Source organism: Rhinoraja longicauda, chromosome 6 (assembly GCF_053455715.1).
Source record: "Rhinoraja longicauda isolate Sanriku21f chromosome 6, sRhiLon1.1, whole genome shotgun sequence".
NCBI lineage: Eukaryota > Metazoa > Chordata > Chondrichthyes > Rajiformes > Arhynchobatidae > Rhinoraja > Rhinoraja longicauda.
Window position 1 is genome coordinate 52,677,161 of NC_135958.1, and position 288,358 is coordinate 52,965,518.

The window sequence follows — 288,358 nt, forward strand, 5'->3', positions numbered from 1 at the left end:
CACCTTTGTCAAGTGAATCGCAGGAAGCCATTTAGCCACAAACCAAAGCAGCTGGTTTATGAAATGTTACCTTAAGGCCCAGGCCACCCAAGTAGAACAATATCTTCATGTGTAACAGCGACGAGGCTCCTGTGAATGGCTTGTCTCGTTAAGGCCTTTTGGAACAGTTTTCAAACAAATTTGACTAATTATTTGAAAAGCTCCATGGCTCTATTCCATTTGATCTGGGCAAATCGAACCAACTCAGGATTCCTCCACTAAGGAAAAACACATGTGACTGCTGATTAAAGGTACAATTAGTCATAGAGATTCAACTGGTTCCAATCAGTATGTAGTCATTAGACCTGCAGAGGAAATACATCGGAGCTTCTGTTTTAGATTAGTATAGAGTTTTTGAACCATTTTTTTAACAGTCTATTATTTACCTTGGTTATTGAATAAAAACAAATTAATCCTATTGAATAATTTTTCTCATTGATTGATGGATGTCAAGGAGAACATACAATGGAATAGAGATGCATGTTATCTTTCATATGTTTCACCTCCAACACAGTAACATCCGTGTGCTGTACTTTGTTCATGTAAGTTGGCTTCATTGACTGCGAGGCAAATGAAGTTCAAAACCAGAGTTTTCTTTGGTATTGAACGAGGATTTTATTTCGACATATTCTTTAGGCTTTACAGGCCCTTCGGCCCACCAAGTCCGCGTCGACCAGCGTTCGACTATCACTAACACTATCGTACACACTCAGGACAACTTACAAATTTTTTACCGAAGCCAAATAAGCTACAAACCTGTACGTCTTTGGAGTGTGGGAGGAAAGCGGAGCACCCAGAGAAAACATATGCGGTCTCAGGGAGAATGTACAAACTACGTACAGACAGCACCCAAGGTCAGGATCGAACCCAGGTCTCTGGCGCTGTAAGGCAGCAACTCTACCACTGCACCACTGTGCTGCCTGTGCTATATGCTACTGTATTTTCTACCGTGCATGTGTCGAGCTTAATTCCCTTTGATTTTTGTTTTCCCTGGAACAAAGAAGACTGAAGGGTTCCTGATAGAAGTATACAACATTAAGAGGGCCACAGATTGTGGGTCGACAGTGGGGAATGTTTCCTGAAAACGGAGGCATCCACAACTAGATAGCATAGGTTTTAACATGAGGAGTAAGAACACAAGAGGGAAAGGGAGGAAAAATTCAGCTTTAAATATCCAGATGAGCACTTTCAGGGTGGCACACCGGCACAGAGGGTAGAGCTTCTGCCTCACAGAGCCAGAGACCCTGGGTATGATCCTGACTGTGTGCGTGGAGTTTGCATGTTCTTCCTGTGACCATATGTGTTTCCTTCGGGTGCTCTAGTTTCCTCCCACATCCCAAAGACATGCAGGTTGTAGGTTAATTGGTCCTCTGTCTATTGCCCCTAGTGTGTCGGGAGTGGATGCAAAAGTGAGATAACATAGAATGAGTGTGAACGGGTGATCGATGATAGCGTGGAATTGGTGACCTAGAGGGTCTGTTTCCTTGCTGTATCAATAAATCAATCAATTAATCTGTCAAAGTTTTTATCATCCAGAGGGTGTTTGCAATTGCATCACATAAAAAGGTGGTGGAGGCAGGTAGTCTCAGAACATTACAAAAATATTTCACTCCACTTAGGTACATGTGACAATAAAGTATCATTGAAATATCTGGATGAACACTTCAATCACCAAAGCAGAGAAGGCTATGGACCAATTTCTGGTAAATGGGATTAGTATAGATGGTCAGCATGGACAGGATGGCTGTTTCCATGTTGCATGACTATGAGAACTGCAAGTTCTGTTACATCTTGAAAATCCATTTGTATGCACAGGCATTTTGATTTTGTAGAATTGCTGTCTTTGGCACACTTGGTCCAAAGGGTTGTTGAATTTGAAGCTAAAATTCCATTTAGTTTATCAGCATTATCAATTTATGTATTTTAACTCTTTAATACTAATTTGCAATCAAATGACAAAGTCAGCTGACAAACTGACCAGATTCAGATTAGTTGATTGTCCTTAAGTTTACTAATCACCCTGTCCAGCATGACTTCATCATCACTAGGTTTCTGCCACTTTCATGGTTAGCTGGTCTTCACAGAGCTTCCAGAATCTGTTGGATCTTTTGGGCTTAGAACACAGTGCTAGGTTATCGCCATAAATTTTGAAGTTTAAAAATAATAATCACTAAGTAGCTCACAAAGTGCTGGTAAATCTCAGCAGGTCAGGCAGCATCTGTGGAAGGAATGGACTGATGATGGCTCGGATTGGAACCCGTAAGGGTCCTGACCTGAAGCGTCAGCTGTCCATTCCCTCCACAGATACTGCCTGACCTGCTGAGTTACTCCAGCACTTTGTGTGTTCCTCAAGATTCCAGCATCTGCAGTTCCTTGTGTCTCCATCACTCATCAACTATCTTCTGTAATCCGAAAGGAAAGCAGTTGTTGATTTTTTTAAAAATTAACCGCGTAGAATTTAAAATCTGGATATCACAGGTGGTAGATTGAAAATGAAATTTGAAATGATTATTTTAGTGATAAATCTATTCACAAATGTGTTACTTTAGCTTTACTGCTATTATTCTTATTTGTATCAGCAATATTTTTAAAATATTTAAAAAAATATTGCGCGATAATACTCTCAATTAGTTCAGACAATTTCAGAAAAATGGAAGGAAGACATTTTAAAAATATGCAGAAATTTGAAACCCCGATTGAACTTAAACTGGGAACTCCATCCCAAAATATCTTATGTCCAGATCCCTCTGTGATACCTGAAACGTTAAATATTGGGCAACAACATGACAAAGTAATACAACGAGGATTAGGTCAAGATATCCCTCTGCAAAGTATTCATGTGTTTGATGATTATTCACCAGAATGGTTGGCAATATATATTTGGGGGCTACAAAGCTGAGGAAGACCAGTTCCAGAGAGGAGGAGATTAGTTACCAACAGGAGGAGATTACTGACAAAGGGCAGAGGGATCACTTACCAACAGGAAGAAATTAGTTGCAAACAAGAGGGAGATCGGTTACAACATAGGAGGGGAATATGTTTCAGCCTCAGTGAATTAGGATTGCAAACAAATATTGAGCTGTAAAATCAAAGGCAAGTGATTGGTTTCATTTTGTTGAATTATAAAGTGGGAATCATTTTTTAAAATATTTTATTAATTTAATAATTTCTAGTGGGTTTTCTCCGAGATCTTCGATTTCCTCCCACACTCCAAAGACATACAGGTATGTAGGTCAATTGGCTTGGTAAATGTGTGTAAAAAAAATTGTCCCTTGATGTGCGGGGATCGCTGGTTGGCACGGACCCGGTGGGCCGAAGGGCCTGTTTCTGTGCTGTATCTCAAAACTAAACTAAAATAACTTGCACATGATGAACTGTTATAAGGTTGCATTCGTGGTGAAAATAAGCAAAAAATTATCAAGGGAATTATAGGCGAGTAAAATCCGCAGCAATCACATCTGGAGTATTTGTATAGTCAGGAACATCTGCCGGTGGTGTGTGAGCTGTGGACAATGTGATGCATGAGGAAAGAGGTTGTTCAGTAATATTGATCCAGGGAACAGCAAAACCACTCAGGTTGTATCAAAGGTTAGAACTGGTGAATGGTTGAAGGACTGGATTTGGGATGTAACATCAGGAAGGTGCAGGAATCCCACCTTTGGCATTGTCCAACAGGTATAATGTGCTTCTTCCCTGTATAGATGGAAGAACAGCTAAATTGACCATGGCATCCAGGAAAACATTTGTGTGAGGGAATAATGGATCCTAAATTAAATTGAATGAAGGGATAATAAGTGATATGAGCAGAATTAGGCCATTTGGCCCATCGTCTACACTGTCATTCAATCATGGCTGATCTATCTCTCCTTCCTAACCCTATTCTCCTGCCTTCTCCCCATAACCCTTGACACCCGTACTTATCAAGAATCTATCCATCTCCGCCTTAAATGGACAGAGGGGACACATCATAATCTGGAAAGAGTCACCATCATGATTTGACAGAATCCCAAAGTCTGTGTAACTCAGGGTTAAGGGCATCCCTAGAGGCCCAGAGAAGAAGTGCAAGGGAGCATCCACTCATCATGGTCTGAAGGTAGAACTAGGAAGGAGGTCCAGCTGAGAGGATTTGAGGAACAGAGATCAAAATTAAAATACATAACCTCGGGGATATTAATCTTGGGATTGCAAAACAAACCATAGAGAAAATTCATGACTTATAGAACGATGCAGAAAACAGATCTATTTTTATAGGATTCTGGCACCAGGACTAGAAGGAGAGAGAACCATTCCAATATGAACCAAGTGTGTAGGAAGGGACGGCAGATGTTGGTTTACACCGAAGATAGACACAAAATACTGGAGTGACTCAGCGGGACAGGCAGCATCTCTGGATAAAAGGAATGGGTGACATTTCGGGCCGAGACCATCCTTCGGATTCTAAATATTCAGAATAAGAATATTCTGAAGAAGGACCTTGATCCAAAACATCACCCATTCCTTCTCAAAATGCTGGAGTAACTCAGCAGGTTACTCCAGCATTTTGTGAATAAATCGATTTGTACCAGCATCTGCAGTTATTTTCTTATACCCATTCCTTCTCTCCAGAGAGGCTGCTTGCCTCACCAGGTTACTCCAGCATTTAGTGTCCATCTGCCCAATATGAACCAATATGTTCTGAGTTTAATAGAAAGGGCCAGTATCCTTACCAATCAGGTAACTAGAGAAGTACAGAGCTTTAACGTCTACAGGGTGGCGAGGGATTGCTAGAGGGGCAAAACTTTGTTTATAGAAAAGATACAACCCATTTATTCGTATGGCTATTGATGAGCAGAGTGAGACTGACAGGAGCAGAGAGTTTAATGATGAAAGTACATCAATAAATAAAGCCAATCTAAAAAAGAAAATAAATCACAAGTGCTGTGTCTGAATGCACAGACAATTCACAATAACTTAGATTAATTAATGGAATCGAGACCTAGTGGTTTCATCTGATAACCACAAGCAGTAAGGTGGTTGTGCTGGAGACCTTGGGTTGGATTAAGCATACCTGGGTTCCCAGCGTGGGCGAAGGGCCGTCTAAGGAAACAGGTGCAGTAGTGTTAGGCATTTTAATAAAAATCATGAAAGGGCGGAGGTAAAGACAAACAGGACAAGCAGTAATTTCTAGGCCCCCATGAATTTGGGGCGGCACAGAGGAAGAGTTGCTGCCTTACAGCGCCAGAGACCCAGTTCGATCATGACTACGGGTGCTTGTCTGTATGGAGTTTGTATGTTTACCCTGTCACCGTGTGGGGTTTCTCCGGGTGCCCAGGTTTCCTCCCACATTCTAAAGACACGCATTTTTGTAGGTTAATTGGCTTGTGTAAATTGTCCTAGTGTGTAGGATAGAACTAGTGTGCAGCTGATCTCTGGGCTAATAACCATAGACATTGTTTGGTAAAGAGGATGAAGAACATTTTTTTCACCATGGGAGGCAGGATGCTGGAACTCACTGACTGAAGGAGAAGTGGATGCAGAAATCCTCTCCACATCTCCAGAACGGCACGGTGGCACAGCAGTAGAGCTGCTGCCTTACAGCGCCAGAGGCCTGGGTTTGATCCTGACTACGGTTGCTTGTCTATACAGAGTTTGTACGTTCTCCCCGTGACCTGCGTGAGTTTTCTCTGAGATCTTTGGTTTCATCCCACATTCCAAAGACAAACAGGTTTGTAGGTTAATTGGCTTGGTGTAATTGTATAAATGTAAAATTGTCCCTACTGTGTACAGGTTAGTGTAAATGTGCGGGGTTCGCTGGTCGGTGCGAATTCACTGGACCGAAGGACCTGTTTCCGCACTTGATCAAAAAACTAAACAAAAAAAATTGAATGGTAGTTTGGGCCCAGCAGTTCTATCGATCAACTCCTTGAAGAAGTGATTAGTGTAGAGAGCTCTTCTTTCAACCCACATGGACAAAATGGGCCAAGTGGCAGTGTCAAGTGAGGTAATATTTCTGTGACAGTATGTTTCTGAACCAGGCATGGGTAATAACTCAATCTTAGTTAGTTTTGTTTAGTTTTAGTTTAGTTTAGAAATACATCGTGGAAACAGGCCCTTCGGCCCATTGAGTCCGCACCGACCAGTGATCCCCACACACTAGCACCATCCTACACACCAGGGACACTTGTGTCTGATTACACAAATGATTCACAATAAAATAGATGAATTAATGGAGTAGAGACCTAGTGGTTTCATCTATGCCAAGCCAATTAGCCTACAAACCTGTAGGTCTTTGGATTGTGGGAGGAAGCCAAAGATCTCAGAGAAAACCCACGCAGGTCACGGGGAGAACGTACAAACTCCACACAGACAACACCCATAGTCAGGATCGAACCCGGGTCTCTGGCGCTGTGAGGCAGCAACTCTACCGCTGCGCCACTGTGATGCCCTACATTAGTCCTACGAGATCGAAACGTCACCCATTTCCTTCTCTCCCGAGATGCTGCCTGACCCGTTGAGTTACTCCAGCATTTTGTGTCTCCAATCGAGGGAGACTGCTATCAGTGTATTTGCTTATCTTTTCAAAATAATCTAGTGCTGATTGAAACACTTCTAATAATGTAGATAACAACTATAATTCATAGCCAGTCTGATAAGCACTATTCAGCATAAGACATTCATTATTTTAAAATGCATATGTTATTGCAATTATTAACAGTAACTTTCATTCAGGACACAATCATTCCTTGTATTCATGATTAATGTCGTTCGTCATTAATTATGGTTTGGTTGTAACTGGACAAACATGTAATTATAAAATGTCTTATAATTGAAATTGTGATGTTTTAAATTTGAAAAAGCAATCAAAACCTAATTGCCCCAAATTCTGTGTGAAAAGTGTGTAAAAGACCAATTTTCAAATCAGATTACCACTGATTTAACAAAATTAATAAATACCATATTTAGTGAAACCTCCAATACTATCAGCATTTTGCTGCAGTGTAACAACTAGTTTATCAACCATGGGTGGCACAGTTGTTCAGCGATGGAGTGTCTGCTTTACAGCGCTAGCTAGAGACCTGAGATTGATCATGAATACGGGTGCTGTCTATTACGGAATTCGTTCGTTCTCCCTGTGATCTGCGTGGGTTTCTACGGGAGCTCCGGTTTCCTTCCTCCTACACTCCAAACATGTACAGGTTTGTCAGTTAATTGGATTGGCAAAATTGTGAATTGTTCCTAGTGTGTGTGAGATAGTGTTAGTGTGCGAGCGTCGTTGGTCAGTGCGGACTTGGTGGGCCGAATGGCATGTTTCCGCCCTGTATTGCTGCACTAAACTAAACTTATCAACAAAAAAAATAATATCTGCCTACATATTCTCTAATTATGTGATTTTGCTAAAACATGTTTCTACACCTAATCTGTGGAACAGAATATCTGGACTACAGAAAATCTCTCGCAAGAAAACTAATTCACTGGAATTTACCAGGATTAAATACTAACTTGCTTTTTATTTAAACAAAAAAAAAAGAATGTTAAATTCACTGTCTTCAGAACATTTGTTAAGCATTATTTTCTTTTGTCTCTTTTGCCAAAACCTATTCTCCTGCTTGTCTTATTTTGCAAAAAAAATTCCTAAAGAGTTAAAAGGGAAACGATTATACACAACTAATCATTAGTTTCTTCCTGATCTATTGTGACCTTATATTCAATCAGACAAGTTCAATATGTTGTTAATTGAAAAGGAATTTGATACCTAGGGGAAAGAAGTCATGGCAATCTTCATAACACATCTGGAGTTTGATATAGGTTATTACCACAGGTGGTAACTCCAGCGCCAAAATCAATGTAAACCTAGCTGTAGATGCATTTTCAAAATAATGGGACCAGGATCTATTGAGTCTATTAGACTTCCTCTTGTGTGAAATCAAGGTCTTTTTTAAAATTCTGTGAATGGCGTGGAACAATACTAATAATACAAGGAACATAAATGTTGTAGGATCCGTACAATTACACTTTAAAAATAAGCGCCAAGTTTGTTCGTTAAACCTCAGGAACTTCCTTCCTGAACATTATGTGTGTTTCCATCTATCTTTGCCCCATCTGTTTCCCATTGATTAATATATTGCACCAGTTTGCCTGTTAGCTATGATCATGTCAGTGCTTACCAAACTTATTTATTTACAAAGGTCTTGAGAGTGACACAAACCATTTAATTGCTTCAATTGAATGCAATGCCATTTTGATGAAGATTATACGATTGATTTATTTCTTAAGGATCACATTGCAGTTGTGAGGAAGTGTGATGCCTGCTGTGAATTATCTAGTACATTACATCTGGATGCCTGTGAGATGTGAGTTAATTACACATAATAGCAAATTTCCCAATTTGCGGCTTGTGGAAAGGCAAATCTTTCAAGGCCATGCTCTCCAATAGCTGGAAAATAATAGCATGTGGTCATGAACGCTATTAAGACTACAAAGTGTAAGGGCTAATCTCTTTCGGATAAGACATTAACCCAAGTTCCGATTACCATCTCAAATGGTCAAGATGTGAAACGAAAACTCCAAGGCATAATCTGTTGAAGAGCAGGGGAATTCTCTTCAAAATTTTGTCCAACTGCATATTGTCAACCATGGTCACTCAGTTTCACAGCTTCCACTTCGCAGTTTGACTGGCTTTGCAATGCATAAATTGGCTATCATCTTTACCAATAAAATAGGAGTCATCACCCTTCAGAAATAATTTATTGGCTTTAAAGTGTGCTGAGTCAAGAGTGTATTATTGTAATATCTCCCAGACAGAACAAATTCTTACTTGCAGCAGCACAATAAAATATATAAACACACTATGTAAACAATAAAATAAATGAAAGAAATTCAGTTATATATATATATACACACACATACATATAAAAACAAACAATAATAGTGTAAAAAGACAAAGCCAATGCCCTCGGTCTATGTAGTTCAGACCTTATTTGGAAGTGGTAGTGATGGCTGTCGGGAAGAAGCTGTTTCTGAACCTGGTCATTACAGTTTTCAGGCTCTTATATCTTCTTCCTGATGGCAGGAGTGAAATGAGTGTGTGGCCAGGATGGTGTGGGTCTCTGATGATGTCTTTTTGAGGCAGTGACTCCTGTAAATCTCTCTGTTGGTGGGGAGGTCGATACCCATGATGGACTGTGCAGTGTTCACCTCGTTTTGCAACCTTCTTCGCTGCAGGGTGTTTGAGTTGCAGCATTTAACGGATGTGATAATGGTTACATTGATAACATTTTCTTTCTTTTACATCAAAATATATCCTATTACAAAGGAAATTACATAAAAATCCAATATTAGGATTAGATATTTTTTTGGCAGATTTTCATTTATCATTTTGATCCTTGGATTAGACTATTGGTTTAAAATTCAATTAGAGTTAAGATAGATAGAAGAAGTACTTACAGACATTTTTCCTCTAATCTGGATAATACGTTGTGTTCACGGACATTTAACTGAACATAAAATATGACAGCATTTCTGATTAAGTTTAACACAGGATCTTTGCAAAAGTACGAATAGCTGCAAGAAACATAGAAGATAGAACATCACTTGCAGGAAGGAACTGCAGATGCTGGTTTAAACCAAAGATGGACACAAAAAGCTGGAGTAACTCAGCGGGTCAGGCAGCATCTCTGGAGAAAAGGAACAGGTGACGTATTGGGTCGAGATCCTTCTTCTGACAACATCATGACTTGTTTTGCTCCTAACATTAACTTCACTTTAAATAATTTAGAGATAACAGAATTAATTACAAGTTTACATTCTACATTCACGGACAAAATTCCATTCATTTGGTTACTAAGGCTTTCTAGTTGACTTAAAAAAAGGTTTTACTGAGGTTAATGTAAACATAAAATTGCTTTGTAGCACACTTTGTTACAGTTATTAACCTACCTAACATGCTGCACACATTGGCTTTGCATAAACAGTACAGCCAATGTAAAAATTAAATCCCCCGGTTAGAGTTAGTCAACACGGGAATTATAGTAAAGAAGCAAATCATTTAGCTCCCCTGCTGGTATCTTCCACAATCCCATCTGCCCCAACTCTGTTCACAAACCCTTTTCTGCTTTCCTTCACCAATCATTCCAACTTATTTTTAAATATTGATCTGATCTCTGCATCAATCATATGTTCCAGTAGACAATAGACAATAGGTGCAGGAGTAGGCCATTCGGCCCTTCGAGCCAGCACCACCATTCAATGTGATCATGGCTGATCATTCTCAATCAGTACCCCGTTCCTGCCTTCTCCCCATACCCCCCGACTCCGCTATCCTTAAGAGCTCTATCTAGCTCTCTCTTGAATGCATTCAGAGAATTGGCCTCCACTGCCTTCTGAGGCAGAGAATTCCACAGATTTACAACTCTCTGACTGAAAAAGCTTTTCCTCATCTCTGTTTTAAATGGCCTACCCCTTATTCTTAAACTGTGGCCTCTGGTTCTGGACTCCCCCAACATTGGGAACATGTTTCTTGCCTCTAACGTGTCCAACCCCTTAATAACTTATATAGTGTCGGCTCCCATGGGTCGGGCCATACCACGTTGACCCCCAAGCACGAGGTGGTGCATTTCATATCGACTACCGGCCCACCCCTCCACGCACGAGCACGCCGACTGCCGCCTGATAAGCTACGTCTGGCACGGCAGGAGTTCCGCACGATGGAGGTCTTTGGGATCGTCCGCCCTTCGAACAGCCCATGGGCGTCCCCACTCCACATGGTCCCCAAGGCAAACGGGGGCTGGCGACCTTGCGGGGATTATCGGCGGCTGAATGCCGCTACCGCCGCGGACCGATACCCCATGCCCCACATCCAGGACTTCAACGCCCATTTGGCCGGGGCTACTATCTTCTCAAAAGTGGATCTGGTGCCGGGCTACAACCAGATCCCGGTCCACCCGGAGGATGTGCCCAAGATGGCATTCATCACGCCGTTTGGATTGTACGAGTTCGTGCGGATGCTGTTCGGCCTTAAGAACGCCGCGCAGGCATTTCAACGGTTAATGGACGGCGTGTGTCGCGGTCTCGAGTTTCTGTTCGTCTACCTCGACGACATCTTGGTAGCCAGCCGCTCACGGCAGGAGCACTGTGCCCACCTCCGGCAGCTCTTTCAGCGGCTCAGCGAGCACGGGTTGGCTATAAACCTCGCCAAGTGCCGCTTTGGGGTGACCACCATCGACTTTCTCGGCCACCGTGTAACTTCGCAAGGCGCGGTTCCCCTGCCGAACAAGGTCGACGCCATCCGCCGGTTTCTCCATCCATCCACTGTGCGCGGCCTGCAGGGGTTCGTCGACATGGTGGCCTTTTATCACCGTTTTGTGCCATCCGCAGCCCACATCATGCGGCCGCTGTATCATCTTCTGGCGGGCAGGCGTAAGGACATCGTGTGGACCGACGAGGCGGTAACAGCTTTCGATGGCGCGAAGGAGGCCCTGGCTCGGGATGTGCTGCTGGTTCACCCACGGGAGGATGCCCCGACAGCCCTTACGATGGACGCCTCGGAGTCGGCGATTGGTGCCGTGCTGGAGCAACTGACGAATGGGGATTGGCGCCCCCTGGCCTTCTTCAGCCGGCACCTCAACAACGCCCAGAGGAAATACAGCGCATTCAACTGCGAGCTCCTAGCTCTGTACCTGGCGGTGCGCCACGTTCGCTACTTCATGAAGGGCCGCCCGTTCACCGCATACACGGACCACAAGCCGCTCACCTTCGCCCTGGCAAAGGTTTCCGACCCGTGGTCCGCACGGCAGCAGCGGCAGCTGGCGTATATATCCGAGTACACCACCTCCATCCACTTCATCGAGGGGCAGGAGAACCGGGTGGCCGTGGCGTTGTCTCGCCCCGCCGTCAACGCCGTTTTCGAGGTGCCATCCGGCATTGACTATTCTGCCCAGGCTGAGGCCCAGCTCACGGAAGGGGAGATGCCCGCCTACCGGACTTTGACTTGAGGATGTCCCTCTCGGCCTGGCGGGAGGAGCAACAATACTCTGCGATGTGTCGTCAGGTCAGCCGCACCCCATCGTCCCTGCTGCCTGGCGCCGGAGGGTTTTCGACGTGGTCCACGGGCTGGCTCACCCATCCATCCGGGTGACGACGGCACTTGTGGTTGCTCGGTTCATGTGGCACGGTCTGCGCAAGCAGGTTGGCCACTGGGCCCACACCTGCATTCCGTGCCAGATGGCAAAGATTCAACGCCATGTCTGGGCGCCACTCCAGGAGATCGGTCTACCACGCCGGCGGTTCGACCACCTGCACGTGTACATTGTGGGGCCTCTCCCACCGTCCCGGGGCATCACCCACCTCCTCACGGTGGTGGACCGCTTCACGCGGTGGCCGGAGGTCATAACGCTGGCCGACACAGCCACAGCTACATGCGCTCGTGCGTTGGCCGCGCACTGGATTGCTCGCTTTGGGGTGCCGGTGGTCATCACGTCGCACCGGGGGCCACAGTTCACCTCTGAGCTGTGGTGGGCCATGGCTCACCTGTTGGGCGTGTGGCTGCACCACACCACAGCCTATCACCCGCAGGCAAACGGCCTGGTGGAGAGGTTCCACCGGCAGCTGAAGGCAGCGCTGAAGGCGCGACTCTCCGGCCCAGACTGGATGGACGCACTGCCGTGGGGCTTGCTGGGCATCCGGACTGCGCCTAAGGAGGACCTGGCCTCATCTTCAGTGGAGCTCGTGTACGAGTAGCCGCTCACGGTGCCCGGGGAGTTCGTGCCTTCGGCGCCGGGGCAGCAGGGACAGCCCTCATCCACCCTACAGCGCCTTCGCGAGCGAGTGGGCAAGCTTGCACTCGTGTCGACGTCCCGCCATGGGACATTTCGCCCGCACGTGCCATCAGCCCTCTGGGACTGCGCCTATGTGTTCCTGCGCCGTGACGCCCACCGGAGGCCATATGAGGGCCCGTTCCGGGTGCTGGAGCACGGACAGGCAACCTTTGTCTTGGACATGGAGGCCCGGCCGGAGGCCGTGTCAATTGACCGGTTAAAGCCGGCACATTTGGGCATTGACCAGCCGGTGCTGGTTGCCCAGTCTCGGCCACGAGGTCGCCCCCCTTCGCGGCTCCCTCCACCTGTCCCTCCACCAGTCCCTCCACCTGTGCCTCCGCCGGCCCCTCTGTCGGCCGACTTCCGTACGCGGTCTGGTCGGGTTGTGCGCCTGTTTCGTGCCTCCTGTTCTGGGGGGGGGGTGTCCTGTGGCGGCTCCTAAGGGTCGGGCCATACCTCTATCGAACCCCTCGGCAAGGGAATGGACTAGTCCGGGGGCGGCCCTTAGCTACAGGGATAAAGGGCAGGAGTTTAGGCGCGATCCTTCTCTTGCAGACCCGACTGGACAAGAGAACAACAGCTAATAAAATTCCTCCCGAAATACCTGGCTCCTCGCCTTCATTTCGGGCTTATTGCCGCGCCACAATATGCTTCAATAAGATCCCCTCTCATCCTTCTAAATTCCAGTGTATACAAGCCTAGTCGCTCCAGTCTTTCAACATACGACAGTCCCGCCATTCCGGGAATTAACCTAGTAAACCTACTCTGCACATCCTCAATAGCAAGAATATCCTTCCTCAAATTTGGAGACCAAAACTGCACACAGTACTCCGGATGCGGTCTCACTAGGGCCTTGTACAACTGCAGAAGGACCTCTTTGCTCCTATACTCAACTCCTCTTGTTATGGCCAACATTCCATTGGCTTTCTTCACTGCCTGCTGTACCTGCATGCTTCCTTTCAGTGACTGATGCACTCGAACACCCAGATCTCATTGTACATCCCCTTTTCCTAATTTGACACCATTCAGATAATAATCTGCCTTCCTATTCTTACCACCAAAGTGGATAACCTCACACTTATCCACATTAAACTGTATCTGCCATGCATCCGCCCACTCACACAACCTGTCCAAGTCACCCTGCAACCTCATAGCATCTTCCTCACAGTTCACACTGCCACCCAGCTTTGTGTCATCTTTGTTACTTTTAATCCCTTCATCCAAGTCATTAATGTATATTGCAAATAGCTGCGGTCCCAGCACCGAGCCTTGAGGTACCCCACTAGTATAAGAAAATAACTGCAGATGCTGGTACAAATCGATTTATTCACAAAATGCTGGAGTAACTCAGCTGGTACCCCACTAGTCACTGCCTGCCATCCTGAAAGGGTAGTAATGTCACACATGCTCCTGTGTCAAAAAATAATTATTCCCCAGGCTTGGTCTTAAACCTGTTGATATTATATTCAAAATGTCTCACTCACTGGAAGGTGCCTGTTTTACTGTTCCATTATTTTAAACGGTTAAAAATCTCGGCTCATTAGTTCAGTCCATTTATTGCATGCTTGTTTGCTCAAAAAGAAGAAATCTCCAGGAATTAGAATAGATTAGATTAGAGATACAGCACGGAAACAGGCCCTTTGGCCCATCAGGTCTGTGCCAACCAGCAATCCCCGCACATTAACACTTTCACTACACACACGAGGGACAATTTACAATCATACCAAGCCAATTAATCTACAAACCTGTACGTCTTTGGAGTGAACTTTTAACTTTGGAGGTCACACAGTGGTGCAGCAGTAGAGTTGCTGTCTTACAACGCCAGAGACCCGGGTTCGATCCTGACTACGGGTGCATTTTGCATGGAGTTTGTACCTTCGCCCTGTGATCATGTGGGATTCTCTGGGTGCTCCGGATTCTTCACACATTCCAAAAACATGCAGGTTTGTGGGTTAATTGGCTTCTGCAAATTGCCCCCTGTGTGTGTAGGATAAGAAACTGGGATAACGTAGAACTTCCTCCTCCCCCTCCCTCCCTCCCTCCCCCCTCCCTTCACCCCCCTCCCTCCCCCTCCCCCTCCCTCCCCCCTCCCTCCCTAGGAGATAAATTTAAACAATAAAATGTGAATAACTTTAAAAATATGACACCAATTTCAGTGAAACTTCTTCCATTAGCAGCAAAGGGACGATGGTGAGTAAGGTGGGCCTAAAATTGCCGCGCTATCGTGTACTGTTTTGGCTGTATTTTAGGAACAGACAAACTAACAAACAAACAAACAAACGAGAGTTTTAGTATATAGATTGCCTTCAATGTTATTAGTTTGTTAAATTGTAAGTTCATTGGTCGCAAAATCAAATCAGAAGAGCTGGGTATATTAATGGAAAAAAAGATTGTTGATAAATGTGACTTAATTTTTAGTTGACATGCGTACCAGCACCTTCTTGTTCACAAAAGATCACTGGTCACCACATAACAACATTCGCCCTGACCAATGAAATTTTTACATCAGCCTTGTTGTTTCTTAATTACTTTGCACACCAGTTATATAAAAAGAGAGAAATCTCCCTATTTGCTTTCCTAATAAATAACCTAAGTTCTACAAGGCATATTAACATCTTTACCAAGATAAATATAGAAATACATTGTGGGTTAAATAAGTACTGATCAATCATAACAGACACATCTAAAGGCTTTTCAAGGAGACACAATGCATGGCAAAACTGCAAATTTGTTCTGCCTTTTTACACAAAAATGGCGCGCCTCATATTGAGATGAATTATATTTCAGACATTTGCAGACTTTGTAGCCGATTGAGGAATGTTAAAGGGTCATTAGTATTGCAATGTTAAAGCATGCCATGGAGTTACATTCTCAGGAAGAGCCCATTTCACATTCACATTGTATTTACATGCATATTCATATCATTTCATTGATGGACTGACGATCGTGAAGAAAAGCAGGCTTCTCCTCCGATTTTCACAAGGACTAATAGACTAAAACATGTCTTACAAACGCACCAGTGTAACATTGTTATATCTGTGGTTAACCATTCTGAAGCATACCAATAGAATCATTATGGATTGTGGATTTACATTAGCCGTAATTTACTCTGAGGTTAAAAGGATGTGGGTAAAGTGTCAGAGAATAAGATTAACTGATCAGCTCTTGGATCAGGACTGATGGGTTCACTGAATTCCCTGCATGTGTGATAATTCCTTTTTATAAATACGAGGCACTCTCAAGATATGGAATAAAGAGAACACAATGTGTAGGAAGGAACTGCAGATGCTGCTTTAAAACTGAAGAGAAACACAAAAAGCTGGAGTAACTCAGCGTGTCAGACAGCATCTCTGGAGAAAAGGAATAGGTGACGTTTCAGGTGGAGACCCTTCTTCAGACACTGGCTTGACTTCCAGTTAATCTACTCAGATGTTTCTGTGGTGTCTGTAGTTTCTCTTATGTTACTGGAAAATACTGGACAGAGGTACAGGGCAGTAACTCTCAAATGAGCATCAGTATCTTCACACTAGAATGCATCGAGAGTCAAACAACGTGTTGCAAATAGACACAATATGCTGGACTAACTCAGCAAGACAGGCAACATCTCTGGAGAGAAGGAGAGAATGGGCAAATTATTACTTCCAGGTAGGCACAAGGAACAGCAGATGCTGGTTAACCAAAAAAGACACAAGGTTTTGGAGTAGCTCAGCGGGTCAGACAGCATCTCTGAAGAACATGGATGGAAGAAGGTTCTGACCTGAAATGTCACCCAAAGATGTTCTCCAAAGATACTGCCTGACCTCTTGACTTACACCAGAATATTTTTATGGAATCATACAATGAAACACCAAATTATGACAAGCCATCACAGAATAATCATCTTGCCACTGTATATTGGGATATTAAAGTGACAAGATCTTTTCTCAGCAGTTTTTTACCAATACGTTACTGTGCTTGCGCCGAACACCTTGATTTCTGTAAGCTGCATTTTCTTCTGTGTGTGTAAAACATTGTGTCTCGACCCGAAATGCCACCTATTTCTTTTCTCCAGAGATGCTGTCTGATCTGCTGTTATTCCAGCTTTTTGTGTCTAAAGAGAAATTGTCACAAGAAAGAGTCTGAAAGAGGAGTGTAAAATTCATGTAGATTATGGTCATCCAAACTATATATATAAGAAATTCAAGAATAGTTTTGACTTTTACATTAAGAACTATATTGAGACCATTTAAATTCACAAGGTTGTTAGGTATTTAAAAATCGTTGCGAGTGTTTAATTCGCAAACATAACAATTCATTTAAATCTTGATCTAATCATTGGTGAACTCATTCGGAATACTGGAATAAGTTTTTCAAGGATATTGTAGTGTGTTATTTTACTTCTGTTCATTTATTTTGTTTACTTCAGTAAAATAACATGCTTCTTTTAAAATGTTGCATTAACAGATTCAAAACTGTTAAAACATGAAGACCCAAGGTAAATTCAGGTCCTTCATTGACCATGAAGAGTTTTTCTATCATCACAGGAAAGAGCGAACTATTTACACAAGTGTGAACTCTACCATTTGGAAAGAGGGCTGCAACAGGTTCATGACAACTGCCTTTAATCTGCAAGTTCCCATTCAAAGGTTTCAAAGATCAAAGGTCTTTTATTGTCATGTGTACCAATTAAGGTACAGTGATATTCGAATTTAGCCATACTAAAAAAAAGCAACAAGACACATGACTACATAAAAGTTACCATAAACATCCACCACAGCTGATTCCCCACGTTCCTCACTGTGATGGAAGGCAATAAAGTCTAATCTGCTTCCCTGTTTATTCTCCCGTGGTCGGGGCAGTCGAACCATCTGCAGTCGGGGCGATCGAAGGTCCCGCAGCCGGCGGTCGAAGCTCCCGCGTCGGATCGGTTGAAACCCCCGCGTCAAGGCGGTCGAAGTTCCTGCGGCTCGGAGCTCCCAAAGTTGGTCTCTGACCAGGGACCACGAGCTCCACGATGTTAAAGTCCGCAGGCTCCCACGGTTGGAGCTCCCGAGGTCGATCCCTGGCAAAGGCCGCCAACTCCTCGATGTTAGGCCGCAATGCGGACAGAGATACGATATGGAAAAAAATCGCATCTCCATCGAGGTAAGAGATTAAAAAAAGTTCTCCCCAACCCCCTCCCCACCACCCACATAAAACAAACTAAAGAACACTAAAGCATACATTTAACACATACTAAAAAACACAACAAAGAAGGAAGGGACAGGCAGACTGTTGGTGAGGCAGCCATTGCTGGTGCCACCCGGTCTTACACTATCCTAATTTGGAAATTTGTCATTACTCCTTCATCATTCCTGCAACTAGGTGTACCTTCATGGAGGAAATTCCAGCACTTTGAATTACACAGAAGACCGATCAGAAAACCTTTTGCAAAGTATAAGCAATAAATACTGACCGTGATCTTTAACAGAGCTGATAGAGCTGCTGCCTCACAGTGTCGGAGACCAAGGTTGGTTTCTGGCCTTGGCTGCTGTCTGTGTAGAGTTTGTCCATTCTCCCTTTGACCACGTGGCTTTCTTTCGGGTGCTCTGGCTTCTTCCCACGTCACAAGACAAGCAGGTTTATAGGTTGATTGGACTCTGTAAATTGCCCTGGGTGTGTAAGGAGTGGATGAGAAAGTGGGATAAAATAGAACTAGTGGGACCATTTGATCAATGGCTGGCATGGACTCAGTGGGTCAAAAGGCCTGTTTCCTTGCTGTATCTTTAAACTTAACTTGACAGTGATGTCTACTTCTTATGTATAAAGCAAGAACTTAATCTGTGGTGCATTTGAAGTCACAACCACAACTTCCTCGACATATTCTCATCATTCGAGTTAGCGTAGTCTGATTAAAGACATGGCATACTACATAATGCAATTATATTCATAATTTGAATGACACCAAAGGAGCTTCCTTAGGCAATGTAAAAAAGAGTGAAAATCATTTTAGTAAACTTGAATGTGCACGCAACTTAGTGCAAATTATAGAAAAGCGCAGGAACAATTTAAATCCCATTATTTGATGTGGTTCTACTCACTTTAGTGTCCAAATCTTTTGATGGTTGGTCGCTTCCAACGTATATATAACTTCCCCACTTTAATTGCATTATTAACTTAATTCTTTGCAGGCATCTGATGGTTTAAACTCAGTTGAAAATTAACCACAGATTAGCCCAGACTTGATGCAAGCAGTTTGAATGTTTTATACCCCTTTAGCTGATGTTCACTGCATTCGATCCCCGCATTTTTGATGCATTATTACGCCAGTTACTGATTGTTTGGCAACAACTGGAATAGCTAAATAGCAATAGTATTGGGATTTCACAACGATTGCACGACTAAGAAAATTATTGTTCCAATATTATTCTTTTACGCAACCATACATTTTAAAGGGTACAATTACAGTGCACAAATAGGTCTTACTAATGTTTACAGACGAGCTACGTTCTGATGCTTCTGTTTGTATCTTGTTTATATTGTGATCATGAGCATGACTTAACAGTGCCCGGTGCAGCTCGGCTGCGGGGCCTAACATCGCCCGGTGCGGCTCGGCCGCGGGACTTTACATCGCCCGGTGCAGCTCGGCCGCGGGGCTTTACATCGCTGGTGTGGCTCGGCCGCGGGACTTAACATCGCCCGGTGCGGCTCGGCTGCGGGGCCTAACATCGCCCGGTGCAGCTCGGCTGCGGGACTTTTCATCGCTGGTGCGGCTCGGCCGCGGGACTTAACATCGCCCGGTGCGGCTCGGCCACGAGACTTAGCTGCGCAAGGCTTGGTCGCGGGGCCTTTCATCGCCCGGCTCGGCCGCGAGACGTTTCAGCGCCCGGTGCGATTCGGCCGCGGGGACTTCCATCCCCTTGCGGGGACTGTGCGGGTCGGTCGGGGACGAGCTGTCTGTCCGTGGGCGTGGGGAAGAGAGTGGAAGTTTTGTTGCCTCCATCACAGTGAGGGGGTGTTTGGAGTCACTGTGATGGACGTTTGTGTTGGGGTTATGTGTCTTGTGTTCTTTATTTTTTATTTTTATGACTGCTATGTAGTTTAGTTCGGTACCTCGGTACCGAATGACAAATAAAGCTCTGTTATACTGTTATACTGTTATGAGAAAGCAGCATCTGTCAGCAAGGTTCTCCACCGTCTGGACTAAGCCCTCCTCTTGTTGCCAGCATCAGGCAAAAGGTAGGGAGGCCTGAAGTCACACACCACCAGGTTCATGAACAGCTACTTTCCATCGTTACCATTTCACCAGGTTCTTGAACTAACTTGCAAAACCCCTAACCCTACCTCAGCAATTGCATGCCATGGACCTCCTCTATGCAATACCATGGACTTGTTTTCTCATTGTCTTTGTACTGATGCCTTGTTTTTGCACAATCTGTTTCTTTTCATTGTCTTGTATAATTTATATGTGGTTGGTGTTTGAGTCCATGTGCCTGTGATGCTGCTGCAAGCAAGAATTTCACCTGATCTAAACCTCTGTACTAATGTCATTGTACAACGTAACCTCGCCATTCCTCTAACTTTCTTTTAACTTGTACATAAATCTGGCAGAACTGGGCTATGTTCTCTGAACTGCAGTAAAGTTTATAGAAAGTTAGAGTAGGCTGTGAGGTTGTGGAATATATTTTTTGATCTGCTTGTGTTTTGTCTGCACACACTGAAAACCAAAGATAATAGAGCAGAGCAAGATAGACCACTCGACCCTAAAAACTGTAGTATGTCATGGCGCCATTTTAGTAGGCAGAAACTTGCAGAAACTGTTGTACTTCGTGGTCCGGTACCTGTTGTACCTTTAGTGACTCTGGAAGGACCACAAGTACACTTGTGTAAAAGGTTACATTGCTGGAGCTCAACTCCAGGCTGTTTATTCCGTGGCCACCTGCATCCAGAGTGACCGCCTAATCACACCCATCACTTATATACACAGCCATACAAAGTAGTTCTTGGATACACAAAGTAGTCCCAGCAATATCACAACATCCCCCTTGTCTTATATATTACAACATCCCCCTTGTCTTATATAAAATTGTTTTCTTTACCATTCGAGGGCTAAAATATATTTAACAAACAAAACCAAAACACCATTGCTTTTTGCAAACAAAACCAATAACACAACTAAACACAATTAAACACAATTGCTTTTTTCGCCATCATGGTGGTCACTCCTCTGTGGAATTTCACTTATCGCCGGGTGGTCACTCATCTCCGGGTGGTCACTCCTCTCCGGGTGGTCACTCATCTCCGGGTGGTCACTCACTCCGTGTGGTCACTCCACAGATATATACATTTATACAAAAACATCAAATATAATACATTAAGCTTTCATTACACAGATCACTACACAGGTCATTAAACACAAAATATTCATTTTGTTCCATATCTTCCCCTCAAGAAGACGTGCTGTGTAGATCAAACGTAATGTAGGCTCTAGATGCTCCACCACCATGATTTGCCTGCCACTGCTGGCCTCCCACTGCTCGGCTGGCACTGCTGGGCTCCCACTGCTGGGTTGGCACTGTTGGGCTTCCACTGCTGGGTTGGCACTGCTGGGCTCCCACTGCTGAGCTCCCACTGCTGGGCTGGCACGGCTGGGCTCCCACTGCTGGGCTCCCACTGCTGGGTTGGCACTGCTGGGCTCTCACTGCTGGGCTCTCACTGCTGGGCTGGCACTGCTGGGCTCCCACTGCTGGGCTGGCACTGCTGTAATCGCGGTGCGCTGGCCCCGCCCACAAGTGCTCCCCGGCAGCTGCCGTTCAACTTTTCGAATGCGCTGCCGCTGGCCCCGCCCACAGGTGCTCCCCGGCTCCGCCCACAGGTGCTCCCGGCAGCTGCCGCTCAAATTCGAACGCGCTGCCGCTGCCTCGGGCCCAGGGCCTCCCGACTCTACGGTCGACGCGCCTGGGTAAGTACGCAGTGCCTCGGCCTTACCGGCCGCTGCACCTCCGCGGGTGGTCGGTCCCTCCGGTCGCCGACCCCCTCCGGTTGCCGCACACCTCCGTGGGTGTCGGTCTCCTCCAGGGCTCTCCCGGTCGCCGCACACCTCCGTGGGTGTCAGCCTCCCCCGGTCGCCACACACCTCCGTGGGTGTCGGTCTTACCGGTCGCCACACACCTCCGTGGGTGTCGGTCTTCCCCGGTCACCACACACCTCCGTGGGTGTCGGGTCTCCCGGTCTTTCCGGTCACCGCACACCTCCGTGGGTGTCGGTCTTCCCCGGTCGCCGCACACCTCCGTGGGTGTCAGCCTCCCCCGGGGCTCTCCCGGTCGCCGCACACCTCCGTGGGTGTCGGTCTCCTCCGGGGCTCTCCCGGTCGCCGCACACCTCCATGGGTGTCGGTCTTCCCCGGTCACCGCACATCTCCGTGTGTGTCGGGTCTCCCGGTCTTCCCCGGTCACCGCACATCTCCGTGTGTGTCGGGTCTCCCGGTCTTCCCCTGTTGCCGCACACCTCCATGGGTATCGGTCTTCCCCGGTCACCGCACATCTCCGTGTGTGTCGGGTCTCCCGGTCTTCCCCGGTCACCGCACATCTCCGTGTGTGTCGGGTCTCCCGGTCTCCTACAGTTGCCGCACACCTCCATGGGTATCGGTCTTCCCCGGTCACCGCACATCTCCGTGTGTGTCGGGTCTCCCTGTCTTCCCCGGTCATCGCACATCTCCGTGTGTGTCGGGTCTCCCGGTCTTCCCCGGTCACCGCACATCTCCGTGTGTGTCGGGTCTCCCTGTCTTCCCCGGTCATCGCACATCTCCGTGTGTGTCGGGTCTCCCGGTCTTCCCCGGTCACCGCACATCTCCGTGTGTGTCGGCTCTCCCGGTCTCTCCCCCGCGAAGCAGTCGCAGGCTTCTAATCTCGGCCTACACAGGTGCTGGGGCGCGACGTGGGCCTACACGCACCGCCCTCAGCAGCTTGCAGCGTCATGTCGGCAACTCGGCGCCGACTACTGAGCAGGTAACTATACCAACTCACACTGGCCCTGTCGGGATGCACTCCAAACGTCCCGTACCGAGCTGGAAACTTTTCTTTGTTTTGTTTCCCTTCAAGGCTTTTTTTTCTTTTTTTTTCTTTTCCTTTTTAACCTTTTCTGCTCGGGCATGCTTCATTCCCTCCCTAGGCGAAACACCAAGCCGCTGCCACCATGTTGTACTTCGTGGTCCTGTACCTGTTGTACCTTTGTTGTGACTCTGGAAGGACCACGAGTGCACATGTTTAAGATGTTATCATGGTGGAGCTTAACTCCAGGCTGTTTATTCCAAGGCCGCCTGGATCCAGAGTGACCGCCTAATCACACCCATCACTTATATACACAGCCATACAAAGTAGTTCTTGGATACACAAAGTAGTCCCAGCAATATCACAACATCCCCCTTGTCTTATATATTACAACAGAAACATTTTAAAAGAAAAATAACAAAAAATCTGTGAGTTGATAGATGAGATATATTCTGCATTTTTATGGTATCATAACAAATTCTGTTCTCCCAAAACACTGATTACACTACGAGAGGCATAGCGAACGGCGGGTTCTGCTTACTAAAATGGCGGACGTTACGCTCCTTTGCAAGCTGCACTTCAGTATAGGCGATTTCGACGGAGTGGTTTATCTTGCTCCTCTAGTATCTTTGCTGAAAATGGACTTCTCTGGGTGTCAGAAATCTAGAGGGAGCAGATATTCTATAAAAAATAGCAAACCTCAATGGCCCTTTTGATGGGATACCCTGCTTTATTACTAAAGCAGGGTACTCAAAGGGCTGGAGTAACTCAGCGGGTCAGGCAGCATCTCTGGAGAAAAGGAATAGGTGACCCTTCTTCAGACTGAGAGTTGTGCGGAGGGAAATTAGTATGAGAAGGGTCAGAACAAATCAGATGACCCTGGAAAGGTGGAACCCACAATGGTCTATTGTTGGCCATAGAAAAGGTGATAACAAAGGGATATATGAATGCAAACAGTGGAACTGGCCGGATGACTAGTGGGTGGGAGGGACGGAGGGAGAGAGAGGGGATACAAGGGTTACTTGAAATTGAAGAAATTAACATTCATACCGCTGGGTTGTAAGTTGCCCAAGTGAAATATGAATATAAGGTGCTGTTCCTCCAATTTGAGTGTGGCCTCACTCTGACTGTCGAGGAGGCCCAGGACAGCAAGGTCAGCATTGAAATAGGAAGGGGAATTTAAATGTTTGGCATCCGGGAGATGGCGTAGTCCAAGGCGGACTGAACGAAGGTGTTCAACTACTTGTGTGCCCATTTCCAGGTGCTTCCAGTCACAGTCATGTGAAATTGGCAGTGGCTGCTCCTGAGTTGGTCCTTCCCTGCCTCCAGGATCCAGCAACATGCCACTCCCTTCCAGACATCGCTTGGTAAGTACAGTACCCTGTGAATCATGTCCACAACAGTGCCAGGCTTTCACATACTCAGGCTACATTCCAGAGCATTTAGCACAAGCTGTTTGGGAGTTTTTGCAAGGCAGATGTTGCCCAAGAGTGGCACTTGTGCCAGGGTGCAAACGACATTCTGGGAATATCTTGCCAGCTGAATCTCTGCATCGACTGAACGCAGCCTGGTGACACAGTAAAGCCACTGCCTGTGTCAATTAGCACTGGCAAGCTGACAATTGCGACAGGCCGCTGATGTATCTCCATGTTGCTATGCGAATGTTAATGCTGCCTGATCCTACTTTAAGTGTCCTGGTTAATCAAAGCAATCCGTGCCACCAGACTCAGGAACAGCTTCTTCCCCTCTGTTATCAGGCTTATGAACGATCTTTCCATAAGATCGGGTACTGTCTGATTCACCATTACCGCATAGAGAACATTGGACTTTGTGGAATACTGAGAACTCTATGCTGCACTCTTTATCTTCCCCTCTGCTCCATCTATTGTATTTGAGTTTGACTTGATTGTATTTATGTATGGTATATCTGATGCATTTGGATAGCATGCGAAAACTTTTCACTGTACCACGGTACACGTGACTATAATAAACCTAAAACTAAACCCAAATCAATAATATTCAAGACACTTATTCAAAAATCAGTTAGGTAATGTGATTTTGATGAGAGTTGTGAGCTTACTTGCTGGCCTTGTTTTATTCTTTGTCATTGTCCATTCCCAATAGATAGTTACCAATATTAACTTTATTTAAGTATCTTGAATGAATGAATGAATGAATGAATGAATGATTCTTTATTATCACATGTGACAAATCACGGGGAAATTCTTTGTTGTTGCATACCATACACAAAGTGTGCAAGGAGCTGTCATGTATAGGGAGCCGATCTTTTATCTATTTCCAAAAATATATTAACTTCCATTGTGTTCCACTCCACTTATCGGTGCTAATTTAACCATTGGGGAAAGCCTTCATCTGATCTTGATTGCTGAATTGTTTATGTACGATAGTCCACAGTAACAGCAAATCAAATGGAGTGGCTGGCTGGATGCCATTGACTACTCTGTCTGCTTCACATTTCCGCACATGTTTGGCCAAATGTGGAAGCTGGGATTGATTCTGAGCTCAGATGTTGTTACACCCACAACGACCCCAATTGTTTGAAAAAGAGCCACAAACCCTGAGGGAACAGGTGAGTGCAAGCAATTTATTTTATTAATCTTAAAATGGTGCTGTTTGAACGGTTTTGAAATGTTTTCAATTGTATGCAAAAACAGTTCAAATCACCCCAGCCAAATGCACTGTGGGAGTGCCTGCACCAGAAGTTCATACGTTATAGGAGGAGAATTAGGCCATTCAGCCCATCAAGTCCACTCTGCCATTTAATCATGACTGATCTATCTTTCCCTCTCAAACCCATTCTCCTGCCTTCTCCTCATAACCCCTGACATCCTTATTAATCAAGAATCTGTGATTCACCGCCTTAAAAATATCCATTGACCTGGCCTCCACAGCCGTCTGTGGCAATGAATTCCACACATTCACTGTAGCAATCCCATGGAGGCAGCTCACCAGCCCATCTCAAGGGAAATAAATGCTGCACACTCCGACTGCAAGAAATCAATAAATAAAACAACAAGCAAGTCTCCAAGGAAGGAACTGCAAATCCTGGTTTATACTGATGGTAGACACAAAATGCTAGAGTAACTCAGCGGGTCAGACAGCATCTGCGGAGAAAAGGAATAGGTGATGTTTCAGGTCGGAACTTCTTCAGACTCCAAGTCTCTCATCTTTTTAATTTGCGATTGATCTGGTGATTGGCTCATGATCATAAGGGTGACAATCTGGGAAACATGGTAGAGAGAGCATGTTGGAAGGAACTGCAGATGCTGGTTTCAACCAAAGATCGACACAAAATGCTAGAGTAACTGAGCGGGACAGGTAGCATCTCTGGAGAGAAGGAATGGGTGACGTTTCGGGTCGAGACCCTTCTTCAGATTAGAGTCTTAAGAAGGGTCTCGGCCTGAAGTCAAGTCAAGTCAAGTCAAGTCAAGTTTATTTGTCACATACACATACACGATGTGCAGTGAAATGAAAGTGGCAATGCCTGCGGATTGTGCAAAAAAAGAATTACAGTTACAGCCTTATAAATTAAAGTTAATACAGAGAAGACAAAATTTAGTCCCTGGAGTTATAATAGTTAACAGTCCTGATGGCCTGTGGGAAGAAGCTCCGTCTCATCCTCTCCGTTTTCACAGCGTGACAGCGGAGGCGCTTTCCTGACCGTAGCAGCTGGAACAGTCCGTTGCAAACATCATCCATTCCTTCTTTCTAGAGATGCTGCCCGCTGAGTTACTCCAGCATTTAGTGTCTATGGTAGAGAGAGCTTTCAATTAATGCTTTGATCCAGTCCACTGCCTCAAGGATGCCTGTATTACATTAAAGTGAAGGGGCCATGCAACTGTTCAGCTGGATCGTTATAGAGAGAACACTGTCCTGACTCTGCACAATGTTTCTGCCTGCCTGCTCCAGCTGCAGATGTTTGAACAACTGGAACCTTTGATGTGGAGAATCATCCTACAGGTTGGAGCACGGTCCAGGAAGCGTGTAGATCTCAGGCATTGTTGAAGGCCTTTGAACTGTTTTTTTTTGTATGGAACCAAACAAACTTTGTTCGGAAGATCAGAAAAGCAAGGCCATTATCATTCACAGAACTACGATGTGCTGAACTTGGATCAACAGGTAGACAGGAGGGAGGTCTTGGAGTCACTGCAGGCACCACTCAGGCAGCACGATAGACTGACAGAGGTTTGATTTCTTGGAAAGGATTGAGCTTTTGAAGCCTTCTCGAAGAACACAAGCTGAGATGCTGGATATGGTAGCTATATGGTGGCTCATTGTGAAGGTCGCCACTGTCCTACATTAAGCCGCACAAAAACGCAGAGGGCAGATTGGGTGGAACTCTAGCTTATGCAAGGTCAGAAGCTGATAGCATGGGGAAGAAGCTGTTCCTGTGTCTGGTGGCATACCTTTCAAGCTTCTGTGTTTTCTGCTGTACGGGAGTGGAGAGAAGAAGAATATCCAGCGTGGGACCAGTCCTTGATTATGTTGGGTGCTTTTCTGAGGCATCCTGTAGTGTAGATGGAGTCAATGGTGGGGACGCTGGTCTGTATGATCAATGGGACCACATCCATTTTGGACTTTAGACTCTAGAAATACAGCACTGAAACAGGCCCTTCGGCCCACGAAGCCTACGCCCACCACCGATCACCACGTACACGATCCTACAACCATTTACCATTTACAGAAACCAATTAACCTACAAACCTGTACATCTTTGGAATGAGGGAGGAAACCGGAGCACTCGGAGAAAACCCATGCAGTCACAGGGAGAACGTACAAACTCCATACAGACAGTCCCTGTAGTCAAGATTGAACTCAGGTCTCTAGCGCCGTAAGGCAGCAACTCTACTGTTGTGCCCCTGTGCCTCCACTTTTTGATTCCCATAGCCTTGATAAAAGACTCTGTGCATTCATCCTATCTATTCCCCTTGATTTTCGACACCTCTATAAGATCACCCTCAGCCTCCTGTGCTCCAAAGAATAAAGTCCTCGCCTGCCCAAACTTTTCCTATAGCTCAGGCCCTCAAGTCCTGGCAACATCCTCGAAAATCTTCTCTATGCTCTTTCCACCTACAATACCACAATACATCAGTGTTATATGAGGCATATGTCAGCACAGACACACTCAAGGTCATTGAGGTGAGGTTTTTGAGAATTAATGTGATCCTGGCTTTTTTGTTACAGAGAGAGAATCAGAGTCCTCTGTTTTATTGGGAAGCTGGGAGGCTAGAAAACACCCTAGGATGATGGAAGTGGTGGTGGGTGGAGGGGAGGGTTTAGAGTAGGAAGGAACTGCAGATGCTGGTTTAAATCGATGGTAGACACAAAATGCTGGAGTAACTCAGCGGGATTGGCAGCATCTCTGGACAGAAGGAATGGGTGACGTTTCGGGTCGAGACCCTTCTTCGAACTCTTCTTCTTTAGAAGGGTCTCGACCCAAAACGTCACCCATTCCTTCCATCCAGAGATGCTGCCTGTCCTGCTGAGTTATTCCAGCACTCTGTGTCTATCTTCATAAGGTTGAGAGTATGTGGGATTGGGTTAGGGGGGAAGTCCAATTATCTAACACTGTGGAGCTCAGGGTCTGTAGAGGAGAGGGGCTTTAGCACTGTTAAAGTGAGAAACCAACCACAAGAGGATAACGTGGTCCAATTTCCCCTGCAATGCTCCAAAGCAGAGTTGAATGAGAAATAATTTCATCCTATGTATCTCCGATGCAGAGGTAGTGCTGGAGTCACTGGGCTCCTCCATGACAGGAAGTGCCCAGTTAAGATGCGTGAGACATGGAAAGTGAACAGGAAATTGCTATTATTATGTCTCACACCAAAAAAAAATGTTGTAAAATCCTGAAAAAAAAAGTATTAAGCAATTGAATAAAGGAACACGAGAACACAAGAAAATAGGAGCAGGAGTAGGCCAACCGGCCCCTCGAGCCCGCTCCGCCATTCAATACAATCATGGCTGATCCTACCCCAACCCCCTTCCCACTATCGCCCTTCCTCCCACCCAAAAGAACCGTGTGATCTCCTGGGAGAGGCGAAAAAACGGATTAAAACCCAGGCCAATTTGGGGAAAAAATCCGGGAAATTCCTCTCCGACCCCAAGCTAGGCGATCGAAACTTGTCCAGGAGATTACTCAGGTCTTACTATACTAACCATAGCTCATGTCCACTTCCCTGCCCGCTCCCCGTAACCCCTAATTCCCTTGTCAATTAAAAAACAATCTATTTCTGTTTTAAATTTATTTAACGTTCCTGCATCCACAGCTCCCTGAGGCAGCGAATTCCACAGACTAACCACCCTCTGAGTGAAGAAGTATCTCCTCATCTCAGTTTTAAAAGAGCCCCCTCTTATCCTAAGACTATGCCCCCTAGTTCTGGTCTCCCCGATCATCAGAAACATCTTTAGCGCATCAAGGAGATGGGTGGGGCAAGTTAATTTTTACACAGAGGATGAAGTGTCTGGAGTACTTTGTTTGGGGTGGCGGTGGAGGAAGATACAATAGTGGTGTTTAAGAGGCTCTTTTATAGGCATGCAGAGATATGTAGGGAATGGAGAGATATGGATCATGTACTGGCAGATGTGATTAGTAGCGTCATGTACAGCATTGACATTACGGGCCGAAGGGTCTGTTCCTGTGCGGGACTATTCGATGTTTTGTTCTAATCCCCGGGGAACTGTAATACAAGAAGCAAAAGTGGAGATAAATATAATTGTTTATTTTTAAAAAGAAACATTATTTGTAATAACTCGATGCATGCCACATGCTGCAGTCAGTAGCTCGTAGAGGCAATCATTGACCACGAAACAAATGTTTCAATGGGCATTGGCAAGTTTCAGGCAAGGGCTGTGAATGTCAATGCCGGAGCCTTTAGCAATGTTGGCATGGATGCAACATTTACCTGCCAGGCGAAACATAGGAGGCCACTTAATGTCTTTAAAATGAGTGGGATGGTCCTACATTTTGAGGGCTTAGTGCCATATAAAAGCAGCACTAATGGGAAATGATTCATTTGTGTTGGTATCATTCAATTGATCAAATTTGGGGAAAGGAAATGAAAGTCCAATATACAACTGTGCATTTTGTCAACTGATGTATGGGGTTGTGACAGGAAAGCCCTGAATGCTTTTCAGAGATGAATGTGATGACAAAAGGTTTCATATCAGGATATTGCACAGTAACAAGCCAGATTAAAATGATGGATTGTGACTACAGGCTGGCTAATGATAATGGCCTAAAATGTTAGTGTTTCTAATAAGTTTCTCTTTGAGTTACCATCAGTAAAACATATTTAAGTGAACAGATGGTTGCTTACAGAAAAAACATTTCAGTTTAGTTTAGAGATACAGCATGGAAACAGGCACTCCAACCCATCGAGTCCACATTGACCACCTGTTCACACTAGTTCTATGTTATCTCATTTTCTCATCCACTCTCTACACACTAGGGGCAATTTACAGAGGCCAATGAACCTACAAACCTGTACGCCTTTGGAATGTGGGAGGAAAGCAGAGCCCAAGCAGTCACAGTGAAAACGTGCAAACTCCACATAGACAGCACCCGAGGAGAGGATCAAACCTAGATCTCTGAGGGTGTGAGACAGCAGCTTCTCCAGCTGTGCCACTGTGCTGCCCAATCTTTTCGATAACATCCTCAGTGCTCAGTGCTTCCAATGGTCTGAAGGATGTCTATTTGCTTATTAGTGTAGTTTAGATTAGTTTAGATATACCGCATGGAAACAGGCCCCTCAGGTCACCGAGTCCATGCCGACCAGCGATCCCCGCACACCAACACTATCCTACACACACTTGGGCTAATTTACAATTTTACCAAGGCCAAATAACCTACAAACCTTTGGAGCATGGGAGGAAAACAAGAGCCCTCGGGGAAAACCCACGCGGTCATGGGGAGAACTTACAAACTCTGTACAGACAAGCACCCGTAGTCAGGGTCAAAACTTGGGTCTCTGGCGCTGTAAGGCAGCAACTCTACCGCTGCGCCACTGTGCCGCCCTAACCTAGTACCAATATGCTGTAGGAAGCTAGAGGAGGAAATGAAAGTGAACAGTTATTGAGACAAACTGAGTCTGTCACATAGAGATAGACACTCAATAAACGTGTTGGGGGTTTTTTTAAACCACTGAGCTGCACCAGTAATTTGAAGTCTGATTTCAGTGCAGCAATTAAGTATTAGGATAAGATATGCTCAAGTAATTTGGGAGAGAGGGGTGTTTTGATGCGTAAATCTTTGCTGAAGTAACAACAGCCTAAGTGGTTAATCAGCTTTACCATTAAAGCATTCATCAATATTTCAGATGAAGAACAACTGAAAGGTCCATGTGACAGGTAGACATGCTTCAACTGTAACACCTCGTTTGCACAGCTTGTTGAGTGCTCCTGAGTTTTAATGGGATAAAAGTAATTAGCTAAAGGCTTTGAAGTGTTGTAGTATAGATTTTAGCACTTTAGTTGCTCGGTGATTGACAGTACATCCTATCTTTTAATGTTGCTATGTTTACGATACGATACGATACGATAGAACTTTATTTTTTCCAGGAGGGAAATTGGTCTGGCAACAGTCATAAAACACAAGGTGCATGAAACATGAAATTAAAGTGACGAGTGGAAAGGATTGGGGATGTGCAATGATTAGGGGGGGGGGAGGGGGTGCCGGGGGGAGGGGAGTCAGTCTATCGCATGACAGAAGGGGGAGGAGTTGTACAGTTTGATAGCCACAGGGAAAAAAGGATCTCCTGTGGTGTTCTGTACTGCAGAACAGTACTGCAGTCTGTTGCTGAAGGTGTTCCTTAGGAAGCGGGAGCATTAGCCTTCATTCATGTTCGTTTGCAATGTGCAGAAAGGATACTTCCAAATAAGGTTAACTTCTACATAATCCTGCCTACTTATCCATCAGCATATGCGCCGTGAACATAAAAATCTTGACGTATGAACATCACTGTACAAAAAAATATGTCCTGTTTCAAACACAGAGTCATAAAGTAACACAGCAAGGAAACAAGCCCTCCGGCCCAACTTACTGTGGCCGATCAAGATCCATCCAAGCTAATCCCATTTGCCTGGGGCCAGTCCATATCTCTCTAAACCTTTCCTTTCCATGGATCTGTCTAAATGTCTTTTAAATGTTGTTGTAGTACATGCCTCAACTTCTTCTTCTGAAGTTCAATCCGTACACCCACCACCCTCTGTATGAAAAAGTTGCCCCTCAGGTTCCAATTAAATCTTCCTATTCGCACCTTAAACCCATGCCCTCTAGTTCTTGATTCCCCTAATCTGTGGGTCAAAGACTGCATCTTCAGCCTATCTATTGCCCTCATGATTTTATAATATCACCCCTCAGCATCCAGCACTGCAAGGAGTAAAGTCCTGGTGTTTCCAGCTTCTCCCTATAGTTCGGCTCCTCAAGTTCTGGCAACATTCTCGTAAAGTTTCTCTTCCATCTTTCCTATAGCAGGGTGACCAAAACTGAACACAATACTTCATGTGCGGTCTCGCCAGCATCTTTACAACTGTCCCAAATTCTATATTCAATTCAATGAAAGATGTAGGCCTGCATGCCAAAAGCCTTTTTTGCCTCTCTATCTACCTGTGACAACACAAACATACCTATTGGAACAACTTTCCAGATCTCCAGTACCGGTGTAAAATACCCACCAAAGTGGGTACAATACTCACTTGTACATAATTAATATATTATTTTAAATATATAATACCCTCTTGTAAAAGACAAATTGTGAGGCTTTATTTGGTAAAATGCAGGTTTTATTTATGGTCATTGCTCGAGTGGTGAATTGGGAAATCCCACACATTCCTAATAATGCTATAATATGGAAAATTCTGAAATAGATTATAATATCTACAGAAATTTTCTAAATCTGGTAACATTATGCAATTTACAGAACTGGAAGACTATGATCATCAAGCTGCATTTTGAATGAAAATATTGATAGTAAAACAGTGCCCATTGTTATGTTATGTATACTCTCTAGGTAATATATCTAGGCGAGCAGCCACAGTGGCGCAGCGGTAGAGTTGGTGTCTTACAGCACTTGCAGCGCCGGAGACCCGGGTTCAATCCCAACTACGGGTGCTGTCTGTATGGAGTTTGTACGTTCTCCCCGTGACCGCGTGGGTTTTTTCTGAGATCTTCGGTTTCCTCCCACACTCCAAAGACGTACAGGTTTGGAGGTTAATTGGCTTGCTGTATGTGTAAATTGTCCCCAGTGCGTGTAGGGTCGTGTTAATGTGCGGGGATGGCTGGTCGGTGCGGACTCGTTGGGTTGAAGGGCCTGTTTCCGTGCTGTATCTCTAAAACTAAAACTAAAACCTAATCTGTTATCACCATACTGCACATATACATATTAGAATAGGATAAAAAGTTAAATTCTGCCAATGATCTTACATCCAAGAGTTTGAAGAAGCCTTAGCTCTTATTATTCTGATTGGTAATAACGAGTGGCACCAGATGATTAATTACTTCGATGACACAAAGCACTTTATTGAGTTGCCAATGTTTCATCTCATAACTCTATTGTGATTTTTATCAAGTTATGCATTTTGTGAACCCACTTGTAATAAAAAGTATGTTTGTGCTTTGTAACTCCATCAACTGAACTGTCTAAGATTTCCTATTTTAACTGACAGAAAATAGTTTTGATTAATGCTATCTCCCATGGGATTAAATATGAATTGGATTACATGGTAAATTAAAATTAGTGCTGTCATGTACCACATACGAATATTAAATATAATTTGCTGCTGTTTGTTCACTTTCTCCTCTTCAACCCCACATCCATCTATAATATATTCATGTTTCCCATTCCAGAATATATACCTGCCTTCCTGATCTCTCATCATTCACACTTGAGATCATGATATCTTGAAATTGAGGAACCCCATTGTCTTTTGTAGATAGACACAAAAAGCTGGATCAGTGGGTCAGGCAGCATCTCTGGAAAAAAGGAATAGGTGATGTTTCGGATCGAGACCCTTCTTCAGACCCGAAACGTCACCTGTTCCTTTTCTCCGGAGAAGCTGTCTGACCCGCTGAGTTACTCCAGCTTTTTGTTTCTATCTTCGGTTTAAACCAGCATCTGCAGTTCCTTCCTACCCATTGTCTTGCACGTGTGCAGAAAGAAATATGCCAATGACTGCAGAAAACAATAACTTGTACATACAAATGATTTGCAATAAAGTGCCTTTGGCCCTATGGTTCAGTTTCAATAAATTGGTAGCATTTGTAGGAAATGTGTTTTACCCTGATCATGATTAATGTTCTTTTAAAAGCTCAGGTGATCAAGAAGTAGACGAGTGTCCTAAAGATTGTTTTGATAAACAGAGAAATGAGTGAATTATATTGCTGAACATCTTTCATATTGTCTCCAACTGTAAATTGGAGATTGGCTTTGATATATTGAGCATAATGGTGGGATTTATTTGTCTCTACAGCCTCTGAATGAATCTTTATTTTATTTGCATTTAGCGTACACAAAAACGCTCCATCCTGTGAATTACAACAGCCAACATCAGTTCTAAATAATCAGTGTGATGGAAATCAATCATGCATGCTTCACAATGATCTGTGTTGAGGATAAATGGCAACATGTCTCAATAGTAAGCAAAGACAGACGTAGAAGGCGCTATTCTGAAGACATAAAGCAGTCCTTTGACAACCATGCAGAATAAAGTATTTGAGTCACATAATAAATACATTTAGCTGTGTAATTATTAATGAATGTTATTGTTGTAAATAATCATTAATTTAATCACAACCTAACATTTGTGTATTGGCTAATTAAAACCAATTAATCATGAGCCAGAGCTCTTGAGTCTCAGAGTGTTATGTGTAATCTATAATAGACCTTAACTTGCTGTCAACAGTCTGGCAATGGACACATTGGATAAAGGACAGACCCACCTTTTGCAGACACTTCGAGTCCACTTGACAGTTAATCCTGATCCAAAATGCTGAGGGCATTGTGTAAAGTAATGGCAACTCACGTGAAGACTTGTATGAAACACACCCACAAGTGTGCTAAATAAAAACGACAGCTGATATAGCCATATCCACGGGCTTTGTCAAAAATATCAAGGACTCTGAATGCTTTTTAATGCCCTGTTATTCAAAAATATGAAAAACTGTCATAAGATTATAAAGTTAATTGCTCATATTGCTCATTTAAAAATATAGACAATACTTCCTCTTCTTAAGCCCTTTGCTCTTCTCAGGAGCATAGGTCCATCACACTGATTATTTAGAACTGATGTTGGCTGTTCTAATTCACTCAGTTGTTTGCGGTTCTTTCGAGATCTCCCCATTTGAGCCCACTCCCAGACATTTCTGCCTGGACACCTGGAAAATACTAAATATAGACATTAAATGCTGGAGTGACTCAGGCAGTATCTCTGCAGAAAAGGAATAGGTGACGTTTCGGATCAGAATCCTTCTTCACACTGAAAGATAGAGAAGGCCAGAACAAATCAGGGCTGGCAACAGATGACCTCAGAAAGGGTGGAGTTCATAATGGTCCATTGGTGGCTCGGGAAGATGTGCGAATGGCAGGGGTACAAGGATGTAAACAGTGGAACTAGTGGGATGACTAGGGTGGGGGGGGGGGGGCAGGAATGCAGGAGTTACTTGAAATTAGAGAAGTTAATGTGCATACCACTGGGTTGTAAGCTGTCCAAGTGAAATATGAGGTGCTGTTCCTCCAATTTGAGTGTGGGCTTGGTCTGACAATGGAGGAGGCCCAAGAAAGATATGGATAGTGTTATTGTGCAGGGATCACTGGTCGGTGTGGACTCGGTGGCCCGATGGGCCTGTTTCCGCACTGTCTCTCTAAACTAAACTAAAAGTGAGTATTATTTAAAAAGGCAAAAGACTAGTAAACATTGGTATGAGAAAGAATGTGGGTGTTGTTGTTCACAGATTATAGTTAGCTTTTCAGAAAGTTAATGATATGTTAGTGGTTATTATGAAGAATTAAATATAATGAAACCTTGTTTCAATGAAATGGGTGTTTGTTGAGACCACACCTGCAGTAATTTAGATTCTATGCCTGAGGAGGAAAATACTTTTTTTTAAATTATTATCATTTTTTTGATAGCTTTGCGGTTTACTGAAGATGCCTGGATGCTGTTGCCTCTCATTGCAGATTCCGGGCAGAACAACAGTTTAAGGCAAGTGGTTAACTAGTTTAGATTAATTTAGTTTATTGTCACGTGTACCGAGGTACAGTGAAAAGTGTTTTGTTGCATGCTATCCAGTCAGCGGAAAGACAATACATGATTACAATCGAGCCATTTACAGTGTGCAGATACATGATATATAAGAATGACATGACATGGTATTCTTACACATTTACAGTGTTTGCTATGCTTTTCTCAGACCGCTGTGAATCATAGCATAGAGAGTCATAGAGAGATGCAGCACGGGCCCTTTGGCCCACCGTGTGCCCATTGACTATGAACCATCCCTTTACACTAATCCTACACTAATCCAACTTTATTCATTTCATATCGTCATCATCTCCCTCCAGACTCTACTGCTCACCAAAAGGGTCAATTTACAGCAGCCATTTAACCCACCAACCTGCACGTCTTTAGGGATGTGGGAAGAAACCGGGGCACCCGGAGGAAACCCACGCGGTCGCAGAAAGAATGTGCAAACTCCATGCAGATAGCACCTGAGGTGAGGATTGAACTGGGGTCTCTGCTGCTGTGAGGTAGCGGCTCTACCAGCTGCACCACTGTGCACCACTGCTGCACCAGCTGCACCACTGCTACACCAGCTGCACCGCTGTGCACCATTGCTGCACCAGCTGCACCACTGCTACACCAGCTGCACCACTGCTACACCAGCTGCACCACTGTGCACCACTGCTACACCAGCTGCACCACTGTGCACCACTGCTACACCAGCTGCACCACTGCTACACCAGCTGCACCACAGTGTACCACTGCTACACCAGCTGCACCACTGTGCACCACTGTGCACCACTGCTGCACCAACTGCACCACTGTGCACCAGTTACACCACTGTGCACCACTGTGCACCAGTTACACCACTGTGCACCACTGCTGCACCAACTGCACCACTGTGCCGCCCAATTTAGACAATCGGGAAAAGTCCTGTCTGACAAGGTTACAAATCAGCAGCCTATTCTCAATCATAGCACAGGATTGGAAGATGATATTAATAGTGTGTCAGGCATCACTTATGGTCTCATTGATCTGTTCACTGATGTCCAGTTTGGGATCTGACAGCACCACTCACCTCTCGACTGCTTTACAGCCTTTGTCACGCAGCTGAAATCTTGAACTGAGATGAGGGGAATTGTCCACGACACCAAAACTGTACTTGGAGGACAGCGGTATCAAGGAGCTCTGGCAATATTGAAGTTGATGAAATCCAAGAGAAAATTCTTCCCTCGCGACAGTCATTCTCATGCAAATATGGTAGTACAAGTTGCTAATGAAGGGGAGATAGTTGAGGCAGGTATTACAATGGGATTTAAATGACATTTGGATGTACATGGATAGGAAAGGTGTAGAGGGATATGGGCCAAATGCAGGAACATGGGACTGGCTCAGATGGGGTATCTTGGTTAGCATGGATCGGTTCGGCCAAAGGGCCTGGTTCTGTGCTGTATGACTCGATGAATGGCCTTATTGTGCACCTAGAGTGAATGTATTTAGAGGATGCGTTGCCATTGATGTTGCTGCTTGTTCTTGGATGGGACTGTGATTCATAATGCAGAGGGGCAGGTGGAAAATATTCCATCACACTCTGACCTGTGCCTTGTAGGGTATGGGAAGTGAGCCAAACAGTACCGGATCCCCAGCCTCGACTTTACTCTAATAGCCACAATGTTTATTTGACTGGTCTAGTTATATATCTGGTCAATGGTGATGATCTGGACGTCAATGTTGGGGACGTTGGTAGGGGTTGCTGGGGTGCATCATCTCAGCCCTTGGGATGTCACAACACAAGTTGCCCTGGATGGTGTCTCTGGCCCAACCAGCAGTTTCATCAATGACTTTCTTTCCAAGGTCCGTGAGGATGTTTACTATTGATTGCACCATGCTTAATTCTCATCACGTCCCCTCACAAAGTAAGGCCATCTGTGGCTGCATTCAGTGAAACCTAGGCAACATTAAGGGTTGTGTTTATAAGTGGCAGACCTTATATGCGTACCACATGTGCTAAGCATTGTATAGATCCAACAAGAGAGACTCAAACCATCTCCCTTTGATATCAGATGGTATTACCATTTCTAAGTCCCCACCATTGATATCAAGACTGTCTCCATTGACCAGATATATAACTAGACTGAAGAGGGTCCCGACCCAAAACTTCACCTATCCCTGTCCTCCAGAAATGCTGTCTGACTCACTGAGTTACTCCCACTTTGTGTTCTACATTTATCTAGAGCAGCCAGGTAAATATTGTGGCTATTAGAGGCAGGAAACATGTTCCCAATGTTGGGGGAGTCGAGAACCAAGGGCCACAGTTTAAGAATAAGGGGTAGACCATTTAGAACGGAGATGAGGAAAAACCTTTTCAGTCAGAGAGTTGTAAATCTGTGGAATTCTCTGCCTCAGAAGGCAGTGGAAGCCAGTTCTCTGAATGCATTCAAGAGAGAGCTATCTTAAGGATAGCGGAGTCAGGGGGTATGTGGAGAAGGCAGGAATGGGGTACTGATTGAGAATGATCAGCCATGATCACATTGAATGGTGGTGCTGGCTCGAAGGGCCGAATGGCCTCCTCCTGCACCTATTGTCTATTGTCTATTAGAGTAAACCAAGTCAGCAGTGTAATAAAAAATTATCTACTTGTCTGTTTGGGTCATGAAGGTTAATAACAGCCAAGAAAAAAAACAGCTATCCTACAATTTAATTCACTTGACCAATGGGTTATAGTGCGGGGCATTGTAAAATGTGCCAGAGTGAGGCTATTCCAGTGGGGATTTCCACTACCAAGTACAAGAGTTTCAACTGCACTGGACACCACCACCTGAAGGAACAATCCCCATCTCATGTCAACTTTCACCATTCCTTCCTGCCCACTGGGTCTAACTCAGTGTCCCACCGCACTTTGTGAGCACCTTCACCATGTGAAATGAACCAGTTCACAAATGTGGCTCACAACATTGAAGGGTAATAGGTCGAAATAAATATGCTGATTTTGTCAGCAAAATCCACATTCCAGAAATATATATTTTTTAAAGTTAGCACCTTCAAACGTCTCCTCCGGAAGATCCCTTACTCCTCAAATAACATATTCAGAAGAGCCTACTGTGTGTAGATTAATTTTGTGCGGAAGAAAGAGTTTTCATATCGCTTTAAGATAGTCAAAGAGTCATACAGCATGGAAACAGGCCTTTTGGCCCAACTTTCCCATGCTGACCAAGACGCCCCATTAACACTATGAATGAATGAATAAATAATGCCTTATTGTCGCATGCACCTAAGTACAGTGAAATATTTTGTTTTGCATACAATACACAAAGTGTGCAAAGAGTCGCCATGAATAGGGTGCTGACAAAGTTACAGAAGTATTCATTATAGTTCTGATGAATCCCCTTCATTCTTGGCGCTCCCCTCCCCTCCACTCCACCCAGCCCCCCCCCCCCACCACTCAATGCTGGGTCCCTCTTCGTTCTCTCAGCGGCCCCCCCACACTGTGTCCCTCTGTTCTCTCGGCACCCCTCACCCCCATGCTGGGCCCATATCCTTCCAAACCTTTCCCTCCCGTGTCCCCGTCCAGATGGAGGACGCACGAGCATCAATCTTCCATTTAAGTTTGGAACAACACGTTCCTTCAGACATTTGTCAACAAATCACCACTTGGTCCTCAGACATATGTGTTCTACTACTGCTGCATCTGGCCAAGTGATGTAGTTTAACGCAGTTAAACAAGACACTCAGTCATGAAGCTCCACTATTGCCAGTGATGACAGCAACAAGCTTGTTGAACAGTACCAGCAGCCATCACCTTTCCATTACTCACTGGTGTGAATTCTAAAGTTCATGAGATCGGCGTGGATAGACCAGAACAGAAGCTCAAGTGATAGCACATAGCAAGGAGGAGACATTTTTTGAAGGGGAGAAATAACAAAGTTTGCATAACTGCGGCCTTCATGAGTCAACAGCAACTTACAATCTGGGCAACTTTTCTAGTGAAACCATGTGTAGAGAAATACAAGTATTTCTAAAAATATGTGTGGCTTGGAAAGAGAAACATTATCCAGACGTCCAAAATTAGAATAATAATTGTTGAAAAGGCTTTTCTCCAGAAATGGTGCCTTGCCAGGATATGCATACTTAAACTGGCAATGCATCCACTGCGATGTTTTACTGTGCTAGGGCCCAGTGAAACCACATGTGCAACTAAGTCAGTCTTGCGTTCTTCATGAGCACAAAGGTTTCTCATCTGCTAACGTTGCCAGTGCTATTGAAAGAATTCAAGTCGGTGTTAGATCATGGGTTTTGTTGTAATTGCTTTGTGGTCTACAAAAATAGAGGTAAAGCTTCACTTTAAGGAAGAAAAAGAAAATCAGAAAATCAAGGATCAGGTTGGTTGGGTTGGGATTACAAGCAGTTGCTGGAGACATCAGGACAGTGATAAAAAAATATAACTACGATTTCTGTTCCATGCACCATATTGTCTGAAGAATATGAGAGAAATCTCTTAATCAGCCAAATATATGCCATTATTTACTTAAATTCTCTTCTTAAATTCCTTATTGATCTCTAGTTTTATTACATGACATCTAGATTGTTTTTTAAATGGTGCACAACATTAATTACTGGCCAGTGAATTATCTGACCCTCAAATCCAGCCTTTCATGCATTAACTGTGACTTCTCCAAATCACGTTTCAAAATATGTCACACTTGCCACGCCTCCAGACACTTGACTCTTTCCACACTCCTCCCCTGAGCTATCAGGAGTTACACCTGCATTTAATCTGCTCCCCTGATCTATCACTTGGTATAAATACCTGAGATCATCAGTAATTGGGTGCTGGCTAATCAGTTCTACATTTTGTCGGTTTGATAGCAGTTCTGAGGTCTGTCGGTTCCAGGTCGATATCTTTTGGTTCCATTCACGTTTGGATTTGGGGTTTTCTTCAGTACTTCTCGATGAGGCTGCATTCGGGACCTTTCCATTTTGGAGTCTTCTGACAATGCATGAGATTCTGAGATGATAAAGTTTACTTATGATGTTTCAGCTTCTACCTGAAACACATGTGCATGTATCAGTATCTACCTAGCATTTGGCTTCTTCCTGCTTTCTCGTATGTGTAGGAAGGAACTGCAGATGCTGGTCTCCATCAAAGATAAACACAAAATGCTGAAGTAACTCAGCAGGTCAGGCCGCATCTCTGGAAAAAAGGAATAGGTGATGTTTTGGATCAAGACCCCTCTTCATCCCAAAACATCATCTATTCCTTTTCTCCAGAGATAATGCCCGACCCACTGAGTTATTCCAGCATTTTGTGTCCATCTTGCTTTCTAGTCTGCTGTATTTAAAGAATTCCTTAATGCAGCAGGTACATGGAATGGGTAACTTCCCATCACAGAAATTGCTGGAGCTGTTCTTGAGGTCCATCACTAACTGTATATTTTGCTCTGAAGTGCTTTAATAACATGAATGAGGAGGGGGTCTGAAGAAGGGTCTTGACCCAAAACGTCACCTATTCATTTTCTCCAGAGATTCTGTCTGACCCGTTGAGTTACTCCAGTTTTTTTGTGTCTATCTTCAAGGGGGTCTATAACAGCTGGCCGCCAAAAGAACTTCCACACAATTCCTTCTATAACACAATTCCATCTGTTATGTCACCCAGAACACTCTGCTCTTGAGTGTCTTATCTGAAGGGCATCACCAACAATGCAGGGGCACACTTGAAAGATCCACTGGGATTATATACTCAAGTGTAGTGTGGTGGGGATTATAATTCACAACCTTCCAATGTTAAGCTATAATTTACCATTTGGAATCGATTGAAAATGTTGAAAAAATCTACTTGCTTTGGAAGCATTTAGCTTGGTTTTAAGGTACCATTTTGATGAAACTTTAAAAGAATTTGGTGTGGGTCCTGTCTGCGACATTTTGCCTCACTTTGTTTTCTATTATTTCTTCCATCAATCTTAGTTTGATTGGCCCAAAACATCAAATTGAAAGCCAAAAAAAGACATACAGTGCTGGAGTAACTCAGCGGGCCAGACAGCATTTCTGGAGAATGTGGATAGGCAACGTTTCAGGTTGGAACCTCCTTCAACCTGGACCCCACCCAAAACGTTGGCGATCGATGTTCTCCAGAGATGCTGTCTGATCTGCTGAGGTACTCCAGCACTGTATTTTTTTGTAATCCAGCATCTGCAGTTGTTTATATCTAAATTGACAGCCAAGCTAACGGAAACAGCCTGGAGCTGAAGTGGGTATGTTGTAAAATGATTTTAGTGTCACGACACAGATTAATAGCATGACTTACATTCAGAAGGGGCAGTTAGGAGGCAGAATGGTCCCTTTTCCCCTTTGATTTCACAAACTTCCAAGTAGTAGCAGTGGTAACAGTGGTTTCATTATCATTTGTTCTATTGGCTCTTGATTCTATTTTCAAAAATTGTGCAAGTTCTAGGGAGGCTTAAAGTGAGAAAAGTGAGCAAAATCCTTAAAGTTTTATTGCAGATTTATTCAAAAGTCCCATCATTTAAAATGGTTATGATGTTGAAATTTAATACAAAAATAATGAATGTGATAAAATTGATAACCTATGTGGATTGAAACAGATTTGATGGCTTTACATTCATTCCTTCGAAAAGTATCTTCCTGCTGATGCAGATTAATGGAACCTCTAAGAATTGCAATAAGTAACATAAATATTTGTGAAGTGCACTGAGGAAACAAAATATGTTTATTATATGTTTATTATACTTAAACTACTGATTTCAGATAACCAGTTTGGGAGAGCGAGATTGTGTTGGACTAATCAAGAGTATGCTTTAATACAGCTTTTAAATAAAGAATCAATATTAATTTAAGGTAACAACAAGAAACTGTGGATGTTGGTATACTGTATAACCACAGAAAGATACAATATTGGAGTATCACAGCGATTCAGACAGTATCCCTGGAGAATGTGGATAGGTGATGTTTCGGGTCGGAACCCTTCTTCAGACTGATTGTAAGGGGAGATGGGGGTGAGAAATAAAGCTCAGAGAGAGGACGGTTAGCACAGAGCATGGGCCTTCATAGGTGAATGCAGGCAAGGGCTTCTTTTATTGTTGGATGAATGTCAGAGATGTGGAGACAGGTGTGAGCCCAAAGAGCGTAAAGAGTTGCGGATTGTTAAGCTCGGGGATAGAAAAGTTGCGAATTGTGCATCCATTGGAAACTGTGCAGGTGGAGGGAGTGGCGAGAAATCGGTGTGAGGCCAGCCAGGGTTCAGGTGAGGTGGGGGTGAAGGAGTGAAGAAAGGAAGGGGAGGGTCTCTTGGCAGAGAGGGGGAAGGAACTGCAGATGCTGGTTTACACCGAAGATCGTCACAAAATGCTGGAGTAACAGGAGAACAGGCAGCATCCCTGGGTTGAAGGAATGGGTGACGTTTTGGGTCGAGACCCTTCAGTCTGAGCAGAGCTGTTGTGGGTTAGTTAATCACTTCACCAAACTATTATTAATTTATTTGCTCTGACAATGACAGTTTTGGGCTGAATATAAATTTACAGCATGCAGCAGAACTAATTTATTTCAGGATTTTAAAAAAAATCGATGGAGAGTTCCTTGATAAAATATTGAATCTTTAAATATTGTGTTTCTCATGTGGGACTCCAGAAAATTCTCATTAGAATGTTTATTTTTGTGATCAACTCATTTTTAGTTGTACTAGTGAAACCACACCAAGTTGACAATCTTAAGTTTATTATTGAGTATTTTATGAAAACATATTTTAGAAAAAAATTCAAAAGTTCACTAGTTCATAGCAGATTTCATATTGGGTGATATGCAATTAGGCGTAAGAAATTGTTAATGAAAGAAAAACTTTTTAAAAATGAGTTCTATTGAGATGGCTATTTGTTCCATGGTCACAGATTAGTTCATAAATTGTAACAGAATTAGGTCATTCGGCCCATCAGGTCTACTCTGCCAATCAATCATGGCTGGTGTAGCTTTCCCTCTCAATCCCATTCTCCTGCCTTCTCCCCCAAACCCCTGACACCCATACTAATCAAGAATCTGTCAATCTCTGCCTTAAAAATATCCATCGACTTTGACTCCATCGCCATCTGTGGCAATGAATTCCACAGATTCACCACTCTCTGACTGCAGAAATTTCTCCTCATCCCCATTCTAAAGGAACATCCTTTTATTCTGAGGCTGTGGCTTCTGGTCCTAGACTCTCCCACTGGTGGAAACATCCTCCCCAAATCCACTCTTTCCAGGCTTTTCACCAGCCCTTTCAATTGTCACCAAATTAGAAACTGCCATTAAATGAATCTGACAAGAGGCAAGGAAACACCAGAATGAAACTAATCCCTGAACCCATGTTTCAGGAAGCTTCTTTGAAACAAAAAAATTGTTGCTCAGATTAATTATTTCATCAGATGAAGATTCTTTAACTTCAATACATCGATATGGCACGTTGATCAAAGGAACCAACAAAGCCAAATGTGTACTGCAAATAAATCGAACAACATTCTGTCTTGTTCATTCATTCATTCATTTCCTGCATCAAAGATGAAACAGTAAAGTGGTTTAAAAAAATATTTGTTGTTACTTAGGTTTTAATGGTCCAAGGAGCCTGGCAAAAGACCAGTGCAGTTTTGGGTTTTATCTTAATAAAAACAGTGTCCCAACTAGACAATAAAACCTTGTTCTAACCCGTGTATTTGATAACGTTACTTAGATATGGCTCCAATCAGTCATTTTTCCATCTAAAATGAAATGAAAACCACATGGCTGGACCAGAATTTAGCCAGTACAATACACATCATGTTTAGTTTTGCAGATACAGTGCGGAAACAGGCCCTTCGGCCCACTGAGTCTGCACAGACGAGCGATGCCTGCACATTAACACTATCCTACACACACTATGGGACAATTTTACATTTATACCAAGCCAATTAGCGTACAAACCTGTAAGTCTTTGGAGTGTGGGAGGAAACCGACGATCTCGGAGAAAACCCATGCGGTCATGGGGAGAACTTACAAACTCCGTACACACGGCACCCGTAGTCGTGTTCAAACCCGGATCTCTGGCGCTGTAAGGCAGCAACTCTAGGACTGCGCAACGTGCTGCCAGGTGTCTTTCATGTGATTTTGAAGATACATTTGTGTTCATGTAGTTTAACTAATGTAATATGTGTACAGCATTATCATTACGGCAATTTTGAATATTATTTTCCTGTTTGTGAACAAAAAATGTGTTTTCAGGATGGTACTTCCAATGTTAAACCACTGCCCTCATTAAACCTGTTGATCAGAAGATTAACTTCAATGTACTAAAATAAATGCCTGCTTTCACCTCCCAAAAGAGGAATGTTCCAAAGCATTTAAAGACTGATACTGCTGGAAATCTGAAAAGAGAACAGAAAATGTTGGTAGCACTTAACAGGTCGGGCAGCATCTGTGGAAGAAATGGTTAATGTTCTGATGAAGAGTCTTCGATTGAAACATTAACTCTGTAGTTAGTTTTGAGATACGGCGTGGAGATACAGGCCCTTCGGCCCACCAAGTCTGCACCAATACACCAGCGCTATCCTACAACACAAGGGACAATTTACAATTTTTACCAAAGCCAATTAGCCTACAAACCTGTATGTCTTCAGAGTGCGAGAGGAGCTCCCGGGGAAATCCACACTGTCATATAGCGAATGTACAAACTCCGTACAAACAGCACCAGTGGTCAGGATCGAAACCAGGTCTCTGGCGCTGTAAGGCAGCATCTCTACCCCTGCACCACCGTGCCACCCAAAAACAAACTCTCTTTCCATGGCTACTATCTGATCTCTTGAGCAATGCCTGCAATTTCCTATTGAAAGTTGCATCTCTGAGACACCGAACCCGAGATACTCGAGCTCACCAGGATTCATTGCCAGCTGTCGTATTACTCAATTTTGTATCAAACTGCCTGCATTAATTTAACCGTTAATTTAGATTGTCCAGCTTACTGATGGGGGATCCAGCCCTTGAATCCCATTCACCTCTGGTGGGATTCCTACACTTGCATTAATCTCCTGCAGTCAGCTTCATAGGGCTGCCTGAATTGTGAGCTTCTGCTGTCAGGAAGTTCATTCAATTGATTCCAAATAACTGGAATGATTAAGACACAAGAATGTTTAATTGTCACATCTACCGACAGAATGGAATTTCTCTTTGCTGTGGCTTATCAGGCCTGTGATCGCAATAATATATAATAATCAAAGATACAACAAATTAATAATCGTACTACCAGGTAACCATAATTGTGCATAAACCAAAATCCACACTGTAACCAAGACACAGTCTGGAAAGGATCATAGTTACTGAGGTTAGTATTATGAAGTGTTCAAGAGACTGATGGTTGCTGGGAAGAAGCTCTTCTGGAGCCCAGTGGTCATGGTCATCAGGCTCCTGTACCTTCGTCCTGATGTTAGTAGCAAAATGAGAGTTAGAGCAGGTGATGTGGGTCTTTGATGATGCTGGCTGTCTCCTTGAGGCACCATCTTCTATAGATGGTGTTGATGCTGGGAAAATCAGTGGCTGTCATGGACCAGGCTATGTCTACCATTCTATGTTTCTGGGCGTTTGAGTTGATGCAACAGTCAGTGTGCTCTCTACCATGCACCTGTAGAAGTTCGATAGAGCATTTGCCAACATACTAAATCTCCTCAAACACCCAAGGAAGTAGAGCAACTGTGTAGGAAGGAACTGAGAATGCTGGTTTACACTGAAGATAGACACAAAATGCTGGAGTAACTCAGCAGGTCAGGCAGCATCTCTGTAGAAAAGGAATAGGTGATGTTTCGGGTTGAGACCCTTATCTCAGTCTGAAGAGGGGTCTTGAGAGTCGGGTAGCAGCTCTGGAGAACATGGATAGGTGATGTTTTCGGTCTTGTCCCAAATTGTCACCTATCCATGTTCTTTAGCAATGCTGTCTGACTTGCTGAGTTACTCCAGCGCTTTGTGTCTTTTTGTGTATTAACCAGCATCTGTAGTTCTTTGTTTCCACAGAATACAAAGAACCTCTTTGCCCTTGTATAAAACATATAAATGGAGTGAAATGAAATTAATAGCTGAGTTTCTGTAAATATTTTGATATTCACCCAGTTGCATGTTTACATAGAAAATTCAGTTATTGACTTTTGTGGAAACATCTTTTTTTATTAATAAAGAAAATGCTGCACTTAAAATTGTTTTGATACCTGTGTGACCTACCCTGAATACAAAGGCTGAACTTCAAAGATTTGCTTCTCACCTTCAGGGGAAGAGAGTATCATATGATAAGCATGAAAGCACATAAACGCTGATCAAAGACACCGTTCCAGTTTTGCAGGGATGTGCATGCAAGAGGCTTGAAGGATCCAATCCAGACACCTCTTTCATAAATCACTGGTAGACTAATTAACTGTTGCATAACTTCATTTAAGTATTGTAAAAGGAAAACAAATTTCTAGTTATCTTATGAACAAACACATCAGCAAATTTTATGTATTTTCATCTCCGCTCTTTGTCCAACCATTTGCCAATCAACCCCTCCTCCCCCCGCTCCCCCTCACCTGTGTCCACTATCACCTGCCACACATTATCCCCTGCCCCTCTCTTCCAGCTTTCTACTCCCTATTACAGTAATTCTGAAAAAAAATCATGACCTGAAACATTGTCTAAACATGTTCTCCAGAGATGCCGCCTGACCCGTTGAGTTACTCCAGTGTATTTTTTAGCATAATTCCCCGATTGAACAGCTTGGTGGTCTTGGATGATTGCACCTGTAGGTTCAGAAGGGGTGGCAAAGTGGCACATTTAGTAGAGCCGCTGCCTCACGGCGCCAGAGGCCTGGGTTCAATTCCGACCTCAGGAACTGTCTGTGTGGAAATTGTACTTTTTCCTTGTGTCCACGTGGGCCCGGGTTCCCTCCCACATCCCATAGACGTGTGGGGTTGCAGGTTAATTGTTCTCTTTACATTGTTCCTAATGTGTAAGGAATGGATGAGGAATTGGGATAACATAGAACCAGTGTTAAGGGGTTATCAATGGTCGGATGGACTTGGTGGACCGAAAGATTTGTTTCCACGCTGAGTCCCTTGCGGAGTCTCTTGCAGAGATATTTGCATCATCTTTAAAACGGGCGAAATTCCAGAAAATTGGAGGTTGATTAATGGTGTCGGTTGTTTAAGAAGGGCAGCAAGGAAAAGCCCAGGAGTTATGGGCTGTTGAGCCAAACGTTACAGGTGGGAAAGGTGTTGGAGGAGATTCGTAGGGACAGGAGTTCCCAGCATTTGGACTGTTTAGGGATAGGGCTTGGAAAAATCCCTGTTTGTTTTCAGCTGCAACCTGCCATTGTTCCTGTCATCTTCAGGCTACCTCATTGAAGGAATAGCATGTGGCATTATTGCAAGTCATATTTCATAGAGCAACTCACAGTTGAGCCATAAGATTAGAGTACATATTATGACCATTAATTTGTGGTTCTGTTCTTTTGACAATGATAGTGCGCATACATTTCACAGTGGAGCTTTGATAGAAGATCATTCACTCTGTGTAGGAGGGAACTACAAATGCTGGTTTATATCGAAGATAGACACAAAATGCTGGATAGCTCAGTGGGCCAGGCTGCATCTCTGGAGAAAAAGGATAGGTGACGTTTCAGGTCGGAACCCTTCCTCACTCTGCTCTTACCTTTGGTATCCTGACAAACTGCAAATAAAAGCATGATGCAGGAGTCAGAGCTTTCTTTCTCCAGCTTATCTATACGTTTTTTTCTTTCGCAGTAATTTATCCAATCGCTGAGGTAACCTGTATGAAACTTATTGAGTCTGAAGAAGGGTCTCGACCCAAAATGTCACCTATTCCTTGAGGCAGCACCTCATGTAAATGTTTTTGATAGTGGAGGAGCTGTACCTGTGTTGGACCGGGCTGAGTCCAGCATTCTCTGCAGCCTCTTGTGCTCCTGTGTTTTAGAATTGCCAGTCAGGATACTTCATGCATTGCATCTGCAGATGTTTGTTAGAGTATGCAGTGACATGCTAAATTTCTTTAAAAGTTCAAGGAAGAAGAGGCACTGGCATTGCCTTCTTTGTGATTATATCTACTGTATATGCTGGGCCCAGGAATGTCTACCGCCCACCCACCAACAAATACAGGCACATTCTCTCCTGAACTTCCTCTTTTAGAAATCAACCATTAGTTCCTCAGTTTTGTTGAAAAGATGTTGGTGGTCCCCACCCCCCCACCCCTGCTCTGTCTTTCCACTGAATATACAATTTGTTTCCAAACTCAAACTCATACCTCCAAAGTAAGCAACAGTCAATACTAATGAGTTAATTTGGTCATTTACTTTGTTAGCAATAAGATTTTACTGGTAAGTTATTTTCAGCCTGATTCAGACCAAGTAAAATGAAAGAGGGACAGTATTTGTAGCAGGTGTGAAATTGTGAGGAAGTCTGTATATTTGTTTGGTCTTAAAATTAGCAGCAACATTAAAGGGGCAAGCTCAACTATGTCCATTAACATAGGAAGCAGCAGCATATTTTAACTGAATGTTTCCAGCGAAAACTGACATACTTTAAACACCATTAATGAATGTATGCTAGAAATGGTACATTCAATATTTTTGTGTTTATTTCAAGCTTTCCCGTGAAGTGTGCTTGTTTCCTTGCATTTGCAGCAAGGACATAGCATAGCTTTAAATATGGGCGAGCACAACAGGTTCATTCTTGGCAATAGTGCCTTAGCCACGTGTCAAGCAATGCCAAAATGATAACTCTGCCATGTCATATTTCACGGGGTGCAGATTATTTCTGAAATATACCTTGTAATAGTAGAGCAAATCAGTGCACAATTTTCAGTCAGCATGGTATGCTTGCCTTCATTGCTGGAGGCATTATATCTAAGAGCCAGGAAGTCATGATGCAGCTGGGCTAACCCAGTGCAGCTGAGCTGATCCAAACATGGGCGTCACGGCGATGCAGCTGTACAGTTATTGTCTTACGGCGCCAGAAACCCGGGTTCAATCTTGACTACGGGTGCTGTCTGTACGGCGTTTATACGTACGCCCCGTGACCACCGGGGTTTTCTCCGGGAGCTCCAGTTTTCTCCCACACTCCAAAGACGTACAGATTTGTAAGTTAATTGGCTTCAGTAAAAACTGTAAATTGTCCAGAGTGTGTAAGATGGGGCTAGTGTACGGGGATCGCTGGTGAGCGTGGGCCCGGTTGGCGAAAGGGCCTGTTTCCGCACTGTATCTCTAAACTAAACTATACCAAGCTCTATAGGACTTTGGTTAGGTCCTATTTAGAGTACTGCGCTCAGTTCTGGTTGCCCCATTACAGGCACGATGTGGAAGTTTTGGAGGAGGTTTACCAGAATGCTGCCTGGATTAGAGGGTTGCAGCCACAGGAGAAGTTGGATAGACTTGGATTGTTTCCTCTGCAACGTTGGAGGCTGAGGGGAGATTTGATAGAGTATATAAAATTATGAGAGGCATAGATATGGTAGACAGTCGGAACCTTTATCCCAGGGTGAAAACGTCCAACACTAGAGAGCAGAGCTTTCAGGTGAGTGCGGGAAATTTTAATAGGGATGTGTGGAGCAGGTTTTTGTACACGGAGTGTGGTGGGGGCCTGAAATGCATTGCCAGGGGTGGTGGTAGAGGCACATATGATAGTGGCGTTTAAGAAGTTTTTAGCTAGGCACATGGAAGTGCAGGGATTAGAGGGATATGGACCATATGCAGGCAGATGAGATCAGTGCAGTTAGGCATCATGTTCGGTACAAATATTGTGGGCTGAAAAGCCATTTCCTATGCTGTACCATTCTATGTTCTATCTGAATCTAAAAAAATAATTTGGCATATGGATCTGACCTTGTTCTCATATAAATCTATAACTAGTTTTGTCTTGTGGGGTTAATGGAGAGTAACAAGCAGGAATGCACTTTACTTCAACGTGTAACTCTCACTCTCGTGTGCATGTTTCATGTGCACAGAATGTGTTAAAGGTTTCCCTCCAAAAGCAATCAGAAACATAGAAAATAGGTGCAGGAGTAGGCCATTCGGCCCTTCGAGCCTGCACCGCCATTCAATATGATCATGGCTGATCATCCAACTCAGTATCCCGTACCTGCCTTCTCTCCATACCCCCTGATCCCTTTAGCCACAAGGGCCACATCTAACTCCCTCTTAAATATAGCCAATGAACTGGCCTCAACTACCTTCTGTGGCAGAGAATTCCACAGATTCATCACTCTCTGTCCTACTATCCTACACTATCCTACACACACTAGGGACAATTTTTTACATTTGCCCAGCCAATTAACCTACATACCTGTACGTCTTTGGAGTGTGGGAGGAAACCGAAGATCTCGGTGAAAACCCACGCAGGTCACGGGGAGAACGTACAAACTCCGTACAGACGGCGCCCGTAGTCAGGATCGAACCTGAGTCTCCGGCGCTGCATTCGCTGTAAGGCAGCAACTCTACCGCTGCGCCACCGTGCCACCGTAGCCTGTAGCCTGCTTCTCAGTAGCCTGTTCACTGGGCACCTCTTTGTTCTCGGCCATTCCCCGCCGGTTTCCTCTTGGCAACCTGCCGGTCGTTCTGCTCCGTGGTGCATCCCGGGAGTCTTCTGCCGCTGCGAGGCACATCCCAGGAATCTACTTCAAGCCAATTGCCTTTATCTCTACTTGCTCTCTGTCCTCTTCAGCATTGACTGTCCACCATCTCATGAAACGCCTCCATGGACAACACCCCAAGATCCCAAAACTCTTAGATCCATGACAGTTTGTGACGCTGAAAGTATGCTGGAGTTTTCAACTATTGCTAATAATCAAACACATGCAAGGACAATTGAATTTGATTCAAATATTTTATTGAAACATAATTAAATTAATGATAATATAAAAAGACATTTCAACAACCATGAATTAAAAATACAGAAAATAAACAAAAAATCTTTTAATTAAGATCAGTCGCTCCATTCAAACGGAAATGCCTGATCTGGGGCAATGGCCAGATGCCAAGCTGAGAGAGGCTGGATATAATTTTTAAGTAGTTCCATCATTTTGTGAGTTATCAGAGGGGAACCGTCAGTATAATCCAGCTCATAATCCCGGTATGTTAATTTCTACAACTGCTTATTATTAACTTTGCTTTAAAAATATACAGGCCATTTTTTCTATTCATCTTTAATGGCATTTGAAATGATTTCCTGCACCAATTCATACCTAAACTTTGTTTACTTTTTGTCTCACAACGTGTTTTGCTGCTTGAATCAGGATTACTGAGACAGTGAACTCATCACTATAATTTGTATGGTCATCATTTCCCATATTAATAATTCAGCTATTGGTCAAGTTACCCGCATTTACTTTAGACTTTAGAAATACAGCACAAAAACAGATCCTTCGGCCCGCCGAGTTCGCGCCAACCTGTGATCACCCATGCACCATCCTACACACACTAGGGACAATTTACAACTGTTACCAAAGCCAATTAACCTACAGACCTGTACATCTTTGGAGTGTGGGAGGAAACCGGAGCTCCTGGAGAAACACGCGGTCAGATGGAGAACGTACGAACTCCATACACACAGCACCTGCCGTAGTGAGGATTGAGCACGGGTCTCTGGCGCTAAGCATAGGAGCAAAGAGGTCCTTCTGCAGTTGTACAGGGCCCTAGTGAGACCGCACCTGGAGTACTGTGTGCAGTTTTGGTCTCCAAATTTGAGGAAGGATATTCTTGCTATTGAGGGCGTGCAGCATAGGTTTACGAGGTTAATTCCCGGAATGGCGGGACTGTCGTATGTTGAAAGACTGGATCGACTAGGCTTGTATACACTGGAATTTAGAAGGATGAGAGGAGATCTTATCGAAGCGTATAAGATTATTAAGGGGTTGGAATCGTTAGAGGCAGGAAACATGTTCCCAATGTTGGGGGAGTCCAGAACAAGGGGCCACAGTTTAAGAATAAGGGGTAGGCCATTTAGAACTGAGATGAGGAAAAACTTTTTCAGTCAAAGTTGTAAATCTGTGAAATTCTCTGCCTCAGAAGGCAGTGGAGGCCAATTCTCTGAATGCATTCAAGAGAGAGCTAGATAGAGCTCTTAAGGATAGCGGAGTCAGGCGGTATGGGGAGAAGGCAGGAATGGGGTACTGATTGAGAATGATCAGCCATGATCACATTGAATGGCGGTGCTGGCTTGAAGGGCTGAATGGCCTCCTCCTGCACCTATTGTCTATTATCTATTGTCTAACTCTACCACTGCACCACCTGTGCCGCCCCAGGAACTTTGCAGCAACTTATTATTCAAATGGCGTTTTCTTTTTGTGTTCTGCTTTTTAATTTATTGCTTATTGTGGTTGATTTTCATTTTATTTACTGAAATTAACTACAATTCCTTCTGAAACCCAGAGCAAGGGAATTTGTGGAGAAAATGGTAGCCCGTGAGCAACAGATACTGCTGTTTGAGTGTAAGCTGCCGAGAAAGAGAGCGTGGAAGAGAAACCCCAGGCATTTTCAGGAGTTGCATTTGGCCTATTCCACCATTAGTTTTGTAAAAATTCTCACTTACCCAACTGTCATTTGTATAAATAATTGCTTATGCACATTAATTGCTCATTACACTTACCACAGAATGTTCAATCCAATAATTATCAGCCGAAGTATACTATTAACAACAGAATAATTGTTAATATATAGGAAAGAACAGCAGGTGCTGGTTTAAACCGAAGATAGATGCAAAATGCTGGAGTAACCCAGCGGGACAGGCAGTATCTCTGGAGAGAAGGATTGGGTGACGTTTTGGGTCGAGACCCTTCTTCATTGTTAATGACTGCCAATCAACATTTCTTCCTAAGAATATGGGCGATTCAAGCCTCAGGGTATCATTTGCTAAGATTGTCTTTTCCTGTCATTTCTCCAAAGCTACACTTTATATGCTTTTTCATCGTCCTTTTCAGTTTAGTTTAGTTTAGAGATACAGCGTGGAAACAGGACCTTCAGCCCACCGAGTCCACACCGACCAGCGATCCTCGTAAATTAACACTATCCTAGACACACTAGGGACAATTTATATTTATACCAAGCCAATTAACCTACAAACCTGTACGGCTTTGGGGTGTGGGAGGAAACCTGAAATCTCAGAGAAAACCCATGTGGTCACAGGGAGAATGTACAAACTCCCTACAGACAATGCCCGTAGTTGGGATTGAAATCGCGTCGACCGCCGCAACGCGACCTTCCCATTGGTTGCGTCACCGCGTCACCGACCTCCGATTGGCCCCCGCGCTGACCGCGCCGCGCTGCCCGCCGGGAGTTGTAGTTAGTCTCACGCACGTCGTGCGTGGCGACGTCGCCCTGGAAAGACAACACACGCACACACCATGTACACATTTCATTAATCTCCCTATTCACAAAATGCTGGAGTAACTCAGCAGGTCAGGCAGCATCTCGGGAGAGAAGGAATGGGTGACGTTTCGGGTCGAGACCCTTCTTCAGACTCATTAATCTCCCTATTTGTTTATATATTTACATTTATTTATTTATCCTTTTATGTCCCAGATAGAACAATGAACATCCTAACTTCAACACCAGAATACACACACACACACATATATATATATATATACATACACACATATATATATATATATACATACACACACACACACACATATATCAATCAATCAATGTATCAGACAATCAATATATCAATCAATCAACAGAGTTGTGTCAGAGCCATCGAGATTTCTCTATTTGAAGGAATTATAGTTAGATTTAGTCGAGACGCAATGTCCCTAGTGGGTGTAGGATAATGTTAATGTACGGGGATCACTGGGCGGCACGGACTTGGAGGGCCGAAAAGGCCTGTTTCCGGCTGTATATATATGATATGATATGATAACCCGGGTGTCTGGCGTTGTATGCACTGTGACGCAGCAACTCTACCACTGTGCCACTGTGCCACAGTTCTTCCTCTGCTTTTTTTACTACCCTTAAATTTCTAAAGGAGATACACTGTCTCATCATGCTAAAACAGTAAACACTCTGCTAGTGAGAATTTTTCTCACATCAGTCAGAGAGTAAGAGCTTGCTGATGAGATTTCAAGTCTGAAGCTAATGGCCTAATGGTGGCACCATTGTTATTTATGGATACTGCAAGATTGACATTTGGTAAGATCTGTGGTTTGTGATCAGAGCTGTTTTTTTATGTAAGTGGTAATGTTATGTGGATAGTCTAGAGTTTCTGTGTGCCAACTAGAGACTTTGTACACCACCGGCTTTAATTTAATTGAGTTTTGAGTTTAATTTACCGAGGTACAGTGAAAAGCTTTTGTTGCGATTTGTTTTCCACGTGAAATTAAGTTTGAGAGGATTTTGGTGATGTGACCTCATCTTGAATAGTTTCATTAGCCTTTACACATTTTGCATGCAAGGCTTTTAAACTGCTGCTACTGAAGAGGAGGAACATGTGTGCAGAATGTGACTGTGGTAATCGTGGTTGGAAGTGACGACAGAGCTTTATTAAAGACTGCTAAAGCTGTTCCATTCAAGAGGGAATAAATGAGATGAAGTTTTGTTAACAAATGTGGCAATGACCACAATGAATGTTCACAATGGTTTTGGCTGCACACATGATTTGATAGTGGTATTTTCACATATGTTTCAATAAAGAAGATAGATACAAAATATTGGAGTAATTCAGGTAGCATCCCTGGATAGAATGAATGGGTGATGTTCTGAGGCCGAGACCCGTCTGAAGAAGGGTCTCAACCCGAAACGTCACCCATTCCTTCTCTCCAGAGACGCTGCCTGTCCTGCTGAGTTACTCCAGCATTTTGTGTCTATCTTTGGTGCGAACCAGCATCTGCAGTTCCTGTAGGAAAAAAACTGCAGATGCTGGTTAAAATCGAATGTAGACACAAAATGCTGGAGTAACTCAGCGGGTCAGGCAGCATCTCGGGAGAGAAGGAATGGGTGACATTTTGGGTCAAGACCCTTCTTCAGACCGATGTCAATGGGTGACGTTTCGGGTCGAGACCCTTCTTCAGACTGATGTAGTGGGTGACGTTTCAGGTCGAGACCCTTCTTCAGACTGATGATATGGGTCTGTCTGACATCAGTCAGAAGAAGGGTTTCGACCCAAAATGTCACCCACTCCTTCTCTCCTGAGATGCTGCCTGACCCGCTGAGTTACTCCAGCATTTTGTGTCTATCTGCAGTTCCTTCCTACACATATGTTTCAATAAACATGTTTTTCCAGCTACTGGAAACTAGATTGGAGTGAGTGGGTGGGTTTGGTGTCTAGCTGATTCCTTTATTTAAGCTACTATCATAACAGATAAATGGGAAATAAATTACTATCTTTCACTTTAAAATATTTTGAATTTAGTTGTTTGATGTCTGCTCTTGTCTACAGTAACATGTTTCTATGCAACGTGTGACACATTTTAAAGGAATGTGTACGGCGATCAGGAAGCGGACAGAAATTCCAACAGGATAAACACACTCGGCACAAATTTACTGTGGATCAAACACATTGCTTTATCATTTACGATTTTGAAGAAGTAGCTCTTTAAACGGAGTCAAGAGTCAAGAGTGTTTAATTGTCATATGTACCAACAATGGAATTGTAACTTTCTGCAGCATAATAGGCCAGAAATTGCAATAGCATATAGATAAATATTTAATAATGAATAATGCAATAAATTAACAACCATAATCCTGAGTAACCATATTAGTGTACAACCAAAGTCTATTGTGTAACCAGGGAGAGAGAACATCAATATGTAATGGTCAGAAAATGCATTTTATCAGTATATATCTCATTATTTTTATTAGATTTAAAGATGGCTTGGATGAACTCCAAAAATTGTTCAACCCTGTTTGGCAAAAAACTAGAACGGGGAAAACGGCTGAACGGCCTCTAACGAGGGTAATCAAGGATAGTGTTAAATCCAAGGAAGAGGCATATAAATTGGCTAGAGGAAGCAGCAAACCTGGGAGATTGGGAGAAATTTAGAATTCAACAGAGGAGTACAAAGGGGTTAATTAAGACTGGGGGGAAAAGAGCATGAAAGAAAGCTTGTGGGGAATATAAAAACTGACTATAAAAATGTCTTTAGATATGTAAAAAGAAAAAGATTAATCAAGACAAATGTAGGTCCCTTACAATCAGAGACGGGTGAATTTATACTGGGAAACAAGGAGTACTTTGGTTCTGTCTTCACTAAGGAAGACACAAACAATCTCACAGAAATACTCAGGGACTGATAATCTAGTGGGAGGGAGGAACTGAAGGGAATCCACATTAGTCAGGAAATGGTGTTAGGTAAACTGTTGGGATTGAAGGCATATAAATCCCCAGAGCCTGATGGTCTGCATCCCAGAGTACTTCAAGGAAGTGGACCTAGAAATCGTGGATGCATTGGTGATCATTTTCCAATGTTCTATACAGTAGATTGTGGATCAGTTCCTGTGGACTGGAGGGTAGCTAATGAAACTCCACTTTTTACGGAAGGAGGGAGAAAACAGGAATTTATAGGCTAGTTAGCCTTACATCGGTGGTGGGGAAGATGCTTGAGTCGATTATTAAAGATGTAATAGCAGCGCATTTGGAAAACAGTGACAGGATTGGTCAAAGTCAGCATGGATTTATGAAGGTGAAATCATGTTTCACTAATCTTCTGGAATGATTTGAGGATGTATCAAGTAGAATGGATAAGGGAGAACCAGTGGACATGGTGTATCTAGACTTTCAAAAAGCCTTTGATAAAGTCCTGCACAAGAGATTAGTGTGCAAAATTAGAGCACATGGTATTAGGGGTAGGGTATTGACTTGGATAGAGAACTGGTTGGCAGACAGGAAGCAAAGAGTAGGGATTAATGGGTCCTTTTCAGAATGGCAGGCAGTGACGAGTGGGGTGCCGCAAGGCTCGGTGCTGGGACCCCAGTTATTTACAATATATATTAATGATTTAGGCGAGGGAATTAAATGTGACATCTTCAAGTTTGCAGATGACACAAAGCTGGGTGGCAGTGTGAGCCGCGAGGAGGATGCTACGAGGCTGCAAGATGACGGATAGGTTGGGTGAGTGGGCAGATGCATGGCAGATGCAGTATAATGTGGATAAATGTGAGGTTATCCATTTTGGTGGCGAGAACAGGAAGGCAGATTATTATCCGAATGGTAGACAGAAAATACTGAAGTAACTCAGCAGGACAGGCAGCATCTCTGGAGATAAGGAATGGGTGACTTTTCAGGTCGAGACCCTACTTCAGATTATCTGGTGTCAGATCAGGAAAAGGGGAGGTGCAACGAGACCTGGGTGTGCTTATACATCAGTCACTGAAAGTAAGCATACAGGTACAGAAGGCAGTGAAGAAAGCCAATGGCCTATTGGCCTTCATTGCGAGAGGATTTGAGTTTAGAAGCAAGGAAGTCTTACTGCAGTTGTACAGGGCCCTGGTGAGACCGCATCTGGAGTATTGTGTGCAATTTTGGTCTCCTAATTTGAGGAAGGACATTATTGCTATTGAGGGAGTGCAGCGTAGGTTCACCGGGTTAATTCCCAGGTTGGCGGGACTAACATATGATGAAAGAATGGGTCGACTGGGCTTGTATTCACTGGAATTTAGGATAAGAGGGGATCTTATAGAAACATATAAAATTCTTAAAGGATTGGACAGGTCAGATGCAGGAAAGTCCAGGGGTCACAGATTAAGAATAAGAGGTAGACCATTTAGGACTGAGATAAGGAAAAGCTTCTTCACCCAGAGAGTTGTGAATCTGTGGAATTCTCTGCCACAGAAGGCAGTGGAAGCCAATTCACTGGATGTTTTCAAGAGAGAGTTAGATTTAGCTCTTAGAGCTAAAGGAACCAAGGGATGTGGGGACAAAGCAGGAACGGGTACCGATTTTAGATGATCAGCCATGATCATATTGAATGGCTTGAAGGGCCGAATGGCCTACTCCTGCACCTATTTTTCTATTTTCTTTATGTCCAATTTCATCAGGAATAATATAAATTATGAGACCATAATTAAGAGTGTACAAAAATTAGCTGCTTAGGTTTGACAGGGAACACATATTTCAACCTGTCAGTCTGAAGAAGGGTCTCGACCCGAAACGTCACCCATTCCTTCTCTTCTGAGATGCTGCCTGACCTGCTGAGTTACTCCAGCATTTTGTGAATAAATACCTTCGATTTGTACCAGCATCTGCAGTTATTGTCTTATATTATGACATTGTAGGAAAGTAATTAGATTTGAAAACACATCCAGAGTGAGAGGACCGCGAAGAGCGAAGTGGGCCGTCGGAGAGCGAGGAAGGTCGGAGAGCGAAGGGGCCATCTGACAGCTATCCAGCGGGGAGGTGGCAAAAAGATGGGCGGACACAGCAGGGGGCAGCCGAGAATGAAGGAGGACCCGGCGAGGGGGAAGGGAGGAGGTGTGGGAGTTGCTGCTGCCAGGCATTAAATAGGAGTGTTCAATCAACGTTTGCAACTTTGTCAGCGCCAACACATGATGACACTTGTGTAATGCCCAGGTGAGGTCTGCTGTATGATTTTACCGGGTTGTATGCAAGACATAGCATTTCACTGTACCCAGGTGCATGTGACAATAAAGTATCATTGAATGATTGAATCATTGAACAGTACCAGTTTATTAAAAATAAATATTTATTCCAGCTAAGAAGTAAAGCAAATAATTCATGCAAAATATTTTGCTGCCACACAACCCCCTCCACAATTGTCCTATTATTTAAAAAATGCAATACTGTGGTTCATGGAAATACGAAATAAAACAGAAAACATTGGAAATAATCCGCGAGCCAGGTGGCATCTGAAGAGAGGAAAAGAGTTCAATGTTTTGATGAAAGATCTCACAGGATCTTCACAGTGAATGGCAGGTGTTGTAGGTCAGAGGGATTTAGAAGTGCAGGTACATAGTTCCTTGAAAGTGGCGTCACAGGTAGATAGGATGGTCAAAAAGGCTTATGGCACACTGGCCTTTATTAGTCAGAGTATTGAGTATGGTCATTGGGGTGTTATGTTACCACAGTACAAAACATTGGGGAGGCCACACTTGGAGTATTGTGCTCAGTTTTGGTCACCCTGTTTAGGAAATATGTTGTTAAGCTGGAAAAAGTGCTAAATAAAAATTATGAAAATGCTGCCAGGACTGAGCTTTTGGGAGTGGTTGAGCAATGCTAGGACTTTACACTTGCAATGCAGGAGGATGTGGGTTGATCTTATAGAGGTGTATAAGATCACGAGGGCAATGGAAAGGGTAAATTAACTGTTTTTTTAACCAGAGTAATGAAATCAAGAACCAGAGAATATGGGTTTATGGTGAGAGGGGAAAGATTTAATAGGAACCGGAGGGGCAAATTTTTCACACAAAAGGGTCTGGATATAAAAGCTGTCAAAGGAGGTAGTTGAAACAAGTACCATCAAAACATTTAGAAGACATTTGGACAGGTACATGGATATGAAAGGTTTAAAGGATATGGCCCAAATGCAGGCAGGCGGGACTTGTGAAGATGGGGTATCTTGGTCGGAGTGGGCAAGTTGGGTCAAAGAGCCTGGTTCCATTCTGTATGACTCTATGGTTAAATGTGTTATAACATAACTCTCTATCATCATTAATCTACTTTTCTCTTCATAAATACCACCTGAACTGCTGAGTATTTATGCCGTATAATTCTAAATGTACAACAGCAAACTTGATTTAAACTTCTCCTTCGAGTATTGAATATCCACTTATTACATTAATGGAAATTTAAAGGCTTCTCAGATTTACCGGCCTTACAATTGTCCATTCTTGGCTAGAAATTCACAGCTGGAGGCACTTTTGTCAAATTCTGAAACTATTGGTTACAACAGATTACTTACTTCAAATCGTTCAGGTAATCTGAGACTTTGTTTTTTTCCATGCCTCTGACATTTTTAACAAGCCATACAAGTGAGGAAGTTCCTCAGAGTTAGTCAACTCTCATGCCACCTTTCACGTGGCATTGCTTTATTTCTGTCAAATTCATCTCACAGTTTTTAAAATCAGTAACATTAGCCATGGGCAGACAAATTCTCTACAGCATAGTAAACTGATAATACATTTATGTCGACACAGGGAACTGCAGATGCTGGTTTGTAGAGTATAAAGTACAGAGATGCTGCCTGACCCATGGAGTTACTCCAGCACTTTTTGTTCTTATACATTCATGTCAAATGCATTTGCTTACCTCGGTTTATATTATTTCCATGGACATTTGCAAATTATATAATTTACTTTTCAAATCTTGACTATGTAGTCAAGGTTTTTCAGGATACAGACAAATTTGTAACTGGTTCGATTAGTGAACAAACCTGGGAGAGGGTTGGAAGAGGGTTGGGAAGGTTATCAAGCAACTGAACCATCCTACCAAGAACTGGAGAGCAGTCCTGACCTACTATCTACCCCATTGATGACCCTCGGACTATCTTTGATCGGACTTTACCTTACACTGAACGTTGTTCATGTTATTCTCTTTATCATATATCTGTACACTGTGGATGACTCAATTGCAATCATATATTGTCCTTCCGCTGACCGGATAACACCCAACAAAAGCTTTTCACTGTACCTCGGTACGCGTGACAATAAACTAAACTCAAACTCAACTCAAGAAATTGAAGAGCTAATTTCAAGAAAATCACAATGAAGTTCCTATTTAATTCTCTTTTCTTGTAAATTACTTTTTCAATCCTTAAACCACGCTTCCCCAGCAAAGCATCTGATTTTTAATACCAGAACATTTAATGCATGATATACCTATACCTGTAATGACCCAAGTTGCGTATTGAGATCAGTAAAAACAACATCACTACAGAAATAAACCATGCATTTTCAGTGGTTTGTACAGCGTACATATATTTGATGGAAAACTAGAGATTGGATAGGTTGTCCAATGGTTGTCCAATCCCCCTGGATCAAAGGGGGTTGAGAGGTGACCTTATAGATGTTTATAGAATTATGAAGGGTATAGATAAGGTAGATAGTTGTAGTCTTTTTCCGCAGATTTGGGGAGTCTAACACTGGAGGGCATATGCATGTGAGGAGGGGATGAGGGGCGACATTTTGGAAATTTACAAAATTATGAAGGCAAATAGGGTAAATTATCAGTCTTTCTTTGCAGGGGAGGAGAGTCTAAAACTAGAGGGTATTAGTTTAAGATGATAGAGGAAAGATTTAAAGGGGATCTGATGGCCAAGTTGTCACACAGACAGTGTGGGTATCTGGAACGAGCAGTCCCAGGTAATAGTAGAGGCAGATACAATTATAGCTTTAAAAAAACATTTGGACAGGTACCTGGATAGGAAAGGCTTAGAGAGATATGGGGCTATATTACTCTATGAATCTCTAAACTAAAAGATTAATTTTATTCTCCAGGTACTAATTATTCCATGTAGCCAAATTATTTTCAAAAAATTTAGAAATTTCTAACCATTAGTTTCAGAAAAATGCTAGTCAATAAAATCATATGATATTTCTATGGCTAGAACTGAGCAAAATTGTGTGAACATGTATAAGCGTGAGGGAGATATACAGAGCAACATTGGCATTCGATGGCAACTCTAGATAAAAACTCTAGGGCAAAACATTTCCTTTGCTAAATAATTTTGTTGGTTCCAAGGAGATCACTAATCTTGATTCGAGGATAATAGTGTTTCATTCAATAATTTTTGCTCGCAATTGTAACCAATTTCTCTTTCACTTTCATGTTTGGGCCTTGCATCGTAATGGCAGAGATGACTTGCAGGCATCAGCCTGACAATAGACTGCAGCTTGCTATTTCTGCAAGGTCAAGAATTTCGGCGGCTCCCCTGTTGAGCTGAATGGCAGATCAGCTTTAGACTTTAGAGATACAGCGCAGAAACAAATCCTTCAGCCTACCGAGTCCGCACTGACGAGCGATCACCCTGTACAATAATACGATCCCACCGGCTTGGGACAATTTACAATTTTACGGAAATCAATTAACCCACATCTGGAGTGTGGGTGGAAACCAGAGCATCTGGAGAAAACCCACATGGCTTGTATACACTGGAATTTAGAAGGATGAGAGGAGATCTTATCGAAACGTATAAGATTATTAAGGGGTTGGACACTTTAGAGGCAGGAAACATGTTCTCAATGTTGGGGGAGTCCAGAACAAGGGGCCACAGTTTAAGAATAAGGGATAGGCCATTTAGAACTGAGATGAGGAAAAACTTTTTCAGTCAGAGAGTTGTGAATCTGTGGAATTCTCTGCCTCAGAAGGCAGTGGAGGCCAATTCTCAATGCATTCAAGAGAGAGCTGGATAGAACTCTTAAGGATAGCGGAGAGGGGGTATGGGGAGAAAGCAGGAACGGGGTACTGATTGAGAATGATCAGCCATGATCACATTGAATGGCGGTGCTGGCTCGAAGGGCCGAATGGCCTCCTCCTGCACCTATTGCCTATTGTCTATTGTCACTGGGAGAAGGTTCTCAATCTCCGTACAGACAGCAGCCATAATCAGGATCAAACCCAGGTCTCTGGTGAAGTAAGGCTGCAGCTCTACCACTGCGCCAGTGGGCTGCCCATTGAGCTCTTGGGCAATGAGAGTTTAGTAGAAAATTGGGAATAGGAGGGGAAGGAAGATTGGTGCAAGTGCTGGAAAGAGAGGGATGTGATGGGATGGGGGATGGAGCAGGTTCTCCAATGGGTTAGACTTAAGCCAATTTGTGAGCTCAGAATAAGTGTTCAGAGCTTGAAAACATAAAAACAAAACGTGAAATTTTGAAATTCCAATAGCCTCCTTCGTGGTCCAGCCTGTGGTCCCTTCAAGTTTTGTGAGTCCTTAAAGCTGGATGAAAGCCAATGGTCAATCCATTTTATACCCGAGTTTTGTTGACAGACTTGTGGCCCAGCTTTGTACAATTAATTTGTTAACACATTTCAGTGATGGTCATTCGACCATTTATAGGCCCAATCCATATCAAACTGGGTTGCTGAGGTAACCCGTTGTCCATGTTACACCATTATTTTTGCACTTGATATTGTCAAAAGAAGAAATTCTACCCTTGCAATTAGCAAAGAAACGTGACTAAAGCTTTACATTGCTCTTTAGCTTTCAGACAAATACGCCAGTGAATTCACCTAGATTTTCATGAATTCTTTCCCTAAACGATAGCACAGAACAATAATGGAAGCATTCGGGTTGACAGAGTGAACAATGAACGGTTACGCATACATATGTACACATAAAAGAAATCTGACACGGTAGTGGCATATAAGAGGTTCTATCATAGGCATATGGATATGCAAGGAATGGAGGGATAAGAATTATATGCAGGTAGTTAAGAGATGGTCTTGGCATCATGTTCGGCACAGACATTGTAGGCCGAAGACCCTGTTCTTGTGCTGTACTCTTCTATGTTCTAAATTCATCATTTTCTGCCAATCTGAGATCTGTTCAATACCATCTGCATTTACGAGTATGTGTCTGATGAGCACTGAATGCAGAGCATCTTTGATACCCACATTCAGATGCTTGCTAGCTTGCAAATGTATTCACATTTGGGCTTAAGATTGACACAAAGTGCTGGAGTAACTCAGCGGGTCAGGCAGCATCTCTGGAGAAACTGAATGGGTGACGTTTCGGGTCGGAACCCTTCTTTAGACTGCATAACGTCACCCATCCTTTTTCTCCAGAGATGCAGCCTGACCTGCTGAATTACTAGCACTTTGTGTCTGTCTTCAGTATAAACCAGCATTTGCAGTTCTTTCCTACATTTCACAATTGGACTGTTAAAGCATAAGCTTTTAAGCCTTGCTAATGTCCGGTGGCATTCCTGAAGAAGAGATTAACTTGCTCCTCTTGGAGCGTCACTAAAAACATCACCAGCATCCTGCATGTGGGGTGGGGAGAGTGTGGCTCTTGCTTGGTTAGAAACTCTGTTGCTGCAGCCACATAAATGTTGTGACCACAAGAAGGGCTGAATATTCGGTGGCTAGAAACCCTGTGCCATTCCATTTCAGGGAGATTCCATCTACAGTAGGCCCCAATGTTCAGATGCCTTGAATCTGCCCAGATACACATCTGGCGGAAAGTCTTTGGAAGTGTGAGGAAAGTCTGAGCTTTAATCACTCAAATCTACTGTTCCTTCAACATCAACATGGAATGGTGTTCTGCTTTCCACTTCTACGTTGCTAAGATCTCTCTTTACTAAAGACTCGCGCATTATTGTTACCAAGCACAGAATTTAGAAAAGGTGAAGCCTGTTTGCTGAATCTGATGTGATTGCTTCCAAGGAGTTTCAAGCTGAATAAATAATCATTTCAAAAGGTATTTTTAAAATTCTATGAGGGCTTTTGAGAATTCAAAACTTATGGAGGACCCTTTAGACTGATTGAAAATACCCTCATCCAACAAAACTAGATCATATGATAAAGCCCTGATGAAATAAAGGTAAACATGGCCTCTGGTATGAAGACTGCCTCCTGTACCATAATTCAATGTTAAATTTCTCACTCGGAAGAGCCATTTTAAATGCATTTTCAGTCAACAAGCATGAACAGACGGTTAGGTCCAGGAACTTAACATCACTAAAACTGAAGTATTTTCATGGTTGTTGTTATACCTGTATCCAGTGGCATGAGTTTGTACCCACCGTGGTAGTTGGAGAATTTAATTCCAAGTTATTAAATAATGTGTAATGAATAATGAATTACCACAACTACACTTCTTCCCACCCAGCCTCCTGCAAAGACTCTATCCCCTATTCCCAACTCCTCCGCATCTGCATCTGCACCCAAGATTAAATGTTCTATACCAGGACATCCGAGATGCCCTCATTCTTTAGGGAATGGAGGTTCCCCTCTTCTATCATAGATGAGGTTCTCATACGGGTCTCCTCAATATCCCGTAGCTTCACTCTTGATGTGACTATAACTGGAAGACTATGCATAGGTTAAGAGTTTAGAGATGCAGCGTGGAAATAGGCCCTTCAGCCCACTGAGTCCACGCTGGCCATCAATCACCCATACACTAGTCCTAGTTAGACTACTTTTGAATCCTACACACTAGGAGTAATTTACAGAAGCCAATTAATCTACAAACCTTTGGAATGTAGGAGGAAACCGGGACACACAAAGAAAACCCACATGGTCACAGGACAATATTATTAGTAGCAATAAATTTTATATTTTGTGACATGCAAATCTTAATTTCTTACGTCATAGCTTCTAACAATTTAATATATGTTTCAAATTTCTTTCCAATGCTTCTATTTTTGAGAATTAGGTTTCATTCTGAGAAAGGAAGAAGTTAGATACAGTATTTTTAAGTTCTCAGAATTTGCTTTCTCAAAAGGACTATTGTAAGTTTCAACAGAAATCAATGCATTTAATAGACAGCAACTCTGTAAAGAAAGTAAAGTTTATTTTGCAACTGTTATTGGAATATTGCTATTTTTAATTTATAGTTGAATGACCACACAAATAGACTACATTACACTTCACACTCTGCGGCATGAATAATGGATTCCTATTGAAGCACAAGTTTAAAATACAGATTTATAATCTCTGCTACTTATTCATCCAGGAAGTTACCGAGACAGTTTGGTGCCTTGTTAAATGCCACATTGAGAAACAGACATGAAAAGAAAGAGAACAATTGTTGCATTAACCATCAGCTCATTTTATACTCAGAAAACGCCAACTTCATTTTTGCACTGTCAAAATGTTCCAGACAGTAACACAGATCTTTTTAAGTGCTCAATAACTTGCTATTCACTACATTAATTTTTAAACTGAAGTTTTTCCACTAAATTATTACTCCCATGGGATATCAAAGTGAACAAAGATATCTTGTGATACCCTGGGCCAAATCAGGACACTTTAATGCACATTCCCCTTGTTATATGATTTTCTCCTCTGAGGATTGTCATTCATTCTGAAATACAATTTCAATGGTCTGCAGGAGGTGGGCCATAAAGGTAGATTTTACCCACCAAAAGGTACATTTCAAAATGGCCATCAATGATCTTCCTATAGAGCCATTTAAGTAAGGCCAGCCAGCCTTGTAAAAAGCTACTCCATCGGTGTTGTCCTTTCTCTCTGCCAAATCAGTGCCCATATTTTTTATTGTAAGGTACAGCATAAAAACAAGCTATATGGCCCTCTGAGTCACACTGACCATTGACTACCCATTCACATGAGTTCTGTGTTATCTCACTTTCACATCCACGCCTTACACACTAGTGACAATTTACTGAGGCAATCTGCGATGTGGGAGGAAACTGGAGCACACAGATGAAACCCTCCACGAAGAGAACACCTGAGGTCAGGATCGAACCCAGGTCTCTGGCACTGTGAGGCAGCAGCTCTACCAGCTGCACCACTGTGCTACACAATTTCCCCAGCCCCATGTCTGAATCATGAATTTCACCAACATAACTTAAATAGCAATAACTATAGTCAGATATTTGCTGCAGCTCAAATCACTAAGCTTCATCGACCTTCTGATATTCCTACTTGGGTAAGCACAATTCATCATAATCTTCTCAACACTTCTCCTCTGACCAGTGCACTGTGACTGCAGTTGATTAGTTCTGTTCTTACCAATCCAATCATAGACAGAACCTTTCAAACAATGGCCGCTGCCCTTTCTTACACTGTTATTTTGAGACCCACAATGACTGATCTTTATGCTGCTCTTCCTCCTCATCTACATGCGGTGGCGCAGCGGTGGAGTTGCTGCTTTACAGCGCTCACAGCGCCGGCGACCCGGGTTCGATCCCGACTTCCGGTGCTGTCTGCACGGTCTTTGTACGTTCTCCCCATGACCGCGTGGGTTTTCTCCAAGATCTTCGCTTTCCTCCCACACTCCAAACACGTACAGGTATGTAGTTTAATTGGCTTGGTGTATGTGTAAATTGTCCCGAGTGTGTGTAGGATAGTATTAACGTGCTGGGATCGCTGGTCGGTGCGGACCTGGTGACTCGAAGGGCCTGTTTCCGTGCTATGTCTCTAAACTAAACTAAACATGTGACACTTAACATTATATGCAGATGTGTTGTCAACTCAGTCATATATGCTGAGAAGATCGTTATCTACTTTTCCATCGCCTTAGGATTTATGTAAGAGGGAACTGCAGATGCTGGTTTAAACCGAAGATAGACACAAAAAACTGGAGTAAGTCAGCCGGACAGGCAGCATCAGACTGAAGAAGGGTCTTGACGTGAAATGGCACCCATTCCATCTCTCCAGAGATGCTGCCTGTCCCTGCTGAGTTACTCTAGTTTTTTGTGTCTATCTTCGCCTTTAGATTTATCCTCTCCATATCTTCTATGTTTCTTCAATTCCCTGTACCTTTCATGTTCTATGCTTAATATATAATTCATTCCAAACTCAATGGTATTTCCTATTCCGCAATATGTCCCACATCCCCATCAGTACTGTCCTCAACCATCTATGTGGCTCAGATATCCTCATGACAGTCATTTTATATGTTTAGAAGCATAGGGCAAAGAAACAAGCCTTTTAGTGTACCATGTCCATGCCAACCATCAAATACCCATCTATAATATCCCCTTTACCAGAACTTGATCAGAACTTGACCAGAACCAGACATATACCTTGGCAATTCAAATTCTCATCAAATTATTTTTAAATGCTATGAGCATACCTGCTTTCTGACTCCACTTTCACCTTTTAAAATGTGTTATTAAAAACCCTTTGTGATCTAGGTTTCGATTTAGGTTTGTTACTATCATGTGTACTGAGGTACAGTGAAGGCTTTGTTTTGCATCTGAAATAACTAAAGACATAAATACAATCAGACCGAGCCCAAATACCAGAAGTAGAGTTAAGGAAAAGATTAAAAAATACAGAATATAGTTGTAGGAGCCATTTATGCTTAATTCAGTTATTGTCATTGTGTTATGGCTATGTTTTAATATTTCTAGTTTATGTCTTTTTTGCATGCTTATGGGTGTGACTTAATACGTAATGGGGAGTGTCTAGATGGGAGGTGGCCAGCGTGTTGACAGAGGTTGTGGGTCAGTTTAGGCTCGGAGGATGGTGAGCATACAGTTCTTTACCACGCGCTCGTACCATACGCTTGTATCAGCTATATTTGTAAGAACCACACGGTAATAACTACAAGAATTCTGAGATATTGCTTGAAGAAGAAACAGTTGATAAAGTACGGAAAGTGATGAATTACTCTTTGATTTGTGCTACTTTAATAAAACCAATTACTTAAGAAAGGACGTTTGAAGATTCGTTTTGTCATATCAGGGTGCGACGTGTGCGTAAGCTATAACTACATTTCATCCCCGAGTAGTAATGGCTATCGAAGTAGGACATTGAGATGGTATAGAAACTGCCATTACAATAGTTCTCACCATTGTAACACAATATAGTTCTCAGCATTATAGCCCTGTTGTTGTCAACATTGTTATCTGACCATAGCCTATGTTAATAACCTCCTGCAGTCAAATAACCCCCTCCATTTCAACAGTGAAGCCTCCGGTTTCTCCCCTCCCCAACCACCTGCATTCCTTCCAATGGCTGCACAATTCAGAGTTTTTCTACCCTCGAGTTTCACAATTTGCAACTCTATATCCTTTTTGGGGTTCCTCCTGCCTATTCATCCCTCTGTCTAACAATCTGCCTATCACAAACCCCCCTTGCCTGTGTTTGCCTATTACCAGCCTTGCTCTGTCCCACTTCTCCTATTTTCCAGCTTTCTTTCCCACCCCCCTGCAATCAGTCTGAAGAGGAGTTCCCGACTGGAAACGTCTTCTTGTTATGCATGTTCTTCAGAGATGTTGCCGGTCCTGCTGAGATACTCCATCATTTTGTGCTCCTCCGTCTCAAGTCTCTTTACTCTTCTGATCGCTCATGTATCCCTCCCCAACATGCCCTCAAGCTCGCTCCTCTCACATCATTAAAAATGTTTCTTTGCCCAAGACCATATTAATCCAGCTAATAATACCTTCTTCACCTCAGTAGCAATTTTACCTTAAAATGTCTTTAGAACACCGTTATTTATTTTACATAAATTAAAAGCATGATATGAATTTAAAAATTATATATATAAAGTAACATTTTGTGAACCGATTTTCACAAGATAACTTCTGTGAAAGGGTCATGGAAAAGCAATGGGAATACCAATTACACTGTTTTTGATTCAAATTCCATTGCACTTGTGCTGAAATTATGATAAATGAGCAGAAGACCTTATGAAAATTTCCTCTTGCAGCTTCAGAGTGAATTCACTTCACTGTCAAATGTAAAGTTTTGAGAGCAATTAAGAGATGGTTTTAAAACCTGCAGTTCACTGGTGAAGTGGCTGGATTGTTATTGCATGGTTAATGAGTTAATATTTTCTTTACAAAAGTAAGTAGACAAGTATGAGTTGATATGATAAATTATAAATGATCAAATCACCCCAAATGTTATTTCACTAATAAGCCTTAAGTATGAATATCATACCGCAAAGTTTGCTTTGTCTGAATAAATGGTACATGGTATGAATGGTATTTCCCAGGCATTAACCATTTCCCTACATATACATAGGAAGTTAATTGACTAAAATGACTCATGCTACAGAATGTCCTTCTCCCTGATGCTGCCTAAATTTCCACCCACACAAATCTGTGCCTGTCTGAGTTGACCATCCATAGGTAATTGTTTATCCACAGACTGGAACAGGTTTCAAGTGTCAACTAGGTCACAGGAGTTGGTCCTTAAGGCCTTGCCCCAGAGTGTCCTGATGGCTTTCTGTAAATGAGAAGTATGGCCTGCACAAAGGAAAGCAATGAATGCTCCTGCTTTTCATGAGAAAGGTGGAATAAGAGGTAACGCACCAATTTTGAACATGTTTTTCTCTGAACATATCACCTCAACATTCCTCTCCATATTTCTCTATGACATCAAAGGAAACCATTCAGTCTACGCTGCAATCCCATTCCCTGCTTTAGTTTTCCTTGCAACCTATTTGCTCCACATTCTCATCATCACAGATCCCATCATTTCTGGTCTGAAGAAGGGTCTCAACCCAAAACGTTCCCTATTCCATTTCTCCGGAGATGCTATCTGACCCACTGAGTTATTCCAGCTTTTTGTGTCCATCTTCGGTTTAAACCAGAATCTTTAGTTCCTTCCTCCACACTTCCCATAAACACTCACTGGATTCTACCACCTTCGCTTGCAGCCACCTACACTTGGAGCAATTTGTTATAACGCAAACATCTTGGAAAATGGGAGGGTCGATGCAAGAAACCCACTCGGGCACAGGGAGACGGAGCAAACTCCACAGAGGTCAGGATTGACATCAGGTGGCATGGTAGGGTACATGCCTGAATCAGCATCAATGGTGCCAAAGTGGAAATGGTTGAGAGCTTCAAGTTCCTTGAGGTCAACACTACCCACGATGTATCGTGGACCAGCGATATTGAAACGACAGCCAAGTAGGCACACCAACGTCTCTAATTCGTCAGTAGACTGAGGAAATTCAGCATATCTCCCAAGACTCTTACAAACTTCTATGGATATACCCAAAGAAATCATACTATTGGATTGTATTGAACTCTACTGGATTGAACAGCTCTGCTCAAGACCCACAAAATTGCAGAGAGTTGTGGATGTAGCCCAGTCCATCGCGCAGATCAGTCTTCAACTACATTTGGCTTCATCTACATTTCTCGCTGCCTTGGAAAAGCAACCAACATAATCAAGGGCTTGTCAGACCAAAGATACAGAAGCTTGCAAACACACACCACCAGACTCAGAAACGGCTTCTTCTCCTCTGTTATCAGGCATTTGAACATAAGCCAAGGTATTACCCGATTCACCTCCTCCCCTTTCCAAACATTTGACTTTGTCTCTGGAACAGCTGAGAACGATACTCTGCACTCTGTTTCTTTCCCTTTGCCCTAACTATTGAATTTGAGCTTGACCTTTTGTATCTATGTATAGTATTATCTAATTTGATTGGAAAGCATAGAAAACAAAGCTGTTTCTCAGTACACTTGACAATAATAATAAACCTAATATTAAACCTGAAACCTGGTTGCAGCAGATCTACCAGGGGTGGCACTGTCCCACAACATCATTAAAATAACAAGAAATAACATCTTACACAAATCAGCGCTCTTGAACACATTCTAAATATGTTCATGATGATGTAACTGCTAAGTTAAATGCTTTTTCATACTAAAGTCCTAGAAAGCATAAAAAATAGTGCCATTCTCCGAGTAAGTCTGTAGAAGTGGGACGTTAAACTGTTTGTTTCTGGATGGTATTTAAGGTCAGCAATGGAAATGTTTTTGATAGGTCAATGGAAAGCCATGGAACCCAAAAAGTTACTCCAGCATTTTTTGTCTACTTCCAGATGTTACTGACATGGGCTCACTGATCACTTTCTAAACTTTGCCTAGCCAAATCTAGAGGGAAATCGTGCTGGTCCACCATTGGCAGAGTTGACCGACGAGGTCTTGAGTGAAGCTATGTTACAAGCCGTCTGATGACGTAAAGTGAGGGGTCATTAACGGTCCACCCATGAGACTCTTTTGAAAAACCTTGACAGTGGAAAATGTCTTAACCCCAACTATTCAAAGAACTAACATTAATCAAAGTAACAACTAAACATTTATAATAATTATGAACAATTATGAGCTTCGATCGCCCCGATGATTTGAGTGCCTTGACTGCGGGAGAATAAAGAGGAAGAAGTTTGGACTTTATTGCCTTCCATCACAGTGACGAATGTGGGGAATCCACTGTGGTGGATGTTTATGTTAACTTTTATGTAGTTGTGTATCTTGTTGCTTTTTTTTTAGTATGGCTGTCTGGTAATTTGAATTTCACTGTACCTTAATTGGTATATAACAGGTATAACAGATATAACAGGTATAACAGAGCTTTATTTGTCGTTCGGTACCGAAGTACCGAACAAAACTACATAGCAGTCATAGAAAAAAAAAAAAAAAAGAACACAAGACACATAACCCCAACACAAACGTCCATCACAGTGACTCCAAACACCCCCTCACTGTGATGGAGGCAACAAAACTTCCACTCTCTTCCCCACGCCCACGGACAGACAGCTCGTCCCCGACCGACCCGCACAGTCCCCGCACCGGGCGCTGAAACGTCTCGCGGCCGAACCGGGCGATGAAAGGCCCGCGACCAAGCCTTGCGCAGCTAAGTCCCGTGGTCGAGCCGCACCGGGCGATGTCAAGTCCGCAGCCGAGCCGCACCAGCGATGAAAAGCCCCGCAGCCGAGCTGCACCGGGCGATGTCAAGCCCCGCGGCCGAGCCGCACCGGGCGATGTTAAACCCCGCAGCCGAGCTGCACCGGGCACTGTTAAGTCCAGCGGCCAAGCCGCACCGGGATGTAAAGTCCAGCGGCCAAGCCGCACCGGGTGATGTAAAGTCCAGCGGCCGAGCCGCAGCGGGCGATGTTAGGCCCCGCAGCCGAGCCGCACCGGGCGATGTTAAGCCCCGCAGCCGAGCTGCACCGGGCACTGTTAAGTCCAGCGGCCAAGCCACACCGGGATGTAAAGTCCAGCGGCCAAGCCGCACCGGGTGATGTAAAGTCCAGCGGCCGAGCCGCAGCGGGCGATGTTAGGCCCCGCAGCTGAGCCACACCCCGCGCCGTGAGGAAGAGAAAAGTTCCCCCCACCCACCCACACCACCACCCCCTCCCACACATACACAACCAAAAAAAATATATAAAAACCATCCCAACACCGACACACAACAAAAAAAGGGAAAAAAAAGACAATAAACTGACCTTGAAACCTTAAAACATTAAATCGATCACAAATAATTAATTTTGATGAGGAACCTAATTTATTTATCATTTTCTGTGCCGGTGTGCCACAATCTTCATTGAAATTAATGGTCTGTAGATCACACAGAAGGTATAGCCCAGCGCAGAATCTGATATTTTCAACAGGTTAAATTCTGCTGATTCTCAGCAAAATCGAGTTCCAACATTGGACTTCAATCCAGTGGCAATGTACAGGGAACAGCAGTGGAACATGGCCAGTAAATTGGATTTTCTATAGTTACGCATGTTCCAAAACTTACCGCCACTTATCACGACCAACATTGTTGTTTCCATTTTGAATGTACCAAATACCAGCAAAATCTAACTCATTATGTGTCTTTGTCGTTGCTGATACTGTTTTTGCCTGCAAGTCCAATATAAAATTCAGTTACAAAATCAGTGATATTGTTGTATTCTGGAGTCACATTCTGGCTAGTCCAGGAAAGGATAGCAGATTTCCCTCCTTGTACGATATTGGTATCGGAAATGTTTATAAATACAGTATAACAGGACTGGTCATAATTTTATACCAGATTTATACCATACCATACCAGATTCTTCATTTAATTAAATCAAAATCCCTTAGCTGCCCTGGAATGATAGAGCTCCTAATTTTGGATGTTAGTCCAAGTCAAGTCAAGTCAAGTCAAGTCAAATTTATTTGTCACATACACATACTCGATGTGCAGTGAAATGAAAGTGGCAATGCCTGCGGGTTGTGCACAAAAAGAATTACAGTTACAGCATATAAATAAAGTTAATAAGTTACTAAACATAGCACAAAAAGTGTCGACAAAAATTTAGTCTCTGGGGTTATCAAAGTTGACAGTCCTGATGGCCTGTGGGAAGAAGCTCCGTCTCATCCTCTCCGTTTTCACAGCGTGACAGCGGAGGCGTTTGCCTGACCGTAGCATCTGGAACAGTCCGTTACTGGGGTGGCAGGGGTCCCTCATGATCTTGCTTGCTCTGGATCTGCACCTCCTGATGTATAGGTCCTGCAGGGGGACGAGTGTAGTTCCCATGGTGCGTTCTGCCGAACGCACTACTCTCTGCAGGGCCATCCTGTCCTGGGCAGAGCTGTTCCCAAACCAGACTGTAATGTTGCCGGACAGGATGCTCTCTACAGCCCCAGAGTAGAAGCAATGAAGGATCCTCAGCGACACTCTGAATTTCCAGGACTGTGGATTACTAGTGTAGTCATATAATCACGATTGTTCTGGTTCCTGAAATAGCCACATTCTTCTCTGTGCTAATCCAACTGTAAGGGAAATGTAATCTTGCAATCACATTTTACAATGTTAGATTATTCTCAAAAATCACCTCTTAAAAATAAAGTTCATTCACGTTACACTGTTTCAAAATTAGAAAGGCATTGATAATATACACAACATTAAACACTCTTAACTCCCCCATGAATCCTTGATGTATTATTGTAACTAACTCTCAGTAATTAGTTATTCTAGGTGACATTTCGCCATCATTGCTCAAGAATGTATAACAAGGGGAAATAAGTTGTGTAGTATTAATTTGTTGATAATTCATCACATTCAATTGAAAAGTCTTGTGGGATTTTTCACAAAGCACTTTACAAGTGGCTAGGAAAAGTCAACAACCAATTAAATAGTTTTCTTTGATTAACAGTGAAGAATTAAGCAGACCTCGTCACTAGACAGTTCACTCTGGTTAATAGCTGAAGGATAAAACACATTTTAGTCATATGCTTTGCGTCAAATTACATTATTTGTACAAATCCTGCACAAACTAATCAGCTACGCAGGAATGACACTTATTTTAAATAAATGCTGCCTGTCAAAAGCTTTGTAGAGCAGCAGTTATCCATGAATAACTTTAGTCTGAATTTGTATATGCCAGCATCTGCCATTATGAAAACAGAATGGATATTCCCCGAGTTTGGAAACCATTGCAAAACAGATGAGACATTGAATGTTCTGCATTGCTGTTCTTCAGTAACCAAGCCCTAAGCCTGTTAATTAAATTTATGCACTGATACAATTTGTTGGCTTTCTGCTAGGCAGCTCTTATTCTTTGTCATGTTGGCATTTCAAGGCAAATGAAATATAACCATTAGAGCGGCGCCAAAAGCAACAAAGATAAATAATGAAGCAAAAGCGGATCGCAGTGGCCTGTCATAAAATTTCATTAATGCTGACATCCTGTACAACATGACCAATGCATAAGCACTGATACAATCCCTGGCCTTATGTCTATGTATTTCAGAATTAAAAGGAACAAAGTTGGAGGTTGAATCATCGGTTATTTTCCCTACTGAAGCATTGAATAAGAACATGTGCAGAGAAAGATATATAAAAATGTAAGGACAAAGCAGCTGATTAGCATGCTTTGAGGATTGTCCATGTTCATTCTATACCAGGCAGCGCAGACCAGTGGTGCAGCTCATTTGCTCTGCCACTCACGTTCCTGCACTTCCTTTCAGCTTTGATGAGTTGATTTAACCTCGTGCGGTCTTTAGCCTATGGGACCTTCAAATTATTAGAAGTAAATATGAGTATTATCCAGTGAATAATAAGCAGCCAATATAACTTCAGAAGGGAAAGACAAAACAGGGCTGATTTTCAAGCCATTAATATCCAATCATCAGTAGTGTAAATGCATGGGGAATGGTGCACAGGTCCATCACACCAGCCTCCTTCCCTTTCTGAATATTCTGCATTTTCCTTTAGCTGAGAAAAGCCAATCCTTTGTTAACGCTATCCTTATCCCTTTAAAAGCTCCTCCCATGTCTCAAAAACAAATTTGCTTCCGAATGCTTGGGACATATTCCAACATTTAGGGTTCAATATAAATGTACAATGTTGTTGGGCAAACATTCGCTCAGTCCAGGAGGACCGGCCTGATCTCCCGGTTGCCAAACACTTTAACTCCCCTTCACATTCTCACACTGACCTTTCTGTCCTAGGCCTCCTTCATTGTCAGAGTGAGGCCAAACGCAAATTGGAAGAACAGCATCTCATATTTTGCTTGGGCAACTAACAACCCAGTGGTATGAATATTAATGTCTCTAACTTCAAGTAACCCTTGCATCCACTCTCTCTCTATCCCTCCCCCACTGAAGTCATACCAGCTTCAAAGTCGTGTTATTGAGTCTCATTGTCTGTACTTGTTTCACCTAACACACAGCTAACAAGGGCCTGTTCCCTTTATCATTGCTACATAATCTTTCATTCATTTGTTCTATACCTCTTTACATCACAATCTACGTCTCTCATTTCCCTTTCCCCTGACACTCAGTCTGAAGAAGGGTCTCGACCTGAAAGGTCACCTATTCCTTTTCTCCAGAGATGCTGTCTGACCCGCTGAGTTACTCCAGTTTTTGGTGTCTATCTACAGTTTAAACCAGCATTTGCAGATCCGCCTACACATGATATCTCTCAATATCCTCCCACATCTCAAACTATCTCTTAGTTTTCCCCATTGTACCAGGTTGTCAGCAAATTTCTTCAGGTGCTATGAATTTCCTTAGATCTTCAAATTAGGCTCCTCTGCAATGTTTGTGGGATCTAACATTTCTCAGACCTTATTTGTGACGACGTTACAGGTCAACATCAGCCACTCGGTTGCAATCTGCACAACTTGCCATCATCAGGGGACACACCTTCTCCTCAGAAATGTTGAGAGTGAGAAGCAGAAGCTGCAGGTGGAAGAAGCTGCAGAAGGATGCAAGCTCCTGCTTATGCCAACCTTCATCAATTTATCCAAGTGCAGAATCAGTAATTAAAGCCCTACGGCTTAATCATTAACTGACCCTTACCCTCTTACAAAAAGCAAAAGCCACCACAAAATCAACTCCAAACCAAACTACTGAAAGAAATCATGATGTTCTGAATACGAGCGTTATGTAAATACTCAGTCTGAAGAAGGGTCTCGACCTGAAATGTCACCCATTCCTTTTCTCCAGAGATGCTGCCTGCCCCGTTGCGTTACTCCAGCATTTTGTGTCTATCTTCGGTTTAAACCAGCATCTGCAGTTCCTTCCTATGCACTTAGGTAGTGATGGGAGGTTGAATATTGATTTCTTGGTTCTTTGCAAGTACCTTTGACCCCCACACCTCTGTAATCCATTGAAATCAAATTGCTGGAGTGCATTGATACCCTGTAAAGCCCTTTGTACACTGTAATACACTTCAGTGATGGCAGTAGTCTTAACTTTCCATGGACGTGTCAGACACTGGATGTCTATTGCCTGTGTCTCAGTGGAAGCTGAGGCATTGTCCGGGTGCTGCATCACGACCGGGCGTACAAACGTGAACGGGTTTAGCCAAAAGATTCAAGCATGCGTAAATATACACAAGGTACATGTCTAAAGAATATATAATCATTGGGACAAACTGAAACTGAAACAATCCTATGCGCCATTTTAGTGCATCATTTTATGGCCTATTGAATTTCTCGGCAGCAGAGAAATAAAAAGCCCAATATCATTGTTGATAGACAGACAGTCAGCAAATAACATATTCAAACATAGTGAATAATATAGTTGACAGAGTGAATAATTAAAACATCAGCTCTAATCTCCTCATCACATGATGCCTAAATATATTGGTATCTGCTTTAATAGAAAAGGATATTGGCAAAGATGTATCCAGGTTGAGAAATAAAGGCTATATTGCTTTCAGACACGATTTTCATTGTGGATGCTGTCTACAGACATGGCCTTTGCTCTTTTAATAAATTGGAATTATCTTCCTCTGCATTGTCACCATGTGTTATGTTTGTTCAGTGCCCTTTACACATGGACCAAACAATTTGTTTAATGTGAGGTGATGAGTACAGATGAAAAATATTGGCATGCAAAGGTTTTCATCCAAATGAAGCTATTATCCAACAAGCAAAAATATCATTAAGAATCTGCCTCAATTACCATTCACTCTGATGTTTGTCAAAATGATTTGAAACATTGAAAGACCAAAACAAATATTTTCTTTCTGTTTCTCTTTGTTTCTTCGGCCCTGTTATCGGCGACTGATGCTAGCATTTACAAACTTCGGCCCTGTTATCGGCGACTGATGCTAGCATTTGCAACAGAGGAACAGCAACCCTCTGAATACATTAGTAGTGATTGTTAATTTATGACACAAAACTGTTACGTTGGCAAAATATTCATGTTATTCAAGACTATTTACTCCTTAATTTGTTTCATCATTCACCCCTCTGTAAGGCTGTAAACAGTAAGCACCGCTCTTTACTGTTTACTCTTTACTGTTGTGAATCTTCTGCCCAAGACGTTTCTGAACAACTTGCAGTAAGATGGATATCAGAAATTCTGCTCCTGTTTGCGAGAAGAAAGCATGTTGTTTCTAATCACACATTGCCACAGCAATTGGCAGCTGGGGTTTTGAGACCCTATCAGGATCACAGGTGAGTGAAATCTCTGGGTCCAACCTAGTTCAACCCAACCATACATTGAACCCTCCTCTATCGGTGTCCTAACCTCCCAGTAACATCAAATTCATTCATGATTCTAGGCTTTTTCCTGATACCACTCCATTATTCTGTAATACTTCTCCATTATATGCTCTAATACTTCTCCATTATATGCTGTAATACTTCTCCATTATATGCTCTAATACTTCATTATATGCTATAATACCTCTCCATGCTGTAATACTTCTCCATTATATGCTATAATACTTCTCCATTATATGCTATAATACTTCTCCATTATATGCTATAATACTTCTCCATTATATGCTATAATACCTCCATTATATGCTGTAATACTTCTCCATTATATGCTGTAATACTTCTCCATTAAATGCTGTAATACTTTTCCATTATATGCTATAATACTTCTCCATTATATGCTATAATACTTCATTATATGCTTTAATACCATTGTATGCTATAATACTTCTCCATTATACGCTATAATACTTCATTATATGCTATAATACTTCATTATATGCTATAATACTTCTTCATTATATGCTATAATACTCCATTATATGCTATACACTACCCTTTTATCTCTCTGTAAAAGTGAAGGATTTCCTGTTATTGGTCCTGAAGTAACAATGTCACTGTTCCGTTTCAGGACATATGATTATACAGGACAGGTTGCTCGTGCCATATACCCATTCCATGTTTACCTGCGGCATGCACACCTCTACTGTCACAGACATCAACAGAAGTAGTGGGAGCAGCACTGGGCCAAATGGCCCCTTGTGACTACTCCATTCAATAACATCATATATGATCTGATCTTGGCCTCCACTTCCTTGACTGTTCCCTTTCACCCTCAACTACCTTAACGTCCCTCTATAGTCTAATCATTAGCTCAGCCTTGAGTATATTCAATGACTCAATCTCCACATCTTTCCATGGGAGAAAATTCCAAAGATTCACCATACTCATAAAGGAGAATTTTCTCCTCATCTCCCTCTCACTCCTTGGTCATTTTGTGTCACTCCTAAAATTCATGTACGTTGCTGGGATGTTATCTATGTCGGGAGCCATAGTATGCCAGTAACACCTCATACAACGGTCCTTTTAAGGACTGTCGAGGCATTTGGACTATGTTGTTTTAGGAATGATCACTGTCGGCATTTTCAGGACAACTCAGTTCTTCCAGCATGAAATTGATTGAGAGCCTGATCAGTTGCCCATTATTCACCTTTTACCCTTTGGGACCACCCAACTTGTACTGAAAGCTCCACTAAATCCTGATCTTCCTCCCATTCAAGAGTCAAGAGTGTTTTATTATAATGTGTCTCAGATGGAACAATGCAATTCTTACTTTCAGCAGCACAACAGAATAAATAAACATAGTACTCTGTAAACAATATAATAAACAAGATGGTATATGTGTTTTTATACACACACACACATTAAAATAAATAAACAACAACAGTGCAATGAGACAGGATCAATGCCCCCAAGTCTGTGTAGTTCAGAGCTTATTTGAGGTTGTAGTGTTTAATAGCCTGATGGCTGTAGGGAAGAAGCTGCTCCTGATCCTGGATGTTGCAGTTTTTAGGCTCCTACATCTTTTTCCCGATGGCAGGAGTGAAATTAATGTGTGGCCAGGGTGGTGTGGGTCTCTGATTATGGGTCTTTTTGACGCAGCGGCTCTAATAACTTCCTTCGATGGTGGGGAAGTCGGTACCCGTGATGGACTGGGCAGTGTTCACCACTTTTTGTAATCTTCTTCGCTCCTGCGTGTTCAAGTTGCCGAACCAATCAATATGCTCTCCACTGTACACCTATAGATGTTTAAGAGAGTCCTCTCTCACATACTGAATCACCACAATCTTCTCAGGATGTAGAGGCATCAATGGGCTTTATTTATAATTGCATCAGTGTGCTGGGTCCAGGAAAGATCTTCAGAAACATGCAAGCCCAGGAATTTGAAGATTTGAGTCTCTCCACCATCGTCCCGTCAATATAGACAGGTTTGTGGGTCCTCATCCTTCCTCTTCCAAAGTTGGTCTTACTGACATTGAGAGCCAGATTGTTGCGCTGGCACTATTTGGTCAGTCAATCGATCTCACTTCTATATTCTGATTCATCATCACCTGTAAAGCGTCCAACAATGGTGATGCTTTGGCAAACTTGAAAATGAAGTTTGCACTATCTGGCTACACAGTCGTGAGTATAAGGTGAGTAGACCAGGGGGCTGAGCACACAGCCTTGAGGTGCTCCCATACTGATGGTTATTGGGGAAGAGGTATTGGTACTAATTCGAACAGACTATGGTCTGTTGATGAGTAAGTTGAGGATCCAATTGCAGAGGGATGTGTGAAGGCCCACTTCCGTGAGCTTGATAAACAGCTTGAAGGGGATGATAGTAATGAACACCGAGCTGTAGTCTATAAACAACAGCCTGACGAATGTGTTTATTTTGTCCAAGTGGTCCAGTACAGTGTGGAAAGTCAGTGAGATTTCATCTTTTGTTGACCTGATGTGGCGGTACGCAAATTGCAATGGGTCGAGGTTCTTGTTGAGGTAGGAGTTGATATGCGTCACAACTAACCTTTCAAAGCACTTCATCACCATCCCAAATCTTCTGATGTCCAGACCCAAACTTGGCCTGTCCCCAAAACCACATGGTTATCCAAGGATTAGGTCCCAATATCCCAAACTCGCACCCTTACTGATCCCATGATGGAGACCACAGTTTCAATCTCCCAATTTCTTTGGCCCAGATCACAGGCCCAATCCTTAACACAATCTCTCTCCTGCTTCTCTAACTTGGGGCCTCTCTCTTCCTCTTCCACCAACCATACCAATCTAAACCAAGGAACAAAGATTCAGTGTCAGTCTCCAATAAGACCTGTCTCACACCCCCTCCTTCCTCTCCTCCCCACCCCCCACCCCCCCCATCCTGACAGAACAGGCTTATGGGTATATAATAATAATAATAATAATAATAATAATAATAATAATAATAATAATAATAATAATAATAATAATAATAATAATAATAAAAATAATAATAATAATAATAATAATAATAAATTCCTTTATTCGTCCCACACTGGGAACATTTACAATGTTACAGCAGCAAAGTGGATAGCAAGAGATCATTCATTATAAATAAAAGTAAAGACAAGGATAAATTGTATTCCTTAGCTGTTATTGTTGACTCGTCTGCTGGGAGCAGTGCTGGTTGTGCAGTCTCACAGCAGTGGGAAGGAAGGACCTCCCATATCTCTCCTTCAAGCAGTTAGGATGAAGGAGTCTGTCACTGAAGGAGCTACTCAGTGCAGTGACTGTGTCCTGCATGGGGTGGGAGTCGTTGTCCAGCAGCGATGTTAGCTTTGCCATCATCCTCCTCTCTCCCACCACCTGCACTGAGTCGAGGGGGAAACCCAGGACAGAGCTGGCCTTCCTGACCAGCTTGTCAAGTCTCTTCCCTTCCGCCACTGAGATGCTGCCGCTACAGCAGGCCACTCCATAGAAAATGGCCAATGCAACCACCGTGTTGTAGAAGGTCCTTAGGAGTGCCCCCTGCACTCCAAAGGACCTGAGTCTCCTTAGCAGATAAAGTCTGCTCTGGCCCTTTTTGTATAGCGCATTGCTGTTTTCGAGAAAACCCACGCAGGTCATGGGGAGAACGTATAAACTCCATACAGACAGCACTCGTAGTCAGGATCGAACCCGGGTCCCTGGCGCTGCATTCGCTGTAAGGCAGCAACTCTACTGCTGCGCCACCGTGTCACCCTAAAACCTTGTTAGGTTTTGAATAAGCAAATATACCATGGATTACTGAATGGAGGTGTAAGGTGGAGTTGGATGACAGATCAGCTCGTATCCAACAAAGTAGCTGATGTTCTGGTGTCTGAATTGCTTACTTCTGTTTCTCTAATCCACCAGGTGGTTTCTTATTCATTACTGATTTGTGCTGAATGCCCATAGCTTTGAGTTTAATTAATAGCCTTTGTGTGTAACTTTAGCAAAACTTCTTGGAAGTTGTGGCGTGCCACATTTAGCTTTTAAATCCCCTAACTATGGTGATTCAGGTCTTGTTAAATTAGTTGGAATATTAAGCTTAGGAAAGTAAGCCTTTTTTTGTTCCACTGGCATAATGTGTCAAGCCAATGTGAAAATTGCTTTTTGAATATTTAGAGGAAACTTCACCCAGAATAGGTAACTAATGGCAGTTCAGTCAGAGAGTGGATTAAAAAGCTAAGACTCGTTACTTTTCCCCAGTTATTGTAATATCAGACCTCCTCAATATTCAACAAGAAATGAATAAATCTCAATCACTGGAATTTTTAACAGGTAATAGGTATCAATGTGGCTGAAAATAGTCACAAAATGCTGGAGTAACTCAGTGGGCCAGACTAACATCTGCAGTTCCTTCCACAGAGATGCTGCCTGTGCTGCTGAGTTACTCAGCATTTGCTCACTCCCATCTCCAAAAAGAAAATTCATGAAATTAGCCAGGAATATGTGAATAGTAGTCCTATTGCATTTATCACACAGTTTCAGTAGTGCCTGCTTGGAACTCTATGGAGGGCTGGGAGATGCCTCGTCATTATTGTACTGACCATTTGGAAGTGAGCCCAGGCTTGAAGAACCCTATATATGGTTTCAGAAAAGGTTGCAAAGAGGAAAATGCCAAGGAAAGGTAAGGTTGCAGCACATTATAATGTGTCCGAATCCATTCTTCCCTGATGGTGCAGTAACTAAGAGGGTCAGGCAGCGGCTGTGGAGAGAAATGGGCTGTTGATTTTTCAGGTTGAGACCCTGCATCTGGACCTCTCTCGTGCTTCTGAGGCAATGAACTGGCCAGATCAACTCTCATGCCATGAATGGTTCTAAGCCAATGTAAACTGCAGTCTGATCAATGGGTCCAGTGGGAAAAGCGGGTGCACTCATTGAAGGGAACCCCAGCGATTTTGTTTTTTTACTTGATCAGTGAAAATGGAAGCTGGGAGATGCCATGTGCAGTATATTGTTGTGACAGCGCAGACCCCTTTCCATTCCCAAACATTGTGCTATGTGGCCTTTTTTGTGAATTAATAATGAAGGTCATAGATTTGGCCTTAAAGCTCCAATTTCTGGCAGCTGTAGAGGAAGTGTGCTGTACGACCTAAGACATCATTAACAGTACAACTGACTCCAGTAAACGCTAAGGTGAATCAGGTCTAGAAGTGCACAGACCAATTTCCTAACGTTTGCTAATTGATCCAGAAATTATTGCTTGCACAATTTAATAAGCACAGAACAGCTTCCACGCACAATTGTGCATGAAAAAACATGTGCAAATGGGTTGGGTTTCTGGAAAAACACATTTTATTCGAGTTTGCCTGATGTATCTTTATTCCAATCAATCCCAGGTTTAGCTTTCAAATAGAAAGGCAGTATTGTTGTCACATATGTTAATTGAACTTAGATGAACTGAGGCAATGTTAAAATCCAAGTTGAAAAAAGTGTAAACTCCCACTTCATCTGCAAAGCTTTCTTTAATGTTGTGAATATTCTACGTCACAATTAAAAGCAAAAAATTAAGGTATGTTCTGAATTATGAATTGTCTCCTGTTTCGTTCCGAATTATACCTTGCACCTGGTTATTTTTTTCAATTTCCTTTTCTATTCTCAATGAACATAACCATTCAAAAAATAAATTTGGTAAAATTGTCATACCTGTTCATATTTTGTTAGATTGGAAATGAGTGAGTCGGGAGCTGTGTTGCTTGAAAGCAGGAAGTGATCAAGGCAGGGCAGAATAAGGAGAAAGTAGCAAGCCCCAGGAACTGTGTAATCTACACAGATCACCTCCATCCAAGGGATGAAAACATTCTTTAGTCTTTTCAAGGTGCTCGTGGTAATGCAAATAGTTCAGTTTAATTTATTATTGTCACGCGTACCGAGGTACAGTGAAAAGCTTTTTTTTGCGTGCTATCCGGTCAAAGAAAAGACTATAATGGTTTTAGATTTTAGATTTTTAGATTTAGAGATACAGCGCGGAAACAGGCCCTTCGGCCCAACGAGTCTGCGCCGCCCAGCGATCCCCGCACATTAACACTATCCTACACACACTAGGGACAATTTTTACATTTACCCAGTCAATTAACCTACATACCTGTACGTCTTTGGAGTGTGGGAGGAAACCGAAGATCTCGGAGAAAACCCACGCAGGTCATGGGGAGAACGTACAAACTCCGTACAGACGGCGCCCGTAGTCAGGATTGAACCTGAGTCTCCGGCGCTGCATTTGCTGTAAGGCAGCAACTCTACCGCTGCGCCACCGTGCCGCCGGCATTGGGGGATAGAGGATAAAGGTTAGTGAGGAGAATAGCGGCCAGGGATTGTTTTTACTCTCTTGGAAATCGTCCTGGTGCGATGGAAAGATTCAGCGGAGAACAATCACCCATAAAGAAGCTGAATAACAGGAACATCATTTATAAATAGGTAACTTTCAATATATTATAAAATCCCCAAAGTTCAAGACAGAACGGAAACAAATATAAAAGTAAAGAGGATTCAGAATTGAGTAGGAAGAGAGGGGAAAGATGGTCAAGAGGCTGTTTTTAAAAGTTGTTTTTTTAGATAAGGTTTTTGAAAGAGGAGAATTATAGGCCAGGTGTGCTCATGTGAGAGGCAGCAGACCAAGGGGTCAAGATATGAACTGCAGTGGAGAAACAGCAGGAGTGGAAGATTGTGGGTGATTTGTTGCAATCTGAAGGAGAGGTGAGAGAGAAGTTCAGCAGGCCAACAACAGCAGAGGTGTCAGTGGAGCAGGACCAGAAAGCACACCCTTAATCAACGGGGGGAAAAAAAAAGAGATCTATACTGCAAAGGGCTACTGAGATTAAACTATTCACTCCAGAGATAGATTATTAGTAGATTATTAAGGTGTGTGATTATTAAGCATTTTTTATAGTGATACAAGTGCTGCCATGGAGAGAGATATAGTGGCATGCAGGAGATAAGAGCTTTAGCAATAGGTTTTAAAATTGATATTACACAAAATGAACCAAGTTAGCCTCCATTGTTCTGCTTTCAAACTAGAAGATTGATTTTAACCATCAATTTCTTCATATTTTATCGCACATGCATATTTACCTTCCTGCAGTTAATTTACTAAAACCTGGTTCAAATTATTCTATACATTTTTCTTTTGTGTAGTTCTTGCCTCTGGCTTTTTTTTAAAGGCGGTTATGTTTCTCTGATGGCTATTGGTAGCTATGGCATAAATAATATATAGTTTTACCATTCATATAGAATCCATCTTTCCTTCAGAAACATCAATGAGTAAAAAAAAATCCACAATGCAGTAATTAATCTTTGTTGTCTAATTATATGCTCCAGTTATAACTGCGACATTATAGCCTAAAACAGAGGCATCCCAAACCACAGATCTTTGTTTACCTCTGACTGATGTTTTTTTCAGCTGCTATACTTTAAAAGTTAAGTGGTTGAAGCAAGCCATCTGGAATATTAACCATAAGAGCAATTAAAAATTGCTAAGCTTTTAAGACCAGTGGAAACTTTGACCCCTCTTTATAATTAACCTGGACAGAACTCATCAAAAAACACAAATAATGAAAGATGCAAAACAAAAGACGTGCATCTTATTCCTGCCTCATTAACTGGGTCTTCTTTTCAAATACTACACTTTACTACTCATAAACCTGGTACTCTTCAACACTTTTTTTAAAGCATCATTTTCTTTGTAGGATACAACTTCCCGGATGGCTATAAAAACCTTTGAAAAAAGGAAGCATGTTGATGCAATGATTATACTTGTATAAAATACACACATTTTAATTGGGAGCCAGATGGTTTTGCCTGAACTCATGGACCCAGCTGTACCACTGAACACAGACTTCTCCTTGTCTTTCAAGAGCATCATTGATTACTGGATGGCTCTGAAGGAACTGTCAGAAAATAACAAGGCCGTGGTCTAAACAATCTAGGAAAAAGAGGACATTAACTGTGATAATTAACTATTTAATAACTAACTGTAGGGGAGTCTATAAAAATTCAAATTGTAAAAGTTAATACAACATGTGAAAATTGGGGCAAAATCTGTGAGATAAATCATTCAGGCTTCAAGAGTATTTTTTTTATTCCAGCCCTTTGATATTTTATTCACTGGGCATAGACATGAAATTCTTTTCATCATTCCCATTACCCTGAATTTATTTCTCTTTTACATTCTTTCATGTTAATATGATTGGGAATTGTGTAAACTGCTTGCAGACTGCAGCTGATGTTTCTATTACACCAGCTATGCAACCAGTGACTGCACAAATAAAGCTTGATAGTAAAGGCAGTCTTCATCCATTATACACCATCACACTCCAACCCCAGCTTTTACTCTGTGGTGAAATGACCAATTTGACCAAAATGACCAATTTAAATTATGTAAAACAAAAAAGCCTTCTTATCAAATCAGTTAATTTGAGTGCAGGGACTTGTTGTCTAATGCAATTCCTTCAAATGTTTCAATAATAATTGTTAAAAACTGTGTTAACACATCACCTAGGAATGGCTAATAGGAAGGAAGGATTTGTAGTAGAGTCTGGAAAGACCAAAGAAAGTGCATAAATGTTATATCCTAAAAGTATTTCAATTGTTCCATCTGTGTCCATTATTTAGAAATATTGCAGCTTGAAATATTTGTCAAGAATGTAACACAAGTCAGTGCTGACACTGTAATGTAATACAGCTTCGGACATGTGTTAGTTGGCATGAAATAAGTTGGTGTGTAAAATCAACTGGAAAAGAAAATTATTGAAAAAATGTGCAGCTTTGCTTAAATATATAATTTGAAGAGAATGAATAAGAGCATAGACTAGATTTTTGCAGCAGGAGGTATCCCCTCCTTTTCCCTCCATAGCGTAAAACACAATTGTGAACACTATCAAGCTGAATGAAGCTACTGCAGGAAATGGGCACTTCTGGCCACAAATTAGACATCAAATGCAAATTACACATCAGGATGGTCATTATCAAGTGACGACAATCCATTTTTGTATTGTTCGGGAAATGCATGCAAAATGTTCAGTATAAAGCTGTAACGCTGCAGTCTGATGTTTTTCTCTTTGCATTACCTGTTGTACTTGTACAATGAAGATAGACACAGAATACTGGAGTAACTCAGCGAGCCAGGCAGCATCTCTGGAGAAAAGGAGTACGTAATGTTTCGGGTCAAGGAGACTAGAAGAAGTGTCTCGACCCGAAACCACCTGTTCCTTTTCTCCAGAGATACTGCCCAATCCACTGAATTACGCCAACATTTTGTGTCTATCTTCGGTGTAAACCGGTATCTGCAGTTCCTTCCTACACATACTTGTACAATGGCTTGATTGTACTCATGGAGAGTATAATTTGACTGAATAGATCACACACAAAGTTTTTCACTGCATCTAGATACTCGTGACTATAATAAACCAATACCAATATGAAGTGGGCACATCATTGGGTAATCCCAGAACAGTCAAGCGTTAATCATGCCAATCTAGGCTGGGACACTTACTTGTGAAAGTTCCTTCACTTACCTTCTCTGCCTCAGGATCACACCTTCACGATATCAATGCCTCCCTTCCACCCTCTCCACTACTACTACTCAGCAAACCCACACTTGACCCACACACCCCATACACCTTCAGTTGAGCCTCTCCTTCCCCCAAACCTCGATTGGCCAAGATCTAATATCCAAATCAGTTCTGCTCCAGACACTACAACCTGTCCAACCAACTATCTAACCAACCCACTGCCACCACTGACTCTAACCCACCAATCCCCACTCCCTGATCCTCTCAAAATACCCTCAGGTTCCAATCTCTCCCCATGGGAGTGTTCATTAATCAGATATTTGTAAAAAATGCAATTAATTGCTCTATTCATTTTTAAGCCATAACAGAATACCAATAATAGAAAATAAATACCTTTAATATTGGTATGTTCCAGTGGAAAATGTTTCTTTTTTTAAATGACCTTTAATGATATAATTTAAAATTCTTACCACATTCAATTCCATCTTTGGCTTTGTCCTTCCCTCTCTCTGTAACCTGGTCATATCTTCTTTTGATCATTGTTTAATTGATGACATTAATGTTCGGGATATTTTGTTGTTATCCATTCCTAATTCCTCCGGTGATGCAGGGCCAACAAACCCAAAGATTACTCATCATTCCATACATTTAATTATTCCTGTTGGATGCATTAACCTATGGGTAAGATTTAAAAAAAACCATTTTAAATCATCTTGATCAGATGCTCATTCTGTCTATTTAAGAGCATGTCTATCATTTTCGAGCAGCAACACGCATTCGTCTTAAACTCAAAGCCCAAAGAGAACCTCTAAAATCTCTGACTATGCATAGTTAGAAAATTAAATCTTTAATTTAATTAAAGGGTTTTTTTTTGGGGTGTAATTTTGATGCTTATTTAATGCTTTTGTTGTTGGACTGTGGGTGATTGAATGAACATTTTGTTCAAGATGGCCGCGCCGTTGTGTTTGGCTGCCTGCCACTGTATGTTTCTTTTTTTTCGTAGTCAGATGTGCAGCACTTTGGTCAACGTGGGTTGTTTTTAAATGTGCTATACAAATAAATTGACTTGACTTGACTTATACTCTGACAGTACATTAATTCTCAATGGCTGTGTCATAATATGTAATATTGTTTAAAATGATGTATTTAAAGTTGTATTCGTTTTTTTAATTAGACTGTTCGTAAGAGTCACAAATGAATACTGGCATCAGAGTATTAGGTTAAGGGGGGACTTGATAGAGGTTTTTAAAAATTTAAGAGGGACGGACAGAGTTGACGTGGGTAAGCTTTTCCCTTTGAGAGTGGGGAAGATTCAAACAAGGGGACATAACTTCAGAATTAAGGGACAAAAGTTTAGGGGTAACATGAGGCGTAACTTTTTTACTCAGAGGGTGGTGGCTGTATGGAATGAGCTTCCGGTGGAAGTGGTGGAGGCAGGCTCGATTTTATTATTTAAGAGTAAATTAGATAGGTATATGGATGGGAAGGGATTGGAGGGTTATGGTCTGAGAGCAGGTAGATGGGACTAGGTCGGAGAAAGTGTTCAGCATGGACTAGAAGGGCCAAACTGGCCTGTTTCCGTGCTGTAATTGTTATATGGTTATACGGTTATTACTTCACATAGCAGGCAGTGTTGCGTATGGTACTGGTGACAGTTTAGTTGGCCTGCATAAAACCAAATGAAAGTCTCTCACTGTTGTAAGGCAGTCCTTTCCATCCCCAGGGACTAGGGACTATAAACAGAGCTTCCCGTTTGGAAACTTTTAATTAAATAGCTACAGAGTAGTACACATGAAGGATAGTTCCTTCAGGAGAGAGGAATTTGCGAATGCCAAGGGAGGTCTGCAGAAAAATTCCCATTTTCCACACACTCTTTAATAATATGAATGCTCAGTATGCCAACATATTCTCAGTAAACTACACTGTAAACATTTAAATATATATCTTAAAATCATTGGAATTGGGTAGAAATTGTGTATTAACCATTTCCACACTTGTTAATCAGGATTCGCCATCGCACAAAGACTGAACTGCTGGGTTTACCCACTAGTCTGATTGGTCTCAGATTTTAAAAAAAGGCTTATGTTTTGTTTAAAATTCTGGCTTTTGAAGAAGTGATTTATTTTCATTGGTGGTGTTGGCAGAGAGCCATTAATATTGTGATTGTACTACCAATTATCTGTAATTAAAACAGTACTTTAATTAAAAAAGAAATGAAATATATTTTCAGTGGAGGAGTATTCTTGGCATGATTCTAAGATTGCCAGATGTGGTCTTGCTGCATAGGCTCACTGAAAATCCATCTGATGCCTGAACTTTTGTCTCCTCCATGAATGATGGGGAACATAGGGCGCAGCGGTAGAGTTGCTGCCTTACGGCAAATGCAGCGCCGGAGACTTAGGTTCGATCCTGACTACGGGCGCCGTCTGTACGGAGTTTGTACGTTCTCCCCGTGACCTGCGTGGGTTTTCTCCGAGATCTTCGGTTTCTTCCCACACTCCAAAGACGTACAGGTATGTAGGTTAATTGACTGGGTAAATGTAAAAATTGTCCCTGGTGTGTGTAGGATAGTGTTAATATGCGGGGATCGCTGGGCGGCGCGGACTCGGTGGGCCGAAGGGCCTGTTTCCGCGTTGTATCTCGAAAAAAAACCAAAAAAAACTCTCTTCTGTCATTTTTTTTGTCACTCTCCATCTTTTTTTTTTAAATAGTGAGGACAATAACAAAATATTTATTCGAGACCATTCAAAACAGTATTACCAGACAAAATTTGACACTGAACCTCATATTAGGGCAGGTGTTCAAAATCTCGATCCAACAAGCAGGATTTTAGAAATGTCTCCAAGTTTTAAAAAAAGAGAGAAAAAAAAGTTTATAGAGGATAGACAATAGACAATAGACAATAGACAATAGGTGCAGGAGTAGGCCATTCAGCCCTTCGAGCCAGCACCGCCATTCAATGCGATCATGGCTGATCACTCTCAATCAGTACCCCGTTCCTGCCTTCTCCCCATACCCCCTCACTCCGCTATCCTTAAGAGCTCTATCCAGCTCTCTCTTGAAAGCATCCAACGAACTGGCCTCCACTGCCTTCTGAGGCAGAGAATTCCACACCTTCACCACCCTCTGACTGAAAAAGTTCTTCCTCATCTCCGTTCTAAATGGCCTACCCCTTATTCTCAAACTGTGGCCCCTTGTTCTGGACTCCCCCAACATTGGGAACATGTTATCTGCCTCTAATGTGTCCAATCCCCTAATTATCTTATATGTTTCAATAAGATCCCCCCTCATCCTTCTAAATTCCAGTGTATACAAGCCCAATCGCTCCAGCCTTTCAACATACGACAGTCCCGCCATTCCGGGAATTAACCTAGTGAACCTACGCTGCACGCCCTCCATAGCAAGAACATCCTTCCTCAAATTTAGAGACCAAAACTGCACACAGTACTCCAGGTGCGGTCTCACCAGGGCCCGGTACAACTGTAGAAGGACCTCTTTGCTCCTATACTCAACTCCTCTTGTTACGAAGGCCAACATTCCATTGGCTTTCTTCACTGCCTGCTGAACCTGCATGCTTCCTTTCATTGACTGATGCACTAGGACACCTAGATCTCGTTGAACTCCCCCTCCTCCTAACTTGACACCATTCAGATAATAATCTGCCTTTCTATTCTTACTTCCAAAGTGAATAACCTCACACTTATCTACATTAAACTGCATCTGCCATGTATCCGCCCACTCACACAACCTGTCCAAGTCACCCTGCAGCCTTATTGCATCTTCCTCACAATTCACACTACCCCCCAACTTAGTATCATCTGCAAATTTGCTAATGGTACTTTTAATCCCTTCGTCTAAGTCATTAATGTATATCGTAAATAGCTGGGGTCCCAGCACCGAACCTTGCGGTACCCCACTGGTCACTGCCTGCCATTCCGAAAGGGACCCATTTATCCCCACTCTTTGCTTTCTGTCTGTCAACCAATTTTCTATCCATGTCAGTACCCTACCCCCAATACCATGTGCCCTAATTTTGCCCACTAATCTCCTATGTGGGACCTTGTCGAAGGCTTTCTGAAAGTCGAGGTACACCACATCCACTGACTCTCCCCTGTCAATTTTCCTAGTTACATCCTCAAAAAATTCCAGTAGATTTGTCAAGCATGATTTCCCCTTCGTAAATCCATGCTGACTCGGAATGATCCCGTTACTGCTATCCAAATGCTCAGCAATTTCGTCTTTTATAATTGACTCCAGCATCTTCCCCACCACTGATGTCAGACTAACTGGTCTATAATTACCCGTTTTCTCTCTCCCTCCTTTCTTAAAAAGTGGGATAACATTTGCTATCCTCCAATCCACAGGAACTGATCCTGAATCTATAGAACATTGAAAAATGATCTCCAATGCTTCCACTATTTCTAGAGCCACCTCCTTAAGTACTCTGGGATGCAGACCATCAGGCCCTGGGGATTTATCAGCCTTCAGTCCCATCAGTCTACCCAAAACCATTTCCTGCCTAATGTGGATTTCCTTCAGTTCCTCCCTCACCCTAGGTTCTCCGGCCCCTAGAACATTTGGGAGATTGTGTGTATCTTCCTCAGTGAAGACAGATCCAAAGTAACGGTTTAACTCGTCTGCCATTTCTTTGTTCCCCATAATAAATTCCCCTGCTTCTGTCTTCAAGGGACCCACATTTGCCTTGACTATTTTTTTCCTCTTCACGTACCTAAAAAAACTTTTGCTATCCTCCTTTATATTATTGGCTAGTTTACCCTCGTACCTCATCTTTTCTCCCCGTATTGCCTTTTTAGTTAACTAAAAGGATGTCAGGGTCTTGGCAGCTGAAGGCATGCCAATAAATGGTGAAGCAATTAAATTAGGGAATAATTGAGAGGCTCGAATTGGAACAATATAGATATATTGGAAGCCTGCAAGGCTGGTGTTAATGATAGAGATAGGTGACGTATTTGAGATTATAAATATTGAGGCGTTGTCTGATTTGGAGACAATCAAAGACAACAAACAAAGCAAGTGATAAAATAATGTATTTGGACAGGTTATGACATCTGGCAAAGTTTTACATGACGTTATGTTCATAGAGTGGAGAAAGTCAGAGAGAGGCACATTGGAATAGTCAAGTCTAGAAAATTGTGGTTTTGGAACAGATGAGCAGCGTAGAGTACGACAAAGTTAGAGAAGCGGAAATGAATCAATGGTGGTCGAACCTTTTTTGAGTTTAGGAGTTCAAATTAGATGGGGATTCAGTTTTAGTGTGACTGGCTTTATGGCTTTATGAGTTAGAAAGGGGCTGTATTGTGTGGAGAATGTTAGTTGGAGAGGTTGCATTAATGTTGAAATTAAACGAATGCCTGAACAGTTGGAAAGTCATAATGGCTTCAGACACTATATTCCACAGAGAGTCTCTATTGACTGGGAAATCTCAATTAGCTGGGGTGAGGGGTGGGAGGAACAACGTGTTAGTGTTAGTTATGTTTGTTCCGCTGGTTTGGTGTATTAGAATGATCCATGAATAAGTAGGATTTCAGTTGAAAAACCTGTACCAGTTAGCTGGACTGTTTTTGTCTGAGAGCCTGCATTTACTGCAGGGAATGTGTTAATTGAAGGATTGCATTAACTAGAGAATCTGTATTATTTAGATGGTGCTGCCAATTTACAGGCCATGCTATCTGAAGATGGACTGTTGAGCTTTCAAATGGATTGGAAGTAGATTTGGACCAGTACTACCAGCGTAAATACAAAGTATAATTCAACATTTAAGCCCATAAAATAATTTGTAAACAAATTGGCCAAAGAGCAAACTGCAGCATTTCCTTCAGCAATCAACAGAGCTCATTTTCAGAAGAGAAAAATCCTTAAGTGAGTTTCACAGTATCCTCTCTCAATATATCGAATACTAAGACTGTGGAAAAGTGAATAGAGCTGGAGAGAGAGATAGTGTGTACAACATGAAAGATGAAGAAATTCTCAAAGTTCATATATTTCAGTAGTGTGAAACTTTTAAAGATCCACTTTTGCTTGTGGTCAGAGCGTCAGGTGATCAACAAAACAAAACCAATAGTATTGTTACTAGACACAAAATGCTGGAGTGACTCAGAGGGACAAGCAGCATCTCTGGAGAGAAGGAACGGGTGACGTTTTGGGTCATGATCCTTCATTTACCGGGCGGCATGGTGGCGCAGTGGTAGAGTTGCTGCTTTACAGCGAATGCAGCGCCGGAGACTCAGGTTCGATCCTGACTACGGGTGCTGTCTGTACGGAGTGTGTACGTTCTCCCCGTGACCTGCGTGGCTTTTCTCCGAGATCTTCGGTTTCCTCCCACACTCCAAAGACGTACAGGTTTGTGGGTTAATTGGCTGGGCAAATGTAAAAATTGTCCCTAGTGGGTGTAGGATAGTGTTAGTGTGCGGGGATCGCTGGGCAGCGCGGACCCGGTGGGCCGAAGGGCCTGTTTCTGCCCTGTATCTCTAAAATCGAAAAAATCGAAAAAAATCTAAACCTGTGTTCTTCAGACTGGACCTCTTCCTTCCTACACAGTATTGTTACTACCTTAGCTAAATGGAAGAACCATTCATGCCAGTTTCAGCTTCCTGCCTCTACTGCAACATCAGCACCATGCCCCAAAATAGCACAACAGGTCAGAACCTCTCCAACTACTCAGATAATTAGTCTAAGGTTTGGGGACATGGGAAGAGAAGGCAGGACGATTGTTTTTTAATCTTTACTTTTCTTTCACTAACTGTCCTCATGCCTCAAATTGTTTTGTAGCAGCAACCAATTGTAATAATCAATATGCAGCATTATTATAACTTTTGTGTTTTGCCATTATGTCTAAATTCAAACCATATCATATGTTTTGGGCACAAGCATGTTTTTCTTGGCTCAAAATGCTGTACCTTTAGGGTTGACATCAACTGGAGCTTACAGTTATTAATCCATTCCCATTGATTTTCAGCTCATCATTTGGAGATGAAGAATATGCTATACACACACATTGCACATTTACTGGATCAATGAAAATGTATATCTGAACGATCTAAATGATCTGAAGAAGGGTCTCAACCCGAAACATCACCCATTCCTTCTCTCCTGAGATGCTGCCTGACCTGCTGAGTTACTCCAGCATTTTGTGAATAAATGATCTGACCAACACATATCAAAAAGGCTATTGATCTATTTAATTACAATGTGTTCTGTGTCTACATTGTAAAATATTGTCAAATTGTCAAACAATTGCATTTAAAATTGGTTGACCCAGAATACAGTGCACACACGGAAATAAGCTGAGCTGATCAGTAAGATGTCCCATCTACCAGTCCATCTATGCCATATTGGGGTCTCCATGTAAGGCTGGATAGTAAGATCTTATGAGTCAGATGTGGTCATCTGTTTTGCATCTTAGGATCATTGAAGCCATCAAGGTGCAAATGTCATATAGTTTGCAAGGGAGAGAGATAGACTGGAGGCTTGGAAACAAAGCGATGGTGGGGCCAAAGAAAATGGTACAGGGTAGGCTAACAGTACACTTACCTAATTATACAATGAAATATATATTTAAAGCAATAACGTGCATAACTAAATATATACCGTGTATACTTATGGTGAAAGAGGAAGTCCAATTATTATGAAATACAAAGTGGAGCAATACCCTCTTTTATTATGTCGAGATGTTCCACTCACAGTAAGATCAGTGTATAATTTGAAAATTATTGGTGTACTTTCTTTCTCCGGCTGGCAATTGTAGAAACACGTTCTAAATATTCCAATGGTATGAACGTTGAATTCTCCAATTTTAGGTAACCTCTAATGAACACAACCCCCCCCCCCCCCCCTTCTTCTCCCCCACATCTTCCTCCCCTCTCTTTCTCCCCCTACCCTATATCTCCCCTCCACACCTCCCACCCCACACCCGCTTCCATCCTTTAATGTTCCTGCCTCTTGCTTCACAATCTCCAACTCTTCAAAACAGGTCATTCTGTGTATTAACTAGCATTTGCAGTTCTTTGTTTCTACATGAATAAATCTCAACCCAGTTTAAATTTTTGGTTAAGTCTGATTTTTGTCACAATAGCTATCAAGCTTTGTGAAATAAAACACTGATTTTGGGCCTAAATCCATAGACGTGGTGTCTTCTCCTCACAGATGGCTACAATGACTATTGTAAGTATAAAATGAAAATTAACAAATGAAGCTCAGAGTGGACAGAGGACCACAGGACATGTGAGCACATCATTAAATATTGGCAGGCAATCATTACTATATACCCATCAGATAGTAAATAGAGATAGGTACAGCATTAAAGTGGTACTTTTGAAGATGAGCTTCTGAATTAAAGCATTTGGGGCCCACAATCACATTAACACAGAGAGAAGTATTACTTGGATCTGGCCGTTGTGCAAAATCACCAAACAGGCACATTGGTGGAAAGATAAAAATCAACAACATTTTGTTTCATGCTTGCCTTAATTACCAGAAAATTGACTGAAGAAAAAACAAGCTGGTTCAAAAACAAAGCATTTTTCAAATTTGTTGCCATTGACTTTCCATCTGTCAGCACCAATGTTTTTCACACCATTCTCCCACATATCCCAGGTTTGGCATAATATTTATGGTACTATACATAAACCTCAGATGACAGGTGTTTAAAGAAACCAGCCTCCATTTTATTTACCCAGGAGACTTTCCATTCAAAACTCAAATTGTGCGGTCAATGGAATTTTTCAGGAAAGTTAAAATAGTGTCCAATCAAACATACACACAGCCTATTAAGAGCTACTTAAAACTACTTCTCCACAACTATAGTATCATCTTAGTATTTGCGAGAATTTTAAATATTGGTCATAATTTCAATGCAAATACAGACATTTTATACAATCCTTTGTAATTCTTAAAATTTATTGTCATATTCTATGTGATTAATATGACTGTTAAGGTAGAGAGTATATTTTGGAATATGAAAAGTTATTAATTAAAAACGTGGCAAGAATTGCATTTTACATTTACTGAACAAAGTTACATTATTGGACAAGAATTCGCATTTGTTATTATTTTCCTCTATCTTTGCCAATGGGCCAAATCCAGGTCATTGACATCCGGCAGTGCCATAGGCAACAGCTGGCTGTCAGCCGCTCATTTCTCAGCTTATTTTAGATTTCCGCAAATGCTCGGCCAAACATAGAAGTTTGAAATGGTTTCAGCGTTAGATGCCAGAATCTGAACAACTTCTCCACTGCTGAGACCATCATTAAGCCCAGTATCAGAAAGAGGAATTTGGTCCCTCAACTTTACAGCAGGGCCGATTGGCATATTTATGAGCAATTCTATTCAGTCATAGGGTCTAGAATCATACAGTGCAGACATTGGGTTTTCAGTTGACCTTGTCTCTGCCAACTATTGTTTGTGCAAGTAAGCAAATCTTATTTTCCAGCACTTTGCCTGTAGCCTTTTGAAACCTTGGCAAATTAATTGCTTATCTAGCTGTTTCTTAAATGTTATGAGAATATAGAATGCTGCTACTACCTCCTGAGGCAGAGTATTCCATATTCCAACCACCCTCTGGGTGAAAGAAATCTTCCTCAGATCCTCATTAAACTTCAAATCCCCCATCTTGAAGCTATGCCTTCTCAATTTATATACCACTGCGAAAGGAATAAGTATCTTACGATCCATTCTATCCATGCCCCCCATGACGTTATATTTCTCTATCACGTTCTTCTTTAGCCTCCTACCCTCCAAAGACTACAAACCCAGCCCATCTAGTCTCTCCCTACAATTGAAAAGCTCCATCCCAAGCAATGAGCTAGTGTATTTCCTCAGTGCTCTCTCGCATGGAGTCACGTCCGTCCTATAGTGTGGCAATCAGAACTGCACACAGTACTCTAGCCATGATGTAAACAATGTTTTATAAAGTTATACCTGAAGAGTTGAGAGTAGTTTATTGTCATATGTACCCAAAACAGAACTATGAAATTCTTAATAGGTAGCAATAACAGTGTTGTATTACTCCACCCAAAATGCATCACTTATCAGATTAAATTCTATTTGCCGCCAATCTGCCCATTATATTAACTGATCAATAAAGGAATAGGTGACTTTTCGGGTTGAGACCCTTCTTCAGACTGAGAGTAAGTGGAGAGGGAAACGAGAGGCCTACTCTCAGTCTGAAGAAGGGTCTCAACCTGAAAAGTCATCTATTCCTTTTCTCCAGAGATGCTGCCTGACCCGCTGAGTTAATCCAGTATTTTGTGTCTATCTTCTGTGTAAACCAGCATCTGCATTTCCTTCATATACACCTTACCATAATCACCTGTTGCCTTGTATTGCCAGGTGAATTTTGGATTTGATTTGCTAACTTGTTCAGGACCCCTTTTGGACTGTGTTCAGGACCCCTTTTGGACTGTGTTCCACATGGAAGACATGAGAGCCTGCAACAAGCAATCTGCTGGAGGAACTCTGCATCTGTGAGGGAAACGGAATGATCTACGTTTCAGGTCAAAATCCTGCAACAGGACCTTGTTAAAGTGCATGTAGATTAAATAACTGCACTGCCCTCATCAATAACTTTGTTACTTCTTCAAAATGTTCAATCGAACTGGTCAGACAAAACCTTCCCTGAACAAAGCAATGGTGACCATTTTGATTCATTTTTTGCCTTTCCACGTTTAGATTAATCCTCTTCCGCAGACTGTTTCACCAATTACTTCCTTACCATTTACATTAGACGTCCTTAATAACCTGACTCATGTCTGTCACCATTCTTCAATAAACAGTACCACATTTACTGTCTTTACCCATCACCTGGGGTCAATGAAGATCTAAAAGTCTGGACCAGAACCCAGTAATCCCCTCGCTTGCCTCCCATGGCAATTTGAGATACATCTCATCAGACCCTGGTGATTTATCCATCTCTACACCCCCCTAAGACATCTAAAACCTCCTTCTTATTAATGGCAGCATTTCTCATTTCATTACCTCATCTCCCTGATTTCTTTAACCACGTCCTTCCTACAGAATAGTGATGAGAAGTATTCACTTAAATCTTTATCAACATCCTCTGGCTCCAGCAACTTTGTCCCTTTGTTCTTAATGAGCACTAGTCTTTCCTTGGTTACCAGGGAAATATTTATATTTCACACCTCATCTTTGTCTTCCTGATTTCTTTTCTAAGTACACCTCCTGCCCATCCTTTGTATATCCCTGTTGAGCCTTCCTCCTTCCCAGTTTTGCCACATATTTTGTTGTTTTTCTTTAATCTTTTGATATCCAGAGTTTATTGGACATATTTTCATTACCCTTCACCCGTATGTTGCTTTTTGAGCACTCAGTATTTCACCTATTAGTGACTCCCGGGTCAGATGTGGACTTAACTGCGTAAAGCTGCTCCCAGTTTATTTCGCTAGGTCCTCTCTCCAATAAGGACTCTAATTTCTCGTCCAACCTTATTCTTTTAAATAACTGCTTTGAAATTTACAATGTTACAGTCATTATCTCTGTAATGTGGGACTATAATCCTATTAAATTGAATTGGGATGTATTTAATAGGATCCATTTTTCCATGGAAGTAGATAAGTGTTTGAATTGTTTTACTATAATTTTAATGTTTACCATTACCTTTTAGTATTTTATCTTTAAAACAAAAACTTGTTTATTCATTTGGTTAAATTTTTTAAACGAGGCAAGCTGTCAAAGGGCATAAGTGCATTCTAAGCATAGCAGTGCCATGGGATCCAGTGCCGGAGGCCCACTCACCTGTCAGCGCCCACTTCACCTCTTGTGCATTGAGGGTCAGATTATTTAGCCCAGTAGCACCAAAAACTAAGCTAGCCAAGTGTCCACTTGTGATTCTATTGAGTAGCGCTTTTCACCCAGCATTTCTCAGCCACAGAATAGCCTGGCAACGGAGGGGAAGCACATGGTAAATGATAAATGTTTGCAAAAGGTAATGGAAAATTGCCTTGCTCTGCTTTTAACTGCATTTTACCGTGGATGAGTGTGGAGTGAGAGGCGTGCATGCTTAGAGGTAAGATGGTCACTTCCTTGGTATTTCAATTCAGGTCTTTCAGGAGTATGAAATAAACTAGAAATACAGAAAGCAAAAAGAGGAAGTATGCTGGAAAAAACCCATTAAAAACAAAAAAGCTTTCAACATCCGCTTGGTGATGGGGTTGGACAAAAATAAGCAGTTGACCTGATTCAGATGAGTTCATTGCCATAAACACCAGGGTGCAATGAAATTCCTTGTTTCCGTGGAGCTCACAGAGTAAACAGTACACATACAGTAATAATAAATACAAGTGCAAAATAGCAGAAAGATACAAGATTATAATGAAAAATAAATGTCAATAATGCACATAAAATCTGCAGATACAAAAGTGAAGAATCCAAAAGCAGTTGAAAAATTCCTCTTGCATATTTCAACAAATTATATCATTTAAAAAGTGTATTTTTAAAATGTTTATGTCCCAAGACTGAAAAACTGGAGCTATTTTATTATTAGCGGCATGTTATGTGTCTTTTCCACCAATTTAATAAAAGATTATTTTGCTATCAGAGTATGTTAAACTGTCATTAGTTCAAATCCCACTGCAACACCTGAGCATATAACTTAATCACTCTGGAGAGAGTGGCATCAGCAAACTTGGAAAATACCAGCATTATTGTTGCTTTTACCAAGATGACTCATACCAATTTCGACAGATGCACCATAGAAAGTATACTGTCAGGTTGCATCACAGCTTGGTTTGGGAACAGCTTTGGCCAAGACCACAATAAATTGCAAAGAGTTGTAGATTTAGCTCAGACCATCACACATACAAGATTTCCCATCATCATTGACTCCATCTACACTTCACACTATCTTGGAAAAGCAGCCAACAGAATCAAAGACGTCCCATCCCGGTCACTCCTTCTCCTCCCTGCTCCCATCGGAGAGAAGTACAGCAGCTTGAAAGCATATACCACCATACTCAGGAACAGATTCTTCCCTTCTGTTACCAAGCTTCTGAATAGCCCCTCCATAAGTTAGGGTACTCTCTGATTAACCTCTATCACATTGCCGTCATTGGAATTTGTCTGTGGAACTGAAGTGCTATAGAAACATAGAAACATAGAAAATAGGTGCAGGAGTAGGCCATTCGGCCCTTCGAGCCTGCACCGCCATTCAATATGATCATGGCTGATCATCCAGCTCAGTAGCCTGTACCTGCCTTCTCTCCATACCCCCTGATCCCTTTAGCAAAAAGGGCCACATCTAACTCCCTCTTAAATATAGCCAATGAACTGGCCTCAACTACCTTCTGTGGCAGAGAATTCCACAGACTCACCACTCTCTGTGTGAAGAAATGTTTTCTCATCTCGGTCCTAAAAGACTTCCCCCTTATCCTTAAGCTGTGACCCCTGGTTCTGGATCTATAATACTAAGAACTATATTCTGCACTCTGTGTCTTACTCTTTGCTCTACCAATTGCACTTGAGTTTGACTTGATTGTAATTATGTGTAGGATTGTCTGATCTGATTGGACAGATGCAAAACAAAGCTTTTCACTGACAATACTAGACATAACCTAAACTGAGCCAGGTATGGAATGAAACTGGCATTTGTAATATCACATTATTTTGCCTTATAATTTCTGAAGCTGAATAATGCAACTGGTTATAAAACTATATCCTTCTTCAAACTTTCCACCTAAACATGGTCAAACTAGTAGGCAGGTAGACACAAAATGCTGGAGTAACTCAGCGGGACAGGCAGCATCTCGGGAGAGAAGGAATGGGTAACATTTCAGGTCGAAACCCTTCTTCAAACTGAAGAGGGTCTTGACCCGAAACGTCACACAGTCCTTCTCTCCCGAAATGCTGCCTGACCCGCTGAGTTAATCCAGCATTTTGTGACTACCTTCGATTTATACCAGCATCTGCAGTTTTTTTCCCCTACAAAACTAGTAGGCATATGGCTAAAGAGGGTTTAACCATTTGCCTCAGAGAAAAGGTAGGCTCATAAAATGTAATTCCTATCCAGATTTTGAAAAATAAGTATTTCTGTCAGTTAAACAAAGTGCTCATTGCAAGTTGTTTGGAGAAATTAGAACACAGCTACTGAATTTTTAAATAAATATTGAAGCTGTTAAATGAAATAGGTCACCATATTTCAGATTACACTAGAATTCACCCATTCACTTCCAAGCACATTGCTACAAAATATATTTTCATAAGGACAAGAAGCCCTCTATTGCATAAACACTCATGTGTTTGCCTTGTGGTGTATTTGCTTGCCAGCAAAGGATATAAAAAGTTAATAGTAGGTTTGCTTTACAGCTTCGGTTTTCATGAATTTAAACTTAGAGGAATTTATGCCTGTTTATGTTCTGCGACTAATAATTATGTGATGGGCACTTCTTCAAACTGAAAACAAAACCTCAAGTTCAAAAGTTAAAAAACGTCGTTATTTTTTTTGTCGCACCTGCTGTTAGTTAGACTTGCTCTTACTGGTTTAACGTTTTGCTTCTAAAAGTACAAAGTGATATCGCCTTTGAGGTGAAACAAACTTCAGGGATCTGAGTGAGTCAGGAAAGCTGTGACCCACTCTGATTGCATAACTGTGCAATGACAAGTCCATGGAGCAGGAAGCATGTGTAAATTAGAGTTGTCAAATTTAATGTCAAATTCTAGTTTAGTTTAGTTTAGAGAAACAGCGTGGAAACCGGCCTTTCATCCCACCGAGTCCACGGCCACCAGCAATCCCTGTGCACTAGCAATATCCTACACACTAAGGACAATTTACAATTATTACCGAAGCCAAATTAATCTGCAAACCTGTACGTCTTTGGGAGAACATATAAACTCCGTACAGGCAGCACCTGTAATCAGGATCGAACCAGTGTCTCTTGCACTGTAAGGCAGCAACTCCACCGCTGTGCCACCGTGCCGTCCCAGGCACAAAAAATGAAATAGAAAGGGATAGATAGTCTGGAAAAAAAGAAAGAGAAGAAATCTTTTTACATCTTATATGTCTATAAAAATTCCAACAAATCATACCGAAAGGAGTAAAATATGACAACATAGTTAATGTTGCAAAGAGTTTTATTGGTTGTAGTTGACACTTACCACATGACGACAAGATTGCTCAATCTTGAAATGACAAGCTTAACTTTCTGTAACAGGTTTAGCAAAAGCAGCAACAACGAAAACCATAAAATGCTAAAAATGCTAAAAATGCAAGTCTGGCAGCATTTGCAAAGTCTACATCTCTTACACTCATAGACCCTTCTTCCAAGTGCCAAAGAAATCCTAGCTCCAAATATCCTAGATCATGGTAACACAGATATTATGACTACATTTATAGGTCTGTTTCTGTGATAACTTTGAGGTGGTGGCCTGATCTTAGAGGCCAGTGCACCTGCACTTATTGATAAACAGCTATCCAGTGTAACCTCACCTACCAGCACAAGATTCATAGTTCCACAATTCTCGACATTTAAAATGACATTTAAATGTTTCTCTTTTTTTTACACATGGATTTTTGTCTCCATCACACTTTCAGGCGTGCAGCAAGTAAGAATTTCATTGTTCTATCTGGGACCTACGACAATAAAACACTCTTGACCAAAGTTGCATTAAATTCTCCTGATAGAGCAAAACTTCCCTGCTTTTCTACTTCATTGCTCCATGGAAGTAGGGATCAGGAAACGAGAGGCAGGATGAGTGTAAGGCAGCAAGTATTGGCAACAATAATGTTCTGGACTGGTGGTGCACACTCTGAGTCTATACCCTGCTGCTGCTCACAGTAATATCGCCCACCAGAGAAATCTGCCTTAAAAGGACAATTTTTAGAATATTTATGTGTAGGATCAGCATTTTCACAACTATGTCCGTAAATGAATTAGGATCATCATTAATGAATTTAAAGGACTAACAGTTTTTAAATTGTGTCAATCTAGGAAACCAAAGAATTGTCTAGCATAAATGTGTGGTGTCTGATAGAGTTCAGAGCTCTTGTTAGTAGTGTCAAAAAGAACACTGGTTGTGCACCCCCATCAATATGATTTGGATGATTGTATCACTGTGTTATACAATTTTTGATGCTTTAAGAAAGAGAATAGACAATGGGAGAGAAAACCCTTTACTGTAGGCACTGTTCATCAAAGAACAATATTCCATTTATCAATGCTGCTGTTCCTCAATATACAAATCTACAGACAAAACCTTTGAACTGAAACAATGTTTTTTGATAATATCAGTACTCGTAATAATGCTATTATTTTTTTGCTATGTTTCAAATAAATTATAACCCCTCTGGAGTGCTTTATGACTGACAGCAAATGTAAAATAATGCTAAGTGATAGTGTGATAAAGCAGGAAAAAACATATACTTCTACCACAGAAACAAGTAATTCAATTGAGGGTGATGCCTTGCATTACTTTCCACTGCTTCCAGCCAAGCAAAGCCATATTAATTGCCCAAGCGAACAATAAATGTGTTTGAGGCTGTATTGGATCAGCAAGAACATGAAGGATTGGAAGATGATAAATTATTGCACCATGTTGCAAATACTGTTCCCTGCAAGGTCTGGCTAATTGCCAGAAGCATAACCAAAAATATATTTTTTGCATCTATATGTGTTCGACTACTAAACAGTTGCTGTTGTTAAATGATGTCTGGGAGCATTGTTACAATTGTAATATAAACTTAATCTTTTTTGCTGAAACTAAAAGCATTTGACATTTGCCTAACCCATTTTGGTATTAAAGACAGGAAAATAACTATGTTACAAAAATACAACTTTAAAATAAATTACATGATGGCAGTTTATTATTGGAACGTAAAGCAAAATTATTGGTAATAATTTGAGCAACCAAAACTATAACTGATAGTGACAACAGTGACTAATGTTTATTAATTACTCCAACTGCTGTTTGAAGAGGATACCTTTTGAGTTACTGAAAAGATTAACCAAGCAACAATTTATTTGAAGCTGGCAGGGACATGTTGATCAATCAATACAAAACTCACCACTTTTGATCATGAACCTGCCACTTTCAAATTCAACATCACCCAAAGCATCAGCAGTTTGTACAAAGGAAAATGGCAAAAGTCTAGGGCTGGACCCAGGGCTATCATAGGGAAGCGAGGCCAAGAGATGCGGATCGGATTATAGATCGGAACAAGGGATCTGGAGGAACGTTTGCAATTTAGCTTAGTAAGGGATGTGCCATCAGTGGTTAGAGATGTGAAGCGAGACTGTGTAGGAAGGAAATGCCGATGCTGGTTTAAACCGAAGGTATTTATTCACAAAATGCTGGAGTAACTCAGCAGGTCAGGCAGCATCTCAGGAGAGAAGGAATGGGTGATGTCTCGGGTCGAGACCCTTCTTCAGACTGATGTCAGGGGGGCGGGACAAAGGAAGGATATAGGTGGATTCAGGAAGATAGAGGGAGAACTGGAAAGGGGGAGGGGAAGAGAGGGACAGAGGAACTATCTAAAGTTGGAGAAGTCATTGTTCATACCGCTGGGCTGCAAGCTGCCCAGGCGAAATATGAGGTGCTGTTCCTCCAATTTCCAGTGGGCCTCACTATGGCACTGGAGGAGGCCCATGACAGAAAGGTCAGACTGGGAGTGGGAGGGGGAGTTGAAATGCTCAGCCACCAGGAGATCAGGTTGGTTAAGGCGGACTGAGCGAAGGTGTTGAGCGAAACGTTCGCCGAGCCTGCGTTTGGTTTCGCCGATGTAAAAAAAAAACGAAGATAGACATAAAAAGCTGGAGTAACTCATTGGGTCAGACAGCATCTCAGGAGAAAAGGAATGGGTGACATTTTGGGTTGAGACCCTTCTGTAGAACTGAATAACGGTCTCAATCCAAAAAGTCAACCATTCCTTTTATCCAGAGATGCTGTCTGACTCAATGAGTTACTCCAGCTTTTTGTGTCTACCTGAAGCAAGACTGTGTTGGGAATGGGCAAGTGAGGGATGGGGTTTGGGATTAGAGATGGGTGAATGGTAACACTCTTGGAGTGGAGGTTGGGTTAAGCAAAGGTCAGGAGATTGGGGTCTGTGAGAGTCAGCGCTAACGGGGGACGGGGAGGAAGAGCATGATACAGAGCCAGTAAATTTGTACATTAAAGAGGGGTAAATGGGCAAATCTGCATTTCCTGGTGCTAGCTTGATAACATTTTAAGGAGGCCCATGTTAAATCATGCAGCTGCCCCAATTAATTTCAGTAATGCACCGAACAGAGAAGTAAGGAGGTGACATCATTACCTCTGCCTCCGTTGCAAAATGTAGCTAATCGTAATAACTTGTGACAATGCTCTATTGAATGTTCCAAATGGCCTGGAACTTGGCCTGGAAGCCAACGTAATTGTGATCTACTCCTGGAAATAACAATCTCATTTGTATCACAATGAAAAAGATGGCATAATACACCTCAATCTTTTGATACTTGACAACCAGCTTTTCAGTTCATTCCGTGCAAATTCTAATCAAGAAACTTATGCCTGCAAACCATGGCATTTTTAGTGTTATCATTCCTTGAAAGTGCACAAATATGTTGATAATTTTTTTGATCCATCTTAAATTGGATTAAATTGAACATTTATCTCTGCTATCTTCTATCTAGTTCATGGAGCTGATAAAGCTGTGTGTCTTCTAACATCACACTAGTTCAACCTACATGAAGCTTAAAAGAAGCAAATCGGTGTGAAAAACTGAATAACAAATGAAGCTTTTCAATTTTTGAGCCACATTTTGTATTTTTACAAAAATGAATACTATTTCCCTCAAACTTTTTGTTCTTCAATCAGAATTCGAGAGAATGTATTTGGGGATGTTGAGACAGTGAATTGGGTAGAGGCAGGGGGAGATTGTGGTGGGTTGTGACTAATAAGCGAGTTTGGTATCTCGACTGAGCATGCAGAGGTCATAGTTTGCAGGGGCAAAACATTCTCGCCGGCTGATCTGCTGCGTGTAAACAAACCTTTGTTTCATCCGTATTTTCCAGTTTTGCTTCGTCGAGGTAAGAAAATATTGCTTTCAAAACTGTTAATTAGGTGTATATATGGTTAATTTGTACAAAACAACGATGATTTTGGAAGTTTTATTGCTTTATACTTCAGTGAGTGAGCAAGATAGTGACTGAATAACAAGCATTTTTTATTGTTCTTTGTTTTGGGGGGAGTGGTGGAGAATGAAATGAAATGTATGATTTCTATAACTATCAAGAGACTTCTGAATGAGTCTGACCCAAGTGGACCAGCCAGTATAATGGAAATGGTCCTGATGTAGGGTTTTGACCTGGAACTTTGGCCATCTGCCTGACCTGCTCAGCAGTCTTTCAGCAGTTTGCTTTTTTCTCCAGATTCCAGCATCTGCAGTCTTGTCTCTGAAACCTTACATGAGATGTCAAGTTAATTTGAGGAAATCCAGCTGAATGTTGCAGCTGAGTTTCTGTAGCACCTGAAGCCCACCCTGTTTTCTTAACTTGACGTCATGTTCGACGTGAGAAATGTTGGCCGAAGGGCCTATTTCTGTGCTGTTCTATTCTATGTTCTTCTTAGGCAGCCTCTTGATGGCTGGCATTTAACAATAAATGGAGAAAATATATGCACTACACCATGTTATTGCACCATATATCACCAACATTAATTTGAAGTAGCCAAAAATGAAGTCCCATCAATAATCGCTGAGAGGTCTGGGTGGTAACAAAGACAGTTGAATGGCCCCAATCCAGCCTGTTGTCAAGTAATGTGCCAATAGAAAAAAGTGGAAGTAATAGCAGCTTTCCCTAATTTAGGATGAAAATTACAACAGCATTTTATAAAATTATCCAAGGTTATTTAATAAAACAAGTTTTTTTTGACAGTTTATTGTTCCCCTCAAAGTAAATGAAAATATATGACTGCCAAAATTTAAGATCACTCCCTAACAATATTCAAGCTTTCTCTTTACCAATGATCATGAGAGTTGTTAAATCATGCGATGACAATTTGACTTTATCACAGACTTAAAATCCAACAGATTTTATCGTTTGCGGCCATTAATCTTACATTCATTCCTCAAGAGAACAGATACATCTTCAATCATTTATAATTAAAAATGCTGAAAGCTTGTGATAACAAACTAGACTTTGGAAGTTTGTCTGTTTTATTTGCAATTATGTCTGCAGTTTACTAATTAGATTCAATTCAAATGTTTCTGCTCCTGTCCTTAAAGCAAATACTCAACTCAGAACATGAATCCTCAAATATTGTAAATACTAGGTGTTTCTTCTGTTCTCAATCTTACTCTTAATCTTTTACTTAAAAGACCCTGTTTAACATTATCCTGCACCATGTTGCCTCTAATTTAAAAACCACCACTGATGATTTTTTTCCCCTTAGCAACATTGTTATTTTTTAATATTTGTCAAATGTATCAAAAGCCATCACCACTTCCCAAGGATCTAATGATCGTCATAAAATACTTGCATTCAGTTCCTATTATTAAAGCAATATTCTAAACCTGAAAATCCATCACAGCAAAGTCACTCACAAAGTCACAGACCCAAGAACACACTTACAATTACTAGATATTAAACATACATTTATCTCTACGTATTTATTTCACAAAATGCTGGAGTAACTGAGCAGGTCAGGCAGCATCTCAGGAGAAAAGGAATGGGTGACGTTTTGGGTCGAGACCCTTCTTCAGACTGATGTCAGGGGGGTGGGACAAAGGAAGGATATAGAAACATAGAAACATAGAAAATAGGTGCAGGAGTAGGCCATTCGGCCCTTCGAGCCTGCACCGCCATTCAATATGATCATGGCTGATCATCCAGCTCAGTAGCCTGTACCTGCCTTCTCTCCATACCCCCTGATCCATTTAGCAAAAAGGGCCACATCTAACTCCCTCTTAAATATAGCCAATGAACTGGCCTCAACTACCTTCTGTGGCAGAGAATTCCACAGACTCACCACTCTCTGTGTGAAGAAATGTTTTCTCATCTCGGTCCTAAAAGACTTCCCCCTTATCCTTAAGCTGTGACCCCTGGTTCTGGACTCCCCCAACATCGGGAACAATCTTCCCGCATCTAGCCTCTCCAACCCCTTAAGAATTTTATATGTTTCTATAAGATCCCCCCTCAGTCTTCTAAATTCCAGCGAGTACAAGCCCAGTCTATCCAGTCTTTCCTCATATGCAAGTCCCGCCATCCCAGGGATTAATCTGGTGAACCTTCTCTGTACTCCCTCTAAGGCAAGAACGTCTTTCCTCAGGTTAGGAGACCAAAACTGCACACAATGCTCCAGGTGCGGTCTCACCAAGGCCCTGTACAACTGCAGCAGAACCTCCCTGCTCCTAAACTCAAATCCTCTTGCTATGAATGCCAACATACCATTCGCTTTCTTCACTGCCTGCTGCACCTGCATGCTTGCTTTCAATGACTGGTGCACCATGACACCCAGGTCACGTTGCATCTCCCCTTCTCCCAATCGGTCACCATTCAGGTAATACTCTGCTTTCCTGTTCTTGCCGCCAAAGTGGATAACCTCACATTTATCCACATTATATTGCATCTGCCATGCATTTGCCCACTCGCCTAATCTCTCCAAGTCACTCTGCAGCCTCCTAGCATCCTCCTCTCAGTTAACACTGCCACCCAGCTTCGTGTCATCCGCAAACTTAGAGATGTTGCATTCAATTCCCTCGTCCAAATCATTAATATACACTGTAAATAACTGGGGTCCCAGCACTGAGCCTTGCGGTACCCCACTAGTCACTGCCTGCCATTCCGAAAAGGACCCGTTTATTCCTGCTCTTTGCTTCCTGTCCGCCAACCAATTTTCTATCCAACTCAAAACTGAACCCTCAATACCGTGTGTTTTAAGTTTGTACACCAATCTCCTATGTGGGACCTTGTCGAAGGCCTTCTGAAAGTCCAGATATAACACATCGACTGGTTCTCCCTTATCCACTCTACTAGTTACATCCTCGAAAAATTCTATAAGATTTCCCGGTGGAGACAGGAAGATAGAGGGAGAACTGGGAAGGGGGAGGGGAAGAGAGGGACAGAGGAACTATCTAAAGTTGGAGAAGTCAATGTTCATACGGCTGGGCTGCAAGCTGCCCAAGCAAAATATGAGGTGCTGCTCCTCCAATTTCCGGTGGGCACTGGAGGAGGCCCTTGACAGAAAGGTCAGACTGGGAGTGGGAGGGGGAGTTGAAGTGCTCAGCCACCGGGAGATCAGGTTGGTTAAGGCGAACTGAGCGAAGGTGTTGAGCGAAACGATCGCCGAGCCTGCGTTTGGTTTCGCCGATGTAAAGAAGTTGACATCTAGAGCAGCGGATACAATAGATGAGGTTGGAGGAGGTGCAGGTGAACCTCTGTCTCACCTGGAAAGAGTTTGGGTCCTTGGATGGAGTTGAGGGGGGAGGTAAAGGAACAGGTGTTGCATCTCCTGCGGTTGCAAGGGGATGGGGTGGTTTGGGTAGGAAGGGACGAGTGGACCAGGGAGTTATGGAGGGAACGGTCTCTGCGGAACGCAGAAAGGGGAGGGGATGGGAAGATGTGGCCAGTAGTGGGGTCCCGTTGTAGGTGACGGAAATGTTGGAGGGTGATTTGTTGGATACGTTGGCTGATGGGGTGGAAGGTGAGAACGAGGGGGATTCTGGCCTTGTTACGAATGGGGGGAGGGGAAGCAAGAGCGGAGTTGCGGGAAGTAGAAGAGGCCCTAGTGAGAGCCTCATCTATAACTTCATCTCTACGTACATTAGTTATGCTTAAGCTGTGCCAGAGCAAACAAAAATTGTTTTTATTCGCAGAGATTAAATTATTTACTGGATATTTGTCATGAGTAGTGAGCTCCAACAAATGCCTGGAAGGATTAATGTTTTAATACTTTTGATGTAAAAAATGGACAACAAACAGAATAACTTAGCGACTACACTAAAATACAACCTTGAGTTATATTTCTATCTGTCATGTGATGGATGCTTTTGGTTATTAATTGATATGTTTTGGCAATAAGAAAGCTATTAGTTAAGGAATATGATATTGTAGGAATTACGGAGACATGGCTCCAGGGTGACCAAGGTTGGGAGCTAAACATGCAGGGGTATTCGATATTCAGGAAGGATAGACAGAAAGGAAGAGGAGGTGGGTGGCATTGCTGGTTAAAGAGGAGATTAATGCAATAGCAAGGCGAGACATTAGCTTGGATGCTGTAGAATTGGTATGGGTCGAACTGCGAAATAGCCAAGGGCAGAAAACGCTTGTTGGAGTTGTATACAGACCACCAAGCATCAATAGGGAGGTTGGGGATATCAAGCACAAATTTAGGGATGCATGTAGCAAAGGTACAGCAGTTATCATGGATGACTTTAATCTACATACAGTGCATTCAGAAAGTATTCAGACCCCTTCACTTTTTCCACATTTTGCTATGTTACAGCCTTATTTTAGAACGGATTAAATTCTTTTTTTATCATCAATCTACACACAATACCCCATAATAAAAAAGCAAAAACAGGTGTTTAGAAATTTTTGCAAAGTAATTAAAAAGAAATACACCCATGAACGGCTTGCTCCCAGCAACCATCAGGCTCTTGAACACCACGCAGCACCAAACGTCAGCAGCTATGACCTTCTACAGACTGTGTCTTTGGTTGCACGACGGACTTCGGTGTTTGCACTTTTATGGTTACCAATCATTAGTCATTAATTTATTGTATTTTTGATTATCTATATACTAAAACTCTTGTTTGTTTGTTCCTGAACTACAGCCAAAACGGTACATGATAGCTCGCCAATGCTAGGCCCACCTTACTCACCGTCATCCCTTTGGTGATAATGGAAGAAGTTTCATTGAAATCGGTGTTATATTTTTTAAGTTATTCACATTTTCAAGTTTAAATCTATCTCCTAGGGAGGAAGTGGGAGGGAGAGGGGGAGGGAGGGGGAGAAGGGAGGATAAGCAGGGTTGAGGGGGATGGAATGGGGGAAGTGGAAGGGGGGGAGGGGGAGAGGAAGGGGAGGGGTGAAGGGCGGGTAGGGAGGCGAGGAGGGGGAGGAGGAAAGGGGAGGGGGTAGGAGGGAAGGAGGGAGGGAGGGAGGGGAGGGGGGAGGAGAGGAGGGGAGGAGAGGGGGGTGAGGGGGAGGAGAGGAGGAGATGGGGGAGGAGAGGTGGGGGAGAGGGGAGGAGAGGGGGGCAGGGGGAGGAGAGAGGGAAGAAGGGCAGGAGACCAATGGATATAAACTTGGTTTAGTTATATATAACCCGTGCATTATTGCGTTCATAGACCTGTTAAGCTGCACCAAGTAAAAATTTCATTGTTCTGTTGTCAGTACATAAGAAGTAAAAAATTATGATTCTTGAATCCCAGTAGTCAATGAGCCATAACAGAGTACATGTTGTGGAAATAAAAAACAGACACCCAGATTGAACCCAGCAAACACAGGAACAACCCTGACAGCATTCAAGATCAGTATTGAACCTGTGGCCCTACTGCTCTGAAGTAGCAGTATTAACTATTGTGCCACAAAACCATCCATGCAAAAATTAGTCACTATTTAAAAGTAGAAACAAATAAAAGACCATTGGTATTTAATACTGCAATGTTCTTTGGGGGTCCAAATGCAAACTTAAACCATTTCCAACTAACTTTTATGGTTTATATTTGGGATTACCACAATCGATTAAGCTAGTTTTTTGCATTATTGAAAAAAATAATATATTCACCTAGAACAGTACAGCACAGGAACAGGCCCTTCGGCGAGAGTCAAGAAAATGTTAGTTTTAAGAAGCAGAAGGCCGTAACAGAGGGACAAATCGAACAAAGAAAATATCGTCCACTTGGTCTAGTTGTCATTAAACCTGCTGACAAGAGAGGTGCCGTTGTAGTCTGACAGGCTGACCTCTACCATGCTGAGACCAGGCGCCAGCTTTTGTGTCACCTCCTCATACCAATCCCATAATCATGACCACACAGACGAACACCAGGCTTTTATCTCCCAGTGTCGCTGATTTCATCACCTCTGGCGATCTGCCCTCTACAGCCTCCAACCTTATCATTTCCCAGCCCCGCGCTGCCCGCTTCTATATCCTCCCCAAAATCCATAAACAGAAGCACCCTGGCAGACCCATTGTTTCTGCCTGTTCCTGCCAGACTGAAATCATTTCCCCATACCTTTATTCTATCCTATCCTCCCTTGTGCGTGCAGCGTAGGTTCACTAGGTTAATTCCCGGAATGTCGGGATTGTCGTATGTTGAAAGGCTGGAGCGATTGGGCTTGTATAGACTGGAATTTAGAAGAATGAGGGGGGATCTTATTGAAACATATAAAATAATTAGGGGATTGGACACATTAGAGGCAGATAACATGTTCCCAATGTTGGGGGAGTCCAGAACAAGGGGCCACAGTTTAAGAATAAGGGGTAGGCCATTTAGAACGGAGATGAGGAAGAACTTTTTCAGTCAGAGTGGTGAAGGTGTGGAATTCTCTGCCTCAGAAGGCAGTGGAGGCCAGTTCGTTGGATGCTTTCAAGAGAGAGCTGGATAGATCTCTTAAGGATAGCGGAGTGAGGGGGTATGGGGAGAAGGCAGGAACGGGGTACTGATTGAGAGTGATCAGCCATGATCGCATTGAATGGCGGTGCTGGCTCGAAGGGCTGAATGGCCTACTCCTGCACCTATTGTCTATTATCTATTATTGTCCAATTCCTTCCCAGCGACATCCGAAACACTTCACGTACCATTCCTCTTTAATAACTTCCAGTTTGTAGGCTCTGAGTCACTCATCTTTCACATGATGTCCTGTCCCTCTACACCTCCATGCCCCACCAGGAAGGTCTCAAAGCTCTTTGTTTCCTCCTTGAACAGAGACCCAACCAATTTCCCTCTACTATCACTCTTCTCCGCCTAGCAGAACTTGTCCTCACCCTCAAGAACTTCTCTTTGATACTTTGCACTTTCTCAAAGTTAAAAGTGTAGCTACGGACTACTGACACCTCTCTCCCCTTTCTGGATCTCAGTCTCCATCACAGGAGACAGACTGTTGATTAATGTCAACACAAACCTACCGACATTCATAGTTATCTTGACTACACCTCCTCCCATCCTGCCTCTTGCTATCCCCTACTCTCACTTCCTCCGTCTCCACTGCCTTTGTTCCCAAGTAGAGGCTTTCCATATGAGGACATCCGAGATATCCTCATTCTTTAGTGATCGTGGTCTCTCCCCAGCTGTCATAGATGAATCCCTCACCCGCGTCTCTTCTGTGTCCCAGAGTTCTGTGCCCTCGCTCCGTCTCTTCCCAGACGCAACAAGATCTGAGTTCTCCTGGTCTTCACCTTTCACCCCACTAGACTCCACGTCCAATAACGCATTCTCTGACATTTCCGTCACCTTCAATGTTATTCCACCACTAATCACATCTTCACATCTCCACCCCTTTCCGCCTTCCGCTGAGACTGCTCATTCCGCAACTCCTTGGTTTACCCATCCCTTTCCACCCAAGCCACCCCCTCCCCAGGTACTTTCCCCTGCAACTGCAGGAGATGTAACTCCTGTCCGTGAACCTCCTCCCTCAACATCCAGGGATCCCGATAGTCCTTCCAGGTGGGACAGAACACCTCCTCTAACCTCAGTCACTGCATCTGGTGTTCCCAATGTGGTCTCCTGTACATTGGCGAGACAAAGCATAGACTCGGTGGCCGTTTAGCTGAACACTTATGCTTGGTTCGCCAAGGCCTACTGGATCTCCCGATTGCTAACCACTTTAACTCCCCTTCCCACTCCCATACCCACCCTTCTGTTATTCTGCCTTTGCCAGAGGCCACACACAAATTGGAGAAACAGCACCTCACATTTTGCTAGGAAGGCTTACAACCCAGCGGTATGAACATTGAATTCTCCAATTTCAGGTAACGTTTACAAATACCTCCCTCCCCCTCCCCTCCCTCTTTACCCCCTTCCTTCACTAAAAGTCTGTTAAAAGAGATGCTGCTTGACCAGCCGAGTTACTTCAGCATTTTGTGCCTTTGGTAATATGATGAGGGCAGTTGAAGTGATTGATTGAAAGATGCAGCATGGAAACGGGATCTTTGACACTTGAATCCACGCTGATTCGATCACCCATTCAGTTCCGTTACCCAACTTTCGCATGCACTCTCTTCAAATTTGTTGGCAATTTACAGAGACCAATTAACCTACACACCCTCAAGTCTTTGGATGTGGAGTATTCAGAGGAAACCCACACAGTCACATAGAGAAGATGCAAACTCCATAGAGAGAGAGCACCAGAGGTCAGCATTGAACCCGGGTCCCTGGTGCTGAGGCAGCAACTCTACCAACTGCACCACTCCGCCTCAGGAGGCTGGAAGAGAGGAATCTGGAAGAGGGGAGGAGGGAGGAGGAGGAGGGGTAGGGGGGGAGAGCGAAGGGGGGAGAGGGGAGGGAGGAGGGGGGAAGAGGGGAGGTGGAGGGAGGGAGGAGAGGGTGCTGCACCAATGCAGGAGATGTTTGGGCCCAATGGGTCCACTTGGTCTCGTTCAGTAATATAAATGACTGTTGTGTCAGAAGGAACTGCAGATGCTGGTTCAAACCGAAGATAGACACAAAATGTTGGAGTAACTCATCGGGACAGGCAGCATCTCCGGAGAGAAGGAATAGGTGACTTTTGGGTGGAACCCTTCTTCAGACCTTCTTCTTCAAATGACCGTTATTTGTTTTTACTGAATTAATAGTCAACGGGGATCTCCTGGCTCCCACCGCCAGCAGCCCGCCCCTCTCACCTGCTGTTGTTGGCGCTGCTATTGGTGCTGCTGTTGTTGTTGGCGCTGCTACTGTTGCTGTTGGTGTTGGTGCTGCTGCTAATCTTGTTGTTGTTGTTGGTGTTGTTGCTGCTGCTGCTGTTTTTGTGCTGTTGTTGTTGTTGTTGTTGGTACTGCTGCTGCTGTTGTTGCTGCTGTTGTTTTTGCTGCTGTTGCTGCTGCTGTTGTTGGTACTGCTGTTGGTGCTGCTACTGTTGTTGTTACTGCTGTTGGTGCTGCTACTGTTGTTGTTACTGCTGTTGTAGATGCTGCTGGAGTTGTTGGTGTTGTTGTTGGTGGTGCTGCTGTTGTTGTTGGTGGTGCTGCTGTTGTTGTTGGTGGTGTTGGTGCTACTGCTGCTGCTGCTGTTGGTGGTGGTGTTGGGTGGTGCTGCTGTTGTTGTTGGTGGTGTTGGTGCTACTGCTGCTGCCGCTGCTGGTGCTGTGGTTGTTACTGTTGGTGGTGTTGGTGCTGTTGTTGTTGGTGGTGGTGGTGCTGTTTTTGTTGTTGTTGGTGGTGGTGTTGGTGCTGTTTTTGTTGCTGTTGTTGGTGTTGGTGCTGCTGCTGTTGCTGTTGTTGTTATTGTTGTTGTTGATGGTGCTGTTGCTGTTGTTGTTGGTGGTGGTGCTGCTGCTGTTGTTGTTGTTGGTGCTGGTGCTGCTGCTGTTGTTGATGGTGGTGTTGGTGCTGCTGCTGCTGCTGCTGCTGCTGTTGTTGTTGATGTTGATGGTGGTGTTGGTGCTGCTGCTGTTGTTGTTGTTGTTGGTGCTGCTGCTGCTGTTGTTGTTGTTGTTGATGGTGGTGTTGGTGCTGCTGCTGTTGTTGTTGTTGGTGGTGATGATGCTGCTGCTGCTGCTGATGTTGGTACCGGTTCCAGCCCCGTTACCCTGACAACCTCTCCGCGGCCGCGACCCGGAAGTGATGCGGGTGCGGGGTGAGGACGCGGCGCAAGATGGCGGCCCGCAGTGAGTGAGGGGAGCGGAGCCGACACCGGCGCTCCTCTCTCAGAAATACACCATGTACAGTGTGTCATGTCGGCTCTTGCCAGGTATGTGCTCGGATAACAGAGTCAGAAAATCATCGCAGGTTTCTTGTGGCAGAAAGCGTGGCGAATACTCGATTAATCGTGATGTTTCCTTAGCTTCCGATTGACCTTGTCAACCTTGAATTAAGAGCCTTCGGGCGCCCAGAAATCTTCCGTGACCCACCACTTAAACATAAGTAACATTTAACAGTGGGCACACGACTTTCCTAAACTGATATCATTCTTAAGATACATATTAAAATTGGAATAAATGCTTCCATCCTCACAAAAGGAGTCATGTGCATAGAATTGGAAAAAAATGCTATATTTAAGATAAAAACAAAATACTGGAGTAACTCAGTGGGTCAGGCAGCATCTTTGGAGAGAAGGAATGGGCGACTTTTCGGGTCGAGACCCTTCTCCGGAGTCAGGGGAGCTGGAGTCTCCAGATGTGGAAGGTTAAGGTGTGAAAACGACAGATCAAAGCAGACACTAACAAGGGGATGCAGAATGGTTCATTGTTTGCTGAGGGGAAGGTGACAACGCACCATACAATCAGTAATATTTAATCAGGAGAACAGTTGAACTTGTCGGACAACTAGAATTGGGGAGGGACGGACAGAGAAGGAAAGCAAGGGTTATTTTTACTTTAAGTTCGGGGAAATCAAAATTCATATTGCTGGGTTGTGAGTTGCCCAAGTGAAATTTGAGGTGCTGTTCTTCCAATTTACTTTGGGTCTCACTCTGACAGTTGATAAGACCCAGGACAGAAAGGTCAGTATGAAAATGGGAAGAGGAGTTAAAGTGTTCAGCAACCAGGAGATCACGTAGGCCTCAGCAGACTGAGCAGAGGTGTTCAGCGAAACGATTGCCGAACCTGCACGGTCTCGCCGATGTATAGTCCACACTTGGAGCAGCGGATACAGTAGATGACATTGGTGGAGGTGCAAAAGAACCTCTCCCTCATCTGAAAAGAGTGTTGAAGTTCTTGGATGGAGTCGAGGGAGGAGGTATAGGGACAGGTGTTGCACCTCCTGCGGTTGCAGTGGAAAGTACCTGTGCAGGGGGTGGTTTAGGTAGGATGGGATGAGTTAACCAGGGAATTGCAGAGAGAATGGTTTCTGCAGAAAGAAATGGAGATAGGAAGATGTGGCTAGTGGTGGGATCCCATTGGAGGTGGCGAAAATATTGGAGAATTATGTGCTGTACGCGACGGCTGATGGGTGAAAGGTGATATTAGTTCTCCCATTAAAGGTATCACGAGCATAAATAATACATTGCATCACTTTGATAGCTTCTTTCAAACACAGTTGTCTGAGAATTTTCTCTGAAGAGAACGAAGCAATGAGTAATGTTTATAATCGTGGGGACATGCAGAAATTAGCACTTTTGGCCTATTTCGTCCCTGAAGCCTTTCAATGCCAAACCTCAGATATGACCCATATCCCCTGACCTCCTCCTTATTTAAGTACCTGTTTAAACGCTTTTTAAACGTAATTGTATCTCTCCATTATCTGGCTGCACATTCCAGTAACCTCTGTGAGAAAAATCTACTCATTGGATCTCTCAAGTTTCTCAATGTTTTAGTTGTAGGTGGTGTGCAACAAGAATCTGAAATTAGAGTGTGTTCATTCTCTTTAAAGTCACTGTTGGTTAAACTTATTTTTATTTTGGACTAAAACTTCAAAACATGGCCTGTATAGGGGATAATTACATTGGGCTTGGCAGTGATCTTGGGGAAAAGCCTGACATTGAGAATTGTTTAAATCTTTTCTGTTCTTCTGTTTCTGCCTTTCATGAAAATCAGACATGCCAACCATTCAACGAGTAATTGCATGTATAGATTGACAGAATAACATTGCAAGTACACTCCATCTTTCGCAGAATATTTTTGCTTGTATTTACATGATCAATCTGCATTATAAATACTATATCCTGTGCTAGGATTCTAATTACATGAATGAAGTAACTGTGTTTTACATATTCATATATGCAAATTAGGCCATTGCATATGAAATGCATGCTCTTGGGTACTGATTCTGACTAATTCAAACTGATAAACACAAAATGCTGGAGTAACTCAGCTGGAGGCAGCATTTTGGATAGAAGGAATGGGTGATGTTTTGTGTCGAGGCCCTTCTTGAGACTGAGAGTTGGGGGGGAGGGAGACACAGAGATAAGGAAGGGTAAGGTGTGCACCCTTCCTTATCTCTGTGTTTCCCTCTCCCCTGATTCTTAGTCTGAAGAAGGGTTTCGACCCAAAACAACACCCATTCCTTCTATCCAGAGATGCTGCCTATCCAGCTGAGTTGCTCTAACATTTTGTGTCTATCTTCGGTGTAAACTAGCATCTTCAGTTCCTTCATATATAATTCAAACTGATGCTTTACCTTTGATCACTTGACACGACTGTGCAAAGAAAAGTGAGGACATATTCTGCTATTCTAGTCAACAGTTCAAAGATATCTCATAACTTCTTGTTAAGAACAGCATTGATAGATGGGATTTGCTGCAGTGCTTTCCTTTTAAACAATGCTCTAACAGTAATTTTGAAATGATGGGAAAAAGCTAGACATTTTCTAAAACAAATAAACATTACAAATACTTAATGCCTGCTCCAAATTTTATACCCCCTGGGCAGCTAAATATATATTTTTCTGATTAATAATCTCTAACATGACACATTAACTCCGTTTCCCTTTCCACTGATGCTGCTTGAGCTCCTGAATGTTTCCTTAATTTTCTGTTTTAATTTCAGATTATCAGGCTCTACAGTTTTAAAATACAATTTCTACTTTCTTTTAAATGTTGTATTTTTCAACGCATATCTGAATTAGAACAAAATACTAAAGTATTCAAATTCAAATTGATTCTCTGCCTTTCATCACTTGACACTGGGTAAAGAAAAGTGAGGAAGTATTCTGGTGTTTTGGCCAACAGTTGTTTCTAAGACTTAATTGTTTGTTTATGATGCTAACAGGATTTATTGTCGCTATTGACTACGTTAAAATAGTAAGAGTACTTCATTTGTTTTTTGCCAGTGTTTTTGAAAGTTAGTTCTTTGGCAGTAGTATGGAAAAGGGAATTCATTTATATTGCTCATGTGCAGGCAGATGGGATTAGTTTATTCTGGCATCATGTTTGGCACAAACATTGTGGGTTGAAGGGCCTGTTCCTGTGCTCGACTGCTCTACATTCTATTACAAGTTCTAAATTCGGAAGAGACCGGGGAAATAAAGGAGCTAAAATTGTACTGAGAATTAAGTTGTTGCAAAAAAAATGGTTACTAGCATTCTTGAATGGTATAAATGTCCTAGCATTCACATTCATTTTGTCGCAATGGGTTAATGTTACGAATGATAGCTTTAATGAGATCAGATACCATATCGATAAAAACATTCGTACGAATTCAACAAAAACTCCAATAAAAGTTAATCTGACAAGACTGTAAAGGTGTTAAGCGGAAGGGAACACCACTATTTAAAATGATTATCAACAGATCACAGTTTACGTTCGGGTGTTTTTTGTTTTTCTTTCTCAATTACTGTAATTTTGCACGTTTATTACTTTAATTGTGGTCGTAAATGTGGACATCGTGCTGAATTCAGGCTTCAGTACAAAATAGTTGTTCCCAAAATGAACCATTTAAAAGACAGAGACACAAAGGACTATACATGCTGAAATCTTGAGCAGTTGCTCCCAACATGGGCCATTTAAAAGGTAGAGACACAAAATGCTGGAATTTTGGGCAAAAAAACTGGGAACTTCACCTGGTCCTGGTAGAGAGAACGCAAGTGTTTGATGAAATGGGCACCTAGTTTATACTTGGCTTAACAATGTGGAGGAGGCCACATCAAGAATGTCAGATGTAGTGGACAAGATTGGAGGAGGTGTTTTAATGCCTGAATGGAGCTGAAGGAGGAGGTGAGGGGATAGGTGTTGTACTTCCTGCAGTTGCAGAGAGAGATGGCTGAGGAAGGAGAGGACTAGGTGGGGAGGGATGAGCGAATCACAGAATCTACCATCAAGGCTGTTGAGCACACTGTTTAAATAGAGGAAAGAGAACATTGAAGGTAACTTGGAAACTCCCTTCTTGGATTCCTGCAAATATTTTGCACCCAGCTGCGACGTCAGTAAAGGCAATGCCCTGTCCCTTATTAATCAATAGCTAGCAATGTTACTGTTTGTAACTGATCACCAGAAAGTTTACTTAGCTCGATATATCTATTTAAAATATGTACTCAACAGCCCTGATGGTAGAAGCCTGCAGTTACTTGGCAGCAAGTTGTTCCCCCGCATGATAGCAATTTGAGAGGATGGGGAGGATTTTTCCAGTAGTGGGAGAATCTAGGCCAGAGGGCACATCCTCAGAATAAAAGGACATACATTTAGAATGGAGATGAAGAGGAATTTCTTGTCAGAAGATGGTGAATCTGTGGGATTCATTGCCACAGGTGGCTGTGGAGTCCAACTTATTGGGTATTTGTCGAGGAAGCATGACCTCAGAGCTTTGTGCAAAACGTTATGCATGTGGATGCTTTGCTTTGCTATGTTCCTTGATTATTGCATATTGTGTTTCGCACCTTGCGAAGATTCCACCTCAATGCTTTAAAATGGCAAAGGGTCCATTTCTAAACTAAGTGTAAAATCGATTGATTATTCTGCTGCTCCTGTAGTGTCTGGCCAATGTTATGAATCTAAATTAAAAAATTGACAATGTTATAATGCAGGGAGGCTGATAAAGTAAGATGCAAGTGCTTAAACTATATGCTAGTCATCAGAAGAGTGCAGCTTGAGGAGAAGCTGGAATCTGAGAACAGGTTAAGAATGAGTTTGTTTTTCCAAGAAGGGTGTCTGCATTATACATGACTCAAGATCCAAAGTGTTTGATTCTTCAACTTCATTGAAAATGGCATAGCAAGCTTTAGACTTCAGAGATACAATGCAGAAACAGGGCCTTCGGCCTACCGAGTCTGTGCCGACCAGCGATCACCCCGTGTGCTAGCACTGGCCTGCACACAAGGGACAATTTACATTTTAACCAAGCCAATTAACCTACAAACCCGTACGTCTTTGGAGTGTGAGAGGAAATTGGAGCACCCGAAGAAAATCCCACGTGGTCACAGGGAGAACATACAAACTCTGTACGGACAGCACTCGTCGTCAGGATCGAGCCTGGGCCTCTGGCGCTGTAAGGCAACACTGCTGTGCCACTGTGCTAGTTGTTTCATGAGCAATCTGGGATGAACAATAAATGGTGTTTGTTTCTTTGCTGACCAAGTGTTGTGAATGAATATATCGGGGGGAAATGCAGCCACACTCTGACCAGAAAGGTTTCCAAGATCTGACCTGGGTCAAAAAACAGGAGTGTAGATTTTTGGTACAATGGCAAATTTAAACCCCAACCCCCCCCCCCCCCCCATCCTTTTCCCTATCTTGTGGTATGGAAATTAGAAACCGGACATTGGAAAGAAGAACATTTTGGATAATGAATCATTTCTTAGATATGTCTCAGCTGCCAGTTCATAGGCCATGTTTGAGCATTGACTGTCTGCCCACCCTTTCCAGCAGTATGTGTTTCAGGAAACCCAAATCAAAACCAAAGGCAATAAAGTTGCGGGAGTGTGTGGTGCGAGTTCTAGTTGGCATATTATATCACACTTGTTATGCATGCTTTACCTAGGCATACTGTTGCTTTTGGTGCACTGTGGGGAACCCATAATTTGGAAGGATGTTAGCAACTTTGTACATTCTTGCTTTTGAAAATTGCAGCTGTTTTGGCACTTCTAATGGCTAAACTACTGGGTGTCTAGACGATGGTTGAAGATAACTTTTGTCAGTCAATGTTCATGTAATAGTTTGCTGCTGTTGTAGTGACTCACTTTTGTGATGTCCAGCTGCTAAATGATTAATTTAGCATTAGATTTTATTTGCAGTTAAGTATATCACAGTAAAAAATAAAGACTGAAAATGTTCAGGCTAGAATAGACAAAGAAAATCTGGCAAACGCAACTTGAGCTCTGTTATCTACACTGACTGTCGAAAAGTGTAAATGATCCCAAAGTTTTTCTGTGAGATTATCTCAGAAGCAGCTGGCTGTTGTAACTTTGGATTTGACGTGACAAGCAAATGTATTAGTTTGGATATTTTGATCTAATTTATGACTTAAAATAAAAGTGCTGCTTTAGGGCCAGAAAGCTAAAGAGGTCAGGCAATCCATCTTTATTTTCACCACATTCTTTTATCTGAAAATGAGGGAATAGATTAAATAATCACTTTGAGCACTGCGGTGAATTGAAGAGAGAGAAATATTACAACAGAAAATGAAAGTATTCAAGTTGGCTAAGATGATTTTAGAGAGCAAAGTTGGTGAGGTGTGAGATTGTCAGTCTGAATTCCATCATTATTTCTGTTGTCTAGAATAATTTCAATTATGATCGTTGGTGCTAAATTTGTGCATTTCTTCTTTGCATTGTAAAAAGATTTACCTCACCATTGGAGAAAGATGAGAGAATATGTTTTTTAAAAAGGTGTTGTTAAACCATGGCATTTTTTTATTTATGTGAAAGGAATTTGTATTTTGTATTTGCTAATACACCTAATTTATGCATCATTTACTGGATTGAAATAAGCAATTTAATCCATTTAGGTCATAAACCCCCTTTCACACTTCTTCATCTAATCTGACTTCTTCCCTTCACCACTTTTCTCCCCTTAAATGTAGCTTCTACCCTCATTACCTGACTCCTTGAAGTAGGAGTTTTATATTGCCACTGCCCTTTGGAGGAAAATATCTTTCCCAGAATCTCCTGATTAGCTGTATTGATGACTAAATTATGTTCATGGTTAATCCTTATTAAACCTCTCAGGAATATAAAACAAAGTATTTGAGGAACCTAGTGGGTCAGGCAGCATCTGTGGAGGGAATGGAGAGGCAGCATTTCAGTCCGGACTCTTCTTCAGATTGGAATGAAGAATCACGGAACTCAGTAAAAACATCTAATGAACAATGGTTTGAAAGTAAAGCTTGGTTTTATTCAACCCCACATTTTACCAGTTTATGACAGCAAGCCGTTTTCATTAAGGCCTTTAACAGATATATTGCTTCAATATTATGCCCCTAACTATAATCTTGACAAATGGCATATCTCTTGGTCACGGTATCATCCGAGAAAAATCTCCAGTGGCTCTCTCCTTTTTTTGTCATATGCGGATCAGAACGGTTCAAGGCTATGCTGAAGTGTAATATTACTCCTCTGCTTTTTAGTCTGTCCCTCCAGAAATTGGCTCCAGTGCTTTGATTTTTATTTTAATGACCTTGCTAATCTGCTTTGCTTTTTTTAAACTGATTAGATTATTCTGCTGCTGCTTTTTATTAGAATTGTTTGACTTCTTGAAACTGCCAGTGGTACAACTTGAAATGGCATTGCTTTCTCTTCTGTTATCTTTTTGATGAAATAATTAACTGAGATCATATCTGAGTTTCAGATGTATGTAAAATATTCCCTGGCAATATTTGAAGAGGAGCACAATGTTTTGGACAACATTCATTCCTCAGTATCGCCATCAGAAACATCAACATATTATTCATCTCCTCCGAAGCTTGTGAGGCATTTGAACGTGGACATTTCAAAAATTAATTAATTTGCTTTGAGGCATCATGAGAATATATGAGAATATTTCAAAAATTCATCAATTTGCTTTAGGCATCGTGAGAATAACACTCTATAAATAATTTTTCTGAAGATGGTAAACGAAATAGGTGAACATGTTGCTGTTGGCTTAATGTAATGTTCTTCTCAGGAAATTTAGTTAGATGATAGCAAAATGGGGATTGCAGTTTTCTCTTTTGGTTTAACTCCTGGGCATCACAGAGATATGATATAAACCCAAATTTTCTTCTATAAAAGCACAATTTTTCCCAAATTGCTGGATTGAAAATGTAATATAGAGAACTACTAGTTCATCTGTACAGGCCATCTCTACATAATTGGTGCCAACGGGTTCAATAGATGTAAGAATTTGAGTAATGTGTTTGTGGAGAGCTTCAACTAAATATTTGTGCAGAGCATGAATAATGACAAAATTGATCTGCATTTATCCGATTCAAGACAAATCCCAGTTGCCATCTTATCCAGCGTGCTTGCATTAAAGCAAGTGCTTCAATGTTCTGGAAAATTGAGTAAATTGTTGTTTAAGTGATTTTTTAAAAAGTGTGATAAATGTGCAGGACATTCAAGTCATGCATGAACGGTCTAATGATTTGTGTATCTTCTGTTTGGTGAAATTAGGTGTAAATATCTTATTTGGACGCTTGAATTAATGTATTTGGATATAAGGGAAATGTTTGATGTGGAAGACAGATTACCTTGTCACACACTGAATTAAATTGACATTACCAAAATAGCACGTTATTTACTGGTCATTGACTATATTTAGATAAAACCAAATTTATATTCAATGTTCTGGCTATTCTTACTGGCATTGAATTAATTGCAATTTTTTTTTTAATTGGATTGCAAGGATTTTATGGACAATTATTCTGAAATGGTACAGGTTACAATTTAGTAAAGTACTGCTTAACTTTCAATTAACAATTGGTTTCTTTGTTGTAACCCGATTGAAATATTGGATTGGTTTTCAGGTAATGCATGATTGTTCCAGTTTTATTGAGATTAGTTTACACTCATAACACTTGTATTGCTATTACGCATATTTGATTTGTAAAATCATAACTCTATAACAAGTGTTCATACACGTAGGTGCAATTGGATAGTTTGTCAGGCAATTTTGTTTGCTGCTTATTGTATGTATTGAGGAACATTCAGTAGGTGGCAGTGATTTGCAAGTTTCTCATCTATTTACCTGGGAATTGACCATTTCATGCACCAAAGGAGAGTCTTGAACATTTGCAGAAACGTGAGTGTATTTTAGCACCAAACAATTTCTGCCAATTGTTATTGTCCATTCTGTCTTAAATTTTCTTCAAAGGTTCATTTATGGTTATCTCAGTTAGGTAGAATGTACACAGCAATGATGCAGTAATGTTGTTATGTAGCACTGTAATGTTGTAATGCAGCATTATGCAGCACTACCATGGACAATAAATTATGATCGGCAATTTTCCGTTTATTTTAAGGAATTAAGAGTTGCAGTCCTGTCTTCTTTCGAGATATTTGACCATGAAGAATATAAATTCTTCCATGTTCTCCAGGGATGCTGCCTGACTCGCTGAATTACTCCAGCACTTTGTGCCTTTTTATAGAATTAAAAATAAATACATTTTAAACATTGTATTTTTTTAAATATAAGTATTTTTAATTTAAAGATAGCTTTAAGGTGGTAGATGTTAAAATGATGAAAGATGTAGCTTTGGATTTGTTTTTGAAATGATTGTAAACAAGTGCAATTTCCTTCAAGATTAAAACTCCAAATTAACAATCCCATCGTGATAATTTATGAAAGTAAGTTCAGCAAATCTGATGATTTATGGGCTGGCACAAGAAAATCATTCTGAAAACTGTTCACTGAATAATTCTCAAAACTGCAATGAAAACCTAGTGTTCACAATGTTATTTCAGAGAAAGAGAGCAGCAGGAATGATGGACGGATGGAATGATAGTATGGTGAAGAGGATTTTATGCGGTGATAGTTCATTTTTAACATTCTGAAAATATTAAATGATGTTTATAATGACAAGCTATTCCCCCATCTAAACATAACAGAGATGAGGAACTCGGTCTAAAGAGAGGCAAATTTGAATCAAAATAGTCATTGTATTATTTCATTTTTATATCTCCTAAAGAAAAACGGCATTTTGCATTACAAGTAAATTAAAATGTGACGTGGCATCACGTTTTTGTACAAGATGGGTGGCTTTGAAGCGATGCTTCTCACAACTCTTGCTTTATCTTATAGACTCTAGTTGTTTCTTCGTCGATTACTCCACTTTCATTATATAAGGAATCAACTGGGATGAGTGTCGGCATATGAGATAAACACTTTGAGGATGTTATTTGCCATCCTCTAATCTCGTTTCTGTGTTGCTCATGTAATTGCCTCTTGATTTTTTTACAGCAACTAGGGATGGGTGACTATTACTGGCTTGTAACATTGTGTGTGGCTTAACAAAATGGAAAATAAGCATCTGCCTCGCTAAACAAATACTTGTCATCCATTCTTCTGGTCTTTATATGCTTCAGGTTCTCATCAGCTCCCCCAGGTTCCATCACTGACCAACCCACTAAAGCCAATTGACAGTGAGCAATTGAAAAAGGCAGTTACTTGCCATATTATCAAATCACTCTGCCTGGAGTTGTCCAACACAGTGGCACAGCCAGAAGAGGCACTGCCTTACAGCTCCCAATAGACAGAGGTTCTGCACTTTTTTTTTTAGAGATACAGCGTGGAAACATGCACTTTGGCCCACCAAGTCTGCGCCGACCAGCGATCGCCACACATTAACACTACCCTACACACACTAGGGCCAATTTACACATGCACCAAGCCAATAACCTACAAACCTGTACATCTTTGGAGTGTGGGAGGAAACTGAAGATCTCGGAGAAAACCCATGTGGTCACAGGGAGAACGTACAAACTCCACACAGACAGAACCCGTAGTTGGGATCGAACCCGGGTCTCCGGCACTGCAAGAGCTGTAAGGCAGCAAATCTACTACCGTGCCGCCCTTTAAACGTCTTTGGGATGTTGGAGGAGACCAAAGAACCTAGAGGAAACCCATGTAATCATGGGGAGCTGTGAGGCAGTGGCACTTGTGGCTGTGCTATTGTGCTGGCCAATTCCAGGCAAAGTGATGTGATATTGCGGCAAATCACTGCTGTTTTATCTTGACTGGGATGACATAATGATAATGGGAAGGATGGCCTTTCAGTATTTTCAAGAGTCGAGAGTGTTTAATTGTCATTTATACTGGCAGCAGTACAATGCATTTCTTACTCACTGCAGATTAACAGACCCGTAAATGCAATATGCATAAATGACCTGCAATAATCAATAATTTAATACGTTAATAACCATAATACTAGGTAACCGTAATAGTGCTACAACCAATGTCTAAAGACGTCTGAGATTATTGCTGTGTAGTATTCAAGGGCATGATAGTTGCTGGGAAGAAGCTGTTCTTATCCTGGTGGTCGTCTTTCCGATGGTAGAAGTGAAATGAGAGCTTTTATATTATTACATGAGGATAAGTTATACAGATTGATTATAAATGTTCTTTTTTATGTTTACTTAGTGTAAAGTACAGTAGCTTAACAATAAATATCTGGCTTTGCCATATCAAATGCTTGACTTTCTCCTGCAGTGTTTGAAATTATTCAAATGAAAGATGTGCAACTCCATTCAAATCATGAGGAAGAATTATTGTTGCATCCTGTCACTTTAGTTCCTGGTCTGGAAACCTGATGCCTGCTTGCAAACTGCCTCATGCCTAAGTTCGGCAGCATTTACAGATGCGCATTTTTTTTTCATTTTAATAAAAATTTGTGTGTTGTCATAAATGTGACCTGTAGTGGAACTACTACCTAATTAAATTCTGGACAATGGATTTTCACACAAGATGCCTCGGGCTAGCTTGTGAATGATTGGCATCTGTGTCTAAGAAAAATATTGTAATTAAGGCCGAAACTTGTAAAAGTACAATTTAGGTTGTTTATACATTTTTGGAACATATTTCGTAGTACAGGTACTTGCCATTTATTTTCATTGGTAGCAGTATGAATTAATTCGCAGCAGTACGAATGAATAGTTTAATCTTTTTTTGCAAATGAAAACCCAACCTTTAGTTAATTTGGACTGGAAAGACTGGATATTCAGACCCAGTCTGCAGAAGGGTCTCGACTCAAAACGTCACCCATTCCTTCTTTCCAGAGATGGTTCCTGTCCCGCTGAGTTACTCCAGCATTTTGTGCCCATCTTCTGGTAAATGAGTGTTCTGTTTTCTGTGTGCGGGCGGAAAACAGAACACTCATTTCTGCGTGTTCTGAACAGACACGCGCGCACACACACACACACACACACACACACACGCACGTACGCACGCACGCACGCGCACACACACACACACACACACCCCCCTTCAATGGTGGGGAAGTCAGAACCCTTGATGGACTGGACAGTGTTCCCAACTTTCTTCGCTCCTGGGCATTCAGGTTGCCAAACTAGGCCGTGATGCAACCAGTCAATATGCTCTCTACTGTGCACATGTGGATATTCAAGAGAATTCTCTTTGAAATACCAAATGTTATTCCCATAGTGAAATGTGAGCAAATCTCCAAATTCATAAGTTTTCAAACTGGGTGTGGTTGGGGTGTTATGAGTATGCGGTGAATTTAGAGAAGGGGCAGAAATAAAGCTGCAGCTTTTTAAGCAATGCTTATGTTCAGAGTAGAGAATTTGGGGCTGCAGAAAAATCTCTCTTTCCAGAGGAGCACAGCAAAAAACATTTAGCAATCTGCATTTAATGCTTTTAATTTGGATTTGTTTCTCCAGGAACAGTGAATATGACAAAATGAAATTCATTTCTTGTTGGAAGAAATGTGTTCAGTGTTAATGTTGCACAATTTTTGTGTGAAACATCTGTGTCTGATTATTTCATAACAAGTTTCATGTGCATATGAGTAGAATAGGCAAAAAAATCCCAGCGATAAAGTAGCAAATGAAAACTATTTGTTTTAATTCAGTGCTGTAACAATCAGTTATGCTCTTGAGTTTTGAATGAACGGGGATCTACTGTACATAAAGACACATAATTGACAAAAGATAGAATCTACATGAAATTAATGAGATTCTCTAAGAAATTACTGCGTTTCCTACTATTTTAGCGTATAACAGAGATTCAACAGTTACGTTGAAATACGGAAAATTAACAGGTATTTCAAATATCTTAATGTGACTTAAAAACATTTGGTTTAACTGTGGAAAAAGTTGAATGTTAAGATTGGGGTGGTTCAGTGACGCCGCTGTAGAGTTGCTGCCTTACAACGCCAGAGACTGGGTTCAACCCTGACTGCAGGTGGTGTCTGTACGGAGTTTGTACGTTCTCCCTGTGACTGCGTGGGTTTTGTCTGGGTGCTCGTTTCCTCCCTCACTCCAGGGACGTACAGATTTGTAGGAGATTGGCATTGGTAAAATTGTAAATTGTCCCTAGTGTACAGAATAGTGCTTGTGTACGGGTTGATTGCTGGTCGGCGTGGGTTTTCCCACACAGTATCTCTTAAAAAAACTTAAATTATATGTTTACATCAGCAACCATTTAATTCCTTTTCTCATGAATAAATTATTGTAAATAATAAAGTTTAGCAATAACTTTTGTGTGTTAGCAAGTACATTGGCTAAGGGCTAATTAATGTCCATGTGTTTTTTAATACACGGGATAAATTAAAGAGATTAATCATGGATTCTGAAAGAGTTGCTACTAATTGTGTTGATCCTCTGGTCACTTTAATTATGCGGAAAGCTGCACCAAAATTATCAGGGAAAAAACTTCAGCTGATCAACACATTTAGAGGGAGTGAAGATGTATCTGATTTAATGGGTCACTGCTTTCTGTCACCTACACTCAATCCAAAACTTGTCATTTGTTCAGTCTATTGTGCAAGATAACCTGTTTTAACATAACATTAGCCTGTCACCATCGACAAATTTGTCATTAATATGATGATTATTCATGGTTGTGTGGAACTTGTATATCACACGCCACCATCCTAAAACTCCACTTAGCCAAATATGAAAGAGTAGCTGATAAAAAAAAATCTCAACCTTCCTGATTATCTGAAGTGTTTGCCAAAAGGAAATGGAAATCATGCGCAAAATGATATATAACAAATAATTTGTCTTTGAGTAAATCCTGAGATTTTGGCAGCTGAATGGATGGTATATTATAAAGTATAAGTTTTATTTCCTGTGGCTTAATAGTTTGCTTTCTTTCCCTTACCTAGGTCGGTTGGGTTTGTGTGTTTTCAAGCCTCTTCATAAAATAGCTGTCATCAAACAAATTCCAAAGATTATCGTCCACCGCTACAGACCAGGAAATGGGGAATGGCTCCAGATTCAACATTTTTACCTTCCTAAATGCCAGGTTAGTAGGTATATTTGAGTATAGTAAGGCCAAAGTGAATTTGTGTTTGTCAACATAGAAATTGTAGCTAAGTGGATATTGGGGATAAAACGACTGGAAGAAATGCAGCACAGTGGCGCAGTGGTAGAGTTGCTGCCTTTCAGCATTTGCAGCGCCACAGACCCGGGTTTGATCTCGGCTACGGGTGCTGTCTGCACAGACTTTGTACGTTCTCCCCATGACCGCGTGGGTTTTCTCCGAGATCTTCAATTTCTTCCCACACTCTAAAGACGTACAGGTTTGGGGGTTAATTGGCTTGGTATAAGTGTAAATTGTCTGTAGTGTGCGTAGGCTAGTGTAAATGTGTGGGGATCGCTGGTTGGTGTGGACTCGTTGGCCTGTTTCCGCGTTGTATCTCTAAACTAAACTAAATATAATGACAGTTTAATAGCTATCCTGTTTTTAAAACAAACTTTAAATAAATTTTAACTACAGGATTTCTACAATACTGGATGGTGATATAATTCTTTAAATTAGCGCAAAGGGGATGAGTGGAAATAATAAAGGGAATATCTGTAATCAGATGCAGACCGATGGAGATTGAATGACACATAGGGTGCTGACTGAGAGAGGATAACAAAGACTTGTCAATTGCACGTCTGTCAGAGGGAGATTGATGTCGACAGAGGAAAGAGAAACAAATGCCGGAAGTGTGAGTCAAAGAACTCTACAATGGCTGAAAATCTGAAGAGAATGCTGGAAATCGCCAGAAGTTGGGTAGCACCCTTGGGAAGAGAAAAATTGAATTAACATTACTTAACCTTCCATCAGAATTGGTCAATGCTGGTGCAAACTGGAAAGTGGATCATCTGAAATTGTTGAATTAACTGTGACAACTGAGGTATGTACTGCACCTTGATGGGAGATGGGAAGTTGTTCTTTGATCTTGGGCTCGGCTTCAATGGAGCGTGAGATATCGAACATTGAGAGCACACAGCGTTTGGAAAAATAAAGCGATAGACTGTTGGAAGCTCAAGATCACCTTTGGTGAATAGATAGACATATTCTGCGAAGCATTTAACCCATCTTGACTTGGGTTTCTCCAATTCAGCAGAGATAATGTTGTAAGCTTCAAACGCCGTGCTTAAATTTGGATGAAGTGCAAGTAAATTGATATTTCCTTCCACTGAATTAGCAATTTACTTGCACTTCATCCAAATTGGGAATGGAAGGGATAAAATGGCAGTTGTTGCAGCTCCTGTGGCTGCACGGGGAGGGGGCAGTGAAACGGAGAGTGGGTGTTGAGAGTCACAGCAGGAACTCTCCCTTCAGAATGCTTAATAAGGAAAAGAAGACCTGTGATGGTGGCATCGCATTGAAGGTGATGGAGATTACAGAGAATAATCCATTGAATGTGGAGGCCAGTGGAACAGAAGGTGAAGAGGAATCAGATGCTTGTTCAGAGCAAAAAGGCCGGACATGGGAAATTAACACATGGAAGCCTTGACAACTTCAGGAAGGAGAAACTACAGTGAAGGGAAAAGGAAGATAACTTGGAAGCATTGGTACAAAAACTGCCATGATCACAACTGTTTTCTTGGAGCTGGGGAAATGGAGAATGGAATAGACTTTTTTACAAGAAGCAGGCTGAGAGGAGCTGTGATAAATGTAGCTGTGGGAATCTGTGGACATAGATGTAATAATTATAACCCATTTCTTGAGATAGAGAAAGAGTACCCAAAAAGGAGAAAGGAGGAGTTAGAGGTTGAAAATTAGATCTGGGTAGAAATTTTCAGCAAAGACGACAAAGTTCAAGATCAAGATCAGGATCTGGATTGGTGTACCAGAATAAAAGGCAGGGGAGAGGTTTTGTGAAGGATTGAAACAAAATCTGCTTCACATTTTCTACAGGGATGAGTATAGCGTGGACTCTTGCAGGTTCCCATGGGTACACTTTTGATTTAGGGGAAGTGAGTTCAACAAGAAAATTAGTTCAGCCAACTGAGGGCAGATGATGGGTGAAGTGGGCAAGTTGGATATTCTGTCAAGGAAAAAAAAAGAAGAGTTTTCAGATGATTCTGATGATTTGTAGAGAGATTGATGCCCATGAGCAAATTGGGACCAAAAACGGAAAACTTCCAGATGGTAGAGGTTGCTTTAAGATGTCATGGATAAGAAAAGACTGGACAAGGATGTCATGGATAGGAAAAGACTGGACAAGGAAAGAAAGAATAGAGTCATGGTAGGAAGATGTATATTCTACAGGACAAGATGTGCAAGAAGGAACTGCAGATGCTGGTTTAAACCGAAGATAGACACAAAAAACTGGAGTAACTCAGCGGAACAGGCAGCATCTCTGGAGAGAAGGAATGGGTGACGTTCTGAAATGTCACCCATTCCTTCTCTCCATAGATGCTGTCTGTCCCGCTGAGTCACTTCTGCTTTTTGCGTGTTTCTACAGGACAAGTACAGGCTAAAAAAAATGGGTCCCCTTTTGATTTTGAGTAGGTAGAAGTGGATTGTTTGTGTTAAGTATTTATTCTCTGTTCCAACAGTGGTCCAGCTGATTGAGAAGGAGTAATAACAGGTTGCACACAAGTATTTGACATTTTGAGGATTTGAATGGGGTTTTTTTCCTGTTGTGTATTCTGCAATTATCTTTTTCCTTTACTATAACTTCCTTTCTCATTTACATTTATCCTCTTCTCCCTATCTTTTTTATTTATGCCCAGAAATCGAGATTCTCTTTTTTTCAGGAACGTGACCACCTCTTCTATCTCAATCATCTTTACTCGTGCAAAAGCTGAATTGCATTATAATTTCTGCCTCCTTTGTTCACATTTCAGGAGGATTTACCATTTATTTTACTCCACTCGAGGAGAGGTATATTGTTTAATCTGTGAGTCGTGTATCCGGGACTCCTACCTTGAGTTGAAATGATTTAGTTTACATTGTGGGTGATTTTAACATTTTGGCCAGCGAGATCAGAAGTATCACTGATCGCTTAAATGTGTGGTTTTTATTCTTGCATTGTTCGTGTGAACAGACCTAATACGAAGTATTCAAAGAATTATACTTCAGTCACAGCTGATAGAATGCTGATTGAACTGCCATTGCTATAAATCCTAACTGGGCAGTGAATTGATTCTTTCAGTGATAAATATAACATCTACATACGCCAATGGTTTTGTACCACAATTTATTTACATGTCATACCAATGTAACGACTAAAACTGGCAAAGTTATGAAATAGTTTATGAAAATGTTCCTTTGAAGGCTGAATATTTTGATCTGATCAAAATTCAAACTTGAATCACACAAGTTACAAAGCACATTGTAAATGCATTTAGCACAGTGGCACAGCAGCAAAGGAGTTGCAGCCTTATAGTGCCAGAGACGCGGGTTTGATCCTGACAGTTGGGGGCTGTCTGTACGGAGTTTGTACATTCTCCTAGTGATCGCGTGCATTTCCTCCGGGTGCTCTGGTTTCCTTCCATATAGAGTTGCATGTTTGTAAGTTAATTGGCTTCTGCGTAACATCTGTCAGGTTTAGAAAATTCTGATTTAGCCGAAAGATGGGGACTGGAGAGGAGAAGGAAGTTGTTTATATTTGTGGCAAAGGCGGAAGATGTTGGCTTTGACCTACCTAAGTTTTAAAGAAATAAGCATAATTTATTGATGCCTTGAGTGAGAGCCTGACAATGCAAAGAGTCAAGAGTGTTTTTTTGTCATATATCCTGAAACGGAACAACAAAATTCCTACTTGCAGCAGCACAACAGATACGTAAAGATAGTACTCTGTAAACACCATAATAAACAACAAAGGTTCGGTGTATATATAAAATAATCATGTAAAAAACAAATACAATGCCCCCAAGTCTATGTAGTTCGGAGCTTATTTGGAGGTTGTACTGTTTAAAAACCTGATGGTTGTAGGGAAGAAGCTGCTCCTGAAACAGGATGCTTGTTTTTCGCCTCCTATACCTTCTTTCCAATTGCAGGAGTGAGATAAAAGTGTGGCCAGGGCGGTGTGGGTCTCTAATGATGCTGGTTGCTGTAGTTTTTGGGGAGGACTGTTCCCATGATGGACTGGGCAGTGTTCACTACATTTTTGCAATCTTCTTCATTCTTGGGCATTCAAGGTGATGCAACCAGTCGACATGCTCTCTACTGTACAGCTGCAGAAGTTCAAGAGAATGTTCCCTGACATACCGAATCTCCTCAATCTTCTCAGGAAATAGAGGCGCTGATGGGCTTTCTTTATGATTGCATCAGTGGGCTGGATCCAGGATAGATCTTCAAAGAGATGCGCACCCAGGAATTTGAAGTTTTTGACTCTCCACTGCCGTCCCACCGATGGAGACAGGTTTGCGGATCCTGAACTTTCCTCTTGTCAAAGTCAACAATCGGTTCCTTGGTTTTACTGACGTTGAGAGCAAGTTTGCAGTGGAAAGGTCAGGAGAAGTGGTGAAATTGGGTGGTTTTCACATACACTTTGAATCTCATTTCTTTGGACAACATTGCCAAAGGGCAGGATGAAGATGATAGTAAGCAGTGGAAACATAGAAACATAGAAAACATAGAAAATAGGTGCAAGAGAAGGCCATTCGGCCCTTCGAGCATGCACCGCCATTCAATATGATCATGGCTGATCATCCAACTCAGTGTCCCGTACCTGCCTTCTCTCCATACCCCCTGATCCCTTTAGCCACAAGGGCCACATCTAACTCCCTCTTAAATATAGCCAATGAACTGGCCTCAATTACCTTCTGTGGCAGAGAATTCCATAGATTCACCACTCTCTGTGTGAAAAAAAACTTTCTCATCTCGGTCCTAAAAGACTTTCCCCTTATCCTTAAACTGTGACCCCTTGTTCTGGACTTCCCCAACATAGGGAACAATCTTCCTGCATCTAGCCTGTCCAACCCCTTAAGAATTTTGTGTTTCTATAAGATCCCCCCTCAATCTTCTAAATTCCAGCGAGTACAAGCCGAGTCTATCCAGTCTTTCTTCATATGAAAGTCCTGCCATCCCAGGAATCAATCTAGTGAACCTTCTCTGTACTCCCTCTATGGCAAGAATGTCTTTCCTCAGATTAGGAGAAGAGAACTGTACGCAATACTCCAGGTGTGGTCTCACCAATGCCCTGTACAACTTCAGCGGAATGAAGAAGGATTCTAACTGAGCTCAATGAATAATTGTGCATGAAAGTGAAGAGAGGCCATGTGGAGAGGAGTTGCTTTGGCTACAGTTTGGAGAGATGACTTAGCAGTGTTATTCTAAGCAAGTGGAGAGCAAAGTAGATAATTAATGGCAAGCTGGCATTTCAGAATAATGAATGCACTGAGGTCTTGGAAAGAATTTTGTTTGTGGTTAGTTGGACAAACCTGACAAATTCAACTAGAGTTGAGGGTAAAGAGGACATGAGTTTTGGCATTAATAAGATGCTCGAGAAATTTAGAGGAAGGAAAAGATTAAGCTTCTTGATCACTTGTTTGGCCTGTTTCTGCACTGTATTTCTAAAGCCTAAAGATGATTTAATGGCCTTACAAGTAAATATGAAAGTTATTTCTGGTACTTGTAAATTAAGACATTGGCTCAGATAAGTCATCAGATCAGTGGGAGATAACTCCAGAAAATGGTGCAAAATATTCAGAAACTTTAAGGACAAGAAGAGACAGCTGCTCTTTTCAAAGCTTGTGGTCTTGTCTCGGCCTGTATTGTTGTTAGAAAATGAGCTGAACTCTTAGAGTTTTGTCTTTTGCCCGTGGCTTTAAGCGTATACTTTGAGTTGTGCGTTATTATTATCAAGCTTATGTTTTATCACAACAAGACTATATTTAGACTTGAAGTGAAGAAAGGCACCTACCTACATGCTATAACCTATATTTTAGTTTGTGCTGTTATGTGAGTGATTATTTTTAATTATTATTTTGATTGCTTAACATGTTTGTATTTGGGGAAGAAAAAACTTAAATTCTTCAAGGACTGATGAATCCATTGCAGTCTTTCATTAAAAATAAATATACTTTTGTATCTTGTTTAGCTTCGATTTGAAGACTTTGCTTTCATTTACGTTTCGAAACTTTAAACGAGGATTGCTACTTGGCAATTTAACAGACTAATGGTGGGGAGTTGCTATTCAACAGATTTCTTCTGATGGATGTAATTATAGACACTTCGGAACACTCCTGAACATGGCGTGCTACTGACAAAAATTTACATGTTGCTGTAAAATAGACCAAGAAATCTCATGGCTATGGACACAAAAAGCTAGAGCCCTAAGAGCAATGGTCCATTGTTGGTTGGGGAGAAGGTGTTAATGTGATGCAATGAGAGAAGCTCAGCAAGACAACAGTGAAACTAGTACGACGACTAGGGCGGGAGAGGGGTGGAGAGAGAGGGGATGCAAGGGATGCAAGTTGGACAATTTAATATTCATACCGAAGATAGACACAAAAAGCTGGAGCAACTCAGTGGGACAGGAAAAAAGGAATGGGTGGCCTTTTGGATCAAGGCCATTCTTCAGACTGAAAGTCACGGGAAAGGGAAACGAGAGAAAGACAATGATGTAGAGAGATATAGAACAACGGATGAAAGATATGCAAAAAAGTAATGATGATAAAGGAAACAGGCGATTGTTAGCTGTTGTTGGGTGAGAACACGAAGCTGGTGTGACGGCTTGGGGAGGAATGGAGAAAGAGTGAATGCCAGGGTTACTTGAAGTTAGTGAAGTCAATATTCAGACCACTGTGTTGTAAGCTACCCAAGCGAAATATGAGATGCTGTTTTTCCTCCAATTTGCATTTAACCTCATTCTGACAATGGAAGAGGCCTAAAACAGAACGGTCAGTGTGGGAATGGGAAGGAGAATTATCGTGTTTAGCAACTGGGAGATCAGGTAGGTCCAGGCGGCCTGAGTGAAGGTGTTCAGCGAAACGATTGCCTTTTCTATTTTCCGTCTTGCAGATGTATGAGTCCACATTGTGAACAACAGATACAGTAGATGAGGTTGGAGGAGGTGCAAGTGAACCTCTGCCTAACCTGAAAGGGGTCCCTGGACAGAGTCAAGGGATGAGGTATAAGGACAGGTGTTGCATCTCTTGCGGTTGCAGGGGAAGGTACCTGGGGAGGGGGTGGTTTGGGTGGGAAGGGATGAGTTTAACAGGGAGTTGTGGAGGGAGCAGTCTCTGCGGAAGGCGAAAGGGGTGGAGATGGGAAGATGTGATGAGAGGTGGGATCCCGTTGGAGGTAGCGAAAATGTCTGACAATTACGTGCTGTATGCGATGGCTGATTGGGTGGAAGATAAGGACGAGGGGGACTCTATCCCTGTTGCGACTAAGGGGAGGGGGAGCAAGGTCGGAGCTCTGGGGTACCGAGGAGAAACGTGTGGGGGCTTCATCTATGACGGAAGGGGGAAACCCCATTTCCTAAATAATGAGGACATCTTGGATATCCTGGTATGGAACAACTCATCCTGAGCCAGTTGTATTTGACATTTCAGCATTAGCCTCTCCTTACTGCACACGAGGCTAATGCTGAAATGTCATACAAATACAACTGGCTCACATAAACTCAGACCCTGATTGGCAGGGCCCCTGTGTCCTGCGTGTGTTTTCTCGCCTGCTCTGGATTCCTCCCACACTCCAAAGACGTACAGGTTTGTAGGTTAATTGGCTTTGGTAAAATTGTAAATTGTCCCTCGGGTGTGTAGGATAGTGTTAGTGTAAGGATATCGCTAATAATAAGGATAAGGTCGGCGCGGACACGGTGGGCCAAAGTGCCTGTTTCTGTGCTGCATCTCTAAATTAAACTAAACTAAACTAGAATTTTTTTTAAAAACTCTTTTAAAAGAATAAGCCAGTCGATTATTTTGGCCAGGAATCAGTATTGAACTTTTAAAGAATGGTTTGAAGGAAATGTTTGCACCACATTTCCATGTGCTTCAGGAATAGTAGGCCTTGTCTGTCTTGTTGGTCGGGGTTACTCCTTCTCAAGAGCATGAATATCTTCTCATGTCAACATATGGAATATTTGTGTCAGGTTCTGCAGCTTCTGTCATTCATCCAATGTACCAGGGATTAATTGTGTTATCTCTGTTGTCTTTGAGCCCTGGATAATTGAGAGAAGACTAGTTTTAAATAGATGAATAATTGAGGAATATGAAACTTTGGATGTCCAGTGTTGCAAATTGTTTTTAGAACTTCGGTTTTGATCTGAAATATGATAACCCACAGCTCATTAATCTGCTCAGTTTTCTCAATACCATACTGTCATTTTTGAAATTATGATTTGCATGGTGTCTCAGTGATTTACCATATGGTGCATTTACTAGTTTTAAATTTCAAAATAAATAGTTGCAAAGAAAGCTTCCTGTCTGCCAGATGCAAGCAGTTTTGTGTGGAACAAATGGGTGTTTTTTAAAAATCAGATTCACAGTGAACAAAATTGTCCATCATTCAGAACCTATTATTCAATCATTAAATTGCCAGTTTTGTTGAAAGAATTCAGAAGCATAATTGATACAGAGAACAGCGAATGTAATACACTGATTCAGTTAAGATTCAGAGAATGGAATTGCCACACTTGGATGGAGATTTATTCTGCATTTTTCTTGAGCTATTAGCAGATTTGGGAAATGGTCAAAGCTGATTGACGGTGCCAAGGGTGAAATATGGTGTTTCATTCTTCATCACTGATAATCCCTACCTTTACTGATTACGAACCTTAAACAAACAATGCATCTCGATGCAGTCAACTTTGGATCCCAGCTATTATTCAAAGCATGTTTGCTAAGAGGAGATTGTTTCTTATTGTCATGAAGATGTAGGTATCTCCAGTGCACAACATGCTTTCTGGAGGCACTGTGCCATCAGTAATGTTCTTTGTTTAAATTTGTACTGTATGCCATTGCAAAATTGCTACTGACTTCAATTTTTCTAATCTGAACAGTAGACCCAAAGAACTGCAAATGCTGGAATCTTGAGTGAAACGCACAATGCTGGAGTAACTCAGTAGATCAGGCATCATCTGTGATAGGATGCTCCCTGACCCACTGAGTTACTCTGGCATTTTTTGTTTTAATCCGACAGGCCACATTTCACATTTCCTCATAAATTGACACTTCTGAAGAGGGTCTTGACCCGAAACGTCACCCATTGCTTCTCTCCAGAGAAGCTGCCTGTCCCACTGAGTTACTCCAGCATTTTGTGTCCATCTACTCGTAAATTGACATATGTATTTAAACTTATCAGCTATTTAGCTTCATTCTTAATACAATTATCTGCTATATATTCATGTGGAAACATATACCAACCTTTGGACTGGATGGGTTTTTCAATTAAATTTTAATAGCACTTTGTTAGTCATACTCTCATTCAAAATTTGTACACTGATATTAACAATAAATAACTATGCTAATCGGTACCCAAAGTGACATTGTTTTATTTTCTTTACATTTCATAGATCAGTTAAATAAATTTCAGCCATAGACTCTTGTGGTTTATTTGAATGCTTCAGGAATGTGGCTTTATCTACACATGTCATTATTAATTCCCACCATAATGTTTAATTAATGGAGTGTCTTGATGATTTTGGCAGGACTATTAATTTTAAATCTTAGCGGTTGGATCAGTACATCATAAAAGTTGCAAAATGATTGAGATTTGTATACTGGCTGCTCGGTTAAGACGACAATAAAGATGAAAATTAATTTAATCGATATATACAAAGGTTATAACCCAAAAAACATAATATTTTGTTAATGCCTAGTAGCTTTTTTTTCATACTTTCACTTTCCCACATGCATCAAGCAATTGTTTTTAATAACAATATGCAACAGGTAAAATTGTTGATTTGTTTCAGATGTTCTGTGAATGTAGGCGCTCCAAGCAGCTCCTGGCATGAGATAAATGTGTGTTCTGTATAAAATGGTTGATGTTCTTTCAAACAGTGAAATACAAAACAATTCTCTGGGATGAATAACTATATTGTAGAACACAACTACTAATATTTATCCTCAGCATTTTATGTGATTCTCTATTTAAAGGTAAGAGCAACAAACTCTGTAATTTACTATCAAGTTGCAACAAAGGAAAGCTAAATAGCAGACAGTGATTTAGATTATTTTTTTAATTATTGCTTTTGAAAGCAATCCACTGTAGATTTAATATGTTTGATATATATATATATAAAACACTCTGCTGATTTTGTACCTGAATTAAAGTACTTCATTGTTCCTTTCTTCTGCAGTATGTCACCAAAGTTGATAAAGGACTCCACCAACGTGCAAAACCCAAAGCTGACCCATCAGCAGCACCTTTTCCAGAGAAGCCATCTCTGATCAATGATGTTGTGGTACGATCAATTCAACAAGTTCCCACAATTACACCATATCCGTCCAGTCTTCATGGAGAACAAATGCCAGGGAAAGCAGGAATGGAAGAAGTAGCTGATGATAAAAGAACTTCGCAAGATAATCGAAAAGACAAACAGTGGAAAGAGGTGAAAGTGCAACTCGCAGATCTACCAGGGATCTATGCAAAGCTATCTAAAATAAAACTCACAGGTACTGCATGATGCTATCATACACCCCTTTAAATATGGAGAGAACTATGTCTTTAGAAGCTGATTTCATTAGAGGCAGAGGCAGACACGTTAGAGGCAAGAAACATGTTCCCAATGTTGGGGTAGTCCAGAACAAGGAGCCACAGTTTAAGAATAAGGGGTAGGCCATTTAGAACTGAGATGAGGAAAAACTTTTTCAGTCAGAGAGTTGTGAATCTGTGGAATTCACTGCCTCAGAAGGCAGTGGAAGCCAATTCTCTGAATGCATTCAAGAGAGAGCTGGATAGAGCTCTTAAGGATAGCGGAGTCAGGGGGTATGGGGAGAAGGCAGGAACGGGGTACTGATTGAGAATGATCAGCCATGATCACATTGAATGGCGGTGCTGGCTCGAAGGGCCGAATGGCCTTCTCCTGCACCTATTGTCTATTGTGTAACTCTACCACTGCACCACCAAATTGTCTATAGAATACATTTATATTGCCACTCTTTTGCTCAATAGATTTGCCAAGTGCAAAATAAAACACTTTGCCAAATGATATCCCAACATGAAAGCCAAAAAAAGAGAATTACTTCAGGGTATTTCCTGATATAAACAGTACCAGTACATTTTTAATTTACAGCAAATTTTAATCTCGTATATTTCAAGCCAGAAATTTGGCTCACTCTTGAAGTCCCTCAAGTCATTAATTAATTCGAGTTTGCAATGTGGTTTTGATGCTTTGTGTGGAGCCAGTTTAACGGGTTGCTTATAAAATGGGATTGGTAGAATTTATAGATGGGTGATTATGTTGAGACAAAAATGTGCAGAAAGGGGCAGAAGCTATTGGAAGCTGTCTTTAGCATTGTGCAAGATTCCGGGCAAAACGCCATGAAAGAAATGCTTGAAGTAGGAAGATGTTGATTAAGAAAATTGTCTTTGGTATGATTGGGAATACCTCTGCCAACTGAAAGGGCAGACAGGGGTCATTTAACATATTTAATTAAAATAATCTGGAAAGACTCAGCAGATCTAGCAGCATCTGTGGAAAGAGAAACAAGGTTGACATTTCACGTCACAGCTCTTTCATCAGAGGTGATTTCATTATTTCAAAATCTCACCTTGGAGGAAATGCTTATACAGCACATACAGATTGAATCACGGTGTTAGACTCGATAAGGCCTCCAGTTTGAAGGAATTTTAACTATAACTAAAAATATTTTTGATGCATCCTGACCAAGTCTTTTTATAAGTGTAAAGTCGACTTGCCTCAAAATCAAGGTACCTTTCACTTCAGAATATCAGTGGAGAAAAAGCTCATATCATGTGGTCTCACAATCTCCTATTGCATTGAAGTTGTGCAAACATCTCAACCTTTAGTCGTTTACAACATTAGAAAGGAGATTATTCGGCCCACTGTGGTTATTGTGATCCACAGAGGATATTTTTAGATTAATCCTTGGGTCTGTAGCTTGTTGTGGTCTTTATCTGCTTATCAAAATACCTACAAAATGGGCCCCATATTTGAGGAAGGATGTGCTGGCTTTGGAGAGGGTCCAGAGGAGGTTTACAAGAATGAATCCAGGGATGAGTGACTTAGCATGTGATGAGCGTTTGACTGCACTGGGCCCCTACTCGCTGGAGTTTAGAAGGTTGAGGGGGGACCTCATTGAAACTTACAGAATAATGAAAGGCATAGATAGAGTGGATGTGGAAAGGACGTTTCCACTGGTGGAAGAGTCTAGGACCAGAGGTCATAGCCTCGGAATTAAAGGGTGCTCTTTTAGAAAGGATATGAGGAGGAACTTCTTTAGTCAGAGGATTAAAACCATGTTATTTGCCAGGATGATAAGAGACTGTATCCAATAACCACTTTTATTGAAAAATACCTTGTGAATATTTAACAAAATGAAAGGACAGCCAATCATTTCAAAAAGGAATAGTAAAATATTTGCATTTATTCTGAACTGCTATAGAGTAATGCAACATGCTAACAGGCTCTTTGGCTCAACTTGCATACGCTACACATATGCATGTGTATATGTATTTTGTATATGCTACATATATGTATTTTAAATGTTATACTACCTGCCTCAACGACAACCTTTAGCAGCTTGTTCCATACACCCATCACCCTTTGTGTGAAAAGGTTTCCCCTCGGGTTCCTATTAAATCCTTTCCCTCTCACCTTAAAGCAATGTCCTCTGGTTCTTGATTCCCCTACTCTAGGTAAAAGACTGTGCATCTACCCTATCTATACCCCAAATTATTTTGTACATCTCCAGAAATCACCCCTCATCCTTCTGCGCTCAAAGGAATAAAGTCCTAGCCTGCCTAACCTATCCCTATATCTCAGGCCCTCAATTACTGGCAACATCCTCGTAAATCTTCTCTACCCTCTTTCCACCTTAAAAACGTCTTTCCTATAGCACGGTGATGAAAACTGAACGCTACTACAAAATGTGGCCTCGCCAACTTCTTGTATGACTGACATAACGTTTCAACTTCTCTCCTCAATACCATGACTGATGAAGGCCAATGTGCCAAAAGCTTTCTGGACCACACAATCTATCTGCCACTTTCAAGGAATTATGTACCTGCACTCCTAGGTCCCTCTGCTCAACAAAACTCTCCATTGCCCTGCCATTCACTGTGTTTTTGAAACAAGTCGACTGAATTATACCTGTTTACAGTTGCAGCTGATCGAGCACCTGCCTCACAGCACCAGTGACGTGGATTCAATCTGGACCTCAGGTGCTGTCTGTGTGGAGTTTGCACGTTCCCACTGTGATCATGTGAATTACCTCTGGATGCTTCTGTTTCCTTCCATATCCCAAAGACGTGTGGGTTTGGAGGTTAATTGGCCTCTGTAAATTGACCCTAGTGTGTAGAGAGTGGATGCAAACGTTGGATAACATACAACTAATGTGAACAGGTGATCGATGGTCAGTGTGGACTCGTGGGTCAAACGGCCTGTTTCTATGCTGTATGCTGTATCTCTAAGCTATCTTTTCATCTTCTCCACCTGATCTTTATAGCAACTAGTAATATGTTTCAATGTTCATGTTTCTGTGATTTCATTTCACCCTCCTGAGGTCCAGACTTTTAGAATCCTAAAGCACTTCTAAGAACAAGACCTAGTTTGGGCTATTAGCTTGCCAAAGTAATTGCAGAGTTGGCTTTTCACAAATGCACAAGTCTTTTGTTATGTGGAGTTTATCATTAAATGTTGAGTTGTCGTGCAGAAGATGATTGCTGTTCCCATATCATGAATTTTGTTGTCTTAGAGTTCAAAGTTTACAGCATTTAAATACTCAATTCTTTTGAAAGCCTAACATTAAGCTGTTATTTATTCAAAAACATTGTAACTGTTATGGTATATTGCGTGTCAGGCTTCAAGAGCTGAAATGCAGAAGCCATAAAAGCAAACTAGCGCACAGCACACCTAATCGTTAGGAATGTGCTGTAAGAAAGAGTTTGGCCGAAAATGTCAGTGTTTAAGTTTTCATCAATATATCCAATCTGTTGACACAAATGCCTTCAAGGTTGTTTTGAGAAAAGAAGGTCCTTTATTATTTCTCTAGATTTTGTAACTCTGTCTTGCATCTGGAAAGGATGATTTGTAGCATGGATGGCAGAGAAAATTGATTCACCTGATGAGACATTATTAAAAGGAATAATCCAACAGGTATTTATAGAGCCTTTCTGATGTTCAGAATATCACAAACCGATTCAGAGCCAACCATTTGATGCTTTGTTTTTGAAATGGGGCACTACGTTTCTGCTTTGCAATGTCTCAAGTACAGAAAGAAGCCATTCTTTTTATTTCGCCCAAGTGTTAGCTAGGAGTTATATTGGCCAGAATACCACAGAGCTCTTTGCTTTTCCTGCACATGTTATTGTTTGTAGCATCTTTTAGTTCCACAAAAACAAATGGAATCCCATTTTGGCAAATACCACAGCCACTGACAGCCAACACTGCAGTTTCCAAGCAGAAATATAACTTTTGGATGTCAACTGCACATAAAGAGTTTGTACAGACCCCCTGGGCCAATAGATCGGTGGACGACCGCAGTCAATCTAGGCCAGCACTTCATCCTCCAGCACCTAGACCGCAAGGGGACCTGTGCCAGGATTCTGTTTGTGGACTTTAGCTCAGCTTTTAACACCATTGTGCCAGAGCTACTACACTACAAACTCTCCCAGCTGACTGTGCCTGAACCCCTCTATCAGTGGATCATCACTTCCTGACAGACAGGAAGCAGCATGTGAGGCTGGGAAAGCACATCTCAGACCCTCAGCATAGGAGCACCACAAGGCTGCGTACTCTCCTCTCTCCTTTACTCTCTCTACACCAACCACTGCACCTCCACAGACTCCTCTGTCAAGCTCCTCAAGTTTGCGGATGACACTACCATGATTGGACTGATCCAGGATGGGGAGGAATCTGCCTACTGAGGGGAAGTGACGCAGCTGGCGTCCTGGTGCCATCGCAACAACCTGGAGCTCAATGCACTCAAGACAGTGGAACTAATTGTAGACTTTCGAAGAGATCCCCCTCCCCTCCCCCCACTCACCATCAACAACACCATAGTCACATGGAGTCATTTAAGTTCCTTGGAACCATCATCTCCAGGGACCTTAAATGGGGGGCCACCATCAACTCCACAGTCAAAAAGGCCCAACAGAGGATGTACTTCCTGCGGCAACTGAAGAAACACAATCTGCCCCAGGCAATGATGGTCCATTTCTATACTGCCATCATTGAGTCCGTTCTCACCTTCTCCATCATGGTCTGGTTTGGCTCAGCCACCAAGCGCGACATCCGGAGGCTGCAACTGATCGTTCGCACAACTGAGAAGGTTGTTGGCTGCAACCTTCCCCCCATTGACGAACTGTACACTGCAAGGGCCAGGAAGCGAGCAGGCAAGATCATCTCTGACCCCTCTCACCCTGGCCACAAACTCTCCGAAGCACTTCCCTCTGGAAGGCGACTCTGGACTGTCAAAGCAGCCACAGCCAGACATAAAAACAGCTTTTTTTCCACGAGTGATAGTTCTACTCAATAACCAAAGTCTGTAGTCTCTTTTTTGCTCTGGTTTATTTTCACCCACATGTTTAGACTGTAATGTTGTATCCTTGTTGTTTTGATGTGGTTATGCTTTATTCTTAATTGTTAACTGTATGTTTGTGTTGTCATTTGTGAGCGGAGCACCAAGGCACATTCCTTGTATATGCATACTTGGCCAATAAACTTATTCATTCATTCATTCATTCATTCATTCATTCAGAAAGGTTGTAGCACTTTTCCTTCTTGAGATCAGATTGTGAATCTTGCTAAGTGAAGCATCAGGTTCCTATCAAATCTTTCCCCTCTCACCTTAAACCTATGTCCTCGGGTTCTTGATTTCCCTACTCTAGGTAAAAGACTATGTGAATCTATCCGATCTATTTTCCACTTAATTTTATACATTTCTGTGCGATCACCCCTCCTCTTTCTGCGCTCTAAGGAATAAAGTCCTAGCCTGCCTAACCACTCCCTTTAGCACAGGCTCTCAGGTCCTGGCAACATCCTCTTAACTCTTCTCTTCACTCTATCCGACTTAACTTCTTTCCTTTCGCATGGTGACAAAAACTGAACATAATTCTCCAAATGTGGCCTCAGCTGAATTTTAATTCTGTTTCCCTTTCCACAAATTTTGTGCAATTTGCTTAGTGTTTACTTTTTTTTAGTTTAGAGATACTGTGCAGAAACAGGCCCTTTAGCCCAGTGAGTCCGCGCCGACTAGCGATCCCCACACACTAACACTATCCTACACACACGGGCCAATTTTACCAAACCTGTACATCTTTGGAGTGTGGGAGGAAACCTGGAGAAAACCCACGCAGATCACGGGGAGAACGTACAACTCCGTACAGATAGTACCCGTAGTCAGGATCGAACCTGGGTCTCTGGCGTTTGTTTCCTGCACTTTTTAAATTTCAGATTCACAACTAGTGCAGGTTTAAAAAATAATAATAATTTCATTAATTTGTCTAAGATGCCAAAATACTGGAAGTAACATGATTAAAATATCAAAAGGAAAATTAATTTATTTATATGATCTCCCATGGTCTTCGAATGTTCCAATTCAGCAGAAAAGCTCATGCAGTTTATGTTTTTGAAGTATAGTATTGCCTGATCGTAGTAGAATCCTGGTCTGATCAACCCACACTAAGCCATTAGCTATCATTGAGAAGGAAACAAAGATGATCCGGGTGATGCTTTTGACTTCTATATGCTTTCACTCATTTTGGATGTTTATATTATTACTGAAGTATGAAGAAATTGATCTGTTCAAAGAGTAAACCCATTTTGTGGCTTGAATCTATCACAATCGAGTTGTTGAATATCTTGGGATTGAAAATATTCATTTGAAGATAATATTTATCCAAGCACCAATTCTTATTCCATGCATTATATAATGTTTGCAAGTGCAGAACGTCTGGATAAATGAATAATTGTTTTTCAGCAATAGCATTGCCATTTAAGTGAATTTAATTTACTGTTACCTTTATTCCCTTGGAATGTATCATTTGCTATTGAGTTTGAATCTAGTAAAACCGTACAATTAGTTTGTGTGACATGGAAAGAGAGTTTTCTAGGCATGGCTCACTAATAGGCTACCGAAGTAGATGCTAGTTCGGTTATTTGACAATTTATAATAATTAACTGAACAAATCCATTAAAACAATTTAATTGCTGTTGGAATTACATTTATGGAATGAAATGTATCTTGCAAGGTCATTGGAAGCAACTAAACATCATTTGTTTTCCACTTGCCTTTTGCACAGATCAGTTGTGTTGGCAAAATTATTGTAACAAACATACAGAGCAAATCTAAGTTTGAAATTTAATTAACTACCCATCTGTTACTGGCCACTTCAATTACATCGGGAAATTAATTTTGGACTTTTCACAACATTTAAATGGGAAAAGCCAGTGTCATTGTGACTTTTTAAAAATTTCTAATTCATTTTTGTTGATTTCAAAATCAACACTTTTGTCAATTTTCTGCTGTTTACATACCAGTCCATTTAGTTGGTTGGTAATGGAATTTTATACACAGCCCAAAACTGGCACAAAACGAGGTGCTTTGTATTTGCAACTGGAGGATTCCAAAAGTACAGAAGAGTACAATAGTGGATGACTGGAAATGGAAGACAAATAAGAATCCTTACGTTCTAATATTAGTGAAATTAATAAGTAAAAGTAATGCCATCTTATTCCAGATTCTCACAGCAGATGAAAAACAACAGACTCCTCTTGTGATGATTTCAGTCCAACATGCTAAATGCTAATATCAGTCTGAAGAAGAGTCTCGACCCGAAAAGTCACCCATTCCTTCATTCCAGAGATGCTGCCTGTCCCGCTGAGTTACTCCAGCATTTTGTGTCTATGCTAAATACTAATTTGTGAAGTACTGATATGTAGTTAGGAAGACTAGTCTGAGACCTAGATTAACTCAATTTGTAATTTGACAAATGCACATGATCTTATATCCAGGGTTGGTATTTGCAGTGGTTGTGTTGCATTGCATATATCTATGGACTTCTAGTTGGTGGAACTGCTGCATTAGTATAGTTATGCTTAATGTTGTGGTTAAGAAAATGATGGCTATGTCTTAGTACATTTTCCAAGTGAGTTGTCCTGCTCTTAGCAGATGTCTCTATCTAGCCTAATTAGCAAATATCTAAATCGGATTTCCCCAGCCAGGCAAGAGTCTGAAGAAGAGTCTCGATCCGAAACGTCACCCATTCCTTATCTCCAGAGATGTTGCCTGCCCCGCTGTGTTACTTCAGATTTTGTGTCTATCTTCCGTTTAAACCAGCATCTGCAGTTCCTTCCTGCACCAGAGTTGTCCTGCTGTTTTGAGGCAGGTGGGTTTTTAACTCATAAGTTTCAACAGTATCTGAATTGGGGTTTTAGGGCGAGAAGTTATTGGAAAAATTGTGGTTTGTTGTCTCTATCACGGACCTGTTTAAAAAGTCTTGACTAGTAAGTTAGAGTGGTTTATCATTAAATTTAGCCTATATTGTACAAATGGATATTCAACACACACTGTTCAGTTAAGAGATAAACTGACATGTTGTGCCATGCATGATACACGTCAAAATTCTTATTCATTACGAGACTGGTTAGGCAATTATAAAGAAGGATTTGAACGTAAAGCCATGTGCCCAGAAGACTAGCTGTATCTACACAATGTAAAGGATGATGAACTAAAACTAATGAACAGCTATTCAAAAAAAATTATGGTATCAGATAACATCTGATACTTGTAATGAACTAACTGCTACCTTATTCTTGTAGCCTGCCAGTAAAAGGATGCCAACAATTGCATATTGTGGACATAAACAAGACTGAATAGCAGCTGTTGAAAGGAATTTAGTAATTCATCAAGTGATTAAACTGTAATGCAACAGGATATTTAGAATCCAAATTTGTTTTTATGTCATATTGGCCAAAGTCCAGGAGACTTTTTTTTAAGAGAAGTTTGTATCAGCGGCCTGGTGCTCATTATTGATGGGCATACTAAATGGTGCTTTGTGGAATTGTTCCTAGTAATTCTCCTCAAAGACTAGAAGTGAAGGAATTTTGAAGAATGACAGTTTAGTTTAGAGATACCGCGCAGAGACAGGCTCTTCGGCCCAACGAGTCCACACTGACCGGCGATCCCTGTACACTAACACTAGGGACAATTTGTACCAAGCCAATTAGCCTACAAACCTGTACGTCTTTGGACTGTGGGAGGAAACCGGAGCTTCCCGGAGAAAACCCACGCAGGTCACAGGTACAAACTCCCTGCAGACAGCACCAATAGTCAGGATCGAACCCGGGCACTGTAAGGCACTGTGCCTCCACTTGAGAATGATTAGCAGGGAGATTGATGACTTGCAATTTTTCCATGCGTTCTAGGACGGTCTTAAAGCTGACATGGCCAGAGAGCAGACTGTCAGCCTGACGCCGCACATAACATTATGTGATGATGAGGAAACCTCAGATACTAAAAGATCACCAGAAAAATAATGATTCAGGCAAAACTTCTGATGAGTTGTATTTTCTAATTAGCAATGAAGGAATTGCATTTGACATTCATCCAGCTGACCAGTGTCACAAAGTTCTCTTGGGCATCAAGATTCCAGTTGAAATTTAGCAACCATGCTAGTGCAGGCACCTCTGCAGAGGATTTACAAGGATGTGAACAGGCGAAGAATCACAGAAATGACAAGTTCGCTAACCAATCAAACTTTTGAATCCTTTCTGCGATCAACAAAGTCCAAAAGCGGAAGGCATCAGTAGGAAATCTAAATTAGAATTAAAATAAAGATTGGGAAATTCCAATTACGGAGGAGGAAATAAAAGATTTAAACATTTAAAACAAGCTTCATTTCAAAAGGAATGAAATGATACACTTATAAAGTTACATTTTCAGGGTCAAAGAGATTGTTTGGTCATATCATATCATATATATACAGCCGGAAACAGGCCTTTTCGGCCCACCAAGTCCGTGCCGCCCAGTGATCCCCGCACATTAACACTATCCTACACCCACTAGGGACAATTTTTACATTTACCCAGCCAATTAACCTACATACCTGTACGTCTTTGGAGTGTGGGAGGAAACCGAAGATCTCGGAGAAAACCCACGCAGGTCACGGGGAGAACGTACAAACTCCTTACAGTGCAGCACCCGTAGTCAGGATCGAACCTGAGTCTCCGGCGCTGCATTCGCTGTAAAGCAGCAACTCTACCGCTGCGCTACCGTGCCTTTAATCATCATGCCTTTAAAGCTCACCTATTGTTCAGTGCTCCACAATTGATTTTTTCAGCTGTCTGAAGGAGGGTCTCAAACCGAAACGCCACCCATTTCTGCTGCCTGCCCCGCTGAGTTACTCCAGCATTTTGTGTCTATCTTCAGTGTAAACTGACATCTGCAGTTCCTTCCGACACTGGAGAAAAGTATTGTTCATTATTGCAACCAATTGGTCTAATAATATATGAACCATTTGTAGAGTCAAAGGTGAATTTGCGAGAAAGTTCCTATGTTATGCAAAGTATAAAAGTTGAACATTGGGAGTCTATCAATGCTTTGTGCATTTGCATGCATAAGCAAACACTACTTGATTTGTTTGGCCTCAAACAAATACAGGAGTGAATAACTTGCATGACTGAGCCCCAAACATTGAAGTATCGTACCCAATTGTCTTGAAAGTATTTACCGTTAGAAGCTGTTCACAGTATGCTTTGCTTTTATGTATGCCTATCAATAGAAGATAAGCAGCTCATGAAGGCATTATAAATCTAGTTTTGTACCCGTGCTGGACACGTTGTAATTGCAGATACCACTTTAGTGGTATCTTCAGTGGTAACATTGTTTGAATGACCGATAAAGTTGTCAGCAATTAATTGCAATAGTGCTAGATGGTCTCCAACATATCAAACAAGCCCTTCATGGGAGAACGCAATAATTACCTGGCTTCTGCTCGTGTAGAAAATTATGGATTGCACATCATCATATTCCAACAGAGTGTTGTAACTAGCTTCTTAACAAAATATGAACAGAAATAAACGTCTGCCACAAATTAGAGGTAAGAATGTACAGATGTGTTGCTGAAGAGGCTGGAGAAAGTATGGCAATTTGTTTTAAAAGGGAAAAATAACCTGAATCATAAACAAGGAAGAAACCATTCATCTCAGAGACATAATTATTTCGACAGAACATTGCTATCGATCGCATTCCCCAGAATCGTGCAATTTTATCTCTGTCACTTACGTATCCAAATGCTATTTAAACTGATTTGATTTTTGACATCTTTTTCAGGGAGTGATCTCGATTACTCCCTTGTATCTTTAAATTGTTTCCCTTGGTCCTTGAACTGTCTGCTAATCTGAATATCTCTGCCTACTTACCCTATATCATCCAGTCATGGTCTTGTACACTTCAATCTCTGCCTTTCCATCAAAGATCTTGATCTCAGGTCCTCCATTTTGGCTGAAATACTCCATCTCTAAACTATTCCAGTAAATCTCTTCTGCACCATTTAAAGGAAGCGTGCAAAGACCTTGGCATGTGCAACTCAGAATTTGCCACAATGCTCTAAATTTGTTGCCCGCTGCCAGTGCTTTGTACAGGTTGAACATAATTTCCTTGCTTTTCTAACCTCAACCCCTACTTAGGACTCCCAGGATTACAAATGCTTTAGCTATTTCTTTCAATGATTTATGCGCATGTACACCCAGAGCCATCTGTAACTTGACACCCTTTAGAACTTTAACATTTACCAGAACTGGAGTACTGTCTCGTTTTGTCCGCAATAATCTATCACTTCACACTTGTGTTAGTTTTCAGCTGTACTTATCTGCCTGTTCTGATAACATATGTATGTATCCCTGTCATTCTGCATTCCGCTACTGTCTAGTCACTGTTTTACACACGCAAAACCTTTGTGTCACCTGGAAGTTTGCAAAATGGTATCCTGCACATCCATGGCCGTCATTAGCTTTTTCTCTTGAAGCCTTTTTCTAACCCAGTGATCCTTTAATTTCTTTCGCCTCAATTTTACTAATTAGCCTTTTGTGTGAGACTTAATCATATCTCATCCGCCACATTGCCTTGATCAGAAAACAATCATTCAAGTTAATCAAACATAATTTATCTTCAATAAATCTGCTTTATCAATTTAAACTTTTCCAAGTGCCAGCCCGTATTGATTATTTTAAAAAGCTTCCTCACGCCTGCAGGTAAACTCATTGGCCTGTAATGCCTGGCGTGTCATGCATCATCTTTTGAGCATGTTTCCAGTTGCGCTGATCTTTCCTGCACCTAGGGCAGTTAGCAAGAATGTGACAAGCCCTTCTGCAACAAACTTCCCCCCTCTCAAACCAACATTGGATAATGCCCATTGAAAACAGTTTCCAGTACCTCCTCTATCAATTTGTACCCCATTCATTATCTCTACCACCTTTCTACTGAATGGAAAGATGGGTGCTCTATGGAAGGAAGGAATCTTAGTGACTTTGCCTAAGTTAGCTGCTGCTGGGACTGAGCAGACCTAAATAAAGCCCATTGCAATCCAAGATGATGCCCAAGCCAGGCAATTCATTGTGTGCTCATCACAGAAGTGGATCTGCAATTACGCGTTACAATCGCTCCACTCTTTTAAATCACTACTCCAACAGCAGCCTTTCTTACTTTAACTATGCTAAACGTTATTCCCTTTGTTATTCCTAATCTGAAGAAGGGTCTTGACCCGAAACATCACCCATTCCTTCTCTCCAGAGATGCTGCCTGTCCTGCTGAGTTACTCAGCTTTTTGTGTTTATCTTTGGTTTAAACCAGCATCTGCAGTTCTTTCTTACACGTTATTCCCTTTATCATGTGTACTGTGGAATGCCTCGATTGTAATCATGTATTGTTTTTCTGGTGACTGGTTAAACAAAAGCTTTTCACTGTACCTCGGTACACGCGACAATCAACTCAACTCAAAGTAAACTCAAACTCCACTTAATTCTTGTATATTCAGACTCTCAGTGCAGGAGATCAATCAATTGAATCAGAGATTAAATTCTACTTTAACTCTATGGAGACTTGACAATCAGAGTCTATGACTTTGAAGGAACACAGACTGCACCACAGTAACATTTAAGACACTATTGTATGCAATGTGATTCAGAGTGCCAGCGATAACAGACTGGATCTAGAGGAGAAGTTAATTGGTATTATCTAAGGAAGACACAAAATGATGGAGAAACTCAGCTTGTTAGGCAGCAGAAGGAATGGGTGGCGTTTTGGGTCGAGACCTTTCTTCAGAATGATGTCAGGGGAGGGGGCGGGACAAAGATAGAATGTAGTCGGAGACAGGAAGACTAGTAGGAAAACTGGGAAGGGGGAGGGGATAGAGAGGGGAAGCAGGGAGTACCTGAAGTGGGAGAAATCAATGTTCAAACTGCTGAGGTGTAAACTGCCCATGCGAAATATGAGGTGCTGTTCCTTCAATTTGCACTGGGCCTCACTCTGACAATGGAGGAGACCCAGGACAGAAAGGTCAGAATGGGAGGGGCAGTTGAAGTGCTGAGCCACCAGGAGATCATGTTGGTTAAGGTGGACTGAGCGAAGGTGTTGAGCAAAACAATCGCCGAGCCTGCGTTTGGTCTTGCCGATGTAGAGAAGTTGACATCTGGAACAGCAGATACAATAGATGAGGTTGGGGCAGATGCAGGTGAACCTCTGCCTCACCTGGAAAGACTGTTTGGGTCCTTGGATGGAGTCGAGGGGGGGAGGTAAAGGGACAGGTGTTACATCTGCGGTTGCAGGGGAAAGTACCTGGGGAGGGGATGGTTTGGGTGGGAAGGGACGAGTGGACCAGGGAGTTATGGAGGGAACGGTCTCTGCGGAAAGCAGAAAGGGGAGGTGATGGGAAAATGTGGCCAGTAGTGGGATCCCGTTGGAGGTGACGGAAATGTTGGAGGATAATTTGTTGTATTATTTTCCTACACCTTAAATATTTTGTGAATACATAAACAAAAGAAAACTGATCATGGTGGTAGCTGGTCCAATCATGGATTTGTCTTAAACTAAAATTTCTCTAAATTATCTCAATATCTGCCCACACTAATTTTGATAATTAATACCATAATTAGTCTGCAAAGATCCAACATAAATTGAACAAACATTGAAAGGGATATCAAACATTTTTGACTAACTTTTCAATGATCATAGAAGTAACTGAAATAAGGTGATCTTAATGAAATTTTCTGACATAAGTGATTTACTTTCTTCCTGTTTCCTGTTTATTTCAGCGTTAGTTGCAACAACTGCGGCGGCTGGATTTGCAATGGCACCTGTACCCTTCGACCTGAGCTGTTTCCTTCTCGCCACTCTTGGAACAGGCCTTGCTTCCTGTGCTGCCAATTCCATTAATCAGGTGAGTAATTCATTTTAACACACACCAGGCAAAAAGCAGAGCATTTGTTTTGCAGAATCACACCTTCCTGGGTAGGAAATCATGTTGGTGTGTGTATGGCAATGCTGAGTGAGTAAACCTCCTCCATTAAAACATAATTTTCAATGTTGCTCCACTTAAAATAATCAAATATCTTTGGTGTTTATTTAAAATAAATAGCTCAGTCTTTGAAAATCTGGCAAAAATTAAATAATCACGTGATGGTTCCTGACATTGTCATAAGAGGCTCAGGATATTTTGGTGTTTATGCTTTAGTTGTATAATGAGCGTTATAAGTGGTTGGTCATTTAAAGTTAGGAAGAGGCTATACTCTGGATACCTTGCATGTCTGCATTTAACAGTATAACTTTGAAGCAGTTGATAATTTTTTTGTTCATAATTTTCTGTTGTTAAAGGTTTGTACTCTTGATTTCTCTCAATGAAATCTTATCTCTATATTATAATGAATTTTAGGAAGCAAATAAGTTTGTATTTACCTGTCCTCGAGTTGTATCAAAATGCTTTGTAACAGTTGAAGGAAATCTGAAGCTAGTTACTGTGATGTAGTCAACTGCAAAGTTTGAACTTTGTCAAGTCCCACCAGCAGTGGATGACATAAATGACCATTTTGCCCACTTTCGTGAAGGGTACTGATGGACTGGTAATGACTAGAACATTAAATTTCCAGATTATCTTTGAATAACATTATGGAGTGTTTGTGCTCATTTAAAGTGCTGATATGAACTTTGTAAAGTTATTCATCAAAAAGATGGCTGATTTGACAAAATAACATGAAGACACAAGAGACTGAGGAATCTTGAGCAAAATGCTGGAGGAACTCAGCGGGTTTGGCGGCATCTGGGGAGCAAAATAGGGAAGCCATGTTTTGGGTCCAGACCTTTCTTCAGACTGAATCAGTCTGAAGAAGGGTTCAGATCCAAAATGTTGCTTGCCCATTTCCATCCCCAGAGGCTGCCAGACATGCTGATTCCTCCAGTATTTTGTGCAATGACAAACCGGCATGCACTACATGTTGAGACTTAAATCAAAATAAAAAGCTTCTGGCTGAATTCAGCTGATTTGTAAGATTCAGGTGCCATTGTCGTTAATTTCTTGTACACAGTAGAATCAGTCACACCAATAAGTAATTTGTAACTTCATAAAACATGACTAGCTGTGCTGTATGTAATTGTACTAAGAGATAGAAACATAGAAACATATCTAGGGATAACCTAGTATCCCTTGTGACCTGAACTGTGTAGTTTTCCGTTCAATAAATATTTCTTTAATCTCTAATTTTACAATCTTCTTGTGATAAAATTTATGGAACCAGACATTTAAAAGTTGTTATAGAACTAGCTTTGAAGAGGCTTTCAGATAGGCACATGGAAGTGCAGGGAATAGACGGATTTGGATCATGTACAGGCAGATGAGATCCACTTAGTTAGGCATCATGTTCAGCACAAACATTGTGTGCCGAAATTTTTAGTCTATATTTTAGTCCACTCAAATACATTATCTTAGTCAGTATGTCCTAGACAAAGAGAAAATGTGGACTGTCATCTTACTTGATTCAAACAATAAAATGTCTCTCAGCTTTGCTCAGTTTTTAGTTTCATCTAAAAAAGTACCTGAATGATTGTCCATGCATAGATTTCTGCTTTATTTTTTTCTGTATTTGCACCTGAAGGGAAGATTGCCCAGAATCCCAACTCAACATCTGCGAGATCTGAGTTTACCACCAATTTTGTCATGTAACGTTTCCTCTCACAGTAATGAAGTTGGATTTATACTTGAGGTCTGGATTTTTGCTTCCCCAAAGGTTAATAGACAAATCATAGCTCTGGAGTGCACAAGGTAACACTTCATATCATATCATATCATATATATACAGCGCGGAAACAGGCCTTTTCGGCCCACCAAGTCCGCGCCGCACATTAACACTATCCTACACACACTAAGGACAATTTTTTTTTTAAAAACATTTTTACCCAGTCAAATTAACCTACATACCCGTGCGTCTTTGGAGTGTACGAGAATTCAAACTGTATCTCCCTCTCCCCTGACTTTCAGTCTGCCGAAGGGTCCTGTCCCGAAACATCACCCATTCCTTCTATCCAGAGATGTCCCACTGAGTTACTCCAGCATTTTGTGTCTATCTTCAATTAATTATCATCTGCATTGTAACTCAGAAATGCAAGTTCCACCGCAATTTATTTTGAAGTTTCTATGAAAACTTGATTGAAGATGAATGAACTCCATTTGACTAAGTGTAACGATTTCTCAAACTGTATTGGCACAATCAGCATTTCCATTTTGAGCCAAGATCTGCAGCTGGTCGTTTTAGTTTCTCACTCTGGCTACATTGTGTGCATCACTGTAAGGAAGATGAAATTAGTTTTCTTCCAAATAATATTACAAAGTTTTTCAACTGTTGGAAAAACAATGGCTACCAGCAGGACTGCAAAAAACTACAAGTAGACATTTCCTGACCCAGAGGGAATCATTTTTGACAGCCTTTGCTCATGGTGGTGAGCAATTGGATAGAAAAATCTGATTGACCTCAGCAAAATCTGCAAGGCTTTAGTCAGACAGGTTGCCTTAAGCAATCATGCTGCCTTTAATCACAGCGTCAATGAAGTGATCGTGATAGCGACATATCAAAATACTCCTTGGTGGTTTCATGCTGTTGTAATGAAACTGCATCTGAAGTCATTGGTGTCAATACATCTTGTGAATTGTTGCAATTCATGCCTTTAATTTGTCATTTTATTTGATCTATCTATCTATATACTATTAAAACTCAGATCTTGAATATATATATATATATTCCACTGATGTCGGCTGAATACGGCAATTCCGGCAAAACGGTGAACCGTAGCGCCACGATTTTTGTACCGCCTTAATCAGCATGCGGTTCGCTGCTGGAAAATGATATTTTTATTTAATTCGGACGCATATTTTTTAAGTTACAGAGGTTTAAAAGTGCTGCCCCCCCTGATTTATCGAAGTTTTGACAGAAGGGGGGCGCTGCGCTGCGGATTTATTCTTCATTGTGATGTCACAATGCCCCTGTGAGATGAACTCGAGCAGACCCCCCCTTCCCCCCCCCCCCCGTGGTATTCAGCGTGTGACGTCACAATGCCCCTGTGCCCCTCCCTCCCCCTTCCCCCCTCCCCCTACCCTACCTCCCCCCTCCCTCCCCCTCCCCCCCTTCCCCTCTCCCTCCCCCCTCCCCCCTTCCCCTCTCCCTCCCCCCTCCCCCCTCCCCCCCATTCCGCCCTCCCCTTCCCCCCTCCCTCCCCTCCTCCCTCCTCCCTCCCCTACCTCCCCCCTCCCTCCCCCTCCCCCCTTCCCCTCTCCCTCCCCCCTCCCCCTCCCCCCTTTCCCCCCTCCCCCCCTTTCCGCCCTCCCCTTCCCCCTCCCTTCCCTCCTCCCTCCTCCCTCCCCCTTCCCTCCCTCCCCTCCTCCCGGTTACAATGGAATCCCTACGAGGACGGGCCCAACGGGGAAAGAGTGGTACTGGGAAAAGGGGAGAGCCCCCCCCTCCCCCCTCCCTCCCCCCTCCCCCTCCCTCCCCCTCACCCCTACCCCCTCACTCCCCCCTCCCCCCCTTCCCTCCCCCCCTCCCTCCCCCTCCCCTCCTCCCTCCACACCTCCCTCCTCCCTCCCTCCCCTCCCTCCTCCCTCCCTCCCCCTTCCCTCCCTCCCCTCCTCCCGGTTACAATGGAAACCCTACGAGGACGGGCCCAACGGGGAAAGAGGGGTACTGGGGAAAGGGGAGGTCCCCCTCCCCCCTCCCTCCCACCCCCTCCCCCCTCCCCTCCCCTCTCCCTCCCCTTCCCCCCACCTCTGCCCCCCTCCTCTCCCCCCCTCCTCTCCCCCCCTCCTCTCCCCCCTCTCCTCTCCCCCCTCTCCTCTCCCCCCTCTCCTCCTCTCCCCCTCTCCTCCTCTCCCCCCCTCCTCCCTAAAGATTGGTTGGGTCTTTACGTGGTACCTCCCCTCCTCCCTCCACACCTCCCTCCCTCCCCCTTCCCTCCCTCCCCTCCTCCCGGTTACAATGGAAACCCTACGAGGACGGGCCCAACGGGGAAAGAGGGGTACTGGGAAAAGGGGAGTTCCCCCATCCTCCCCCCTTCCCCCCTCCCTCCCCCCTCCCTCCACCTCCCCCCTTCCCCCCTCCCCTCCTCCCTCCACACCTCCCTCCTCCCTCCCTCCCCCTCCCTCCCCGCCTCCCGGTTACAATGGAAACCCTACGAGGACGGGCACAACGGGGAAAGAGGGGTACTGGGAAAACAGGTGGTCCCCCTCCCCCCTCCCTCCCCCCTCCACCCCTACCCCCTTCCCTCCCCTCTCCCTCCCCCTTTCCCCCCTCTCCTCCCCCTCCCCTCCCCCCTCCCCCCCCTCCCCTCCTCCCTCCACTCCTCCCTCCCTCCCCCCTCCCTCCCCGCCTCCCGGTTACAATGGAAACCCTACAAGGACGGGCACAACGGGGAAAGAGGGGTATTGGGAAAAGGGGAGGTCCTCCTCCCTCCCCCCCTTCCCTCCCCCCTCCCCCTTCCCCCTCCCCTCCCTCCCCTCCCTCCCCCTACCCCCTCCCTCCCCTCTCCCTCCCCCTCCCCTCCCCTCCCCCCTCCCATCCCACAACGGGGAAAGAGGGGTACTGGGAAAACAGGTGGTCCCCCTCCCTCCCCGCCTCCCGGTTACAATGGAAACCCTACGAGGACGGGCCCAACGGGCCCACTTGGTCTAGTATACTATTAAAACTCAGATGTTGTGTATATATATATATATTCCACTAATGTCGGCTGAATACGGCAATTCCGGCAAAACGGTGAACCGTAGCGCCACGATTTTTGTAACGCCTTAATCAGCATGCGGTTCGCTGCTGGAAAATGATATTTTTATTTAATTCGGACGCATATTTTTTAAGTTACAGAGGTTTAAAAGTGCTGCCCCCCCTGATTTATCGAAGTTTTGACAGAAGGGGGGCGCTGCGGTGCGGATTGTGATGTCACAATGCCCCTGTGAGATGAACTCGAGCTGACCCCCCTTCCCCCCCCAGCGGTATTCAGCGTGTGACGTCACAATGCCCCTGTGCTACATTGTTGCGAAGAGCTGTCAAGTCAAGTCCATTTTATTTGTACAGCACATTTAAAAACAACCCACGTTGACCAAAGTGCTGTACATCTGATTAGGTACTAAGGAAAAAAATGAAACATACAGTGGCACGCAAACAGTTCACAGCGCCTCCTCAATGAGCCTCAAACGCTAGGGAGTAGAAATAGGTTTTGAGCCTGGACTTAAAGGAGTCGATGGAGGGGGCAGTTCTGATGGGGAGAGGGATGCTCTTTCCACCCTCCCCCTCTCTCCCTCCCCCCTCCCCCCTCCCCCCTTTCCCCCCTCCCCCCCTTTCCGCCCTCCCCTTCCCGTCCTCCCTCCCTCCCCCTTCCCTCCCTCCCCTCCTCCCGGTTACAATGGAATCCCTACGAGGACGGGCCCAACGGGGAAAGTGGGGTACTGGGAAAAGGGGAGATCCCCCTCCCTCCCCCCTTCCCCCTCCCTCCCCCCTCCCTCCCCCTCACCCCCCCTCCCCTCTCCCCCTCCCTCCCCCCTCCCTCCCCCTACCCCCTCACTCCCCCCTTCCCCCCTCCCCTCCCCCCCTCCCTCCCCCTCCCCACCTCCCTCCTCCCTCCCTCCCCCTTCCCTCCCTCCCCTCCTCCCGGTTACAATGGAAACCCTACGAGGACGGGCCCAATGGGGAAAGAGGGGTACTGGGTAAAGGGGAGGTCCCCCTCCTCCCCCCTTCCCCCCTCCCCTCCCCCTCCCTCCCCCTACCCCCTCCCTCCCTCCCCTCTCCCTCCCCCTACCCCATCCCCTCCCCCCTCCTTCCCCATCTCCCTCCACACCTCCCTCCTCCCTCCACACCTCCCTCCTCCCTCCCTCCCCCTTCCCTCCCTCCCGTCCTCCCGGTTACAATGGAAACCCTACGAGGACAGGCCCAACGGGGAAAGAGGGGAACTGGGAAAAGGGGAGGTCCCCCTCCTTCCCCCCTTCCCCCTCCCCTCCCCTCCCAAACAGTTCACAGTACCTCCTCAATTAGCCTCAAAAGCTAGGGAGTAGAAATAGGTTTTGAGCCTGGACTTAAAGGAGTCGATGGAGGAGGCAGTTCTGATGGGGAGAGGGATGCTCTTTCAAACCTTCCCCTCTCTCCCTCCCCCCTCCCCCCCTCCCCCCTTTCCGCCCTCCCCTTCCCCCCCTCCCTCCCCTCCTCCCTCCTCCCTCCCTCCCTCCCTCCCCTCCTCCCGGTTACAATGGAAACCCTACAAGGACGGGCACAACGGGGAAAGAGGGGTACTGGGAAAAGGGGAGGTCCTCCTCCCTCCCCCCTTCCCTCTCCCCTTCCCCCTCCCCCTTCCCCCCTCCCCTCCCTCCCTCCCCCCTCCCTCCCCCCTACCCCCTCCCTCCCCCCTACCCTCCCCCCTCCCATCCCACAACGGGTAAAGAGGGGTACTGGGAAAACAGGTGGTCCCCCTCCCCCCTCCCTCCCCGCCTCCCGGTTACAATGGAAACCCTACGAGGACGGGCCCAACGGGCCCACTCGGTCTAGTAAACTATAAAATTATGTAAACTAGAGAGAAAATTCTTCAAGAGCACTAAAGTACACAAATCACCACTTATCACCAGACTCGGAAACAGCTAGTTCTCTGCTATTATCTGACTTCTGAACAGTTAGACAATAGACAATAGGTGCAGGAGTAGGCCATTTGGCACTTCGAGCCAGCACCACCATTCAATGTGATCATGGCTGATCATTCTCAATCAGTACCCCGTTCCTGCCTTCTCCCCATACCACCTGACTCCGCTATCCATTATGAGCTCTATCTAGCCTCCAGTTCTCCAAATTGCTAGGTTAGAGTTCCAATCTTCCAACCTACCTCATTGCAGACATTGGACTTTTTCACTGGAAATGTAATGATACAATGCTGAAAATGATATTCTCCACTCTGGCACTTTCTCTTTTCTCTACCTGTTGTATTTGTGTATGATATTTTCTGCTTTCATTGGGTAGCACACAAACAGAGCTTTTCCCCATAGATTAGTACACATGACAATAGCAAACAAATACCAAATTGATTGATTTACTGGAGACTTCTAACAATTAAATTATTTTGTATTTTCTGTTAGGGCACGAGCATTTTGGATTAAAACAACAGCTCGCTCAGGCCACGTTAATTCTCCATTCTGCTCTCACTCCAACCCCTTTGCAAGCCTCCTCTACTGTTGTAAGGAGGCCCAACATGGGAATGCATCCAATTCCAACATGGAATATGAGCAATGACATCTCATCTTCTATCTTAAATATAATAAACATACTATTTCTAGTATACCAGTATTGTACTTGGCATTTGAAACAACTTTTATTTGCTTCATTCTAGAACCATAGAAACATAGAAAAATTGGTGCAGGAATAGGCCATTTGGCCCTTCGAGCCAGCCCATTCAATTTGATCATAGCTGATCATCCAAAATCAGTACCCCATTCCTGCTTTTTCCCAATAATCCCTTGATTCCGTCAGCCCTAAGAGCTAAATCTAACTCTTGAAAACATCAATGGATTGGCCTCCACTGACTTCTGTGGCAGAGAATTGCACAGATTCACATCTCTGGGTGAAAAAGTTTTTCCACATCTCAGTCTTAAATGGCCTACCCATTATTCTTAAAATGTGACCCCTGGTTCTGGACTCCCCCAACATGGGGAACATTTTTCCTGCATCTAGCCTGTGCAATCCCTTAAATTTTTTATATGTTTCTATAACATCCCCTCTTATCCTAAATTCCAGTGAATACAAGCCCACTAGTTCCATTCTTTCATCATATAACAGTCCCGTCATCCTGGGAATTAACCTGGTGAACCTACGCTGCACTCCCTCAATAGCAATAATGTCCTTCCTCAAATTAGGAGACCAAAACTGCACACAATACTCCAGGTGTGGTCTCACCAGGGCCCTGGACAACTGCAGAAGGACCTCTGCTCCGATACTTATTTCTATTTTACCCTAAAATAAGACAGAACCTAAGACTTTAAAACAAAGTAGAATTTTAGTAGAATTACCTCAAGCGCATCTTTTAACCATATGATAAATACTTGGCTCTAAATTTTGGGTAACAATTTAAGTTCACTGCTCAGCTAACAGTCATAAACTGCCTCATTTTTGGTCTATAATCTCAATCAAGCCTTTTGACTTGCTGCTTGGTATTCTATTGTTATGCTGAATTATCAGGCAAAAGTATGTCCTTTTTGTGATTGAAACAAAATATTTCATTTCTTCTGGCTGTCTGCAGACAAACTGACATCTGTCACAAGATGTTGGTGGAATAAGTTCTGTTTCTTAATCCAATTGGCAAAATTCCAAATGATTGGTATAATTTATGTAACAGTGTCACGCAGGCAGTTTACCTCAGATTAAATTTCTATATATTTAATGACAAGACAGTCCTTCATTACTTTATTTTAGTAGAATTACCTCAAGCACATCCCCACATCTTTTTGCTCTGTTATAATCAATGTGTGAAGAACACAAGGCCAAAGTTTGATATCTATATACTAAAACGTGTTTGTTTATTTGTTCCTGAACTACAGCCAAAACGGTACACGATAGCGCGACAATTTTAGGCCCACTTTACTCACCTTTGTCCCTTTGGTGCTAATGGAAGAAGTTTCATTGAAATTGGTGTTATATTTTTTAAGTTATTCACATTTTCAAGTTTAAATCTATCTCCTTGGGCGGGAGGGGGTGGAGGGAGGGAGGGAGGGAGGGGGGAGGAGGGGAGATAAGCAGGGTTGAGGAGAGTGAAGTGGGGGGATGGGGAAGGGGGGAAGGGTGAGGGAGGGGGTAGGAGAGGGTGCTGCACCAATGCAGGATAGGTTTGGGCCCAACAGGTCCCCTTGGTCTAGTCTTTACTAAATTCTTAAATTCTCCCCTGATATTTTGTTTAAAATAATACAGGTAAGCTTGAATCAATACAAGTAGGTTAAATGACTGGTTCTCTGACTGAATCATAATTTTAAGATTACATTGATACCTGTAGTTCAGCAGCTGTATGTAAAATTGACAGATCTTGTGCCAAGGTCTTGATTCACAAATAATCATTGCGCTGAGAACAAAAGCATTCCAGGTGATCAAAATGTGAAAAACTAGTGAAGTAAAAGAACAAAGGAAAGACTATCATTTAAGCCATAATTTTGTTGGTTGTCTGTGAGTTGTACTTAAAAGTAGAATTGTTGTTTCTAATTTGTCAAACTAGCTTTCATGAACTGATCCAGCAACTTTCTGAAACCTTTTTATTTGCTTTAAATCTAGCCTTTTTGTTTACCTTGTTATTCCAAGTTCTTCAGGCCTTTAATCAGGGTATTGTTGCATGATAGTGCCAAAACCTTTACACTTCCTCTTTAGCTTGCATCACGACTCAATGATAACATTCTCCTTTCTCAATCTCGGTCATGGGATCAAGGACCACTCCAGACACCAGCGCTGTCTTAAGGGACTGGTGCACTGAGACAATTGGCAACTTTAATATGAACCATTCAGTTGAGACACCATGTTCCCTTTCAGATGTACGTCGAGTATCTGGTTGTACTAACTGAAGTTTTCCTCGTGTTTCTCAGCTCGTATCTCATAAAGAAACCTAAAATGCAAGTTGGTGTTGATTACTTGTAAAAGTTAGTCTGTTGCAATTTTGGCAAATATTTTGCCAGCCATCTTGGGACCAGCTTGGGGTTATGGAAAGCATCCTTCAAAACAATGTTCTCTTTCTAAAATTCACATTTATTATCCTTCATCAAATGCATGTCAAAGGATGAAGTTGTTATGTTTAACTTAAACACAAGAAAATAGGAGCAGGGGTAGGGTAGCAAGCTACCAGGCCACTCAAGCCTGCCCCACCATTCAGTATGATGGTGGCTGACCTATACTGGCCTCAACTTCTCTTCCGCGAGTGTTCCCTAAAACTCACACTCCCTCAATCTTTCAAATATCTATCCATACCCTAAATATTTTGTAGTGGCCTCCACCACCTTGGGTCAGAGAATTCCAAAGATTCCCAACCCTCTGAGGAAATAAATTTCTCTGCACTTCAGAGACTGGCCCTTAATTTTGGAGTTTTGTCCCCTTGTTCATCACTCTCCCACTATTGAGAATATCTCAATATTTATTTCCCCTTGGGTTAATATATTGTTGGAATAAGTCACTCTTCAGTCTTCTAAACGCCAAGGAATACAGACCCAAACTATCCTATTCGGACACCCCGCTGATCCGAGGCATTAGTCATTGAATCTATTGGACTACCTCTAATCATGCCATATCCTTTTTTCAGGTAAAGGGACTAAAATTGTGCGCTGTATTTCAGCTGTGGCCTTACCATCACCCTGTCCAACTGCAAAACAACCTCCCTATTCTTAAACTCCAACCCTTGGGTAATGAAGGTCAACATGGCATTTGCTGCATTAACACTTGTTGGACCTGCCTGCCAACTTGTTGCCTGAACAAAATTTATATATGGATTGACAACTGATACATATGTTCCAATAAGGGTTCAACAAGAGAAAGTCTAACCATGTCTCCTTGGCTTTCAACAATATTAACTTAATCTAATTCCCTGTATAAATATCCTATTATTTGTTATTGACTACAAATTTAATCAAACCAACATATTAGAGCCCGTGTATCCTGCGTTAAGTAAGCCGGCTTCGATCGCCCGCTGCGGGTGCTTCGATCGCCCCAACTGCGGATGGTTCGACTGCCCCGATCGCGGGAGAATAAAGAGGGAGGAAGATTAGATTTTACTGCCTTCCATCACAGTGTGATGGATGTTTATGTTAACTGTGATATCTTGAGCTAAGACACAGAACAACAGGTTAACTCAATGGCTGCACAGCTGCTCTGTGGTTTATTCAACATTTACAATCCTCCACCAAAGGTGGTGCTATTACAACTCCTTCCACCCTAATAAAAAAAATAATCCTGGTGGACATTTTGTTTTGAATGTAACCGACGGTATGAAATTATTACAATCTTGTCTGATAGCTTACTTTTATACAACCGGAATAAAATGAGGGCATCATGCATCTATGTGGTATATACAATGATATGTACATTTCAGGCAATAACTTTACAAATTTAACCTGACCACTGGGTTTCTCCTTCTTTCTGAATATCTTCCCTGACCAAAAGTTTCTGACTGTTTAGAACTACTTGGACTCATTTTTAATCCAGTCAAGCCTTCGTTTTGACCTACATTTATAGATTCCAGTCCATCAGTCAATTTTGTTTGACTGTCAACCCCACTTGAATTCCATTTTCAGGCTGATTCAAGCTCTCACTAACTTGTATACCTTCTTGTACCATTTCTGGTTCATCTGGTACCTGTACTTGAGGGGTAACCCAATTATCTGACTCGTCTACTTTGTCTGATTTCAGCCTGTGCTTGCATAGGCATGACATGGTCTCAAGGATAGCGGAGTCAGGGGGTATGGGGAGGAGGCAGGAACAGGGTACTGATTGAGAATGATCAGCCATGATCACATTGAATGGCAGTGCTGGCTCGAAGGGCCGAATGGCCTCCTGCACCTATTGTCTATTGTCTATTGGTCAATGTGTACTTTTCTCACATTACCACTTCCAAACATCTTGACCAAGTATGTCCGTAGTCCGCACTTTTTTACTTCTCTTCCAGGTAACCACTTCACCCACTTGTGATGATGGTTTTTCACCTTTACCTTCTGATTTAACTCAACACTCCTTTCCTTTACTCTACTTTCGTCATGATATGCTTTTTGTTTCTCCTGTTTCTCTTCTACTGTTTGAGCCAAGTTTGGTTTCAACAGCGAAAGCCTTGTTCTGGGTTTTCTTTTCAAGAACAGTTCAGCTGGTGTTTGACCAGTAGTGGTGTGAGGTGTTTTGCGGTATGTAATCAGAAAGTTAGCCAGTCTGTGAAACAACGACAACTGTCTTTTCTTTGGATTTGGATCCAGCAGTTGTTTGACTAATGTCCGCTTCACAATTTGCAATGTGCGTTCTGCTGCTCCATTGGAAGCGGGATGGTATGGAGCTACTCTAGCGTGTTTTACAGCATTCCCTTTCATGAATTGTGCAAACTCTTGTGAACAGAATTGTGATCCGTTATCAGACACAATTTCCTCTGGAAATCCATAGGACGCAAACAACCCTCGCAAAATGTCTATTGTTTTGCTGGATGTCGTTTTGTTCATCGAAAACACCTCAACCCACTTGGAGTGACTATCAATCACAATGAACAATTGTTGTCCATCCAACTCTGCAAAGTCAATGTGTAATCTTTGCCACACTCTAACCGGCCATTTCCATGGCTGTAGCGGTACTGTGGGTGGATTCTTTCCAACTGCTTAACATGTGCTACGCTCTTTCACCGTTTGTTCTATGTCCTTATCTAGACCTGGCCACCATAGATAGCTTCTAGCTAGACTCTTTGTTAGACATATTCCCAAATGCTGATCATGAAGATCTTCTAGCAATTTTACTTCATATTTTTCATGTATTACAACTCTCGCTCCCCACATGACACAACCTTGGTCTACTGAGAGTTTGTTCCTGCGAACAAAGAATGGTGTCAGTTCTGCCTCTGAATTTGGCCATTTGTTTGGCCATCCATTAGTAATATATTCCTGCACTTTTGACAAAAATCTGTCAGTGCGAATAGCCTTCAGAATGTCTCCTGATGTGCAACTCTTCTACATGAGAGAAGTAAAACAAGTCCTCTCTGTTTGGTGTAACCTCCGATTCCAAAGGTAATCTCAACATGGCACCAGCATTGCTGTGCTCTGCTGCCTTACGATACTGAATGTCATACTGGTATGCAGACAATATCAATGCAGACAATTAAAGCTGGGGAGTCGACGATCCCTTGCTCATCACCAATTTGTGATATCTTGAGCTCAGACACAGAACAACAAGTTAACTCGATGGCTGCACAGCTGCACTGTGGTTTATTCAAACATTTACAATCCTCCACCAAAGGTGGTGCTATTATATTAACTTTTATGTAGTTGCGTGTCTTATTGCCTTTTTATGATATGACTGTATGGCAAATCGAGTTTCACTGCACCTTAAATGATACACGTGACAATAAAATACCTTTGAACATAAATGGCTAAGGCTTTCCACCATCTAACAGATCATTAGGTGAGTGCCGGTGTTTTCCATTCTTAGATTGCCGAAGCTCTAACCCACCCTGGACCCCACCAAACATCATCCAGGATGGGGTTATCCATTGCTTGGCTCCCAGTCTATGCCCTTGTACGTCCACTCTCTGCCCCAGAACTGCAATGTACAGCATGTGTAAGATTCACCCCAGTAGTTCTTCAAGATTTGACAGGATGTTCCAAATCCGTGAACTCTATGATTGAAAATAAACTCGCATGTGCTTAGCAATATCACAACTTTATTGTTTATTGTCAACCATTTACGCTGGACCCTGACGTGAGGACGCTGGCGCTGTTTGTTCGCCGCTTCTCCGTCTGGATAAATCTGTCGCTTATTTATTTATTTTTATGTGTTACTTACTCTGTAAAGCGTCTTTGAGTTTCCAGAAAAGCGCTATATAAATTAAATGTATTATTATTATTATTATTATTATTACAAAAAATAACACAAATATTTGGAGTAACACAACAGGTCGAACAGCGTTTGTGGAGGGAATGGATGGGTGACATTTCAAGTCAGGACTCTTGTTATTCTTATCCTCCACAAATGCTGCCTGAGCCACTGACTTACTTCATTCAGTACTTTGCGTTTTGCTCAAGGTTCCAGCATCTGCAGTTCCGCGTCTAAAAAACCTCCATTATTTTGAATCTGTTTTCCTTTATGGCCCTCGTTATTCTGACCTGGTGTTTATTGCTATTCCTTTATCATTACAGGGCAGAATCCTAAAATTCCCCACCAAACAGCATTCTTTCAGTGCTTTCAGCATTGAGATTGCAGCAGTATGTGGAGGTAGTTTATCATCGCTTTTTTCAAGGGAATTAAAAATATGCACAAATACTGACCTTTCCAGCAACTTGCATTTCCCACAGAAGAGTAATAAAATTAGTTCTCAGTTCAGGAACCATCTGTTTAAAGAGAAACATAATTAATGTTTCACATTGACCTGCTTCTCTTACCACAAATACCGTCTATTCAGTATTTGCAGCATTTTCTAGTTTTATTTAATAATTTCCAGCACTGGTAATAAATGTTTTGTTTCGAAATGATTAGTTTCAATAGATTGATGGGCTAATATTTTACTTTTATGACACCATGTACTCAACCCTAAGTGATCTTATCAGTGGATCAAATATCCATTAAATTAAACATATTTTGGAGAAGGATATGCTACAAGATAGACACTCCAAGCAGCAACTTTAGAAGTTGATTAGCCATTTTAAATTGAGCAATATTTTTTTTATAGGAGTTTATAGCTGAAAGTCAATTTCAGGTATTTTAGTTGTTAATAAACACTTATTAGCTAATGCAATAAAAAAATGTACGCTTGTGCCAAAAACTGAACTAACTGATGCTGGTATCAAATATATACAGTGCATTCAGAAAGTATTCAGATCCCTTCACTTTTTCCACATTCTGCTACGTTACAGCCTTATTTCAAAATGGATTAAATTCTTTTTTTTTTATCATCAATCTACACACAATACCCCAGAATGAAGAAGCAAAAGCAGGTGTTTAGAAATTTTTGCAAAGTAATTAAAAAGAAATAACTGAAATATCACATTTACTTAAGTATTCAGACCCTTTGCTATGACACTCAAAATTGAGCTTATGTTCATCCTGTTTCCATTGATTATCCTTGAGATGTTTCTATAACTTGATTGGAGTCCACCAGTGGTAAATAAAATTGATTGGACATGATTTGGAAAGGCACACACCTGTCTATATACGGTCCCACAGTTGACAGTGCATGTCAGACCATGAAGACGAAGGAATTATCCGTAGACCTCCGAGACAGGATTGTGTCGAGACACAGATCTGGGGAAGGGTATAAAACAATTTCTGCAGCATTGCAGGTCCTGACGAGCACAGTGGCCTCCGTCATTCTTAAATGGAAGAACTTTGGAACCACCAAGATTCTTCATAGAGCTGGCCGCCCGGCCAAACTGAGCAATCGGGGGAGAAGGGACTTGGTCAGGGAGGTGACCAAGAACCCGATGGTCACTCTGACAGTGCTCAAGAGTTCCTCAAGAGATGGGAGAAACTTGCAGAAGGACAACTATATCTGCAGCACTCCACCAATCAGGCCTTTATGGTAGAGTGGCCAGACGGAAGCCATTCCTCAGTAAAAGGCACATGACAGCCCGCTTGGAGTTTGCCAAAAGGCACCTAAAGGACTCTCAGACCATGCGAAACAAGATTCTCTGGTCTGATGAAACCAAGATGGAACTCTTTGGCCTGGATGCCAAGCGGCACCGCTCATCATCTGGCCAATACCGTACCTATGGTGAAGCATGGTGGTGGCAGATGTTTTTCAACGGCAAGAACTAGGAGACTACTCAGAATCGAGGGAAAGATGAATGGAGCAAAGTACAGAGAGATCCTTGAAGAAAACCTGCTCCAGAGCGTTCTGGACCTCAGACTGGAGCGGAGGTTCATCTTCCAACAGCACAACGACCCTAAGCACACAGCCAAGACAACACAGGAGTGCCTCGCGACAAGTCTGTGAATGTCCTTGAGAGGCCCAGCCAGAGCCCGGACTTGAACCCGATCGAACATCTCTGGAGGGACCTGAAAATAGCTGTGCATCGACGCTCCCCATCCAACCTCACAGAGCTTGGGAGGATCTGCAGAGAAGAATGGGAGAAATTACCCAAATACAGGTGTGCCAAGCTTGTAGCGTCATACTCAAGAAGACTTGAGGCTGTAATCGCTGCCAAAGGTTCCTCAACAAACTACTGAATAAAGGGTCTGAATACTTATGTAAATGTGATATTTCAGTTATTTATTTTTAATTACTTTGCAAAAATTTCTAAACATCTGTTTTCGCTTTTTTATTATGGGGTATTGTGTGTAGATTGATGATTTAAAAAAAAGGAATTTAATCCATTTTAAAATAAGGCTGTAAGTGTGGAAAAGGTGAAGGGGTCTGAATACTTTCTGAAATGCACTGTAGGTCAGTAATTTCTAGTTTGGCATTGAGTAATTAAGGGAATGAATATTTATAAAATAAGCCTAGTGGGTTAGTAGTGTAACAAAATACTTTTTATAGAAATATAAACGCCATTTACTGTGTTGCTTGGCAAGAGATGTGTGTTCAGTAATAACCATGTTCAGCTGCTTGGCTTGGATTTCCGGTCTAGGAAACCAATTTTGGCGTCAATTCTTTATTTGGAGGAAAAATTACTTTTGCGACAATGCAGTGGGCAACAGTATGAACCTTTTGTGGCAGAACATGCTAATTATCACTTTCAACTGCTGCAAACATTACTAAGTGATCTGCTGTTTAAAAGTAGACCATGAGTGAATGTAACTTTTTGGCATCCGGGGGACAAAGTTAACGAGCTAATCAAGTGTTTCCAGTATTTGTCAGCTTGGTTTTGTATTTGCATTGTGTTTGCAGGTTTTGAAATGCAGCTGAAATTCTTGTTCTTTCATTCGAGTGCCACTTTCAGTGGGCTAATTAAGTGTTATAGTGGAAATCCAACTACCCTTTTTGTCCATTCCACAAAAGCATTGTTTAGAGGAGCGCAAAAGCATCTAATTTCTACTAATGCATAATCTGTATGCAGCTTTCCCCATTTTTAAAATTTATATTCTGGTTAAACAGTACTAATGACTAATTTGAGAATATACATTTTAAATAAATAACAGTTGAACAACTTAGGCTTTACATTGCATTATGATCAGCGTTGTTTGTTGAAGAAATGCAGTAGAGAAGGGGACAGACAGTCTAGGTAGTGTTTTTCTTTTGTGTTGTTAATACGACTTATGATTCTCCAAGTTATTTGGAACATTCTGTTCATTTTTCTCTAATTGAAGATTACCAGTTTGTAACTGGATCTAGTCTTACGATCTAAATACCTTCAGGCCCGATGGCAGTTCCTAAAGAATCCCAAGCAACCCCAGGAAATGAACGCATCAATTAAAGAATGGTCACACATCAAGGGCTACAGAAGAATTATAAGGTTCAGATAATGAACAGATACCCAAACTTGCATTTATGTACCAACCATGACATCCACGATCACTGCTGGTGTTTCACAACCATGAGCTGCTTTTGAAGTGTCATCACTATTGTAACGTGGCCACCAGTGCATAGGAGGAATACTTCATTTTTAATCCTTGCCCCATTTAAAAATAGATGTACTCTATATTGTCAACAATGAACAGCAATGACTTCATTGTGACAGTGTCTTGGAGAAGATGCATTGTGAGACCATAATTGGAATTGCATATAATTACAGTGACAGGGTTATTAAAGTACTGTCGGTAAATGACAGTTTGCTATCTCTGCAGGTGTCATGTGTTTCAGTAACCATTCCACATCCTCTCCTGATTTAACATCAACACTCCACGGTTTGAAATATATATATTTTTTTAAATAAGTTGAAATATGATGTGGTGAATCTATGCAATTTAAGATTTCTAACTTGCAATGAAGATAGCATTTCTTAAACATTTCTTAAATGTGTATTTGCATGTTTGCATGTGGCTATATGATTGTCAATAAAATAAATCCAGTTATTATCTTAAAGAACATTAGAGAATGTGGAAAAAGTAGGGCATCATAATATTCATTATGTGAATATTAGATGTGAATATCCATTTGATCCTGACATTGAACCATCTGTGTGAGGTTCACACATTCTCCCTGTGACCTCAAGGGTTTCCTCCAGGTGCCCTGATTTCCTCCCTCATCCCAAAGACATGCAGGTTTGTAGGTTAATTGGCCTGTGAAAATTGCCCCGAATGTGTTGGGAGTGAATGAGAAAGTGGGGTAACGTAGAAGTAGTGTGAACAGCTGATTGATGGTCATTGTGGACTCGGTAGGTCAAAGAGCCTGTTACCATGCTGTATCTTTCAGTCAGTTCAATCAATCAAAATATGATACCAACCCAGATGATCTGCTAAAAATTCTACTCTGGTACTCTGTACTCTGGTACTCTGTACTCTGGTACTCTGTGCAAGCACCCAGGCACCATCTGCAGCATTACAGCCCTTGGACATTTGTGCACACAAATAGCTCTTTGCTCTATTATTGGTACTCAGTTAGGTTTAAGATCATTAAGATGGTACAATGGGGTCTAGCCAGCTGTAGATATTGGGGTTATGATGGTGGAGGGGTGATCAGCGGCATTGGCTATCAACATGATTGAGACCAATATGGATGCAATTGGGTGAAGGAGCAATCTGAAGCTGAGTTGGAAAGGGACTTATTTGGGGGCAATGTAGAGAGGTGAAGAGAGGAGAAAGTGGTCTGCAAAGGTTGGAGGTGGTGGTGGGAGTGAACAATTAGGACACCCCTAGGATCCATCTGGAAGATGATGAATGCCCAGCATTTTACAGTGGCAAGCCAAATAAAGTTGGAGCCCGTTAAACATCAGCTGATGTGAACCTCTATCGACCATGTAGATAAATCTTCCCGGAGACACAAGACTACTGGAAGAAGTGTTCAACCGAAAATGTCACCTGTCCATTCCCTCCACAGATGCTGCCTGAATCACTAAGTTCTTCCAGCAATTTTTAGATAAAGCATGCTTCTCATTTTGGTATCATTTACACAAAATTATTTGGTATACAAGGGCTATGTTTACACGTAGGAACTTTTTGCAAGTTCCGTCAAAGTATTGTGCAACATTTGACATTGCTATACATGCCTTGCATTCTCTCTGCAGGAGTGTGTTTTATGTGTAGAGCACCTAGAGCAACTTTTCAGAAGTATGTTACTGGCACATTAAATATATAAGGCGTGGGAAGGGTGTTTGGTAAGATTACATTATATGTCACACAAAATTATTGTATCATGCAATTGAATCTCCAGCTGCTGTCTTGCATTGTTTGCTATGAAAGGGAAGAAATGAGATACAGTGATGAAAAATATCAACAAAAATGTGCTTCGCCATCTTCAAGTAGTGATCTGAATAAGATGGGGTCCTCTACTGGAAACGTTTGAAAGGTGGAGTTTGAACTTGTTAAATTGCTTATCTTTCAAGTATGTAATATATGAAACCAGTCTGGAGATGGAAGAAACAGCAGATGCTGGAATTTTCAGCAAAGCACTTAAGTTCTGAAGGAGCTCTGCTGGTCTGTGGGGGGAATGGACAGGAGACCTTTTGAGTTTGGACCCTTCTTCAGACTGATTGGAACAGGCAACGTTTCGAGTCAGGACTGTTCCCCATTCTGATGCAGACTCAGTTGAAATGTTGCCTGTCCATTCCCTCCATTTGTGTTGAAACTTGTCAGCTTAAGGTGCAACGATTAGTTGTGTTAGAGATACAGCATGGAAACAGGTCCTTCAGCCCACCGGATCCACGCTAACCATCGATCACCCGTTCATATTAGTTCTATTTTATCCCACTTTCTCATCCACTCACTACGTTCTAGTGGCAAATTTACGGAGGCCCACAAACCCGCACATCCTTGGGATGTGGGAGAAAACTGGAGCACCCAGAGGAAATCCACACGGTCACAAGGAAAACATGCAAACTCCACACAGACAGCACCCAAAGTCAGGATTGAACCTGGGTCTCTCGAGCTTCAAGGCAGTGGCTCTACCAGCGGCGTCACTGTGCCATTGTAAAGTTTGAACTAAAATGAAATTAAACATGTGTATCACTGAGGGTTCAATCTTGGTAAATGCAGTATATTGATGGTTCCTTCTATTATAAGAAAATAACTGCAGATGCTGGTACAAATCGAAGGTATTTATTCACAAAATGCTGGAGTAACTCAGCAGGTAAGGCAGCATCTCAGGAGAGAAGGAATGGGCGACGTTTCGGGTCGAGACCCTTCTTCAGTCTGACCCTTCTTCAGTCTTCAGTCTGAAAAAGGGTCTCGACCCGAAACGTCGCCCATTCCTTCTCTCCTGAGATGCTGCCTGACCTGCTAAGTTACTCCAGCATTTTGTGAATAAGCTCCTTCTATTATCATTGTTTCCAAACTAATCTTGATTTAGGCTACTTACCAAGTGATACACGCTTTGTTCCACATTTTATGGTTCTGTAGTCCTCCATCTTTGATCAACTTCAGTGCATAAAGAGGCAACCTGTGAGACGAAATGTAATGCGTAACCACTCTGAAATAGTCCAGATGAAATTATTCAAACTAAGCCTTTTATCATCCTCTAAAACACCAGAATAACAGTCCAGAACCTTCCTTTTCTAAATTTTATACATGCCAAAAAAACATCTTTATCTTTTCAGGGCAATGTTGTCTTTAAATACATTGAAACTGACCTGCCTTATGTTTTCCAGATTTTGTTTCATTAAGCCTAAATTATGGTTAGAATGCAGGATTAGATCAAAATAAATTATTCTTTGCTGTGCTATTAACAGGGCATCTCAGATGACCCTTATTTACTCCATCCCTTTGTGGCTTTTTTGAAATGGGTTACTTTAATAGATAAAAAAACCTTACTTGAGATATTAGTCTGTTCTTAAATAGGTTGTTACGTAGAACATTTAAGCAGTGAATGTGTTATAAAACTAATTTGAGTTGATATTTTCATTGTTGAATATCATTTGCTCTTAAATCAATAGTATCAATTAATGTGTTTTTGAACATTGAAATGAGATCAAGTGTAATTTCTAAGATGAATAATGATGATATAAATATGTCAATATTTCAGCTACAAGTTTTTACTTGGAATTAAAAATAATCCCTTTCAGGGTCAGAGCAGTTTGATGAAGAACCTCGGGTTAAAATCTAATGATAAAGCACCTAAAGAATGAATGCAAAGAGACAGATAAGGGAGATGGCATGAGGTTCTGTAGTTTATTTAATGAATTAAACCAAGCATTACTTAATTCATCAATGCTGCTGTCAAGTTCAGTCTGCAGAAAGCTAGCAATTTAAATATTTAAAAAACAGCAAGCAAACATTTATGCACAAATGTTTTTGGGTTGGGTTTTTCAGGTTAGACATTAATGCAAAATATTATGTTATCTTTACCTTTTCATACCAATTTGCAAACTACATTGAACAGATATTTGCTGTCTTAAAAGAATGTAAAGGTGCCGTGAATGAACACTTCTCGAACTTGCGAATCAAACGCTGTGGTGTATAAATAGATGGAGTTATGTAATAATAGGCTTCTCATTTTTACTGAGATCAAGTCATTCAAAAAGCACATAAATAATTACAGGTAAATAATTTAATATTGCTCTTAAAAGTTTTGAAAGCATTCATTGCATCATTTTTTTGAAACCATTTTCTACATTATAAATTTCAGTACATTTTAGAATGTCGGACAAAATATAAATGATTCAGATTTTAATATTTCCTTTGATATCTGGCTCTTAAACAATCACATAACCTCTGTTTTGACTGTTCTGTAAAATATTTTGCAAAACAATACTTTTACGGAATATTCAACTCTTCCATTCAGAAAAATAAACTGAGTTAAGTAGTAGTAACATGGTACTAAAATCGATTTTTAGTAGAAAAAACTATTTTGTGCTAATATCTAATAATGTATCTTAATGTGAAGAGACGTAAAGCTTCTGCAGCTACCCATTTCATGTCCCAGGAGATAATATAATTTTAATATAATTATCTGCATTTGCCAGCATTAGTTCCCCCAAGTAGGTACAGTCTCACCAGTCCAGTTTCCCCATTTCTGTCAATGACCTAATCTTAATGAACAAAAATAGAGGCTTATGGAGAGAGTTAGAGACAGCAAGAGTTTTGAGGTAGAATTTTTTGGAAGCCTTTTACGTAAAGGAGCAGTAACAGAAGTAGTAGATTAGAAAGTGGGATAACATTGAACTAGTGTGAACGGGTGATCATTGGTCGGCGTGGACTCAGTGGGTCGTAGAGTTGAGTCCATACTGTATCTCTAAACTAAATTACACTAATCGTACATTAAACAAACAAGTTTCAATACAACTGGAAGCAATTAGAAAAATCAAACTTTTTTTTTTTAGGCTGAAGATCATTTTGATCTCCCCAGTATATCAAAGTATTTCACAAGGTTGCTTGAATATTTTCATTATTCTAAAAAAAAGCCACTTACCTGAACCCCTAATTCCACCCCGACATTGCAGCAATGTTATCGTAGGGTTGCAGGGGTTCAGGTAGGTGGCCGATTTACAATTCCTTACAAATTCTAATTTGTAAAGAATAACTATATCAGAAAGGTCTGTGATACATAAGCAGAGTGTAGCATTTTTAAATGAATAGATTGGAATCCAAGTGATTTTTTAGCCTAATTTTGAATTGCAGCTTATCGACTGATAGAGCAATGCTCAGTGACACCCCAGTGTTTTGAGAGGTGTGTGCAAAATGCAAGGCTGACATGTTTGCAATCAACCTTATTCCATTGAGAGCCTGATGGCCATAGCCTCCTGTAGTTCCAACTTCACAAAAGCACATTCATTTCACTGTGATGTGATTTACCCAGAACATCTCCACTCAGTGCTGAAGATGTTCTTCAGAACCTGCTGAGCCAAGTGCCAATTTGTTATAGTATAACTATAACACCAGCATCCATCCAACATGTGAATAATTGCCCAAGTATGCCCCTCACAAGCGGAACGTCCCAAACTAAGTTCATATGTGATAGGAACAGAATTAAGCCATTTGGCCTATCAAATCTGCTCCGCCACTCAATCATAGCTGATCTTTCTTTCCCTCTCAACCCCCATTCTCCTGCCTTCTCCCCATAACCCCTGACACCTGTACTAATCAAGAATCTATCTATCTCTGCATTAAAAATAACTAGCCAGCTACCACCTCATCAGTCCCTTCTTCACAAGCATTGGCATGATGAAAGAAGTTTAGTTTAGAGATACAGCGTGGAAACAGGCCCTTCAGCCCACTGAGTCCGTGTCGGCCAACGCTCACTTGTACACTAGTTTTATGTTATCCCAGATCTGCAAGTTATAAGTTTCCTTTCAAGATACAAACCAACCAATCTTGGAAATTATTCACAATTAACAGCTCAATATCCAAGAACCAGCGGCCTAGTGTCTGAATACTGCAGAGTCAAAGTGCTGCCGAAAGCAGTCTTGGAAGACAAGTAACTCAGCGGGACAGGCAGCATCTCTGGAGACAAGGAATGGATGACGTTTCAGGTCGAGACCTTTCTTCAGACTCTTCTTCGGACTGCCTCCTTCAGTCTGAAGAAGGGTCTCAACCTGAAACGTCACCCATTCCTTCTCTCCATAGATGCTGCCTGTCCCACTGAGTTATCATATATCATATCATATATATACAGCCGGAAACAGGCCTTTTCGGCCCTCCAAGTCCGTGCCGCCCAGTGATCCCCGTACATTAACACTATCCTACACCCACTAGGGACAATTTTTTTTACATTTACCCAGCCAATTAACCTACATACCTGTACGTCTTTGGAGTGTGGGAGGAAACCGAAGATCTCGGAGTAAACCCACGCAGGTCACGGGGAGAACGTACAAACTCCTTACAGTGCAGCACCCGTAGTCAGGATCGAACCTGAGTCTCCGGCGCTGCATTCGCTGTAAAGCAGCAACTCTACCGCTGCGCTACCGTGCCGCCAACATTTTGTGTCTATCTTTGGTATCTGCAGTTCCTTCAGACACATTTGGAAGATAAGTGTTTGTTGTGGCTCTCTCTCCTTTGCTAGTTATTTTAGATTCATTCAACATCTCGTATTTGTACCACCCTGACTGCACCAACGTTATCACAGGGCTGCATGGGTTCAGGTAGGTGCATCATTTCTACTTCAAAGGCAAATGAGATACATGAATAAATGTTAACCATTACAGGAAAAGGAATCAAACCAAAAATCTAATCCCAGGTTTACATAATTTTGATGTCGAATTTATTGATCTAACAATTTTATGAAGTTATGTTCTTTTTTGATAAATTTTAACATCATGAAATTAATTGAGTATTTGCAGCGGCCAGTTGATTTCAAAGTGTTCTGTTATGTGATTATTTTCAGTAATGGCACAGTGGTGCAGCTAGTAGAGCTGCTCCCCCATAGTGACAGAGACCTGGGTTTGATTTTGACCTCGGGTGCAGTCTGTGTGGAGCTTGCACGTTCTCCCTGTGACTGCGTGGGTTTCCCCCAGATGCTCCGCTTTCCTTCCACATACCAAAGACGTGAAGGTTAATTGGCCTCTGTAAATTGACCCTCGTGTGTAGGGAGTGGATGAGAGGGTGGGATAGTGTAGAACTAGTATGGATGGATGTTTGATGGTTAGTGTGGACTCAGTGGGCTGAAGGGCCTATTTCCTTGCTGTATCTCTCTAAACAATCTTCAAAATCTCAGCAATGTCTATTTGTCTTTCCCACAAAGTATTTACACCATTATGGTTTTCCTGGAATAGAACTATAATTTTATATATGCATACAGTTACTTCACCCTATTCTCAGGAAGTGTATTGACTCAAAGAAACGCAAGCAATACTGCCGTAGATCTGAAAGATGATATTTTGATTTCTATTCAAAAGGATAAAGGCATCAACTATCAAAATATTCCTCTGTTCATTGGCTGACATTTCTCTTTTGGATGGTTTTTGTCCTTGCTATTTGTGCTCTCAAACAAAATGTTATACAGATGGTTTTTAATGTCCACACCCTGATTATTTTTGTATGTTGCTTTTGTGTCGAAAAACAATGACTCCATCCCTTGAGTTAACCTGGACATGGACAACTTGCAGCTTTTTTTAAAGCACAGGTCAACTTTAAGTAATTCTGACAACCCCACTAATCATTTTAAATGTACTCCCCTAACACATTTTGAATACATAATTAATCTATTGTATGAGTGATGTTAATGTATCGGTCAAGGGCAATTCCTTCACGCATCACTTGCAATATGTTTGAGACTTGCAACCAGTATGTTGTACCAGTTTTAGCAATTGAGTGCACCAGTTACTAAATCACATTTGTCATGCCTCCGATATTTGCCAACCCATCCAGAAATCAATATAAATGAGTGTGTTGGGAAGGACAGTAATTATGTTAAACATATGTTAATTGGATGCAAATTTCTAATTGAGTTTCTCTTCTGTTCAAACCTAATCAATAAGTTCCCCTGCCAAGTTACTATTAATAAAATATTTTGTGACAATGAAACGCAATTGCTGTAAACCAGACTTTTTTTTTAAAAGCATGCAAATGTGCCCGTGCCACAAGACTTTCTAAAAAATATTCTATTGGCAAGTGATATTTCTTCTCCAGGAGACCTGCACTTAATTAATTAGTACACAGGGATAGGCACAAAGGAAAATGAAGGCTTGTTTTTCCTCATGCAGATGCTTCATGCAAGTGTTTGGGGGCTTAGATCAATATTAAGATACCACATTAATTTTGTTGCTTCCCGTTCTTTTTAGACTGTCGGTGTATTATCATATCATATCATATATATACAGCCGGAAACAGGCCTTTTCGGCCCTCCAAGTCCGTGCCGCCCAGCGATCCCCGTACATTAACACTATCCTACACCCACTAGGGACAATCTTTTTACATTTACCCAGCCAATTAACCTACATACCTGTACGTCTTTGGAGTGTGGGAGGAAACCGAAGATCTCGGAGAAAACCCACGCAGGTCACGGGGAGAACGTACAAACTCCTTACAGTGCAGCACCCATAGTCAGGATCGAACCTGAGTCTCCGGCGCTGCATTCGCTGTAAAGCAGCAACTCTACCGCTGCGCTACCGTGCCGCCCAATTAATGATTTGATTGTTATGGATTAAACTAACGATGAAGGATGGAGAAAGTTTGTTGTGGATTACACTTGGGGAATCTATTTAATCAGCGTGTTGATTCTCATCTAAGTGTATGTTGTCCAGGGAAAGAGTGAAGTGAATCTGCATGATTCGACGTCGTTCAGATCCTCATGTCATTTTCTTACTGACTGTGTACTTTAGTCACTGAAAGTGTAATCAAGCAGGGTACTTGAGACCGTGTTCTAGATGGGACCATTGTGCAAATAAACATTGCATAGTTAATTCTGCCAAGATTTTAAATGAGAAAAATCCAAATGAATCTGTCTTTGTGGGAGCGAATACAATAACTAAATATACAGAAATGAGAAAACAAAGAACAAATTTATGTCAGTTTATGGAGAGAAGCTTTCATAATCACTGTAAAAAAAATAAAGGTTTTGAAAAGTGTAGGGATACTAATGTATATAAACAAAATTTGAGCAGTTTGGTCTCAGGAATTGTGACAGTGTATGCCTCTGCCCGTGGTTTTATATAATACACACGCACAAGCACACGCACGCACAGATAGATAGATCTACAATCGGGATATATATATATTTCTGAGATCTTGCACTCTTATCCTTGGATAACCTGTGACCCAAGTCGACAATGGATCAGTCAAGACACTGCTTTCAGAGACAATTACAGGACGAATCAGGAAATCTCAGTGCTATACATTGCTTCTTTAGGAAAACTATGCTGATTAAAGATAATTAATCTATCAATGGCTTTCAGACTGTGATTAGCCAATTAATCGAAACAATAAAGTACTCTGCTGCAAGTAAATCCTTAGCATTGCAGCTTGAAGAACCTTCACACAAGGTCTAACATTTTTTAACTTTATCACTTAAAGTGGATCAACACAAAATGCTGGAGTAACTCAGTGGGTCAGACAACATTTCTGGATAAAAGGATTAGTGACGTTTCGGGTTGAAATGCTTGGTATCAAGGGTTTAATTTCAATCCGAAAAGTCACCTATTCCTTTTCTCCAGAGATGCTGCCTGACCCGCTGGGTTACTCCAGCAATTTGTGTCTATCTTCGGTGTAAGCTAGCTTCTGCTGTTCCTTCCTACTGATTTAAAGTGGAGCTTGGTATATCTCCACTGCATTGCACTATTTTACCAGCAAAGAAAAAGTAAACAATCAGGACAGATATACACAAACTTGATCAAATGGTACTTTCAATTCAAGTATACCGTTCCACTGCATTTCTTCTCTCCTTTTCTAACCTCGGATCTTCACGCCATGGAAAGGTCTGACGTCGACCTACTATATCAACCACTTCCTCAGTAACCCTAAATAACATGGTTCCAGCACATTTACTGAGTTTTGAGTTCCAGGCCATGACTCTCTCTACGTTTTAATGCAAAATGCCCTCCCATTGCCCCATATCACTGACTTGCATCTTCCAATCAGTATCTCCCTTACAATATCTCTAAATCTCCAAGGCAACTTCTTTCTTTATCATAGCACTGAAAATAATCCTGGCTGATTATTAATTTATATCTGCAACTAATCACGGCGCATTATTTGACACTATTTATATGAACAATCGCACAATTCTTCCCTTAATCCTTCCTTTATTGATGAGCTCCACAGAATGTCTCTCAGCTTGTCTCTTGTCTATTTAGTCACAGAGGGATGTTCTCTCCTCACCTCTGTGCTACTGTAAAGGACCCATAGAGTTTTATCTGCTGCCCTATACTATCTACTTTGTGTATTTATAAGTAACCTCACTAGCACTGTTGTTTGCTAACACTGAGGCGGACTTGCATAACTATGTAGGTAGTGTCCACTATTTCTCTGCTGTCAACTTTTTCCCTGATATTAATTCTTGAACATCCAAGGTTTTTCCAGCTCAACATTGGGAGCCAAGAGCAATTTATCTTAAAACCCACACACTAGCTCCATCTTCTTGCAAAAATCGTGGATGAAGCAAAAATATTTGGAAGTACTTCATGCTGTTATGATGCTGAGTTTAAGACTCCAGCACAAGGTGTAGCTACTCATGTCTCCGAAGCAAGTCCTCTTCTATTGTTACTTCATCTCCTCCTTCAGCTCACCTGCCCCTTATAGCTAGTCTTTTTCAAAGCCTACCATGATTATCCCAATACTCTTTACTTTGTCAACCGGTCACGGGGGCGCAGCGGTAGAATTGCTGCCTTACAGCGAATGCAGCGCCGGAGACCCGGGTTTCATCCTGACTGCGGATGCTGTCTGTACGGAGTTTGTACGTTCTCCCCGTGACCTGCGTGGGTTTTCTCCGAGAACTTCGGTTTCCACGCACACTCCAAAGACGTACAGGTTTGTAGGTTAATTGGCTTGGTAAATGTAAAAATTGTCCCTAGTGAGTGTAGGATAGTGTTAATGTGCGAGGATCACTGGTCGGTGCGGACCCGGTGCGCCGAAGGGCCTGTTTCCGCGCTGTATCTCTAAACTAAACTAAGCTAAACCTATTTTCTAGCCGCTATGGTTCCAGCCTATCCAAAACCTTAAGAGTTCCATTCCAATTCACACACTTTTTCACTCAAAAACCACTTCTCATCTTTACTAACGTGCATTCTCAGGATGCAGTCTAACCCACTGAATTACTCCAGCTGTTTGTGTTCCATGCAAGATTCCAGCATCTGCAGTTCCTTGCGTCCTGTGTTTCTCAAACAGCTCTCCTTCTCTCAGACAGTTCGCCCTGAATTGTTCTGCCTATTTTATGGCACTCCAGCATGTCTCTTCTGCGAAGCAGTGGGCATTTATTTGCAGACTGTCTCTTGGCATTGATTCCATTTTCTTCATCATTCTATAAAGCCCATTGGGATCTGTGGTGGCCTGTTGTTTTGTAATTTTGCATCTAGTTATTTTAATGTAAATATAATGTTTGTAGTATTTTTTAAGTTTTGCCTGAATTTGCAGAACAAAAGATTTATCATCACAGGGAAACTACAGAACGGATGTGTTTTTCAAAATTTGCAATTGAAATTCTAATCCAGGCAAAATGTCTTCAATGATGCAGGGGCTCTTTGGCAGCATCAACTCTTCTTGAGTATGAAATGTGAGTAGTTAGTTGTATCCCACCAATTACTGATAATATGTATCGAAACCAGAGGCACAGACTGGTAAGGTTCACGTAATGATCATCTGCTGTTTGACAGTGAGCAGAATAATAGGTTGCTGGTATATTACATTCTAAATCACAGAAACATGTTTCTCCGTTGAGACTGAGTCTTTGTGGTTTGTGGTATTAACACATCTACTGCTGGAGGGCTGGAATCCACACCATTGAGCCACATTGCCCGTTAAAAAGACAAATGATTGATTTCATGCATTAGTGAAGCAGCATGTTTCAACAAATATGTATGTTTGTGCTTTTCAGATTTGAAAGCACGTGAAATGAGTCAAAATACATTTTTTAATCTATGAGGAAAATTACAATTGTTTGTCCTTGCGTAACTGGAGAGCTGTGAACAATAAAAGCTGGCTTAGATGGAGTTATGTTTTTTGGGGAATTTGAATGACTGGGAGGATGTCTTACGTGTTGTTCAAATGTTTGATTAAAGATGTGAAAGGTAAGTAGTCCACAATCAGATCCACTATTCTCTTTCCGAGAAATTATTCAAACTTTCTGTATATCTTTATTAAAAAAGCCAGAAGTCTACAGCGAGAGAACGATGGTGGCTGGGTATTTTCCCACTCGGAACCTTTTATCCACTTCATAAACATGGTAGGGGATATTATAAAAGCATTTGCTAAATGCTGTCTTTATTTTCATTATGCTGCTCAGCATGCATACTTTGGATCCAACTAGTGCCCAATTGCACGTAAATTCTATTTGAGTCTTTGGTTTGTGGATGAATTAACACTAACTCTACTGGAAAATGGTCACTTGTCAAAATGGATATTTGAGCTAGCTGGACAGCTGTTAATGTTTGTTCACTGTATGCCGATATGGTTGACTCCTGTGGAAATTTAAGTGTTATGTTCTGTTGGTTCTTTTAAGGGAACAACTTTGAAAGAGTTCCATGCATATCAATTACAATTGGCAATGGTGAGTTTTGTTAATGTCCAGGAGAGAAAATCATTAAGTGGTTATGTTTTGTCCCAAAAACTGTAAAATCGTCCCACTGAGCTCCTTCATACCATTGTGTCACTTGGAGAAGAAGGCATCACACACTTCTTTAAATGCAAAAACAAAATCTGGTTATTACTGAAGAGAGATGTAGGTGGCAGAGCTCTTTTTTTTTCTCTTCTAAAATCATTCTGTTGTGCTGCAAATGCTTTTACGATACCTATTCTTTAAGACTTGCATGCAAAAGAGACGAAGCCATTTTGTAACATTTTTCACTTGGGGAAAACTGAATGTGATTTTCTGTTGGATACTTTAGCTGGAGGGATGACAGGAAGTGGTTGGAATCTGTGCAGTCTGAAAAATTGACAATTGTTTCATCCAGCATATTTCTCTAAATATTTTCTTACATTTATTTTTCTTGAACTCCATCTCATCTGTACACATGAGAACCGATGCTGGAAAGTACATCAGACAGCAATTTAAACGGCATGTTTTGTTTTACTATTTTATGCATGAACTAACATGAAATGGCCATCTTAATGACTTGCATGTTTGCACACTGTAAAAATGGACTCATCAGGCAGCCCTTGAGCGCTACAATCTTCTTCAAGATGCCAAGGCACGAGATTTCTAGCATATCAACTGAATAAAATATGTACGTCTTGTACAGTAAAAAATTAAATAAATGCGCATAATTTTGAATTTCTGGTATGCAGGCATTGGCAGAAATGTTAAAACTAAACAATTCAGTTGTGCACAGCTGTAATTGTTTTTGACTGCGATGCCTTCTGTCAACGAATGTAACTGAATTATATCCAACAATGGGAAAACTTTTGGTTTTTTAAGCAGTTAATCCATCCTTCTTTTCTCGCTGCTCGTGTCATGCCCTTTCACAGCTGAGTGTCTGTTTTGGTCATGCAGGTGCACCACAAGGCTGGCTTCAAATGCTCATTAATCTGCCCAAGACTAATGATTTGAGAGCATGAGTAACAGTGAAGTATGTTCAATTTCTTTCAAAATATCAAATGTAAATGCAGAAACTTAAAAATATTAATTTCTTCCAGCAAAATGCAGAACTATTAATGACCGGATTTGTCAGATCTGCGTCAGCAAATGCACATTGCTCAAAAAGAAAAATATAAGAATAGGATGTATTAAAGCCATTTTAGCTATGACCAAATATATTCTAAATAAATCACCACAGGTCCATGAATGCATATTAATATGTAGCTTAATTTGGTGCACAGAGTGAACATTATGTTTAAGCTTGGCAGTGCCTTTTTATTGATAACATCAATTTCACTTTGCATTCACAGATCCATAAAGAATATTTCCAACATTTAATAATAAGAATTTATCAATGTTTTCCATTTCAGTAACTAACAGAAGCCTGGATTTTTTTTTTCAATTGTATTCATAATTATATAACATTACTGCCAAATGAACATAATTAAAGCAGGGATGATTTATTGATGCATGCATATTTACTTTTTATGTTTTGACAAATGATTACATTTTCATCGTATATTGTCATTGATAAATTGTCTGGCCCCAGGTGTAATCTTAAAGTTTCAAATCAATGAAAATTGAAATTAGTGTTTGAAAAAGAAGCATTGATTTTATATGTCAAAATTATTAAAACATAAGTTTCAGATTCTAACATGTTTCGATTCTAAAATCGTACATCAAGAAATACATTCAAACCTCACGCATTTGTTATCGCCAAACTTTTTAGATGGTACTCCAACAAGGAAGAGATGTACATATTGCCAGCAAGTATATAGTGACTGGGAAAACATTAAGCTACATACAAAAAAGTCAATGACCACAAATGACATTGTGTTATCCTAGTGGCCTATTTGAGTTCAGAGCAGCCTATTGTGGTCATAAGTGATAGCAGCAGAATTGGGCCATTCGGCCCATCAAGCCTACTCCACCATTCAATCATGACTGATCTATCTCTCCCTCCTAACCCCATTCTCCTGCCTTCTCCCCATAACCCCTGACACCCGTACTAATCAAACGTGCACGTTGGGATCCCAGTTTTGTTGCATTACAAAACCTTATCAAAATGGAGATTATATTTTGTGGTCTGGAATATGGCAAATTTGGTGAACAGCTGCTCAGTTTTTTATGAGGCCAGTGTTTACGTGGTCATCTCAATGCATGTACGCTGAACATGCTAATACACTTGATGTGGGTAAACAACATCATACAAATATTCAACAATACATTGCTTAAAAGAGTTCAAGAAAATCAGTAAGTAGCCTGCCCATCCCAAACTCACCAAGGGATGATCAATCAGCACATAGGCAACGTCGATGGGAATATGACCATAGGTAAACCTGGCACTCTGCAGTGAAGGAAATAGAACAAACAATGGAACAAAGTGCTGGTGTAATTCAGTGGGTCAGGCAGCATCTCAGGAGAACATGGATAGGTCATGTTTCAGTTCAGTCTGAAGAAGTCTCCCGACCCAAAACATCACCTATCCATATTCTCCAGGGATGCTGTCTGACACGGTGAGTTAATCAAGCACTTTGTGTCCTTTTGTGTAAACCACCATCTGCAGTTCCTTGTTTCTACAGTATGACCTGTTGGCTGATTATATGGACACCAACTTGCATGTTACCTGAGCCCTACATGTGGAAACTGAATGCCAGTGTCAAAATGGGCATACCCAAGCACAAACAGCCGCCATTATTATTTATTATTATAATCTCGCACTGTATGAGAATGTCCAGCTGGAGAAATATATCCAGATGTTTGAAAATCACAGAAAATAAAAGGACTAGGCTCATGTTTTAGTGCTGACACCTGTTGGCACTTTTCAGGTCGTTTTTTCTTCCTTTATGGATGGTGAATAGGCTGTCCTTTTTATGTGTGTTTGATTTACTCCAAGTATTATGCAATTAATTTAACAGCAGGAATATATTTTGACTTTTATGGACATTGGAAAATAGATGCAAGGCTACTGTTCTGTTCAGCTCAGTGTGGTGCTTGGATAATATTGATGATGCCTCCTACAATATTATGTTGACAGTTGGTGTCTGCCCAACACTATTATAGTAACCTTTCTGCATAAACATAAATTATAAAGCATGATTAAAGGGAGGGTATTCCTGTCCACCCTATTAGCCAGTGATACTTGCAGTATTTTATTCTAGGAGTATAAAATAACATGCTCCGTGAATTAATATTAAATCCTTAACTGGGTAATATTCTATGATTTCGGAAAATCCAATGCAATGAACAATGTATACGAAAAATGTATCTTTACAATTCGCATTGTTTTTCATCATGGAAGATAATTTAATCCAAGCAGGTACTTTAAACAGGATCGGCACAGTGGAGCAACTGATAAAGCTGCTGCCTCACAGGTTAAGAGACCTGGGTTCAATCCTGACTTTGGGTGTTGGCTGTGTGGAGTTTGCATATTCTTTCTGTGACTATGTGGGTTTCCTCCAATGCTCCGGTTTCCTTCTGCATGTCAAAAACATGCAGGTTTGGAAGTTAATTGACTTCTGTAAAACTGCCCCTAATGTGTAGAGAGTCAATAAGAAGGTGGAATAAAATAGAATTAGTGTGAACGGATGATCAATGGCTGATGTGGTCTGTGGGCCGAAGGGCCTGTTTCCGTGCTGTATCTCTAAACATCAGAATTATATGGCTGATGAGAGCAATCACGTTTTATTTAGACATCCAAACTATAAGTACGACCAGAGGAAATAGTGTGTATGGATGTTATTTTTACCCTTGGACTGTAATCTTAGAAGACTTTTTCTACAAGAATTTAGGCATTAATCTTTCCTGACTTTGATGTTATCATTGTTAAATAAACTTGGCGATGCTTGTCATAAAAGCGATTATTTGCTGCTGTAATTAAAGTTCATGTCCTTGAAGTGTTAACGAGCACCAGTTTGGAAATTCTGTTGTAAATTTATGTTACTGCTTGACTAAGATTTGCAGTGTGAGTGTCTCAGAAGCTGTCAGCATTTTTTAATTAGCCTGCGGCCATTTGTTTTAATGGAGAAAACAAATATACTGTAATTACTTTCCTTTTCAACTTCTTTAATTATGAATCTATTTTGAAAGTAGTAAGGAAAATTTAGCAAAGCACGTCCATTTTGCTGCGACTCTATCTCTCAAATGTACCAGAGTTTAGACAGTAATTTAAACTTTCAAAACAACATTATTTTCTATAAAGCAGCATTTCTGATAGTGGTTCTGTTTAAAGAGTCTAACTTCTTCAGAAAGCTGTACAGACTTTCTGGCAGCCTTTAAATTAAAACAATGTATCAACATCAGAAGGATCAATTGGTTGATTGCTATAATTCTCAACCAATATGATGTATGTTGCAATTGTATTTGGTGGGTAATTCTACCTTTCACGCCAACTCCATCTTCTACCCCAATTTCACCAACAAGTGCACGGTTGCTATTTCATTATCTCTGGTGGAATAAAGCTATATTTAGCAAAACTTTTTTTTAGGTATCTATTTTGTAAAATTATTTTGTTTTTCTTTCTGAGGAAATGCTGCTTTTATTGTTTCTTTTTAATATGCAATTGTGAAATGGGGAGCATGAATGTTAATAGCAAGATCGCTTGAGAATCCAAGGAGTGAGTTATCTTGTGCACTGAGAACAGGAGAACTGAAGAGTTTTTGAGCTGATGAGAAATTAAATTATTTTAATTGTACTGTTCAAGCAAAATGCCATTATGCTTTGCGGAGTCAGGGGGTATGGGGAGAAGGCAGGAATGGGGGATTTGATTGAGAATGATCAGCCATGATCACATTGAATGGTGGTGCTGGCTGGAAGGGCCGCATGGCCTCCTCCTGCACCTATAGTCTATTGTCTATTGATTGTGCTACATTTTAATGTGCATAAAGTTATAGGTGCAGAATTAGGCCATTTTGGCTCATCAAGTCTTCAATCATGGCTGATCTACCTTTCCCTCTCAACCCCATTCTCCTGCCTTCTCCCCATAATCCCTGACACCTGCTCGATTCAAGAATGAGCATGACAGCTTTTAGTTTTTAAATATTCAAAACAAATAAACTAATTTTGGGTCTGAAGAAAAGTCTCGACCCGAAACGCCACCCATTCCTTCTCACCAGAGATGCTGCCTATCCCGCTGAGTTACTCCAGCTTTTCGTGTCGATCTAAACTAATACCATGTAGGTTTCAAGGTACCTTCAAATCTGCCATCTTGTCCTGGTGCCACATTATCTAATCCCTGCTCCCAACAGTAGCTTGTAGTCATGCATTGAGGTTTGTAACATTCATTAAATACTCTTACTCTGTTCAGACCAAGTATTTATACTGTCATCGCCCCCAGCCCAATCAGTGTTTGAATGCTAAATCTTGCCTCTGGCACAGGGGACAAAGAGAATGAGGAAAGCTCTTCTTTATTTTCTTATGTGAACGAAGGGTGGTACTTGACATAGGTCTCAGCCATTGCTTGGCCACCAATAACGTTCACCAACGCCCATCCAACTTCCAGCTGTGCTACATTATTTGGTTTGGCAGCATTTGAATTTTGTTTTCATTTTTAATGATTGTGGCAGATAAAATTGATTATTTCTCCACGCTTATTCCTGTGTTTGTTGATTAGATTTGCCTTAATTTCTCACGGTTAGTTGTGTGGATCAGACCATTTGTCAATTATAATACACCATTAAAAGCTTTATATCATTGACAGTGTGTAAAAAAAAAAAATGTACACGGATCAATAAATCATACCCGTTTAATTCATTGTATTCATATGGCAATCATTTTACATTTGTTAGAAAAAATGTTAAAAAATACTTTTTAAAGTCACAAGAATGGTCTCATTAATGAAATGACGGAATTTTTAAATTGATCTGTTACTGTGAAAGGTAAAATTCTAGTCTGTGGAGAATTAACAGATAAATGATCCTGTATTAGGCTCGCCCGGTAAGGTACTGAGGCATATATTTGTGTAACTTTTTCATTTGAGGTCACAGATTTGGGGTGTACGGAGTTCAACAACAGAGATCACGAGACCACACCCCACTTCAGAATAATACTGTTCTGAATAATACTGCAGGAAATGAGTAGTTTTATAGATATTTAAAGTTCAATTTCAGTACCAGTGATGTAATGCAGATATAAGAAGTTAGCCAGAGGTTTGCTTCGGAAACAAGTCATTTGGTTTTTCTTAGCCTTCAGGGTAGATACTTATTTACAGCCGGCAGTGAAGGGACGTGATGTTGTTTAAAATGTTCAATACTTTTCTCCCAGTAATAATTCAGCCAGCATATCATTACCTCCAGCGTGGCAGCTGAATGTTTTTTTTATATTGCATTGTACAACTATATTAATGACTCTTACCTGAAAGCTAAAATTAACTATTTAAGTCGGGTATTGTGGAAATGTCACCCATTGTTACAATTTGAATAACGTTCCCATATTGTACAATGAAAAAGTACTATTGACTGGTCACAGTAGAATTATTTTCCTGAAGGGTTGAGATAAATATAGGAGCACATGCTTTAGTTCCTTGCATCCAATTTTGACTCTCACCGCATTTTAATTTTTTGAAGAGATTGTTTCCTCAACATCTGATGTGAAAAACACAATTTCATCTGTTATCGATTAAAAATCAGCAGGTGCTTAGGCCTTGGGTACCCCCGAGCTGATTGGCTGTCTGCCTGGAGGCACACAGAGGGTAGATTGTGTGATCCTATAAATGTTTGTGTGTGTTCGGCAAGTACCTAATAAAATATGATGGTCTGGGCCAACCCATTTGAATTGGAATACATAGTTGAAAGCCCAAAGGATTCGAACTGTTTCCTTGAATCTGCAGGCCAAGGCTTCATCACACTGCTGTTTTTGAAGTTCCTCACAATGCTAAAAGCTTTCCCTCATCCAGATGAGTATGATTTTGAAATGTGCTTTGAAGCATGTGGCTGCTGGTGACTAATTTTAATAATTGATTTAGTTGGTAACATACTAACATTTGGGTTTTAGTTTGGGTACCACAAATTGTTTGCTCAGACTGACCATTTGCAGTTATCTGCTTTGTTCACCTCACCTTCTGGCATTGTGTCCTGCCAGTTTGCTTGCTATTTCCCCACATTAAAAAAAACAACACCACTGGTGTGTGAATTATAAATGTAATGTCCAAACAAATTCCTGAAACTGTTTGCTGGAGTAGCACTCACCATCAGTTGTTTTCATTGGGAATGTAAAGGAACTTATTGAATCAAAGTCTTTTGAATTAAATTCTTTTCATGTATGGTCAACCTCTGTCATTTCAATCATTTTTCAACATCATTGTTTACTGTAATCTTACAACATTGCCTGGTTACATTTTGTTTTGTGTGTATGTAACTGCCAAGGAACTACTGTGAGGAGATCTTGACATTACTGCCTTAAAAAGATAAATAGTGTTTGGCAAGTGAGCCCTGGTTTGACTACATTTTCTGCCTTCAGCAAAAGGTTGTTCATGGAAACATTTTGACTTGGAGTTTTGCCTGGATAAAGAGTAACCAAAATGTGGAGAAAAGTGGTGGTGGCAAGATCTATGAAAGAACAGAATGTATTTTATTCAGCAGGTATCAACGTCAGTTTTCATTTGCTGAGGAAATAGATGATGAAGTGGAATTGTTCTGAACAGTAATATAAACTAGATGACAAGAATTTGTTTGTACCATCGTCTTTTTATGTAAGCTACAGAATGCTTCACATCTAATGGCACCAACCCATTGGATTTAATTACTCAGAATTTAATTACGCTGCATAGGTTTGCTACAAAATCAGTTCTTGAGAATTTCCTCCAGGGTTCGTTGACTGAGCCAAGATTTGTGGAAAACGTATGTTAATTAGATCAAGGAAGATTGATTTAAGGAGAAAAATATACTACGCACACGAATTTTTGTGAGAATCAGAGAAAATTAATGTAAACGAGGTAGAGCTGAACTTTAAAAAAATTAGAGCATACATTTGGGGGGGGGGGGAGGAACACATTTGCAAAAGTTGTAAATGCTTGGAAAGGTTTCACAAAATAAAAAGGCAAAATATATTATTTAAGTTGCAAGTCCATGGGTTGGAAAAAAGGATGAATGTTATTGTGGCAGACTCTTATTACTTGTTCTTGCCTTCTTCAGGTATTACATTTATTTATTCATGTCATACAAACCATCTCCTGAGTTTCCATTGTAGGGACCAGGAAGGGCACGTGTATCCCAAAAGTACTGCCAACCAAACTTTATTACCTTGAACCACTGACGACACCATGCTCTACTCAGGGGGAATCCACATGTGGTCTAAGTTGAAATGTAACTTTAAAAATAACATTGTGTGCTCCAAACAATTGGTGGGTGTTCGCTGATTGTGGGGCTGGGCTTTTTCCTGCCAATCTTGCAACAAAATTATCCAACATAACCAGTTTTCACCAGCAAACTTACCTCTTCCTCAATTTGCCTGAATAGCTACACATCCTGATCATCATCAAAATCCCTTCGGTGCTTCCATACTAGGTGGCCTTCCATTGTGGTTTTCCTCAGTATTTTTTTCTGGAGATCTGCTGCTGCTTGACTGTGATCCGATCTACTGTTTTGTTTCACGATGGAGCAGCCTGGGGCAACCCATTTGGCATGGACAGTTCACCACCGTTAATTATGCAAACTGAGCTCTGCCACTTGGTCGGCATGGATGAGTTGGGGGAAAAGATCTGTTTCTGTGTCGTATGACATTTGAACTACCCATTTATGGACTGGGATTCCTCCCATTCACCTCTCACGTTCTTGTGAACACACACGTAAGCTAACATTGCAAAAAGATTCCCTCCCCACCACCCCACAGTTATTAACTTGAAAAAGGCAGTTAAAGCCTGAGAACATGTATTTTGTGGGCATCAGTCCTCTCTCTGACTTTCTCTGAGCCTTCTAGCTGCATGGACCATCCTAAAGTGTTCCAATTCCATCAGCCACACTGTAAGCGATGAAATCCCTCTATTTGTTTATTACAATACCTTTTTTATGTCTTAAGAATTGGCATAAAGCTCTCTCCTGAAACCACTTTTGCCCCATTTGGGTATAGGAATTGTGGCTGACTATCATTGTATTCACTGAGACCACCTGACTAAGAACAACTTGGTTAATTAACCTAAGCTTTAATTTGGTTTAGTAGGTGATTTGTTTACTTACTAAGTCTCAAGTCAATGCTTATAATGCTCAGCAGAGAAACTTGCATACTGGAGTGACAAAATAAATACAAAATGCAGCCTCAGCCTGTTGTCCCAACCCTTGAGTGATAATGAGATCTGATGTAGGCAAACCCTTCTCAAAATGTCTCCACTGAAAAAAACAGCATAAACTTATTAGATTTTCTATTAAAAGAAAGGACCATGCTGCGTGCCCACTGAATAAATATGAGGACTTGCTGACGGAGTGTTGCCGCTCCGATGCAGCGTGCTCCAATTCATGCCTCAGACTGCCGTCGCACTGAATTCCTAATTTCTACTGTGACACAATGAAGCCTTGAACAGTAGGGGAGGCACGTCCCCAGGAAAAGACTGAAAAATTATAGGGCAGTGTTGTGAGGCGTATTCCTTGCATACATCCCAACGCATTGCATGGTAACTGTTGTAATTATCAAGTCATGAGTTGCCTTTCCCCTCACGTACAGGGAGCTGACAAAAAAAAAGAAAATTAAATATAGAATACTGTTACAAAACCAAGTATGCAGCCTCATTAGTGTTTGGAATCGTATCTTTAAACATCTGGTTGTGAGATACTGCAGAGAGGTATTGCATATCTTTCATTCTGTGGAATTCTCAAGATATCCCTGCATGGGTCTTGACTCATTATTTACATAGATTAATGCAGCAAAAACTTATGAAAACCTTGCAGTTGGCTTAAGCAGTCCCTTGGAGTTAAGATGTTTTGCTTCCATTCCAGTTCCCTGAGTTATAAAGTGAGATTTGCAGACTCTGGCCGAGATGGGGAAGATGGAGCTTGATGGGACAAATCAGTGGGCTCCCCAGACTATTACACACTTGCCTTTGACCTTCTCATGCTCCTGTTGGAGGGACTTGAAGCATTTATTACTTGTCTGGATATCTTTCTTAATTTCTTAGGCTTGTATACAGTGGAATTTAGAAGGATGAGAGGAGATCTTATCGAAACGTATAAGATTATTAAGGGGTTGGACACGTTAGAGGCAGGAAACATGTTCCCAACGTTGGGGGAGTCCAGAACAAGGGGCCACAGTTTAAGAATAAAGGGTAGGCCATTTAGAACTGAGATGAGGAAAAACTTTTTCAGTCAGAGAGTTGTGAATCTGTGGAATTCTCTGCCTCAGAAGGCAGTGGAGGCCAATTCTCTGAATGCATTCAAGAGAGAGTTAGATAGAGCTCTTAAGGATAGCGGAGTCAGGGGTTATGGGGAGAAGGCAGGAACGGGGTACTGATTGAGAATGATCAGCCATGATCACATTGAATGGCGGTGCTGGCTCGAAGGGCCGAATGGCCTCCTCCTGCACCTATTGTCTATTGTAATTTGAGCGAACCTAAGCCAAACCGTGCTGAAAATCAAAAAGCTCATGACAAGACATTTACCTGAAAATGGTTACACAACTTTTCTCTATAAATGCTGGCCAATCTGCTGAGCACTTTCTGTTTTTATTTCCGATTCTCATGAGTTCATGAGGATGTTGATTTTTTTTAAATCAGGGAGGCTTTGCGGATATTCTGAAAGTCTTAGAGCCATACAGCATGGTAAGAGGCCCTTCGGCCCAACTCGTCCATGCCGACCAAGATGCCCCATCTAAGCCTGTTCCGTTTGCTCATGTTTGGGCCAAATCCCTCTAAATGTTTGTGCTATCCTGGAACCACTTGTGCTATCCAGGTAGTATAAGAAAATAACTGCAGATGCTGGTACAAATCGAAGGTATTTATTCACAAAATGCTGGAGTAACTCAGCAGGTCAGGCAGCATCTCAGGAGAGAAGGAATGGGCGACGTTTCGGGTCGAGACCTTTCTTCAGGGGGCGGGGCAAAGTAAGGATATAGGTGAAGACAGGAAGATAGAGGGAGATCTGGGAAGGGGAGGGGAAGAGAGGGACAGAGGAACTATCTAAAGTTGGAGGAATCACTTGCCATGTTGGTGTGAGCTTGGAATAAATGACTTGTTTGAAGAGTTAATCAGATCATGTGCTACTTTACATGTGTCATTGTTCCTCTCTCTTTTTGATAAATTTACATGCAGAACTTTTTGACGTTCTGCCAGGTTCTAGTCCATTTTATTTATTTAATTACTTTAACGTAATCACAGGTCGTTTGTTTCATTTGCAACATTTTACATTTAGCATACTAATTTTTTTTACAAACCCTGCCAGTACAGTCCTGTCTCACTGAACATTTTTTTCTCTGCTTCATGCTACAAAAAAAAATTCTGTGAAGTTTCACAATCTTCAGCATAACACTTGTGTGGAATTAAGATTGTGCTGGAAATTGTATCTGCCACTCTGTATTGTCTGTTGTAGACGGCACACAGATTCCTATCTGCCCACCATGGCTCTTCCTTCAATGCCTGCCGGATCTTGCTGTTAGATGAGACTGTAGCCGGCTTTTAGGATCACAGCAGAGTTGTCAACAATAACTCTTTAAAATGAAATAACTGCTGTCAATCAGGGTTCCAAAGATGTTATGGAAGATTTTAATTCAATCTCTCTGCTCCTGAAAGAGAAGTTTTTTTCAGTTGTCCAAAATTGTATTACACAACCCAAAATGATTAGTAAGCAGTATTTCAAATACCAAAATTCAACCAGTTATGAAACAAAGTGCAGATTTTTGGCTACAGTATATTGAAATGTTTGGCAGCTTTTGTTGATTTCTTGTCGAAGTAGGAAAAATATAAAGACCTAATTATCACTTGTTTGATTGTTAATTGGACTGAATGAACTAATTTTAAAGATTTTCGGTATTTTTCAGAAAAGCAGCTGGACTATTTTGCATTTCATTAAGCTACCAATCGAAATAAAGTAATATATTAATGTATGTACATCGCAGGGCTGGTCTCTTTTAATTTTGCATTGAGTAATCTCATAATTTTCTTTTCTCTGCTTGTACTGGGCAGTGGCAGAATTTAATGAACCATGATTGCTTTTATAATCAAAACAACACTCCAAACAAAGAGTTTGAAGATGGAGACAAATGAAGTACAAGAGTTCAGTGAACTCTTGCAATATTAACGTTCTTTACCAGGTTTGTATTTTACAGTAATATTTAAGAAACTACAAAATGGGCAGAGGGCTCTTAGTCCCCTCAAGCCTGCACTGCCATTCCCAGTGACGGATCCTCAACATCACTTTCCACCCCATTCCTCTAATATCTAGAAACCTATCGATCTCAGTTTTGAGTACAATATATGATCGAGCCTCCATGACAGTGAATTCTACTAATTTACCATCCTTAAAGTGAAAAAGAAATCACCTTACTTTAGTCTGAAATCCCTTCTTTCTTATATCCCGAACATTTTCCCCAAATCTACACTATTAAACTCTAATAATTTTGCATGTTTCAATCAGTTAACTTCTCGTTCCTAACAAAAAAACAAAGGCCCAGTCTACTCAATCATTCCTTTTAGGACAATCCTTCATCTCAGGCATCTGACTGGTATATCTTTGCTGCCCTCCCTCTGCACTAGGTATATCCTTATTTAGGTTAGGAGATCAAAATTGAACATTATACTCCAGGTGTGGTCTTCCAAGGTCCTATAAAATTGTAGTAAAGCATCCCTACTTTTGTGTTTGGATCTTCTAATTGCCTGCTGCACCTGTATGCTAACTTTCAATATTTTATCATAAGGATATCAAAGTCCCTTTGAACATGAACATTTTCCAATATCTCAACATTTAAAAAAAAACACTCTTTCTTTTATTTTTTTTAATATCACTAAATAGTTGGAAATAAGAGTTATAGGATATGCTGTCTTTGTCCAGCAAGCAATAATACAAAACTTGTTGGGTACATTAGGTGTAACTTCATTCTTGGAAAAACCATTATTTCTGATTTAATGTTTGGACATATCCAGCTTATCCATAAAAGAAAAGACACAATGTAACTCAGCGGGTCAAGCAGCATCTCTAGAGAACAGGGATAGGTGACATTTCGGGTGGGGCCCCTTCCTCTGAGTTTCTCTATCATTTTGTTACATCTAATTTGAAGATGGGAATATATATAATAAAATTAACCTGCGTTCTTCCTGTACCTGCATACTTTAAATCCAGAACCAAAACAAAATTTATGGCTTGTTACCTGTATTCAATTTCCAGCCTGTATTAAGTGAGACAACAAAGGCAACTAATGAGCAAAATCTGCTTGCTTTTTCTGTACTTGCTTTTCATAATGTGATGAACAAGTGGACTGAGATAAGTAACCACCAAAATGGTTGCTGATTGAGGAATGCAAAGAATGATTTTTGACGTTACATTATGGGCTTTGTGGTCTACTATAAAATCTCTCAAAAACAATTTCCTGTGATCCATGCACTGCCAAATTTACTGGTGCACATTTCAATAGGTTAACAGGAAATGTAATTGTCGTATGCGGGTTCTACTGATTGCAAAATAGCATTGAGGGATATGTTCTATATTCATATTAGTTTTGGACCATTTTTGGCATTTTAGAGTTAGCTGACAATTCACTGCATTATAGTCATTGAGAGATACAGCATGGAAACAGGTCCTTCAGCCCACCGAGTCTTTGCTAACTATCAACCATCCATTTAAACTAATCCAACACTAATCCTATTTTATTCCACGCACATTCTCATTGCCCTCCCCTGATTCTATTACTCACCTTCACATTCGGGGGAAATTGCAATGGCCAATTAACCTACCAACTTACGCGTGTTTGAGACGTGCAATTTCTTTACTTATTATTTGAAGTAAAGCAATGTAAGATTAAGAATGTTTTCCTAGTTTGTTATTTAATCCATGATTTTATAGTCGATTATACAGATGGTTTTTCAATTAAATTAGCTCTCCATTGATGATTAACCTTATCGGGACCTGGAACTACTCAGCTAGACTCTGAAACTGGCGCACTGCCCCTATATCCTAGAATCTGAATTAGAAGCCAAGCGGTAGATAAAAGAAAGCCAAGTATTAACTGAATTGAACGGGGGAAATTATATGTTTTTTTAATGTTTTTTTAATGTTATACTTTCTAATAGAAAAGGATAATTCTGCACCTCCCAATGTACCACATTTGTGTGTGTGAGTTGAAATGTATTCAGACCCTGGCACTACCTCCACATGTACAAAATTTAAATGTACACAGTTGCCAATATTTTATATTTGTGATTTAATTTTAATTTTTTTTATTGAGAGATACAGCGCGGAAACAGGCCCTTTGGCCCACCGAGTCCGCGCCGCCCAGCAGTCCCTGCACATTAACACAATCCTACGCACACTAGGGACAATTTTTACATTTGCCCAGCCAATTAACCTACATACCTGTACGTCTTTGGTGTGTGGGAGGAAACCGAAGATCTCGGAGAAAACCCACGCAGGTCACGGGGAGAACGTACAAACCCCGTACAGACGGCGCCCGTAGTCAGGATTGAACCTGAGTCTCCGGCACTGCATTCGCTGTAAGGCAGCAACTCTGCCGCTGCGCCACCGTGCCGCAGTTCTCTCGTTCAGAGTTCTCAAATGCATGGACATCATCTCAAATGACGTGATGCTCACAAACCTCAATGCCAATGATCAACTTCATTGATCCGCATTTAATATGGTTCTTGTCAATGTGGCACCTCTGGAAGCAGAACTGGCTTCTGTGTTTCTCAAGCCATTCCAACCCTTTCATTAATGATGCAGTGGTGCTACATTACAATTTGGCTATCAGTTTCAAAGTAAATGTTTGCACAGTTCACATAATTCAGGTTAAACATTTTTTTCCACAGAGCTTTGGGAATAGAGTACTTGAGGAAGGAACCTTGAGGAACTAAAGTACATGAGGAACTTTCTTTATGCTATCTTCCAATATTAAACCTTAAATTAATACAATGAATAATATTTTTGAGATGCTACTACTAAATTAGTACATTTACTACATAGCTGAATGCCAAGATAACATTGTTATTTTCATTCAGGTGACATCTCCCCACCCCCCCCCCCCCCCCCCCCCTACCCCTCCCTCCCTCCCTCCCCCCTCCCTCCCTAGGAGATAGATTTAAACTTTAAAAAGTGAATAACTTAAAAAATATAACACCAAGTTCAATGAAACTTCTTCTGTTAGCACCAAAGGGACGATGGTGAGTAAGGTGGGCCTAAAATTGTTGCGCTTTCGTGTACCGTTTTGGCTGTAGTTCAGGAACAAACAAACAAACAAACGAGAGTTTTAGTATATAGATTTTGAAGGAAAAACACACAGTTGATTCCACTTTACAATGTAAATACAATTACTACCTCCTAGTACATACACCTTACACTTCATCAAAAAGATATCATTTCAATTTGCACAGTTTTCAAATAACTTACAAACAGGTCAACATTCATGTTGGGAAATCTGCAGGAGGTTTCAAGTCATGATGATTGCTTTACCTTTCACAACATGGCGCATTAAAAGGCTGTTATTTTATATCAAATAATATCTAGTTTCGCACTATGGTATTGCTATAAAGTAGAAGTATTTCTGAAGAGATCTGCAGCAGAAAGATAATGTAATTCCTCAGCCAGAAAAGACCTCTGTCAAATAATGTAGATACCTAGAAGGCATTTGTTCATTAATCCCCCATAAGTGCTATTAAAGTTGTGGATTGGAACAGCACCTTTTATTTACTTCTGTTTTTTTGGCAACTCAACAGTTCGACTTCATAAGGAACATCTGGCAAGGAAGGATTTTATTTAATGGGTTAATTTGATGTATTGAATAATTAGATAGAAATTAAATATTTACATGATGATGTGGCGTGCAATCTTTCACGAAAAGAAACATAGAGCATGAATGCTTCCATTATCCTATTTGATTTAGTATTTCTATCGCATTTGTAATACATTTATTGTAAAACCTTATTGCAGTTTGAATAATCAATGTTAGATCTAAATTTCTGAAAATCAATACTAATTGTCAATTGATCTAAAGACAGTCTGCTAAAGGGTTAAAAAATAAATAAAAGCCTGAACATTTGATTCACTTTTTTTCATTAACTTCCAATGTAACCTGGTTTAAGATTAATGAGGCAATATTATTTAAATTCCAAGACTTGCAGGCAAAACTGGAATTACAATTTCAAATAGCTGCTAGAAGTGATGACTTTATGCGTCTAAATAGGTTTTCAAATTTGCATGTTGTAAATGTATGTTTAAGGCAGGGTTCCGTCTTTATTACTGCCACAAGGTGTGTTGGCTCAAGGGTAGAGAGGTAAGTGCACATTATTCCTTTCTATATGCTGCAGTTTTTGCAAAAGTCTGGTGAGTTGTTTGCTCTGTTCACAATCCAGACCCTCCCATGGTTTCCTTTGGATAATATGGCACATTTCAAAGTGTAGAAAAAGTGACTGCTAATTTCTGCTAACATGATCTTTCAAGGGGAAAAAAATCCACTTTATTACTATCCATCGTGGAATAAATATTGGTCATACTACAAGCATAACTCCACTGCTTTTCTTCGGAGAAAGTTCCCTGCAGCCTTTGGCATTTCCTTGAGAGATTTAATAGCTGACCAGGAAGACAATGCTCCTGATGGCGTAACCTTCTCTAGTGCTATAGACAATAGACAATAGACAATAGGTGCAGGAGTAGGCCATTCAGCCCTTCGAGCCAGCACCGCCATTCAATGCGATCATGGCTGATCACTCTCAATCAGTACCCCGTTCCTGCCTTCTCCCCATACCCCCTCACTCCGCTATCCTTAAGAGCTCTATCCAGCTCTCTCTTGAAAGCATCCAACGAACTGGCCTCCACTGCCTTCTGAGGCAGAGAATTCCACACCTTCACCACTCTCTGACTGAAAAAGTTCTTCCTCATCTCCGTTCTAAATGGCCTACCCCTTATTCTTAAACTGTGGCCCCTTGTTCTGGACTCCCCCAACATTGGGAACATGTTTCCTGCCTCTAATGTGTCCAATCCCCTAATTATCTTATATGTTTCAATAAGATCCCCCCTCATCCTTCTAAATTCCAGTGTATACAAGCCCAATCGCTCCAGCCTTTCAACATACGACAGTCCCGCCATTCCGGGAATTAACCTAGTGAACCTACGCTGCACGCCCTCCATAGCAAGAATATCCTTCCTCAAATTTGGAGACCAAAACTGCACACAGTACTCCAGGTGCGGTCTCACCAGGGCCCGGTACAACTGTAGAAGGACCTCTTTGCTCCTATACTCAACTCCTCTTGTTACGAAGGCCAACATTCCATTGGCTTTCTTCACTGCCTGCTGTACCTGCATGCTTCCTTTCATAGACTTGTGCACAAAGCTGTAGCCAGACACTCAAACCTCTGCAGTGCGCCACATTCTCTCGCACTTCAGACTGCACCTTGGCCAACATTGGCAGAATTGTTTTAGATGGCGAGTCTTGAGAAAGACCAAGAAAGCCAAGTTAGTTGCTTGATGGTTAATAAATTGCTTTCATTTGAACAGCTAATAATCTTTGTATGCTTGCATCCATTTAAATGCAAAGAAATACACTTTTATTAACACCTTCAGATGAGTGAAAAAACACTTTCGATTCTCAGCATTTAACCTTAAACACCAAGCACCTAGGAGAAGCTGATTAAAACCTGATAAAGGACAATTGGAGAAGATTGTCGGAAGGTGATGTTTATAATTTAACAACAGGAAGAATGATGTTCCTCCTTGCATTTTAAGAGTGTAATGCTGTATTGCAGTGTGCAATTGCTTTAATTTTGTTGGGTGTACTTCAAACTAGTCCAAAATATCATGCAAAACAAAAATATATCATCATATCATCATATCATATATCTACAGCCGGAAACAGGCCTTTTCGGCCCTCCAAGTCCGTGCCGCCCAGTGATCCCCGTACATTAACACTATCCTACACCTACTAGGGACAATTTTTACATTTACCCAGCCAATTAACCTACATACCTGTACATCTTTGGAGTGTGGGAGGAAACCGAAGATCTTGGAGAAAACCCACGCAGGTCACGGGGAGAACGTACAAACTCCTTACAGTGCAGCACCCGTAGTCAGGATCGAACCCGAGTCTCCGGCGCTGCATTCGCTGTAAAGCAGCAACTCTACCGCTGCGCTACCGTGTTATTGTTGAAGGGAATTTTCCAATGATAGGTTTAGGTATTATTCTCACAGACTAAAGATAATAAATGATTTGAGTCTACATGAGTGAATAAAATTGCCAAGTTATTGTTTGCAACAAAATATCACACAATCATAACGTCACCCATTCCTTCTCTCCTGAGATGCTGCCTGACCTGCTGAGTTACTCCAGCATTTTGTGAATAAATACCTTCGATTTGTACCAGCATCTGCAGTTATTGTCTTACACAATCATAAGGGGGTTTAGTTTTAATGGCTGCAGTACACACATAGATTTGATCTTGTATATTTATTGTATTGCAACAAATTAAAAAATGCTACTTCAGGTGAACATTTAAAATGGAATTATAAGCTGATAAAAGTGAGTTTAGTTTAGTGTTACAGCGCGGAAACAGGCCCTTCGGCCCACCGAGTCCACACTGACCAGCGATCCCCGCACAACAACACTATCCTACACACACTCGGGACAATTTACACTTATGCCAAGCCAATTAACCTACAAACCTGAGTTCGGTGAAAGATTTCTGCTTAGAACACATTCTAGGTGCGTTGAGAGTAAACGATGTTTGCTGGGCGCAGTGGAACAGAAAATACATCATTAGGCTAATGTGTTTGGAAGGGTTGGTTTCTGTTTACCGCAAACACACACTAATTTACTTGTGCACTGAATTTTCTTTCAACATGGAGCTGTAGTTTGTTAGTCTTCAATTAAAAGAAAACATGATTACTATTATAATGCATGTAAGGTCGACATTTTATTACCCCAAATAGTATCCTGAATGCTTCACCAAATTTGTGAACACCTCAGACCAGTAAATACTATTTCATTCGTTATATTTTTAAAGTAAATTAATTGAATCTGAAAAAAAACATTTCTATTATTTGCTACATTTTAATTATTGCTTTAACAAACAGACTGCATCAATTTAAGTTCCTCAATGACATAAAAAGAGTAAGCATCTGCTTTGAATTTAGTTAGCACTTAACTTTATTGACAGACAGGGTGAATGCACGGAATCTTTTACCCAGTGTAGGGGAATCAAGAACCAGAGGGCATAGGTTTAAGGTAAGAGGGGAAGGATGTAATAGTAACGTGTGGGGCAATGTTTTAACTCCTGGGGTGGAGGGTATATGGAATGAGCTGCCAGAGGAGGTAGTTGAGGCAGGTATTATAACAACATTTATAAGACACTTATACAGGTACATGGATAGGAACAGTTGAGAGGGGTGTGGGCCAAATGTAAGCAAATGGGACTAGTTTGGATGGGGCATCTTGACCAGCATGGACGGGTTGGGCTAAGGTGCCTGTTCCATGCTGTACGACTCTATGACCTTATTAAGGAATAAATATATCAGTGACTTTCAATATCCACATTTGAACAGTTAAACCCAGGTTTGACATCTTGCCTGAGTATTGCTGCTCCTCTGTACGAATGTTATGATTTTTATTATGAAGGATATTAGCCCATTGAATATCTGTTAAATGTGTCATAAAATCTTCAAGCTCATACATTCGGATTGCATGGAATCTTAAATCACTGGCAAATAATGTTTCTGGATCAAAAAGTTAAGTCCAGTATTTTAATTATTGAGATTTTAATTTTGGTAGATTATTATTTTTATATATTTTCCTGTTACTCTTGTTTCTCTTAATAAGTTTTCCTTTGCTCTTAAAAGTTTGGTTTGTAAGCAGAATGTTTCGTTATATTAAATATTCAACCCTGTCCCCAGAATCTGTGCTCTTGGTCCTCATTCTGATTTGCTAGGGCGTTATACAGTCAGTTACCCTGTTCATAGGTCCCACATCCACAGTGAAGGTGTACTCTGCTTCAACTTTCTAATTACTGCAAATGATAGGGCAAAGACCCTTAGTAATGCTGGACAAATGTAAGCAGTATGAATGGTGAGCACTATTCATTTGCTGCTGATTGCAAAAACAAATCCTTTATGTAACGCATGTTCCTTGGCTTGTTTCCCATCATAAACCAGTGAAAAAGCATGCATGATATGAAGATTTGTTTGTTGCTCTGCCTAAATGGCCACAAGCCAAATATGAAGCTGCCTAAACTTGCTCTAACTTGTGATGGCAAGGCCATTTTTGCAAGGTCTCTACTTGTAAAACCCTCCGGGCCTCATGTTAAAAGGCAGCACAGGTATATGCATCATTCTTCCATAGTTTTACTCTATGCCAAAAAAATCATGTGTCTTTTAATGGAACTAATCTGTTGGTGCTCCTACGTTCAATTCATTTTCTCCCTTCTTGTTGATTTTCCATTCTTTTTATTCTTTTGCTTTCTATTTGTTCTGTGTCTTCTTTTACAATCCTTTTCAATTTCTGATTGAGTCAATACTTTCTTCTCTTTGAGTAGTTGTAGACCATTTGGATATTTTGATAGTAATTTTGAATTCAAATTACGAATCAATATATCAAAAGAGCCGAATGAGTGTTTCTATATAGAACATAGAACAGTACAATAAGAAAATAACTACAGATGCTGGTACAAATCGATTTATTCACAAAATGCTGGAGTAACTCAGCAGGTCAGGCAGCATCTCGGGAGAGAAGGAATGGGTGACGTTTCGGGTCGAGACCCTTCTTCAGACTGATGTCAGGGGGGCGGGACAAAGGAAGGATATAGGTGGAGACAGGAAGATAGAGGGAGATCTGGGAAGGAGGAGGGGAAGGGAGGGACAGAGGAACTATCTAAAGTTGGAGAAGTCGATGTTCATACCACTGGGCTGCAAACTGCCCAGGCGAAATATGAGGTGCTGTTCCTCCAATTTCCGGCGGGCCTCACTATGGCACTGGAGGAGGCCCATGACAGAAAGGTCAGACTGGGAATGGGAGGGGGAGTTGAAGTACTCGGCCACCGGGAGATCAGTTTGGTTAATGCGGACCGAGCGCAGGTGTTCAGCGAAGCGATCGCCGAGCCTGCGCTTGGTTTCACCGATGTAAATAAGTTGACATCTAGAGCAGCGGATGCAATAGATGAGGTTGGAGGAGGTGCAGGTGAACCTTTGTTTCACCTGGAAAGACTGTTTGGGTCCTTGGATGGAGTTGAGGGGGGAGGTAAAGGGACAGGTGTTGCATCTCGTGCGGTTGCAGGGGAAAGTACAGTACAGTACAGAGAATAGAACAGTACAACACAGGAATGGGCCCTTTGGCCCACAATGTTTGTGCTGAACATAATGCCAAGTTAAACTTATCTGCCTGTACCTGATCCATACCTATTTACTGCACTTCCATGTACCTACCTAATGGCTTCTCAAATGCCGCTATCGTATCTGCCTCCACCACCATCCCTGGCAGTGCATTCCAGGCCCCCATTACTGTGCATTTGCCCAGCACATCTCCATTAAAGTTTCTCCCTCTCAAGTTATAGCTATGGCCTCGTGTGTTGGACATTTCCACCTTGGGGGGGGGAAAGGTTCTGACTGCCTACCCTATCTATGCCTCGCATAATTTTATATACTTCCAACAAGTCTCTTCTTAACCTCTTACATTCCAGAGAAAACAATCCAAGACTATCCAACCTCTCCCTGTAGCTGAAACCCTCTAATCCAGGTGGCATTTTGGTAAACCTACTCTGCACCTTCTCCAAAGACTCCAAATCTTTCCTGGAAGGGGACAACCAGAACTGCATGCAATACTCCGAGTGTGGCTCAACCAAGGTCCTATGGAGCTGCATAGACTTCCTGACTCTTATATTCAATGCCCCTAGCAATGAAGGCAAGCATACCATACATCTTTTTTACCCTCTATCTATCGTGCTGCCACCCTCAGTGAGCTATGAACGGAAATGTAGGACCTCGCTTCCTGTCACAGAGGTTTCTTATTATGCTCAGTCAGCTCCATTTGTAGGCCATGTGTTCATTTGCTCAAAAACTGATACTCTACTCTGAACTCATTCATGACAAGAGATTGCCAGGTGGATAGAAATAGTCCGTAGGCTTTGCGCCAGGTTTAAGACCTTGATCTTCAAACATCTTTTTTCCTTAAGCAGCCAAAGACTGTGCATGCACACAAAATGTCCCCTCGTCAAACGTTGTATGTTTGGTAAAAGTATAGGCTAGCAAGAATAGTGCCATTAACTAAACAACACAGTGGAGGCACTAAAGGAGCCAGACCTTGCTTAAAGCTTTGATAGACTGTTGTGGCATTCAAAGAAGATTTAATTTATGATTTTGGCAAAGGATGTTGAAGTGTTCTGGGAGAGAACGTAAAACTAAAACAAAAGAATTATTGTAATAAAGTGTGCTTTATTGTCATTTGATTCATTGCCTAATGCTTGCACTGCCTACTTTAAGATATGTGGACTACACACATGATAAGGAAGCGAGATTGCATAGAGAATGGGGATTGGCAGGTAGCTAACTCATACATTCAACTGGCTGATTATAAGGAAGATGACTATTATGCTGAAGAAATTGGCCAATTGAGTGGTGCTTTCAGGTCAAACTTGGGAGTAAGACTAAACTACGAGCTGATGTGTAAGGGGTCCTGCAAGATCGGAAAATGCCTAAATAAGCTTACACTGTAGTTGATTGAAATGGGAGAAAAAATGCAGAGAATAATTGAGCTGTGGAAGTTCCCAGATTCCCCCCTCTGTTCCCACAAAGTGACCTGGGTTGTTTTAGTCTAATTGTTCTTTTCCCCCAGAGGTCAAGTGTGCGGTGAGGAATGTATATAGCAAGGTATGCTAAGTATTACAAATCTGTGGTAGACGCAGGATAGATTAGAAAATTATTTCCCTGTACGTCATTGATGCTATTTTCAGTTCAGAAACTGGAGAGACGGCAGAATCAAGGTGCAAGAGATTAATGGTCTCATTAATGGATTTGTGAAACACAATCAAAATATAATGGTGACCATGCAACTTGATAACTGATAGTCTTTTATTAATATAAGAAAATAACTGCAGATGCTGGTACAAATCGAAGGTATTTATTCACAAAATGCTGGAGCAACCCAGCAGGTCAGGCAGCATCTCAGGAGAGAAGGAATGGGTGACGTTTCGGGTTGAGACCCTTCTTCAGACTGATGTCGGGGGTGGGACAAAGGAAGGATATAGGTGGAGACAGGAAGATAGAGGGAGAACTGGGAAGGGGGAGGGGAAGAGAGGGACAGAGGAACTATCTAAAGTTGGAGAAGTCGATGTCCATACCACTGGGCTGCAAGCTGCCCAGGCGAAATATGAGGTGCTGTTCCTCCAATTTCCGGTGGGCCTCACTATGGCACTGGAGGAGGCCCATGACAGAAAGGTCAGACTGGGAATGGGAGGGGGAGTTGAAGTGCTCGGCCACCGGGAGATCAGATTGGCCAACGCGGACCAAGCGCAGGTGTTCGTCTTTTATTAATGATCATCCTTAACATCATAAATAATTCTTTAAAATTTTAGTATAAGAATTTGGTTAAATTCTGTATTAAGCTTAGATAGATGTGGCACATACTGAGCGGCACGGTGGCGCAGTTGTAGAGTTGCTGCCCTGCAGCGTCAGAGACCCAGGTTCGATCCTGATTACGGGTGTTATCAGTACGGAATTTGTACGTTCTCCCCATGACTACGTGGGTTTTCTCCAGGAGGTCCGGTTCCCACCCACACTCCAAAGACATACTGGTTTGTAGGTTAATTGGCTTGGTATAATTGTAAATTGTCCCTAGTGTGTAGGATAGTGTTTGTGTGCGGGGATCGCTGGTCAGCCCTGACTCGATGGGCCGAAGGGCCTGTTTCCACGCTGCATCTCTAAACTAAACTAAAGTAGCTTTTAGAAGCATTCACGAAAATCGTAAGGGTGATCCTTAATCTGATGGCTAGTAACCAAGTGAGGGGCAATACCTTAAAAGATTATTTAATATTGGAAATTACAAATAAATAGACTGCAGGACATGAGTGTCATAGAGTGCATTTGGTATTTCATCAAGTACTCTCAGTTGACCTGGGATGAAAGAAGAAAATTGTGCTGATTTCTAAAGGGATCGTTCACGGCCCAGTTATGCAAGCTTTTGTGCTGATCAATTAAAGTCTGGAGTATTTTAGCTTCACCCAAGGTGCTGCTATGCATTATTCATGTCCCCTTGGAACTGTGCAGATGCCAAGATTTTGAAGCAGTGAAAATGAGCACAGTTCAGTGGGAAAACAGGATCCAATTCCAAATCCATCAGGAGATACTTGAGGAAAATGGCAATGTTTTCTCTTGGGACCAAGGGAATTTAGAAGGCCTGGTTTACAAGAAAATCGATAAACTGAGGTTGAAATAGTTTGACAAATTTTAGACAGGGCCAAAAGTCTATCATGGTGAGCAGCTGAATTGGATTGCTTGTAGATATTTTGATTTTGGGGAACAATTAGCAAAGGTAGATAAGAGGAAAAGAAATGCAGCAAAGGGACAAAGTAATTTCCTTGCGTTACAAAAACTTTGAACTGGCCAGAAGAACCTTTAAATACATTTTATTTTTGACTAGTGATATTTTAAAATGGTGATTGCATTTAATTTATCAACTAGCAGCCAAAAGTAGACACAATATATTATCTTATTTATTTCAATAAATATAATGAATTATTATCTGTGAGCTTTCCAGCGTGCATTTCACTTAAATAGTAGTTTGAGATTTAATGCATCACAAGCTTTTATCTCATTCCTTTTGCTGTCAAATCTTGAGAAAGTTCATGGTGAGTTTTCTTATTGTTTGAAGCAATGAAACCAAATAATACAGAAAATGCACAAGACACCATTTATCAACCAAGATAAGGGATCAGACTGCAGATTTGATTGCAGAAGTAATGAAGGGTTTATCCAAGGTTTGAAACATATTAAAAGATATTACTAATAAACATCTTATTCCTCTTCCATTGCCCACATAATGCAGTCTTAAGTGCTGTACATTTACTGTTAATGTCACCAGGTTGTCTCTAAGATAGATTACTTCACAAAGAATTTCTGATGTGAAAGCCAGTTTTTAGAATAGATTAATGCCTACTGTCCCCAGCAATCTGATCATCAATTTGATTAATTATTTACTGATGCATTATAAAGTTTACAGTGGCACAGTAGTGCACGACTCAACCAAACCATTATTTCCTGTGCATGATATCATTCAGTGAAACGTGCATACAGTCGTACCTCACAGGTACAAAGTCATAGGGACTTTTAGTTGTGTTCTTTAGGGTCTAAAATGCTCATATTTCAGCTGATGATCTAACCATGAGGTTTTAGACGCCAATTGCAGGGGCAGATTTATTTGTATTAGTTCTTGACACAGTATGCATTGTCCATCAACTTGCAATATTTTGTCTATTCGACAAGGATCCTTGTGAAGTGCTTAGTCTAGTTTTCGTACAATCAAGGTGATACTTTTACTTCCCTCCCTCCCCCTCCACCATCCCCCAAAAGAAAACTCTTTCTCTCTAGCTAAGGGCAGGAAATGTTTACACAGAATCTTTCACAACATTAAATGGCACCTTTCTGCTGATGAAAAATTCTTGCCAATTATCCATCCACTTGAGAGGGTAAATAACCTGTCTCTTCAAAAAGTAATTGTCAGCATTTCCAACAGTAGAACACTGCTCTGAAGTGTCAGCATGGATTTGATACCCAAATTTAGTTTAGATTATTGTGATGTGAACTGAGGTAAGCTTGCTCACCGGCAACTAGCGGAAAGACAATACATGGTTGCAATCGAGCTATCCAGAGTGTACAAATACATGATAAAGAGAATAACGTTTAGTGCAAAGTAAAGTCCGATTAAAGATAGTCTGAAGATCTCCAATGAGGTGGATAGTTGCTCAGTTTTTGCTCTTTAATTGTTGATAGAATGGTTCAGCTTCCTGATAACAGCTTGGAAGAAACTGTCCCTAAATCTGGAGGTGTGGATCTTCACACTTCTATGCCTGATGGGAGAAGGGAGAAGAGGGAGTGACCGGGGCTGAGACTCGTCCTCCCGATAGACCAAATGTCTCCAAATTGGCCTAAACTACAAAATCTTTGACTTGAAGCAGTCCTGCCACTCAGTCAGATCTAAAATATTAAATATTAGCATTGGAAATCCAGAATTACTGGAATAGTTACATATGCTATACTTTGTGGCAGCATACGTCAGTTGAGATTTTAAAGAGCGAACAACAAATGTCTAGCTTTTTAAAAGAGCAAAATATGTATAAAATACCAAATTAATATTGAACTCTTGGCTTTCCTGTTCAAGCTATTAATATTTTTTTAGGTGAATTGAAGTCAAGTACACTTTTTACGTAAGACTAAGTGGAAATGTACTTGAATGTACTTAAACAGTTATTCCCGTAGACACAAGGGTCTGCAATTGCTGGTTTACAAAAAATGGCACAGAGTGCTGGAGTAACTCAGCGGGTCAGGCAGCATCTGCAAGACATGGATAGGCAATGTTTTGGGCTGGGACCCTTTATAAGGTGATTGTTGTATGGGGGTGGGTGAGCGAAAGCAGAAAGGGAGGTGGGGGCAGGTCAAAGTCAGGAAAATGATAGATGAAAAGAGGGGGGGGGGGGGATTTGTACTTCAAGTGTGCCTCGGTCTTCAACTGCATCTCTGATACAGTCCCACACAATAAATTGGTTAATATATCCAACCTGTTTAGCCAAGCTTGTAGCTTTCCTGCAATGTTTTAAAAGGATGTTTGGATCATTTTACAAGTCTGGGTGTGCTTTTTAAAGTAAACACTTTGATGAAAGGGTAATTGCAAGTAAGCACTATTGTAAAATTATCATTTATTTGCCAAGCAACAGATGCGTGTGACAAAGTGACATGCTTTTTATATGTGTAGGTACCACAGACAGCTTTCATTCAGGTAGTACTTTCAATATATAAATGTGCCCAAAGGTGTTTTGCAAGTCCGAATCGATCCAGTTTATGCAACTTTCTGATATATCTGTGAGCATTTTCAGTTGATTCTTTGATCTTTTCATGAGAATGTTTGTTTTATCTGAACTGCATGGTTGCCATAATTCTTGTTCGGTCCTCATATTGAATGAGCAAAATCAGCTTTTCATACTGAGTTCTTATCATCAGCAGAGGGTACAGGCAGACAACTGGCTGCCAGAGCAGTATTAATATTGTACTACTGCTGGCTATCATTAGGGAAGTAGCAGCTGATGATTAGAAGATTAGGAAGACAATACAAAACTTGCATGGTCCCATTTCATGACACCGCTTATAAATGTTGATAAGTGGCCGATGTTGACTTAAGTTGTCATTCTTCTTATCACGCACTCGATGTCTTGAATTTCCCTCTCCTAAAGCACCTGTTCATGTACCAAACCTCATTGTAGACCTGTTCCAAATAATTTTATCAAAAACAGTTCGACAGTTTTGGGAACTGTCAAATTTTGTGAATTCAATTTTGCTGTTAAGTTTTTCTGACATCTTTGGAAGTAAAATTGTTTTAAGTAAGCATGTTTTCCTACAGATAATCAGATTTGTTCTTCAGGAAAATAATTGAAACAGTCTTAGTTATCTTATGGCAGCCCTCTTCACCAAATGCTAGTATGTTTTTTGTTTAGGCTTTCCCCCAAAGTGCTTTAAAAAAAAAAAAGTTTCATCTCTTCCAGTTTAAACAGGGGAGAAGAACAGTGGTTAATAAGTCAACCAGAGTTCATTGATATTAAATATATTGGCATATTGACATGTAATAATGCAACATGTGAGCAGAATTATGTTTCTTCAATAATATTATCTCTCATAATTACACTTATTTCCATGCAAAGATTATAATTTCAAGATGACCTTCCTCTGCAATTATGCATTAATTTGTGTCAATAAATTTGAATTATATCCAAAAGGAACAATACTATACTAACAGTCTGAAGAAGGGTTTTGACCCAAAACGTCACCCTGTTGAACAATAACGCTCGTTTTGGACTCACTACAACCCATTCCTTCTCTCCGGAGATGCTGCCTGACCCGCTGAGTTACTCCAGCATTTTGTGAATAAATACTATTTAAACTATATCATTCTCCATCAACACTCTGCTGTACACTCATTGTTTGCCCAAGACTCTGGGTTATTAATCCAGTACTTTAACCGTTGTGGCATTGCTGTATGCTTAAAGATCTTGTTCTTACTGAAATTACTGAAGGGGTTTCCTGCTGGATCTAATTGGCCAAAGTTTCTTTTTTGGGTAGTGTTATGTCAAAGGAACATCAGTTTTCAAGTGCCTTGTTAACTTTTCATTCTCATTTCCTTCCTTGTTGAGATTATTTTTTCGTCACCTTCACCCTCAGCCAACATCTGGTTATTTGTGGAAGTGAAAACTTAGAATTACTCCAAAGTACATTGAGATACTGGAAGAAGAAACTTTGTGCTGGTAATACTAGCGCGAAGAATTATACATTTAGAACGTTACCTTCAAAGTTCTTGTCATTGAATGAGACTTGAAATAAACAAAATTCTGTTCTAGCTGTATCCAAAACAATGTACAAGGAAACTACTTTGATTCATTAGCTGTCCTGCACAATCAAAACAGGGCAAAGAAAGCTGGACGTGTGACTTGCACCATGAGCTAAAACAAGTGTTCTAGAGATTTGCACCTGGCGTCAGTCAAATAGCTGCAACCCAATCAGCAAGTGTACAATGTTCTGGGTCAGTTACAAAAAAGTACACAGTATAACAGCTCTTAAGTCTGTTTTATGCCATTGTACTAGATCAGCTGTCAAATGTGTGCCTTTCTTGTGAGGGAAATTCTCTCTAACATTTAGACTTTGAAGTAGTAAACCAGCTGTTTCAAGCACCATTTGGATATACTGTATGCATGTCCATGTGTCCTTCAAATAGTGTGCAAGTCTGACTGTAATATGTTTATTCGTGCAAGGAATAGACTTTTGAATCCTCCCAAAGGACTTTAATTCAGAAAATACTCTTTGACTGGAACCAATTTGAATATGCACATGGGATCAGAATAAAAGTGGTTTAACTAATGAACATCACACTTCATTTCAACCAAGCATTGAGAGCAATACAATATAAAACAATATGACATCATCAAATATCCAATTAACATGACCAAATTGGATTAGCCTAACCTTCAGGTTCCTTTAAAACCTTTACAATACTGCTAGTCTGCAGTGCACCATGGAAGTCCCACTGATCTGACGCAAAAATCTTGAAAGGACTCTGTGAAAGTAAAATACGGCCAAAGCCAAACAGTAAATGGTTTCAGTTTGAAAAGCAGATTTCTTCCAATTTTGTCTGGTTGTGTTATTTAAGAAATTGTCTTTGATGGATTTCTTATGCTCATCAAAATAAACAGTGGCAAAAAATCCACACTGAATTTTATCGAATGTAAATTACAGACGACAGCCTTACAGGCCATTCTACCGTAACTGGCTCTGAAATAATTCATTAAAAAAACAAATTTTTCTATTGAATGATGACTCACTTCTTGCACAGCTGCCTTCAGTCCAAAAGTAATCTTGCTGAGCAGATTCAGCAACTTATTCAGCATACTAATCATAACAAATTTCAGCAACTTTACATTTGCATTGATAATTTTATTGCATGGGACTTGTTCGCCAGAAGCTACAGCCATTGGTGGCTCTTATAATGTAAAACCAGCCGTAGCCATACTCAAATTCAGTTTTTATTCAAGATTTGTTATTCATTTTAATTGAGAAACTCTCAGCTGTGCTCTATTTCACTGTGTTATGGACATTTCTATCGTAGTGATTCAGTTATACAATTCAAACTACAAAATAACTATATCAACCTTGCAAAAGGTTATCAGCTTCATGCTCTGTTACACTTTGTGTTCTGGTTTATTTGTCTCTCTGCCAAATGATGAACTGACATTTATTTATTTTCTGAAAAACAGTTAGAACATAGACCAGTACAGAACAGGAACAAGCTCTTCAGCACACAATGTCTGTGCCAAACACAATGCAAACTTAAACTAAACCCTCTGCCTGCACATGATCCATATCTTTATATGCCCTGCATATTCACGTGCCTTATCCTAAAGCCTCTTCATTGCCGCTATCATATCGGCTTCCACCACCACTCCTGGCAGTGCACTCCAGGCACCTAGCACTGGGGGGAAAGAAAATTGCTCCTCATAATTCCATTAAACTATTCCTCCTTCTCCCCCACGTTAAACCTATGCCCCCTAGTATTTGTCCTTTCCACCCTGGGAAAAAGATTCTGACTATCTACCCAGTCAATGCCTCTCATAATTTTCTAAACTCTGCCTCTGACGCTCCAGAGAAAATAAGCTAGGTAGTTGGGGATCTATGCAGCACCATGGCCAAAATTTCAACAGTCTGGAGTTATCTTTACCAAAGTAGACTAGTTTCAGCTTTGTTTCTGTGCACTTTTAGTTTAGAATTTAGTTTTGAGATACAGTTCATCATTCTTTAGAGGAATTTTGCGATGTTATACCTTAATTAAGTGGCATTGAAAATAATGTGTTGTGCTTTATACCGTCATAAGTCCAGCTCAAATCCACCAGACACTCTATTGATCTATTTAGAAATCTTAAATCAGTAGAAGCAAGGGCTTAATTTTGAAAAACATTATATGATGTTTCTCCGTAGTCCTATTATTCTGCATAATTTCAGGTTCGCTTTACAGATGTGCTTTGAAAATTGATGTTTTAATCTCCTATGTAAAATGTGAAATGACTTTATAGGATTTATACTGTGAACTGGCCGCCTAACATTGTTTTATAATTCCATGCAGTTTTTCGAGGTGCCCTTTGACTCGAACATGAACAGGACAAAGAATCGACCTCTTGTCAGGGGGCAGATTAGGTTAGTCTCCTTTCACCATTGTACTTGCTACTTTTAACAATTTCAAGTTTTTTTTCTAAAGATTTAGAGAATTAGAAATGTGTGTTGGTCCATGTCTTTGGTTTACTGCGCACTGTGGTACAGGTCCACCATCAATTTTCTGGCACCCTTAGTTCGAGAGTCTTGTCGGATTATCCATTTTGTCGGACCAACTGAGGTCGCGTAGTAATAATTCAACAATACACCTCTGACCCACTAATTATACCCCTCCCGTGTCTCTATAGTACCGTGGACTGCTGGAAACGTAAATAAAGAATTAGCAATTAACAAATAAGTAAATAATTAACTCTTTCAGGACAGGGGCACACGTCCCTAAAGAGCGTGCACCAGACGCGATGCTCTCTTAATTTTGTCCGGTTTAAGGAAATGTCGGTGATGGTCCTGTAATATGTAATGCAAACTAGAAAGACAGGCACTTTGCTATCTCTTCCATGCTGATCTTGAATTCCAGACTTCAACATCAAATGTCTTGAATCTTTCCACTTCCATTCTATTTGCCTCTATAATGTGAAACAAATTGAATGAAAGTTAAAAATTTCTAAATTGCTTCAACTGTCTCTGAACAACCACCTTATTCCATTGGGTTCACATAATGAGCATTGAGTCGTTCTACATTTTGAAACATCTGATGTTCAATTTCTCTGCTCCAGTAGTATCTGCTCAGAATAAGTTGCTGGTGATGAGAAATTAGGAGCTGTAAAGTAACAAAGAAATTTAGCTGTCCGTGAACACAGTTGTGCTACAGGCAGAAAAACTAATAAGAAAAAGCTCATGCACTGTTGGCCTTTCTCCAAAAAAGGTCGGATAGAAAAAGAGTAAGTTATTCTCTCGTTGTATGGAGTTTGAGTCGAATTGCCTCTGGACTAAATTTTTGTTCAGTTTAACGCATTATTCATCTCAAACACTAATAATGCAGAGATTCACCACAATAATACCAGAGTTTATAAGATTTAATTTTGTAAAGCAATTATATGGACTTGGCTTACATTCCCTCGAGTTTAAAAGGCTGAGAGGTTATCTATTTAATTAAGATGTTTAAAGGGATTCAGTAGGATAAATCCAGAGAAACTATTCCATGCGGTGAGGATTCCCGATCAAGAAAAAATAATAAGATTACTGCCTGGTCAAGCAGAAGTAAAATTAGTTCCATAAAAGTGGTAACAGAAATGTAGAACTCTCTCACTCCACACCCAATAGTTAGTGATGCTTCTGTACTGAAACTTTTTCAAGGCTGGATAAGATCTTTCTTGGATAATGTAATCAACCCTGAACTCTGATATTTACCCTGAACATCATCTGATTTTCTGACAACTAAGCTAGCTATATTATAGCAGTGGTGTATCATATTGTGATTCCAAAATTTACTTCCCTTGACATAAATAAACCTAAGTTTTCAATGCAAGGGTATAATATATCTCCTCTACGATAAAAGCGCTTTGGCACTATGTGCCAGGGATGTAATTGTTTGGCAATAGATTTTGTTTTTAAAAAATGGACTAATTGGAATATATGCCTCCTGCACATTTTGAGCTGCACGTTGTATTTCCAAAATTGCCAATCCCCCATAGAGTCAGTTAAAGTATTGGTTTCAGGTCTCTCCCGTTACAGGAAAGAAACAGTCAATGAAATGCCATTCTTTTGTTAAAATGTAAACTAGCCTATGTTGTTAAAATTACTGAAACAACACTGTCCTAAAGATTCAGATGAAAAAATTAAATGATTCAACACAGATTCCTCTTGTACATTCATTTAATGTGCATTGTGATTTTGATTTCAACAATTACAGAGTACTCTGTGACATTTTACTCTGTCTCACCAGTGTGCTCTGCCTCAAAAGTATAAAACTTAAAGCATCATGATGTAAAATTCCAGTGCTCTGACGACCTTGGATGCTTACACATTAATCTTGCATGCACGCTATTGACCCTTCACATTTCAAGGCATTCTTTCATTACTTTCCGGAGGCTAGGAGGGGGGGGGGGCATGCATCCAGAGGTGTACAATGCAGGTTTCCAACACATTAATTGCAAGCTTGGGCACTTGATAAATTTGGCTGTGTTATACCTCACGCTGTGTGAGGAAACATCCCAGATGCTCATCCATAAACTTGGAGTCACAGGGCCTTTTAGCTAACTGAAGGCTCCATCTGCTTTTGGTGAGGAGCAGGGAAGAAAGATGGACTCCTAATGGAGCTGCCTTCACTGCTGCTCTCATCCTCTTCTAGAGGTCAAACTGAGTTAATTTTATGGAACTATCCTCACTAATGTGCAATTCAATGCACAATTCATGGTTTGTAATTCTACCTATTTTAATTCCAAGAGCAGGCAGATAGTTGTAATTCCAAATTTTAATTTTCTAAATAATTTCTATAATTTTATGGATGTTCCACCTTTGGCAACTGAAACTTGTTCAGAGCAGTAAAATATTTAATGAAGCATTTATACGGTCATTAAAGTTTAAAATAAGGCAGTCTCATTTCTTAAATCACTTTTACAATATCTCATAAAATGTGTACTCGTCTTTCTTAACTGCAAATTTATTTCCAATGTCACAATCTGTTGACTGAGTAATTAAAATTTTGAAGAAAATGTACACACATTTTCAGTTTATTTGTGAGCATCCTATTGATTTTCTTGCAGACTGTCAAATTAATATATTATGTTATCCCTCAGATTCCAATGTAAAATTATTATTATTTTTTTTTTTTAACTTAACTGAGAAGGGGGGGCAAAAAAAGTATCGAGTACCGATGATAGCTCAGAAAACCTCTGGAAGTAAAACTATTTTCCACCCCCGTTTTGTTATCATGAGTTAATGTGTAGTTGCATAGCACATCATAGGGTTCAGTTAATTTTTAGGTATTATGCAAAATATCATGGTGGCGCAGCGGTAGAGTTGCTGCCTTACAGCATCAAAGACCTGAGTTCGATCCTGACTACAGGTGCTGTCTGTACGGAGATTGTACGTTTTCCACGTGACCGTTTGAGTTTTCTCCAGGTGCCCAGGTTCCTCCCACACCCCAAAGACCTACAGATTTGTAAGTTAATTTGGCTTTGGTTAAAAAATAATAATAATTGTCCCCAGTTGCAATGGTACAGAATCTGGATATCCCATATTCAATGGCTGGTTTCGATGGGCTCGAGATACCAGTGGCTGTTACATGCATTTATCCGCACATTTGCTCGAATCTAGCGATAATCCTGTGTTTTCTTCAGTGGGGCTCAGAAGTCCTGGGGTTTTGTCCACAGGTCTTGAAGATGGCAGAGGAGATGGGAGATTGAAAAAGTAGACATAGAGGAACATGGGATTTGGGATTTTATAAGTAAATGTGTGGAGAACAGAAGCAAGGAAGTTATGTTGAATATTCATGAAATACTGGTTTAAACCCATCTTGAGTATCACATGAGTGTGTGTACCACTTTGGAAAAAAGTCATCACAGATTCTACATGAATAAATTATTTCACAATATTCAATAAATGGGTTTATTATGTATCTTATAACACCACATTTCAAAGCCAATTGTTTTAATGGTTGAGACTGGTTTATTGAAGAGAACAGTTTAGCCTATTAATATAAAATAGGATTTATAAAACTGTTAAATGTAATTTGTATTAATGGTTTCTGCAAACACTTCCTCCAATTTCAAATTGAATCCCATTCCTCAGCCATGGAAGCTGAATGTGGCAAAACTTTTTCATTTAATTTAGAGATACAGCGCGGAAACAGGCCCTTCGGCCCACCGAGTCCGCGCCGCCCAGCGATCCCCGCACATTAACACTATCCTAAACACACTGGGGACAATTTTTACATTTACCCAGTCAATTAACCTACATTCCTGTACGTCTTTGGAGTGTGGGAGGAAACCGAAGATCTCGGAGAAAACCCACGCAGGTCACGGGGAGAACGTACAAACTCCGTACAGACGGCGCCCGTAGTCAGGATCGAACCCGAGTCTCCGGCGCTGCATTCGCTGTAAGGCAGCAACTCTACCGCTGCGCCACCGTGCCATATTTATGTTCATTCTGACCTGTCTATTTCACATTGATCCTATTATGTTTGGATGAAGTATTAAGTGGAAGAGTACTACAGCATTCATGCCTGCAACAGGAGTTTTTAGGGGGAATCTTTGAGGAGATTGTTCTGAGGAGCGTTTAATCCAATCTTTTTTTATGTTTGGAACAGGCAATGCTGATTCTTGAAGGCTCTTTCAATTAAGTTTCATTAGGAATTGTATTTTGGGGTAATTATTCTAGTCTTTGGTTTTGGTGCATTTTTGTTCTTAAGTTGATGTTTGTAGAAAAAGTTAACCGCTTTTACGCATGAATATAACAATCAGATGTGTTGATTTTATAAGAATCTGAGGGGTAGCTTTTTCATGCGTGTGTGGAATGAGCTGCCAGATGAGGTAGTTGAGGAAGGTACTATTGCAACGTTTAAGAAACCTTTAGATGGGTTTAGAGGGATGTTGGCCAAATGCAGGTAGGTGGCTCTAGTGTAGATGGGACATGTTGGCCGGTGTGAGCAAGTTGGGCCCAAGGGCCTGTTTCCAAGCTGTGGGACTCTATGACTCTGTTGGAATTTGTCCCTAAATTTTGATTGAGGATTGAAACTTGAAGGCCATCTTTTTTTAAATGTCCTGTGAATGTATGAAATTGTTCACTTGCCTTATTTTTGTATGTAATCCAAAAAGTAATTTTCTCTCAATGTCATTATTCCTGATGTGGCAGAGCTGTTCTTCAGTGAGGGTGAACCCCAAGCATCATGTTGCTATAACCTTGGATCTAACAAACAAAGGGCGGCACAGTGGTGCATCGGTAGAGCTGCTGCCTTACAGTGCCACAGTCCCGATTCCGATCCTGACGATGAGTGCCGCCTGTACGGAGTTTGTACATTCTCCCTGTGGCCGCATGGGTTTTCTCCGGGTGCTCCGGTTTCCTCCCACACTCCAAAGACATGCTTGTTTGTAGATTAATTGTATAAATTGTCCATGGTGTGTAGGATAGAACTAGTCAAAAGGTGATCGTTGCTTGGCAGGAACTAGGCGGGCCGAAGGGCCTGTTTTCACACCGTGTCTCTGAATTTAAAGTTTGGTGATCTTTTTTAAATGCTTAACTTCTAAACTTTCCTTTCTCTACCCATTCCATCAGTGTTCACATCAGTCCCCAGACAAAAGAATAAATACGCTCTCTGCCCCCAATGCTGATCATGCAGGCTCCCAGGAGTCCTTAGCAAACGGTCAGCTTGGCCTTTTACCTGAAATTTCATTTCTATTTATCATCCCATCCCATCAGCATTCTCTTGGAGCATCACTGAAAAAAACTTTTGAATTTTATTGCTTTAATCTAAATATCTGCTGATCATTCACACGTTTAGTATTCTGCAATCTGGAATCCAAACCTCACATAAATTTTTTTACGGGCAAAAGCTTTTGAAAAAGAAAACTTCAGAAGCGCTTCAATGCTGTGAAGAGCTTACAGGTCTAAAAAAATCTCTTTTTAAGTGAATTGAAATGTAATTTGATTCCTCTTTACTGTGTGAAAGTTAATCATCCCTCTGCCGCGATAAAACATAAGTGGCTGCCCTGATCATGGGACAGTTGTGTAGCCATCCTTCATGTGTTTAAAGTTGCTTGCCATCCTCATTTGACAGGCTACTGCAACTCCATCATGTTCCTGGTTAGATTTGGGATGATGGATAGGGAGTAACGCCTGGCTCTGCTGCAGAACTTGTTCATGCTATCCAATTGTGAGGCAACAACACCTGCCCCCAAGACCCCTTTGTAAAAGATACTGTCATTAATAATTACCTCGGAGAGCTCCACAGACCTCTTTTGTAGAAATATGTGCACGTTCCATTTTATTGAGCAACATTGTAAAAAAATGTCAATAACTGAAAGTTTTCTTTAACAATTATATAAATCATTTTGCGAGTAAAGAATTAAAATAGTGCTGGAATTTGCACAGTAGATTTTGAACAATGTGTGAAGGCAGGTTTGGAATTCCTGAAGAGTTCCTTGAGATTCAAACTGATCATTTTTAGATAATATCACATTTCAATATTTTGAGGTAATATTGGATTTTCCTTCCTTTTGTGTGAAATATTAATTTGTTCATGATGTAATGAAATGATAATAAATCAGCCTTGTTTATGTCCATATGCTGGAGCTTTGATATAATCATAAATCACTTAAAAATATATATTTTATCCCATCCTTAAGAGACATAAGATTGTGCAGCAGAGCATGACCTCCTGACTGCTTGGACCTCCTTGTCATTGGACGAGGCCTTTGTCAACACCATCTGGTAGCTAGTATGCAATGACCAACCCTCATTAAATAAGATTAACACATCCATCTTCTGCTCCTCAGAACTGTAAGAAGGATCACGACCCGAAACATCACCTATTCATTCCCTCCACAGTTGCTGCCTGACCTGCTGAGTGATACACTCTACTTATGCTATCCTTTTTTGCGTAGACTGACGGCAATGCCGTGCTCAGAGCTTTCCCCTCCCTTTTCCTCTCCCCCTCGCACGGAAGAGCTTTAAACGGCATTGCCGGGCCCGCAGGCCCAGGTTCGTGTGGTTGGAGCGGAGGGTGGGGGTAGGAGGGGAGGGGAGGGTGGGGAGAAGGAGAGAGTGGGGGAGGGGGAGGGGTGGGGGAGGAGAGAGTGTGGGTGGGCGGGATGGAGGGGAAGGGGGTCGAGGAGAATGGGCGTGGGGGTAGGAGGGGTGGGGGGAAGGGGGACAGTGGGCGTGGGGGCAGGGGAAAGTGGGGTGAGGGGGTTGAGTGTCGGGGTAACAGAGTGGGGGTGGAGGTGAATGGTGGCAGGGGAGAGTGGGGGTGGGGAAGAGGGGAGAATGGGGAAGGGGGGTGGGGGGTGGAGAGAGTGGGGGTGGGGGGAAGGGGGGGTGAGGGGAGGAGAGAGTGGTGGGGTGGGGGGAGGAGAGGGGGTGGGGGGAGAGTGGGTGGGGAGGAGGGCAAGGTGGGGGTGGGGAGAAGGGAAGAGTGGGGGTGGGGAGAAGGGAAGATTGGGGTGGGGGGGTGAAGGGTGCAGGCAGGGAAAGTGGGGGTAGGGGAGGGGAGAAAGGTGGGGCGAGTGGGGTGGAGGGGGAGGAGGGAAAAGGGGTGGGGAGGGGGAAATGGGGTGGAGGCGGGACTGGGGGGAATGGGGGTAAGGGAGGGGCAAGTGGGGGCAGGGGAGGGGCAAGTGGGGTGGGTAGGGGGGATGGAGTGGGTCAGTGGGGGGAGGAGGGGGGATAAGGGGGATTGAGTGGGGGGGTTGAGGGTGCTACAAAACAGGAGAGGCTTTGGGTCCAGGGCTCACTCAATCACACCCTCTCCCCTTCCCTGTCCCCCCTCTACGGGGAATGGGCCCAATGGGTCCACTTGGTCCAGTGTGTAATAAAATCCATCATTCAGAAAAGTAATAACGGTATATCAACTCGCAAACTGCATCTCTGCTGCAAAATAGATCAGTCGTTTTGAGCTGCAGATGCAAAACTGGAATGAATCCCTGGCACGTACAGTATAGGTCTTGCACATCTGCAAATTAAGCAGAAATTGGGTACATCAGCTATCAGAATTGAGGAATGGGTGACCAGCAGATGATCTGGCTCCTCTGGCACTTGATCTGGCACTTTCATGAAAACATTTTTTCCTCATAACATGCAGCCCATTTACAGTACAGTGCTGGTAAAGCACGAGTAATTCAGCGGGCTTGTGGAACTGCCGATAATGGAGCCTTGAGCAAAAGACAAAGTGCTGGAAAAATTCAGTGGGTCTGGCAGTATCAGCAGAAGGAATGGACAGGCGACATTACAGGTCGGGACCCTTCTTCGGTCTGAAGAAGGATCATGAGCCGAAACGTTGCCTGTCCATTCCCTCCACAGATCTTGCCTGATGCAGAGTTCAGCTATAATTCAGAAGCCTGGACCGACAATCCAAACATCTGACTTCAACCTCCAGCATAACAGCAGAGTGTCTCTGAGGATCCTTCAATGCTTCTACTCTGGGGCTGTAGAGAGCATCCTGTCCGGCAACATCACAGTCTGGTTTGGGAACAGCTCTGCCCAGGACAGGAAGGCCCTGCAGAGAGTAGTGCGTTCGGCAGAACGCACCATGGGAACTACACTCGCCCCCTGCAGGACCTATACATCAGGAGGTGCAGATCGAGAGCAAGCAAGATTATGAGGGACCCCTGCCACCCCAGTAACGGACTGTTCCAGCTGCTACGGTCAGGCAAACGCCTCCGCTGTCACGCTGTGAAAACGGAGAGGATGAGACGGAGTTTCTTCCCTCAGGCCATCAGGACTGTTAACTATTATAACTCCAGGGTCTAAATTTTCTTTTCTGTATTAATTTTAATTTATATGCTGTAATTGTAATTTTAAAAAAATCACAATCCACAGGCATTGCCACTTTCATTTCACTGCACATCGTGCATGTGTATGTGACAAATAAACTTGACTTGACTTGACTTGACTTCAGTTAATAACTGTAATTGAAAAGAAAAGATCTGCTAACAGTAATCTAGACAACCAAAAACCTGTCATGAGAACTCATTTGGTTCAGCAGTGCCCTTCAGAAGAGGAAACCTGCTCAGATCTCTACGTAATTTCATGAAAATGTGGTAACTCGGGATGGACAATGATTGCTGAGGTAACCAATGATCCTAACAAATGAACAAATAAGGTGGCAATTCGAAATAAAACTGACCTGATGAAACCAGTTAACCCAGCCTCGAATGGCAATTGATTCCCGAATTTATTGCACTGAAAATAACGTCATGTCACCATACGAATAGCCTGGTTTTGCAACCTTTGGGCTGTTTGCCCTAGTAATTCCAAAGGAATTAGATCAAACTCAGGCTTGTTAACATGCTTGTTAACCAGGACAGTGCAGTAAAAGTTACTAAAGTTTCTATTTTGATATCAATGTTTTTTATATCGCCATTTCACCTTAGTTTCAGGTTTAACTTTTGTTCCTTTCTAGAAGCCAGTTCTTCACTACTGGAAACATCCTCTCCACATCCATTCTATCTAGGCCTTTCGTTATTCGCTAGATTTCAATGACGTCCCCCCCCCCCCATCATCTTTCTAAAATCTGGCATGTATGGGCCCAAAGCCAACAAATGCTCCCCTGAAGTTAACCCAATAGATTGCTGGATATTTGTTAAATTAAAGGATTTGGGAGCAGGGCCAGAAAGTGGCTTTCAAATACAATCTAGGGTCCTGCTTAATAATACACAGCCTCCTGAAGGGCTGAATGAGCTACTCTTGCTCCTGTTTCTCATATTATTATTTGTATTCTAGTACCCTGAGTTATCATACACATCAGCAGAGGCTCAGCTTTGATCACCTGGGTTTGCTGGGAGCAATTTGGGTTTGGGAAATCTGGAACCCAACCAATCCATTTCTCACTCAGTAAACTCCAAAACATCAGGAAAGATGCCACTGATTCCTAGAACTTAATTGTATTAGTTCAATTTTAAAAAATGGAAATTACAACCCTATTTCCACAAGCCAATTTGTCATCCTGAAGTTGTAAAAATGATTTAAATATATTCTGCTGAAAGTTGCTGAATGTTGAATAAACAAACAAGCTTGATGTGTAATGATTATCGCCGTGTGTGTGCAATCTATGGTTCATTTAATCACAGCTGAGTTTGTGTTCAGTCGGCCTGATGTAGAGCAATGTTTGTCATGTCCAGATGGGTCATTAAATAGCCTACATGAATCATCCTTCCATTATTCACTCTACCAGAGGTCCTTGCAAATGTGAACTGATAAATGTGCTTTACCTAATTTCAGAAGAGGAAAACTTGTGCAGTTCCTTACAATTAATAGTTTTTGATGCAGTCATTCTGAAAACAATATACTCGTTTGAGAATTCATTGCACTCCATCATACCCATCCTTGATCGAGGAAATTAATATTTGGCCAACAATAGGGGCAGCACAGTAACATAGTGGTAGCGATGCTGCCTTACAACGCCAGAGACCCGGGTTTGATTCTAGCCGTGCTGTCTGTAGGGAGTTTGTACATTCTCCCTGTGACCGCATGGGTTTTCTCTGGGTGCTCCTGATTCCTCCCACAATCCAAAGACGTACAGGTTTGTTGGTTAAAAATGATCAATTGTCCCGAGTATGTAGGATAGTGCTAGCGTATGGGATCGTTGGTCGGCGCGGACTCGTGGGCCGTAGGGCCTGTTTCCACGCTATATCTCTAAGCTAAACAAAAAGTAGTGTAAGCAACTTCATTCATAATCGCAAACTAGACACCTGTGGCTGATGTAAATGTTTTGTGGCATGGGAAAATGAAAACTGGCAACTTTTTGAGTTTAAAATGTACTGTATCACCAATTGTGCATCCCTGAGATCTCAAACAGTGTGTTGTCGAAAAGTAGTGATTAACTTTTCTTCTGGCTACCTGTGAATTAAATATCCAGCTTGCTGATCTGTGTGTTTTCTTTTAAACCCTTAGTCCTTTACATGCAGTATCCTTCGCTGCTGCCTGCAGTGTGCCTGGTATAGCGATTTTGGCACTTGGAGTTAACCCATTAACTGGAGCATTGGGAGCCTTTAACCTTTTCCTCTACACATGCTGCTACACCCCAATGAAACGGCTGAGTATTCTCAACACCTGGGTGGGCTCTATGGTTGGTGCTATTCCTCCAGTCATGGGCTGGACAGCAGCCACTGGCAGCATCGGGGCAGGTAAGTCCTTTACTAATCTATCTTCCAAGAAAGAATAAAAATGCGCATTGACCATGCAGCAATTTGATTTTGTAAAGACTCATCCATATCAATTGTAAATATGAATCGCCATTTTAAGATGAACAGCTTGGAGGAACAAAATCTTCCATTACCTGATACAGCTGTTCATTGGGTCAGACCAGGTGGAAAACCCTTAACAATGTTGTATCATTAGTGTTGAATAACTAAATCTTGCACCTGGAAGGTATTCTATACCTGCAAGTTGATTGAAAGATGAATCAAATGGAGTGGAGGAACAACTTATTGGATCATGCTGAGTAGATGAATAAGGAATAGCTGACTTCTTACGGTTGTGTATTATCACTTTAGATTTTAGAGATTTTAGATATTTTTTTTAGATTTAGAGATACAGCGCGGAAACAGGCCCTTCGGCCCACCGGGGCCGCACCGCCCAGCGATCCACGTACACTAACACTATCCTACACACACTAGGGACAATTTTTACATTTGCCAAGCCACTCAACCTACAAACCTGTACGTCTTTGGAGTGTGGGAGGAAACCGAAGATCTCGGAGAAAACCCACGCAGGTCACGGGGAGAACGTACAAACTCCGTACAGACAGCACCCGCAGTCAGGATCGAACCTGAGTCTCCGGCGCTGTATTCGCTGTAAGGCAGCAACTCTACCGCTGTGCCGCCCTAGATGCAATGTGGAAACAGGCCCTTCAGCCCACCAAGTCCACAGCGACCAACGATCACCCCGTACTCTAACACTGTCCTGCACACCAGAACAATTTACAATTTCCAGAAACCAATTCACCAACAAACCTGTACGTGTCTGGCATGTGGGAGGAAACCGGAGCACCCGGAGAAAACCCACGCAGTCACAGGGAGACAGCACCCGCAGTCAGGATCAAACCCAGGTCTCTGGTAATTCTGTAAGGCAGCAGCTCTACCACTGCACCTCAGTGCTTCCAAAATGGTTATTTCTGTAACATAAGTTATATTCCATTAAACATTTATTTCAAACTGATCTAGTCATATTTCGAAAGTGCTATCCCTCATGAAGCAGAACTACCATCAATGTGCACATCAGTCTGTTGTTCACCGTGCATTAAATGGCCATCAGTTTTATAATTTAAACCAATTAGTTGTGTTTGGTTGTTTACGCAGGATGTTATTGAGTCCCTATTCCTGTGAGGATCAAAGTGATAGTTCAATGAATGTTCATCCCATGATTATTACTAAACCTGACTCTTTCCGGCACCAAAGTTTAATTGGACATAAACAATGTCTGCAGCCATTTAGATGAATGAACATTTCCCTGGCACACATTCAAATCATCGAATACACTTGACATGCTTGTTGCTAAATGCTCTCTTATTCCTAAACCAAATGCAGAAAAGCACAAGTTAACGGCTTATAACTAATGCACAAACCACCCAACTGCTGATCTAGCCCTGTCCCAGTGGACACACCATGGCCCTTATCATTAATTGTTCATCAGATAAAGAGGTTTTCTCATGGTGGGCGGTGGCACAGTAGAAGAGCACTTGACATGATGCATCCTTGGTGGCCTCCAGATCACCACTATTCCAAGGGCCAATGTTTTATCCCAGATATTGATGATACAAAAAGCTGCTGCAATTTTCACCTATTGAATGTTTCTACTTCAATGTTGCTTTATCTAAAGTGGATTAATGAAGGAGTTTCTGCCCAGTTGCTAGCAGGCATATTCAAACTTCAATGGTTGGTGGAAAGTGAGCTCAAAATTGAGTTTTAAACACATTCCATTTTTTCATACATTGTGGTCTCTGCTGTAACCATATTTAAAAGACTGAGGCAGATTTGAGTGGAGATGTGTATATTTGTATCTCTGGATCTCAGCAAGGCAAGATTCCCCCAAGTGTAAACAAATCTTCATTCCATTAGAACCACCAACACATACAATAAATGCAATATAAGGGCATGCACTCTAGCTTAGGATAGCATTCAGAATATATATCTGAACTGATCCTTGTATTAAATTGCAATTAACATGATGAACAAATGCCAAAATTATTTTAGCAGATGTCAATTATTTAAAATCAAGGTTAAATTTCAATTCATTTCATAACAATTCAACACTCTACGCAGAACGTATGTGGTATAATTGTATTTCTGGAACTATAAGCATTTTCCTACCCAGTGTTGTTTTAATACTTTGACATCAGAATAAGTTCTAAATAAACTGCGGCCACTTGCGGCCACACTATGATGGCCTTTGAGCTACCTGGGAACAGTGAAGCTCGCTGACTACTGACATATTGTTTCTCTGACATATTTCCAAGTGAACCTAGCATATGTAACTCGTAATCTGTCATCAGAGTGACCCAGCTCTGAGACACTAATGTAAACAGGGCAGTTTCAGGATTGGTCATCTTCACTGACTAGATACCCATTCCATCTGCTAATGTAAACAAGGCTAATGACTCTTGCACATCCTGTCACTTCCATGCTGTGAACCATAAAGAAGACACTCAAAGGGTAATTACAGCATATCATTTTTGTCCTTCCTGTGGGAGAATTATAATCATAATGATGATAATGAGTTCTCTTCCTCAATTCATAGTTTTTTGTAATTGCACATTGTATTCCATTTCTGCTGTTGTGTCTTTTACCTGTTATTAACGGAATCATAGCACCATACAGCATGGAACAGGCCATTTAACCCAACTCTTCGATGCTGAGCCAAAGCTGACTTCTACATTAACCCTATTGCACAGCACTTGGTCCATGGCCTTCTGTGCCTAAACAATTCAATTGTTCATCTGGACACTTTGTAAATACTGTCAATGATGTTAGTTTTCACAGTCTTTCACCACTCTTCACAGGCAGTGCATTGCAGGGACTTACCACACTCTGGATGAAGAAGATCATCCAATATCTCCTCTGAATGTCACTACCTTACCCCCTTACCCTGAACCTATGCCGCCTAGTTTTACCTCTGATGTGGGGAAGAGTTTCCTGCAACCTGCTCGAGCTGTGCCCTTCGTAGTTCTATATATCTGTCGATTCCCCTCGTAACGGTGGCGCAATGGTAGAATTGCTGCGTTACAGCGCTTGCAGCGCCAGAGACCCGGGTTCGATCCCGACTATGGGTGCTGTCTGTACGGAGTTTGTACGTTCTCCCCGTGACCTGCGTGGGTTTTCTCCGAGATCTTCGATTTCCTCTCACACTCCAAAGACGTACAGGTTTATAGGTTAATTGGCTTGGTGTAAATTGTTCCTAGTGTGTGTGGGATGGCGTTAATGCGCGGGGATCGCTGGTCTGCGCGGACTCGCTGGGCCGAAGGGCCTGTTTCCGCTCTGTATCTCTAAACTAACCTTCTTTCCTCCAGGGAGAAAAGACAGTTTCTCTAAACATTCTTTATAATACAACTGCTTCCTCCCAGGCAACGCCATGGTGAATCCCCTCTGCACCTTCTCCAGTGCCATCACATCCTTCCCACAGCTTGTGGCCAGAATTGGACACATTACTCCAGCTGAGCTCCGACCACAATTTTATAAAGTTGGAGCTTAACCTCCATACTTTGTAATGTTCTTTATGAAACTGTTTGCCTAAGTTTTATTACATGCTGTGTCCGTCTTTTGACTTCTGAAATTGGCAGCCATACCAAGACAATGTTAATATATATATATATAATATACTTTAATATAATATACTATTATATAATATAGATAAATTATAGATAAATAATACATTCATATTTTTCAGAAAGTAAATGAATAAACACTTAATATAATAGATAACACAAATACAAATCCATCATCAATCTATTCCATTATATTAGGAGGAGGCTTATAATTTATCAAAAAATACTTTCATTTCACTAACTGCATAAAATAAATTAATGATGCGGGGCAATGATTGTCTGTATCCTTACTTTGGGAATGTCCAAGGTTTGTGACAATGTTTCTGCCTTATGGGTGCCTCCCATTACTATTAATGACACAAACCAAACTAAAATATCGATTAAAAAAAAACCATTATTAGATTTTCACTTTATACTGCTTGTTCTCCCAGGTCTTATGATTTACACAATATCTCAATGATTCAACCACACCCCTCCTCTTGATCTAGTCGAGAATGACTTGCTTCCATTCTAGTACTGGCGGTTCTGCAGTGGCTGATGAGGCCAGTGTATAATCAGTAGACTCAGCCGCAGGTGAGGCAGACGTGCTTGAGATGGCAAGTGGGGGATTAGTAAAGGATTGGTAAAGCCTTTCATGATTTTTGCTTGGCTTCTTTATGTGCTGACAAAGGAACATGAGATTTATTCACAAAATGCTGGAGTAACTCAGCAGGTCAGGCAGCATCTCGGGAGAGAAGGAATGGGCGACGTTTCGGGTCGAGACCCTTCTTCAGACTGATGTCAGGGGGGCGGGATATAGGTGGAGACAGGAAGATAGAGGGAGATCTGGGAAGGAGGAGGGGAGAGAGGGACAGAGGAACTATCTAAAGTTGGAGAAGTCGATGTTCATACCACTGGGCTGCAAGCTGCCCAAGCGAAATATGAGGTGGTTCCTCCAATTTCCGGTGGGCCTCACTATGGCACTGGAGGAGGCACTGGAGGAGGCCCATGACAGAAAGGTCAGTCTGGGAATGGGAAGGGGAGTTGAAGTTCTCGGCCACCGGGAGATCAGATTGGCCAACGCGGACCGAGTGCAGGTGTTGAGCGAAGCGATCGCCGAGCCTGCGTTTGGTCTCGCCGATGTAAACATGAGATACTCACTTAAGGAACATGAGATTCTCACTACCTCCCCGACTCTGTCATCATTCTGAGAGGTTGAAGGCCAGTACTGCCCATGACTTGATGAAGGTGTTGCATATTTGCAAGGCGGCTTTGAGAACATCCTTGAAGCGTTTTGAAGGTTGGACGATGAAACAGTGTGCACTGGGACTGTGTCTACATCGCATCTGTTGACTAGAATCATAACTGGCATGTCATCATGTCCAGAATTAAAGAATGCCTCTTTAAGTCAGGTCTGTAGAAAGTGTGATTCATAAATCGGATCTGATTGAATGTGATTATGGCCTTGTCAGCCCGGGAGAGATTTATTTATCCTATCTGTGGATTTGAAGGATATTGCAGAGAGACGGTTGGGGGTACCTCTTGAGTTGCCTCTTGCAGAGATCTCTCTTCTCTAAACATACGGAGAGATAAGGATCATTGCTGCCTGGTAGACCATGAGTTGTTATGCTGTCTTGAGGTCCTAATCTTTGAAAACCTTTCCTCTGACAGTCAAAGATAGTGCTAGCCCATGAGAGGCAATGGAAGAGGAATCTCAAACATAAACAGTGTCATCGATGTCTGCCTCTGCTGAGAAATAGAGAGTGATCCATGTTATTTAGTGCTTCATCCTTTATTGCCTGGGAGAAGGGCAATGTTGTGCACAAGGAAGATTGATGAGGGGCTTTTGTTTACATGTGTGTGTGACCCATTCTAGTGAACCCATCCTGGTCATCAATGGCTTGGAGCTCCTTCTCCAAGTGTGCTCAAACACCTGTGATGGCTGCGCACTACAGCTCAGTGACTGAGATCGGGGTGGCGGTGATGCAAGTTAAACAGTTTCCATTAAGATTAGTTCCACTCCAGTGGGAGATCTGTTGGTGTTGGGATGGAATAGTGAGGAAAGGAACATTTTAAAAGGTTGTACCGTGACCCAGTCTGCACTGGGACTGGGTCTACATTGCATCTGTTGGTTAGGACTCTTTGTTTGCAAGAGATCATTTGGGAAACAGAGAATAGTTTAGTTTATTATTGTCACTGCACCGAGTTACAGTGAAAAGCTTTTTCTTTTCCGTGCCATCCAGTCAACGAAAAGACTATCCATGAATACGATCAAGCCCCCACAGTGCACAGATAAAGAATAAAGGGTACACCGAAGATAGACATAAAATTCTAGAGTAACTCAGCTGGTCAGGCAGCATCTATGGAGAAAAGGAACTGGTGACGTTTCGGGTCGAGGCCCTTCATCAGACTGGTGATGTCTGATGAAGGGTCTTGACCTGAAATGTCACCTATTCCTTTTCTACAGAGATACTGCCTGATCCACTGAGTTACTCCAGCATTTTGTGTCTATCTTCGGTGTAAACTAGCATCTGCCGTCCCTACACGTAAAGAATACAGTATTTAGTGCAAAATATAGCATTGAGGTCCTATATAGTCAGAATAAAGATTATTCAATGGGCTCCATTGAGATAGATGGGAGGTCAGCGTTGTACTCTCGCTGTGAGAGGCCTGTTCAATTGCTTGATCACAGCTGAAAAGAAACTGTTCCTGAATCTGGAGGTATTTGTTTTCAAACTTCTGAACCTCTTGCCTGATGGGAGAGAGGGAGAAGAGGGAGTGACCGGGGTGAGACTGGTCCTTGATTATGCTGGTGGCCTTGCTGAGGCAGCGTGAAGTGTACATGGAGTCATTGGAAGGAAGGCTGGTCTGCATGATGGTCCACAACTCTCTGCAATGTCGATGAACTTCTGGGATCAACCAGATTTGAGAAGGATTCTCCACAGTCCCTCTGGGTTGACAGAGGCTAAGGATTTTCCGTAAGCTTGAAAAAGATTATGTATGGCAGCTGATCCCTCTTTCTGTATTTTTTTTTAAATTTGCACTTCCCAATCCTGCTTTTGGTCATGTTGGAGGGAGGAGAGAGCTGGTAAAGGCCTTCTCAAATGAATTCTCTACCCAACATTGCACAACAATCTTCACCCGACAGATTACATCTCCCAATGTTTGCCCTAAGGCCTATGTGAAATAAATTTGCATTTGATTTTCTGTCCCTCACTAGAGAACAACTCCATGTCTTGGCTTCGATATTACTTTGTAAGGCCTAAATCAATGTTTAGCCTGCTGTTAGCCCGAATGTGTACAAATCTGGACAAGGTATATAACTGATATAACTGCACATACCCTTGGCTCCTTTCCTCTTTTTTTGCATCTATAATATAATTAATATCTTGCTTTTGCAAAATTAATTTTTAAGCAAATTGAAACAGTTCACATTTTTAATCACATTTTGAATCATTCATTAGCGCATATGACATCTTAAGTAGATTAAATCGGATGTGACATTGATCTGTGAAATTTGTTTTTGTGTTTACACATTTTTTAAATAAAACATTGCAGTGGACTTTTTGCGCGAGACAGTTTATCTAGGATATATAACTTTGAGAGCCAGTAGACAGAATTGTTCTATCAATAAATTAGTAAGGCTGTTCCGTGCACACTACGAGGTCAAGGGCTATTAGGATTTGAAGATATAATGAAGGTACTAGTGTAGTAAGATTCTCTGCGAACTTCCAAGAGAAGGAACTACCTTTCTTGCAAGCTCTGTGTTTTTATCCTTAATTGTTTTATGCTTGCAAGGTACAACTTCCTTATTGTAGTAGCATTTATATTGAACGATTAGACAATATAACAACCCCCATTTGTGTTTCTTGATGGCCATTCAGGCACCATTGCGAATAACCGTATCAAATGGGAATAGAAACAGAAAATAGGTGCAGGAGGAGGCCATTTGGCCCTTCGAGCCAGCACCGCCATTCATTGTGATCATGGCTGATCATCCACAATCAGTAACCCGTGCCTGCCTTCTCCCCATATCCCTTGATTCCACTGGTCCCGAGAGCTCTATCTAACTCTCTTTTAAATTCATCCAGTGAATTGGCCTCCACTGCCCTCTGTGGCAGAGAATTCCACAAATATGATGATGAGAGAGAACTGTCAAATGCAAACATGATCCCTTAGTCTGAGAAAGGAGGGAGAAAATAAACAGACTAGTTAACCTGACATCAGTACTAAAAAAAAAATCTTGAATCTCCACTTAAGTGGTATCGGGACATTTGAAAAATAATATTGGAATTGGGTGTAGTCAATGTGGATTTGTGAAAGGAAAACAGATATAACTTTTTTAGGGTCGCGATTAACATCTATATACAAAATCTCATTTGTTTGTTTGTCCCTAAAACTACAGTCAAAACAGTACACGATAACGTGACAATTTTAGGCCCACCTTTCACCGTAGTCCCAATGGTGCTAATGGAAGAAGTTTCATTGAAATCGGTGTTATATTTTTTAAGTTATTCACATTTAAAGTTTAAATCTAACTCCGAGGGAGGGAGGGAGGGTGGGGGGAGGGTGGAGGGGGGGGGAGGAGGGAGGATAAGGGGGGTTGGGGGGGAGGGTGGGGGATAGGAGAGGGTGCTGCACCAATGCAGGAGAGGTTTAGGCCCAACGGGTCCACTTGGTCTAGTAATAAATAAAAAGACAACCAGTTGATATAATGTATTTGAACTTTACGAAAGTCTTTGAAAAGGTGCGTCTTGCAAGATTGTTAAACGCAATTAGAGCGTGCAGTATTGGGAGTAATATATGAGCATGAATTGAGAACTAATTACTAGACAGAATACTGGGTAGGAATAAAGAGATCATTTTTGAGATGGAAAGCCATGATCAGTAGGGTGCTGGAGGGCTGGGGTCATGGATGCTCACAATGTATATCAATGATGTTGATGAGGAGATTGAGTGTATGATATCCATATTTTTCCCATTGTATTACCAGATGATAGGTGGTAGTGAAGCTGCAAGGAGCAACAAGAAAGGCTTTGGGGAGTTCTAGGCGGGTTAAATTAATGGGTAATGTGAGCTCAGCTATCTTAATAGAGAAATTAAATCGGCTAAGTACTTTTTTTTAACATAGTGAGAGATTGAAAGATGTTGCTGTTCAGGAGACATAGTTGTTCTTCCAGATGAAGCATTATGACAAACAGTAGTTATGTAGCACTGTGAGACCATTTCTGGAATATTGGGTGCAGCTCAGTGCAGTACAATTGGATTAATTGTTGGGCTGGTAATTTCTCATTCAGAAGAATGAGAAGTGAACTTGGTGAAATGTACAAAAGAGACTTGATGGTAGATGTGCTTTTGATGCTTCTCGTGGCTTGTGAGATGTCACAAGTGTCACAACCTCAAAATAAAGGCTCAGCCTTTTGGGTCAAGAGATGAGAAGCTTCTTCACCCAGAGGACTGCAAATCTTTGGAATTCTTTACCCTGAAAGGGTGTGGAAGCTCATTTTCTGAGTATATTCTTGATAGATCTCAGTAGATTTGTGGATATTAAGGAAACTAGATAGTGTAGTAGAGTAGATGTGAATGTAGGAACTGCAGATACTGGTTTAAATCAAAGTAGACACAAAATGCTGGAGTAACTCAATCGGTACAGGCAGCATCTCTGGAGAGGAATGGGTGATGTTTCTGGTCGAGGCCCTTCAGACTGTGTAGTAGAATGGAGTTGAGATGAAAGACCAACCATGATATTAATGAATGGCAGAACAGTTCATGGTCTCACTTTTCCCATTTCTAATGTACTAATTTTCCACATTGAGATGGGCACTTGCGACTTAAGGCAGAATTAACGTTGTGAATCGAAAGGTTAAAAAATTTACTCTGATTTCATTTTTAAGTGCTCTATTTAATGCAGTATTTGTTTCACCTGGTTTTAAGTAGATGTTATGCATTGTTAGTGGCAAAACAATGTGCACACTGGGGATAGTAATGTGTAAAAGAATAATCAAAGTTGATTTTGCCATACTTCAGAAGGCCTTTAACCTTGAACTTATGGGAAAATGTTTTGTCAAAGATATTCTTAAAGGGAAACAAAACCAGTGCTGGAGTAACTTGGTGGGTTAGGCACATCTCTGGTGAACCACCTCAGATGCTGCCTGACCTGCTGAGTTACTCCAGCACTCGACTTTTTTTTGTAAACCAGCACTCACAGCTTTTTGTTTCTCTATATTCTTGACGGAATTCAATAATGTGGGGCAAGAAAAATTGAATTCCTTAATGTTTCAAACCTAAGACATCTCCCTTTCTCTTTGTTTAGGTGCCTTGTTATTAGGTGGCATTCTCTACTCCTGGCAGTTCCCACATTTCAATGCGTTAAGCTGGAACCTGAGAGAGGATTATTCACGAGGAGGCTACCGTATGATGTCGGTCACGCACCCCGCGCTCTGTAAACGGGTGGCATTCCGCCACTGCTTTGGTCTCATTGGACTATCAACGCTCTGTCCTGTCTTTGATGTGACCACCTGGACCTTTCCCCTCATTTCACTCCCAATAAACTTGTACATCAGCTATCTCGGCTACCGGTTTTACAGGGACTCCAGCCGTAACAGTGCTCGCAAACTTTTCTTCTGTAGCCTCTGGCATCTTCCAATGTTACTGCTCCTCATGCTGACCTGCAAGAAATCGATAGCTGGAAGTGAGAGTACGATCCATCACCAAGTACAAACAGAAATGCAAGTGTAATGTTCTTTTTTTTTTTTTTTACTTCAGAAGGTAGCTGCGGTTATTTCTGCACCATTTGCCATAGTCCCAGAAAGTGGGACAATCTAATTTCTGTTCCTCGACGTTTTACGGTTTATTATTGCTATATGTGATTCTGCAATGTTAAATGCAAGCAAACTTCACTTTTCATATAAATAGGTTCAGGCATTTCACCCCTCAGACATGCCTCACTTTACCTTTCAGTTGTAATTTGGTGCAATTGTATCTCAATTCTTTTTTCGCAGCCATAGATCCAGACCTGTAGAACATAAGAAATAGAGGTATGATAGGCCATATGGTCCCTCGTCATCTGCTCCTCATTCAGTAAGTTCATGGTTTGAACTACACTATACTGCCAATCCCCAAAATGCTCGACTTCCTAACTAGCAAACGTCCATTGATCTCGGTCTTAAAGGCTCCAGATATCTCAATATTCACAGCCTTTTCGGAAAGAGGCTTCGAGATATCCACTATTTGTGTGGGAATAAATGTTTTGTAGTCCCCTTCCTCAATCGCATAATTCTTTTCTTCATTTGCCCATTCATTGAAATCACTTGACTATATCTACCCTATCAAATCGTTTATGACTCTTTAAACCCTTTGATCAAGATTTCACCTTGAATGACTGTACTCAGAGCAATATAAGCAAAGTTTATGCCACTGTCTTCAAAATTTGTCAACTAGCAGGTTCCACATCTCCCTCATTATGTCAATAAGATTATTTTGTGATTTCCATTGATGTAAAAAAAGGGTCTTGACCCGAAATGTCACCCATTCCTTCTCTCCAGAGATGCTGTCTGTCCCGCTGAGTTACTTCAACATTTTGTGTCTACAGTTTAAACCAGCATCTGCAATTCCTTCTTACACACAATGTCCTTTAATATCCCGTTTTGGCTGTAGATCACTTAAACGCGCAATATATGCACAAGGAACTAACAGATTCATGTATCACCAAGTGCTTTTGAACACCAGGGAATGTTCTGAAGTGCTGGCCAGAATTTCAAGAAAGATCAGTGGACCGCAATCTGCATTATTGTGTTATCGTGGAATTCATTATATAATGTGTCATTCAGTGTGTTCTTCAGAGGAAACTAAAATAAATTCTCATTTATTGTGACACTTTGTTTAATTGCAAATTGAAGGTATTTACTGTTAATACTTGAGGACTTAACCAATTTTACATTTGTCTTCCAAATAAAAATGTGTGGTTAGCACTGACATATATGTTTAGAAGTACTCAGACAGTTTATTTTGCGACGTTAAATTATTTTCAATTAAGGAGTTTGAACTGTTTCAAGGTTTTATGCCTTAATTGCACTATTCCTGCACTGTTCAATTGAACACAGGTCATTGATATTGTTGACCATGTCCATTGAAATTGATTGTTGAAAATTGTTCAGATCTCATATTGGGAATTAAATTATGATACAATGTAAAAAGATTAGCATTTAAACCACACACAATACACTGATAAGTCAAAACATTATGACCGCCTGCCTAATATGCTGTTGGTCCTCCGTGTGCTGCCAAAACTGCGCCGACCCACCAAGGCTTGGACTCTACAAGACCCCTGAAGGTGTCCTGTGGTATCTGGCACCAGATCCTTTAAGTCCTGTAAGTTGCGAGGTGGAGCTGCCGTTGATCGGACTTGTCGATCCAGCACAACCTACAGATGCTCAATCGGATTGAGATCTGGCGAATTTGGAGGCCAGGGCAACACAGTGATCACTTCATCATGTTCCTCAAACCATTCCAGAACAATGTGTGCAGGGTGGCAGGGCGCATTATCCTGCTGTAAGAGGTCACTGCCATCAGGGAATACCATTGCCATGAAGGGGTGTACCTGGTCTGCAACGATGTTTAGGTAGGTGACACGTGTCAAATTGACATCCACATGAATGGCCGGACCCAGGGTTTCCCAACAGAGCATTGCCCAGAGCATCACACTCCCTCCACCGGCTTGTCGTCTTCCCACAGTGCATCTTGGTGTCATCACTTCCCCAGCTAAATGGCGCACACGTACACCAGGCGACCTTCCACTGCTCCAAGGTCCAGTTCCGATGCTCGCGTGCCCAATGTAGGCGCTTTCGATGGTGGACAGGGGTCATCATGGGCACTCTGACCGGTCTGCGGCTACACAGCCCCTTATGCAGCAGGGTGCGCTGCACTGTGTATTGTGACACATTCCTCCCTTGACCACTATTAAAATTTTCTGTGACTTGTGCCACAGTAGACCTTCTGTCGGTTCGGACCAGACGGGATAGCCTTCGTTGCCCTTGCGCATCGATGAGCCTTGGGCGTCCAACACCCTGTCGCCGGTTTGTGATTTGTCCCTCTTCGGACCACTGTCGGTAGGTACTCACCACTGCTGACCGGGAGCACCCCACAAGCCTTGCCATTTCAGAGATGCTCTGACCCAGTCGTCTGGCCATAACAATTTGGCCCTTGTCAAAGTCGCTCAGGTCTTTACTCCTGCGCATTTCTCCTGCATCTAACAACATCAACTTCAAGAACTGACTGTTCACTTGCTGCCTAATATATCCCACCCCTTGACAAGTGCCATTGTAACAAGATAATCAATGTTATTCACTTCACCTATCAGTGGTCATAATGTTTTGGTTCATCGGTGTAATGCCACAGTGTTGATACTTTGATATCAAAATTGGTAGATAATGTGATACTTCAAATTCATACCACTTGGGATAGTAGACCCCAACAAAGCTCAGAGATCACTTCTGTAGTTTCAAGATGACAATGTATAAATAGAATAACCATTTTTTTAGCAACAGTAATGCAGCTGTAAAATCCAAAGTGTTTCATATCTATGTACCAGAGGTTGCTTTAGAAATGAGAAGTGTGGTCAGGATGTGAAGTAATCCTCCAGTAATTATTCACTATCATTATGATGATTTAAAAGATTGGAATCAGAACCTTAAGCCAATAAAGTCTTGTGAATGTTTGTAATAAATGAGTAAAACTGATCAATGTGAAATGTGTCACTTTCTTTTTGTTTGAAGGCTCTAGAATTATGTTGTATTAGGTTATGTGGTGACAGTTTGCAACGTGAATATGCAATGCAGACTGTTAGAATGCTGGGCACTCTGGAGTAGTTTTTAATAGAAATGGTAAAAATGTGTTTACACTTTTCCTGGCCTGATAATAGATTCTGTTGTGCCTTTGTGCTTAAAAGTAAAATAAATGTTTTATATTAGTTTGTGTACTTACGAGTCAATTCCATGTCATGTCAGGGATTATTACTCTGTTCTTGAGGACAGATTGTGTTTCTCTGAAAGGATTTGGATACAATTTATTAGAGGTCTCTTTAAAGTAACCTTAATTTTGTTTCCAGGCAAACGAAAAAATATTTCACTTACCGTAGGTGGATAAATCTACTTGTTTACCGCATATGCTCCAATGATTAATATCTCAGTGTTACTAAAGGGATACCTAGTCTTATTGTCCTTTCAAAGTTTGGAAGATTATTCTGGTGGATGTTAAAAAAAAATCCAGAAGAAAGTAACTGGAATCTTAACATTACAGAATCTTCTACAACTGTAATAAGAATAATAAATTGTAGTATGGAAAAAGACAATTGAACCCATTGTGTCAGTGCCAGCCCATACTGTTGAGCAACATTGGTCTCCTGTAATTCTATCTCCTACTCCTTTTACTTATTATCCTAATGTTCATGTTCAATACTTGGTAGCTTTATTTTGAAAAACATTTTATAGGAGTCCATACCTTCCCAAAATTCTCAAGTTTTAAAAAAAATGTTCCTGGTGGTTTGAATACTGCATTATTATTATTATGTCCATAAAACTCTTCCAATCATTTTGAACACTTAATGATGCTGAGCATGAACATTTAAAGTCGGATTTTCATCTGTTCCGGGATATTTGCTAAGTAAATGTACCACTAAAGATGATTCTGAGCAGTGTTACTTTAGTAAAGGCTTACATACAAAACAATTAAATTATGTTCAGTGCTCCCAAAAGTGTTGTTTTGAGAGATTGGTTCTTAGAAATTTGCAATGGAGGAGCTAAGTCTCATCAAACACCTTCTGATGTAGATATAGCTACTTTCCCGTTGTTATTGAAAGTTTCAGGAAGCCAGTGAATTCCAGCATCATCCATCTTAGAGCAGCACAAGCCCCAACAGGAATTCCCCAGTGGGACCTGTGTTCAAACACCCTTGTCAGTTTTACTTTTTTCTTATAAATGTGTTTGTGTTTTTTTAAACTTTATTTGTAAATTATCTCACAGAGAAACCGGGAAAGATATTCAAAAAGTATTTTGAGTGGTCTGGTCCTCATCTGGCAAACTGTGCAGATTGTGCTTTCTTGGTTTATTGTTTCCCTCCAAATATTAAATATTTTCCAGGTTTTTATCTGCAGTGTATCACACCTTTTAATTCAGTGGTGGCACTTTCACCTTTAAGCTGCTCATGGATACGAGTGTCAGTCCGGACCCATGAACCGAGCACTTCAGTGCAGCCTTCAGGGAGCACTGCACTATCAGTGGCACAAGCTTTTAGATGGGATGTTAAACTGAATCCACATCTACCCTATGTCTGAAGAAGGGTCTCGACCCGAAACGTCACCCATTCCTTCTCTCCAGAGATGTTGCCTGTTCCGCTGAGTGACTCCAGCATTTTGTGTCTACCAGCATCTGCAGTTCTTTCCTCCACATCTACCCTCTTGGGTTGATGTAATATCAACCAAGATGCTGATCGACAGAGGGCATTAGAATTCACCCTGCTGACTTGCCAGTAATCTACCCGTGTGTTAACATTTCTGAAAATAATTACTGCTTTATTGCCTCTAGAAGATTGCAGTTTGAAAATTAGCTGTGCCTACCTATATTGCAACAGTGATCAGATATACAAAATGCTGGAGTAACTCAGCAGGTCAGGCAGCATCTCGGGAGAGAAGGAATGGGTGACGTTTCGGGTCGAGACCCTTCTTCAGACTGATGTCAGGGGGGCGGGACAAAGGAAGGATATAGGTGGAGACAGGAAGATAGAGGGAGATCTGGGAAGGAGGAGGGGAAAGGAGGGACAGAGGAACTATCTAAAGTTGGAGAAGTCGATGTTCATACCACCGGGCTGCAAACTGCCCAGGCGAAATATGAGGTGCTGTTCCTCCAATTTCCGGTGGGCCTCACTATGGCACTGGAGGAGGCCCATGACAGAAAGGTCAGACTGGGAATGGGAGGGGGAGTTAAAGTGCTCGGCCACCGGGAGATCAGTTTTGTTAATGCGGACCGAGCGCAGGTGTTCAGCGAAGCGATCGGCGAGCCTGCGCTTGGTTTCGCACATGTAAATCCAGCATTTTGTGAATAAATCGACTCCCGAGATGCTGCCTGACCTGCTGAGTTACTCCAGCATTTTGTGAATAAATCGATTTGTACCAGCATCTGCAGTTATTTTCTTATATCAGATATACAAAGATCTTTTAATTTATTACACAAAGTGCTGGAGTAACTCGGTAAGTCAGCCAGCATCTCTGGAAAACATGGATAGATGACATTTCAGGTCAGGATGCTTCTTCAGACTGAAGGAGGGTCCTCAACCCAAAATGTCACCTCTCCATGTTCTCCAGGGGTGCTGCCTGACCCACCGTGTTACTCCAGCAGTTAGTGTCTTGTTTTGTAAACTAGCATCTACATTTCCTTATTTCTATTTCTTTTTGGTTGTGAATGGCTTTGAGACATCCTAAAGTCATGAAAGTCGCTGTGTGTGAAGGTTCGGCCAACCAAGTGCAAATATTACAAAATATAAATAAAGCAAATTGTGGCCCAAAAAATGTTGCATCCGCCGAAGGACTAAATCGCATAAAATATGACCTTGGCAGAAGCCAAAACAAAATTGTTGAAAATTAAATCATCCAGTTGATCCTTCCTCGATGTTTTATTTACCATCTCTGATTCTATCATTCTGCCATGTTTCGTTTTAAAATACCCATCACGTTCTTTTCAATTATTCACTATTTTGACCGCCGTGTCACTGTCAATGAAAAGGTTATTCCTAATTAAAAATAAAATGTTAAAGAAACCTACTGAGCTGGAATTCTGACGTATTTGTTTCATTATTCTTAATTTATTGTCAAACAAGCAGCTCTTTTTAGTACTCTTAAACATCATTGAAAATAGCGCGATTAAACTCTGGTTAAGTAACTTATGTATAACTCGTGGGGAGGGAGGGGGTACAGTTGCGTGTGCAATATGTATGATCTGCGACAAGGGAGTGAAACATGGTTCAAGTGAAATCATTGTGATGCATTAACGGGCAATGGCTGTGCATTTTCATGGATCAGGAATCTCTCCCGTCCCCTCCCAAGTAAAACAGTGTCACGAACAAGCTGTTCCACCTAGAGGCCTCAGCAAGAACTTCGACAAAGACAAATAGTAACTTGAAGCTCGAAATTCAAACTGTTGACCCCCCCTCGCCCCCTTTGATAACCTCCACAATGGGCAATTGGGACATTTAGTGTTCAGGAATTGCAATTTAAAACTCTTGTCGTGATCGAGGTGCAGTGTGCTGTTTTGGGATCAGTGGGATGTTTTGTTGTGTCGAACGCTAACATCAATAGGTTTGGTTAAATGATCCGATTGTTTTACTCAATGTAAACGTATGATTGTGGACGTGGTGACGTTTGCCCTGGAGTTTCTCAGAGGGGAACAAACGCTGCCTAAAAGTACAGACAAATGTACAGCCTGCCCACATTCGCCATCCGATGTATCAACGCCTCGAAGCGCGTTTCGACCAAAGTTTCATGTCTCGAAACGTTTATTATCCCAGGACGGATCGGAGCGGGACCATCCCAGTGCTAGGTCGACAAGCTCCGAAAACTAGGCAGATCCGCACTCTGCTGCCACGGTATTAAAGGGTCCAGACTCCTCGCCAAACCCCTTGCCCGTAACCCCCTGCTCCCTACCACTAACAACAAATCGTCTGGTTTCATCTCAAAATCGCGTTCAAATACTTTCGTGGTCTCTCAGCCGTCTCGCCCCTCCCTGTCTGTGGTCTCCAGTCGATAAATCTCTCTGAATGTGGAGTTTCCACTCTGGTTTCCTTTCCCAACTTTTGGCGGCGATGTATCCATGGGTAGCTAGATCCCAAACTGGGGAATTACTTTCCTAAACTCTTCAGTTTAATCCAGTCTTTAGGATTCTCTTTATTCTCTAACGTTTTAACCAAACTAATGTCATTTCTCATATCTTCAGCCCTCTGTCGAATCTGGGGGTACAATTTGCACCAGATGCCACTTCGCCCACCAACGCGGCTTCCCCGTCACGACCCCGCGCGTTCTCAACCCACTCGCCTTTATTTCCACCCTTTAATTTGAACGTGTGCATCGCCCTTGGCCTTCATGTGGCAGCAGCTCCACTCTCTGAGAATAATCTACGAACGGATTCATCGTTGGATTAATTGATGTCTATCCTACGTGTTCCCACAAGTAGGAACGTCGCTCGCCACATCGACTCTCTCCAATCCCGTCATCCTGCGTTTGTTCAGACGTTATGAAATACCTAGGGGATGGGGATTTCTGCAAAGTTAAAGGGGTAATTTTGGAGAATGTGAATAGCGACATATAGCAATAGATTCTCTTCGCACATTGAGCGAATGCACATTAGTTGCTGAAACGCGAGGTAAAACTGGAGCATCTAGAAATCTACAAACAAACAATTGTGAACTGCAAGTGTTTGGGCGTGCTGCAAATAAATGACTTTGTCTCTTTAATATCCCAGAACGTTGGAGAAATGACAATCTCGCCAACGTGTACATGAATCCTGCGATCCCACTGCTCCCCTCTCTATTAATTTTATGTGCTGTAGGGTTTTTTTGAAGGAGTTGTTAAAGAGCAATTAATCCCAAATTAAAACTCGCTGGAGGTTAAAGGGCACCAATAATTAAGATTCATTGCATTTTCGGTCTTGTGCAGCTGGGCGATGGCTGGTTGGTGCAAGAAACCGCGCAGCTGGTCGAGGCGGGCTTCGTTTCGCCATTAACCCCTTGTATGTGCATCGACAGAGAAGGGGGATATCGGACAGATTCATAAATCTCACTGACCGCGTATCCAAGAGACGTGTTCTTTCTGCTACCATTTGACTAATTGTACCTGTAGGTCTCGCGTATGAATAACCCTCTCGACTTCATTCATTAACTATTCTAAAACGGGTAACGAGCTGGACGAAGTGAATCAGTCAGGTGAAGGGTCCCGACCGAAACGTTGCCCACCCATTCCCTCCACAGATGCTGCTTGACCCGCTGCGTTCTTCCAGCACTTTGTAATATCTCCAGATTCAGGGACAGTCCCCCCCCCCCCCCCCCCCCCCCAGTGGTTATCAGGCAACTAAACCATCCTATCGCCAACTAGAGAGTGGTCCTGAGCTGCTATCTACCTCATTGGAGACCCTCGGACTATTTTTAATCGAAATTTACTGGACTGAAGAAGGGTCTCGACCCGAAACGTCACCCATTCCTTCTCCCCCGAGACGCTGCCTGACCTGCTGAGTTACTCCAGCATTTTGTGAATAAATACCTTCAAAAATAAATTCACTGTACATCGGTACACGTGACAATAAACTAAACTTTAGCAACTAACACACTTTGTTTTTTACTCAAGATTCCCGAAGTTGCCATTTCCCGTGGGTAAATTTAGGTGAGGCGCGCTCTACATTAGAAGGTTGGGTTGTTTGAAACAGTAACATTAAAGTTTTGGAAAGGATCAAGCCGAGGTTTACCAATTAGCCAGGAGAATAACTGTCCATGTGTGATTTGATAGTTAATGTTAAGTAAAGCAAGCCCTGCCGCTACAAGTTGAAGTCTCGCCCTTATCTTTCCAGGGACATATATTTTTCTCACTGAATTAAATAGCTAACACAAATTAAGGATAATAAAGATACATTTCTTTCTGTTTATAATCTTGCAACCAGTTGGTCGTTTGGTCGATTTTTTTGTGTGTGGATAGTATGCCATTGAAGAAGGGTCTCGACCCGAAATGTCACCCATTCCTTCTCTCCTGAGATGCTGCCTGTCCCGCTGAGTTACTCCAGCATTTTGTGACTAAATGCCATTGAAGAGATTATCTCCTCGATAAAAACTACGTTCCACATTCGAAGTTTTTTTTTAACAATCTTTTTTTCAATATTTATGTACAAATGGTTTATCCCACAACAGAATGCAAACGATTGACTAGGTTTGCACAATACATCTATGTGGTGATGTTATATTTCAAAACGGGCACTTGTGCGTGTGGTGCGGTCAGCTCACGGAGTGGGGGGTATAATTTTCAAATTCAACCAGTCGCCAATCGTTTTTGAAGCCGGCGATAGTTGTCTATAAAATACGGCACAACCGGTTTGTCATCTTTCAACTAACGTCTCCTTTAGCAATTATATGGTGACGAGTTTACTGACGCCACCGGATAGTTCCAGGGATACACTTTATTTACGAAACGCTCTCTCAGAAATCCGTACCGTAATAAGGATTTGCTAACGTAAGCATTTATTCGCATTGCTCAGTCTAGGCTGACTTTCTCGCCGCGCCGAGGAAGTCAAGTCAAGTCAATTTTATTTGTATAGCACATTTAAAAATAACCCACGTTGACCAAAGTTCAGGTACCAAGAAAACGAACATACCATGACACACAAAGGAAGAGATGTAGGGTCGGGGGTTCCATCTCTGAGATTCCTTACGTGCAGGAAGGAACTGCAGATGCTGGTTTAAACCGAAGATAGACACAAAGACCTGGAGTAACTCAGCGGGACAGGCAGCATCTCTGGAGGAAATGAATAGGTGACGTTTCAGGTGGAGACCGTTCTTCTAGAGCTGCTGTCTGACCCGCTGAGTTACTCCAGGTTTTTGTGTCTGTCTTCTGAGATTCCTTACCCCCGGACTGGTGAGAATCTCCAGTCTTCATTCAGAAAGGAGAGCGGGAGGTTTCTGGGCATGAAGGGAATCAAAGGGTGTGGCGGCGGGGCTGTAAGTTGGAGCTGCGGTAGAAGACCACTTTATCTCATACATAGATCGGGTGGGCACTCAACCTTTATTCTCCAGGGTGAAAACGACAAAGACTAGAGGACATCGTTTTAAGGCGCTGCTTCAAAGTTTAAAGGAGAAGCGTGGGGCAAGTTTTTTAAAATAATGATATACAACGATTGGTTGGTTGGTGGTGATTGAGGCCCATACGATAGTGGTGGGTGAGAGGCGTTTAGATGGGTACACGGATATACTGGGGATGGGGGGATATGAACCATATGCAGACAGGTGGGGTTAGTTTGTCTTGGTATCATGATCGATCAACCATTGTGGGCTAAATGGCCTGTTCCCCATGTTCTGTGAATGGCCGAGCTGGATCGAAGGGTTGACATTCTTGTTCCAACTCCTTATGCCCTTTCTAATGAAATATTAAGTTGGGCCCATCAGATTTCTCAGATGGATGCAAAATGGGGAGAAGGTAGGAGTATTGGGTAGATCAGCCACGATTGATTGGCGGAGTAGACTCGATGGGCCGAATGGCCTAATTCTGCACCTATGACTTAAGAACAAGAAGAAATACCATATACTATTTCAACGTGAAGCAGTGGACTTATCCTCGGTATCCTGGTCAGCTTTAATCTTTCAATAACACTAAAGACACGGTCATATTAAACCAATGAAGGACCTTGTTATTTATCGACTGGCTGTGTTTCCTGAAAGACGACAATCATACATTTCAACATTTGTTTTTAAAAGAGCCTTCCGATGCCGTGAACTGGCAATATAAATGTAGCTTGTTCGTTTTACGTTGCAACGAGAAACGAAAACTGAGTAAGAAAGGACGATGTCATTCACGCCACTTAAGTACAAATTTAAAATATGTATTGGAATCTTAGAGCTGTATAACACAAATCTGGCCCTTCTGCCCACCTTGTCCATCCGGACTAAATTGTCATTTCGAGTAGGATACATATGCCTGCAACTGTTAGATGGCATTTGAAGAATAAAAAGGGCGAAAGAACTTGTTACCCGGCTAATCAGCAGCTGTAGAGGCAAAAACTGAGTCTACGTCTCAGGTCTGTGATCTGTCACCTCAACGTCCGGTTATTTATTAGAACCATTAACTCAGTTCCCCTCTTTAAAGTTGCTGCTGGAACCAACCGCGAGATATTCCCGGCAACGTCTGTTAGTTTTCTCCCTAAATAATGCCAGCAGTTTAAAAACAAAAATCTGATTTGGTGGTATATTGTATTTGAAGTCTGAAGAAGGGTCTCGACCCGAAACGTCACCCATTCCTTTTCTCCGGAGATGCTGCCCGTCCCGCTGAGTTACTCCAACGTTTTGTGTCTATCTTGTATTTGAAGTGCTCACTTACTAACTGCTGTTGATAGAGTGGTACAATTGCAATCCTATTTTCAGGTAACATTTGCTAAAGAAGCAGAGGTAGCTTTCCTGTTTAGGCTGACACTTCCACATTGGGACGCTGCATTTTTTAAAGACACGGCACTTTAGAAGAGATAGATTAATTGCGAATCCTGAAGCACTCGTCAGATTTACGGTGATATTTAAGAAAAATGCTCTTCGGGTTAAAACGGCCGAGGATTAGACGAAGCAGTGTAAGAAGGGCGCCTTTATCTAAACCTGGATTGTTTCCAGATCATCCATTGTAGTGGTCATCGCGGACAATGGGCGAACGACAGAAAGGCTAATTAGATGGATAAAATATAGATATGGTATACTTGGCCCAAATATCAGATTGTTGAATGTTCCACACTGTAAACGTGCCGCTCTCATTCCTTACTGATAGGAATTTGGCCCGAGCATTACTTTTCTTGAGATAATGGTTATCATTGTATCAATTTTCAGTTGAGTTCCATTTAATTTAGTTCATTGGCACGGCGTCAGTGTAAACATCTTCCAGTCAGCCAGCAAAGATATGATCCACCGTGGCCGACCCGACTGACTTGTGAAATGCATGACACAAAAAGCTGGAGTAACTAACTGTGTGTCCGACTTGTTGGGATTCACTTTACTTCATGGGGAAACTTCCAACACTTAACTGAGAATCCAAAAAGCAAAGCTGAGCTGGAGATTCACCACCGCAGCCATGTTTAAATGAGCGAGAATAGCCAAGCACATTGGGGGAATGGGGTGGAAAGACTAATGGTGACGGTCATACTGAACTGTATGGCTTTTGGTCGCATTTCTTTCACATAGTCAAAAGCTGACACTTGTGTAGATTTTGTTTTTTAGAGGAAGGAAGCAAGGGTAGATGTAAAAACATCTGGTGTAACCATGTCAGATGCTTTTGGCACGGCCCTAAGTCCAGTAATCATTGTCTGTGTCCTGTGATCTAGAAACGGCTTCTTTTATTGTTTAGCCATATTTTCATGCTAATTTGCAAACACAGAAGAAGCGCCCAAACAGATGTGAACCATTTGTTTGGGTTGTAGTTCATTTGTCAGGGAGAAGGGAAGGCGGCCTCGCAGGATATTAAATATTACCTCCACCATTCACCGGCACTTCATATTTCAGAGTTAGAATAGATGTCGAGTTTGTAAGGAATAATGAATCTGTCCAGCGTTGCAGAACAAGACAGACGAGTGCTTGGGGAATTTTAGAAATCGAGTGAGTATTTATAATAGTTCCTGACCACATCCCGGGAAGATTACAAACACTCTTTACGCCAGCCCGAGACCTTGAGCTTTAACCCTCGAAGTGCTGAACTTTCTGATTAAAGTTTTAAAGTGTCCACAAGGCGACAGAATACTTTTAGAATCCAAACCACGACTCCATCCTGACCGTGTCCCGGAAACAAGTACGACTTTGAGATGTAAAACCCGTGCCAGTGTACTCGTGGTACTCGTGATGATGTCCATTCCAACATGAAAATCACACCTTGTATTTACTGACCCGTGCTCTGCACGTAGCGTTTCAATAACCGTATGAACTATTTTATATTAGACCATCCTACCAACAACGAGAGAGCGGTCCTGAGCTACTATCTACCTCAATTGAGTCCCTCAGACTATCTTTGATCGGACTTTACTGGACTTTATCTTGCAGTAAACGTTACTCGCTTTATTCCCTTGTCATGTATCTGTACACTGTGGATGGCTCGATTGTAATCACGTATTGCCTTTCCGCTGACTGGAAAGCACGCAACAAAAGCTTTTCACTGTGCCTCGTATACGTGATAATATACTAAACTCAATATTAGTTTTATCAACAAAAGCTTTTCACTGTACCTCGGTACACGTGACAATGTACTAAACTCAATATTAGTTTTATCAACAAAAGCTTTTCACTGTACCTCGGTACACGTGACAATGTACTAAACTCAATATTAGTATTATCAACAAAAGCTTTTCACTGTACCTCGGTACACGTGATAATATACTAAACTCAATATTAGTTTTATCAACAAAAGCTTTTCACTGTACCTCGGTACACATGACAATATACTAAACTCGATATTAGTTTGATTGCCCCTTGTCACGTGCGTTTTACATGAAAACTTTTAACAATCTACTGCCTGCCCACCTCTAACATGAAAATGTTTTTCACAGCGTTTCTACGCCAGCTATTTGTACTTGTCGTTGTTAACTCCGAGATATAACACTTATTTCCTGACTCTGATGGTAATTAACTGATCTCTGAGTGCCTCATTGATCACCTGCCAGGAATCATTTGCTCTTTTATTCATCTCAATAGGGTCTACCATTTAAAACAAATGACCGCCGGTGTTTAAAGAGCGAAACTGATTACATTTTATTATACTTCATGATCGATACCGGCAATACAATACCCTCATATTTCATACGTTTTACTGTAGAAGAGAAATATACGCACCTGCTAATATACGGCGCAGAGTTTGAAATCATGTTAATATTACGTATCTACCCGCTTATTGCTTTCGATCCCTCCCCATTGTCCAATCAAAAACTATTCCAAAATATCAACTTCTATGTCAAAAAATCCTATTAGTTTTCTCGCGTAGGTGGGACATGCTGGTCGGTGTGGGCAAGTTGGGCCGAAGGGCCTGTTTCCACGCTGTCTGACTCTACGACTCTACTAACTTAGGTTCGATGCGTGATGTAGTCAGACTGATTTCCAACTCCAAATAAAGTATGAAGTTAAATTAGCCTTGGGTGTAATTTAATACCAGCGCATGCTATAGTTAATTGTGGGGATATACATAAGGTTCGCAGAAATTAATATGTCTTCCTAATGTAATCTGTAAGGGAAAACTGCATTGATGCAATATTTATTTGAACACACGTGAGTAAGTAAATTGCATCCATTTACTTTCTACCCTGCCAAGTGTACACAGATGTACACATACACCGTGCAGAAACATGGATATAAACTCTACTCGCGAACGCAGTTGTACAATTGTAACACGTTATCGTGCTTAGTTTCAACGCCAAACATCAACTGATTAAATTGTTGAATGTGACAACCAATGAAGTTTTATCCACGCTGCGTGGCGGGGAAATCTAACGCATTGGGAAACATTGGTCTGTAAATTGATAGTTACCCGATCAGTTGTGAACGTTCATCTGAGGTTTGGGATGCAGAGTTCAGGGTGATCGGGGTCGGTTATATACCCATTGCCCCCAGCAATGCTTGGCGAGATTGTACATATCAATGTGGAGACTTACAAATCGATCACCTCCTGAGGATCAATGCATTTTAAAAAAAATGTGCCGTCTGTTAAATTTCTTGCAGCCAAAAACACGAATTGTGTGTAGATCGGATTTATCCAGTCGTTAATTATTCTGAACAGGGCACTGTAATCAGTTCTCCGTTAATTGCCTATCAGTTTACTTGGCGAATATTTCAGCAAACTTTCTACACGCTCCATTTGTTGGAAAGATTCGATCATTCCAATTAAAGGAGGCATTCCGTCTTCTCCACCTCTCGCAGCCAAACTTTACGGAAAAATAAATAATGAAGATCTCTTGGAACACCTGCACAGGGTGGATGAAGAAGGAAAGTTTGGGTCTTTAAACTGGTCCTAGTGTGGAAACTGTTCCCAAACCTTGCGTGGTCATTCCTGGAACAAATCTGTGTATTTGCCGGGAATTGTGTCTCCAGTTTTGGAAGTTTATTAGTCACGCGTGTTAGGCCGTCAAAATCAACCCTCGCATCCACGCGTCAGTTTCCTGTCAGATTCATGAATTGAAAATGAACCGGCCGCTGATCTGCGCGCAACCGCGGCCGCTTTGGCCATCCGTAAACTGATTAATGCGATACAATTAAAATAATTATACAAGGAAATGAGATGACCGGAGAAGACAAAACGAAGACTGTCTGCTTCCATTTCGATGTAGATTTCAATCCACGCCTATTAAACGGATGGAGTAGATTTACAAAACCGATATAAGTTGAATGAATATTTCACCTCACAAGCAGTCATTCTGAGTGACACCAGAACTATGCTCATTTATCATCCAGGCCCTGGCTGCGGCTCTTTCCTCATTATTCATTGTACACCCATGAATTTTGCAAATTTACTGTAAAACTACCCAGTAACATAACCCCCGCCCCCGCCCCAACTATAGAAACAGCGGATAGACCCGTTTCTCGCCATTTCTCTGCCCGAACTCCAGAAAGCATGGGCTATTCCCGCTTTTGTTCCAAGGATTGACTTCAGCAACAAAAAAACACCACTCAATTAATTATTTTATTGGGCTGTTTAAAGTGAGTTTGCTTCACTTCGAATGAATTATTGTTAATGTTCATTGCCACTTAAAATGGGGAGTAACATTCATATCTTTGCAATTTTGAAGCTGTTTATGAATGTTATTTGTTAAAACGCTGAATCATTCCAAAAAGACTTTATAGAATTAAGAGATCAGGATCTGGTACTAAAAGTAAACCCGAGGCTTTGCAGTTTGAGTGTCGATGTGTGTTTTGCGTTCGAAGTTGTTGAAGGTTGTAAAAAAGCGCTCTCTCTCCGAAACACAGAGGGAACGGACGCGTCCACTCGTATTGACCAGTCGTCTTAATAAAGATCATACTTTACAACAAAAAAAACATATTTGTGATTCATTTCACACCAACCCAGAGGTCTAAATGACCGGAGACCCCACACTTATTTTAATTGCCAATCAGATAGTCCATTCAAAGAAATCAACCTTCTGTTGAGTTGCAGTGTCGGGATTTTGCAAAGTTATTTTTTAACCGACGAAATATCGCAGCGGAAAATATAAACCGATCGAAATATAATCAACAGATATAAGATATTAAAGGACATTTCTTTCCACAACTATGGATAATCTAAATCCATAAATTAATTGGACGGGGATTATGAACCTTGCTTGATCTGATATTTTAATTACCACAAAATTATATTTGAAATGTTTCATATTTATCGCTTTAACTCTACAGTGATATAGATTTTTAAAGTTATTAGTTGCTGTGAATTAGATTCATCCACCACGGGGCTAAATCTAGTTTCAAACAAAGTTTGATAACGGATATCACACTTTGTACAACATGATGCATCTGACATTTTAGCGCCGAATGTTTGATCAATCAGGGTAATTAAATAAAGGCACTTCCAACCGATAATGAAAGGAAAGTTGATACATCGATGCCAGAATTCAATTGGCTTCGTCCCCTTTGTGCGAATGTTTGTAACTTTTGAGATTGTCCCCTTATCCCCGGCATCGGCAGATCCTCGAGATTTTGGCTTCGCCCACGAATTAGCCGAGAGTTGAATACTTTTAAAAAAATAAAGAATTCCTTCCACTTATTTGATCCGGCCCGACTGCCCAGGCTATTAATAGTGTTTGCATCTGCACCAGTCTCTCCATGTACGCTATCTATTACCGAGGTAGGTTTTCTACTTGAAACGGATGAGAACTACCGTGAGGAATGTTACGGTCGACCTCCACAAAGTCAGGAGCCTATCTCGGGGTAAAACTGGTCGTTCGGGTTCGATTCACTCATTTCCGTCAGTAGCTGGAGAAGTCAGAGTGTGTTAAATGCAGCTTTCCGGCGCGATTGTGGGCAGGTTTCACTCCGGCACGCTTGCTGGTTAGGGGAGAGGCTTTGTACCAGCCGGCACTTACCAAATAGGGGCAGCGTATACTTTTTTTAAATATATATATAAAAAGAAAAAGGTCCTGTAATGTATGGAGCGATAGATGGGTGGCGCGTTGGCCAGGGAAGGTTGTAAATAAACCCCCACGGCAAAGTTGGACGCCAAGGTGGGCATGACCGTCACGTTTACCTTTGATACCGACTCTGGGCCAATGGAGAAAGCAGAGGGGGCGGTCTGCGGGCGTGCCGGCCTTCAGCTTGCCCCGATTGGAGAAAGCGCTGAGGCCATGTCGGCTCATCTGTGGATACTGGAGCCATGTCGGCTCAGGAGTGGATACTGGAGCCGTCCATCACCCACCCACCCGCTGTCACTGCAGCAGGCTGACGGGCGGGGAGCATTGAGCTGGGGAATTAGAGAGAGCGAGAGACGGAGTCAGCTCGGAGCGGGCGCTGGACACAAGGGGGCCGGACTAGGCTGTTGTCTCATTCGCCAGCGGTTGCTTCTGCTACGATGCGGCCACGACCAACAGGCTGGTGACCGCAGTCCGCTGCTCGCACCCGTCCCTTGCAGATGATGGGAGTTGATTTGTCCATTCCAGTGCACTTTCTGTAAGGGGGTTGGCTGGTTAACAATGTGTGGGTCCGACACGGCATGGAATGTAGCCTGAGCTGGTATCACTCAGATCTCACTTCCCCGGCCGCCCTCAGAAAGAAACTCTTGCTGCTCCTCGCCATGCTCCTCCTCTGGCTCTACATCCTGTACACTTGCGCCGGTCTCTGTCCCTCTCTGCCCAGCCTGGTCTACGTGGACGAGAAGTCTGGCGGCGCCGGGCTGTCGGAGCTGCGCTCGCAGGCGGCAGGTGAGGAGGCAGCTCCGGCCGCCAGAGACTTGCTGCAGGACGACGAGGAACCCTCGGCACAGGCGGCTCAGCATCAGGCTCAGCCCCAGCCCCAGCATCAGCCCCAGCACAACGACATCCCCACGGCCGACAGCGGACACCCGCACCGACACTTTGATCTCAACCTGGGCGGCTTCGGAGCCAAGAAGCTACCGCAGGCCATCATCATCGGGGTGAAGAAAGGGGGCACCCGGGCTCTACTGGAGTTTCTCCGGGTTCACCCCGACATCAGGGCCGTGGGCGCAGAGCCGCACTTCTTCGACCGACACTACGATAAAGGGATGGAGTGGTACAAGTGAGTGATGGTCTCCGGGGTGTCGGGACGTGGGGGGAGAGGGGGGACCCCAGCTCCTGTGGGTGGGTGAGGAGTCAGGGGTAAACACCCTCTCGCCAGACAATTGTCCCATCGTTTCCCTGGAGCCGGGCAGGCGAAAGTGGGCGCACAGTGACCCGCGTTGTGGCACCAACAGCAAACGGTGTCACAAGCCGGGACACTGCGCTCGCCTCTACCCGGGGAGAAGAGGGGGAATGGGTTGAATCCTTTGTGAATGTGTTCATTCAAAACTGAAATAGTTGTGCGGATGTTGGCGGCTGTAATCGACGCGTGGAATTGGCCATCAAACTCCCGGCGCGGTTATTTGTTGCGCTCCCTCCACCCCCCCCCCCACCCCCACCCCAACAAAAACTGTTTCTCCTTTTGAAAACCCAACTCCATTTTCCCTCCTCTGGTGATGGTAAATCATGATCAGAGTTGTGACCCACAGCCCGAATGAAGCACATTCAAACGCCCGAGCCAGACAAGTTTTAACGCCACCTTCTTCTACCTTTGGCGGGGCAGCGAGTAGTAGTTTTAATACCCGCTGCTTATGGCCGTAACAAACCTGCGCTTTCATGTTCACACATTCCTACAGGCGATTTATGTTGCGTGTCATTTTTACATCTCCGCTGTCTGCAGAGAAGTTTGGCTTTGCCGGTTTGAACAAAAACCGCCAGTGTTTTATATAACACTGTCTACTAGTTAGTGTGTGCAAAATAATGTGCGCCCACTTTTACATCCCTTGTCCATTTTCACAAGATTGAACCATGTTCAATTATTGAAAAAAAACAACCCAACTTGCGCGGTTCGGCAAACAGTCTGACTTAATATTTATCACCGGCCAACCAAGAAAATCAAAAGGTACGAAGTTATAAAGTTAGTACGAATGGTGACACACACGAAGAAAGGGGGTTTCCAACTACAAAAGGCAGCTGGAGGCAATATCTTTAAACTATTGCGATCTAGGGGTACGATTTGGCAAAAGCATTCTTTCGGTGCGTTTGTCTGCAGTTTAATAAACCACGATTGAGTATATAACCGTCCACGCTATCTCGTAATAAAGGAGCTGCGCTTGGTGGAACGACTGTCTATTCCTAATTTAGGTCGCAGTTCAGTTTCAAATGATTATTTTCCCAGAATCGTACTTTTGGTGTGCACTGCGAATCGGGTGTGACTTCAGTATTGGCGTGAGAGAGAGAGAGAGAGAGAGAGTGTGTGTGTGTGTGTGTGTGTGTGTGTGTGGAGAGGGTGGGGGTGGGATGATCGAGAAAGATCATTAAAATAAGTCATGGTGCAAAACTCCATGGGTTAAAACTATAGGGATCTGAGGGGGCAGTGCAGTGCGCTTGTATGTTTATGGTGCTCTGTAGTGGCCCAAGAACTGGGTATATTTTGTCAGTTCAAAAGGTGAAACCCAGCTGCCTTTTAGTGCAGATCCATCAAGCCAGGAAACGTCTCAGTAACACAAGCTGTGGGAATAAAGCGGGATGCAGGGAAACAGGAGATTTCCCTCTTTCCAGCGAAACCCGCTGCTCTCTCTGCCGGCTGAAGATTCCTGTGAATGCATTCTGGAAGAAAGCACTCATTTCCAGCCCTCAAAGGACAAGAGGGCAAAAAAAAAAAAAAAAGATCTTCCCATAACCAATTTGCTCTCCGAGATGTTCCGTCCCCCGCCAGTCATGGAGTGATGAGAATGTTTGTGTAACTTGTGGCCGCTCTGATTTTAAACACATGTTCCGGACACATAATGACAGCCCGCCGCCTCGGCTCACCTGCGAAGTCTGGTCTCTCGGCTAATTTGCCCATTCAAGACGCACCCATTCGTGTCCCCAGCTCAGAAGCTAATTTCTCAGAACCCAGCCATGGTAGAAAGTGACATGTATCTCGAGTTAAGAATCTAACCGGTAGAGCTGGTTTTTGCCCCGTTTGTTCAAATTACAACAATACTCAAAGGTGCCTGCACTAATGAATTCTAGTGATCTGATGATTGACAACAATGACTGGAAATCGCGTTGATCTTCTCTGATGATTGTTGGCTTTACCGCGTCTTTAAGCACCGCCACAATGCCGATCGTTAGAATTGTGAAACTGCACAGATTCTTTCAAAACGAAGTTCCTCCAAACATTTTTTTTTCTTGGATCTTTTGTGTTTTTGTAGATGTGGTTTTACTTACACGTGTTGTTGGCGGGGACTGGGATTGAAGGAGATTCGAGATGAACCGCTTTTGAGGAGGAGCGCCGCTTTTTCTTCAAAGCTCGAGTCTAACAAAGCGGGAGAGAGAGAGAGGGGGAGAGAGAGAGAGAGAGAGCGGGAGAGAGCGGGAGAAAAGTCCTTTCGCAAATTAAAAACTAAAACTAAATGACAATGTTGGGTTCGTCGTTGTTTTCAAAATATTGGAGTGTGTAGATGTAATTCCAGCTGGCGATGAAACGCTTCGTTTCGTTTATTCTTCGGGTTGAAAGATTTGCTTCAATTGAGATAAGAAAACAAGGTGTCATTTCAAAGCTAGCGCGACCTCCAGAATGTGATGAGCGTTTTATTCTGATCTCTTTCACCCCCCCCCCCCCCCACATACAAATACTTCCAATTGTCCTGTGTCTTCCAAAACGCCTCGGGGAGGGAAGACTTTGATGTAAAGTTTTGTATATGATAAAATGGCACTCTGCTTGAAAGGCAGAGAGTTGGGAGAAAGTTTCAGCTTCTAATGTCCCCCCCCCCCCAACTCCTGCTTTTGAGAACAGTGCACTAAATATGCCAAGCATTTCATAATCATTGTTCGCAATTATTGTTCTCCCATGAAGTGTATCCTACCGGAAAGTTATAATGAATTGTATAATTTGGAAGTCGTTAAAATACAATTTGTTTTGTTAATATTGAGATTTATGGATTATTTGCTTAATTGCCCGAGGACGGGGATTTTAAAAATGGACAGGGAAAATATAACCATGGATGTAAATATTCATTGTTCCTTAAACTGGGGGGGGAAATAATCTGAATAAATAAAATCCCAATTTTAGCTGCAAGTGACATTAAAGTAGACACGTGGGGTGGAGACTTTTTCGGGGGGTGGGGGGATCATTGTTTATATTTCTAATATGTTCAATACATTACAACATTGAAGTGTGTGTGTGTACGATTTTTACAAAGGAAACTATATTTGTGATTAAGAAATGTTAAAAAACACATTGGACCGTGGAAAACGCAGGACCATGCTGTCCGGCAGTAGATTCGCGTGTAGTTTCTTCTGGATTATGAGCAATGAAAAAAAACCCAGGACAGTTAAGTAAATGTGTAGAATATTAACGTGGCGGAAATGCCGCTTTTTGTCGTTGTTGTGTGGTTTTCTGCGCTTGCCTCAGACTGCGGCGTGGCGCGCTCGTTTGTTGACTTGGATTGAGTGGAATGTAAATCAACATTAAACAACAACAACAACAAAAGGAAAGGAAAACAAATATCTCCAAGTGTCGCCATCCTCCTCCCGGCTCTTCGGAGACGTTTGTTTGGGACTCTCTGCTGTGAGAGCGCTGGAGAAGTGTCAACAAGTGCGGATGATAATTGGAAGTCCATTTAAATTGAATTTGAATAAGATGGGCAACTTTGGACATTGAACGAAAGTCTTTCCCATTACACCTCCCGCAATAGAAAGAATAGGGACCCTGATAGAAAGCTTTAAAATATTGACTTATTTGGCAATACATTTCATTTCAAAATAATATTGTCTCCTAATTTTGCCCACCGAAAATGCACAAATTTGCTAATTAATTTTCAGACGACTATCCTACTTGGTTACTTAATTGCACTTCCGACACAATCCAAAGCATGTATTAGTTTAATTTGGCGTTATGTTCGGCACAGACGTTTTGGGTCGAGTGACCTGTTCTTGTGCTGTGCTTTGCCATTTTCCATGCACATCCCAACTATGTCAATTCATTTCGGTCAGGTATGAGCGAGAAAACAAAAAGAAATGACTCGGTCAACAGCAGTCCCAATGGACTGCCGGAGAGTGGAGTTTTTAAGTTTGTTTCTGTTTACTCTCATAACATAGAACAGTTGTTTCCACCTACCCAAATTTCCTTCGCCAAATAACCCACCCCCACACACCTCCCTCAAAACAAAACCTTGGGACTGAGGTGGGAAACGAAATAAAACAAGAGAGTCCATCTGCCAGGGTTTGGTCGGCTGCTTCACGTTTAGCTGAGAGATCATTGTAATCCGGCCCAGCATCGATCGCCGGCTAATTATAACGGGTCTGCGGTCAGAAACTGAAGGATTAGCCCCGGTCTAGTTTATCAACAGCGACCAACGACATTTCCCCCCCCGAACAACGGGGAAACGTGACTCCATTCTGTACGCCAATCTGGAATAGCGTTGTGTCTTCTGAAACTGGATCGCGACCACAGATCGAGCCTTCGTCCCTTTGACCAGAAGAGCAACTCATTGCAGTTTAGCAAACTGGGGTTTATTCAAAGTTCTTCTATTCCGGTGTCCAGGGTGTTTATTAATATTAGTATTTTAAAATAGACGGAATAATGTCTCCTGTTGCTCCAAAGTCCAGTTGCCATTCAGGCTAAAACACCCACGGTTTGCCCTCTCTACATTAATCGGGGAGATACTCGACAAGCAAATGAAATAGGTTGACATTTCCAAAATCGGAACATTTTAATGGGAATTCGTATCGGGCTGGAAGTTTGCAATTGCCATTGCGTTTGTGTTTGAAGGTTTGTTGGGGTGGGGAGAGGGGGGGTGGAGGTTGCGGAGTTTAAAACTTGTCCTTCTTGCAGTGGTATAAATAGCCCGTGTTCAGAGGGCGGGCGGCGAGGCACCTCGCTGTGAGTTGTGTGGACAGATGGCCATTTCATTCCGTGCCGCTGCTGCCACCGTCAGGCGATGCACCTCCTCAACGCTCGCTCTTTCCACAGTCAACAAGTGCCGACCCACCCCCTCGGCAAATAGGCACTCAAAAACGTGGGGGGTGGTGGGTGGGGGGACAAGACAAATCTTCACTCCATCCCGAAGGATCGAGTTTGTTTCTGCCTCGCCCCTGTAGGAGTTTTGAAACTTGACTCCACAAACCTTTCCCGTCTCTCCAAGTGCCCGGGAGTGGCATCTATCTCTACCGTGCCACGCTGCCAAAAATGCATCTCTCAACCAAGTCAAGAGACCGGCAAGTGTTTAACTGCCATATTACACCGGGCTGGGAAAAACAATGAAATTCTTACTTGTTGCAACTTCACAGGCACTGTTTGTGGAGTAGACACAGGTACTTCCAGAAATCACATGGATATGAATACGAGTGACACAGTGGCACAGCGGTAGAGTTGCTGCCTTACAGCACCAAGGCTGATTACCGGTGTTGTCTGCACGGAGTTTGCACGTTCTTCTCTGAGACCGCGTGGGTTTTCTGATTTCCACGCACACTCCAAAGATGTACAACGCTTGGAGGTTAATTGGCTTCGGTAAGAATTGTCCTTGGTGTGCAGGATATTGTTAGTGTACGGGGATCGGCGTGGGATCTTTAAAGTAAAGAAAGACCCGCAACAATGCAAATGACTGAATTAGTAACGAGTGTTGTCTGGGAATAGGCTGGAGGGAGGATTAGTGGGGAATGGAGCGGCTACGAGGTGCCACAGACTCGAATGGGATCTTTCTCTGGCCTAAGGAAATGTACAAATTGACGATTTGTACGACTGGACATTGGCGGCTGGAAGGTTTCTCTCTTTCTCATGCTAGCCCTGGACGACAACTGTTTGAGAGGTTGTCCAGCTTCCTGTGGCGATCTCTCCCCCGCTGTACGTGAGGCTGGGACAGGGAAGGGGGGGGATTACTCGGACCATCCTCAGGTCTTTCCTGAGCATTCAGTAACACGAAACTACCTCGCCCACCCTACCCAGGAGTAACTTTTTAGAAAATAACAGCGGTAAGTTTTAGAAAAGTTGAATAACTCCAGTTAAATTTGAACTGATATCTGTAACCGGGAACACTGGTCTAAACCTTAGTGGGAAACGAACGGTTGCAGAAATTGATATCCCCGGGCTCACATTAGCGTTTGAAAGGAGAAATCATTTGTCCGCAACTTTCACCTCTCAAAGAGTTGTAAGATAGCTGAGTATTTGCAAACATAAACTTCTGCTTTGGAATACATTGTGTTAACTTGATAATTGTACTTGGTGGCCAGCCATTATTTTCAGTAATGTGTGGGAAGGAACTGCAAACAATGGTTTTCCACCGAAGATAGACACAAAATGTTGGAGTAACTCAGCGGGGCAGGCAGCATCTCTGGAGAGAAGGACTCTGAGACGCTTCGGTTCGAGAGACCCTTCAGTTTGATTCAACACTTATCTTTTTTTTGCTGGGGCCAGTTTTGTGCGGCTGAAACCTAATAAAGATTCTTGTCCAAACCCTTGGAAACCTGAAAAATATGAGTGTCTCTGGTTGGAATAGTAATCTCATTGTAGTTTAATAGTGTGAGAGGGCAATGACTGACTGGTCTTGAAGAAGGGTCTCGACCGAAACGTCTCTCTTCTCTCGCCTGTCCCGCTGAGTCCCTCCAGCATTTTGTGTCTATCTTCACTATTCTCCGCGGTGGGAATGGGGAGATTGTTGAATATAGGTTTAAAAAAAAACCCAAAACATTTCATACGTCCTGGTGGTAGACGTTCCCTTCTAAGAATGGGGTGGACAGTTCGCAACGGAGAATGTAAGAGCAGCGAGGAGGGTCTTGAGGCCGCCAATGGCAAGGCACAGATGACCAATGCAATGTCATTTGGCTTACAGAGCAGGAAAGGGGTGTGGTGTTTGGGGCGGAGAGGGGGAAGCTGTGGAGAGCCGGGCGTGGTGGAGACACGTAGTAGCATCAGCTGCCATCTCCGATTGGAATCCAGTGGGTAAATATCGTCGCTTGTAGGGTCACATAGAAATTAATGCCATTCTTATTACCGACGAGCCACAGACCAGTGTACCCTTTTAAAAAAAAATCAAAAATATTTATTCAAATATTAAAATAATATATACAATACAATAAAACCAAAACAGAACCCACCACCAGAATACTATACAAACAAATATACCAATTGAAACTATTATACAATTATATTACAATCCCCATCCAGGATACATCCAATCCCCCAGCAGCCGACCAGTGTACCCTTGAGGGACTTATGCCCTACCAATAATAGATGTATGTGTCTTCAATGCCGGTACATGTACACCATACAGGCCATTGGTGGGGAATGGACATGACATGGGCTTGGCTCCTGATCCCCTTGTGATGAACAGTGCTGTGGGTAAAGGAAAGACAATGTATTTCATTTTTCAGTAAGTTCCAGTGTGCAGAATAAAATCTAACTTCATTACAAAAAGAGAAGCCCAGATTGTTTGATTCAACGTTTGATTCATTTTTTGTTGTTGCTGGGGCCAGTTTTGTGCTGCTGTAACCTAATAAGGATTCTTGTTCAGTATGAGTACCTCTGGTTAGGATATTAATCTCATTGTAGTTTAATAGTGTGAAAGGACAACAGCGTGTCTCACCGATACCTTAATTAACTAGAATGATTTGTGTTGTTAAATTTCAAGTTCCTCTTCAGAACTGTATTGTGTGCTAACTTTGGAGGCATGGAAACTTGTTTTAATGAAGTGAATATCCTTCTATCCTGGGGTTTTAATAGGGACTGCAGATATATTTACAAGTGACCACATACATTTAAAGTATGCCACATCCGCCACAGTAGCATAAAATCAGAGATAATGGTATAATTCTACGCAATAGGCATTTTCTTTCAATTCATATATCGTGCATTGTTTAAATTGTGTTAACAAAACCATTGGATCAGCTCTCCCCATGAAAGGGAACATAAAAGCAGCACAATCTTTTGTAGCATTGTTGCTCCCCAATGTGGCAGATCTGCTGTGTTGCTGAAATTTAGGCTCCAATTAGATACTTATAAATTGTTCATATTTGGGGAACATCACTTGTGCTAGAGTAATGTCTGTGTGTAAATTTTTGTCCAGGAAATTACAGAAGGTACCTTTTACCAAAAACATTGTAAATGCCAAACAACATAAGTGGATGGGTGATTTTCCATGGTAGACTACCTGCCCGCTTGTTGATTTTTTTCCCTTCGGTTAGTTTATTGACACAATGTCTTTTGCACACAAGCTCTTTTGCACAACAAATATTGATTCATTTACCCACTGCAGTTTTTCATTGACTTGAATTTTTTTGGACTGCATTTAAAAAATTAATTCCAGTATTTATCATTGAATAAGGCAAGATATGGGGAAGCTTCCATTGCACAGTCTGATGAGGTTCATCGCATGTTGGAACAAAGTTGAGCTGCAGTTTTAAATGTCTATCTTGACATTTGAGTGATTACATAATCTCTGAGATTACATAAAAATTATCATTAAATAAACCCCAGATATCGCTGGTGTAATTAGTTGTATATAAAGTATCAGTGCCAGGGTCTGCCTGTGTTTGGTTCACAAGAATTGAGGTTTTGAAGTTATCATTAATTAGTCTGTCTGAAACAATGTTCTGCGAGGAGGACAATAACCGACAGGACATGAACAATTTAAAAAATCATAGATAAGAGGAGGACAAGCAGTTCAAGAATGTGAAATGGTTTTAATGAGATAGAATTATTATTAATTGTGGTGGGTTTGCTATGCAGCAGAGGGGCTATTAACAGTAAAAACCAGACTACATTCTTTCATTTGGACAATCTTGTACATTTACTATTTTATTTTCCATTTCATTAATGCGGGGGAAAGACACCTCAATTGTGCATTGCCTGCACTTTCAATGGTCTTGTGGAAAGCACGCAGGACTTTCATTTTATCAGAATCCAGACAAACAGGCAGCTGCAATGTTTCAAAAGGATCAATACCAAATTTCTTAGGGGTTTTGAATGCCGTTATGTAAATACACAGATTGAGTCTGTATTTAAAATGAATTTGCAGGGAAATAACTAATATGGAGAATTTACAATACACTTTACAGTTTTTCAAATGAAGTTTCCATAACTACTTACATTATTGATTAATATTTTCATTCTAATTTTAAATGGGTAATATATTTAATGTACACTCGTAATAGTCCATGTGCAGGATAAGTTTTCACTCAATTATTAGAACAGAGCACTGGTAATATTTGTTTTATGGATTAGATTAATGTGTCACACTTAAGAAATCAGTCAATTATACCAGTCGCCATTATCTCACTTAAAAAAAATAATTCTTGCATATAGCTAATTGTTAATGCTGATGTATTTATATTTTAAGGAAATTAAGGTGAATTGAGGGTTCTGATGAGTAACAGTCTCTCAAAACCGAGATCAATTTAAATAGGTAATAAAATGATTATAAATCAACTGTATTATGATCGATAATCACATAATCTCACTAGATTAGTTGATGAGAGAGAAACTAGTGAGATTATGCAAGCTTGTGTTTATACCAGAAAAATATCTTCTAAAGATATTATATTTCTAAAAATATCTTCTAAAGGTACAACTAAAGATATGTTACCACAATGATGTACATATGATATATCATATGTACATACAATATATTTCATGTGATGCATACAATGATATACATCAATGACGTAATATGTGTTTCATGGTATAATTTTAAATATTTTAATGACTATTTCATGATTATCCCTGGGACAGTCACTATGAAGTTGCTGAATGTTTGGAGTTTGTATGAGTATCTATGTCTATTACTCAGAGCTGCACTTAATGGTGCCTTATGTTTTCCAAAAAATATATACATTTAACTTCCTGCTGTGTAACCAATCACAATCAATCAATCACAATAATACTTTTATTAGCCAAGTATGTTTTGCAACATATGAGGAACATCACAGATATCATGCAGTGAACACGAATGACAGCAGCTTTGCTTGTGATCACTCTACTATCTGAAACAGTTGTTGCATGTGTTGCAATTTCTCCATTTATGCTGCCAGTGATTCTAGTGCTTTCACACTATAAGGTGAAAATCACCTCACAATATTGCTCTTCAGTGACCCAAGAATTAGCATGCAAATTCACATTCCAAATGAGCCACCTAGAAAATAGCTTTTTATACTTATTTGACTCTTCTATGTGAAATTCTGTGCTAAATTATTAATTAGTTGCTCCATTGTCAACTTGTTTAGACCCAAAAGTACGATTGCTTAACGTCTGTAGTTTTTTTATAACAACTGTTGAAATTGTTCTTTGGAAAGTTGCAGTTGGTTTTGCAAGCATAATGCTGTTATACTTGTTTTTACTTATCAAGGGAATCACGGATAGGAAGTTTTCTGCTTGATATTTGATATAGTTTAAGTCTTTGTGACTTAAGCCATCATCCATTTATATCACATTTAATCTTATTTTTCTATCAGACTAATGTACCATTTTCATAGTAACAATGGGAACACATTTATAATTCTTTGCAATACCGTTTGAATCAGCTAGTAAATCAGATTATTGAAGAATGTGCATGCGTTAAAATTACAACTGAATCATATCAGCGCAAATCAGCATTGTTTTCTTTTAACATGCAAAATCTATGTTATTATAGATGAAATACTTTTAATTTTACTTACTCTATTGATATAGGTCAAAAGATAAGGTGAAGGAACTATTTGTTCGAGAAAAATCATTTGCTTTTTTATTTGTTTTGCTTCATCTTTTGTATACATCCAACATTAAATACTTTTTTTTTTAAATGATTGATTTCTTTGACCCTGGTGTCCTCCTGGACTGCCAGTCCTTGACCAAACTGGCTTGCATTTCAGATTATGTAATGAACTGGGCCGCCAGTATTCTGGGAAAGGTCAGGCCTATATCCTGTAACAAAGTAATGAAACCTCTTATCATTGTCGTTGTTTGATTGCCTAATTTACTACTCCGATAGATTTAATGGGACAGGCAGGTTTAATAAAGTTATGGAGTCACACAGCACAGAAATGGGCTCTTCTGCCCAACATAATCCATCCCTACCATCGGTACTTATCTACAATAATCCCACTTGCCAGCACTTGTTCCACAGCCCACTATGCCTTTCATCAAGTGGATAATTAAATGTTGTGAGAGTACTTGACTCTACCAGTACATTTGAGATCTATGGGCGGGAAAAAAATCTTCTTGAGATTCCCTCTAAACCTCTTACTCCTCACATGGTTTACGTGAATGTACGCTTTCTGGTCTCAGATGCCTTTGCCATGGGGAAAGGTTTCTCACTAGCTGCCCCACACATGCTTCCGGTAATTTTGTGCACCTCATTCACGTTCCCCCTATCAGCCTCCTCTGCTGCAAGGAAAACAATGCTGGCGTACACACTTCTACAAAGCGCTCTGTGCTGTAGCATACCAGACACACCACCTGTTCTGATATTTGTCGGAAACACGAGGATCTAGTTATAAAATAATTCATCTCTCTTGCATTGGAGCTTTGGCTTGGAAAATAAACGTAACCATTCAAGGTCTAAACTGAGTGTTGCACTGAAACTGGATCATTTGAAAACTTACACCGAGGTCAACGTATTACACGTGGGATCATTTGTAGAACGTGAATCCAGACCGATTGACTTTCAATTACTTTTGTTTTTTTACAGGGTTTGTTCAGTAGTTTATAGAAAGTTCTGACTTCTGCACAGCGTTTTCTCTCAATAAGATTAACCGGTATTTGTAAAATTGCAGGTTTTGAAAACTGTTAAGAATCTCGAAGAGAAATCCTTTCTCCTTTCACCGTTATTTTTCTCTTGGTTTCAGCACCGCGCTTAATTTCACGATCGGTGGGAAAGCCTTGAGTGGCTTGCTCAGTGTATCAAGTTAATGCGGGCCTAAGACCTGTGATCGCAAACCATAAAATGCTCTTGTCTAAAGTTGTATGTAATTAAGCCACTGTGAGGCAAAAGACAGTGTGGTCCCTTACAAAATGTTCAGCTTGAAGAGCACTTACCACCGAGTGCAATTAAGTCCCAGTGCACTGGAGGAACGGGTGTTGTATAAATAAAACACTTTCCTCTGTACATTAAAAGATTACTTTCTCTCCTGTATTCTTTGTGATCATTATCCCAACAGTCTCTACCTAAGCAGCATAAAAAACAGCAGGGGGGGTGCAGACTCACATGGAAACCCCTTGCATCCTATCCCGTTCCAACCCCTTAGCTGGACACAATGCCTGGAGTGGCCTCTACACAGCAGTGGAATTACTTCTGCTGCACAAACCCCTTTCATCTTGCACTGAGAAGCAGTGGATTGTTTTCATTCTGAATTACAGAGACTAATTGTGAGCGGGGCATGGGAAGAGGGGAGGGCTGATGCTACTGGGGTGGCCTGGCACCCGCTGCTCACCACTGAATGTGACCACAACAGTTGGAAAAACATGGCTGAGTCAGATAGGAATCCCCCGCTGAAGACGGAAACAAAAGTGATTCAGTCCAACAGGAACTCCATGTCAAACACCCATGTCAGCAGAAAGCCTTCAACACATGGTGTACCATCAATTATTGTTCATGATCATTCAAACAGCCCTGCTCATCAAACCTCTTTCAGTGCATATTACTTCTTCCTCTTTAAGGAAGAGGAAGTGTATATTTCATCTTCCTCTTTCAGCTTTCCCCTGCAGCTGAAGTCAGCTGTATCCATCAAAGTCGGCTTATCTGTACAGCAATAAAACCCTTCTTAGTTTTCTTTTTTTAGTTTAGAGATACAGACAAGCCCTTCAGCACACCGAGTCAGTGCCAACCAATGATCACCTGTACACTAGTTCTATCCTATATAGTTCAGGGACTGTATTTTTTCTGCGCACAATAATTTGCACTATCCTACACACGAGGGACTATTTACAATTTTTGCTGAAGCCAATTAACCTGCAAGCCTATACGTCTTTGGTGTGTGTGAGGAAACCGGAGCACCCGGAGAAAACCCACGTGGTCATGGGGAGAACTTTCAAACTGAAAAGACAGCACCGGTAGTCAGGATCGAACCTGGGTCACTGGCGCAGTAAGGCAGCAACTCCACCACTGTGATGCCCAAGTTGTTCTTGTTTTGGACGAAACAAAAATATGATTTTATGAGTTTCTAATTTAAATGTTGGATAGTTATTCTAATATGGAGCTCCGTGCTGATGTTAATGAACAAAATTAAGAGGGACACCAAGGGCATAAGAAGCAGCCAGCACCAAACTAGTTCCATCAATGATTAACTCTTAATGCACCAGTGACTCATCCATCCATTAAGAGGCACAAACCTGGCATAAAAACTCCTTTAACTTTACCAGAGAATGTCAACGTTGACTATAAAGTTCTAACGGCGCTGACACCTTGACGGGTTCTTCTCATGAAGATTCTTTAGTGATAAAGTAACTTTTGGGAAGATTGATGTTCTCTCTGTAAAATATTGCTGTTGAGGTTTAAACCATTTGCAATCCATGCGGATAATTTGTTCTCACTCATTTTATAGCAGCAATAGTTCTCGGATCCCTGGCAAATGTAAATGAATGGTTAATTCCCCCCCGAATACATGGAGAACATTTTAATCAATTGTAGATGAGCAGCCTTTAAGTTATGTGGTTTTGGTCATAAGTATTGGTGGAAGAGTTACTTTATGATTTATTTGCACATACACTCATTACTGGGTGCCACACTCATTACTATTGAGCGTGGAAAAAAATACAGTCCCTGAACCTATTTCTTCATGCTTTATTTCAATGTATCATGTATGCTCTCCAAAATGGCTTCTAACAAATGGCAACCGTTGTGCATTATGTAAATGGCAACATTCTGCCTTAATTCGTTGCTTTGCCATGGCGATGCCAACCAAGCAATGGAATTGTTGCAGAGAATAATCTTAGTTATTCTTGTTAAAACGACAGAACATGAATATAAAATCTCCCTGGGGCTCATCCAGCCTCTTCAGGGTTCAAACCTCTCACAGCCTTGCAATATTTATTTAACCAGTTTCCAAGCATGAGACATAATAGCGGAGTCGTTCCAGGATGTAACTGAATCGGTCTACATGTGTGGCAGATTTTGCATGGGCCCAGTGAAGTCCAACACACCTGTTTCATGTGGAGATTGAAATGCCCAGGGTATGAAACCTGTGGGAAGTAAAGGGAGAAATAAAGAACAGCTGGCTGTGCAAGAAGGAACTGCAGATGCTGGTTTAAACTGCAGATAAACACAAAATGCTGGAGTAACTCAGCGGCACAGGCAGCATCTCCGCGGAGAAGGAATGGGTGACATTTCGAGTCGAGACCCTTCTTCAGTCTGACCCGAAACATCACCCATTCCTTCTCTCCAGAGATGCTGCCTGTCCCGCTGAGTTACTCCAGCATTTTGTGTCTATTAAAGAACACCTGTTCCATTCTTCTCAAAATGTTGGGGGACTACAAATTGTTTTATCTGATGCCATCATTAAAGTCATAACATATTTTTTCATTTTGCCTCATGTGTCAGTGTTGGTTAGCTACCCGTCACTGAACCATGGTACGATGGTGGAAGTGTCTCCTAAACCATGCAATGTGTTTCCAGCAATTCAATGTGGTTTAGTTTAGTTCAGAGATACAACGTGGAAACAGACCCGTCAGCTCACCAAGTCAGCATCGACCAACAATCACCCATACACTGGTGCTATCCCACACACTAGGGACTGAAGAAGGGTCTCGACCCAAAATATCGCCTATTCCTTTTCTTCAGAGATGCTGCCTGATACGCTGCCTGTATCTCCAGCTTTTTCTGTCTATCTCACAATTTACAGAAGTCAATTAACCTACAAACCTGCACGACTTTGGAATGTACGGTGGCGCAGTGGTAGAGTTGCTGCCTTACAGCGCCAGAGACCCAAATTTGATCCTGACTATGTGTACTCTTTGTACCGAGTTTCTATGTTCTCCCTCTGACTGCGTGGGTTTTCTCTGGGTGCTCCGGTTTCCTCCCACATTCCACGGACATGCAGGGATGTAGATTAATGTTTTTTTTGTAAACAATCTCTAGTGTGCAGAACTAGCATAGAACTAGTGTATGGGTGTTCGCTGGTCGGAGTGGTCCTGATGGACTGAAGGGCCTGTTTCCACACTGTATCTTTAAACTAAACCCGAGACTCACTACTCCTGACAGTCACAGTAAGCACATAACGATGGGAGGTATAAGCTGCTTTCGAGACATGAAATGGTTTAGAGTCAGAATTATAGAATTCCGATCAACTTCTAAACTTTGTGGATCTAGTCCAATTTGTCCTCTCACAAAAGATATCTACTAAAAAAAAGGTACTTGCATGGAAGCATGCATGGAGAAATGCACAGGAACCTGCATGGACAGCTGTAAATGATGTGGCTAAACCTTGTATTTGGGTCCAGAATGGTGTCAGAAATCCCTTTAGCTGAGTATCCTGAGTGCAAAAAACAAACCGCTGGACAAATTCAGCGAGTCAGGCAGCATCCGTGGAGGGAAATGGACAGTGGACGTTTCAGGTTGAATCCCTTCCCGTGGGGTGACAGTTAGTATAAAAAGGTGAGGAGGTTGAGACAAGACATAGACAATGGGTGGACATAGCTGAGGTGGGACTAGCGTAGATGGGACATCTTGGTTAGCATGGGCTAGTTAGGCTGTTTCCATACCGTACGCCTCTAAAGCACGTATGTAGCACAGTGGTGCAGCGGTAGATCTACTGCCTTACAGTGCCAGAGACCCCAGTTCGATCCTGACTATGGGCGCTGTCTGTCCATTCTCCCTGTGACCGGGTGGGTTTTCCCCGGGTGCCCTCCCTCACTCCCAAGATATCCAAGTTTGTAGGTTAATTTGGCTTCGGTAAAAATTATGAATAGTTCCTAGAGTGTAGGATACTGCTAGATCGGGTTGCCAACTGTCCCGTATTAGCCGGGACATCCCGTATTTTGGGCTAAATTGGTTTGTCCCGTACGGTACCGCCCTTGTCCCGTATTAGGCTCGGGAGGGCGCTGTAGGTCCGGACGCTATAGGCCTGGACGCTGTAGGCCCCGACTCTAGGTTATCATATCATATATATACAGCCGGAAACAGGCCTTTTCGGCCTTCCAAGTCCGTGCCGCCCAGCGATCCCCGTACATTAACACTATCCTACACCCACTAGGGACAATTTTTCACATTTACCTAGCCAATTAACCTACATACCTGTACGTCTTTGGAGTGTGGGAGGAAACCGAAGATCTTGGAGAAAACCCACGCAGGTCACGGGGAGAACGTACAAACTCCTTACAGTGCAGCACCCATAGTCAGGATCGAACCTGAGTCTCCGGCGCTGCATTCGCTGTAAAGCAGCAACTCTACCGCTGCGCTACCGTGCCGCCCAGTTCTGACAGTTTAGGTCCCAACACTCTAGGTTTCTGACATTTTAGCTCAGGATAGTCTAGGTCTGGAGGCCCGGGCGCCGCCTAATGGAGGTTGCCTAACAACCCGCCTCCCGGCCCGGGTGGCCGCCATTGGTGGAGCAGGAGCACGTGGCCACTGGCTGGGTGGGGTCACGTGAGGCGCGGGGGCAGTGACGTCACCTTGTCCCGTATTTGGGAGTGAGATAGTTGGCACCCCTAGTGCTAGTGTACAGGGTGATTGCTGGTCGGCACAGTTTTGGTGGGCTGAAGGGCTTGTTTCAGTGCTGTATCTCTAAAGTAAACTAAACTAGACAGCGTTTACACTGCACTCTGCTGCACAAATTGGAGTGGCTGACTTGTACTTTTTGCGGATTAAGTTACAGCAAATACCAATCTAATTTCATCCCTATGTGCATCATGATCAACATATCACGGGCCTCTAGACATGGCAGGGCATACCTGTGGAAAGACTTATCAGGTGCTATAAGTGTAACTTTTTTAAAGAGTGTTGAGAGCTTTGTTCTGATTGAGGCCCCAAACTGCTGTCACTTTGATAAGCCTCTGTTATTCCTGGGGTGATAAGGTAGGTCAGTAACAGGTTACTAACACCTCTGGCAAACAAGCAAAGATAAATAGATGAATCAGCGCACCATTAAAAGTCAGTGATAAGTGAGCATTTCTATTCCATGCAGTGGCTGCAGTAATGAATGGCTTGGATTACATTTTCCTTTCATTTGTTAGCTTTGCAGCATGCAAAGCTATGGCATAATCCACAAATATTCTTTTGGAGAAAGATACAATACAATGTTCTGGAGTAACGCAGAAGGTCAGGTGGCATCCCTGGAGAACATGGATAGATGACATTGTCGAATCGCTGTCTTGCATGGTCATAGGAGCAGAAGTAGGCCATTCGGCCCATCAAATCTACTCTGCCATTCTATCATGGCTGATCTAGCAACCCCATTCGCCTGCCTTCTCCCCATAACCCTTGATACCCTTACTAATCGAGAGCCTGTTAAACAAAAGTTCCCAAAGATTTGGCTTCCACAGATGTCTTTGTGCCAATGAATTCCACAGGTTCAGACTGAAGAAAATCCTCATCTCCTTTTTAAAGGTGTGTCCTTTTATTCTGAGTCTATGCCCTTTGGACTTAGACTCTCCCATTAGTGGAAGTCTAGTCCCTTCTTTGGACTCCATGTTCTCCAGAGATGCTGCCCGACCCACTGAGTTACTCAACACTTTCTGTTTTTTGCTCAAGATTCCAGCATCTGCAGTTCCTTGTGTCTAACATTCTTTTTGACTTTGGCCTCCATTTCTACCTGGTTTATGACCTCTTCTCCTTGTATGAAGCTCCTAGCCACTTTGTACTCCTTGTTTGGGGGACGGAGAGAGCAGAGACCTGTTTGCGCAATGATTGTCTCTTTCAGCACGTTTTGCCCGGCACATGGTGTCATTTTCTAGCAGGAGAGTGGTTCAAAGTGGTTATTTCCTCCACTGTTCTTGTAGGAAGGTTACACAACTGCTGTGTTACCAGCCTGGGCAGGAATAAAAAACACCATTGTTCACCATGACAATGTTTCAGCAAGTTCAAGTCTTGCCACAAAATATTGCAACGCTCATCATCATAGGGTGGGTAACTATATTTGTATTTATATGTTGTATGTAAATGGTCGGGTATATGTATATATATGATTGGCCTAATGTATGTATATATATCAGATGTAGTTAATATAGACATTATTGTGTAAATAGGTATATTCATATGATTGTAGGGGTGAGTGAGTATATATGTAGTTATATATGTATTTTAGGTATTAGTTATTATAGATAATACTTGATAAATATTGATTAGGGAATGGGGGTAGGATTAAATAAGTTCACACTTCTTCCTACTCCTTTTCGCACATGTAATGACTTTAAGTAATGGATGAAATTCTTTGTATTTCTTCTGTTTTTTTGTTTATTTTGTTTTTTTAATTGATGTCTTTTAACATGTACGAAATAAAATAAAATGAAATGAAAAAAAAAAAAAATGAAAAGGGGAAAATCGACGTTTGAATGATTAGAAGTCACAGTGGCGCAGGAGTAGGGTTGCTGCCTTACAGAGCTTACAGCGCCAGAGACCCGGGTTCAATCCTGGCTATGGGTGCTTGTCTGTGCGGAGTTTGTACGTTCTCCCCGTGACCTGCATGGGTTTTCTCCGAGATCTTCGGTTTTCTCTCACACTCCAACTTTGTAAAGACTTGAAGGTTAATTGGCTTGGTTTAAATGTAAAAATTGTCCCTAATGTGTGTACGATAGTGTTAATGTGCGGGGATCGCTGGTCGGTGCAGAGTCGGTGGGCTGAGGGGCCTGTTTCCGCGCTGTATCTCTAAACTAAACTAAAGTAATCAATTGTAGATTGTAATCGATGCCTCATTAAAAACCCTCTGGAAAGGAGACCTGAGAAACTGGTCTCTCTGCTCATATTAGCTGTTATGGTCATTACACAATCAAGTTTTCTTTTCCAAACAAAGGTTTTCAGTAAATATTGAGATGCAATGAACTGCAGATGTTGGAATCGAGCAAAATACAAAGTGTTGGAAGAGCTCTGGAGGCCAGGCAGCATCTGTGGAGGGAAGGGATAAATCCTTTAGAGTCTGCAGAAGGGTCCCGGCCTGAAACGTTGCCTGTCCTTTCCCTCCGGAGATGCTGCCTGACCTGCTGAGTTACTCTAGCACCTCGTGTTTATTTTCTTCTGTGAATATTGCTTGGCTTCCACCATTTGCCCAAAGGCTTTGGAAAAATGTCAGTGAATGAACTGTGCTTCTGGCAGAGGGAGATTCTGATCGGACCTTCTGAAAGTGTACGAAGTTACCATTTTCATTGACTTTCATTAGAAACATGGAAATCATTTTCCTAGTTTTGCTAAGTCTTTTGTTGATGAAACAGACGGCAGCAGCCATTCCAGTTAATCTGGTAATGAACAGTCCACAGACAGCACCTCTGACTAATGCAATGGTGCATTTGGAGTGGTGGAGTGCAGGTTTGGAGCAGATATTTACCCAGAATATTTAGCTCAGGGCAGTACAGTGGTACAGGTGGTGGAGTCACTGCCTCACGGCACCAGAGGCTCGGGTTCGATCCGGATCTCGGGCGCCGTCTGTGCGGAGGTCACACACACACACACGTTCTACTTGTGACCGCGTGTGTTTCCTCCGGGTGCTCCGGTTTCCTCCCACAACCCAAGGTGAGCGGGCTTGTAGGTCAATCAGCCTCTGTGAATTGTCCCAAAATGTGTGGGGAGTGGATGAGAAAGTGGGATAACACTGAACCAGTGTGAATGTGTGATGATTGATGGTTAGCATGGGCTCAGTGAGACGAAGGCCCTTGCAGTTTCCATGTAGTATCTTTCGATGAATCAGCCTGAAACCTCAGTTCTTCCAGGTTGTTCTCCTGCAAAAAAAGAGGCATCATGTGAGAAGGTGTCACCGTGTGATGGTCTAGCAATGCAGTCTGTTTATATTACATAATGCAATCATGCCATGGTATCTCAATGGAGACCAATGTTAAGAGAATGAATGCAAAGTTGTCACTTTAAAACAGATGAAAACTGCGCGGAATCTTGTTTTAACTATGAATATATAGGTTCTTAATGACTGCGTATAACCAAAATTCCTCTCCTTTATAGTCAGAAGTGGGAGTTGGTGCATGAGGAGTCTGATGCACTTAATATCAAAGTGTATAAAGCACAGATGTTTCTAAGTTTGACAAGACTATACAAGTTCTCAAACGGCTAATCTGTCTTAATTGAATTTATACAGTAGTTCATCACAAGATGTTTGACTTTTGCAGATCCTTTTCCAGAGCAAGCTTTGACATGCTATGTCTTTTATTTCTATAATCTATGCCTCATGACTGTAGAGTTTGTGCTTTGGCAACCATGTGTTTACTTGTATATTATCGACTTTCTACTTAAACCGTTTGTGAAGTAACTAACAACCCAGCGGTATGAATATTGATCTCTCTAACTTCAAGTAACCTTTACTTTCCCTCTCCCTCCGTCCCTCCCCCACCCTAGTTCTCTTACTAGTTTCACGGTCCTCCTGATTAATTTTACTGTTTGTGTGCTTGAAACATTCTACATTTTCTTGAATAGCCTCTGCTTTGATCTGCCCCTTTCACACCTTGCATGGTCTTTGTACCCTTCCGTATCTCAAGTTTCACTTTCCCCTGACTCTCAGTCCGAAGAAGGGTCTCAACCCAAAACGTCACCCATTCTTGATAACAAGGCTTAGTTCAATTTGAGAGTTGTGTTTCCTAACTGATAGGAAAGGTGATTGTATGAATGTAGAACACAGAACAATACATTGCAGGAACAGGCCCTTCGGCCCACATTGTCTGTGCCAAGCATATCATATATATATATATATATATATACAGCCGGAAACAGGCCTTTTCGGCCCACCAAGTCCGTGCCGCCCAGCGATCCCCGTACATTAACACTATCCTACAATTTTGGGAGGCATGGACAATTTTTACATTTACCCAGCCAATTAGCCTACATACCTGTACGTCTTTGGAGTGTGGGAGGAAACCGAAGATCTCGGAGAAAACCCAAGCAGGTCACGGGGAGAACGTACAAACTCCTTACAGTGCAGCATCCGTAGTCAGGATCGAAACTGAGTCTCCGGCGCTGCATTAGCTGTAAAGCAGCAACTCTACCGCTGCGCTACCGTGCCGCCCATGATGCTTAGATAGACTAATCTCCTCTGCCTGCACGTGATCCATATCCCGCCATCCCCTGCATATCCACGTGCCTATCCAAAAGCTTCTTAAATGCCACACTGTATGTTCAGAAGTGTTCCACAGCATAGTATAGGGTGGCACAGTGGTGCAGAGGTAGATTTGCTGCCTTACAGCACCAGACACCTGGGTTTGATACTAACTACGTGTTCTGTCTGTACAAATTTTGTACATTCTTCCTGTGACCGCGTCGGTCTTCTCCAGGTGCTATGGTTTTTTGCTCCCACACTCAAAAGACGTAAGGTTTGTAGGTTAATTGTATTTGGTAAAAATTGTAAATTGTCCCTATTAGCTGGTAGACGATAGTGCTAATAGACGGGGTGATCGCTGGTTGGCATGGGCTTGGTTTAGTTTTTTAGTTCAGTTTAGAGATACAGCGCGGAAACAGGCCATTCGGCCCACTGAGTCCACGCTGACCAGTGAACCCTGTACACTTACACACACAGTAAGGACAATTTACAATTTTACCAAAGCCAATTACCCTACAAACCTATTTGTCTTTGGAGTGTGGGAAGAAACCGGAGTACCGAGAGAAAACCATGCAGGTCACAGGGAGAACATACAAACTACATGCAGACAGCACCCGTAGTCAGGATCAAACCCAGGTCTCTGGCGCTGTAAGGCAGCAACTCTACTGCTGCGCCATTGTGCCATGTTGAAGTCAGCAGCAGGTTGATTGTCGTGTTTGATTCTCTGAAAACTTCACGTTGGAGGGCATTCCCTCATTTGGAAAAGTTAGCTCCTAATTATTGTGTGCTTGAGTACCCTTACTGAGTAATTTAAGGAAATTAAAACCATTGATTTGTATCACTCAGCATGAGCTGAGGTGGGCTAAATATCATGGTGTTTTTTTGAAATATGATATTTGATGTTTTTTGATGTTAAAGGTCTAACAAAATAGGTTAATTGTAAAACTACAGCCAAACCTTCTGTTGAGCAGATTAAAGCATTAATCAGTCAGGGAAAGCGCCTTTCCTTTAGTCTATCTTTTCCCTTAAACGATGCATCTGTTTGAGGTGGATCTTGAGAGTCCCTTTTGATGTTCAGTTGATTTAGACGCATCTTCAAAGCATTGGTGTATCTTTTTGAAATTGTGAATGGAGCTTGTCACTTATTAAAGCGTTGGATGAGGCCCTTTAACCTAACAATTGTTGATGGAACCAGTTATACCAATCCGAAATAAAGGAGGCCAGTGCAGTTTGCAGCTTGCTTCCTGTGCTGAGCCTTTCAGCTTTGTCAACTCGAGTTGAAAAGTAAATGAAGAAACAAAAGGGTTGAAAGCAGAACGAAGTAACGTGAAAGAATATCTATTTGCCGACAAAATCTTTGAATGACCACAAATCATATTGATGTAGTTTCCCTTTTTATCTGGTTGGGCAATCAGACTCCTTAGTCTTTTGTTGTCTCCGAACCATTGAATCACAAACAACCAGAATTACTGACTGTCCACTTCTTCAAGAGTCAAGAGTGTTTAATTGTCGTGTGTACCGGGAATGGAACCACACATTTCTTACCTTTTCACCATTTTTAACTCGTGTAGATATGGGCGTTCACTTTATTTCTTTCAGAGTGCAAAATCCAAATGTTTCTAGTGTTTAAAAGAAATCCAATATATATTTAAAGACAGGATGAAATCTTTTAAAATTAGCACACTTGTGGCAAGTAAAGGACATGGATGTATCGATGATGAGGTAAAATGACTGGATGTTCTATTCTGTGCATGAACTTATCTCCTCTGTGAGGTTGAATTGAGCGTTCCACAAATCTATTTTGGGGATTATTTTTGACTTGTGGGGAAACAATGTACAATGTTCTTTCCTTCTCAGATTGTGCAGTACTTGGGGATATTACTCTAAAGCAATATGATTACATTAAAACCTGCTACAAAAAGCATGTGGATGAATTTCCCTGTATTTATCTGTCTTGGTCATTGTTGTAAGCTGCCACTATTCAGAATTAAAATGATTAAATCTCAATACAAATAAACATAATGTACTCACGTCACCCTCCCTCAAGGCACCCTCAGTCAGTGGCCAAGTTATTGCTGCCAACTCAGGCATAATTCAGGTGTACTGATACTAAACTACCAGTTATTAAAATGTTCCGCACCTTGGGTACAGTACAGTTTAGATACACTTTAGTTTATAGTCACATGTACTGAGGTACAGTGAAAAGCTTTCATCAGCGGAAAGGCAACACATGATTACATTCAAGCCATTTACAGTGTATAGATAGGGAATAATGTTTAGTGCGAGGTAAAGCCAGTAAAGTCCGATCAAGGATAGACCGAGGATCACCAGTGAGGTGTCTGGATAAAAACTGTTGAAATCTTGCTTGCTGAAAGGCCTGACCAAAATTGATTTGGGTGACTTTGAACCTCAATTATATCACTAAGTTTGTGCAAGAGTAAAATCCCTTTGCATCAGTGAAAACTGCTTACCACAGCAGATTACAAGTGCCGAGAATTTTTCCTATGGTATGTTAGAAATCAGGCAAAGATAGACACAAAAGGCCGGAGTAACTCAGCGGGTCAGGCAGCATCTCTGGAGAAAAGGAATAGGTGACATTTCGGGTCGAGACCCTTCTTCCGCTGAGGTACTCCAGTGTTTTGTGTCTATCTTCAGTATGGAAACAGACCCTTCAGCCGACTGAGTCCACACCGACTATCAATCACCCGTTTGCACACACTAGTTCTACAGATGCACTACACCCTAGGGGTAATTTTACAGCTAATAATTGACCTACAAACCCACACACCTTTGAGATGTGGGAGGGAACTGCGGCATCCAGAGGAAACCCACGCAGTCACAGGGAGAACGAGCAAACTCCACGCCGACAGCACTTGCAGTCACGATCGAACCTGGGTCTCCGACGCTGTGAGGCAGCGGCTCGCCCAGCTGCACCACTGTGCCGCCCTTGTAGATATGGACAAGGCCCTTTTATACAGTCTTGTCCAGACCAGTCTATAGTATTAAAATTCTCCCTTGGATGTTTAAAAGGCATCTTGTATAGAACAGAAACATGGTGAACTTGGTGGGTGAACATAAAGCATTAAAGTCCTTTGTAAATCTCTCGTACGGCAGTGGTCTGATTCTGAACTCCAGTAAATCAAATAGCTCATCAGTGTGTTTGAGTTTGAGAAAGATTAATGGACAGTGTTTTATAGAGTGAAGCCGTGACCTGCGTTAATTAGTAAATGAATAGATGAAGATTATTTTGGTTATTGAGGATTATGTACTTTTGAAGATTTTAGGCACAATGTTTAAAACCTAAGTTCTAAGCACCATTTTCCATCACCTTGGTTTAGAAATTAGATTGAACAGTTGTTTTATTCCCTTTCACTATATTGTATTTGAAAACAAATTATGCATAGTGTAAAAGAAAAGTGGCTGTGATAAAAGTGGTTGTGAAGCTCGTGTTGCCAACTGTCCCGTATTAGCCGGTACATCCCGTATTTTGGGCAAAATTAGTTTGTCCCGTAACGGACCGCCCTTGTCCAGTATTAGAAGGGTTGCCAACTTCCTCACTCCCAAACACGGGACAAAGTGGTGACATTGGTGGCCGCCATTGGTGGAGAGGGAGCACGTGGCTGCTGGCTGGATGAGGTCACGTGGGGCGAGAGGCGATGATGTCACCCTTTGTCCCGTATTTGGGAGTGCTATCGTTGGCAACCCTATGTGAAGCCCACCTGGCCATTGCCTCAGTCTGGAAATTCAAAGGGGCTTTTACCAGAGTAAGTCATGCTAATGCACCAATATACATTGGATCACATTATTCCCTGTGTAATACTCCTTTCAGAGAATTAAACACCAGCAACTCGTCCCTGCCCCATCAGGATCTGCACCCATTTCTCCCACTATTCCACCCCTCTCTCCCTTCCCCCTTCCTCCCCCTGTCCTCTTCCACCTACATCCTTTCATCTGGCCTCACAATTCACATCTCTTCACTCTTTATCTCACTGTCTTTTGTCTCCTTTTCTTTTCTGGCTTATGTCCACCCATCAGCCACTCAACCCCCACCCCCGGCCTCCCCTCAGCTGTACCCACCCTATCACATGTGTAGGAAGGAACTGCAGATGCTGGTTAATACTGACAATAGACGCAAAGTGCTGGAGTAACTCAACCTGTCAGGCATCATCTCTGGAGAAAAAGGATAGGTGATGTTTCAGGTCGGAACCCTTCTTTAGATGGGTCTTCAGTGTGAAGAAGCGTTCTGACCCAAAACGTCCCCAATCCTTCTTCTCCAGAGATGCTGTCTGACCCGCTGAGTTACTCCAGCACTTTGTGTCTATCTCCACCTATCACATGCTTGGCTTTGTCCTGCCCCCACTTCTCTTCCAGCCTTCTCCCCCTACCACAATCAGTCAGATGCAGGGTCCAGAGCTGAAACGTCACCTATCCTTGTTCTCCAGAGATGCTGCCTGACCTGCTAAGTTACTCCAGCACTTTGTTTCTTTTGCACGAGATTCCCTGGGTATGTTGGCTTGTATGGAGCGTCAGTGAATTGGTTTGCCATCAAGATAATTGCAACCTGACTGTTTTTCCTTTCGTCCTGCTGTTTCCACCACCATTGTGCCTCTGACTGCCCAACCCACCACATGATTAATCCTGATCCCATCTCATTATGTTCCCCCGATGAGTCAGATCTCCAACAGTCTACTGTTTGGAATACCAATGATAGTCAACAACTTTTAAATGAAACTCAAACCAATAACCCCTGCATATTTCCAGTAATTTGCCAGCAGAGTGGCATCGTAGTAGCGCTGCTGCCTCACAGCGTCAGAGACCCGGGTTCGAACCTGATTACGGGTGCTGCCTGTACGGAGTTTGCACATTCTCACTGTACCAGCTTGGGATTTCTCCGGGTGCTCCGATTTCCTCCCACATTCCAAAGTTGTACAGGTTTGTAGGTTAATTGGCTTCTGTAAATTGTCCCGAGAGTGTAGGACAGAACTAGTGTATGGGCGATCGTTAGCCGATGTGGTCTCGGTGAGCCGAAGGGCCTGCTTCCACACTGTTTCTCTAAACTAAACTAAGCTAAAACTGTGCACAATATCTAGCATGGTTCAGATAGAACAACTGACCATATTTTGCAGGTTTGCTCATTTTAATCTCCAGTTCATTGAAAAATGATTCAGAGAACATTTGTTCACTGATTTGGATTTAGCACATAGATAAAGTGCTATTTTTATTAAGAGTGTATTGAATTGAATTTGAAGAGCGGATTATCTGGTGCATCTGAGAGCGGGGATTGGACAGTTCTGATTGCTTAGTGTGACTGCACTTTAACTGTAGCACTGAGGCCGATTAGGCAGTTGTGAAAAGCACTACATCAAAGCAAGATCATCCTTTTTTTAAACATAGCATACCAAAACTTACAAGGGCACAAAATATGACTGCGTTGTGCATATGATCCCACTACTACTTTCCGACTTTGTTCCTACGAGTAAAACAATCAATCAAGCTTGGCGATTTCTTTTCAAGATTAACTCAATGGTTAGATACAGGTGAATCTTTACCCATAGCACACATTCAAGACTTCAAGAGTGCTTATTTGTCATGTGCAATGGTATATTTCTTGCTGCTGCTTTACGGGTACATTAGACGGAAGAACACCAATAAATATCCAATACATCATCGGTTATACTAAGTAAACTAGACTGCGACTTGACAGAACGGTTTGCCAGTTGCCTGACAAGGCTGAGAATTTGTTACACTTGAATATAATATAACATTCACAAATCCTCTACTATTCTGTTCATAATAGTCAGTGAATGTCCCCCTGAGAAACTGTAGCAGATTAGCACAAATTCCTTCTGTGCAGACAAAACCTCCAGTAAAGGCATTAGACCAGGCACTGAATTATAAAATGGCCACCTGCCATTGATAGGTTGCGACCATCTCGTTTCTTTTCTGACCTGCAAACATCTTTGGCTTATTCCTCACTTTATTTGCACCTTGAGCTTTGCATTTTATTTCTCCAAAACCTTGGGTCTTGGTATGGAAAGGTTCCAAGTATAGTACTTAACACACTAAGTAGGCCAATCTGTTCTTTGGCTAAGGCAGGTCTTTACGAGTATTAGTGGAAAAGCTGCTGTCTTTCACAAAAAATCTCCTTTAAGTTTGCTTTGAATTATAACATTGAATGTGTGATCCCCAACCTTTTTTTATTTGTGGGATTGTGCTTTGCTGGCAAGGCCAGCAATGTGTCCATCCCTAATTCATCTTAAACAGGAATGTCTGGCATTGTATTGCGCTTATATTATTTGCTCTCAGTGATGGAAAGGCAGAAGGGAAAATCGGAAGTTTCAGTATTACAGTATAGCAAAGGGGATTACAGAGGCATGAGGCAGGAGCTGGCCAAAATTGACTGGACGGAGGACCTAGCAGGGAAGACGGTAGAACAGCAATGGCAGGTATTCCTGGGAATAATGCAGAGGTTGCAGGATCAATTTATCCCAAAGAGGCGGAAAGACTCTAAGGGGAGTAAGAGACACCTGTGGCTGACAAGGGAAGTCAAGGACAGCATAAAAATTAAGGAGAGGAAGTATAACATAGCAAAGAAGAGTGGGAAGACAGAGGATTGGGACTCTTTTAAAGAGCAACAAAAGTTAACTAAAAAGGCAATACGAGGAGAAAAGATGAGGTACGAGGGTAAACTAGCCAATAATATAAAGGAGGATAGCAAAAGTTTTTTTAGGTACGTGAAGAGGAAAAAAATAGTCAAGGCAAATGTGGGTCCCTTGAAGACAGAAGCAGGGGAATTTATTATGGGGAACAAAGAAATGGCAGACGAGTTAAACCGTTACTTTGGATCTGTCTTCACTGAGGAAGATACACACAATCTCCCAAATGTTCTAGGGGCCGGAGAACCTAGGGTGATGGAGGAACTGAAGGAAATCCACATTAGGCAGGAAATGGTTTTGAGTAGACTGATGGGACTGAAGGCTGATAAATCCCCAGGGCCTGATGGTCTGCATCCCAGGGTACTTAAGGAGGTGGCTCTAGAAATAGTCGAAGCATTGGAGATCATTTTTCAATGTTCTATAGATTCAGGATCAGTTCCTGTGGATTGGAGGATAGCAAATGTTATCCCACTTTTTAAGAAAGGAGGGAGAGAGAAAACGGATAATTATAGACCAGTTAGTCTGACGTCAGTGGTGGGGAAGATGCTGGAGTCAATTATAAAAGACGAAATTGCTGAGCATTTGGATAGCAGTAACAGGATCATTCCGAGTCAGCATGGATTTACGAAAGGGAAATCATGCTTGACAAATCTACTGGAATTTTTTGAGGATGTAACTAGGAAAATTGACAGGGGAGAGTCAGTGGATGTGGTGTACCTCGATAGGAGATTAGTGGGCAAAATTAGAGCACATGGTATTGGGGGTAGGGTACTGACATGGATAGAAAATTGGTTGACAGACAGAAAGCAAAGAGTGGGGATAAATGGGTCCCTTTCGGAATGGCAGGCAGTGACCAGTGGGGTACCGCAAGGTTCGGTGCTGGGACCCCAGCTATTTACGATATACATTAATGACTTAGATGAAGGGATTAAAAGTACCATTAGCAAATTTGCAGATGATACTAAGCTGGGGGGTAGTGTGAATTGTGAGGAAGATGCAATAAGGCTGCAGGGTGACTTGGACAAGTTGTGTGAATGGGCGGATACATGGCAGATGCAGTTTAATGTAGATAAGTGTGAGGTTATTCACTTTGGAAGTAAGAATAGAAAGGCAGATTATTATCTGAATGGTGTCAAGTTAGGAAGAGGGGATGTTCAACGAGATCTGGGTGTCCTAGTGCATCAGTCACTGAAAGGAAGCATGCAGGTACAGCAGGCAGTGAAGAAAGCCAATGGAATGTTGGCCTTCGTAACAAGAGGAGTTGAGTATAGGAGCAAAGAGGTCCTTCTACAGTTGTACCGGACCCTGGTGAGACCGCACCTGGAGTACTGTGTGCAGTTTTGGTCTCCAAATTTGAGGAAGGATATTCTTGCTATTGAGGGTGTGCAGCGTAGGTTCATTAGGTTAATTCCCGGAATGGCGGGACTGTCGTATGTTGAAAGGCTGGAGCAATTAGGCTTGTATACACTGGAAAATAACCTTCTCTCCCGAGATGCTGCCTGACCTGCTGAGTTACTCCAGCATTTTGTGAATAAATCGATTTGTACCAGCATCTGCAGTTATTTTCTTATACTACTGGAATTTAGAAGGATGAGGGGGGATCTTATTGAAACATATAAGATAATTAGGGGATTGGACACATTAGAGGCAGGAAACATGTTCCCAATGTTGGGGGAGTCCAGAACAAGGGGCCACAGTTTAAGAATAAGGGGTAGGCCATTTAGAACGGAGATGAGGAAGAACTTTTTCAGTCAGAGAGTGGTGAAGGTGTGGAATTCTCTGCCTCAGAAGGCAGTGGAGGCCAGTTCGTTGGATGCTTTCAAGAGAGAGCTGGATAGAGCTCTTAAGGATAGCGGAGTGAGGGGGTATGGGGAGAAGGCAGGAACGGGGTACTGATTGAGAGTGATCAGCCATGATCGCATTGAATGGCGGTGCTGGCTCGAAGGGCTGAATGGCCTACTCCTGCACCTATTGTCTATTGTCTATTGTCTATTGACTTGACAGAACAAAATTTCAGGAAAAGAATATGGACTGAACATGCTCAGATCCAGAAACCTCAACTGAATTTCTCCCTTTGAATTCTTGCTCTGCACAGCGTAACTGTTAATTAATAAGTTGTTTATTATAATTATCCAAGGAAAAGGTATGTGTGTGTGTGTGTGTGTGGTCAAATATTGAAAGACAATATTCAGAGAGTATTTCTCATTGTGATGGTTGGCACAGGACAGGAACCTTTAGAAAGGTTTATTGTTGACGGGTGTGCCAGGAAATTCATCATTTTGTTTTCTGGCTGGGAAGGAGCTCTATTACAATAGCAACATCCAGAACAATTTTATGAATCATTACTTTGCTTCACATTGTTTTGTTGAGCTACTGCAATGGGTATGATTTGCAACGCAGGTGCCCCTCACCTTACGATGGGGTTCCGTTCCGAGAAACCCATCGCAAACCGAAAATATCGTAAGCCGAAATGCATTTAATACACCTGATCACATGGCCGGAGGCGAGCTGCGGCTCGCTAAGGGTCGCTGCCGTTTAGCGTCCATCGCAAAGTCGAAATATCGCAAGTCGAAGCATCGTAAGCCGGGAAGCACCTGAGTTGAGTAGCTGAGGCAGTTTCAGAATCAAGCGATTTATTGAAATGGGCTCTAGAAGTATGTGGAGTAGATTTTGTTTAACAGAATTTGCCACGTAGCATTTATTGTTTCTGAAGTTGGGATGTTTTACACAACACAGAAGTACCATTATTATAAAATATATGTTCCGCTTGAGTTATGTCTGGACCAATTGAGATCTCAGAAAGTAAACCTCAGGGGCTGAAAGGTCTATCTTCACTCAGATGACTGACAGACCATCTCGCGTGTAGTTTAGATTTGAGTTTAGAGACACAGCATGGAAACAGGCCCTGCAGTCCACCGAGTCTGCGCCGACCAGCAATCTCCGCACACTAACACTATCCTACACACACCAGGGACAATTTACAATTTTACCAAAACTGACTAATCTGTACGTCGAAACCGGAGCACGCGGAGAAAACCCAGGCAGGTCACCGGGAGAACATACAAACGTCGTGCAGACAGCACCCTTAGTCAGGATCGAACCAGGGTCTCCGGCGCTGTAAGACAGCAACTCTGCCGCTACGACACTGTAACGCTCCTTATAAGAACATTATGTACATTCAAGAAGAGTTGCAGCTACCATATTTTTTCTGACATTTAATGCGACGCACTTTTTAATCAGATTGACTAAAATATGTGTTTTCTTTCAGGGACCTGATGCCTAAGACACTGGATGGTCAAATCACCATGGAGAAGACCCCTAGTTACTTTGTCACTAAGGAAGCAGCTGCCCGAATCTATGCAATGTCCAAGGACGCCAAACTAATAGTGGTGGTTCGAGATCCGGTCACCCGAGCTATCTCTGACTACACACAGACTCTCTCTAAAAGGCCCGACATCCCCAGCTTCGAGAGCTTGACTTTCAAAAACAGGACTACAGGCTTGATCGACACTTCATGGAGTGCTATTCAAATTGGCATCTACGCCAAGCATCTGGAGAATTGGCTGCAGTACTTCCCGATGCGTCAGATCCTGTTTGTGAGCGGAGAGAGGTTGATCAGTGACCCAGCAGGAGAACTCAGCAGGGTGCAAGACTTTTTGGCCCTGAAGAGGATCATCACAGACAAACATTTCTACTTTAACCAGACCAAGGGCTTTCCTTGCTTGAAGAAGCCGGAGGGCAGCAGCAAACCCCACTGCCTGGGCAAGACAAAAGGCAGAACCCATCCCAACATTAACCCGGAAATAGTTCAGAGGCTGAGAGACTTCTACAGGCCTTTCAACA

At 41.9% G+C, this 288,358-nt stretch overlaps 3 protein-coding genes across 3 annotated transcripts in view; 2 read left to right on the forward strand and 1 right to left on the reverse strand.

The window, feature by feature from the left end:
• Positions 1 to 74,809: 74,809 nt before the first annotated feature.
• Positions 74,810 to 117,734, reverse strand: LOC144594734 (uncharacterized). The gene is made up of 5 exons (XM_078401577.1): positions 117,730 to 117,734; positions 116,698 to 117,602; positions 103,747 to 103,899; positions 89,385 to 89,589; positions 74,810 to 75,182 (listed from the first exon to the last, which is right to left on the reverse strand). The coding sequence occupies exons 1-4, from the start codon at positions 117,732 to 117,734 to the stop codon at positions 89,585 to 89,587; spliced, it is 1,068 nt and encodes a 355-aa protein (XP_078257703.1). The 3' UTR covers positions 74,810 to 75,182; positions 89,385 to 89,584.
• Positions 117,654 to 241,635, forward strand: cox10 (cytochrome c oxidase assembly factor heme A:farnesyltransferase COX10). Its single transcript, XM_078400959.1, has 7 exons — positions 117,654 to 117,763; positions 131,700 to 131,839; positions 142,071 to 142,386; positions 156,207 to 156,331; positions 217,321 to 217,391; positions 227,913 to 228,145; positions 238,073 to 241,635. Exons 1-7 carry the CDS (start codon positions 117,733 to 117,735, stop codon positions 238,495 to 238,497), a joined length of 1,341 nt encoding a protein of 446 aa, XP_078257085.1. The 5' UTR covers positions 117,654 to 117,732; the 3' UTR covers positions 238,498 to 241,635.
• A 14,328-nt stretch (positions 241,636 to 255,963) lies between these two features.
• Positions 255,964 to 288,358, forward strand: part of LOC144594464 (heparan sulfate glucosamine 3-O-sulfotransferase 3B1-like) — a 35,448-nt gene continuing 3,053 nt past the window's right edge. The window contains exons 1-2 of the mRNA XM_078400960.1: positions 255,964 to 256,743; positions 287,784 to 288,358. The exon at positions 287,784 to 288,358 is cut by the window's right edge and continues 3,053 nt beyond it. Coding sequence (XP_078257086.1) covers positions 256,202 to 256,743; positions 287,784 to 288,358 — 1,117 coding nt within the window. The 5' untranslated portion in view covers positions 255,964 to 256,201. The remainder of the gene's footprint in view (positions 256,744 to 287,783) is intronic.

Excerpts from the sequence above, each read along its gene's own strand:
- cox10 (XM_078400959.1), top strand. The coding sequence starts at position 117,733 with ATGTACAGTGTGTCATGTCGGCTCTTGCCAG. Across the intron at positions 117,764-131,699 it reads GTCATGTCGGCTCTTGCCAG|GTCGGTTGGGTTTGTGTGTT; the intron begins GTATGTGCTCGG and ends TCCCTTACCTAG. Across the intron at positions 156,332-217,320 it reads CTGCCAATTCCATTAATCAG|TTTTTCGAGGTGCCCTTTGA; the intron begins GTGAGTAATTCA and ends AATTCCATGCAG.
- LOC144594734 (XM_078401577.1), bottom strand. Across the intron at positions 103,900-116,697 it reads AGCAGCGCCAACAACAGCAG|ACTATCTATCCCTTTCTATT; the intron begins GTGAGAGGGGCG and ends CTTTTTTTCCAG.